The sequence below is a fragment of the Acinonyx jubatus genome, chromosome E1 (genome assembly GCF_027475565.1).
Source record: "Acinonyx jubatus isolate Ajub_Pintada_27869175 chromosome E1, VMU_Ajub_asm_v1.0, whole genome shotgun sequence".
Classification (NCBI taxonomy): Eukaryota; Metazoa; Chordata; class Mammalia; order Carnivora; family Felidae; genus Acinonyx; species Acinonyx jubatus.
In genome coordinates this window covers 1,222,806-1,502,566 of record NC_069397.1, presented here as the reverse complement: position 1 = coordinate 1,502,566, position 279,761 = coordinate 1,222,806, and the positions used below count along the sequence as shown (strand labels likewise).

The following is a 279,761-nucleotide window of genomic DNA, read 5'->3' as shown; positions in this document are numbered from 1 at the left end:
TCAGACTCCATATGCTCAGGATGGACACTGTCTTCTGATTTCTTCCTTTATTTATCTGTCCGTATATAGCTGATGGCTGACCCGGGGTTTCCTGTGGGACTAGAATACACAGACAGGCCTTGTCGAATCTTACTGTATTTAATGCTGTTATCCAAAATGCTAACATCTTTTTTAACCAGACTGGCAAAAATATGGCTTTATTACCCATGCCTAGGATAAACTCTCAACCTAATCATACGTGCTCAGAGAAAAATTGCTTGCTTTTGTCAAACCGACTGGTGGGCTTTCTAGTAATGTGCGATGCCCAGTACACATTTACTAAGGGCCCACTCTGTGCCAGAGCTTGTGCTGGGTATTGGGAGTATAGCCGTGAGCCAGGCAAGTTCCACCCCAGAGGAGCCCCAAATTAGAAAGAAGGATGGAAAAGGGGCGCCTGGGGGGCTCAGCTGAGCAGCTGACTTTGGCTCAGGTCGAGCATCCACAAAGCACCTGGGTGCTGTGCTAGGAACAGAGAAAACCCTGGGGAAAAGAGAGACCCAGTCCCTGTCCCCATGTTACTCTCGGTCTGAGGTGGGGGAGAAGGATAGGTAAACAGGTTATCCCAGGGCGCTCCTGCTGTGAGAAGAGAGCCTCAAAGAGGGCACCACACTCAAGTTTTGGGTGCTGAGGAAAGACTCTGAGCAGAGACGGGAAGGGGGAGAAGGTGGAGAGAGATGTTCTAGGCAGAGGGAAGGTTACCACAGACCAGGTCATTTCAGATGGCCCGAGGAGCAAAAGTTTGGACGGAGTGGAAGTTGTAAGGGGAAGTTGACACATCTCGTAACCCAAGTTAAGGAGTTTGGTGTTTTCTGAGGGCAATGGGTGAAGAAGAGATTTAAACAAGAGAATGAGTGGTTAGATGTTCCCTTTAGAAAGCTGTGCAGAAAGGGGACCGGAGAGTGAGACGCCAGTGGTGGGTGTGGGGGGGGAGGTGGGCCATCAGTTCCTTCTGGGGTGTGTTGACCTTGAGGGCCTGTCGGGAAGTCATGCGGGGGTGTCCTGGGGGCAGCCAGCCTGGGACTGAGGAGAAGGCTCAGCTGGAGCCTGCCATCTGGAAGCTGTCAGAATAGAGGGACGCTGAGCCCCAGGCGTCCCGGGACGGGAAGGGCCTGAGGAAGACATGTCTAGTATCTGCTTTTAACTCTCGTCATAGATGTGGGTGGTTTTCAGAAAATTTAGAAGAGGAAGCCACACAAGTGAAACACTTCTGTGCGTGGGCTTTTTTTTTTCCCCCTAGAACTTGGAGGAAAGAGTCCTCTCTGGCTCACGGAGTCCCAGAGTTCCACACGGCCGCAGTTAGGGAACCCCCGGCCTACTATAAGGGGGTGGTAACACAGGAAGCTGGACGTCCCCGTGGAATCCAGGAAGACGGAGCCCGGAGGAAGCACATGTCCCCACTGGTCCAGGAGCGGTTGAGGCGGTAAGCTTGAGCGCACCAGGTGCCCGCCGTCCATCTCTTGCAAAGGAGCTCAGTCCCAGGGTCACTCCAGGCCTTTCTGTGGCTCACGGCGCTCTCCCTGCGAGTCTGCTCGTTGCTGGGTTTCCCAGGGGTTGCTGGGAAACCAGCATCTCCAGTCTGCTTAGGAAGCTTCCAGTCCTGGGGCTCCAGCAGATCAGCGCCAGTTTCCGGAGCCTCCAAGCTGACTTGGGCCCTGGGGACCAGGGCACTTGTTGAACAGGACCGTGGTCCTCTACCCTGCCTCTCGTCAGCAGCGCCGCAATGCTGAGGGGTTCTGGGGACGGTGATCTCGGGGCCGTATGCAGGGAATGTACGCAGGGGAGGAAGCAGTCATGAGCGTAAAATGGGGGGGCATGAAGCCCTCGAACCATCATCTTGAATCTGCCATTTAATCGTCCCTCTGTTTCCCGTTCCCTGTGATTCCCCCCGCCCCCGCTCCGCATTCACACGTACTGCAAAACGATACCGCTGCGTGTAACTTACGCACTTGGGTCCAGAAGGCCGCATGTGACTTTGTGGACCATCACACGTTACCGGGAAGCACAAATCTGGGTGAGCATCTGAACCTCCGCGGTCCGCCCGGCCCACATCACCGGGGGGGGGGGGGAGGGGGGCGCTGGGGTGTGGGGTGTGTGTAGGTGGGGACAGTTCTCAAGAACAGAAAGCACCACTCACCCTTGAAGAGCCTGCCGGGTGTGATGTAGTAACCTGCACACGGGAGCACTCAGCCGGAGCACTCGGTCGGATCTCCCACCCACGGCCCTGGGTGTGGCAGCTGGGTGGGCCCATGGGGCCCAGCCGGGGATGAGAGCCTGGGTATTCTGCAGAGTCCAACACCAAGAGCTGGAATCGCTTAGAACCGAACAAGAGAAGGGGAGGCGGGTGGGTGGGGGTCAAGAATGGGGTGCTTTGTCACGAGTGGGAGCCACGGAACCCCAGGGGCACCCCTCAACAGTAGCTGGAGGCCTACTAGCTCCGGGTCTCCAGGGCAGAGCTGCGGCCCCTTTCCTCTGGGAGGTCATGTGGCCGCCGATGCCTCTCCGTCGAAGGCTCAGGAAATGTTTATTTTACATGGCTGCGCCACATTACCGCCGGCTCTGAGGATCCCGTTACTGAGGGGCTTCCGTTCTCGATTGGCATACAATCCTCCGCGTGAACCCTCCTCGGCTCGCCGGAAAGGAGAAACGGGTGTTTCAGAAGTGATGCTTCTCCATATTTGCGGGGATTTCGACATCATCATAATCATCTAGAGGCTCGATGTAGCTCGGGATGGAGAGGGTCTTATTTCTGACCTTATTGACCAGCGAGTATGTGGCCGGTGGCTGGCTCGGGGTGTCCTGTGGGACTAGAGCACACGAAAAGGTCCTTGCAGGCCAAGCTGCTGTGTGTTTTCATATATATATAAAAAGACAGAGACAGTGCAAGTGGGGGAGGGACAGAGAATCCCAAACAGGCTCCGTGCTGCCAGTGCAAAGCCGTATGCGGGGCTTGAACTCACGACACCGTGAGATCATGACCTGAGCCGAAACCAGGAGTCGGACGCTCAACTGGCTGAACCACGCAGGCGCCCCCATATGTATTTTTGACTCAGTGACTCAGCATGATTTTCATGGGCTTGGGTGGTCTGGCTACTTCTGGTGGACCAGCTCCCCATTTGATGGGGGACACTGTTGTACAGACAGGACACCGTCTCAGGATCAGCCGAGTGGGTGAATGGCAGACGGCAGTCAGACGCCCTGGCTCCCACGTCCCCCTGCCTGAGCCCGCACGACACAGAAAACGCAAAGCAGAAGTGCAGACGGCACGCTGACCCGAGCCAGTCCCCGAATGAGCACGGTCATGGGAGACCCTCATTCTCACGAGGAAGTGATACGAAGCTTATTTCCTTTTTGGCACATCCCTCACAGTGACTTAGTGTTTTCCAGAACATTCCATGATTGCTCGGGCACGAATCTCTGCTCAGAAGGAAGGGGACAGCGGGGTTTGCAAAAGGTAGAATGAGTGAAGAGGGAACACGTAGCAAAAGCCCCAAGGTGGCCGCGGGAAGGAAGATGAAACGGCAGCTAGACCTCAGACCCTCAGATGGGGTCGCCGCGGCCTCTGCCGCGACTCTGTCTTTCCCAAGAGGACCTGAGAAGAAGACCGCCGTCATTCCCTGCACAGCCCCGCGGGGAGACCCAAGTTCACATCCAGGCTCCAGCAGTCACTCGCTGTGTCGCCTTGGGTGAGACACTGAACTTCTGTGTCTCAGTGTCCCCATCTGTCAAAGGGGAATAATAAATGTGCCTGCCTCGTAGTGCCGTTGAGAGGCCGACAGGAGATCGTGCCTGTGAAGTGCGTCACACGGGCCCGGACACACGGGGGCTGCCCCATACATGTAAGCTATTATGTGTCCATTCGGTCAAGACCTGAATTGTCTCCTAACCTCCAGGCACCGTTCTTAGTGGCCGGTAAACCGTGGTGAGGAAGACGAGAGGCTCCTGTTTCCTGGAGTTTCTGTTCCAGGGTAGGAGAGAGATCTTAAGCACACGAGCAGCAGGTAAGTAAGACGAGGTTGGGTAACTGCCTTCACGTTTCGAAAGGAAAGTTAGCGGGCTCACTTTAGAGAGGGCGGACGGCAGTGGCCGCGTGGCAGTGGGGAGGATAAAGGACACCACCACATGGGCAGCTGGAGGAAGAACATTCCGGTCAAGGGAACCAGGCAGGGATTTTCTGATGCAAAGTGGGGGAGTCCTGGTGACACCCCCCAAGTTCCTTCTTACTCGTGCTCCGAGCTGGGATTTGAATATGAACATACACCTTGACCATCAGGAGCTTTGCTATTTGCTCTGCCCCCTTTTTAATTGATTTGTCTCTTTCAATTTTTTTTAAACAGTTCTTATTTATTTTTGAGAGACAGAGACAGAGCATAAGCAGGGGAGAGGCAGAGAGAGAGGGAGACCCAGAATCGGAAGCAGGCTCCAGGCTCCGAGCTGTCAGCACAGAGCCCGACGCGGGGCTCGAACCCACGAACCGTGAGATTGTGATCTGAGCCGAAGTCGGGCCCTTAACCGACTGAGCCACCCAGGCGCCCCTGAGCTAAGACATTTAGATGAATTTGTTACCCTGCCCTGAATGTCACCAGCAGCAGATACTTACGGGTGTGTTCTGGGAAGAGCAAACCCCTGGGCGGCAGAGGGGGTAACTGAACTGGTGATTCATTAAGAACATTCCTGGCAAGACAGAAAGAGGAGGAGTCAGGTTGTGGTTTTGAGCGTGTCCGTCAGCCTACGAAAGGAAAACATCAGAAAACGGATGAACATTGAAACCTTCATTCCTAAAAGCTGGAGGCACTCCGTCCTTCTCTAGGTGTCGTACCCGTTTGTAAAGAAACTGTTTCCTCCAGCCCCGGGAACAGCTGGATTTGAGGGAAGGAAGGGACTTCGCTTGGAGCGCGTCCTCCTGGAATCCCCGGAGCTGGAGAGGGCAGGGGTGGGGGGAGGTAAGTAGCAGGTGTGTTTTCATTTGCAAGATACACGTGTTCCTAACACTAACGGCACACACGGGGACGCACACAGCACGTGACTGCGTGTTCGGTGCATCCTGCTGAGATGCCTGCATGTGGCCACCAGGTGACACACACGAGAACGTTCGTGGCAGCGTGAACCCCAAGCTGGACCCTACCCGAATGCGCATCGGCCGCGGAGTGGATAAATTCATGAGGACGAACCGTCTGCAACCACGCACAATGACGTGCACAGAAACGTTGACCAACAGGAGCCAGACCCTAGATAACGTGTGCTGGCTGATTCTATTGCTTGAATTTTTTTTGAGTTTATTTGTTTATTTTGAGAGAGACAGAGTCAGCATGAGCAGGGGAGGGGCAGAGAGAGAGAGGGAGAGAGAGAGAGAATCCCAAGCAGATTCCTCACTGTCAGTGCAGAGCCCGATGCGGGACCTGAACTCACCAACCACGAGATTGTGACCTGAGCCAAAACCGAGAGTCAGATGCTTAAGCAACTGAGCCAGCCAGGCGCCCCTGGCTGATTCCATTTCCAGAAAGCATGAAAACAAGAAGAAACTAGGCTTTCCTATTTCTGGGAGTGGCTATCTTTGGGGTATGGTGGCTGGAATGGGATATGAGTCACTGAGGAACTGGTGATTCTGTTTCTTGATCTGGGCACTGGCTACCTGGGTCTGTCCAGTTTGTGGAAATTCACTGAGTCCTGCTTGACTTTGTACACCTTTCTGCATTCGTATCATACTTTGGTAAGAAGGTCCAGCAAAGAGAGACCACGGGGGAGCCTCTTGGCCTAGACCCACGATCCCCTCCATGTGCTCTGACCTCCAAACTGGAAGCGATTGTTCTCAGCCAAATTTTGGGCCCCTGTATGTGGTTGAGCGCCGCTGGGGGTGCGTAAGCCTGTTGGGATACGTGGACAAGGGTCTGTGTGGCAAGAGCTCCATTAGTGGCCTCTGTCCACCCCTCGTGGCTGCTCCCAGGAGAGGAGGGAAGTTGATCTGCCTTTGGGAAGAACCTTCTTCTCCCACTGTCTCCTCCAGAGCCAGCCTGATTGCAGAAAACACACATTGTGCTCGAGTCTGTGCTGTTCAGAGAAAGGGGCTGCCCCGCACGGGTGACCTGAGGCTCTCCAGGCCGCGCCCTGCATCGGAAAGTTTGCCTGGCTTTGAACTAGCAAATGCCCTTGCCGGTGGATAAGAGCCCCATTGTGCCACGCCGGGTTTATTCTCATTAAAGGCAATATTTTGTTACTTACCTGTGTGACACATTTGTCTTACTCCTCAAGGGGGTCAGAATCGGTGGGGAAGAGGTCTATTATTTGCTGGATCCACAACAAAAGTCACTCTAGGAAAGTACAAATTTGGGGGCGCCTGGGTGGCTCGGTCAGTTAAGCATTCGACTTCAGCTCAGGTCATGATCTCATAGTTGATGGGATCGAGCCCTACATCAGTCTCTGCGCTGACAGCTCAGAGCCTGGAGCCTGCTTCGGATTCTGTGTCTCCCCCTCTCTCTGCTCCTCCCCCACTTGCTCAAAAATAAATAAACATTAAAAAAAAATAAAAAAAGAAAAGCACAGATTTTGTTTCAGACACCGCATTACATTCCAAAGAAAGGACTGGACCTTGAGCAGCACCTGGCCCTTAACCTCTCAGCTCTCGGATTATCTTTCCTGATGGTAGTGTCTGTGTATACCTGGGCCTGGGTTCAGCTAGATGGTCTTTGCTAACAAGGTGACTGCTGGTGAATGCCTGCTTGTGTTTGCCTGGGGCCCCAGGTCATGCGGTATATCAGCTTGGCCTCCAAAAGGGCCTGGGGATTGAGTAGCTAAAGCGGGTCGTGTGGGCGCTCTGTTGCCTGTGTGACTGACCCCCCAGGAAAAACCCTCGGTGACTCTCTCTGGCGATGCTTTGCATGTGGTGCCGCACATCCATGCTGGGAGAATGAAGCACGGTGCACCAGCAGAAGACTCCTGGAAGCTTCCGCTTGGTTGCCCCTGGGGCTCCACCCTGTATGTGCTTTCCCTTTGCAGAGTTGACTCTGTACCCTTCTATGGTAATAACCCGTAACCATGACCGTTGTAGCTTTCCCGGGTCCTGTGAGCCCTTCTCGTGAATCGTCAAGCCTAAAGGTGATCTTGGGGACTCCCGACACAGCAATCATAGAAGCTCCAAACAGATCACAAAATGCAAAAGTAAGGCCAATGGCATAGTTTCGTTAGGCACACAGCCTCGAGAGGACTACACTGGTGGGCCATCGAAAGGAAAGGAGGGTAGGGGTGCCTGGCTGGCTCAGTTGGTGGAGCCTACAACTCTTGATCTCAGGGTTGTGAGTTGGAGTCCCACCCCGGGTGCAGAGATTACTTAAAATCTTGAGGGAAAGAAAAGGAAGGAAGGAGGGAAGGGGGGAGAGAGAGAGAGGAGAGAGAGGGAGAGAAAGAAGGAGGAAAGAGAAAGAAATAGAAAGAAGGAAGGAGGGAAGGGGGAGAGAGAGGGAGAGAAAGAAAGAAGAAGAAAGACAAAGAAAAGGAAGGAAGGAAAGAAAGAAAAGAAAGGGTAGACCTAACCGCGAGGGGTGGGCCCAGCACACACAGCCTGACCTGTGACCTCTACCAAACTAGACCAGACAAAGACAACCGGGAGAGCAGAGCCCCGGAAGGTGCCCTGCAGCCCCAAAGCTCCAGACCCCTCCCCGGAGGGCGGGGCATTGGCAGACAAGCCGGCTCCCGGGCTGCGCAGGTGCAGTGGGCTCCTCCCCAAAAGAGACGCGCAGGTGCACGGGCGCACGTGACCAGGCGGCTCTCAAAGCTGCATCTTGCGTGGGGCGGGGCTGTACTTACTCATACGTCTTCTCTTCGTCACTTTGCCCTCTTCCCAAGGGCTTGGCAACGTCCCACCTCTTGCCTAAGGGACCAAATAGGCATTAATGATCATCTGGGAAGAATCGGCACAAGGTGTGACTGTTAGAAGTCCGGAGACACCGGGCGTGTGCAGGGCAGGTGGGGGAGGAACCACCGGGGAGAAAGACTTCGGGGCACAGGACTGGCGGGCGGTGGAGACTGGCTTGGACGTGGGCCTTCTGACCACAAGCCCTTGCCCAGGCCGCCCGGCGCGGGGCCCTGCTTGTCTCCTTGTCACCTCGTGCACCCCTGGCTTTCAGAAACATCCCTGGGACGGGTAACCAACTGTGTGCTTGGGAGGAAGCGAGAGGAAGACAGGGGAAGCAGTTTGCAACCGGGCCGTGCTAGACGAACACGTCATTGTTCATTTTTTAACCTCCGTGGTAATAGTGGTGGCTTAAGGTCCAAGAGAACGGGCCAGGTTTTGTTCAGGGTGCTACTTCGTCTGTGTCCAACATTTCAAGAAGGCAGATGGACAGAGGACTATAGGAGGCAGAATATACTCTTTGTGTTAAAAACACAAAACAAAACAAAACAAAACAAAAAACCCACCACCGCAAAAAGGGGCGCCTGGGTGGGTCAATCAAGTAAACATTCGACTTTGGCTCAGGTCGTGATCTCAGGGTTCAGGAGTTCAAGCCCTGGGTCGGGCTCTGTGCTGACAGCTCAGAGCCTGGAGCCTGCTTCAGATTCTATGGCTCCCTCTCTCTCTGCCCTACCCCACTCGTTCATTCTCTCTCTCTCTCTCCAAAATAAACATTAAAGAAATTTGTTTTTTAATCTATAAAACAACACAAAAACAACTGCTTACCATCAAGGGGTTGAGGGCAGAGAACATTGGACAGGAAGGCCAGTGGACCCAAGTTCTGGTCCCAACTCGGGCACCAAGTCCTGTGAGGCCTCAGTCAAGCCTCTTCCTCTCTCTGAACCTTAACTTTCTTATCTCTCAAACAGATGGACGAGGATGACAAGGTCTCACTCCTTGTGGAGCCCGGACCTTTCGGCGACTGGCGAGCAGGGTTCTGAGGCTGTCCCAGATGCCGTGGCAGGTCAGTGCCTTGGTGGCTGAGGGTAGCCTGCCCACACTGCCCTGGGGGATTGGTGCATTCACCATCCCTGGGTCACAGGGACGGTGGGAGATGGACGGCAAAGTGGAAACCCCCTTGGAGATGATGTTAAGTTAGTGGAAAGCCTCCACAAAGGTGGAGGGTGCCAAGAACCTGGGGCCAAGGCAGCTGTTGTTCTGGGAGATTCAGAGTCTGACCTTAGAGAAGGCGATGGTGGTGGCCAGCGTGTCCATCGTGGACCGAGCCCATATTTCATGCCTCAAAAGTCTTTTTTTGGTTTTTTTAGAAAACTGCTTTGTTGGGGAATGATTGACCCAGAAAAGGCTGTGCGTATCCGGTGTATACAACACGCGTACCACTCGATGTGCTTGGAGCTGAGACAGCCTCTGACATCCTCTGGACTCGTGCTGTCTTCTGAGTCCCAAAGGTGAGAGCAGGGCCACGATGGAGAGAGAAAGCCGTGGAGCAGTGTGTGGCTTCTCACAGGTTCTGCCCTCACCCACACCCTGGGGGCCCCAAGAGTTCCTGAAGATTAGTTAGCCTCCCTCCCTTCGCCATGCAGATGGGGAAACCGAGGCCCAGACATGCAAGTTAGTGGCAGGGCTAGGCTCAGACCCAGAATACACGATTCTTTTTTTTTTTTTAATTTTTTTTTTCAACGTTTTTTTATTTATTTTTGGGACAGAGAGAGACAGAGCATGAACGGGGGACGGGCAGAGAGAGAGGGAGACACAGAATCGGAAACAGGCTCCAGGCTCTGAGCCATCAGCCCAGAGCCCGACGCGGGGCTCGAACTCACGGACCGCGAGATCGTGACCTGGCTGAAGTCGGACGCTTAACCGACTACGCCACCCAGGCGCCCCCAGAATACACGATTCTTAATCCAAAACTCAGCCTATTCAGGCCCAGAACTACGCTTTCTGCCCTGAAGAAGCCCTAATGCCCGGATGACCACCCCAGCCCTCCCCGCCCTCCACCTGCCCAGGTGAGACCGCCATTACCTTGTCTAAACAGCTGTCTACAGGCACAGTACAGGATGAGGGCCAGGCTCACGGACACAGTGAAGATGGCCACAGCTAGGATGATCCAGAAATTGTCCCTCAACCAATCCATCGCGATGGGACCCTGAGAAGAACGGAGACAGAGGAATATGAGACGCGAACGAGGCGTCTGGGGGGGGGGGGGGCGTTGTCTACCACGTTTTGGGGATACCTCTGCTTAGGGGTCAGGCAGGTGATGGCTTAGACGAACCCTGCCCATCAGCAACTGGGAGCCCTCAGGCGAGGCCCTTAATCTCCTCCGAACTCTGTGCGTCCTCATGTGTGGCACGGGAGTGACCCGTCTGCCACTCCCCAGGGGAGCCACGCGCATGGAGATGAGAGATGTACGGAGGAGGCCGACACATCGCTCTGTCTTCGGTCGTCAAACGGGCAGGGGAGTAACGCCATTGAAAGCAATAACTAATTGCATCACTTTTATATCCAGGGGGCAGCACAGACTTAAACCCCTGCTGTTTTTGGCGTGGGGGGGGGGTTAGAAATATACCTTGATGGGTTTCTCCGAGGGAGGAGTGGGTCAGAAGGGGGAAGGTGAATGCAAAGTTAGTCCATGGGGAAAAGTAACAGGAATTTGGGGGCTGGAAGCTGGCCAGCTCGGGAAGCAAGCAGAGAAGTCTGGCAGGAGCAGATCTTAAGTGTTCTCAAGACAGAAAAGAGTGACGTTGGCTGTGGTGGCGGGCATTTCGCGATACAGTGAAACCTTGGATTGCGAGTACCTTGTTCTGCGAGCATTCCACAAGATGAGCTAATGTTTCTAATATGCTTTAAAAAAATTTTTTTAATGTTTATTTATTTTTGAGAGAGAGACAGACTGCGAGCGGGGGAGGGGTAGAGGGAGAGGGAGACCCAGAATCCGAAGCAGGCTCCAGGCTCTGAGCTGTCAGCACAGAGCCCGACGCGGGGCTCGAACTCACGAACCGTGAGATCATGACCTGAGCCGAAGTCAGACGTTTAACCGGCTGAGCCCCTCAGGTGCCCCTCCGTTATTTCTCATGGGGAAATTTGCTTTGATACACAATTCCTACGGATTACAAGCGTGTTTCCAGAACGAATTATGCTCTCAAACCAAAGTTTTACCATATACGAGTGTATCCAGTCAACACGTTGTGCATTTTAAACTTCCACGGTGTTATTAAGTCAATTATACCTCAATGACGCTGGGGAAGAAAGAGAGGGAAAAAAAGCCAACGGTAAGAGTGCAGAAAGTCTGAGGCTTGTTAGAAAGTCCCCGTGGGAGGATGTCTAGTAGTTCCGTGGGACAGTTGTGACTAATGTTCAGTCTGAAGCTGTTGCCTGTACCGTGTTGGAACTCAATTGCACAATAAAAGCTTGTAAGAGCAGAGCCTGGGGACTAATGGCATGTGCGCTGTGGTTTCCCAACCAGGGATGACGTACAGGCAAGTAGGACAGACAGCAGGTGCCAGGCCCCAGGCGATTGTGGGATGGACTCGTCGGAGGAGCCTCCAGGAATGCAGGGGCTTTGCGGGAGGAGCAGGGCTCCCCTCATCCAGAGCGTGGGTGCTTTGCCTGTTCGTTTGGCTACTAAAGTAAAACGTGATCCTTGAGACCTGGCATATTCTGGGTGTGTGAGAATCAACTTCCTGTGTCATCACTTAGCCAGTGGAAACTCACGCATGTATTTTCATGTACAGCCCTTTCCAATTCGTGCTTTTGAGTGACATTAGTATTAACGATATAAACAGGGACCCAGGCAGAGGAACAGGGACAAGGTTAGGGCTGCTAAGGCCATTGTTCCTACAAAACCATCGGACTTGGCTTACTATTTATTAGTTATTTATTTATAATTAAAACATTTTTTATTGTTTATTCATTTTTGAGAGACAGAGACAGAGCGTGAGCAAGGCAGGGGCAGAGAGAGCAGGAGACACAGAATCCGAAGCAGGCTCCAGGCTCCAAGCCGTCAGCACAGAGCCCGACGTGGGGCCCGAACCCACGAACCGTGAGATCATGACCTGAGCCGAAGTCTGATGCTTGACCGACTGAGCCACCCAGGTGCCCGTTGGGTTACTATTTAAACACGTGTTTGTATTACTGGCAGAGTGTCCTCATTTATTACATTGTTCTATCATAATTTGGATTTTCAGTTCCAAGCTTCGTTTCTTTGGTGAAGGTTGGCTTGATCAAACACGTTTTTGGCTATTCATCAGGTTACATGGCGCAAAACCAAGCGTGTGTGACTTGTACACGCGTCATTCTGCAGCTTTTTGGCTCAACTTTCCGCTCAGCGTCATTTATCCACGGTGATAGATGTGCTGGGGATTCTCTCTTCTTTTTTTTTTTTTTAATTTTTTTTCAACGTTTTTAAATTTATTTTTGGGACAGAGAGAGACAGAGCATGAACGGGGGAGGGGCAGAGAGAGAGGGAGACACAGCATCGGAAACAGGCTCCAGGCTCCGAGCCGTCAGCCCAGAGCCCGACGCGGGGCTCGAACTCACGGACCGCGAGATCGTGACCTGGCTGAAGTCGGACGCTTAACCGACTGCGCCACCCAGGCGCCCCTGGGGATTCTCTCTTCAAAGACAGAAGTGTCGGCCAGCCAGGTAGCCCACCCCAGGTGTGCACTCAGCAGAGGCTGTGCTGTGGATCACCTTTTCAGGATGCACAGAAGAGAGCAACAGAGGCACACGAAGAAGGGGGCAAAGGGAAAGCGTGGAGACTGGAGGCTTGGCTCTCAGGAGGACCCTGTGACATGTGGTTTTGCAGGGCCCGGTGAGGCCACAGGGCACTGGACTTAAGAGAATGCCACATATCTGAGGGTGGACTCTTTGTTTAATACACGTAATTGGGGGGCGCCTGGGTGGCGCAGTCGGTTAGGCGTCCAACTTCAGCCAGGTCACGATCTCACGGTCCGTGAGTTCGAGCCCCGCGTTGGGCTCTGGGCTGACGGCTCGGAGCCTGGAGCCTGTTTCAGATTCTGTGTCTCTCTCTCTCTCTGCCCCTCCCCCGTTCATGCTCTCCCTCTCTGTCCCAAAAATAAATAAACGTTGAAAAAAAAATTTTTTTAATACACGTAATTGGAACCTGACCTTCTTTAGCTCTGAGGGTGGAAGGAAGGAAGGAAGGAAGGAAGGATGAAGGGAGTAAGAAGGGAGGAAGGAAGGAGGAAGGAAGGAAGAAGGAAGGAAGGAGGAAAGAAGAAGGAAGGAGGAAGGAAGGATGAAGGGAGTAAGAAGGAAGGAGGAAGGAAGGAAGGAGGAAGAAAGAAAGGAAGGATGAAGGGAGGAAGAAGGGAGGAAGGAGGAAGGAAGCAAGGAGGAAAGAAGTAAGGAGGAAGGAAGGAGGAAGGAAGGAAGGACGGAAAGAAGGAAGGAAGCAAGGATGCAGGGAGTAAGAAGGGGGGAAGGAAGGAAGGATGGACAAACAGATGGAGGAACAGATAGAATATTCTCCCCCCCATTTTCTCATTCTCTCTTCTCATACTCAAATGTGCATCTCCTTGTTCTTTTGTCTAGTTTGTCCTCCATATTTTCTACCTTTTCTTTTTTCTTAATCTTGAAGGATTTCTCCAAAAAGCAACTAAACATACTCTTTAGGGCTATAAAAGTAAACCCCAGGGCACAAGAGTTCAAAGCTGTTGCATCCGAGAGCACAACAGGGTGGGAGGATGGACGTGGGGAGACGGGGGGCTGCAATTTTCTGCCGTGAATCCTCCGAATCACTTGATTTTTATTTTTTTATTTTATTATTATTTTCTTTTTTGATTTTTAAAACTATGTGTATTTACTGGGACGCCTGGGTGGCTCAGTTGGTTGAGTGTCCGACTTTGGCTCTCGGTTCAGGAGTTCGAGCCGCACATCGGGTTCTCTGCCGTCAGCCTGTCAGCACAGAGCCCATTTCAGATCCTCTGTCCCCCTCTCTCTGCCCCTCCCCTGCTTGCCCTCTCCCCAGAAAGTAAATATTAAAAAAAAAAAAAACCTGTGTATTTACTTTAATAAAAATTAAAAAAAAAAAAAACAACCCAGTCAATTAACTGTCTAGTGTAGCTCCCATGAAAAGCTACTCCTCCGATTTCAAGTTCAAAGAAGTTTCCTTCTCCTCAGTTCCCTGGAGAAGCAGGGAAGAAGGATGATGTCAGAAAAGTGAAACCTGGGTCACTTTTGAGAACCACACAGTGGATGCATATCTTGCGGTATCTTGCAAACGTGTGGCATGGCTTTGCTTTGCTAGCCGATGTTTCTTCCTTTTTTTTTTTTAATGTTTATTTATTTTTGAAGGAGAGAGAGACAGAGTGCAAGCAGGGGAGGGGCAGAGAGAGAGGGAGACCCAGAATCCAAAGCAGCTCCAGGCTCCGAGCCGTCAGCACAGAGCCCGACGTGGGGCTCGAACCCACGAACCAGAAGATTATGCCTGAGCCAAAGTCGGATGCTCAACCGACTGAGCCCCCCAGGCGCCTTGCCAGCAGATGTTTGGAATGTGTTCCGCTTTCATCTGTCCGCTAACTGTGTCCTTGAGCGGCCTGCCCAAGGTCACCCGGCAGGAAGGAGGCTGAATGCTCTCCCTCTAGGTGCCAGTCCTTCCTTGCTGGTGTCCGTACGATGCCCTGAGTCATCGGCGACAGGCCCAGCGGGGTTCGGGACGCCTTCCTTTAAGGAGCACAGCCATGGCGGTGAGACGGTGGGGGCCACGGGACTCCCCAGGATGAAGGACCGGGGCCCACAAGTGGGAATAAAAGTCCCAGGTTCCCCCACAGCCCAGGGCCTGACAAACAGCACTGCTCTGAGACGCCTTCTCCGCAGAACCCAGACGAGCTTGTCTTTCTGGGACAGGGCGGCTGAGTGAGAATGGTCCCGAGAGAACCCCGTCCTGTCCCCGCTGGGTGTCCTCTGGGCCCCAGGCCGCTCAGTGGCTGTGGTGCTGCCCGAGAGCGGACACGGACGGGCTCTGGGCAGCGACGGCGGGGATCCAGCCCGCGGGGAGCGGGTGCAGGTGGCCGGCGGGACCGAGCTCACGCCCCGCAAAGTGTGGGAGCTGAAGGCCACCTGTGTCGGCCGCCTGGAGGGGACCGTGGGGCGCAGGGCTCCCCGGAGCTGAAGCGCGGGGCCCAGGGCGTCGGCCATCAGCCCGCAGACGCTGCGGGGCCTCTCAAGGGACCTCTCGGGCCGGGCGTGGAGTCTCCACCCCAAACCACAAAGTACCTCAGCAGGAAAGGCCACTGGTGGGAGACTCCCCATGGAGAAACGTCTGTCTGGCTGTCCTCAGCGCAGGGTGGGGTGCAGGGGTGCGGAGGCGGCCCCCACCCCTTCCTCCACTCACTCCCACTGGGGCAAAGTGAGCAGCTTTGAGTCAGAAACCGAAGCTTTGCAATGAGCCACGTTTTACGAACTGTGCTCAGCAATCGAAAGTAACTTAAAAGTTTTGGAATTGGACTAAAGCGTCTTTGGGGTGGCCGCCCCCCCACTGGGGCAAGAGGGGAGCCCCCCGGGCAGGGGCAGGAGCACAAGGGCATACAACAGCAGGAGTGCGGGGCCTGTCACGAGTCCCCGATGCCACCATCACGGAGCTAGAAATCCAAGCGTGGGCAGGGCTGTGTCCACCCCCAGGATGTGCCGCTTCCTGGTTCTGTGGGCTTCTAGAGGCCACTCGTGCTCCTGGCTCGTGGCCTCTTCCTCCGTCTCCGAACCCCGCAGGGTGGTTCCTCCGTAGCCACGTCTCCCTCTGAGCTCCTCCCCCCCCTCCTCCTGCACGCAGACGAGGATGACCCGGACCACCCCAGCTGTCTGTCTGCCCCGTGTCAGAGACTCCGATTTAACTGGCCTGCGGGGCCTGTGGGGCCTGGCCCTTGGGGGGTTTGTTTCTTTGTTGTAATAAAAATTTCCAGATGAGTCTAATACAAGGCGGGCCGAGGTTGAGAACCGGTGATCTACACGTTATCTCTTAATCCTGATGATGACCTTCCCCGAGTGGGTGGTGTTAGTTATCACGCTTCGTTTGCAGGTGAACAACTAGAACTCGGAGAGGTTAAGCAATTTGCTCAAGGTAACACAGCCAGCAAGGGACTAACGTAGGATTTCAGCTCAGGGCAGTCTGACGCCAGGTCGTGTGGTCATTTTACCCCATGAGGCTGCCGCCAAGCTGGTAAATGTTTCTTTTCATAACAGAACTGAAAGCGGAACCCTCGTTCAAGAGCTTCCAGCACTGGCAAGACCTCAGCCTTCAGCCGTGCCCTGTTCGGCGTAATTACAACCGCGGTAGGAAAATGCGTCTCAGAAAAGTCACCCTCACCGTGTGCTACCCGGTGCCCTACGCGCCCCTCTCATTTAATCCCCTGCACGGCGGCTTGTGGTTACCACCCCATTTTACAGATAAGACCATGGGAGCTCAGAGATCGCAACTAAGCCAGTGAGCGGGAAAACCAGAAACCAAACCCAGGTCTTTGGGACTCCAGGACCCTAACTCGCGACCCCCAAACGGGGGCTCTGGGAAATGTGTGAAAGCACAGATGCCAGTCCCAGGCCCCTTCTCTGCCCCCAGTTCTGATCTGTAGGTCCAGTGTTGGACTCGGGATCAGCATTTTTAACAAGCGCTCCAGTGGTGGGGGGCGGGGGGGCTCAGCCTCCGGGTGGGACGTCCATCGGGCCAGTTGGTAGAGCCCCCCCAGCTGGGGCAGGTGAGGAAGCCCCACAGTCAGAGGCGGTAGCAGCACTGGTGGGAGAGGGAAAGGCACCAAAAAAGCCCCCGAACCAAATGCCCGAGATGCTTCTCGTAATGCCCCAAATTCCATCATCGACAAGTCACTTCTCTGCCAAGTTCCCCGCTCTCCCCACTTCCTCTCCATTCAAACTCATTTATTTGCCTGGGTGTGCCAGACTCTGAGGAAGAGAAACTGATTTTTACTAGGGTGTGAATGACTTCCTTGGGTCCTCAGGGCACTGTGTTCCTTTCTTGAATTCCCTCAGGCATTGGCCAGAGCTGGGGCATCCTAGGATCTTGTCCAGAGTCCTCAGAGGATATAACCGAATGCGATTTAGGAACAAAGACCGTCTTATCCAGGCTTCCTCCTCCTGCTAGTCACCCCCCCACCCATCTCAGTGCTCTTTGCTCCCTCTTCCCCTTTCTCCTTAGTCATCCTGCCCTCAGGACAGACTCTGAATCTCATTCACACTGTGACCTCCTTTACTGATAACAGTTTAAGTGTGTGTGTGTGGGGGGGAGGTGCTCCACCATCAGAATGATGAAAACCCAGAAGGCAAGAGAAGCTGGGACACTGAGGCCGAGGAAAGGTTGCCTCGTCCAGGGCTGGGTGCTGGGCAGAGGCGGGGGGGGGGGGGGGTGCGGGGGAGGCAGACCCGTGCGTGAGCCCACGTCCCGTGACTCCGGCGGGTTACCGGACGTTTGTTCCCGGCGGTCCACACTGGCGAGTCAGCTCCGCCACCCAGAGCGGGGCCCATCTCTCTGCCACTGTCTCCGTCACCTGGAACGCAGTAGGCGCTCCGTGCGGGTCTGCGAGCTGATGAACGTGACTGGCGCCTCTCTCCCGGCCCTACAGGTGCGCTCCGCCTCCGATGATGCAGGCGGGAGGGCGGTTTGGGGTCTGCCTCCTAACCGTCCAGCCGCCTGGCCTGGCCTGGCCTCGCCACCCGCCACCGGCCGCGGGCATCGGGCGCTGGCCCGGGAAGCCGAGACCCTGCCTGCCTGCGCGCGGGTGTCTCTGCTTTCCTCCCATGACGCACATCCTCGCCCTCGCCGCGGGGGAGGCACTGAGCCCAGGCACCCACCCGGCCCCGGCTCTCACTTCCCCAAAAGGCATTTCCAGGGAGTCGGCGACAGAAGTCCCAGTCCAACCCCCGCTGGGAATTCTGGAGACTGGCTTGATTCCACACTCGCTTCTTCCTGGGGTCTTTACTTTCGTGTTTTTTTTTTTTTTTAACCAAATTCTGTAGCGTAAGAAATAGCTTACGACATGACAGCCATGCATACGTCCACACGCAGGACACATCTCCCGAAACGTCTCTCTGACCCCTGAGGAGCTCCAGCATTTTCGCCCCTAATCCAGCCTCACTCATGAAAAAAGTATTGGGTGTGAGGCCCTGTGTTTCTTTCAAGACCCACGCTTCTGGTCAAGTCCTGCGTGATTGAAAAACTCGACTTTTTCTCACGAGAAAGGAATGATCTGAAGTAGTCGTGAGTCCCAAAAGATGGGGAGAACGTGTGTGTGGGGGGGGGGCGGAGGGATGGGGTTCTAGGAGGCTGGAGAGGCTTCGGGGAAGTTTCCGTGGGACGACGCAGGTCGCACGCAGCTCCGCGGGAGGATGGGGCCCCACCCCTTGCTCGCTCGCTGCCTGGAGTTAGGGCTTCCAGGCTAATCCCCTTCGCCGAGGCCAGCCCTGCCCGAGACCACGAGGCCGTGGGGCACCTGCTGGGTCTCAAAGACTCAGTGTGGGGGCGCCTGGGTGGCTCAGTGGGTTGGATGTTCGACTCTTGATATGGCCCAGGTCATGATCTCATAGAGCATGAGATCAAGCCCCACGTCGGGCTCTGTGCTCACAGCGTGGAGGCTGCTTGGGATTCCCCATCCTCCCCCTCTCTCTGCCCCTCCCCTGCTCTCTCTCTTCCAAAATAAATAAACATAAAAAGAAAAATGCTTAGTGTGGAAGGAAGAACATAAAAGATCTCATTAATAAACATTTATATGGATTACATGCGGGAAGGATATTTTTGATGTGTTGGGTTCAGTGCAATGTGTTATTAAAATTAACTTCAGCCTTCTTCCCCCTTTCTTTTAATTCTTCTCCCTCCTGCCCCGCTCACACTCGGATTCTTAGCACCTGGGGGTGTCGTGTCATACGCACTGACCCCAGCCCAAGACAAGTAAAACCGTGTACCGACAGAACAGAATTCGACAGAGGAATGGGAAAACAGGCTGGGATGTTCACGCAGTGAGACCCCATTCAGAAACGTAAAATGTGGATTCCCAATGCCCAGGACAGCACAGATGATGAGTCCTGGACGCAGGAAATGAAAGAGGCAAGGTGTAGACTGCTGCCCAACGTGTTGACTGTGCATCTAAGACAGACACGTTTCCCTGGTGTTAATTATACCTCATTAAACAATTTCAAGAAAGAATGAGCCGTGCAGCCCTTGGGCCGGGCTCGTGTCCCGCGGGTTTCGTAACAGGACTCGACCCTGTTCATTCGTTCTCACCCATCATAGTGGGTCGCTCCACTGACATATCTTTCTGCCCGGACTTAGAAACTACACCTGGGGCGCCTGGGTGGCTCAGTCCGTTAAGCCTCCAACTTCGGCTCAGGTCATGATCTCAGGTTTGTGGGTTTGAGCCCCGCATTGGGCTCTGTGCTGACAGCTTTAGGTTCTGTGTCTCCCCCTCTCTCTGCTCCTCCCCCACGCATGTTCTGTCTCTCTCAAAAACAAACATTAAAAAAAATTTAAAAAAAAGAAACTACGTCTATATGCAAGCAAAAATTAAAAATGGTGAAGGGGTGCCAGGTGGCTCAGTCGGTGAAGCATCCGACTCTTGATTTCAGCTCAGGTCATGGTCTCACGGTCGTGGGATCGAGCCCCACGTTGGGCTCTGTGCGGAGCATGAAGCCTGCTTGGGATTCTCTGTCCCCTTCTCTCTCTGCCCCTCCCTGGCTCCCACTCTCAGTCTCTCTCTCTCAAAAAAAAAAAAAAAAAAAAATCATAAACCTTGTTCTGGCGCAGCTGTGGTGAAACAGATCCTTCCATGTGACCACTGACAGTATATATAGATTTTGTTACAAGTTTTTAAGGGGCACCTGGCTGGCTCAGTCGGTGGACCGTGTGACTCTTGACCTCGGGGTTGTGAGTTCGAGCCCCACGTTGGGTGTCGAGTCCGCTTCAATAAACAAATGAATGAACTTACCAAAAAAAAAAAAAAGGCTTGTGCGGGGGAGCAAACCGTGACAACACACAGACATCTCCTCTGATTCCATAATATCATTTCTAGGAATCCAGCCTCACCAGTAATGCAAAGGAAGTAAAATTTAAATGCAGAACTATGTTGGCTTTGGCGCAAATAAGCAGGGAACAGGCAGCGTGGGAGAAAATTGCACGAGGGCCCCTCGATGGGCTCGGATGAAGCAGTCAAGCAGTGGGGAGAAAACCCCGGGAAAAGCAGCCCGGGGGGAGCTTCAGGGCGCCCCCCTTCGCCAGAAAAGCCACACGCAGCCCGTGCGGACAGCCCAGCCAGCCACCTGTGCTCAGGTCGCCCGCGCGTGTGGCCGGAGTCTGCCGGCACAAAGCACAGAGACCCCATCTCGGTTCTGTACCGAGGGAAAGACTCCTTTTCACCTCTGCCACCCAGCCTCCCTGTGAAGCGTGAACGGAACACGTTTTCCAGACCTCACGCATCACGTCTTTCAAGAGCTCTGCTCCCCTTCCTGAACAGGTGGCTTTTCGGGCGTCTCCGCGGCGTTCTATGTGTTGTGTCTGACTTCCGCAGAACCTTCCGGAATTGCGGAGTACTCGGGCTTCCTGAGTTATCCCGGGACGTCTGCAACCCAGAAGTCCTTCCTTGGGTCCAACCAAATTGTCTCGCGCCCCTGCTGGCTTTCTTGCTTGTTTGGTTCTGAGAGTGTGGGGGGCCCCCTGGAGCCCTGTCACCTGGTGGCTGTCTGGCAACGGCACTGGTGTGGTCAGTGGGTGGGGGTGACGGCAGCGAGGCCCGAATTTCCTCTCTACCTTGTGTTCACGTCAAAACGAGACAACGGTAATGTTTCACAGTGTCTACGCCTAGGAAAAAAACTAGAAGGCCAGACGCGAGGCTCCGCCACGGCTTTTCCCAAGTGGCGGAATGTGGGGCCATTGTTCCCCTATTTCTCTGGAGTTTTCCAGTTTTTCGAGGGCAGGAGGGGTGGAGGGAAGGGTCCTAAAGTGTAACAAGAAGTGGGGCGCCTGTGGGGGGCTCAGTGGGGGAAGCGTCCGACTTCGGCTCAGGTCACGATCTCACGGTCTGTGAGTTCGGGCCCCGCGTCGGGCTCCGGGCTGACGGCTCGGAGCCCGGAGCCTGCTTCGGATTCTGTGTCTCCCTCTCTCTCTGTTCCTCCCCTGCTCTCTCTCTCAAAAGTAAATAAAGATAAAACAAAAAACAATTAAAAACAAAACAGGAAGCCCCAGGCCTTGTCCTTACCACGCTCAGGGCGCGGGAGTGGTTCTCAGGACCAGTGATGCGAGACAAGATAGAGCTGGAAATACCACGGGGAGGCCTCGGAGGTCATTTCCCAGCGGGCAGCGGCCGTTCACCAGATGGGGATCTGACCCCGGGGCGCAGCCGAGCTCGACCCGCGGCCACCACGGGCACACACAGGATGCCTTACAGATCGCTGGACACGAGAGACGCGGGCACAGAGATGCCAAGGCTGCGGGAGTTCTAGTTTTTCCTGCCAGAGTCCCAAGATGCAGCTCGAGATCTGCCTTGTCACCCCCTCGCCCACCCCGTCCCCGACGCAGACCCATTCGGGTCTTGTCGCTTATCAGGCACCGAAAGTCGCCGTCAGAATCCAGAGAGGGGGAACCACCTGTGTACCGTTTATGCGTCTCTGTCCCCGTCCGGGTGTCATTTCAACCCGATAGGCAGGTTCCCCCGCCCCAACATACCCCCGGGAAAGGGAGGCGCAGACGGGTGCAGGGATCTGAGGTCCCCCAGCCCGTGAGGGGCAGAGGGGACCCTCCGAGCCCAGCCTCAGACTGAGCTGCAACCCCAGCCCTCGCCAGGCGGTCGCTCGGGTGCCCCAAGCCCAGATGCTTACCTGGGTGGCGAGCGTGTCCATCTGTGAGCGGCTGAGGGGACAGCAGGGGCCCGAGTGTGGTGGCTCAGGCACAGCTGGGGAGAGGCCTTCCTCGCCCACAGGCTTCCCGCCCACCCCGGAGCAGTGAGCCCCAGCCAGACCACACTTCCCCTTCCTGCTCAGCCCTCGGGTGGGGGAGGCCCCGGCGCCCGCACGGCAGGCAGCCCACCCCCTTCCAGGGAAGCTGGTCCCGACGCTTCCAGGGGACACGATCGCTTCCTGCGAGGCCCCGCCGAGGACCGACCTGGTCGTGGGGGGTCAAGCCCGGGGGCAGGCTGGGCAGTGTGGCTGGGGCGGTCGCGGGGTCCCCGCACACCAGCCTGTCCGAGCGAGCATTCCCGGCTGCGGCAGCCTGGCCAGGGGCCCCAGAAAAGCGAGGACGCTGGTTCCCACCCCGAGACACCCCCGGCGAGCTTCCCGTGGGACGGACGCTGGAGGACACTGTGGCCAAGCCTGGGGCTGCCGGCCAGCTTCTGTGGGGAGGCCAGGAGCCTGCTGCTCTGGGCCCCGGGCCCCGCTGGCCGTCCCGGCAGGGCCGGGTCCCCGTCAGCACGGGGACAGTTGCCAGGGGCGCCCACGACCCCGGGGCGGGCAGCCGACCAACCATTTTGTTGACCTGACCCTTCTCGCTGAAACAAACAGCCTGGCGGTAAAAATAGCCACCCTGGTGCGCTGCGTCTGCCCGGCTGCCCGTGACCGTGACGGTACCCTGGGCTTTCTGGCAAACGCTTACCCGCCGGCTTTCAGGAAACAAGATTCCTGATCTGCACGGTTTGCGAGTTTCCAGGATTTGGACAGTTGCCGCTCTGGCCGCTTTCCAGCCGCCCCCAGGACGGTCCCCGGCTCGGCCTGGGTGGGGGCTGTTCCGCATCTCCACTGGCCTGGCGGCCGTCACCCGCGCCTTTCAGCTCTGGGAGGTTACAGCCTGAGTCAGCTCCGGGGCCAGGGCAGGACTTGGAGCCCCGCAGCTGTCCGAGCACAAAGTCTGTGCTCTTTCTTAGGAGGGTCGAGCCAAAGTGGGGCTGCTCAGAACCCCCCCTAAAGGCACATTTAAAACGATCTTTTGGGGGGACGCCTGGGTGGCTCGGTCGGTTAAGCGTCCGACTTCGGCTCAGGTCGTGATCTCGTGGTCCGTGAGTTCAAGCCCGGCGTCGGGCTCTGTGCTGACAGCTCAGAGCCTGGAGCCTGTTTCCAATTCTGTGTCTCCCTCTCTCTGACCCTCCCCCGTTCATGCTCTGTCTCTCTCTGTCTCAAAAATAAATAAAGGTTAAAAAAAAATTTAAAAAATAAAAATAAATAAAATGATCTTTTGAGGGCGCCTGGGGGCTCAGTCAGTTCAGCGTCCGACTCTTGACTTCGGCTCGGGTCATGATCTCACAGTTCGTGAGTTTGAGCCCCGCGTTGGTGCAGAGACTGCTTGGGATTCTCTTCCTCCCTCTCTCTCTGCCCTTCCCCACCCCCAAAATAAATAGATGAACACTAAAAAATTGATCTTTTGGGAAGTGAATACGTGCTTCTGTGGGCCGAGCTCATCCTCTGACTCCTCGGTTTGCGTCCCGCTGACTCACCAGTAAGTGGTTTCAGTTGCGTTCGGGGCTGGCCCTGTGCCAATGACACAGCGGATTCGACGCACCTGCTGACCCCCACGTGCATCCGGCACGCCAGGCCCAGACCCGGGGTCGGTGGGTCAGAATCCCAGGCGTGGTTCGACAACAGCCCCTTGTACGGGGCTGAGCCTCAGTTTCCTCGCCGGCGAAATAAGAGAGCTGACTGGTGACGCGAGGTGCCCCGGGGACGGAGCCGTGGAGCCTCTGCTGTGATCGTCCGCTGTCCCCAGTGGGGACGGGGTGCCTTCGCAGCTCCCCTCCCAGACCGCGGCGCCCACACAGCCCTGGGCGCGACAGAGAACGCCCGGTTGGGGTGTGTTGCCTGAGACAAGAACCCACGCCGTCCACCCAGACAAGTGAGTCACACACATGGAAGGAGGCGACCTCCTTCCAGCAAACTCCTGCTTCACCGGGCCCGGTGCTGGGCGGGGAGGGGGTCAGAGCCAGCTCCTGCCCCCAGGGAGGTCTCTCAAAGTGCAGGAGGAAGGTGAGGGCGGGACAGAACGCGGGCCCCAAGCTCACGGGTCTGTACTCGGAGCCCGGCGGGTCAGGGTCCCTGGTGGAGCCCACCTTCTCCAGGACAGAAGGGTGCACGCGTAGTTACTGTTGGGAGCAATGGGCGCTGACCCTGTGGGAGCACAGCAGCGGCAGGGCTGGGCGGTCCAGTGGGGGCATTTGAAGTGGGCTTTGAAGAATGCGTAGGAGTTCGGCCAGTAGAGAGAATGCGGACAGACCAAGGCCTAGTGTTTGGAGAGCAAAGCTCGGGGACCCAGGGCTTGTGGGTCTGCCTGCACTGTTCCCCTGGCCCCGCCGCTGTCTTGCCACCACGAGATGGGGCAGGAGGCTGGGCGGTCTGTTTGGCTTTCCTTCTGCCCCGGGCAGGGGTCACTCTGCGGGTCCAGGCGGGTGAAGAGGCCCCAGGGCTCCGGGAGAACGGGAGACGCCCCCTGGTGGCCGTCCACGGTGCCTCTGTCCCCCCATCAGCGTCCTCCCGCCCTGTCTGTCCTCCAAAGGGGGCTGGCCCCAGACACCCTCACCTCTGGAAGCCACAGAACCTGAGACGGTCAGACTGGAGGGAGCTGGGAGGGGGGCGCAGTCCACTCTTCACCCTGTGACCTCACGTCCGTGTCGGCACCCACGGCAGCCACATCACACGTAGAATGAGGGTCACCCCCTAGTGCTACATCTCGAGTGCCCGGTGACTGTTGTCATGACAGCAGTTGAAGAAAGGGCTGGATGGGGCCATCAGGGCAGAAACAATGCTTTGGGCTGGGGGCGCGGTGGTCCACACCTTCTAATCTGGAAACTGCTAACGGGGGGCGTGTGGTTCCCAAACACAGAGCTGGGAACGACGGTGGAAGCCTGCAAGCCCGGAACCGTGGAGGCTCGGAGCTTGATGCTGGTAACACGGGGAGCAGCGGGCAGCCTGACGTGGAGGAGAGGGCACCCCGTTCCCAGCTCGCTGAATAAATAAATAACATAAAATGTAAAACGTAGAACTATGACACTTGTCGAAGAAAACATAGCACAAAATCTTCGTGACCTTTGGCTCAGCAAAGATTTCTTAGGCACTACGTCAAAAGCACTGTCCATAATAGGAAAAAAGAAATAAAGAGGACTTCATCACAGTTAGAAGCTTCACTTCGGGGACACTCGAGAGCATGCAAAGACGAGCCACAGACTGGAAGACAGTATCTGAAAGTCATATATTTGAGAGAGTCTTGTGTATGGAGTATTCAAGCATATAAGACTTCACGGTAAGAAAACAAACAATTCAATGAAGAAAAAATGGACTGGGGCGCCTGGGTGGCTCAGTGGGTTGAGCGTCCGACTCTTGATCTCGACTCAGGTCATGATCTCACGGTCTGTGAGTTTGAGCCCCGCGTCCGGCTCGGTGCTGACCGCTCGGAGCCCGGAGCCTGCTTCGGATTCTGCGTCTCCCTCTCTGTCTGCCCCTCCCCCACTCATGCTCTGTCTCTCTCTCTCTCTGTCAAAAATAAATAAAAACATTAAAAAAAATAAAAATAAAGATAAGTAAATGTTTAAACATTTTTTAAATTTAAGAAACGGGGGAAATATGGGAACAGACATCTCATCAACTGGCCAACATGCCCACAAAACCCCCCTCATCATCCTCAGTGACCAAGGGTGTGCAGACAGAATCCTCAGGGATCCAGACACCTGTCAGAATGGCTATGTGTCAGAATTTATCAACTCGTACGCTTCATTTATTTTATTTTATTTATGTATTTATTTATTTATTTATTTATTTTTAATTTTTTTTAACGTTTATTTATTTTTGAGACGGAGAGAAACAGAGCATGAACGGAGGAGGGTCAGAGAGAGGGAGACACAGAATCTGAAACAGGCTCCAGGCTCCGAGCTGGACAGAGCCCGACGCGGGGCTCGAACTCACGGACCGCGAGATCACGACCTGAGCCGAAGTCGGATGCTTAACCGACTGAGCCACCCAGGCGCCCCTATTTATTTTTTTTTAAGATTTTAGTTTCGGGTGGTCTCTACACCCCATGTGGGGCTCGAACTCACAACCCGGAGATCAAGGGTCCCGTGCTCCACCGACTGAGCCAGCCAGGCGCCCCTCAAGTTGTACCCTGTAAAGACGCTCAGCTCGTTTTATGTCAGTGAGACCACAGTAGAGCTGTTTTTCAAGGTGAGTCTGGCGGGGAGGCTGGGTGTCTGCACTGGGCACTCGGAGACTGGGGGTCGGCCTGAGGGGCAGCAACGAGCAGGGGTGGGGGCAGCGTTGTCTGGAAGCAGCCCCTTCGGGAGGTGGCCGTGGATTCCAGAGGTCCGAGGGAGGAAAAACTACATGGGTGATAACTGGGGCCTCAGTCCCTGCCCCCGGGGCTGTAACTTGATAAATCAGACCTGGGGCAGGGAAGGCCTTGGGGCTCAAAAAAAAAGTACCCTGCTAGTCTGCTTCCTCCTGGTTTCTCCCAGTGTCTGGGGTCCCGTGGCCATGTCCCTGCTGCCCACCCCAGACCCCTCACTCCACGGCCTCCCCTGGCTGGCGGGGGTGGGGGTTCTGGATCCTGCCCCAGCCCTGCCTCCAGGGCCGGCGAGCGGCTCTGAGTTCACCTCCCCGGGGCCACCGTCCTCCACCCAGCTGGCACTGATGGTTCTCTAAAGTCACCTCTGACCTCGCCTCTCCAGCTTTGCCCCGCGACTTGCTTCAGGGAGCCTGGCGTCCGTGCCCCACTTTCCTGCCCGTGTCCTCACGGCCCTGGTCTCCTGCCTCAGCTCCCTCCCGAGATGCCACCGCTGCCCCGATTCAGGTGACAGAAATCTAAATATAACCGCGGCTGCCCGGCTGGCTGGCTTCCTATGCGGGATGGCCCTCAGCGCTCAGCCGCAGCCTGGTGACGCAGAGAAAGGGGGTGCGGCGGCGGGAGGCAGCATATGGCCCAGGGAAAGCAGGGGGCCAAGCCCCAAGCGGGGGGCAAGGCTGAGAGCCGAGCAGGGGGACGACGTCTCCAAGGGATGCATCCCCTCGGGTGTGCTCTCCCCCTGGGGGATCTGCAGGGAACCTTCCGCTGACATCCGACGACTAGCCCAGGACCGGCCCCAAACAAGCGCTCCGTTCTTTCTCCTGTGTGTTCATTCGGGCAGGAGATATTTACTGGAACCTTGACCCACATCCTGCTTCCAAGGACGAGACCAAAACACTGCATCCCAAAGTACAAAGCGCTCCGATAAGGTCCCTGGGGGATGACCGGCCCTGGGCGGGGAGGGGAGGGGAGGGGTGGGGAAGGCTTGCTGGAAGACAGTCCCATCCAGACTCAAGTCTCAAAGGGCAGGAGGGATACAGCCAGAGAGGGTTGCTGGGTGGGAAGGACGGGCTTCAGGGACTGAAAGGAGTTTGGATATTAGGCCCTTGAGTGAGGGGAGCACAGGGGGCTGGGACAAGGTGAGGCAAGGATCTGCGAGGTGGCAGGACCCTACCCTTGCCCGCCTCGTGTGCCTGGCTAAGAAGTGCGGCCGTATGAACAGACTAAACAAAACGGAGGCGGCCGGGCAGAACCAGAGGACAAGCTGGTGGTTGCCGGAGGGGAGGCGGGTGGAGAGGCCACAGGCAGGCAGCGGGCTTGAGCTACGAGACTTGATCAAGGTTAAAGCGCCACAGGGACCGTGCAGATGAGGCAGACGGGCTTGTTAAGTGACCCGCCGACCCACCTCGGAAGAGCCCCAGGCCCTAACTAACCAATGGCTACTCACCACCGGGCAGTTACCCAAAAAGAAAATTCAGTCTGTTCCCAGACTCCCTCACCACTGCCTTGGGGCAGACAGTCTCTCTTTGCTTCCTGCCCTCTGCTCTGGCTTGGTGTATTCAATAACAAAGAAATTTTTTTAAATTATGTTTATTTATTTTTGAGAGAGAGAGAGAGCGCGCGCGAGCACAAGCAGGGGAGGGGCAGAGAGAGAGAGGGAGACACAGAATCCGAAGCAGCTCCAGGCTCCGAGCTGTCAGCACAGAGCCCGATGCAGGACTTGAACCCATGAACTGCGAGATCATGAAGTCAAGAGTCTGATGCTTGACCAGCTGAGCCACCCAGGCCCCCCCTGTACCATTATTATTTTCTTAAAACAGACAACATACCGTCTAAGGGTGAGAGGCATTGTTAATGGCGGTAGATATAAATATGTATTCTCTTTGATAATTTACCTCGGCCTCTCGCTTACGTGCCAGATTACCAGTATGCGGGTGCCAATCCACATAGCATAGGTGAGCCACGTGGGACGTATGTCAACCATTTTAGATTTAATATAAAATCATACCCAGCTGGATCGTCTTGTAGACCCCTGGAGACAGAGGCCAGGCCCACGGCAGCAGCAGTCTCTGCCGGAAGCTTCCAAGATGGGATCCTCGATTCTCTAAAACCCTCCGGTGGCTTCTCGTTGCGTTGGGAAAATAGTCAAGCCCCTCACTGTGGCCCCCAAGTGATGTCTGAACCCAAACACGGTTGCAGATGAAAGAGGCAGGACGTATTTTATTGATTATTGTACTTTATTATTTAAGTAATCTCCACACTCAACATGGGGCTCGAACTCACAACCCTGAGATCAAGAGTCACACGTTCTGCAGCTTTTCACATGGCTGTTTCCTTCTCATTATTCCCTTCCTAGTTCAAACACTACCTCCTCAGAGAAGGTTTCTCCCACCACCCTAACGAGGTAGCATCCTCACTCTCCTCTATGCCCCCAACATGCCGCACATACTGGCTGCATACGTTACCTCATGGTGTTTATAGAAATAGCACTTATCACTGTGTGAAATTGCCTATTTATTTATGTATTTATTTGCTTATATATTACATCTCCTCCACCGGATAGTAAGTATTGCGAGAGCAGGAACATTTTCTCTTTTATCCAGTTATCCCCAGTACCTAAAATAGTATAGGTAGGTAGTAATTACTCTTTAAGTATGGGAGGGAGGGATGGATGGTAGTTGGATGGATGGTTGATGGGCGGATAATGGATGGATGATGGATAGATGGATGGATGGATGGACGGATGGACAGATGGGCAGACGGATGGATGATGGATGGATGGACAGACGGATGGACAGATGGGCAGACGGATGGATGATGGATAGATGGATGGATGGATGGATGGACGGATGGGCAGACGGATGGATGATGGGTGGATGGATGGATGGACAGATGGATGGACAGATGGGCAGACGGATGGATGATGGATGGATGGATGGACAGACGGATGGATGATGGATGGATGGTGGATGGATGGTGGATGGATGGATGGATGGACGGATGGACAGACGGATGGATGATGGATGGATGGATGGTAGTTGGATGGATGGGTGGTTGGATGATGAGTGGATGGATGGTTGATGGGTGGATAATGGATGGATGATGGATGGATGGATGGACGGATGGATGGATACATGACATGAAACATTCCTGGGGCTTGGTGACTTAGCCAAGGTAACCTGCCAAATGAGGGCAGGTCTAAGACTCACAGTTTCCTTCTGGTTCCCCGCCCTGTAGCTAAACAGCAGGTTACTTGGAGCCCAGCAAGAACAGTCACATTGCCCTGGGGCGGAAATGCACTTTGGGAGGAAGCCAGCCCAGGGAAGAAACCCTGGCACTCGCTCCTGTCTGTGGACTTGCCTCTCTGGTCTCTCCATTTGGCATACTGTTCTCTGTCCTCACCCTGCTGACTATACTCGTCATTGAAGACTGAGCTCAATTTAGTTAAATGGCAAGATTCAACACACATTTATAAAGATTAGAAGCCATACAGAAAATATTTACCAGCCTGACTTTATATATATTACAAACCAGAATCTTCCATACTGGGATAGATACTAAAAGGTGAGTAGGGGTGCCTGGATGGCTCAGTCGGTTAAGTGTCTGACTCTTGATCTCAGCTCAGGTCTTGATCTCAGGGTCATGAGTTCGAGCCCTGTGTGGGGCTCTATGCTGGACATGAAGCCTACTTTTAAAAAAAAGTGAGAGATAAGAGTCTGTGAGAAGATATCTGTAACACATATAGCAGACAAAGGATTACTATCTATGACATGTAAAGGGCTCCTATAAATGAATAAAAAGACCAATACACCAATTAAAGAAACTCAGGGCAAATAGATAAAGAAGCTGGGGCACGTCCACTCAATGGAATATTATTCGAGCCCGACGGGGGGCTCGAACCCACAAACCACGTGATCATGATCTGAGCCGAAGTTGGACGCTTAACTGACTGAGCCACCAGGGCGCCCCTTGGCAAAAAAAAACTTTTAAGTGTGCCACCACTTTGTAAGTAACCTTACTTACAGGGATGCAGTTTGTTGATATTCACTGGCCAAGCCGTATTTCTGAATCTACTATTCATCACTGCAGCATTGGTTGAAATGAAAAAGAAGTCAGGTATTAGTAGGATAATGGACAATAACTATAGTACATTTATACACTAAAATAAGATAAAATACTACAACAATGAATTAGGTCCACGAATTAAGTACTAAGATGAAAACCATGTTAAATTAAAAAGTGATTTGTGTGTGTGTGTGTGTGGTCAGGCAGTTAAGCATCCCATTCTTGATTTCTGCTCAGGTCATGATCTCACAGTTCGTGAGATCAAGCCCCACATCGGGCTCTGTGCGATGACAGAGAGTGTGTGCTCATGCAAGCAAGGGTGGGGTGAGGGGTAGGGGCAGAGGGAGACAGAGAGAGAATCCCAAGCAGGGCTCGATCTGGGATCTTGACCTGAGCTGAAATCAAGAGTCGGATGCTCAACCCACTGAGCCACCCAGGCGTCCCTGGTATTTTAATCTTTTACCAAAATAAACATTTTTGTCTAAGTGAGAAAAATTATTTTACAAAGCTCCAGTGTCTTTAAAGACTCAGTTAAAAACTTTTTCTTAACTAAATTTATTGTTGAATCTATTCTAAGGTCTGTCCTCTTTGACCAAGTGATCGACACCATATAAACATAGAAAAATACGTTACCACCCTCTAAGAACTTAGGGGAGCCTGGGTGGCTCAGTCGATTGAGCGTCCGACTTCAGCTCAGGTCATGATCTGGCAGTTTGTGAGTTCGAGCCCCACATCAGGGTCTGTGCTGGGCTCTGTGCTGACAGCTCGAAGCCTGGAGCCTGTTTCGGATTCTGTGTCTCCCTCTCTCTGACCCTCCCCCGTTCATGCTCTGTCTCTCTCTGTCTCAAAAAGAAATAAACATTAAAAAAATTAAAAAAAAAAGAACGTAAATGACTACAAAAACCAAACTCACAGAATCCAGTAGCTACGGAATACTCTAGAAAGAGTTTGGACTAGCTGCCACAAAAACCCAGGGCAGACTTGGCACTCGCTGATTAACTGTGATTTCAGCCTCAAAATTCAAATTTTTGGAGGCTCGTGTTCCTCATCTGCAAAATGAAGAGAGACCATAAAACTAACATAGGGGGTCTAAGAAGCAAAAGTGGGATTGCCGAGTGCAGAGGGAAGAATAATGAGCCAGGGTGAGTAGAACAGAGATTAGACTGGTGTGTGTACGGCAGGTCCCACCCACCTGTCCCTCTCCCAGAATCCGGGTTACCGCTGCCCTGCAGAACTGTTTACGCTGGTCACTGAAGGAATTCAGTCGCATGATTGAAAAAATGGCCACAATCATCTCACTTCTGCTGCTTAATAATGATCTGCGGGTTCTAGCCAATACAAAGAAACGATGAGGAGGGAAGGAGGGAAGGAGGGAGAGAAGGAGGCAAGGAGGCAAGGAAGGAAGGAAGAGAGGGAGGGAAGGAAGGAAGAGAGGGAGGGAGGGAAGGGAAGAAGAGAAGGAGGGAGGGATGGAAGGAAGGGGCAAAAAACGTACAGTTGCTAGAATTGTAGACTCAAAATCATAAGATTCAAAATTTTAATCCAGCCTTATTCAAAATAAAAAAAAAAATTGGTCACAAGAGCATTTGATGAGAAGACTGATAAGGAAATACATTTTCGCCCAAATTATTTGAGGCCGCCAGGGCTGTCCCAGTGACGGTCACCTTGGCAAGAGAAGGAGGAAGAGGAACCCAGCCAGGTGCCACCGAAGATCTCGTTTATGATTAAACCGGACACGCTTGCTTCCTCGTGTTCGCGCTGGCAGGTCCTTTCGACGTGTTTGCTGTCGTTCAGGGAGAAGGAACTGAAGGGTTCCACAAGACATCCACCCCGTCAGAGCACAAGACGTTTTTGCGTCCGTTTAATCGCACAGGAACATAACCTTTAACGACAGACTTGGGATAACCATAAAACCTGTAAAATATAATTACTAGACAGACCGTATTTGTTCCTTCCTTTAGGCCACGAAATACGCTGGCTGTTGAAAACCCAACTTGCTCATTCGGGCTGCGAACGAACCAGTGGTTTTATGATCGCTGACGAGCCATTTTATAAATGTCTATTGCGTAGACATCGGTTGGCCCAAAGCATTTCTGGGAGAGCTGGAGAGCCAGGTTCGAGGTGACAGGGCAAGAACCACAACCGAAGGTTTGGCACAGAACCAGCCTCAACACTACACCACCACTGCCACCCCGGAGGGGCAAAGGAGGCAGGGACGTCGCTCATGGCACTGAGACCGGGGGGCCACCCGTGGCATCGTGGCACCAGATGCTGGATTCTGCTGTTTCTCTCACCTCTGTTTCTTCCTCAGCTCCCGATCTGCAGTTTAGGTCAGCTTGTATGGTGAGAGGGGGGCCATGCCCTTGACCAAGACCATTAAGGTGGGTTTATGGTTCCTCAAAAAATTAAAAATAGAACTACCCTACGACCCAGCAATTGCACTGCTAGGCATTTATCCAAGGGATACAGGTGTGCTGTTTCGAAGGGACACATGCACCCCCATGTTTATAGCAGCACTACCGACAATAGCCAAAGTATGGAAAGAGCCCAAATGTCCATCGATGGATGTATGGATAAAGAAGATGGGCGGGGCGTCTGGGTGGCTCAGTCGGTTAAGCATCCGACTTCGGCTCAGGTCACGATCTCGAGGTCCGTGAGTTCAAGCCCCGCATCGGGCTCTGGGCTGATGGCTCAGAGCCTGGAGCCTGCTTCCGATTCTGTGTCTCCCTCTCTCTCTGCCCCTCCCCCGTTCATGCTCTGTCTCTCTCTGTCTCAAAAATAAATAAAACGTAAAAAAAAAATTTAAAAAAATAAATTAAAAAAAAAAGAAGATGGGGTATATATATACAATGGAGTATTACTCGGCAATCAAAAAGAATGAAAGCATGCCATTTGCAACTATGTGGATGGAACTGGAGGGTATTATGCTAAGTGAAATTAGTCAGAGAAAGACAAAAATCATATGACTTCACTCGTGAAGACTTTAAGAGACAAAACAGAGGAACATAAGGGAAGGGAAACAAAAATAATATAAAAACAGGGAGGGGGAAAAAGCATAAGAGACTCACAAATATGGAGAACAAACTGAGGGTTATGGGAGGGGTTGTGGGAGGGGGGATGGCTAAATGGGGGAGGGGCATTAAGGAATCTACCCCTGAAGTCATTGTTGAACTATACGCTAATTTGGATGTAGATTAAAAAATAAATTAAGTTAAAAAAAGTTGAAATTTATTTTAGAGACAGAGAGTGGGAGGAGGGAAGAGGAAGGGAGAGAATCCCAAGCAGGCATCACACTGAGCTCGGAACCTCATGCGGGGCTCGATCCCACAACCCTGGGATCATGACCTGAGCAGAAATCAAGAGTCGGACGCTCAACCGACTGAGCCACCCAGGTGCCCCAAAGTCTTTCTTTTAAATCCAAGATCCAGGGGCGCCTGGGTGGCGCAGTCGGTTAAGCGTCTGACTTCAGCCAGGTCACGATCTCGCGGTCTGTGAGTTCGAGCCCCGCGTCAGGCTCTGGGCTGATGGCTCAGAGCCTGGAGCCTGTTTCAGATTCTGTGTCTCCCTCTCTCTCTGCCCCTCCCCCGTTCATGCTCTGTCTCTCTCTGTCCCAAAAATAAATAAATGTTGAAGAAAAAATAAATCCAAGATCCAATTAAGGTTTTTCTATTACATTTGGCCCTGAATACCTCTTTCACTGTAAAGCAGACAACTCCTCCCCTGCCTCTGCCCCTGCCCCCCCCACCCCCCTGCCCTGCCACCCAAGGTTGACTTGAACAACTCACTCTTGTAGAATGCATTTCTCAGTTGGTGTGATTTTGCCCCCTAGGGGAAAATTTGGTAATACCTGGGGACATTTTGGGTCACAGCTGGGGAGGCGTATGTTAGTTCTTTTGGATTGCTCTGGCAAAATAACATAGGCTGTTGAGACACGTGGCTTATAAAAACAGAAATTTCTTTCTCATGGTTCTGGAGGCTGGAAAGTCCAAGCTGTGGCCAACAGGTTCAGTGTCTGTCGAGGGTCTGCTTCCCGGCCCACAGATGGCTGTCATTTTGCTATAAGCTCAGATGGGGAAAGGCAGAGGGAACGTTTATAAAGGGCACTAATATCATTCGTGAGGGCTCTGCACTCCTGACCTAGTCACGTCCAGAGGCCCCTGCCTCCTAATGTTACCACCCTGGGGATTAGGACATAAACATATGCATTTTGGGGAGACACATCCAGTCTACAGCAATGTTCTACCGGCATGTGACGGGGAGGGGCCAGACACACTTCCAAATATCCTACGATGTCTAGGAGTGTCCCTACAATAAAGTATCCAGGGGCGCCTGAGTGGCTCAGTCCGTTAAGCCTCCGACTTTGGCTCAGGTCATGATCTCACAGTCTGTGGGTTTGAGCCCCGCATCAGGCTCTGTGCTGACAGCTTGGAGCCTGGAGCCCGCTTCGGACTCTGTGTCTCCCTCTCTCTCTGCCCTTCCCCGACTTGTGCTCTCTCTCTCTCTCTCTCTCTCAAAAATAAATAAACATTAAAAAAAAAAATTATCCAGCCTGAAACGTCAGTAGTGCTATGGTTAAGAACCCCTTGCCCACCTGTCTCTAATTGTTTACTTTGATTTAGATTCATGTTTATTTATTTTTTAAAATGCTTATTTATTTTTGAGACAGAGAGAGACAGAGCATGAACGGGGGAGGGGCAGAGAGAGAGAGGGAGACACAGAATCCGAAGCAGACTCCGGGCTCCGAGCTGTCAGCACAGAGCCCGACGCGGGGCTTGAACCACGAACTGTGAGATCATGACCTGAGCCGAAGTCAGAGGCTCAACCGACTGAGCCACCCAGGCGCCCCCACCATTGTTCATTTTGGTGCCCGCGTTGTCACCGGTCAGCCAGTGTGAGTCACTGTAAGTTGCCCCTGTGTCCTTTCCACATTTTCATTCATCTCTCAGCTTGCTTTTTACTCTGTGTCTTTTTTTTAAGTTTTTCGAGAATCTCCAGCACATGGTAAATTCTCATTAAACGTCACCTATCATTTTTATCATCCTTATTTCATTCAGTAAAAATATTCCTATTTATAGCCACTCCAGTTGTTCACTATTTTCACCCTACTGTGAACAATTCACAATAAACTTGCTTGTACTGGTAGGGATATTCTTTTATGTTAGTATTTTTATTTGAGTAGAAAGGTTCCCAACAGTGGGATTGTTGTCACTAGGTACGTGCATATTTATTTATATTTAAAAAAAATTTTTTTAACGTTTATTTATTTTTGGGACAGAGAGAGACAGAGCATGAACTGGGGAGGGGCAGAGAGAGAGGGAGACACAGAATGGGAAGCAGGCTCCAGGCTCTGAGCTGTCAGCACAGAGCCTGACGTGGGGCTTGAACTCCCGAACCACGAGATCATGACCTGAGCTGATGTCAGACCCTTAACCGACTGAGCCACCCAGGCACCCTTTTCTTTCTTTCTTTCTTTCTTTCTTTCTTTCTTTCTTTCTTTCTTTCTTTCTTTCTTTCTTTCTTTCTTTCTTTCTTTCTTTTTTTAAAGTAGGCTTCATGCTCAATGTGGAGCCCAATGAGGGCTTTGAACTCATGACCCTGAGACCAAGATCTAAGTTGAGATCAAGAGTCAGATGCTTAACCAACAGAGCCACCCAGGAGCCCCTAAAATATTCTTTTTTTTTTTTTAATATTCTTTATACATGGATAAGGTGCGTTTGCACTGTGTAGGTAGAATTATTTTCTCCACTAGAGTAGGAGTGGATTATTATGTCCCCACCCCCTCCCTTACACACATAATCCTGAATGTGCAGAAGAGTGTTGGGACCATGATAAGCATTCGATACATGTGTACTCAGCCGATGAATTTTAAAGTTTCAGCACACCATCTATAAAAATAAAATAACGTTACCCTGTCACAGCACAACGGCTGGAATCATTTTATATCAAATTTGGAAGCTACTTAGGATGGTCTGAATGAAAACATAGGCTATCAAATTCACCAGGAGTGGAGTTAGAAATGTGAGGGATCACCTCAAGTATTATACTCACCTTTTCTCCTTGGTAGCTCCAAGCATTGATTTCTTCTTTTGAACATTTACCTCTTGTTTTTATTTTAATTCCAGCGTAGTTAACTTAGTGTTATATTCATTTTGGGTGTAAAATACAGTGATTCGACACTTCCGTATATCACCCAAGGCTCTCGCGACAGGTGCACTCCTTAACCCCCATCACCTATTTCCCCCACTCCCACCCCCACCCTCTCTGGTGACCATCAGTTTCTTCTCTATGGTTAAGAGTCGGTCTCTTTTTTATTTGTTTTGTTTCTTAAATTCCACATATGAGTGAAATCATATGCTATTTGTCCTTCTCTGACTGACTTATGTCACTTAGCGTCATACTCCCTAGGTCTACCCACGTCATTACGAGCGTTTGAGTTTTTTTAAATTGTCTTAGTCTTCTTTGCTTTTGTTTTGGTTTGTGTTTGTGTTTGTTCTTGTTTGTTTTTTTATGGGGCGTGCTATTCAGATGAACTGGGTACCAGATGTGTTCTCTGTGTATCCTCCCTTCTAAGACCTGCCAGTGAACAGAGCAAAAATCATGGAGTCTTGAAAAATATGTACATTTTTAGAAATCATATGTTTACATTAATATCACCAATGCAACGTCAACAAATGCCACCACGCCTTTGTCCTTCTGTGTTTGTATCTTTCCTCTCTCACGGTGAGAGTCCTAGTTCTCAAAAGAAAAATCAACATATTTGTGCACTTGGTCTATTCTATGTTGTACCCAAAATATCGTGACAATGACTCCTTACATGGTGATTTTTATGAGACTCTGATTTATGCTGTTTCCTTTCGTGAAGAAAAAAAAAAAAAAAAGAATACGGATAGAAGCAGCTTCGGAATGGCAGGGTAAAGGTCTCCGAAAATCTGCTCCTCCATAGAAGCAACGAAAACACTGGCAAAAAGGGTCAAAATCCCCCTTTTTTTTAGAACTCTAGAAATCAACCAAAGGCTTGCTAAAATCCGAGAAGGCTCTATTGAAGAGAAAAGCCAAAGTTAGGTAAGAACAGAAAGCTTTCTGGCGTTTTAATTTACCCTATTCCCATCCCCCCCTCCTTATCTATCTATCTATCTACCTGAGAGTGGGGGAGGGGGGGAGGGAGCGAGAGAGCAAGAGAGAGAGAGAGGGAGAAAATCCTAAGCAGGCTCCATACTCAGCGCAGAGCCCAATTTGGGGCTCAATCCCATGTCCCTGGGATCATGACCTGAGCTGACTCAAGAGTTAGACGCCCAACTGTCCGAGCCACGGAGTCACCCCAGCCCCTCTCCTTATCTTTGTAATAGACTGGAAACTGTAGCAGCTAATGACAGCTGCCGGCCTGGAAGCCGCTAGAGGGGCCAGAATAGGTTTGAACTTCCCCCCAAATCCCCAACCCAGAAGACCAGTCACCTTTTGATCTGCCTGGTGGCTCCTTAAAAATCTCCACTCTTGGGCTTGTTTTTATTTGAACTGACTCAGAGCTTACTCCCCGCAAACCGCCCTATCCCCGGGGCATTTGTTAAAAAAAAAAAAAAAAAGCAACAAAACAGTTGCAATTGTTTGACATCATAGCTCCCAAGGTGGTAATACCAGTTGGAGCTGATAAGAGGCGGACTGAAGAAGTTGAACGGAAAAGCTGGGGAATGAGATGTCCACGGACGGCTTTGATAATCTCTGACTTCTACTAGGGACTCCAGAAGGACACATGGGCAGGGCTGTGCACATGTGTGAGAGATACTCGAGAGGCCCCAAGCTCTCATTTCTAACCGACCTTGAGGTTTTGTACAAGCAGGAAATGAAGGGTCAAGCAGAGTTAAGTGCCCGACTTCGGCTCAGGTCAGGATCTCACGGTTTGTGAGTTCGAGCCCCGTGTCGGGCTCTGTGCTAACAGCATGGAGCCTGCTTGGGATTCTCTCTCTCTCCCTGTCTCTCTGCCCCTCCCCTGCTCGCTCTGTCTCTCTCTCAAAATAAATAAATAAATAAACTTAAAAAAAAAAAAAAGAGCCATACAAAGATGTTCATGCCCATCACATCTATTCAACATTAGACTGGAAATTCTACCCAGGGAAATTAGGTAAGAAAATGAAACAAAAGACATCCAGATTGGAAAGAAAGAAGTACAACTATATTCTCAGATGACGTGATCTTGTATCCAGAAAATCCTAAGAAAGTCCACTAAAAACCACCAGACCTAATAAATGAGTTCAGCAAGGGTGAAGGATACAAGACGAATATATAAAAATCAGTTGTATGTCCATACATTAGCAGTGAAAACTCTAAAACTGAAATTAAGAAATCAATTCCATGTACAATAACTCAAGAACGATGAAATGCCTAGGGATAAATTTAACAAAAGAAGAGTGAAGTCTATACTCTAAAAACTATAAAACATCATTGAAAGACATTTAAGACAGAAAAAATGGAAAAACATACCATCTTCATGGCTTGGAAGATTTTATATCGTTAAGATGACATCACTTCTGGGGCGCCTGGGGGGCTCAGTCGGTTGAGTGTCCAACCTCGGCTCAGGTCATGATCTCACAGTCTGTGAGTTCGAGCCCCGCATTGGGCTCCGTGCTGACAGCTCAGAGCCTGGAGCCTGTTTCGGATTCTGTGTCTCCCTCTCTCTGACCCTCCCCCGTTCATGCTCTGTCTCTCTCTGTCTCAAAAATAAATAAACGTTAAAAAAAAAATTTAAAAAAAAAGATGACATCACTTCTCAAAATGATCTATAGATTCAAAACGATGCCTTTTAATATCCCAGCTGGTTTCTTTGAAGACACTGACGAATTGATCCTAGAACTCATTTGGGAATCCAAGGAGCCCATAGCAGCCAAAACAATCTTAACAAAGAAGAACAAAGTTGGAAGCCTCACATTTCTTGATTTCAAAATATCATACGTGTCCTAAGAGAACTGAATCCAGAATATAAAAAGAACTCTTACAACTCAACAATATAAAGCAAAATAACCCAATTTATTTATTTTTTAAAAAAATTTTTTTAACGTTTATTTATTTTTGAGACAGAGAGACACAGAGCATGAAGGGGGGAGGGGCAGAGAGAGAAGGAGACACAGAATCGGAAGCAGGCTCCAGGCTCCGAGCCATCAGCCCAGAGCCTGACACGGGGCTCGAACTCACGGACCGCGAGATCGTGACCTGGCTGAAGTCAGACGCTTAACCGACTGCGCCACCCAGGCGCCCCGCAAAATAACCCAATTTAAAAAAATGGGAAAAGGAGCCGAAGAGACGTTTCTCCCAAGAAGATACACAAATGGTTCGTAAACACATGAAAAGATGTTCAGTATCTTTAGCCAGCAGGGAAATGCCATTCCAAGCCTCACTAAGCTTCCACCCCACCCCAATAGGGTGGCTGAAATTAAAAAAGAAAAATAGAGAAAATAAGTAACAAGTGTTGGCAAAGACGCGGGAAATTTGGAACCCTCATTTCTTGTACAGGTCATTGTAAAATGGTGTCCCTCTTTGGAAGACGGTCTGACCGTTTCTCAAAATGCTAAACACGGAGTTACTGCAGGACCCAGTGACTTCACTCATCGTTACATGAAATGATATGAAAACATGCGTCTATACAACTTGTACATGAACATCTACAGCAGCGTTCCATGGAACTACCCCAAATGTTCCTGAATTGATGAATGGATAAACAAAACGTGCCATACCCACAAGAGAATCCTAGTGAGCCACAGAAGGAACCAAAACATCGACACGGGCTACAACACGAATGAATCTCGGAAACATTATGCTTAGTGAAGGAAGGCAGACACAAAAGATCACGTATCTATGAGTCCACTTATATGAAATGTCCAGAACGGGAAGATCCACATACACGGAAAGCAGGGAAGTGTTTGCCCGGCACCGGAGGGAGAAGAGAATAGGGGGTCACTCTGGCGGGTATGGGACCGCTTCTGGTGCTGACGCTCTAGAATTGACTGTGGTGATGGTTGCATATCCTCGTGAGTGTACTGAATACCACTGACGTGTATACTTTAAGATGATGCGTTTCATGTTCTGTGAATTATATTTCAGTAAGACTGTAGTAAAAATTAGGAAATACAGAATCTATAGGCTTCTTTCTCCATTAAAAAAAAAAAAAGATTTTATTTTAAAATAATCTCCACCTCCAACCTGGGGCTAGAACTCACGACCCCGAGATCAAGAGTCGCACAGTCCACCGAGGGAGCCATCCAGGCGCCCCTCCCCACTTCTTAAACGAAATGTGGCACACGCTGTATCCTCTTTGACTTCTGCTTTCTTTCCCAATTAGCAATGTGTCTTGGCATTCATTTCTTTTCCAAAAAAAATTTTTTTTAACGTGTATTCATTTTTGAGAGCAGAGACGGAGTGTGAGCAGGAGAGGGGCAGAGGGAGAGGGAGACACAGAATCCGAAGCAGGCTCCAGGCTCCGAGCCGGACAGAGCCCGACATGGGGCTCGAACCCACGAACCGCGAGATCATGACCTGAGCCGAAGTCAGACGCTCAACCGACTGAGCCACCCAGGTGCCCTCAGGATGATCTCTTTAAAAGTGTAAATCAAATCTTATAGTTCTTCTGTTTAAAACTCTCCGATGGCTTCCCACAGCAGGTGGAATCAAAGAGAACATGTAATCCAATTCCTTGCTATGGCTTCAGCATCTCACAAAAGTTGCCGTTTGCTGGACCCCTCCAGTCCTTCCCCTGCCCCAGTCATTGTGGCTTGCTTTTGTCTCCTGAACAGGCCAGCCTTGTTAGACTCTCAGGATTTCTCCAAGTTTGTCCTCTCTTTGCGTGAATATTCTTTCCTGCCACGTCTTCCCATAGCTGCCCCCATCTTCCCTCTTGGGTCTCTGCCAAAAATTGCCCTATCCTCTACCGCTCTAGTTAATTTTATTCAGAGCCTCTCCCCAAAACACTTGCTGTTTGGGACCTCTCTCTTATATGAACCAATTCCTCCTCCCCCCAGTCCCCGCCCCGTCCCATTTTAAAACACTCATTTGAGGTTGTTGTTTTTTTTTTTTAATTTCTTGCAACAAAAATAATTCCATTTTTATTTGATTTTATTTTTTTAGCGTTTGTTTATTTTTGAGACAGCATGAACAGGGGAGGGGCAGAGAGGGGGGGTGGACAGAGGATCTGAAGCAGATTCTGAAGCAACTGTCAGGGTGGAGTCCTCTTGGGTTTCTCTCTCCCTCTCTCTTTGCCCCTCGGCCCCCCCAAAATAAGTAAATAAACTTAAAAAAATAATATGTTAAGAATTCCTCCGAATCGGGCACCTGGGTGGCTTAGTCGGTGAAGCGTTCAACTTTGGCTCAGGTCATGATCTCACGGTTCATGAGTTCAAGCCCCACATAGGGCTCTGTGATGACAGCTCAAAGCCCTCTTCGGATCCTCTGTCCCCCTCTCTCTGCCCTCCCCCCCCAATAAATAAACATTAAAAAAAAAGAAAGAATTGCTTCGAGTCAATAAATAGTAAAAGGCAAACAACCAATGACCAATGGGCAAAAGATATATAGAATTCTATAGTAGACAAATACAAACAGCTAAAAAAATATTAAAAGATCCCTAGCCTCACTGATATTCAGGGAAATGGCTTCTTAAAATGACATTACTGCGTAATCTTTTGTCCACCAGATTGGCAGACAAAAAAAAAATGATAAAAGCCAGGGTTGGCAAGGATATGCGGAAATGAACACGTTCGCACACTGTTGGTAGGAATGTATGATGATGTGATGCTTTTTTTTTTTTTAACATTTGTTTATTTATTTAAGTGATCACCCAACACAGGGCTCAAACCCATGACACTGAGATCGAGTCACACACTCCACCAACTGAGCCAGCCAGGCGCCCCAGGCATGATGCTTTTTGAGAGTAATGTGTCAGCCTCTGTTATAACAAAAAGCATTCATGACTTTTGATCTGGTAATTCCAAGTAGGTAGATAAGACTTTTGGATAACCACTCACGTAAATGCCTAAATAGGAATGTGTGTTCCTTGCAGCAATGCTTGTAAGTAAGGAAAAATTGTAATTGACTCCATTTACCAAAATGGAAAATTATGTGAGAGCTAAAAGAAGTAAGGAGAAGGGTAACTTGAGAATCCTGTGTGCAATGCGCTCTTATCTATGTGAGGAACATGGAACAGGGACACCTGTTTCTGCATGCGGATAAGTGCAGAGAAAACTGTCTGAAAGGATTCATATGAAACTGATCCCAGTAGTTCGCCTTGGGGAGGAGTGTGGGATTTCTTGCGTGTTGCAGGGAGGGGTTGAGGGGGTACTTTTGCTTTGTCTGTATTAAAAAAAACATTAGAATTTTCCTGGAGTAATTTGAAAAAAGGATACAAGAAGCGAAAAGCAAAATAACTTCTAGAGTTAGTGTTAAAAATTCTACAAATGAATTTAGTTGACAACGGCATAGAAGTGTGGGGTACTTGGTGATACCTGAGACACGGTTAGCCAGCACCGGCAGCGAAAAGGCATAAGCTTTGGAGTCAGGCCGACTTGGATTGGAGTACTGGTTCTCCCATTTGCTGTGTGACTTGGGACAATCATTCAACCTCTCTGAGCCCTGGGATAAGAAATGGAATCTACAGGAAAGAGCTGTTAAGAGGATCGTTGACATAATACAGGTAAAAGTCTCTAGTACATACTAGGTGCTCAGTTAAGCGGTGGGAATTGTTAGTAATAACGATGAAAATTATGGTCTGTAACCCAATAAGAATTGAGAAGCAGGTGAATTAAATCACACAGATTTAATCTGCAGATTGTAGGTCTCGCCACCAAGGATTCATTATTGTTTCCTCCATATATTCCTTGTGTTATTCATTTGCTTATCCATTCATTCGCTCGATAAGTACATGCTGAGCACTTGTTACGTTAGGCCGTAGACATACAACATTAAAAATAACTGCGTGCCTTGGGGCGTCTGGGTGGCTCAGTCGGTGAAGCGTCCAACTTCAGCTCAGGTCACGATCTCGGGGTTTGCGAGTTGGAGCCCCACGTCGGGCTCTCTGTGGTGACAGCTGGAGCCTGGAGGCTGCTTTGTATTCTGTGGCTCCCTCTCTCTCTGCCCCTCCCCCGCTCACGCTCTGTCTCTCAAAAATGAACAAAAAAAAATAGAAAAAAGAAAATAACCTGTGTGCCTCTTTTCTGGGACTTGACAATTTCCCCCGATGGGAGAAAGGGACATGTAGCTAGTTGGCAGAGTAACATGGGAGTTACCCGTGTGGACGTTGGACCCGCACTCGGGTCTCCTTCCCAGCTCTATCACTTACTAGCTCTGTGACCTTGGATTGGTTAACTTCTTTGGTCCCATCATCTATAAAATGAGTTGTCGATATTTCTCACCTCTGCTCTCCTCCTGTCCCCATTGTAAGGTTCTTAAGGAGATTAGATGAGCCGATACAAGAGTAAAGCACTTTGCCCAGTGCCTGGCCCGTGGAACGCCTTGGTAGACATCAGCTACTTTTCTTTCCGGGCAGTCATGCATGCCCCTGTGGGGTTGATATTATAAACGGGGAATTCTAAGAGTCAGGAGCACCCATCAGATCTAAAGGTGCTTGTCTATCTGGCAAACTATGTATATTAAGTAATAATGGATCCCTCTAGATCATTAATCAACAGCTAATATAAAACTGGAATAAGAGGGGTGCCTGGGTGGCTCGGTGGGTTAGGCGTCCGGCTTTGGCTCAGATCGTGATCTCCTGGCCCACAAGTTCGAGCCCCGCATGGCGCTCTGGGCTGACAGCTCAGAGCCTGGAGCCTGCTTCGGCTTCTCTGACTCTCCCCCGCTCACACTGACTCGCTCTCTCAAAAAATAAATATTCAAAAAAAGAAAAAACTAAAACAAAACTGAAATAAGAATGTCTAATCAGCATCAGATAAGCGATGTGATATAACTTCTGTCCAAAGCAAATAAACTTGACGCCTAATTAATTGAACTTTTAAATGTATTTATTAAAAAAATTTTTTTAATGTTTATTCATTTTTTGAGAGACGAAGAGAGACAGAGTGTGAGTGGGGAAGGGGCAGAGAGAGGGAGACACAGAATCCGAAGCATGCTCCAGGCTCTGAGCGGTCAGCACAGAGCCTGACGCGGGGCTCAAACTCATGAACTTTGAGATCACGACCTGAGCCGAAGTCGGATGCTCAACCGACTGAGCCCCCCGGGCGTCCCTATTTATTTATCTTGAGAGAGAGAGCGCAACAACAAGCTGGGGAGGGGCAGACAGAGAGGGAGAGAGGACCCGAAGCAGGCCCAGCACAGCCACTGCAGAGCCCGATGTGGGGCTCAAACCCACAAACCGTGAGCTCACGAACTGAGCCAAAACCAAGTCGGATGCTTAACCCACTGAGCCCACCCAGGCGCCCCGAGAAACTTGACATTTTAGCCTTTAGGGCCTTATGTAGAGTGGGATGGTTCCGTTAAGCTTTGAAAATATTGGAAATTTCTGCCCTGGATTTCTAGGAATACCTTCACTGACCGACTACTAGGGTCCAGGGATCCCTCATCACCAGGATGGAAACTTCTGACCCAGGGAAAAGGAAGGAGGGGGGAGACAGAGAGGTGGAAGCAGACGTTTGCAGAGAAACTAACGCGTGAGGCATTGGCTGCTATCTCTCTTTAGCCATCCTGATGCACCGCGAGGCTGCTCTATTTTCCCCCTTTGAGCTAGGTCAACAGGGGCTCAAAGCGGTCAAAGTAGTGCATTCTGGGTCAGGAGCTAATTTGTGTCTTCTGATTCCAAGCCTGGAGTTCTTCCCTGGACAGCAGCTTGCATCTCGTGAGAGTGTGAGGAGGGAGGTCGTCAGTCGGTTGTGGTGCTCTCCGTGGTAGGTACACTTCTCTCCCTGGAGAGGGATGGGGCGAGGCAGGATTGGAGGGAGGATTACCCATCACCATCTTCCCACTCCAGGTCCCGGGAGGGGAAGGTTGCTGCTCTTGGGCGGGCGGCTGGACCAAGGGGTAATCAGGGAGACCAGGCAGGGGGATTGTGGCTGAGGACATGATGGTGCCTGTGAGCTCTTCCTGGGCGCTCTTAGTGAGGAAGCCAGCACCCAGGTTGGGACTCCCCAAGTCTCCAGGTGTCTGGATACAGACAGCGCCCCTGGGGGAGTCCCCTTGATTCCTGTCCTTTCCCCATAACCTTCATCAAAGGCCAGAGAAGTATGGTGCCTTGACCTTACTCCCTGGTTCCTTCCTGCCCTTGAGAATCTGGGTCGCGGAGAGAGAGAACCCCAACACCACTGAGTGCTCTTAGCTGGTCTGATAGCCATGTCTGCACAGGATAGAATTTTGAAACGGACTTTATCTGGGAACATTTGGCTTATCTCCTCTGTGCCTGTTGTCCACCTTGTGGGTTGCTGTGCAGTAAAATGACCCAATACATGGGAAAGCACCTAGTAACCTTTAAAATGCAGCAAACTTACTGTTGTCGTTGTTATTATAGCATCCCAAGGCTCAAGAGGACTGTAACGATGGCCTCATCTCATCCCCTAACTGGGGCAGGAATCCTTGTCGGGCACCTCGGACCAATTGCCAGCCACCTCCACCTGCATACTTGTTGTGACGGGGAGCTCACTCCTCGAAAGGTAGCCCCTTCTCTCCCTGGTTCGCTCTTGTGGAGAAAAAGTTCCTCTTTGGGTTGAGTTGAAGTCTGCAATCGTTGGACACACATCACACATGTTCCCGCTGTTCTCCAGGATTTAAGGACAGCTTCATGTCCCAGGTCATCTTTGTTCCCACACTCCCTCCCCCTCTCCCCCCCTCCCCCAGAGTACCTGTCTCTGATATCCCTATGAACTTTGCACAGGATCATTTTTAGATTCTTCGTTCCCTGGAGTTCCACCCACTCCAGCTGGCCAGTGTCCCCCCTGCAAAAAAGCGGTGCCCGGAACAAACACAGCCAACCCCTGCGGATGTGACCCGAGCGGGGCAAAGTGCGGGACAGGTTTCACCTCTATCATCTACACTCTGTGACTCTATTAGTGCAGCGCAAAAACAGTTGCATCAAATTTGCTTACTTGAAGCTTGTATTTTAAGCAAATATCCTGCAATCTTTCTCACCTAAACTACATCTGTGTCTCGTGTTTGTAATTAGTTTAAATGGACCCAAGTTAAGAAATATCATGTAGCCATCACCTTAGAAGGCAAGCTTTCATGGGCTCTTCATTATATGACCCTCCGTCCCTGGTTCAGGGACCGTTGTTATGATTTCTCTGATACTTGCTTTCTTCCTGTGCTTAGTTTACTATGTATGCATAATGTTTAGTTTTGCCTGTTTGGGAACTATATATAAATGGGATCATGCTGTATTGTATTGCTTTATAGTTTGCTTTTCCTCAAAACTATTTGAGATCCATCTATGTTGAATATGTAAGGGTAGTTTGTTCATTATTGTTGCTGTATTCCACTGTATGAATATTTTAAAATTTGTTTATCCTACTGTTGGTGAACATTTGGGTTATTTAGTTGTTTATTGTATTATAAACTATGCCACTTTGATGGGCACCTGGGTGCACAGTCAGGTAAACGTCCGATTTCAGCTCAGGCCGTGAACTCAGGGTTTGAGTTCGAGCCCTGAGTTGGGCTCTGTGTTGACAGCTCAGAGCCTGGAGCCTGCTTCGGATTCTGTGTCTCCCTCTCTCTCTGTTCCTCCTCCGCTTGCACTCTCTCTCTCTCTCTCAAAAATAAATAAAGATTAAAAAAAATTTAAGCTATTCCACCTTGAATATTCTTGTATGTGTCTCTTGATAAGTAATTATTTCATGTGTTTACATCTTGTCTCTTGGCTTCTTTCAGAATAGAGGAATCATGCCTTTTACACTTAATAAAGGCTTTGAGCACACACTAGTTTTCTCTAGAATATATACCTATGGGTGGAATTGCTGAGTCTTGGGATTTACGTAAAAGTACAAAAATGTACACCTGCTCTTATCTGATTGTGTGCTCCCAACTGATTGCAAAATTGCTTTTTTAAACACTTGCTTGGCATGGGGAGCTCTGGGTGTCCAAACCAGCAGCCTGACCATTTCTGAGTGACCTTGATCTTGAGGGCCTGGCTTCAAGCCTCAGATTATCAATAGCAATAAAGATGCCTCTCACTCCCTGGAAAGAGTCCCTTCTAGAGAGGACATCAGCATCTGCTATCTTATGGCCCCTACCTCGTGTTAGTCATCACAAGATAGAGGATGCACTGGGCTGCCCTATCCTGGACAGAAGACACTTGGGGGGAGTGGGCAGGGGAAATGATCCTGCTTGCTCTCTCCAAGGCACACCAGCCATCTGAGGATATTAACTGCTCAAAAAACTCAAGTCTGTATTTAGGTCCTCCCCTAATGCTAGCAGAATTTGGGACAAAAGTACAAACAGATGCTACACGTCCACCTAAAATTATTTAAAATTACACATCATTCCACCTGTTAACCTTAATATATTCTATTCTACCTTGACAAATGCGCATCTTCGGTGATGGGGAAGACCTGGGATTCAGAATTCCAGAACTCCTGAGATCCATGCACTTAACTGAGGTGGTAAGGGGAGCCCTGGTGGGGCTGGACTGTTGGCCCTCGGTCCCCTTTGTCTACACTGCACCTCAAATGTCCGGTTGGTGTGCCACCTCCTACAAATACAGCTGCTGCTTAGCTACTTGGACACACGCCGCTGTCTCTGCCCTGGAGAGGACGGACCCGGGAAGAGGCCACAGCCTCCAGCCATTTGGGGGGGGGGCGGTTCTGAGGTCACAGGCTCCCAGAACTTGGTCCTGAAGGAGGGGGGGCACATGTGGAAGGTGGGCATGTTCCCTGCACCCTGTGGGAGGACTGTGTCCAGACAGGGCCTCGGGCAGGCTCTCCAGTCGCGTGTAAGGGCGGTACTGTCTGCACATCACCTCTCCTCTCCCGTCCCGATGAGCACGGGGACTGAGTTTGGCTGTGTCCCCATCATCTATCACAGTACCTCGTCCCTGTAAGTCACCTGGCACACAGGTGCTCAATGCCAAGTACGCCAGAAACAGTTCCTCACACTTTCTTTCATTGAAGCCTTCCTCGGCCGTCACCCAGATGAGCCCTTGTGAGGTTCAGGGAGGTGAAGTGACTCGCCCAAGGTCACACAGCTACAAGGGGTAGAGGCTGGATTTGCACTCACTTGGCCACCCGGCCTCCTCGCTCGGCCTTTCCTCTGTGCTGGGGCGGCGGACCGCGAGCACTCCCCCCTCCCCTCCACAGCCCCACGGCCCCTCGGTCCCTGCAGCCTTTCTGCGCCCCTCTAGCCCTCCTCCCTCCTCCCGCCCGCTCCGCGCCGCCAGCGCCTCCGCGCGAGGCCCCGCCCCTCCCCTCGGGCGACGTCACGTGCCGCCCGTCCCTCCCGCGCCTGCGCACTGCTTATTTCCCGCTGTCAGGATGAGGAGGCGGAGGTCGGCGCTCGGGTCCGTCTCTGCCCGCGGCTGTGGCGGCGCCGGCGGCTCCAGCCTTAGCGGTTCCTCCCTGGGCGGCGGCGGCGGCGGCTCGGTCGACGCCTCCTCCGCCAGCTGAGCCCCGCGGGAGCCCGGGACGCCGGCCGCCCGCCCGCCCCGCTCCCCGAGGCCGCCGCCCGGCCATGGCGCAGCCGGGCCCGGCTCCTCAGCCCGACGGTGAGGCGCCCACCATGGCCGGCGCGGCGGGCGCGGCCTGCCCGGCGGCGAGGGGGACTCGGGCGGCGGGGGGCGCGCGCGGGCCCGGGGCCCCGCGGGGCGAGGCGGGCGCGCGCGCGGGGGCGGCGGGGGCGCGCGCGCGGGGGCGGCGGGCGCGGGGAGGGCCCGGCACGTGGGCCGCGCGGCGGGGAGGCTGCGGCCGGCGGGGCCTGGGCTGCGGGAGCCGACGGGACGCCCCGCTCAGGGCCCTCCCCGCGCGCGCCCCCGCCGCGGGCCGGGTGGCGTTCCCGGAGGGGCGGTGCGGCCTGATGGTAAGTGCCGGGGACCTGGGGGTCTGCAGGACCCGGACCCTCCTCTTCCCCTCCCCCCCCCCCCCCCCCCAGCCCAATCCCCCCTCCCCGACGGGTCTGGGCACATTTAGCCTCTTTGACCTTCGGCTTGCTCATCAAGAGAGGCTAACGCGTGCCTTTGCACTTTCTCCGCGAAGACGGCCACCTGCGTGTGCGCCAGGCCAGCAGCATCCTTGCGGGGGCATTCGGGAATAATGAGGACGGTGGTGTTGGAATGTGCGAGTCGGGGAAACGGGTCTTCATAGCCCTTGCCCTCTTGGAAGGAGAGAGATTCCCCCCCCCCCCCCGCAAAAAAAAAAATCCTAGGTCATCCAAGCTGGGTTGTCTGAGCCCTTACTGATTTTCTGGGACGTGGGCTGAGCTCAAGACTTTAGAGCTCGACCACCTCGTCCCGGGTTTTACCGCCTGGAGTTGTGTTTGGAGACCGTGTGCTGGGCCCTTGGCCAAGTGTCTAGGTGAGGAAGTTCTTTCATGTGTGTTCCTGCAGTGGGCGTGTGTGCCTAGCAGTTTCCGTGTCAGCAGTGATGCTGGCGTGTGGCGCTGGGAGCACAGTAGGTGCTTAATAAACTTTGCCTTTGCTTGGGGTTGTCTCTGTAAAAAGCCGGTTCGTTCGTGGAAAATGGAGTCTTTGTTCTTGCCTTCGGGGAGCCCGAAACAATGTTATCAGATTTTAAGGCTAGCTGCTCTCTTGGAAGTGTGCTCTGGAGCCTGTTGGCCTTTGGTGTTAGGTTTTGTTAGTTGCCTATGGAGTTGCTGTGCGTTCCGTTTCCGTGGGAGAGACGGGAGGGATCTCTGGTGGGCTCTCGCACCCGGGAGGCAAGCTGCTATGTGGTCAGGCCGCACTTCTCACCTTTTGCATTTGGTGTCAGCGAGGAAAACTTTGCTTTTCCACAAACCCCTCTTTGTTACTGCTGACGGAGGCGGAATACCGAGAGCTCCAGTCGCTTCTGGTTCTGATCTGGAGGGGTAGGTATGCTTAGCTGGCCGCAACCTTCCCCAGAGTTGCATGGAAATAAATGTCTGGGGCAGCTCAGGTGACACCACTGCCTGGAATAAAAATTCTCTCCTCTTTTAAAGATGGGAAACGGTCTTCCTTGTAAATAGGCAGAAATGACTAAGCACTTGAAGGAGGGTAGGAAAAATTAGCTCTAGGAAGTCTTGTATCCTTGCTATTCTTAGTACAGGTTTATTCCCTGTTTTTCAAATCCTGTGACTCTGGGATGGGATTTAGTCTGTGTAGATTGCCATATTTATTTTCAATTAGTGTGGTAAGTGAGCAGCCACAGCCACTGTGTGCAGAAGGAGAGAGAATTCAGTATTTTCGAGTGCTTTGTGTCAACGTCTTCTTAGAAGTTCATCTTGGGGATTTAATTTTTCTCTTTGGCCGAACTTAATATAGGTCACTTCTTAACACGTTACCTTTCGGCACACTCGAATGTCTTAGCCCTGCTGAGTTTTAAAAATACATGCAGAATTCTTCTGTGTTGAATTGCCAGTAAAAGATCACTGTTTAGTTTTTTACTTTAATCTTGCCTGTCTCATTTTAGAAACAGCTGTCTTTTGGTTGATACTGTTTGTTTTCATTTGTTGACAGATCTTTGGTTTCCATGAGAATACAGTAGATGAAGAAAATAACTGATTTATGCGTAAATTCATAGGATGAAATGTAACTTTTTAAAAGCATTTTAATTCCTTGTAAATTTATTGAAAAGGTATTTTGGTTTTTTTTGCTGGTGCATCTTAGTTTATTCACTTAGAATCAAGGTGATTTTAGTAGCCAAAGAAATTTCATGTACATTTAATTATCCCATTTTATCTCGAGAATTCAAAGACTAGATACAATGTACACATTTTCAAATTTTAGTATTTTAAAATCAAAGTTAAACTACATCGTAGATGCATTTGCTCTGATTTTTTATTTAAAAACACTGCCTTGTAAAATTCCTCCATTAAAAAAGTATGCGTATTAAGAAAAACTAGGTCTCCTCCCATCTCCCAGAAGTCACCACTATTGTTTTTCCTTCTTGACTTTTTTCCTGTAGTTACACAGACATGCTAAATTTGCCACTGAGGTGGACAGGCTGTCCATATATAGGTCTGCAACTTGTCTGTCTCACTTAATAAATGTTAGCTGTATTTAAAATGTATTTGTAGATGGTTCTGTGGCTGCGTCCTGTGCTGTAAGTACGGAGTGCTTTATCTCAGGAGATCTTCCTACCAGGGAGGTGGCTACTGCTGCTATAATGTTACTGTTTTTCCCATTTTATTGGTGAGGAAACCGAAGCGCAAAGAAGTTAAAAGTGCCTAGAGTTACCTATAGCTAGGATGTGGCGGGGAGAGGGGTGGGGGCGGATTCAAATCCAGCCCATCTGATGCCTGGGCCCTCTGGTCAGTTCACTGGATCACAGACTACTTTCTGGGGTCAGTGTTCTGGATCTGCTTCACTCTTGTTCAGGAGTGTTTCATCCCATGCGTGTACCGTGCATGAGTTATTTGCCGGTTTTTCTACTGATGGACAAGTAGATAGCTTTCAAGTTTTTCATTATTTTATAAACGGTGCTGCAGTAGATAATCTTGTACCTGTTTTTCAGGTACTCTTTTACTTCTGTAAGATTACTGAATTCAAGGATAAGAACTCTGAGTGGTTTAAATTTTAATAGCTATTGCTAGCTTGCTCTCAAAAAAGGCATCATTTACATGCCTGCCAGCAATATGAGAAATTGGATTTCCTTTACACTCTTACCAGCCCTGGGTAATGCCGCCGTCATTTTAAATGTGTGTCTTCTGATAGATAAAAAAAAGATGATATTCTTCAATTAACAAATGTTTCCGTACCTAGTTTTTGCTGAGCTCTGCATTAGGTTCTAGGAAATTCAGTGGTGAACAAAACCAAACCAGTCCCTGCTCCTTGGCAGTGAATCAGAGGCCCCTTGACTAGATAATCCCACAGAGCAGTATAAAACTATATATTCCACAAATACGAGTGTGTGGTACTTGCCAGGCACAGTTCTGGGTATTTGGAATGCATTAGTGGGCAACACAGATCATAACTGACCCTGTCTTAGTGTGGGGAGACAGATACTAAACAAATGTAAGCAAATAGTATGGATGGTCAGGTGGTAAATGCTGTGGAAGAAAAAAAATAGTGTAAAAGGAAGGGGGACGGGTGGGTTTTAAATAGGTTAGGGTTAGGGTGGTCAGAGCCTTATTGAGGAGATGATGTTGGAGCAGAGACTTGAAGGAGGTAGAGGTGTCAGCTGTGAGGCTGTCTGGAGGAAGAGGGTTCCAGACAGAGGGATCAGTTTTTGCCAATGTCTTGAGGAAGGGTGTGTCTGGCATGTCTGGGGAAGGGCCTGGAGGTCGGTGTGGCCAGAATGAAGTTATGGGGGGACGTGGGGGTGGGGGAGGAGGGGAGAGGAGAGCCCAGGACATGAGGTCATGGGGTGGAGGCACATCTTGTAGGCCCTAGAAGCATTGATTGGTTTTCACGATGGCGACCATTGAAAGTTTGGAGCAGACGAGTGATGTGATACGACTTAGGTTTTAAAAAATCTCTCAGGCTGCTAGATGGGCAGTAAAGGGAGGCATTCATCTAGGAAGAAGGTGATGAGGCTTAGTATAAAGAATTAAGTAATAGGAGATTACCTAAGAGAAAAAGAAAATTGTAAAGAATATAGGAATAGCAGGTGTATGGAGCAGTCAGTGCCTCTAGGCTGAGGCAGAGCACCCAGGGAAGGAATAAATCTTTAAGAGGCCACTCCCAGAACTCAGATCCAGACTCTTTTGGCCCTCTGGGCGGCCACGTCTGCAGGACTTACTGGAAATGCACTTCTGGCTTGCCGGGGGAAGCCACCTGCATCTGGAATTTATTTTTGATGTGACCTAGGGATCTAATTTTCTTTTTCTTACAATTTTTTTTTAACATCCATTATTCACTAATTCATAAATTTGTTTGTTTGTTATAACTTCATGAGTCTCCCAACTACTAAACTTGCAGGTACTTGATCCACCAAAACACAGAAGCTCTGAGTTAGCCCCACTGTCTTAATACTCCAACATCCCAACACACACACGTCCAGAATTGTGTGATATTCTTTAATTGGTGTGTCTTACCTGGCTCCCTGTGGACAGAACTGCCTTTGAATCTTCAGGGTTCTGCTTTCTAAAATCTTGTGACTACATCTTACACTAGGTCTTTATGCAGTGAAATTTGATGTGCTTTTTTGGTATAATCATTAAATTGAGTTTCGTCTTCAGAGGAGTATTTAGCAAACATATTTGTGTGATACAGCTGTGGCAGGCAATGTGCGGGGGTGGTTACAGAAATGAATTCGAGAGCCACAGTTCTCGTCTCAAGGATTCTGATCTCCCGAGGGAGTGGGCGGGGGTGGGGGCCGCTAATGTGAACTGAGGAGGGGCCTAGCGGTGGAAGGTCCTTCTCTGTTGGATCAGAGACGAAGCTGCCACCACCAACAAGAAGAGGTCTGCAGGGAGGTATCTTTGTTCTTTTTCCTCATTGGATAACCTGAGGCCCCCTCCCCCCCAATTGTATCAGCCTAAACTTGCGTTGCCTTTCAGGCACTCGAAGGTGTCTTGACAGAATTTTTTTGTAAAAAAAAAAAAAATGGAAGTGTGGTTAGTACACAGTGTTACATTAGATCAGGTGTCCAGCATGGGGATCTGGTAAGTCTGTACATGATGCTACGATCACAAGTGATCCCGTCGGTCACCACATGACACTTTTGCAGCACCACGGACTGTTCCCATGCTGAAACTCTTGTCCCCACGGCTTATTCATTCCACACCTGGAAGCCTGGACCTCCCTCTGCCCTCCACCCACTTTGCCCCCAGCCCATCTGGCAGCCATTAGTTCTCATTCATGGGTTGGTCTCTGCTTTTTGTTACTTTAGTCATTTGTTTTTTAGGATTTTACATATAAGTGAAATCATACCGTATTTGTTTTTCTCTGACTTATTTCACTTAGCATAATACTTTCTGGGTCCATCCATATTGTCACAAATGGCAAGAGCCCGTTCTTTTTTATGGCTCCATGAAATTCCATTTTGTGTGTGTGTGTGTGTGTGTGTGTGTGTGTATACACACGCATATGTGCTACATCTTTATCTGTCCATCTGTCAGTGAACACACTTGGGCTGCTTCCATATTTTAGGTATTGTAAATAATGCTGCAGGAAGCATAGGGGTACACATATGCTTTTGAATTAGTGTTTTTGTTCTCTTAGGGTGGATAGCCAGTACAGGGATTACTGGATGATATGGTATTTCTACTTTTAATTATTCGAGGATCCTCCATACTGGTTTTCAGAGCGGGTGCACTAGTTTGCATTCCCACCGACAGTGCATAAGGTTCTTTTTTCTCTGCGTTGTCAACACTTGTTATTTCTTGTCTTTTTGATTGTAGCCATTCTGGCAGGTGTAAGGTGATAGCTCATTTGGTTTTGATTTGCATTCCCTAATATTAGTGATGTTGAACATCTTTTCATGTGTCTGTTGGCCATCTGGATGTCTTCTTTGGAGAAATGTCTATTCAGGTCTTCTGCCCCCCCTCCCTTTTTTTCCCCTTTTTGTAAGTGTATTTCGAGGGAGAGAGAGTGGACGAGGAGCAGAGAGAGGGGGAGAGAGAGAATCCAAAGCAGGCTCCACACTGACAGCATGGAGCCTGACATGGGGCCCTGTCTCACGAACCGTGAGATCATGACCTGAGCCAAAATCAAGACTTGGATGCTTAACCAACAGAGCCACCCAGGTGCCCCTCTGCCCATTTTTTAATTGAATTGTTTGTTCTTTTGGTGGTAAGTTGTAGAAGTTCTTTATGTATTTTAGATAGTAACCCTTATTGGATATATCATTTGTGAGTATCTCCTCCTGTTCACTAGGTTGCCTTTTTGTTTTGTTGGTTTCCTTTGCTGTGCAAAAGCTTTTTATTTTGATGTACTCCTAATGGTTTTTGCTTTTGTTTCCTTTGGTTCCGGAGACACATCTAGAAAAATGTTGCTGTGTCTGATGTCAGGGAAATTACTGCTTGTAGTCTCTTCCAGGATTTTTATGACTTCAGGTCTCACATTTCAGTCCTTAATCCGTTTTGAGTTTATTTTTGTGTATGGTGTAAGAAAATGGTCCAGTTTCATTCTTTCGTGTGTAGGTGTCCAGTTTTCCCAACACCATTTATTGAAGAGACTGTCTTTTCCCCATTGTATATTCTTGCCTCTTCTTTCATAGATTAATTGGCCATACAAGCATGGGTTTATTTCTGGGCTCTCTATTCCCTTGACCTGTGTGTCTGTTTCTGTGCCAGGACCATACTGTTTTGATGCTAGAGCTTTGTCGTATAGCTTACTGAAGTAGGGATTCTGATGCCTCTAGCTTTGCTTTTCTTTGTCAAGATTGCTTGGGCTGTTTGGGGTCTTTTGTGATTCCATACAAATTTCAGCATTATTCTAGTTCTGTGAAAAATGCTGTTGGTATTTTGATAGGCATTGCATTGAATCTGTAGATTGCTTTAGGAAGTATGGACGTTTTCAGGCTATTCATCCAGTCTATGAGCATGAATGTCTTTCCATTTGTTTATGTCATCCTCAATTTCTTTCATCGGTGTTTTATAGTTTATAGGGGTCTTTCACCTCTTTCATTAAGTTTATTCCCAGGTATCTTATTTAAAAATTTTTTAAAGTACTTATTTACTTATTAAAATTTTTTTTAATGTTTATTTCTGAGACACAGAGAGACAGAGCATGAGTGGGGGAGGGGGGAGAGAGAGGGAGACACAGAATCAGAGGCTCTGAACTGTCAGCACAGAGCCTGACTCAGGGCTCGAACCCATGAACTGCGAGATCATGACCTGAGCCGAACTGACTGAGCTACCCGGGTGCCCTTAGGTATTTTATTCTTTTTGGTGCATTTGTAATGCCTGACATTCTTTTGTTGATCTTTGTGACAGATGTCTGTTGGTAATGACTTGTGGTGGCGCCTGATGTTCTCTGGATGTGTTTTGCCTGTAGGGAGTAGTAGATACAGAGCCGTCTTCCTGAGAGGAGTCCTAACAGCTAGTTGTCTTCCCTAATGTTACAGACCAGGAAGTGAGGACTAAAGAGAGGGACGTGACCTGCCTCGTAGCAGAGCCGGCCCTGGAATTTAGGGGGCGAGTGGGGCTGTCTTCTGGTTACTGCTTCTGTTTATGCAGAATGAATTCTGTTTATATGCCTCATGATGTTGCCTGAGCAGAATCCTATAATTGATGTAACTTGATTATAGGTAAAAGGCATGAGACTTTCCCAGTATCATTCCATTTTCCTTAATACTTTCATTCTTTAAATAAATATTTTACTGTTTCTGCTTAATGCATGGTGGGCATGGTGTTGCAAATATTACAACAAAATAGAAATGCTCCTTTCATTATGGACTGGAAGTCTGGTGGTGAATACAGACTCCATGTGGAAAGGGCATTTTGTCCGGCTGATGGTGCTGTCCCCAGCACACTGTTTGCCATAGAATACACATGAGCTATAGGTTTTCGTTGCAAGAAAGTCAAAGGACAATGTGCTATTACAATAATGGAGCTTTTATTCATTTTCAGCATTTTGACAACACATAGTGGAGCTTCCTGTTTATTTTTAAATTTAGAGAGAATGAGCTGGGGAGAGGGGAAGAGAGAGAGAGAGAGAGAGAGAGAGAGAGAGAGAGAGAATGAGAATGAATGAATCTGAAGCAGACTCCACGCTCAGGGAAGAGCCTGATGCGGGACTGAGTCCTACCACCCTGGTCATGACCTGAGCTGCAATCAAGAGTCAGATGCTCAGCCAACTGAGCCACCCAGGTGCCCCTAAGATTTTATTTTTAAGTAATCGCTACACCCAACATGGGGCTGGATTGTGTAACCCCGAGATCGAGAGTCACATGCTCTACCGGCTGAGCCATCCAGGTGCCCCTTTGGAGAAGTGTCAGGTTTGCAGCAAAGTTGAGCAGAAAGAACCGTTCCTTATACCCTGTACCCCGCCAGACGCCCCACCACCACCATTCCACCTCTGTGTGGTACGTTTGTTGCAGTCGGTGAACCTGCACATGGTTCTCACCCAGAGTCTGTCATTTATATCAGGGGTCGCTCTTGGTGTTGTACATCCTGTGCGTTTGGACACATGTACGATGAGCTGTATACAGTACGCATTTTTGCTGCCCTAAGAATCCCGTGTCCCACCTGTTCGTGCCTCTTTCCCCCTAAATCCTTGGCAACCAGTGATCTTTTTTTTTCACTGTTTCCATACTTTTGCCTTTTCAAGAATGTCATATAATTGGAATCCTCCACATTGGCTCTTTTCACATAGCAGTATGCATTTAAGGTGCCTCCATGTCTTTTTGTGGCTTTTCAGCACCGATTACTGTTGCGCCATGTGCATGTTCCAGTTTATCCCTTCACTGTGGAAGGACGTCGTGGTTGCTTCCAAATCTGGGCGATCATGAGTAAAGCTGCGTAATGCAGGTTTCCGTGTGGATGTAGTTTTCAGCTCATTTGGGTGAAACCAAGGAGTGCAGTTGCTGGGCCGTATGGGAAGAGTAGGAATGCGTGAGAGTTCCTATTGCTTTACACGCTCAGCAGCGTTTGGTGTTGTCTGTGCTTGGGGTTTTGTCCATTCTAGTAGGTGTGCAGTGGTGTCTCGTGTTAATTTGCAGTTTTCTGATGACAGGTGATGTGATGTTGAGCGGCTTTTCATATGCTTATTTGCCGTCCCTCTATCGTTTGTGAGGTGTGTGTTCAGAATTTTACTTACTTATTTTTAATTTTTATTTTTTTTTAACATTTATTCACCTTTGAGAGAGAGAGAGAGAGAGAGACAGACAGCATGAGTGGGGGGGAGGGGCAGAGAGAGAGGGAGACACAGAATCCAAAGCAGGCTCCAGGCTCTGAGCTGTCAGCACAGAGCTTGACGCAGGGCTTGAACCCATAACCGTGAGATCACGACCTGAGCCGAAGTCGGACGCTTAACCGACTGAGCCACCCAGGCAAATTTTGGCCCATCTTTTAATCAGGTGGTTCATTTTCTTAACTGTGGACTTTCAAGGTTTCTTTTTATATTTTGGATAACAGTCCTTTATCAGATGTGTCTCTCGCAAGTATTTTCTCTGAGTCTGTGGCTTGTTCTCACTTCCTTGACAGTGTCTCTTGCAGAGCTGAAGTTTTTAATATTAATGAAGTCCAGCTTATCAATTATTTCTTTCATGGATTCTACCTTTGGTGTTGAATCTGAAAAGTCATTGCTGTACCCAAGGTCATCTAGGTTTTCTCCTGTGGTTTTGCTCTAGGAGTTTTGTAGTTGTGCATTTTACATTTAGGTCTGTGACTCATTTTGAGTTAATTTTTGTGAAGGTTGTAAGGTCTCTATCTAGATGATTCTTTTTTTTTCGATGTGGCTATGCAGCTGTTCCAGTGCTATTTGTTGAAAAGACTGTCCTCTCTGTTGAACTGTCTTTCCTTCTTTGTCACAGATCAGTTGACGGTATTTGTGTGGCTCTGTTTCTCGTGCTGTTTGTTCCATTGCTGCATTTGTCTATTCTTTCATGCTATGTGTTCTTAAATTTCTTTTTTCTTTTTTTCAAAGAGAGAGTCCCCTTCTTTAAAAATTTTTATCTTTTTGAAGGTGGGAGAGGCAGAAGGAAAGAGAGAGAGGGAGAGAGAGAGAGAATCTTAAACAGGTTCCCCCAACGGGGAGCCCCGCAGGGGCCTTATCTCATGACTGTGAGCTCATGACCCGAGCCAAAAATCAACAGTTGGGTGCTCAATCGCCTGAACCACCCAGGCGCCCTAAATTTCTTAATTAAAAACTTGGGGGTGGCACCTGGGTGGCTCAGTCGGTTGAGCAGCTGACTCTTGATTTTGGCTCAGGTTGTGATCCCCAGGGTCCTGGGATCAAGCCCTGCATTGGGCTCTGCACTGAGCGTGGAGCCTGCTTGAGATTCTCTTTCTCCTCCTCTGCCCCTCCCCTGCTTGCATGCTCTCTCTAAAATAAAAATAAGAAGAAATTTTTGCATTGGAAATAATAAATGTTCGTGGTAAAATAATTCGTAATATCTAACATGAGAGGAAAAGTCCATATAAGCTCATCCCTCAGATAAGCACTGTTTAAGGCCTGGTATATGTCTTTCCCAGTTTTTAAAAATTGTACTCATTCTGATGATTTAAAAGTGGAATCATGCTGCCTATGCCATTCTCAAGCTTCACTTTGTTTTTGATATAGATCATGTCATCGATTTTGAAATAGGTATTAATTTTTGTGGTTACACAGTATAGATGCATTATGATTTTTAAAATTAAGTTCCCATTGAGAAATACTTGTGCCATTACAGTAATGCTGCAGTGAATATCCTTGTACCTGTTTTTGCACACTCATGTGAGTGTTTTTTGTGGTATAAATTCCTCGAACTGGAATTACTGAGTCAGAGAATGTGCACATTTAAAAATTTAATGACAAATCCAAATTCTCTTTCAAAAAGGTTCGACAGTTTACAGGCTCCCCGTCAGGGCATGAGAGAGAATGTCTAGCTCCTTAATTTAACAAATTAAGTTCTTTGCATAGAGGGGAGTTGACTTCTTTGTCCCGTGTGTAGCAGGTGCAGCAGAAATTTCCCCCAGTTTTTTTAAATTCAAAAAAAGTTTTTAATGTTTATTCTTGAGAGAGAGAGAGAGAGAGAGAGACGGAGCACAAGTGGGGGAGGGGCAGAGAGAGAGGGAGACACAGAATCCGAAGCAGGCTCCAGGCTCCGAGCTGTCAGCACAGAGCCTGACACGGGGCTCGAACTCACAAGCTGGGAGATCATGACCTGAGCTGAAGTCGGACGCTCAACTGACTGAGCCACCCAGACGCCCCTCCCCCAGTTTGTTTTTTAATTTTGAGATGTTTTGGCAAATGGAAGTATTTTAATTTTTATGTGAATTAAAAGTTTTTTCCTTTATAGCTTCTGGATTTACTTCTACCTCTTTGTGGTCTAGTATTTGCTTTTAAATATTTGATCACCCTGGGATTTATTTTGATGTAAGGACTGAGATAGGAATCCAGCTCCTACAATTTATTTTCAAATGGCTAACCAGAACTTCTTGTACCATATGGTGATTAATCCATTTCTCTCCATTGATTTTGAAATGCCACTGTTTATTATATGCTAACTATCCAGGAATACTTGAGTCCATTTCTGGATTGTATTTTGTTCTATTAATTTATCTATTCCGGTGTAATACCATATAATAACAATTGCTGTACCTATACTTTTCTAACGTTTTAGTATTTTAAGAGCCAGGAACCCCTCATTGTTCATCTTCTCAAGTTTTCCCCTGCTACTCTTTGGTATTTATTAATTCAGATAAAATTTGGAATGATCACATTAAGTCTGCCCACCATGCTCCCCTTTCCTGCCCCCCCCATCAAAGGCCTGTAGAGAAAAGCTCATTGATTCTGTTTAAAAAGTAAAGAGAATGTATCTCCAACAAAAATCTTTACAATTAAAGTGCCTTATGAGACTTTAAATGCAGTAAGTATATTATTACTCCTTCAGATTCTTAAATTTTTTTTTAATGTTTATTTATTTATTTTTGAAACAGAGAGACAGAGTGTGAGCTGGCAAGGGGCAGAGAGAGAGGGAGACACGGAATCCGAAGCAGGCTCTGAGCTGTCAGCAGAGCCCGATGCAGGGTGCGAACTCACGAAGTGTGAGACCATGACCTGAGCCAAAGTGATGCTCAACTGACTGAGCCACCCAGGCGCCTCGATATAATAGTATTTTTATAGGATGCTCTTCCCACTTACTGGAAGAGATGTTCATGATCTATTCAATAATCTTTTTTTTTTTTAATGTTTATTTATTTTTTTGAGAGAGAGAAAGAGAGAGCGTGAGTGGGAAGTGCAGAGACAGAGGGAGACACAGAATCTGAAGCAGGCTCCAGGCTCTGAGCTGTCAGCACAGAGCCCGATGTGGGGCTCAAACCCATGAACCGTGAGATCATGATCTGAGGCAAAGTCAGACGCTTAACCGACTGAGCCACCCAGGCGTACCCAGCTTTTAAGACTTGTTGTTGACTACCACATAATCACCTGTCTTGAAATAGACCCTTGATTTGTTTTAATCAGGTACAGTAAGGTGACAGATACAGAGACAACTGCCTTTGAAAGAAGAGTTTATTACTTACGGTCGCCAAGAGGGAGGCATGCTGTGTCTTGCAGGGTCCCATGGAAAAAGGCCAGGTCACATAGGCAGAAGGAGCACGGGGAAAGCATGGCCTATAGCCTTCATTGTCTCCGTGGAAGGGAACAGGTGGGACAGAGTAGGCGAGATTGAACAAGGTTAGGATTGTATGGTTTGAACGATGTCAGAGTGCTCTGGTCTATGGGGGTTGTCTCTGGTTTTCTGATACCTGGCCGTGCATGGGGTTTAGGGCAGGGGGAAGTTACCGGCTTGGTGTGTAAGAGTTAGATCAGTGAGGTAGTTGTAGTGTGGACTTGGGATTAGTTGGTTTGCATGCGGTAGGCATGTTCATAGGTGCATCATTACCTAGAGGAATTGGCCAGCCCTGGGAGGGGCAGTCCCTTCCTGGCAGCGGGGCTCCATGATGTTAAAGCCTCATAAAATATGGAAATCAAAAAATGTTAATTACGCCATCCTTTAAGATTATAGTCTTTTGTGCTCCCACCAGCAGTGCCTGAGCACGCCAGCACTAAGTAGTGGTGTCTTAAAAAAAAATCCCCCAAAAGTTGGCTGGTGAGCAGGAGTCTTGTTCAGATTTGCATTTCTTTGGTTTCTGTTTGGCTTTTGCAAAGGATCTATCTTTATCCTTTAACCATTAGGTCATGTTTGTCTCTTTATTGTTCATTAAGAGTTTTTCATATGAAGGCATTACTCCAGCAAGTCTAGGTATTTTTTCGGGTGTGAAACTTTGTTGCCATCAGTCTGAATTAGTTCGGCAAAGTGATCAAAGGAGAGCAAGTGATGGTGTTGGGAGGGCGTCACCTGTACAGGTGGAAACGTCACCTGCCTGTGGACCACGTCCACTCTTTCAACAGCCTTAAAGGTTGTGCACAAGACACTTGTGGATGAAACCTTCTCTTTATTCTCATCACCAGAGTATTTCTTGTGTGGTGATTAAGAAAGGGAAAGCCTTTTTGTTTGATTATTACTGAGGGACCTGGTTGAATTTGGGACAAGAAATGAAATTATTTCCTTTATGCGCTGTCTTCTTGCATTAAAAGACGTTTTTTAAACTTTGAAAAATACCCATGGATATTTTAATTTTTTTAAAATGTTTTTGTTTATGTTTGAGACAGGGACAGAGCATGAACGGGGGAGGGGGCAGACAGAGAGACCCAGAATCTGAAGCAGGCTCCAGGCTCTGAGCCGTCAGCACAGAGCCCGACATGGGGCTTGAACCCCTGAACCGTAAGATCGTGACCTGAGCTGAAGTCGGACGGTTAGCCGACTGAGCCACCGAGGCACCCCATCCCGTGGATGTTTTATACGCGGTGTTTGCACAGTTTTGGTAGGATGGATGGGTCTTGCCTGCACGTGTGCAGTATTTCCATCAGACTTCATTCTGCTGTGACATGGAGAGTGTCGGTAAGGGTCGGTGCAGCATGGAGAGGACGCCCGCGGAGCTTTGAGGACCTGCTGTCGATTTCAAGGGGCCTCTGCACAGTAGGGACTGTTTACCTGTTGTCTAGACTGGCACTCCGCTTTGTGAGTTGATGGCAGATCGCTCGCCTTTGTCACTTTTGACCTCCAGGCTGGATACTTCTTTGTTGTGCAGGGCCCCCCTGTATGCCCTAGGGTGTGTAGCAGCATCTGTGGCCTCTGCCCAGTGGGTGCCGGGACCCCTCCCCCATGCTGTGAGGCCCAGAAACGGTTCCCACCTCGCCAGATGCCCTCTGGGGAGCAGAGTCACCTCCAGTTGAGAATCACTGGTTTATGACCAACTGCTTTCAGATCCCCCTTTACCATTCCGATGTAAAATTATGCACACGATTAACAAAATAATCTGACAGTATAATGCCCTTACTGTAAGGGAAAGTAATTTGTAAGTAAGTAATGTATTTCAGCATGTAAGTGACCAGTGTGATTCAATGAAGGAGAAGCCCTAGGAGGTGGTCTGAACACCTGATTCTAGTTCCCACTCATGTGATGAGGGAATGTTCTGTGTTCATCTCCTGGGTTAAATACCTGTGGTCACAGGGAGGTCTGTCTGGGCCTTGGCAGGTCAGCATTTCACCCCCTGCCCCCCCCCCCCCCCCCCCCCCCCCCAGTATTAATGTCAGTGCTCTCTCCTTGAAATGTTTTACCTGTTGGTTTCTCATGTCACCATCTAGGGACGTAGAATTACTTTTCTTTTTGCACTTGTAGGCACGTTGGCTATTTACCAAAGTTTCGATCCCTCTTATGTATGACCTTGATGTTTCTGAAAAGCTCATAAATAATGCATTCAACTTGCCTTATAAATAAAATATAAACTCTGTATTTTTATATATTTATGAAGAACTTTTTTCTGATAAGTAACTTCCAATGTCAATTTTGTAGCTAGATGGTAGCCTTTTTATAACACAAGTGTAGGCAGATAGGAAATTACATCTACATTTTAGGTTTTCTGTGTTATAATGAAGAACTGTGTACATAGGGAATTTGAATTTATAGTATGATAAAACATGATTCTAAGAAAGGTTTGACTTTTTCCCTATACATGATAAATATTTTATTTTTATTATTATTTTTTTAACATTTATTCATTTGTGAGAGAGAGCGTGAGCAGGGGAGGGGCAGAGAGAGAGGGAGACACAGAATCCGAAGCAGGCTCCAGGCTCTGAGCTGTCAGCACAGACCCTGACGCGGGGCTCGAACTCACGAGCCGTGAGATCATGACCTGAGCCAAAGTTGGATGCTTAACTGACTGAGCCACCTCGGCGCCCCCTCATATGATAAATCTTAAGATTTGAAACCAATTACTACTTTATATTAAAGGAATGGGTAATAACCAGAAACAATTAAATTTTTTGACTAAATAGTTCTCCATTGTGACTTGTGTGTGTGAATGTGTATAAAAGCCCCATTATCTGGAATGGTGGGGGAATGATGTTTTATGAGCATATTATTTTTCAGCTAATTTAGACTTAAGCTGTCAACACAGAAGAGGCAAGACTTAAAAAAAAAAAAAATAACCCTACGAGTCCTTTCTCTGGAACATTGTAAACACCTGAGAGGTAAAAAGATGCGTAGGTAGACCCCCTGCCCTCCACTCGTCCACGTGTCGTGACTGTTGGTGTGCAGCGAGTCTTGTTTTTTCTGTAACCCTCTCTCTACCTCCTCTCCTGGATTTTTGGATAGCAAATCTCAGGCATGCGTGCTTTCATTTGGAAATAGTTTGGTATGTATGTAAACATAGCTACAGTACCATTATACCACCTAAAAACTAAAAACAGTTCACAATAATTCTTCATCACCAAATGCCCAGGCGGGTCATGGCTGAAATTTTTTCCTCTGTCTCAGTTTAAAAAGTTGAATTTGGGGTGCCTGGGTGGCTCAGTCGGTTGAGCGTCCGGCTTCGGCTCAGGTCATGATCTCATGGTCCGTGAGTTCCAGCCCCGCGTCGGGCTCTGTGCTGACGGCTCAGAGCCTGGAGCCTGTTTCAGATTTTGTGTCTCCCTCTCTCTCTCTGACCCTCCCCCGTTCATGCTCTGTCTCTCTCTGTCTCAAAAATAAATAAGCGTTAAAAAAAAAAATAAGTTGAATTTGTTCAAATCAGGATCCAGAATAAGGGCCATTCTTAAAATTGGTTGATGCGTCTGGTCTCTTTTTGTCCCTTATAATTCATTTGTTGAAGAAATCCATCCCGTAGCTATGTTCACTCTTGGAACTTGCTAATTGTGTCCATATTTTGGTGTTCTCCATATGCTTCTGCCTTCTGTGTTTCCTCTAAATTGGAAGTTAGATCTAAAGTCATAATCAGGGGTGCCTGGGTGGCTCTGTTGGTTAAGTGTCTGACTTTGGATCAGGTCATGATCTCGTGGTTCATGAGTTTGAGCCCCGTGTTGAGCTCTGTGCTGACAGCTCAGAGCCTGGGGCCTGCTTTGGATTCTGTGTGTGTCTCTCTCTGCCCCTCTCCCACTTGTGCTCTGTCTCAAAAAAACCCCATTAAAACATTAAAAAAAATACAGGAAACATTAAAAAAATTTTCAAGTCATAGATCTGGGTTTTTTGGTTTGCTACATGGTTTTGTTATCTTGTGTGTGTGTGTGTGTGTGTGTGTGTGTGTGTGTGTGTGTGTGGTGGTGGTTTTGTTTTGCTTTTTTTTTTTTAAGTTTAAGAGACAGAGAACACCAGCAGGGGAGGAGCAGAGAGAGAGGGAGAGAGGGGATCCCAAGCAGACTCTGAGCTTGAACGCATGTACCCTGAGATCATGATCTGACTCAAAATCAGGAGTGGGTGCTCAACCGACTGAGCCACCCAAGCGCCCCTCGTTTTGCCTTTTTAAAGACTGTCTCAGAGTAGAGTAGTGTGTACGTCTGTCGGGGGCACGTCGTGTCAGGTTGTCTCTTTTTGGGATGTGAGGCCATTGATGATCATTTCCTAGATTTCTCCATTCAGTAGGGTTTGTAAACAGTAATTAATAGCTGTCTACGTCTATAAAGAAAAATTCTCCGTGTGGTTTTGCTACCTTAAGGTATAGTGTGTGTGGGATTTGGGCGATAAAGGAGTGATACTTTACCCTGGGGAGTTTTCAAACTAACGACCTGGTTGCCCAGAATCCTTCAAAGGTGAGCAGTCAGGTTCTTTTTTCCTTTATGCATGAAGAATATGTGGATTTAAATAATGTGTATTTGTGTTTTACTTTGTTATAGTTATTTTGGTTGGTTGTATTAGTTTACTACAGCTCCCCCAACAAATCACCACAAACGGGATGACTTACAACAACAGAAATTCACGGTCTCACAGTTGAGGAGGCCAGAAGTCCTGGATCAGTATCTCTGGGCCAGAGCATCAGGCGTCGGCAGGGCTGTGCTCCCTCCAGAGGCTCTAGGGGGCGTCAGGTCTGGTCTCTTCAGCTGCCGGTGGCTGCTGGCATCCCCTGGCCACCTGGCTCCATGCCTGCCTGGTTGTCCTGTTGCCTGGTCCTCTGTGTGTCTCACAACGCCCGTTTCTTTCTTGTAAAGGTGCATATAGATTGCGTTTGGGGCCCACTGGGTAATCCACAAACTCCTGAAGATCCTCAGTCGTGTCTTTTGCCATATAAGGTTAATATTTTAGGTTCTGAGGATTAGGAAGTGAACGTGTCTTGGGGGGGAGCGGTGGTACTTTGATGTTCAAATGATCTCTTTGGCCCACCATATCCTCTAAGACTCCTAAGTCCTGTGACACGACCCCAGTAGATGCCAAGGTGTTTCAGGGTTGTTTTGTACACTTCCTGTCCCAGGCCTGGAGTCGGTCTTTTTTTTTTTTTTTTCCCGGAGGAGCCCTAGTTCCTTGTAGTGGGAAACTGTATTTAGAGACCACATTCTGGGTGCCAGGATGTATCATGTATTACTGTTCCAAAATAAATTACACTTCACCCTGTTTCCTTAAACAATGTGGGCTGGACATCATTAAATCTTTTATCAACGATTTATTATTACGAGTATGAGCTTGGGGACTGAGCTGTAAGCTGGTGACTTTTCCAGTGCTGGTGTATTTTGAACTTACGTTTGTTTGCTTTTATATTAAACGGTATGAGATTTTAGTTCAGCTCTAGCTATGGTTTTTTTTTCTCTGTGACCCAGGCCTCCTGATGTCCATGAGGTCTGTTTCTCTCTTCTGAGGCTTTTCAACGTACTGTCTGCAGTCCTGTCTAAACTCTGCTTTTTCTCTGTGCTTGTTCTCTGTCCAACTCCAAGAAAACTAAGGGTTATTAGGAGATAAAATCAGATCTTACAGAGTATATTAACACTAAGTAGGACAGAAAGAGAAGTCTGCTTCTCAGCTAAGTATTTAAATGCATCTGTTTTTCATTCTTCTTAACTGTGAAGACTGGGGGTGGGAGGGCAGGGCGGTGGTTGTGTGTGGAGGGGTATTCGGGCTTTGCTGCGTGGTCAGCGTGGCCAAACCTCTAGTTAAAGCTTCAGTAAAGGCATTCATTTTTTTGAATTTGAAGACCAAGGTTTAACCTGTAGCATTTTAAAAAATAAACTTTATTTGAGGATAGTTGTGGACTCACAGAAAAGTTGGGAAGAGGGTACAGAGTTTTCATGCTGCACACGTAGTGTCCTCCGTTAATAACAGCGTGCTTTAGTACGGTATGTTCGTCAAGTTCGTGAACTTAATGGTGATACGTTATTCTGAACCAAAGTCCATGGTGTGTTCAGATTTCCTCAGCTTTTTCTCAGTGTCCTTTCCGTGTGCCTAGACCCTGTCTGGATAGCACATTACATTTAGTCCCTGTTTCTCCTCTCGCTGGACTGACAGTTTCTCTGACTTTGTTTTTGGTGAGCTTACCGTTGTCAGGAAGGACTGGTCAGGTGTTTTGTAGACTGTCTCCCCAGTTGCAGCCTGTCCCACGTTTTCCTCATGGTTAGACCAGCATGGTGGGTTTTCGGAAGAGGACCACCCAGGGTAGGGTGCCACCCTTGCCGGGGCCGGTCCTGTCGTCAGCACTGATGGCAGCCTTGACTTGCCTGCTGAGCATGTGTGTTACTGTTTCCGGGAGCTGAAGTTCCCCCCCCCCCCCCCCCATCCACCTCTTCCTCTCTTTGGTACCTCTTCATATGTACTCTCTGGAAGGAAGTCCATACGTGCCCCCCATGTAGTGTTATGAACTAAACCAACCAGATTGGTGATAAGCAGATTTTTCCAGGGCATTTCCTGTCTTTTAACCAGTGTTCCTTCCTTGTGGATTAATTTTTTAAGTCCATGCCCAGCGCCCCACGAGCAGCCTCTCCGAGATGGTGGTGGGAGTGGCGGTGTGCTGTGTCCTCTCCGTGTTCTCTGCTGCGAACACAACTGTTTGCTTTCAGGCCCCAGGGCACCTCAGAGAAGATAGGAGGTAGTCGACAGAGTCCTCGGGAGGGCGGGAGAAGTAAGTCCCAGGCCACTGGTTCTCAGCCTTTAGCATGAATCTAAGGGCCCCATGCCCAGAATTTCTGATCCCAGGGTCTGGGACTGGCTCTGAGGATTTGCGCCCTTATTATTGTTATTATTATTTTTTAATGTTTGCTTATTTTTGAGAGAGAGAGACAGAGACAGAATGCAAGTGGGTTGGGGCAGAGAGAGAAAGGGAGACACAGAATCCGAAGCAGGCTCCAGGCTCCGAGCTGTCAGCACAGAGCCCGACGCGGGGCTCGAACTCACAGACGGCGAGATCATGACCTGAGCCGAAGTCGGAGGCTCAACCGACTGAGCCACCCAGGTGCCCCGGATTTGCGCTTTTAACGAGTTCCCAGGCAGTGGTGATCCTGTGGTCTCAAAGCCACACTTCGACGGTCATGCTCTGGGCCCAGTTTGAGGGGGACAGCAGGAAGCTGCCGCAGGACTGGCCCGGCAGGCGGCTGTTTTCTGTGCTGCTGCCAAGCGCATGGAGCTCCACTTCCCAGGGTGCCACCCCCCCCGCCCCCCCGGGCCAGCCGCTGACGGCCTCACGGGAGCCAGAGCGGAACCTCCTTTCCTCCCTCCTCCCGGCTCGGGTCTGGGGTCGCATTCGAGCGCGTCTCCTCCGAGGGGCTTCTGGTTTTGGGGGAGGACGGGCCTCCGGGGAGCCGCGGTCTCTGGAGGCGGAGAGGCTGTTGGAAAGATGGGGTGGCGGGCGGCCGTGGGGACGTCAGTGGTGGGCCCCAGGGAACGTCTGCCCGGCCGAGGGATGTTCCAGGGCGGCCCCACTTCCTCTCCTGAGAGCAGTAGCGGCCCGCGGACTGCAGCCGAGCGGCAGTGTGCCGGGTGAGAGCGCCAGGGTTCCAGGACCGCTGACCTCGGGGTCCCAGTCGGCCGCGAAGGACGAGGCCACTTGGAGAGGGCTGGCGGATTGGGAGAACGAGAGGGTCGGAGAGGCAGAGGTCAGGACAGGCGCCCGGATGGCCGGGGAGCCCAGCAAGCCCTGAGGGGCGGTCCCGGCCACAGAGATGGAGGTTTTCTAGCAGCCACGGTAAAAGGGTGAAAAACCAAAACCAAACAAACCTCCCAGTGGAAAAACAGGCGACGTTAGTTTTTTAAAACAACAGCTTTATCGATTCCGTTCACGTGCCATTGTATTCACCCGTTTTAGAGCGTGGGGTTCTCTGGATTTTAGAATTTCTGCAGAGCCATGCGCCCATCACCACTAATTCTGGGAGAATCTTGTCACCTCAGAAAAAGCCCCTGGACCACCCGCAGCCACTCCCTGCAGACCCTGGCACCCACTTACCTCCTCTCTCAGTCTCTACGGGTCTTCCTGTTTTCGGGCATTACTTAGAATCAGACTCTATGTAGCTTTTGGTGCCTGGCGTCATTCAGTTAGCATGACGTTTTCGGGGGCCATCCATCTTCCAGCGTGTTGGGACTGAGTTCCTTTTCACGGATAAGTGATCTTCTTTGCTATGAGTACCACATTCTGTTGATCCATTCTTCAGTCGATGAGCATTGGGTTTCCTTTTTTTGGCTGTTAAAACAATGCTGCTGTGGACTTTGTGTATAACTTTCTGTGGAGATTAATTTTAACAATGTATTTTTTTTTTAATTTTCTTTTTTTGAACGTTTATTTATTTTTGGGACAGAGAGAGACAGAGCATGAATGGGGGAGGGGCAGAGAGAGAGGGAGACACAGAACTGGAAGCAGGCTCCAGGCTCTGAGCCATCAGCCCAGAGCCTGACACGGGGCTCGAACTCATGGACCGTGAGATCGTGACCTGAGCTGAAGTCGGACGCTTAACCGACTGCGCCACCCAGGCGCCCCCTAACAATGTATTTTATTTACCCCCGCATATTCCAGATGTTATAACTTTTACATGTGATCACTATAGACATTATTGAGGTATCTTAGATAGTTTTGTACTAAAGCTTTGAAAGTTCCAAATACATTTCACACTTAACATACTTAGTTCAGCTCAGTCACATTTCAGGTGTGTGGTGGCCGCATGGGGCTGGTGGCCATCTGTGTGGGGACACAGCCCGAGAAGGAGCTCGAGGGGACTCTGTGCTGTGTGGGGAGAGTCCCTGTTGTCTGCAGACCAGAGGCATTTGCTCTTGGATGCGTGTGTGCCGTCCGCACTCCCTTCATCTCTGGTCATTCCCGGCGAGTACTCTTCTCTCCCGGCTTCTCCAGATGCTCGCTGTCTTTTAAAGTCGTGACTTGTGTCCCTCTTCCTCGGTGGGTTTTCGCCCTGCTGCTCACTTGTGCCCTTCTTCATTTAGTAAGTGTTTCTTAAACACCTTCTGCGTGCCAGCCACAGTTCCAGGCAGCAGCGAGGCGAACGTCTGTGTTCTCGCCGTTTCCAGTAAGGACCGGTATTTACGTCCTCAGGATTGTGGATGGTGGGAAGTGCTGTGAGGACAATAAAGTTGGCCTGGTGAGGAAATCACTTCTGTTACAAAGCACTAATTTATTCTTGCAGTTTTTAAGTCCTATCTCAGTAAAGTTGATTTTATTTTATTTTAAAAAAAATTTTTTTTAATGTTTATTTTTGAGAGAGAGAGGCAGACAGACAGGCAGACAGGCAGAGAGACAGAGTGCGAGTGGGGTTGGGGCAGAGAGAGAGGGAGACACAGAATCCAAAGCAGGCTCCAGGCTCTGAGCTGTCAGCCCAGAGCCCGACGCGGGGCTCGGACCCACGAACCGTGAGATCGTGACCTGAGCCGAAGTCGGACACTTAACCGACTGAGCCACCCAGGCACCCCTAAAGTTGATTTTAAAATAATGTCTGCATACACTGAAATATAGTGATTCTAACTGTATATTTTCATGAGTTTTCACAAATACCGGCACTTCTGTAACCATCACCATGACCACGTTCTAGAAGATTTTCCCCTAAAAAGCTGCATCCTGTCCTTTTGAACCCGCTCCTGCCCCTGCTTGTGGGCACGTGCCGGTCTGCCTGCTGTCACTGCAGTTGTGCCTGCCTAGAATTTCATGTAGGTGGAATCACACTTTTTGTTTGGTCTCTCTCCTGGGCGTGATGTTCTCGAGATTTCCTGTCGTGTGTGTCAGTACTCTTTCCTTCTGGTCACGGAACAGCATTTCATTGTACGTGTACATCATTATTTGTGCATTTATAGTGGGCTATTTCCAACTTTTGTTTTTAAATTTCATTTTATTTCTGTTGGAATATTTTATTTTTTAATGTTTATTTCTTGTGACAATGTCCATTTTATTTATTTTAAGTATAATTTATTGCCAAATTGGCTAACATACAGCATGTACAATGTGCTCTTGGTTTTGGAGGTAGATTGTCGTGATTCATCACTTACATGTAACACCCAGTGCTCATCCCAACAAATGCCCTCCTCAGTGCCAATCACCCATTTCTCCCTTCCTCCCACCCACCCCCAGCCACCCTCAGTTTGTTCTCTGTATTTAAGAGTCTCTTACGGTTTGCCTCCCTCCCTCTCTGTTTGTAACTGTTTTCTCCACTTCCCTTCCCCATGGTCTTCTGTTAAAGTTTCTCAAGTTCCACGTATGAGTGAAAACATATGATATCATTCTTTCTCTGACTTATTTCACTTAGCATAATACCCTCCGGTTCCATCCACGTTGCTGCAAATGGCATGATTTTTCCTTCTTTCTTCTTGCCAAGTAGTAGTCCATTGTGTATATAAACCACAATTTTTTTATCCATTCATCGGTTGGTGGACACTTGGGCTCTTTCCATAATTTGGCTGTTGTTGAAAGTGCTGCTATAAACATTAGGGTACAAGTGCCCCTATGCATCAGCACTCCTGTATCCTTTGGGTAAGTTCCTAGCAGTGCTATTGCTGGGTCTTAGGGTAGCTCTATTTTTAATTTTCTGAGGAACCTCCACACTGTTTTGCAGAGCGGCTGCACCAGTTTGCATTCCCACCAACAGTGCAAGAGGGTTCCCATTTCTCCACATCCTCGCCAGCATCTGTTGTTTCCTGAGTTGTTAATTTTAGCCACTCTGACCCGTGTGAGGTGGTATCTCAGTGTGGCTTTGATTTGTATTTCCCTGATGATGATTGACGTTGAGCATAGTTTCACGTGTCTGTTGGCCATCTTGAAGTCTTCTCTGGAAAAGTGTCTATTCATGTTTTCTGCCCATTTCTTCACTGGATTATTTGTTTTCCGGGTGTGGAGTTTGGTGAGTTCTTTATAGATTTTGGATACTAGCTCTTTATCCGGTATGTCATTTGTGAATATCTTTTCCCGTTCCATTGGTTGCCTTTTAATATTGTTGATTGTTTCCTTTGCAGTTCAGAAGCTTTTTATCTTGATGAGGTCCTGATAGTTCATTTTTGCTTTTAATTCCCTTGCCTTTGGAGACGTGTCGAGAAAGAAGTTGCTGCGGCCAAGGTCAAAGAGGTTTTTGCCTGTTTTCTCCTGTAGGGTTTTGATGGTTTCCTGTCTCACATTTAGGTCTTTCATCCATTTTGAGTTTGTTTTTGTGTATGGTGTAAGAAAATGGTCTAGTTTTGTTCTTCTGCATGTTGTTGTCCAGTTCTCCCAGCACCATTTGCTAAAGAGACTGTCTTTTTTCCATCGGATACTCTTCTGCTTTGTCAAAAATTAGTTGGCCATACATTTGTGGGTCCGATTCTGGGTTCTCTATTCTATTCCATTGGTCTGTGTGTCTGTTTTTGTGCCAATCCCATACTGTCTTGATGATTACAGCTTTGTAGTAGAGACTAAAGTCTGGGATTGTAATGCCTCCCCCTTTAGTTTTCTTTTTCAGCGTTAGTTTGGCTATTCAGGGTCTTTTGTGGTTCCATGCAAATTTTAGGATTGTTTGTTCTAGCTTTGAGAAGAATGCCAGTACAATTTTGATTGGGATTGCAGTGAATGTGTAGATTACTTTGGTAGTATTGACATTTTTTTTTTTTTTTTTTTAGATTTTATTCTTTTAACTTACATCCAAATTAGTTAGCATATAGTGCAACAATGATTTCAGGAGAAGATTCCTTAGTGTCCCTTCCCCATTTAGCCCATCCCCCCTCCCACAATCCCTCCAGTAACCCTCTGTTTGTTCTCTGTATTGAAGAGTCTCTTATGTTTTGTACCCCTCCCTGTTTTTATATTATTTTTGCTTTCCTTCCCTTATGTTCATCTGTTCTGTGCCTTAAACTCCTCATGAGTGAAGTCATATGGTATTTGTCTTTCTCTGACTAATTTCGCTTAGCATAATACCCTCTAGTTCTAGCCACGTAGTTGCAAATGGCAAGATTTCCTTCTTTTTGATTGCCGAGTAATACTCCATTGTATATATATGTATATGTGTGTGTGTGTGTGTGTGTGTGTGTGTGTGTGTGTATGTATATATACATACATACATACCCCATCTTCTTTATCCATTCATCCGTCGATGGACATTTGGGCTCTTTCCATACTTTGGCTATTGTCGATAGGGCTGCTGTAAACATTGGGGTGCATGTGCCCCTTTGAAGCAGCACACCTGTATCCCTTGGATAAACGCCTAGTAGTGCAGTTGCTGGGTCGTAGGGTAGTTCTATTTTTAAGTTTTTGAGGAACCTCCATACCGTTTTCCAGAGGAGCTGCACCAGTTTGCATTCCCACCAGCAGTGCAAAAGAGATCCTCTTTCTCTGCATCCTCGCCAACATCCGTTGTTGCCTGAGTTGTTAATGTGAGCCATTTTGACAGGTGTCAGGTGGTATCTCATTGTGGTTTTGATTTGCATTTCCTGGATGATGAGTGATGTTGAGCATTTTTTCCTGTGTCGGTTGGCCATCTGGATGTCTTCTTTGGAGAAGTGTCTATTCCTGTCTTTTGCCCATTTCTTCACTGGATTATTTGTTTTGGGGTGTTGAGTTTGATAAGTTCTTTATAGATTTTGGATACTAACCCTTTAATATGTCGTTTGCAAATATCTTCTCTCATTTTGTCAGTTGCCTTTTAGTTTTGCTGATTGTTTCCTTTGCTGTGCAGAAGCTTTTTATTTTGATGAGCTCCCAGTAGTTCATTTTTGCTTTTGTTTCCCTTGCCTCCGGAGACGTGTTGAGTAAGAAGTTGCTGTCGCCAAGACCAAAGAGGTTTTTGCCTGCCTTGTCCTCGAGGATTTTGATGGCTTTCTGTCTTACATTTAGGTCCTTCATCCATTTTGAGTTTATTTTTGTGTCTGGTGTAAGAAAGTGGTCCAGGTTCATTCTTTTCTACATGTCACTGTCCAGTTTTCCCAGCACCACTTGCTGAAGAGATTGTTTTTATTCCATTGGATATTCTTTCCTGCTTTGTCAAAGATTAGTTGGCCATACATTTGTGGGTCCATTTCTGGGTTCTCTATTCTGTTCCATTGATCTGAAAGTCCGTTTTTGTGCCAGGTAATATTGACGCTTTAACAATATTTATTCTTCCAATCCATAAGTATGGAATGTTTTTCCATTTCTTTGTCTTTTTCAGTTTCCTTCATCAGTTTTCTGTAGTTTTCAGCATACAGATCTTTTACATCTTTGGTTGGGTTTATTCCTGGGTATCTTCTGGTTCCTGGTGCAATTGTAAACGGGATCAGTTTCTTGATTTCTCTTTCTGTTGCTTCATTATTGGTATATAGAAATGCAACCGATTTCTGTACATTAATTTTGTATCCTGTGACTTTGCTGAATTCATGTATCAGTTCTAGCAGCTTTTGATGGAATCTTTCAGGTTTTCCATGTAGAGTATCATGTCGTCTGCGAAAAGTGAAAGTTTGACTTCTTCTTTGCCACTTTTGATGCCTTTTATTTCATTTTGTTGTCTGACTGCTGATGCTAGGACTTCCAAAACTATGTTAACAGTGGTGAGAGTGGACATCCCTGTCGTGTTCCTGATCTCGGGGGCGGGGGCGGGGAAGCTCTCAGGTTTTCCCCATTGAGGATGTTATTAGCTGTGGGCTTTTCATATACGGCTTTTATGATGTTAAGGTATGTTCCTTCTATCCTGACTTTCTGATGGTTTTTATTAAGAAAGGATGCTGTATTTTGTCAAATGCTTTTTCTGTATCTATTGACAGGAAAGTATGGTTCTTATCCTTTCTTCTATTAATGTGATGTATCACGTTGATTGATTTGCGAATATTGAACCAGCCCTGCAGCCCAGTAATGAATCCCACTTGATCGTCGTGAATAATTCTTTTTATATGCTGATGAATTCAGTTTGCTAGTATCTTGTTGAGAATTTTTGCATCCATGTTTCTCAGGGATATTGGCCTGTAATTTTCCTTTTTTATGGGGTCTCTGTCTGGTTTGGAATCAAGGTAATGCTGGCTTCATAGAATGAGTACAGAAGCTTTTCTTCCATTTTTGTTTTTTGGAACAGCTTGAGAAGGATAGGTATTAACTCTGCTTTAAATGTCTGGTAGAATTTCCCTGGGAAGCCGTCTGGCTCAGGACTCTTATTTCTTGGGAGATTTTTGACAACTGATTCAATTTTTAACTACTTATGGGTCTGTTCAAATTTTCTATTTCTTCCCGTTTGAGTTTTGGTAGTGTGTGGGTGTGTAGGAATTTGTCCATTTCTTTCAGATTGTCTAGTTTGTTGGCATATACTTTTTATCATATTTTCTGATAATTGTATTTCTGAGGGGTTGGTTGTCATAAGTCCAATTTCATTCATGTTTTTATTTATTTGGGTCCTCTCTTCTTTTTGAGAAGTCTGGCTAGGGGTTTATCAATTTTGTTTATTTTTTCAAAAAACCAGCTCTTAGTTTCATCAATCTGTTCTACTGGTTTTTGTTTTTGTTTTTTTTATTCTGTATTGTTTATTTCTGCTCTAATCTTTATTATTTCTCTTCTGCTGCTGGCCTTGGGGTTTCTTTGCTGTTCTGCTTCTAGTTCCTTTAGGTGTGCTGTTAGATTTTGTATTTGGGATTTTTCTTATTTCTTGAGATAGGCCTGGATTGCAATCTATTTTCCTGTTAGGACTGCCTTTGTTGCATCCCGAATAGTTTGGACTGTCGTGTTTTCATTTTCATTTGCTTCCATATATTTTTTAACTTCTTCTTTAATTACCTGGTTGACCCATTCATTCTTTAGTAGGATGTTCTTTAACTTCCATGCATTTGGAGGTTTTCCAAACTTTTTCCTGCGGTTGATTTCAAGTTTCATAGCATTGTGATCTGAAAATGTGCATGGTGTGATCTCAGTTCTTTTATAGTTATTGAGGGCTGTTTTGTGACCCAGTATGTGATCTGTCTTGGAGAATGTTCCACATGTATTCGAGAAGAATGTGTATTCTGCTTTGGATGAAAAGTTCTGAATATATCTGTCAAGTCCATCTGGTCAGGTGTATCATTCAGGGCCATTGTTTCTTTATTGATTTTCTGCCTAGGTGATCTGTCCATTGTTGTAAGTGGAACATTAAAGTCACCTGCTGTTACTGTATTCTTATCAATAAGGTTACTTATGTTTGTGATTGTTTTGTATATTTGGCTGATGCCAAATTGGATGCATAAACATTTATAATTGTTGTTAGCTCTTCCTGATGGATAGACCCTGTAATGATATAATGCCCTTCTTCATCTCTTGTTACAGACTTCAGTTTAAAATCTAGTTTTCTGATATAAGTATGGCTACTCCAGCTTTCTTCTGACTTCCAGTAGCATGGTTCTCTATCCCCTCACTTTCAATTTTTTTTAAATGTTTACTTATTTTTGAGAGAGGGAGGGAAGGAGAGGAGGAGGGTCAGAGAGCGAGACACAGAAGCAGGCTTCAGGCTCCAAGCAGCTGTCAGCGCAGAGCCTGATGCAGGGCTCGAACTCACAAACTGCGAGATCATGACCTGAGCTGTAGTTGGACGCTTAACCGACTGAGCCACCCAGGCGCCCCTCCATCCCTTCACTTTCAATCTGAAGGTGTCCTCAGGTCTAAAATGAGTCTCTTGTAGATAGCAAATAGATGGGTCTTTTTTTTTTTTTTTTTTAATCCTTTCAGGTACCCTATGTTTTTTGATCGGAGCGTTTAGTCCATTTACATTCAGTGTTGTTATTGAAAGATACGGGTTTAGAGTCATTGTGATATCTGTAGGTTTCATCCTTGTAGTGAAGTCTCTGGTCCTTTGTGGTCTTTGCAACATTCCACTTACAGAGTCCCCCTTACGATCTCTTGTAGGGCTGGTTTAGTGGTGATGAATTCCTTCAGACTTTGGGAAAACCTTTCTCTCTCCTTCTATTCTGAATGACAGACTTGTTGGGTAAAGGATTCTTGGCTGCATATTTTTCCTGTTCATCACATTGAGAATTTCCTGACATTCCTTTCTGGCCTGCCAAGTTTCAGTAGATATGTCTGCTACTACCCTTATGTGTCTACCTTTGTATGTTAAGGCCCGTTTATCCCTAGATGCTTTCAGAATTCTCTCTTTATCCTTGTATTTTGCCAGTTACACTGTGATACGTCGTGCAGATCGATTCAAGTTACGTCTGAAGGGAGTTCTCTGTGCCTCTTGGATTTCAATGTCTGTTTCCTTCCCCAGATCAGGAAGTTCTCAGCTCTGATCTGTTCAAGTACACCTTCTGCCCCTTTCTCTCTCTTTTCTTCTTCTGGAACTCCTATGATACGGATATTGTTCCGTTTCATTGAATCACTTAGTTCTCTAACTCTCCCCTCGTGATCCAGAATTTTTTAATCTTTTTCTCAGCTTCCTCTTTTTCCATAATTTTATCTTCTCATTCACCCATTCTCCCCTCTGCCTCTTCAATCTGCACTGTGGCTGCCTCCATTTTATTTTGCACCTCATTTATAGCAGTTTTTAACTCATCATGACTGTTGTTTAGTTCCTTGATCTCTGTAGCAATGGATTCTGTGGTGTCTTCTATGCTTTTTTCAAGCTCAGCGATTAATCTTATGACTGTTATTCTAAATTCTTGATCAGATATATTGTTCGTATCTGTTTTGATCATTTCTTTAGCTGTCATTTCTTCCTGGAATTTCTTTTGAGAACTCTTCCGTTTCATCATTTTGGCTAGTTTTCTGTTCCTTATGTGTTTTAAAAGCTTGTTATGTGTCCTGCCTGCAAGCACTGCTGTATCACAGAGGGGTCCTACACTGTCCAGGGCCTGGCCCTTCAGGAGGTGTTTTTTGGAGTGTGTTTCCTGCTCTCTGTTGTTGTGACTCTGGTGGCTGTATCTCCCCACTCGTAGTGATGTTTTGGACCCTCCACCAGCTGTGCTTTGATTTGTTCATTGAAGTAGCCCTCACAATTCCAGAAGTCAGAAGTCTGGGCAGGCTTGACTGGGTCCTCTGCTTGGTCTTCTCAGGCCAAAATTAATGTGTTGGCTGATTGGGGTCTTATGCAAAGGCTCTGTTTTCTGTCAAGTTGAGAATCTGCCCATTTTGTATCTCCACCGCCACCACAAACAGAGTTCCCTGAGGAGCCACCAAGGGGCGCGTGGGTGGGCGCCTCCTCCCGCCACCACACTTGCCCCATCACTTCTTCCACCATGGGGAGGCTAAACCCAGCTTTTTTTTTAAAGTTTGTTTATTTTTGAGAGAGAGAGGGCGGGGCAGTGGTGGGGAGAGAATCCCAAGCAGGCTCCACGCTGCCAGCACAGAGCCCAACTCGGGGCTTGAGCTCACGAACTGTGAGATCATGACCTGAGCTGAAACTAAGAGATGCTTAACTGACTGGTTGTTTCCAACTTTTGGCTTTTATAAGTAAGGCTCCTGTGAGCGCTTGTACACGAATCTTTGTGTGGAAATATGTGTTTGTTTGTAGGATTGGTGGAGCAGAGGGTAAGTGTGCGTTTATAAGACACAGCCAGACTCTTCGGAAGTGATTGTACTGTTATGCGTTCCCTCCAGCAGCCTTACCAGCACTTGGTAAATTCAGTGTCAAAATAAGGATTAAATCTAACTCCACTGGTAGTGAATTTTTAGGAGTCCTAATCCACGTCCCGACGTGGCCTCATATAGTTGTGCTTCTGAATGCCACTAGAGTTACAGGCAGAAAACTGAATTCCTTTGGCCATTTCCTTAAGAAAGCCAGATGTTAAATTTTGAGTAGCCTGTTTTGTCTTGTAAGTGGCAACTAAAATATTTAAATATCCAAAGTTAGAAAATATACCTGTTGATCAGTCCAGTGGCAGTCATGCTTTTCCATCTGGCTTGGCATCATATGGTGTTTGAAACACTTGGGAAATAGAATAACACCAGTTTGTACAAACTGAATAGATTAGCAGCCCATTTTTATCCACGCATACGTGTATCAGCTGTTGAACACCAGCGTTCGACAGTAATGGCAGCTGAACTACAGGCCATTAGAAATGAAGGTGACCTAAAAGCTACCTGGTAAAATGCACGTGATGTTGCTCGCACGGTTTTGTATATCTTGACTAGTATTCATAAATGCTCAGAGTTTATTTCAGCCGTGTAGTTGGCTTATTTCTGAAGTTACTCTTGTTTGACAACTGAGACTTTTTTCATGCTGTACGTTGTTTATGCCAAGTGGGAGTACATGGTGGAGGGTAGCCTTGTAGGCTTATTATAGTGATGCAGGAATAGAGCCTGGAGTATAGTTTATGCTTCATTGTTTGCCTGCCGAACAGTCAGGGAAATCCCCATTTTTTGGTTCATAGTTATTTTGTATATTTCACTTCTTCTCAAAGCTTTGTTTACATGCTTGTCTTAATTGGTAACTTCGCTTGAATATAATTTCTGGAACATTAAAAAAACCAGATTATTGAACAAGTGGCTTACGAGAATTTTAGGAAATAAAGTGATTTTTAGTTATCACTAGGCAGAATCTCTAGAACAAGTGAGCCAAATGAAGATCTCTATTTTTTTAGCAGAATTTTGAACCTGAAACTATTAAATTCTGAAGTTAACAATAAGTATCATTTGATACTTGTTATGTGTAACTTGCTTTTGTATGATGGTATTTCTAATCCTCAGAGCATGTGGCAGTCTTCAAAATGGGTGTCGTTTTTATTTTAATGAAGTCTTCGAAAGGTTGAACCTTTGCCCCGGTTCGCATAATGAAAGCTTGGCTTTGGGTTGAGGCACAATTTCTTTTCTGACTCCTAAATTGTACATAGCTTATATTTGAGTTTTATTTTATTATTATTATTATTTATTTATTTTTTTATTGTCTTTAGACAGAATATATGCACTGGGGGAGGGTAGAGGGAGAGAATCTTAAGCAGATTCCACGCCCAGGGTGTGAGGGATGCTCAATCTCACATTGGTTGTGAGATCATGACCTGAGCCAAAATCCAGGTTTATATGCTTAAGGACACTCAACTGACTGAGCCACCCAGGTGCCCCTTATCTTTGAATTTGAATAATATGTTTGGCTACACTGTTACAAAATCATGGATTAGATAAAGAATTGTGATTTGATACTAATATCAACCTACACCCGGATCTTAAGTGATGTGCTAATGGGCTCTATCTTTGTTTCTAACTTAAAACTTTGTTTTAAGAACAAGAACAAAAATGGGCGCTTGGGTGGTTTAGTCAGTTAAGTGTCCGACTTTGGCTCAGGTTCTTGAGTTCGAGCCCCTCATTAGGCTCTCTCTCTGTCAGCGGGATGCCTGCTTGGGATCCCCTATCTCCCTCTCTCTCTTCCCTTCCCAAGCACGCACGCATGCACACTCTCTCCCCTCCCCCTCCAAATAAATAAACATTAAAAAAAAAAAAGAACAAAAATAAAAACAGAACTCTGCCACATGGCTTCAGCTGTACCAGGTGTAGGTTGGAGGGGGCCTTGGCGTGTTTGAAGTTCAGACAAAAAGGGTTTGAGGACAGTGTTGAATTACATTAATCTCATGGGCTAAGAATGGAAGTATCGGTTGTGGTCCATCAAAGAAAGCTAGGGTAAATTTGGGGTACACTATTAAGGGAATAGTTCCTAGATAACAGTATTTCTACTACACTCTATGTTGGTAATGTGTTAGGATCAGAGTGTCCTATTTTATGCAGAATTTTGACTATAATATGTGGGGAGAGCAACTGAGATCATGAAGAATTTAGAAATTATTAAAGGGTCAGGAGGTATTTCATCGGGCGAAGAAAGGAGAGGACAGATGTGAGATATCAAATAGTAGACATGTTCCTCATTCTGTAGGGTAGAGCTAAGTAAGATCTCTGAGGAAGCCAATTTAGGGTTATTCCTAAAAAAAGAAAAAATATATACATATATACATATACACACACACCTATACACACATATATATTTACATTTTTTTTTTTTACGTTTTATTTTTTGAGAGACAGAGTATGGGCAGGGGAGGGGCAGAGGGAGAGGGAGACACAGGAACGGAAGCAGGCTCCAGGCTCTGAGCCGTCAACACAGAGCCTGACATGGGGCTCGAACCCACGAACCACAAGACCATGACCTGAGCCAAAGTTGGACCCTCAACCCATTGAGCCACCTAGGCACTCCTGAAAATAGGTATTTCTTTTCTTTTCTGTTTTTTTTTTTTTTTAACATTTGTTTAGAGAGACAGAGCATGAGCAGACGAGGGGCAGAGAGAGAGGGAGACACAAAATCCGAAGCAGACTCTAGGCCGTGAGCTGTTGGCACAGAACCCGATGTGGGGCTTGAACCCACAAATCGTGAGATCATGACCTAGGCCGAAGTCAGACGCTTAACTGACTGAGCCACCCAGGCGCCCCTGAAAATAGGTGTTTCTAACAGATGACCAGTTATCCAAGGGAAGAGGGGAGTTTAGTAATCTAATATCTCTGCACAGTGGAACTGTCTGCCCCATGAGGCAGTGAAGTGAGTTACTGGTTTTATGTTCATGTGGAAGCCATATGACTGCCTGTCTGTGATATTGTAGGAGTGGAGTCCTGGATGAGTTAGGAGGTGGTGGTTTTCAGACTATTTTGACCTTTCTCTGTAGTAGGAATCTCATTTTCTGTTATGACCCAGTATAAATGTGTGAGGATCTGAGATACGGATTTCATGAAACCACATATACCCATATATTTAAAAAAAAAAATTTTTTTTTTGACGTTTATTTATTTTTGAGACAGAGAGACAGAGCATGACCAGGGGAGGGGCAGAGAGAGGGAGACACAGAATCCGAAACAGGCTCCAGGCTCTGAGCCGTCAGCACAGAGCCCGATGCGGGGCTCGAACTCAGGGACCGTGAGACCATGACCTGAGCCGAAGTCGGACGCTTAACCGACCGAGCCACCCAGGCGCCCCAACATATACCCATATTGAGTGTGTTGCTGATATTTTGTTATTTTTCATTAGTTTTATTATTTTATTAGCTTATTATTTGTTATTTTAATTATTTTATTATTAGTTTATTTTTGAGAGAGAGACCGAGTGTGAGTGGGAGAGGGGCAGAGAGAGAGGGAGACACAGAATCCGAAACAGACTCCAGGCTCCGAGCTGTCAGCACAGAGCCCGATGTGGGGCTCAAACTCACAAGCCGTGAGATCATGACCTGAGCTGAAGCCGGATGCCTAATGGACTGAGTCACCCAGGCGCCCCTATATTGCATTAGTTTTAAAGAGGTTGCTAATCACTAAATTCAACAACTCATTAATAGATTGAGGCTCAGTCTGAAATATACTGGACTAGAGTAATCTCTGAAATCCTTGCAGAACTATGATCCTCTGATTGTTCCTACTCAGTAACCCAGAACTAAAGGAGACCCAGAAGATTCCACACTGCAGATGCCTGGTGGTTATTCATGAATTTCGATCATCACTATCTTTAGGGAGGCTGAAAATGACAGTGTATTCTTATGTCTTAATTCCTCCCACCTCTACCCCCGTCTTTCCTCCCCCACATCAGGTTTTCCATCCTTTCTTCTCTTTAATTCCACTTCTCTCTCGTTGAAGAATCTCTTCCTTAATACTTTTTCGTGATCTCATTTTCCCTCTGAATGAATAAACATTTATTTGGTGCCAGTTTGTTCTTTGAGTTAATACCTTTCCCAGATTCATGATGTCTTCGGGTAGTTTACACAAATGCCCACTAACCTTTACATAGGAAACAATTGGCTTTCTTATTTGAAACACATCATCTTAAAAGTGTTCTTTTACCTGAAGTATTTGGACGCCCAAGTGCTTTGAGACTTGCAACAAAGAAAAAAGTAAGACAAAGTAAGGTTTTTCCGCTCTGATTCACGAAAGGAGGGGCTAGGAAGGTGTTCCGTGTACACTTCTTAGCCAGATGTTACTCTGTTTCAGAACTGGTTTATGTGAGTAAATGGCCAAGGGTAGAAGGATGCAGTTTTTTACTTAAAGTTGCTAAAGTCCTATGTTTTGGAGATTACATAAAATGAAGTGGGATTGTGTGAAGTGAAATGACGACTTTCTCTTGTACTGAAGAATTACGATCATTCAGTCATGTGGACGAAGTGATTCCACAGGCCACGTCCGTTTGCTCCAACACTGTGGAATGGTTGTTGACCGCAGCGCAGTTATCCGCGGGGAAGCTCGATTCCCAGTTGGCCCCACCCACTCCACGTTTCCTCTGGGGGAGGGGGGATTGTTACTGAAATATTAGCCTAAACACAGCACAGTTCCGTGGGTAGATGTAGTGTGGGAATAGTCATTTTTAGTAATTCCTGAAAGAAGTTGGACATGGTGAGTTTTTAGAGCAGCAAGAGAAGGCAGTTTGCTAGCTAGAAGGCCACTTCTGAAACCGAAACCAAGAGGTTTTGCCTTTTTAGGAAATTTATCTATTGTAGCAAATTGTCCTGGGAAAATAGAAATGTAGTTTTAAAAAAGTGATTATTTATTGTGTTAAAACATTTTAAGATCACTGAAGTAAATTATGTGCCCTTTTTTTGAGCAGAGAGATTGGGATGTAGCAGTCAGATGAAGTCATAATCATGAAAATTTAAAAAAAAGATGAGTCACTTCATTACCTTTTAATTTAAATCAGTGTGATCAGTGTAATTTATAATTGTAATTACCCTTCGATTCAGAGAGGCAGCTCCTCTGAATGTAATTTGGCATATTCTTCCCAGTTTTTTTTTTTCTGTGTATTTTTGCATAGCTCATGTTTTGTTGCATAATTTTGTATTTTGTTCTTTTTATTTAATATAATTTTTCTGGCTTGGTATTATTCCACGGGATGGACACTCCTACCATACTTAATAGTTTCATTTTACCCATTAATGCACAAATTAAGATTTCTGAGTTACAGAAAGTGTTTGGTCTTTTGTTTTACTGAAGTTACGTCTTTTTTTTCCCTTGAAATAGGTGTTTCTTTGGATCTTGAACATGTTTAAACAAAAAGATTCTGTTGTACTATTTGACTTAGACTGGTTTCTTCTCCTGTTGTTGTGTCTTATCAAATTTAATACAGTGTTAGAGGAACATAGGAGTGTGGGACACAGCTCAGGACCTAAAAGTATTTTTGGGTTATTACATGTTCTTGCATTCATGTCAAGATTGGGGAAGGAGATATATCTAAGAGGTACTGACTCTTCTCTTCATTTATTTACCAGATTATTCTTTTTTTCTTTTTCCTTTCTGTATGGTTGCTTATCTCAGACATTTTGAGTAATTGATGATGACAACTTTCCCCCTTTGGGCAAGCATTAAAAGTAGCCATTGCAGGAGATAGTTTTCCCCTTTTCCTTTTTTTTTTTTTTTTTTTAAAGATTTTATTTGTAGGTAGTGTCTACCCTCATCGTGGGGCTTGAACTCACAACCCCGAGATCAGGAGTCACACACTACCAACGGAGCCAATGGGCGCCCCCCTTTTCCTTATTACCCAAACGAAGGTAATAGTGTGCAGAATGTGTCGAGTGGTTAAAGAAGGTCGATACACTAATAGCTCTTGGCTGCTAAGTTACAGAAGGCATAATATTGTTGAGGTCTGGCGTTTCTACTGAGTTTTGTTCATGACGCCATGAAGATTCATGGTCATAGGGACAGGCATGAGCTGGGCGTCTAAGCACGGGAACGGAGTCAGGATCATGAGGCTGGAAGCGACTTCTGGTCTTTTGTGGCTGCATACATGTCACTTGATCGCTCTGCCTGTTTTCTGTCTTTGTTAGATAAGTACCGCTAGTTTAATAATTACAGCTAGTGTTTATCAGTTTCTTTCTAAATGCTGGGCTGAGTCCTTTTAACGTGAGCTGTTAGCTAGTTACTGTAAACGTGCTGGTGACTGTGTTAGGAGAACTGTGTAATCTTTTGTGTGATGAGAGCTCATTTCCGTTTAATCTGTGGTCGGCTGCTCGGGCAAGAGGACGTGCCCACGTGCACCCTCCTGCTGTCTTGTGCAGGCCGAGCTGGTTCCCCAGGTACAGCAGCAGAGGTGGTCTTGTTTTAAGAAGAAGAAGTTGTTCTGGCCTTTGTCTTTGTTGTAGAGGTGCCTTATTGACATAAGTACTTGAGGTGGATTTAAAGCGTTTTAATTAAAACAACAAATGCTAATAAGGCAGTGGGTGTGACCTCCAAGGGGTCACGATCCCTGGACTTGAAACCGCCCTGAAGCCCGAGAGAGGGTTAGAGAGGCGGCCAGGCCCACGGGCACGGACTGTGCCTGAACTTGGGGCCGGGGCAGGCCGGGAGTGGTGGAGACACACGAAAGTGTGGCTGCACCATTGAATGCTGCATGTCAGTTTTTATTGGTTCACCGGCTTCAGTTCCTAGACGTAATGTTGAAAGTTACGGCCATTTGTGTGCGTGTTCTGGTGGAAGGTAGGGGAGGGATCCGGCAGTTGTTAGGAAAAGGAAGGACAGAGGACGTTGCTTTTCCTTTTCTCTGGGTTCCCCAGCGCTCTTCCTGACCTCACACAGTCATCAGTAGCTCCAAGTAATATTACAGTGTTAAGTGCAGAACTTGTTTATTTAACAACTGGGATTTGGACAGTAAAAATACCAAGAGAAGTAAATAGCACAGAGAACAAGTTTCCTTCCTGATTTCAGAGAGTAAGTGCGAGATAACTGCGTTATTTCCCTCTCCAGTGGATTCTCCATCCCTCTTTTTCTCCAGAGGTCAGCAGATCTTCTACTGACCAGATGTCATTCTTCGCTTTGACTTAAGGACCCTAGATACTTGCTCCTCGGAATGACTCCTTACATGTAATCGCAAACAGTGGAACTCAGAGTAGCAGTCACTTCCCGTTTCAGACCTGGATTTCGTCCGTACTGTCAGATTTGTAGTGAGGCTGGTCTGAAGATGTGGAGGGAAGGAACATGGTTTTAGAGACTGGTTTTAGTTCATTCTTTATTATCAGAGGAGTCCTGGAGAACTTTGGGAACCACATGGAAGAAATTTAATCAGCCCCAATCTGTTAGTCCCTCGAGGATTTATCTAAAATCATTGGTGCATTTTTTCCCAGTCTTTTTCTGTGTACTAGGAAAGTAGCTCTCCATTACATTGAGTACTGGTTTGGGGGAAGGCAGGGCCTTCAGAGATCATTTCAGATCGCGGTTAACGTTGTGAGCAAGCCATCATTATCTGGAGTGGTTTGTGCTGGAGAACTGGGGCCTCTGCTGGCCTTGGTGTTTGGGTAGTGGTGGCATTAGGACCAGTTGGTGTCCCCCGGAGGGACTAGCGTGATTGCTTTGTGGCTGGCTTGCTGTTGGGGCAGAGGAGGAGGTGGGGTTGTGCTTCTGGATTGCCCACCCGGTGCTTGAACCAGAAGAATGTCTGGGTTTGCTCAGGATGGGCATTTATTTAATCAGCCGCGGCCAGAAGATAAGCCCCTGAACTGAACGTGTGTCCCAGCCCCTGCCACACCATGGTCTGCATTAATCTGGAAACCGGAGGAGCTCCCTGTAATTGAGAGTTCATGCATAACGTCTGGTTCTGTATCCTTTCTCTGTGAAAGGGTTTTCGATTGTGATTTTAGTACAATGATAGTAAATCATCCCAAAATTGGGAGAGTAGTTCAGGCTGCTGTGACTGTCCTAATCAGAGAGCCCGTTACATTTTGCTCAGAACGCTCAAGAGGAATCAGAGCCCGCAAGGTTGGCAGTGGGTTTATTTGCGGGATAAATAGCCCAAGTAATCCAGTATTTAATAGCTCCAGAAGTAGACTGACATTCTGTCAGTTATACCAAGGAACTTGAGAAGCTCTCTTTAGGGAAATTTGCCTTATGTGATTCTCCTTATATATGCTGTTGCACTTTATATGATTCATTTGTAGTGTGTATTAAGTCTAGTAGAGGTGAAAATTAGAATTTTCTAGAATATATTGGATCTTCAGAAGAAGTTTGACTGTTTCATTATAGAAATGTGTAGCTAGAATACTTACTCTTGTAATTTAATTTATAAATAAAAGTTATTACTTGTTAACTAGTATTTTTTTTTCCAGTTTCTCTTCAGCAACGGGTAGCAGAATTGGAAAAAATTAATGCAGAATTTTTACGTGCACAGCAGCAGCTTGAGCAAGAATTTAATCAAAAGAGAGCAAAATTTAAAGAGTTATATTTGGCTAAAGAGGGTAAGTTCCTAAGTCTCTGTCTAACCCCCCATACTAAGACTGCCTTAAAATGTCGAGTTTCTTGGTGGTACAATGTTAATATTATCATTGAATAAGCCTTGATTTTTTTTTTTTTTTTTCCCAACGTTTATTTATTTTTTGGGACAGAGAGAGACAGAGCATGAACGGGGGAGGGGCAGAGAGAGAGGGAGACACAGAATCGGAAACAGGCTCCAGGCTCTGAGCCATCAGCCCAGAGCCTGACGCGGGGCTCGAACTCCCGGACTGCGAGATCGTGACCTGGCTGAAGTCGGACGCTTAACCGACTGTGCCACCCAGGCGCCCCGAATAAGCCTTGATTTTATTTGTACTTGGACTATAAAATAAAAGTCTATTTAGAGGCTAGGGTTAAGAATGGAATTGATAAAACAGGTTGAAAAATGCAGCGTTCGGGTTTTTCCTTGTCTGTCCACCTTAGTGATGATGTTTAAGGCAGGCAGACTGCGCCATCCTGGGACACAGGGCTCTGGGTGCCCTTAGTACCTGAGTGGGAGCCCCAGGCAGAGCAGAGCAGGCTCGTGGGTGTTGCAGGAAGAGCCCTGCCACACCACGTCCTGACGCTTCCTGGAGTTTCTCCGGCAGACGTTCACTTGCCTACCAGGAAGGACAGTATCCGCCGTGAGGCCCACATTGTGCCTGGGTGGCGGGTGTAAAAGAGGAGCCAGAGTCACACGGATCTTTAACTCCTAGAACGTGAACTCGAGTGAGGACGGAGGGAGAGTGTACAAGGCAGATCCGTGGGAGCATGTCGAGGGGGACTGGATCTGAAGGGTAAGGAGACGGGTACCCGTGGGGCACTGACCTGTGGTTTCCACAGCCGTCCAGCCTGGCGCTTCCCACAGCGTGATCGCGTTAATAGCATTAGCATCGCTGTCGCCTAGGAAACCTGTTACAAGTGTGAAATTTGGGGTCCTCTCTCACACTTAACTGAAGCAGCAACTCTGGTCTAAGGGTCCAGCAGCCAGTGCTGAAGGTGATTCAGATGCACGGCAGATTTTGGGAACCAGTGTTCTGGTGTGGACCAGTGGCTTTCAAACGGTCACGTGGATCGCAGTCACCTGGAGAGCTCGTTAGAACACAGCATGTTGGGGTGGGGCCTGAGAATTTGCATTTCTTTCTTTCTTTCTTTTTTTTTTTTTAATTTTTTTTTTCAACGTTTATTTATTTTTGGGACAGAGAGAGACAGAGCATGAATGGGGGAGGGGCAGAGAGAGAGGGAGACACAGAATCGGAAACAGGCTCCAGGCTCTGAGCCATCAGCCCAGAGCCTGACGCGGGGCTCGAACTCACGGACCGTGAGATCGTGACCTGGCTGAAGTCGGACGCTTAACCGACTGTGCCACCCAGGCGCCCCGAGAATTTGCATTTCTGATAAGCTTGCAGGTGACCCCGGTACTGCCACCCAAGGACCACAGTTTGGGAACCACTGCTCTAGGCTGGTGATCATCCTGTTTTTAAATGTATTCACTCCACGAAATAGTTATTTATATACACCCCTCACACCATTTTTTTAAGTTGACGTTTCAAGTTTTTTATTCAAAAATTTAAAAGGTGTTGATTCTATCATATTGTCAGCACTAAGAATTTAAGTGAAAACTTCGTGCTCTTAAACATATCAGTGGAATCAGTCATAGTGATTTAATATTTGTCACCATTCATTAAAAAAAAAAAACTTTGAATAAGCTCTTTAGCAGAAATGTTATATTTTTTTCCATCCTGGTGTTAGGTTTTCATGTTTACATCTCCCTCAGAATTTTATTCTAAAAAGTTGTGTGTTTGGTGGTGGTGGTGGTGGTGGTGATTTATTTATTTTTTTGGAACACCAACTCGAGTATGCATCGGAATTTAATTGCAAGGTTTGTTAAAACATAGATTGCTGGTCTCCACCCCCAGAGCTTCTGATCCGTTGGGTTTGCGAGATCCTAGAATTTACACTTCTAGTACATTTCCAGGTGATGCTGATGCTATTGGTGCAGGGACCACACTTTGAGAACCGCCGTTAATATTTGGTGCTTGAAAGCCATTTAAAGAACATTTGGTCAGACTTCACTATACGAAAAATGCACATCTAGGGCACCTGGCTGGCTCAGTCGGTTAGGCGACCGACTTCGGCTCAGGTCGTGATCGCATTTTATGAGTTCGAGCCCCGCGTCGGGCTCTCTGCTGAGAGCTCGGAGCCTGAAGCCTGCTTCGGATTCTGTGTCTCCCTCTCTCTGCTCCTCCCCTGCTCATGCTCTGTGTCTCTCTGTCTCTCAGTAATAAATAACCATAAAAAAAAAAAAGAAAAATATGCATGTAAATATCTTCTGTACTGAGTCATCATTACAGTTATTAATAAGTGTGCAGCTGCTCACTCCATAAATATTTTGCACATTTAAAAAGTAAAGTGTAGAAAGTACTGGAGATGCAGGTCTTTACTTTAAGAAAACGATTATTTAGAGAGTATGTGAAAGTGGGGGAGAGGGGCAGAGGGGAGGAGGGAGAGAGAGGCTTAAGCAGGCTGCGCGCTTAGTGCAGAGCCTGACGTGGGGCTTGATCCCACAACCCTGGGATCAGGATCCCTGGGATCATGACCTGAACTGATATCAAGAGCCGCACGCTTCACGAACTGAGCTACCCAGGCGCCCCTGGAAATGTAGGTCTTATGAGATATAATTGGGTCTCCCTCCCAATTAAGTCCTGTCCTCTGGGTGAATTATATTTACTTCTAGAAAAGGGTAAGTTTCATTTTTAAAAAAATGTATATGAGTGCTGAGAACCCTTAGTCTCATAAATAAGTAGATGGAAATATAAATGTTATTTTACAGTGATGATTGTTATATTTTAACTTATTTTGAGAGAGAGAGTGCAGGTGGTGGGGAGAGAGCGAGAGAGCCAGAATCCCAAGCAGGCGCCACGTTGTCAGCACAGAGCCCAGTGCAGGGATCGAACCCACAAACTGTGAGATCATGACCTGAGCTGAAATGGAGCGTCAGATGCTTAACCGACTGAGCCACCCAGGCACCCCTATTTTGTAGTGAATATTACTCCATTCTCTTAACTCTCTGAATTCTATGTCAAGTCACATAGTGCTCAGCTTCAAAAATACTCTTGCTCTGTTGGCTGGCAACTCAGTTAGGCTTCCTTCAGTTTTGTTGAAAGCAGACTCTGCAGTCACCTGGCAGAGTGATTTGTTGCCCAGTCATTAGTCATTCACTTTATTACTGACATTGATATTTTATTATCGTTGCTTTAATGTTTATTCCTTTTTGGGAGAGACACAACACAGGTGAGGGAGGGGCAGAGAGAGAGAGGGAGACACAGAATGCGAAGCAGGCTCCAGGCTCCGAGCTGTCAGCGCAGAGCCCGACGCGGGGCCTGAACCCGTGAACTGTGAGATTATGACCTGAGCTGAAGTTGGGCGCTTAACCCACGGAGCCACCCAGGCGCCCCCGTGATGTTGATATTTTAAATTGTCCCTCTGGTTTGATACGACAGAGGAGTTTTTACACAACAGGGCAGTGGCTCATAGAACATTCAGGAAACCCGTCTTTTGTTACATAGGAGAAAGGGTGTCGAGAAAAGGGAGATGGACGGGAAGAATCTGTACTTAAATACCGCTGTGCTTTGGGGAAGAGTATTTATGCGAGGTGAGGATCTAGAAGTTGATTCCTTTAAGACATCATGTGTCTGTGAATCCTTGGAAAATCTTCGCGTATCTCCAGGCGTACATGTTCCCCACTTTGAAGATCACTGCCCTGGAGTGGTGTTATTCAGACTATAGGTTTATATAACCCTTCGATGGATTAAAAAAATTAAGCGGGCAGTGACCAGCACTTTTAAAAAAAGGAATAAAATGGAAAATAGGGAAATAACAGTATATTATGTTTGTAAGTTTCAGTTAAGTACAGTTGCATGAAATATTTTGTTTCAGTGACATATATGTGTTATGTATAAAGTGATGTAAAATAAATTTTTAAAAAAGTTTTTATTTATTTTTGAAAGAGAGAGAGCACACACTAGTGAGGGAGGGCCAGAGAGAGGGACGGAGAGAGAATCCCAAGCAGGCTTCTTGCTGTCAGGCCACTCTGCACGGAGCCCAACGTGGGGTTCAATCCCATGAGAGATCATGACCTGAGCCCAAACCAAGAGTCAGGCGCTCAACTGGCTGAGCCCCCCAGGCGCCCTGAAGGATGTTCCTTGTTGTGAATTGTGGTCAGAGACGTTGGACAGCCAGCATTGTGTAGGAGGCAGCGTTCCTAGGCCTCACCGATCCAGCCCCGACTTGGAAAGGCTTGCTGACTACAGTGTGGGATGGGGCTCCGTTTTCTTGTGACTTGTAGGCGGGCCTCTCTCTGTTTGATTTTGTTCCTGCGTAGGCTCACGAGGAGTTGGGGAGGCTGGTGTTCTGTCTGGGCCTGGTGGCACTCTGCACGTCACCGTGGAGCTTGGGACGCCTGAGATAGGGTTTGTGTCTTCAAGAAAGTATAGTCTACTGGGGTAGATGATACATTTTGCACAGCGTCAGTGTTTGAGTATATGTTGTGTGTCTTGAGAAAAGTTACGTCTGGGTCTTCAGTGTGTTTCTCTGACTTTGTTAACGCTCCCTCCTCAAACTTGTTCTAACCTTGAGTTGACGAGGCACCGCTTTCAACCCTGTGCAGCGGCGTGTCCTTGTCAAGGTGACGTGTGGCGCGTTCCGTGTGTGCGTACGACGTCCCGGCAGTGCTTCCTCTGGTGAGCAGTTAGAGCTCGCTGCCGGGCTGGCTGGCGGCCCCTCTTTCCGCGGCCCCGCAGGCGGACCCTCCTTTTTCCTTCAGTCTCTGCTTATTCAGTCAATTCTGCTTAATCTTGCCCCGCGTTTGCTTGTTTTATTTCCTGTTTTTCTCTGTCCCCAGATAAAGCTGTTAGGGTTTTCCTTTCCTTTCTTATTTTTTCTTTTCAATTATAAAGTGGCCTTTTCTGTAAAATTCGGAAGACATGAAAATGACCAAGAACCTCTCATTCCTGAACTACGTGATCAGTTACAGTTTTTATATCCGCTCTGGACAGCTTGTCATGTGGATTCCATCAGAAAACGTAGTTGCTGCGTTAACATCGCTTTGACTACATCTCCACCTGATACATAAGCTGTGTGGGGGCGTCCCTCTGTGCTCTCTGGAGTCCTCTGTGAGCTCGGCGGGCCACAGAGAACGGGTGACTTTCTACAAAATTTCAAAAGGAATAATGTGACCTTTCTGAGAGTTTTTGGTGTCATTTCTAAGGAAAACGCATAGTGTGTAAAACGTAAATGTTGATTCAGTTTCTGTCTTGGCTGTTTGCCTATTTCATAATCAGAATCGAATTCAGGCAGTTCTGTGGTGCCGGCTGTGACACGCAAAGCCAGTCTTAACGATTCTCGCAGGCGGAGGCGGCGTGAGCCGTGGGTTCGACGTGTTCAACAGCCTGTCTGTTTTCTCTTTCAGCAAACCAGGCACTGTAACCCTGGAAGTCCGAGCATCTGTGTTTGACGGATGGGAACGGCTTCTGCCCTGGTGTTGCAGTGGCTGTGCCGTGCTTTTTGGAGAACAGCTGGGCAGGAGTCCGGATGGCAGTGCGGAATGCGAAAGAGAGAGATTGTTACCTTTGCGCTCCTGCCTGCCTGCTCCTGCCGTAGCGCCCGCTCTTTGCTCAGCCGACTTCAACCGCGAATGTTGTAGATATTTCTGAAAGCTTTGTTGCTTGTCTGTTGTTGAACTTGAAGAAAATGTATTTAGCTTTCAAAAAAAGTATTGGATTTAGCTTTCTTCTTTAGCCAGCCTCGGTACAAAGGTTGGCACCACAGCAGAGTTTGTGTTTCGAAAATCCTCGGTCTTGGGCAGTAAGGTAGAGCCTGTTACGTGAAGCGGCACGCCAAAGGCCGTAGCGTTCTGGATTTGAAGGAAAATTGTAGGAATAGAGCCCGCATTAACCACCAGGAGACCATGAAATTTTCTAGCATGTTCAGAACGATTTTGTATGTGGTGGTCATTTATGTAAAGCTTTGATGCTAATTAACCAGAGATTCTTTCAGTAGTTGAAAGCTAGGTTAAGGAAGATCTTTGTCATAAGCTTGATTCTAGATGTGGAAATAAAACTAGAGTGTCTTAAAAAGAATTAAAAGCCATTAGGAATCTTGGAAACAACACACAACTTGAAACAATGTAAATAGATGGTTTAAATTGTAGATAAGGCACAGAGATTTTATTTTAGTAAATTAGGAAACAGTATTTGGGAGATCTCCCTCTCAGTGAGACAGAGACCGAAGCATCAAAGAGCAGTTGACATAGAGGATAAAGTGAGCCTCTAACACATTTCTGAAAAGAGTTGAAGTGGAAGAGATGGAGGGTAGAATATTTGAGGAGATAATAACAGAGTTTTCAGGGATTAATTTGAAAAAGTAAGTCCTCAACATAAATACTGAGTACCAAGTAGGCAAATAATAATAAATTCATATTTTGTCATATCTTAAACCATCTACATGCAAATGAAAAGAAAATATTGAAAGCTGACAGAAGAAATAGTTGTGTTGTTGGGAGATCCCACATAAACAAAATAGATGCCAGGGGACAACGAAATAAGATCCTTAAAGTGCAAAGAAAAGTCATTTTCAACCTAAAATTTCAACCTAAAATGTAGCTAAATTATTCAAGAATGAGAGCGATACAGGTGTTTCAGGCATATAAGCCCTAAGAGCATTTATCACCCACACAAATCACCAGAAGAGCGAGTAAAGAGAACATTTGCAAAAAGAAGAGTAAACGGAGCAGGCAGGACAGAAGACAAGATCCCGATACAGAAACTGAGAAGTCCGGCTGTAAAAAAAAAAAGAAAAAAAAAACCACCAAAAAACTTCATAGCTCATGTTATGCTTTAAAGGAAGAAAGTAGAAAAAAAAAATGAGACAATAACAGGATTGGGGCTTAAGGCAAGAGGTATTGAAGGGGTATAGAAGACTGTGTCTCATAATGAACGCAACAGTCTACCTAGAGAAGACAACAGTCGTGAAGTCGTGTGCACCTAACAAAATCACCAGGCCTTGTCATGTAAACAGAAGGTGATAGAGTTCAAAGAAGAAACTGATGAGTGCACACAGGGGGTATGTTTAGTGTTGTAGCGATTGCTAGCTCCAGCAGCAGCAGGTAAAGAGATCATAGCTTCGGGGGTGCCTGGGGGCCCAGTTGGTTAAACATCTGACTCTTGGTTTGGCTCAGGATCTTAGGGTTGGTGGGTTTGAGCCCTGCATCGGGCTCCGTGCTGACAGCACAGAACCTGTTTGGGATTCTCTGTGCCCCTCCCCCTGCTCACATGCATGTGCTCTCTTACAATAAATAAACTTTCAAAAAAAATTAAAAAATATAATAGCTTTGAGCAACAGAATATTTTTTTAATGTTTATTTTTGAGAGAGAGACAGAGCGTAAGTGAGGGAGGAGCAGAGAGGGAGAGAGAGAGAGAGAGAGAGAGAGAGAGAGAGAATCTGAAGCAGGCTCCAGGCTCTGAGCTATCAGCACAGAGCCCAACGCGGGGCTTGAACTCTCAAAGTTTGTGACCCGAGCCGAAGTCGGACGCTTAACCGACTGAGCCACCCAGGCGCCCCTGAGCAACAGAATTTTAAAAGACCTGACCTAGGAATTCTGTACCCAAGGAACCAAAAAAGTTCATTTTTTCAATATTAATAAGGAACACTTAAAAAATTATCTACATGCATATATCTCAGAGATTCAACATATTAAAAAAATCGGGCGCCTGGGTGGTTCGGTCGGTTGAGCGTCCGACTTTGGCTCAGGTCATGATCTCATGGTCCATGGGATTGAGCCCCGCGTCGGGCTCTGTGCTGACAGCTCGGAGCCCGGAGCCTGCTTCGGATTCTGTGTCTCCCTCTCTCTCTGCCCCTCCCCAGCTCATGCTCTGTGTCTCAAAAATAAATAAAACATTAAAAAATTAAAAAAAAATCAAGCTACTTATGTTTTCTTACTGAACACTGTTGGAAAGATTTTAAACAAGCATGTAAATGTTATTTAAAAGTTTGGAAACTAAGAATTCAGTGCATTCCTGTTCGTGAGTTAAAGAATATCACAATGGAGATCGCAAAATCCGAGAATACGGTAAAGATACTTGGGAAGCAGCTAAAACAAGACTTGGAGAGTAAGCTTTTAATTTTAAAAGCATCTATTAAAATTATATTATTAAAAGACATGAGAGGGGCACCTGGGTGCCTCAGTTGGTTGAGTGTCCAGCTCTTGTTTCAACTCAGGTCATGATCTGACAGTTGTGTCCGATCTCTGCACGTGAGCCTGCTTGGAATTCATTCATTCATTCGTTCATTCATTCATTCATTCATTCTCGCTCTCTCTCTTCCTCCTCCTCCCCCACTCAACGTGAGTGCTGTTTCTCTGTCTCAAAATAAACTTAAAAAAATTAAAAAGGTGAGAAGTTGAGAATAAATTATCCATGTGTTCAACTCCAGAAGCTAGAAAAAGAGTAAACACAAAGAAGAAAAAATAGTAATAGCAATTAATTAAATGGAAAGCAAAGTTAACAGTCAAGCTCAATAAAATCAAAAGCACATTTTTTTGAAAAAACTAACAAAATGAGACAATTACTGATACAGTACTGTGTATGTGTCTGTGCCAGAAATTTTGGATGTTTAGTTGAAATGAATAATATCCTAGGAAATATGAATTCCCCAAATTACCTCAACTAGGAAACCTGAATAAACCATAACCATAAGAGAAACAGTTAATAAAGGGCGTCTGGGTGGCTCAGTTGGATAAGTGTGTGACATTGGCTCAGGTCATGATCTCACAGTTTGTGAGTTCGAGCCCCACATGGGGATCTTGTGCTGACAGCTTGGAGCCTGGAGCCTGCTTCGGATTCTGTGTCTCCCTCTCTCTCTCTGCCCCTCCCCCACAAGTGCTCTGTCTCTCTTGAAACTAAACAAACATTAAAAAAATAATAAGCCATTCTTATATATAAAAGATGCCACAGACATAGACAAATCTTGTTAAATTTACAAGGAAAATTTATTCCTTTTATTTGCTATGTCAGAAAGAAAAAGCCATCCATTTCATTTTGTGGGATTAGTATAACTTTAATACCTAAACAAGAAACACTAATACTAGAATGTAGATAAACCAGTCTCATTTATGACCGTAGAGTTTAAAATCCTAAATAACGTTGACTTCAGTAGAATATTTAAAAATACTGCACTCTGACATTGCATAGCAGCAATGCAAGGATAGATTGACATTAGAACATGTGTTGATGTAACTCATTACGTTAACAAATTAAGAAAAACCAAAAGGACACTCAATAAATTTAACATGCTTTAGTAATGAGTTCACACTAGTTCCTAGCAAACTGGGATGGTGGGGGCCTGCCTTAGCCTATGAAAAAGTTTTCTTAGAAACCAGTAGCATATATCATACTTAATAGTGAAACGAGATAAGCCTATTGTCAATCCTTCATTATTATACTAGAGGTCCTTCTCGCCAACGCAATAAAATGAAAAGAAATGGGTTATAAAATTTTGAAAGTTAAGGATAGTTTTGTCTCCCTGTGGAGTCCATGGTTATTGACATAGAGGAACCAAGAGAATCCACACTGTCAGAACTATTAGTTAGCAACACCGTCGGAATGAAGATCAGTATAGAATAATCAGGGATGTTTCTCTGTACCAGTAACTATTTAGGGAAGCAGTAGAAGAAAAATCCTGAAGAAAATAAAAGGCAGACAACAAAATCAGCATGTTCAGCCCCTTGGGGATGTGTCTAACCAAGGTTGCGTAAAAGCTTTACAGAGGAGAGTTAGGAAACAGTGTGGAAGTCTGTGAAAGAAAGCCTGAGCAAATGGAATGTGATACCGTATCCGTAGGTGGAGAGACTCTGTGTTGTAAGGAAGCAAACTCCCCGTCTGTACGTTCAGAGCAGTTCCAGCCAAGGTCTCTGTTTTTTCCCTTACGGATCTTCTAAACTGTCTTCGATTGTGCAAGGAAGGATAGGGCCAAGAGGATGGTGCCCTACTGTACTGAACCTGCCCCCCCCCCCCCCCCCCCCCCGCCGATTTGTAGGAAATAACGATGAACAGAGGAGCGTAGTTCAACTACGTTGTAGGTATGCAGTTAGTGGTACCCAGACTGGGAGAGGCTCCGAGGCCCACCTGGTTTACTCTGTAAATAATTGCAAGGAAGAGAGAGATGCAAGGGAAACCCATTGACCAGAAGAGACTTAAAATGCACATTAACTAACCAGCGTATGGACCTCATTTGGATTTTGACTCAAAGGCCTGAACTACTGAAAAAAACTTTGTAGACAACCGGACTTTCAACACTGACTGGATGTTTATTTGGGCATCATCAAATTTTTTTCAGCTGTGAAGATGATCCTTACAAAGTGAAGCTAGCCAGCCAAAGACAAATGATGTGTGATTCCACTTACATGAGGTATCTAGAATAGTTAAGCTTCTAGAAACAAAGTAGAATGTGATTGCCAAGGGCTTGGAGGAGGGGGAGTTTTTCATGGGTGTACTTTCTGTTGTTTAAGGTGAAGAGTTGTGGAGATTCGTTGTACAGCAGTGTGAATAACTTTAAACACCACTGAAGTATACACTTAGAAGTGGTTAAGGTGGTAAATTTTATGTGTTTCAATTTTTTTTAATGTTTATTTTTGAGAGAGAGCGCAAGCGGGCACATGTGCGAACTGGGGCAAGGCAGAGAGAGAGGGAGACAGAGGATCCGAAGCAGGCTCCGTGCTGTCAACGTAAGAGCCTGACGTGGGGCTCGAGCTCACGAACCATGAGATGATGGCATGAGCCGAAATCAAGAGTCTGACACTTAACCGACTGAGCCCCCCAGGTGCCCTGATTTCATGTGTGTGTGCTTTTTCAAAGGTCCTTTTAGCGGTACATGCTCAAGTATTTATGCTAAATGATAAGTTTGAGAGCTCCACTTCTTGTATGTTAACACGAACCACAGACCCTTTCCCCAGCAAAACTGGTGGAAATTATTGTTTATAAAAAACAACCATTTAAAGTCTCTAGAGGTGGAGGGGTGCCAGGCTGGCTCATCTGGAAGAGCACACAACTCTTAGATCTCGGGGTTGCGAGTATGAGCCCCACGTGGGGTGTGGAGATTACTTAGGTAAGTAAAACTTTTAAGAAGTTTCTAGAAGTGGTTCTACAGCAAAAGAAACATTTCTTCAAGAAAATCCACTGAGTCTTGGTGAAAAGAGTCTGTGGCATTTGATCCACGAGCCACTGCTTTCCCTCCCCGCCCAGGCTGGTATCATGGAAACTGCACCCCAGGCACGTGATGCTGAGAACACAGGTCTCGCTCTCCTCCCGGCTCACAGTTGAGGACTGGAACCCCCCTCCCTGTCGCACCCAGCTACCTGTTGTAGAGGCGAGGATGCAGGGGAGTGTGGCTGAGAGCTCACCCAGCCTCCGCTCTAGGGTAGAAGCCCCTCCTTGGCTGTGGGGGGCTGGGTGGAGGTTCTGTGATGGGAGACAGGGACGACCACTGGATCCCCGCCACCCCGTGTCCTAAAGCGGGTTTGTCGCTTAGAACAGTACCAGCAAGTAAGTGCAGTTTGGGGGATGTGGTCGGGGAAAGAGACAGTGGCAGGGGAGCCCTGCAAAGACCACAGTCATTCCAGAGTGATTCCGCACGGGCCTAAGGCCTACCTCCAGAGGAGGAACGGTGGAGGCTTCACGCTGTGCGAGTCAGGGAAGAGAGCCCAGCTTTTACTAAAATCCGGTCAGCTACTGAGTGGCAGATAAAAAGAAGCTGGTGAGAGAGTGGGTTAGAGTGCTGCAGTATATTGTCCAAAAATCAAAAAAAGTCACTTTCAACGACAAAAAAAATCGGGACGTAAGAAACCGGCAGGTGTGATCCGTGCAGAGGAAAACACGCAGTGGCTGTCGCGTGACCAGGTACAGATTCGACGAAGACTTCAGGGTAGCCACACGCGTGTTTAAAGAGAACAGTGCTTAGTGAAGTGAAGTGTGTGACAGTGTTTCATCAAATAGAGAATGCCAGTAAAGAAATGGTAACAACCAAGTGGAAATTCTGAAGTTGAAAAGTATAGTAACTAAAAGAAATAAACCACTAAAATGAAAAACTTACTGCAGGAGCTCAGCAGTAGATTCGAACTGGCAGAAAAAAAGAATGAATAAATTTGAAGATAGGTCCCTGAAGATTATCCAGTTTGGAGAACAGAAAGAAAATAGAGAAGTGAACAGAGCCTAACAGAAACGTGGGACATCGTTAAGTTTGCCAACAGATGGGTCATGGGAGGGCCAGAAGTAGAGATGAGAGGGAAAGAGAAACATTTGAAGAGAGAGAACGGCTGAAAAGTTCCCACGTTTGATGACAAATGGTAGTCTCCATGCCTAAGGAGCTCCTGGAACTCAAAGTAGGATACAGGATACATGCGAGGATATCCACACACAGCCACAGACACATCATAGTAAAGATGTCGAAATGCGGAGAGCAGGAGAAAATCCTAAAAGGAGCCAGAGAAAGGCAACTTGTCATCAACAGGAGCGCTTCAGTGACACAAACTGACGACTTCTCATCAGAAACAACGGAGGCCAGAAGGCAGTGGGATGACATTTTACACGCTCAAAGGAAAAAAAAAAAAACTTGACCAAGAATCCTATATCCAGCAAAAGTATCTTTCAAAGAAGATGGTGAAATAAAGACATTATCTCAGAGAGACAAAAACTGAGTATTTTTTTCTAGAAGACTGTTTTATGAGAAATACTTAAAGGAAAGCAAGTGATTCCAGACAGTAATTTGAATTTACGTGGGGAAAAAAAATAAAGTCCTTGGTAAGGATAATTGTGTAATTACAACAGAATGTAAGTATTACTTAATGGATTTTGGAAAGCAGTTATATGAGCCAATATGTGTATTACTGTTTTATTGGCCCTGTAACATGGGAATGTAGTATGTTTGCCAATGTCAACACAGAGGAATTGAGTGGAAGGAAAGCTACATCGGACCAAGGAAGTGACACCAGATGGTAATTCTAATCCTAAGGACCAAGTGAAGAGAGCCAAGCTGTCAATACACATGTGGTCTCCTTTCTTCTCATAACTTCTTTAAAAAGAAAGTTATGTGAAGCAATAGTTATAGCAATGTATCATTGTGTTTGTAGCGCATCTAGATGACAGCATATTAATAACCGCATAGATATAGGATAAGAGAGCCATCGAGGAGTAACATTTCTATATTTCTTTGGTATTAAAGCTGTATAAGTTTGACGTCGGAAAAGAAGTAAAGCTATATTCTGTTGTCAGATGATTTTTAAATAGAAAATTGAAGGGAACCCACTGAAAAACGATTTGAACTATCGTATGAGGTAAACAGTGTCGTAGGATACAAAAGAATACGAAAACCAATTGTATTTCTTTTTCCTAAGTATTTAAATTCCGGTTAGTTAACATACAGCATAACATTAGTTTCAGATATACAGTATTGTGTACGGCAGTTCCGTGCTCACCCAGTGCTCATCACAAGCGCACCCCTTAATCCCCGTCACCTGTTTCACTCATACCCACTCCTCCCCCCCCATAGTTGAGTCTCTATAGGTGAGTTCTCTATAGGTGAGTCTCTTTCTTTGTTTGCCTTTTTTACCCCCTTTGCTCTTTTGTTTCTTAAATTCCACTTAGAAGTGAGATAATGTATTTGTCTTTCTCTGACTTATTTCACTTAGCATGATACTCTGTAGCTGCATGCTGTCTTTGCAAATGAAATGGCAAGATTTCATTCTTTTTATGCCTGAGTAATATTCCTGTGTGTGTGTGTGTGTGTGTGTGTACACAATACATCTTCTTTACCCATTAATCAGTCGATGGACACATGGGCTGTTCCCATTACCTGGCTACTGTGGATGCTGCTGCTGTAGACAGTGTGCATGTATCCCTTGGAATTAGTATTTTTGTATTATTTGGGTAAATACCTGGTAGTGCAATTGCTGGATTGTAGTTCTATTTTCTTTTTAAAAATCTGTCATGTTTTTTATCTATTTTTTTGAGAGAACATGAACGGGGAGGGGCAGAGAGGTACACAGAATGCAAACCAGGCTCCAGGCTCTGAGCTGTCAGCACAGAGCCCAGCGTGGGGCTCGAACCCATGAACCGCGAGATGATGACCTGAGGCAAAGTCAGACGCTTAACCAACTGAGACACCCAGGCGTCCCAGGGTAGTTCTATGTTTAATTTTTCCCGAGTGGCTGTACCAGTTTGCATTCCCACCAACAGTGCAAGAGGATTCCTCTTTCTCCACATCCTTGCCAATACCTGTTGTGTTTTTTATTTTGGTCGTTCTGACAGGTGTGAAGTGATACGTCTCATTGTAGTTTTGTTTTAGATTTCCCTGATGATCAGTGGATGTCGAGCATCTTTTCATAGGTGTATTGGCCATCTGGATGTCTTTGGAAAAATGTCTAGTCCTGTCTTCTGCCCATTTAAAAAAAAATTTTTTTTACGTTTATTTTTGAGAGACAGAGACAGAGCACAAGTGGGGGAAGGGCAGAGAGAGAAGGAGATACCGAATCTGAAGCAGCCTCCAGGCTCTGAGCTGTCAGCATGAGATCCCGACGTGGGGCTCGAACTCACAAACTGTGAGATCATGACCTGAGCCGAAGTTCTATGTTTAACCAACTGAGCCACCCAGGTGCCCCTCTTCTGCCCATTTTTTAATTGGATAATTTGTGTTTTGGGTGTTGAATTTTATAAGTTCTTTATGTATTTTGGATATTAACCCTTTATCAGATATGTCATTTGCAAATATCTTCTCCCATTCTGTTGGTTGTCTTTTAAATTTTATAGATCCTTTTCTCTGTGTAGAAGCTTTATTTTATTTTAATTTATTTTATTTTTTTCATTTCCATTTGGTTCTTTATTTTAATTAAAAAAATTTTTTTTAAATTTACATTCAAGTTAGCATCTAGTGCAACAGTGATTTCAGGGGTAGATTCCCTAATGCCCCTCTCCCATTTAGCCCATCCCTCCTCCCACAACCCCTCCAGTAACCCTCTGTTTGTGCTTCATATTTAAGAGTCTCTTATGTTTTGTTCCCCCCCCCCCCGCCGTTTTTACACTATTTTTTCTGTGCAGAAGCCTTTTATCTTGATGAAGTCTCAGTAGTTTATTTTTGTTTTCTTTCTCTTACCTCAGGAAACATGTCTAGAAAGAAGTTGATATGGCCAACGTCAAAGAAATTACTGTCTGTGCTCTCCTCTAGTATTTTTACGGTTTCAGGTCTCACATTTAGGTCTTTGATCCATGTTGAATTTATTTTTGTGTGTAAGAAATTGCGTGTAAGAAAGCGGTCCAGTTTCATTCTTTTGCATGTCGCTGTTCAGTTTTCCCAACACCATTTGTTGAAGAGACATTTTCTTTTTCCTCTTGGATATTCTTTCTTGCTTTGTCAAAGAGTAATTGACCGGGGTTAAAACCATTTATACCTTTGCAATGAAGAATCTGAAAATGGAAGTAAGGAAACAATTCATTTACAGCAGCATCAAAATTAATGATATATTTTGGAAGAAATTTAACAAGTGTAAAGCTTGTACTTTGAAAACTTTAAAAATGGTGTCAAACATTTGAAATGATCTAAATAATTGAAAAATATCCTATGTTCATATGTCAGAAGACTTAATACTGGCAGTATTCTCCTGATTGACCTACACATTTAATGCAGTGTCTTTATCTTGGTTGCGCAGTTTGTAGAAGTGGACAAGATGATCCTAAAATTTATATGAAAATGTTAGGGATCCAGAATAGCCAAAGCCTTCTTGGAAAACAAGCACAAAGTTGGAGGACTCACATACCCTGATCTCAGAACTTACTACAAAGCAACAGTAATCAAGACAGGTGGTGCTGGCATAATTCTCATAGTTCCATGGGATGGAGTCGAGAATCCCGAAATAAGCCTCAGATATATATACGATCAAGTGATTTTCTACAAGATGCCAAAACAATTCTGAGAAAGAACCATCTTTTCAATTAATTGCGCTGAGACATCTGGATATCCACATGTAAAAGAATGATATTGGACTCTAACATCTATAAAAATTCACTTGGACTGTATCAAGATATACTATAAAACTCTTAGAAGAGAACATAGGGATGGGGCACCTGGGTGGCCCAGTTGATTAGGCATCTGGCTCTTGATTGCAGCTCAGGTCATGATCTCATGGTTCGTGAGATCGAGCCCCAAGTTGGGTTATGTGCTGACACTGCAGAACTGGCTTGAGATTCTTGCTCTGCCCCTCTTTCTGCCCCTCCCGTGCTTGTACTCTCTCTCTCTCAAACATTTTTAAAAAAGAAGAAAACATAAGGATAAATCTTTGCAACTTTGGAATTAGGCAGTAATATCTCAGATAGGACATTATGAGCAGAAGCAACCAATGAAGTAGATTGGACTTCATCAGATTTCAAAAGCTTTCGTGCTTCCAGAGACACTGTCACAAAAATAAAAAGCCCACTGAATGGGAGGAATTTTTGCAAATGGCATATCAGATAAGGGACTTTTATCTATATGTATCAAGAACCCTTATAACTCCATGATACAAAGACAGTGAAAAATGGTCAACAGATCTGAATAGACATTTTTCCAAAGAAGATACTCAAATGGCCAGAAAGCACATGATAAGATGTTCAATGGTGTTAGGTATCAGAGAAACACAGATCAAAATTATAATGAGATGCCACTTGACACCCACTAGGAGGCCTTTATCACAACGTCAGTTGATAACAGGTATTGGCAAGGACACGGAGAAGTAAGAAGTGAGCACCCTCGTGCACTCCTGGCAGGAGTGTTAAATGTCCAGGGGCTTGGAACATAGTCTTTCAGTCCTTCAAATGGTTAATCATAGAATTACTGTTTGACCCAGAATTTCACTCTTCGGTATATACACAAGAGAATGACAAAGCATGTGCTGTGTACATCTGCATATAAATAGCCACGGCAGTATTATTCCTAACTGCCAGAAAGTGGGGAACAACCCAAATGTCAGCTGATGAATGAATATTTCATTTCTCCATGAAAATACATTGAATACTGGCACTCATTATAACATGGATGAACTTTCAAAGCTTTGTGCTAAGAGACAGTCCAGTCAAAGGATCACTCATCGTATGATGACAGTTGTACGGAATGTCCAGGGTAGCACGTGATCGATAGGAATAGAAAGCAGGTGAGTGGTTCCCTGATACTGGTGGCCCCGGGGAGTCGGGGGGAGGGGGTGATCAAGAGCACTGGCTTTCTTTCTGGGAGGATCAGAATGTTCCGAAATTGGTTGTGGTGATGGTTGTGTGAGTTTGTGAACATAGTAAAGCAGTGAGCTGTCACTCCGCGTGTTATGGTGGCTGACATCTGAGACACCCCACCAAATGCTGCTGCTGATGTAGGGCAGTTGGAACTCTCACTCATTGCTGGCGGGCATACAAAATGGTGCAGTCGCTTCGGAAGGTACTTTGGCCGTTTTTTACGGAACCGAACATACTTTTAGCTAACGGGGTTCACCGGTTTTTCTCCTCGGGACATCCCCGATTGAAAACCCGGGTTCACGTGAGAACCTGCACGTCGACGTGTGCAGCAACCTGATTAATAATTGCCAGAACTTGGGAGCCGAGCAGGTAAACTGGTACGCCCAGGCGGTGGAATGTTATTCGGCTACCCCGAAAAGACGATGGGTGTATGGTTCCGTGTGACATCCCGGACGAGGCAAAGAGTGGACGCAGTGGTGGCTGCCAGGGTCAGGAGGGAAGGAGGAACGGACAGGCAGAGGGGGTGTCGAGGCAGCGGAACCGTCGTGTGCGCCCACAGGGCCAGATACAGCATCCTAATGGAGACCACGGGCTTTGATAACAGCGTGTCCCCGTGGGCTCTGCGGTTACAAGTCGGGCGCCCTGCTGCGGTGAGGGGAGCTTGCGTGCGGAGGGGGACTGGGAACTCTACTTTCTGCTCAGTTTTGCTGTGAACCTAACTTGCTCTAAAAAATAAAGTTTATTAGTTTAAAAAAATGTCTGAGACTTGTCTCAAGACAGTGTGTTGTGTAATGGAAGTGGATGGAGGGACAAGATTGCCCGCAGGTTTATGAGTGTTGGAGCTGGGCGGCGGGTGTGTGAGGCTTGTGATAATAACTTACGTCTGGTAGGGGAAGTGTCCCCACTTCATTCAAAACTATTACAGTGGGGTTTTTTAACATTCTTTTTTTTTTGTTTAACGTTTGTTTATTTTCGAGATAGAGCACGAGTGGGGGGAGGGGCAGAGAGGGGGACACGGAATCTGAAGCAGGCTCCAGGCTCTGAGCTGTCAGCACAGAGCCTGACGCGGGGCTGGAGCCCACAGACCACGAGATCATGACCTGAGCTCAAGTTGAACACTTAACCAACTGAGCCACTCAGCCTCCCTTACAGTGGTTTTTTTTTCAATTAAAAAAATTTTTTTAATGTTTCAAGAGAGAATATGTGCGTGAGTGTGGGAGGCACAGAGGATCTGATGTGGGCTCTGCACTGACAGCAGAGAGCCTGACACAGGGTTCGAACCCACAAACTGTGAGATCATGACCTGAGCAGAAGTGGGACACTTAACCAACTGAGCCACCCAGGCACCACCTACAGTGTTTTTATTAAGCTGTTTATTACGGGAAACTTTACAATGTGTACGAGAGTAGACAAAATAGTATGAATACTGCTGTGTTTAGACAGCATGGTATTGGCATGAGAATAGGGCATTTTTATAGAAGTTCCATAATTTTTTTTTAATTATTTTTTTTTTCAACGTTTATTTATTTTTCGGACAGAGAGAGACAGAGCCTGAACGGGGGAGGGGCAGAGAGAGAGGGAGACACAGAATCGGAAACAGGCTCCAGGCTCTGAGCCATCAGCCAGAGCTGACGCGGGCTCGAACTCCCGGACCGCGAGATCGTGACCTGGCTGAAGTCGGACACTTAACCGACTGCGCCACCCAGGTGCCCCTAGAAGTTCCATAATGTTTATAGAAGTTCTCAATGTATGGAAATTTGATATATGACATAGCATTATAAATTTGGGAAGAGCCTAGAACAGTGGGCATAGAACGATGGGAACATGCGAGTAGAACAGGTAGATGCCTACCCCGCACCTGAGTGTCCACGGCCGTAATAGCTGATACGCCATACTGTCATACGGCGGTGAATGATCGAAGCAGTCACGTGTGTGAACAATCTCAAGAACGAAACAATGTTAAGAGATCGAGGTAATTAAAGAGGAATACGACTCTATGAGAGCACTGGGGTTTGAAAACCTGTAGCAGAGCAAGGGTGTAAAATATGCATGGTAATGATTCCTCCAAATTCCTGATAGTTGTTACTTCTGAGGGAAGTAGGGTGTTTGTAATGTTTTACTTCTTTTTTTATTTTTTATTTTTTATTTTTTTGAGACAGGAACAGAGCATGAGCAGGGGAGGGGCAGACAGAGAGGGAGACACAGAATCTGAAGCAGGCTCCAGGCTCCGAGCTGTCAGCACAGAGCCGGACGCGGGGCTCGAACTCACAGACCGTGAGATCATGACCTGAGCCAAAGCCGGACGCTCAACCGACTGAGCCACCCAGGAGCCCCTGTAACGTTTTACTTCTTGAAGTTGAAAAGAGTTGAAACACACGTAGCAGTAATATTAACAATTGATGAAGCCTGGACGCCTGGCCAGCTCAGGCCATGGAGCGTGAGACTCTTGTTCTCAGGGTTGTGAGTTCAAGTCCCATGTTGGGTACAGATCTTACTTAAAAATAAAATCTAGAAAAAAAAAAGATGAAGCTAGGTCATAGGTGTCCATTATGTAATTCTCTGTATTTGTCTTTATGTTTGAAATGTTCTGTAAAGTGTCAGTATATCCAAATGAAGTGTCTTGTTTGGATCCTAATTCATACAGACTTGAAAAAGACATTTTTGTGGCAACTGGAGTAGTTTTACTACAGACGAGGTATTAGATTATATCAAACAATTGTTAACTTTGTTAGGTGTGATAGTGACACCGTGTTTGTGTAAGAAAATATTCTTGTTTTTAGAGAGGCATGTGTAGTGTGATGTAATACTGTTTCTGGGACTCGTTTTTAAAATACTTCAAAGAAAAAGGGTAGTTGAAATAAATGTGGCAAAGTCTTGGTAATTGACGAATCTTGGTGATAGGCGTGTGAAAGATTGTACTGTATTCTCACCTTCCGAGTGTGTTTGGAAATCTTTATAATTACATCTACAAAGCCAGAATGGGTGATAACTGTTCTTTATTATTATTTTTAAAAATTTTAATGTTTATTTATTTATGACAGAGAGACAGAGCATGAGCAGGGGAGGGGCAGAGAGAGAGGGAGACACAGAATCAGAAGCGGGCTCTGGGCTCTGAGCTGTCGGCACAGAGCCTGATGCGGGGCTTGAACTCACGGACCACGGGACTGTGACCTGAGCCCAAGTCGGATGCTTAATCGACTGAGCCACCCAGGCACCCCAGTAACTATTCTTTAATAATAACTTGTGCCACTGGCAGATAGATTTGAAATGTTTTGGTACAGAAAGTGTAGGTTTTTCTAACTTTTAACTTCTGTTTGTTTTCTCACTTAAAGGTTGTGTGTGTGTGTGGGTGTGTGTGTGTATGTAATACATAGTATATAATATAGACCTAGGTAAATGTGTAAAGTCAGTCAGGAGCAACATTTGGCCGAATCTTCCCTCAGGCTCTCTCTGCTGCTTTTAACTCTGTGGAAACATGCCACAGGTTAGTCTTTAGGTTTGGTATTTGCAGTTTTTGTGTTCGTAGTGATCACGCAACAGTGTATGCAGCTCTGGGTGATTTCCAAGAAACAAAACATTATCAGGGAGAATCAGCGGAGGAGGGGAGAGCACATGGACTTGAGCCTTGACGGAACTGTGGTTCTCAGAAACGAACAGAGTATTCCGAGATCATGGTTTTTGTTTTATTTCACATTTTACGAAAACGTTTTTATATCCAGAACACCCCTTTTGTGGCTTTGTGTGTTTTGTCTCTAGATCATTCCCACACACCTATCACTGTGTCCCAGGGGTCTGGCTTGCCTTCTGGATACTTCAGATAATTACTTTCTGTAATTAACGTTCTTGTAAGTTTTCTGTGGCTGGTGTTTCGGGATATTTTAATAGTGACAAGCAGCGGAAAACTGAGGCTGAGCGAATAAAGGTTTCTTAAACGGCCTCAGTTACGATCAGCGTGTCTGGTGTTTCCCCCGTTACTTGGACTACCAAGCTGTTAATTCCTGTGTGAGTTTGATAGTGAAATTGCCTTAGTTTTATCTATCTGATTTTTTAAGCACTTAGACAGTCAGGCAGAGAGGCGTTGCTGCTGATCTGGCTTGAGGGCTGTGTGATTCCTTAGATCCCATGGCCGCTGGTAATCGAGTTAGAGCCTAAGTCAGATTGTTTTGCTGGCTGTCAGCTCAGTTACCGTGTTCTCTAAAGGAAATTGACGACTTTGCATAAAGGTGAAGGCTTCTTCTGCATAAATGTCTCCTAACTTCTATATGGCAAAAGATATGGAACAGTTAAGAGACCGAGAGCAGCAAGGCTGGAAAAGCTTTGGAGGAAAAGGACTGGTACTCACTGTATGTAGAATACCGTTCCCAATCAGAGGAAAGACTGTTCATGAGCACAGGGAAAGGGTATCACCAGGGAAGAAACACAGACATTAATCAATGTAATAAAGGTACTCAGCCTCACTACTGGTAGAGAAATACAGATGACAGCTGTCACCGTTTTCGTCCCCACGGTGTTGGCAACATCAGGGACCGGGGAAGATAGTGACTGTTGGTAAGTGTGTAGGGAGCAGACACGGCCCTGAACACTGGCGGGGGCGGGGTGGTCGCCTCGTCTGAAGGGCCATTCGGCCAAACCCCGGGCTTGCGTAGGCTTACGTCTGTAGTTGGCTCACCATGTCAGCTCGATATTGAGGCGGTGGCAAAGGGATGAAGAGAAAGTTAATCCTGACTTTTAAAAATCCTTGATCTTGATCTTGTAGCTTGCGGTGTGGTCCGGCTTTCTTTTCTCCCGTGTTAACCGTTTCTCAAATGTTCACCTTGTGCAAGTATTGTACTCCCAAGCATTTTCAGTAAATTGTTTATCACTAAGACAACCTTCTAAGATGGGTGTTTTTATCCCCGTCTTGTAGATGTGGAAACTGAGGCCAGAGAGGTTAAATAAGTTGATTAGCCAGTGAGTGAAAGAGTCTAAATTTAGCTCTAAAACTATGGCCTTCATCACTGGCTGGTTGGATAATGAGTAAGGAATGGATTTGTGATGCCCTGCACACCCACCCTGAGTCTTATCTTTATTAAAATAATTGGTTTTCTAAGTTAACTAACGTTGAATTTAATGTTTAACTCCTTCGTTAGACTGTTAGCATTATAAAGGGGACGCTGTATTTGTTCCTTGGGCTGTCAGCCTGCTGAGTGCGAGTGCGGCCCCTTCCCTAACCGGAGGCCTCCCCTCCCCTCCTCTCCCCTCCGCTCCCCTCCCCGCAGAGGACCTGAAGAGGCAGAATGCGGTGCTGCAGGCCGCGCAGGATGACCTGGGGCAGCTTCGGACGCAGCTGTGGGAAGCCCAGGCGGAGGTGGAGAACATCAAGGCCATCGCCACGGTCTCAGAGAACACCAAGCAGGAGGCCATCGACGAGGTGAAAAGACAGTGGAGGGAGGAGGTGGCTTCGCTCCAGGCCGTCATGAAAGGTAAGGAGGGAGCCCTCCGTCTGCTTTGTCGTTTCCCGGCGACACCGATGCCGGTGATGGACCATTTTCGGAGCGTCTCACACCGGATCCTGAGTGGTGTTTGTGGCCTCGCGTGTTCCCGCGGGCGCCAGTGGTGCTGTGAACGGGTCTGTCCTCTGGGTGTTCTGGAGGAGCCGGCCCCTCCTGACACGGGATGAAGCTGCGTGGGTGCGGCAGTGCGCGGAGCTGGAGAACCTCCCACAGGAGGCCTCCAGGCCCTGCTTCCACTCGCTGGTCCCAGCGGATTCGCGCCCACCCGCTCCATGCGGCCAGTTCCACGTCTTCAGGGGGAGCCTGGGTTTTGCTGGGCCTCTTCGCTGCGGTCTCTGTGGCCGAGTGGCACGGGCTCTAGAGGCTTCGTGGGCCGTGACCCTCGGACCAAAGGAAGAGTAGCTGTCTCCCGTCCGTCTGCTGACCACACTAGTGCTCAGTCACAGCCTGCGTTTCTCAGGTGACAGTGACCTGAAGCAAGTTGCCCCTGAATCTTCGGGTTCCTGAAGTCAGTCCAGTTACTGTCATAGGTGTGGACTAGGGACGACCCTCTCCTCTTGTCTGCGCTCGGGTCCTGTTGCCCTCTGTGCTCCCTGACAGCCAGCGTGGTGGCTGTCACCCGGGGACTGGCCCCCAAATAGGAGTCCGGTTCTTGCGCGGAAGCAGCAGCCCAGGGGTGGGGACCCCACGGGGTCACCGGTGTCCTGGGCTCCTTCGGTCCTCCTCCATCTGTAGCGTATGGTTTTCAGCTCCGTCCTCCTCCTGGCTGAACATGAGCTGCTCCTCCTTCAGCCCCTCACATTTGCTGAGGTGTGTGCTTACCCACAGCTACAAAGGCAACTGGAAAATCTCGTTTGTAAAGTGCATCACTGACCTCCTAAACGAAATTGGGGTTCTGTTGTTAAGAAAGAGCGGGGCGCCTGGTGGGTCAGTCGGTTAAGCGTCCGACTTGCAGTCCGTCAGTTTGAGCCCCGCGTCGGGCTCTGTGCTGACAGCTCGGAGCCTGGAGCCTACTTCGGATTTTGTCTCCCTCTCTCTCAGCACCTCCCCTGCTCACGCTCTGTCTCTCTCTCTCTCTCTTAAAAAATAAACATTAAAAAATGTATACAAAAAAAAGGACGAAGGAGCAGTGGAAGTTAACAGACACACGTGTTTATCCCATGATATGTTAAGATTATATTAAAGATAAGGTCATTTAACAAAGACCTTATAGAATCTGTCTCAATTTAGAATCTGAGTTATAGTAAAATATTCCAGAATCGCATCCCTTCTCTCTCACATTCAAGTAGTTGGGTGGGGGTGACAGTCCCATTTGTCTCAGGAGCCGTAGCGTCGTGTGTGGGAGCAGCGGTCTGGCTTGAGGTCGGCCCCCGGGTCCGAGCCAGCCCTGTTGCTCTGGTTGTGGAATGTTCACCAGCCAGAGTGTTTGGCCTTCCCTAAGCTTTCTTCGTCCACGAGGGAACGAACGGCACAGGCCCGTCGTGAAGAGCAGGCATGAGTCACAGCCCTCATGACACTTGTGCACATAATAAGAATCAGAAATCTTGCTTGAGTTTTAGTTGGTTTTGTTTTGTTTTTATTTTTTTTAATTTTCTTTTTAATGTTTGTTTATTTTTGAGACAGAGACAGAGCATGAACGGGGAAGGGTCAGAGAGAGAGGGAGACACAGAATCTGAAACAGGCTCCAGGCTCTGAGCCGTCAGCACAGAGCCTGACGTGGGGCTCGAACTCACGGACCGCTAGATCATGACCTGAGCTGAAGTCAGATGCTTAACCGACTGAGCCACCCAGGCGCCCCAGTTTTGTTTTGTTTTTAAAGTGAATTTGACGATTTCCAGAATCCAGGCATACACTCTTTATGTAACTCCTTTTAAAATTTCAGTGTGCCAGAACATTCTTCCTCAGAGCGCTCAGACCTGCGATCTTTGGTGATATTTTGTAGAGACGGTCCGCGACTACGAGCACCAGTTTCACCTGCGGCTGGAGCAGGAGCGAAGCCAGTGGGCACAGTACCGGGAGTCCGCGGAGAGGGAGATAGCAGATTTAAGGAGAAGGCTGTCGGAAGGTCAAGAGGAGGAGAATCTAGAAAACGAAATGAAAAAGGTATGAGGAACGTATTCACCTGTAGGAATATTCGAATTCGAAGGCGGGATGCCTCCACCCGCATTACTGTGGCCATAGGCGGACTTTCCTGGTTTCTGTTTGGGGGATTGTTTGGACACACACGTAAATGTAGCGCTGGATAGCCTGACTCCCTGACCCCAGACGTGTGCGTGGCTGACCTCCCTGCCCCTTCTTCACGTCCCGAAACAAATGTCTCCACTGCAGGAGGCCTGTCCTGACCACCCCATTCAGCACGACAGCCTGCCCTCCTCCCCCCTGCACCTGCCACCGCTCCGCCCATCGCCATATCCTGCGGTGCTCTGTCCTTTCCTACAGCACACACAGAGTTCACCTGTTGATCATGCCTTCCCTTCCTTGCCAGAACGTGAGCTCCGTGAGCCAGGACCCTCGTTTGTTTGCGTGTCCTGCGTGCCCACGGTAGTGTTTAGCACACAGGGGCTCATAAATATTTATCGGAGGAGTGTGGCCGCCAGGTGAGTGTGTCTAAGCCGGACCTTCAGGACAGATGTTGATTTTCCGTCTCTCTCCGTATCCCTGGGTTCCCGTGAGACAAATGTACCGCATATTATGCTGGAACATAGCAAGATGCCTGAACATAGGGCGGTGGAGAAGGTGGAGTATTGTTTCATGAAGAAAATAGTGAAAGCTCTTTGGCCAGTTTAATTATATAAACTTGTAGCCTACTGATGTGTGTACATACTTCCATTTTAAATCACACATTATATATACAGTTATAACTAGATTTTGACTTTATCTTTCATTCGTATTAATCATCATCTTTGGTTCCCAACCCTCGGTCCACAGAGGACTATTTTTGTGTATTTAGAAGGTGATTTAGTTTTCATAATAACCTAAAAATCATCTGAGAACCCAATACCCAAAAAAGAAGCTTTAAACACGAAGAACCGTTTCTTCCACTCCATTTTATTCCAGGAGAAGACTGTAATTCAGGATCTTCACGAGGATCCGACATCTTCCTCACCACTAGAGTCACTTAGCCATCTAACAGAGTTGTCCACAGTTACCTCCCTCAGGTTGTTGGAGATAGTTCCTGTTCGATGCTGTCGTTGGAGATTCCGGTCCAGGCCGTAACAGGAGATCCTTGTTTCCAGTTGTTCATGATTTTTCACAACGTGCCACTTCTTGTTGCTTTTAAAATTTATTTTTATCTTTAAAATAAACTTGGCGCACCTGGGTGGCTCAGTCAGTTTAGTGTCCGACTCTTGGTTTTGGCTCAGGTCACGATCTCACGGTTCATGGGATTGAGCCCCTTGTCGGGCTCTGTGCTGACAGCGTGGAGCCTGCTTGGGATTCTCTCTCTCCCTCTCTGCCCCTCTTCTGCTTGGGCATGTATGTGCGTGTTCTCTCTCAAAATAAGTAAACATTAAAAAAAAAAAAATAAACTAAAGTTTATTTTTTGGAACAGTTTTTGATTTACAGAGTCAGATTGCGTAGATAGTACAGAGTTCCCGTGTGGTCCACGTCTAGTTTTCCCAGTTACTAGTATCTCACGTTGGTTGTGGTACGTCGTCACAACTAGTAAACCAGGATTGAGTATGATGAGCTAACGTCCGTTCATTGTATTCAGATTTCATTAGTTTTTACCTGATGCCCTGGCTCACTATTTTTAAGATCTCATGCAGGCACCACATTGCAGGATGCCACGTGTCTCTTCAGGCTCCTCTTGGCCCAAATTTTCCTTGTTGTTGTTTTAAAGAATAAATCTGATGAGGTGACTAATAAAATGCAACACCCAGGCATAAAAACAATCCTAAGGAAATTCATAGAAGGCAAGTAAGTTCCCTATCTCATTGTTTATCAAAAATGAAAATGTAAATACCGTAATTGCTACAGAACTGTTTCCCTGGAAGATGAAACACACGAGGATGCTGGCTGTTACAGCGTCTGTTCAATAGGACACCGAAGGTATGGCCTTGGCAGTAAAGCAATAGGAGAGAAATAAGTCATAGGATCAACTTTTAATCCATAAAATCTTTATATGCGGATGACACTTTTTTGTTGTTCTGCTTGTTTTTATTTTGCTTCCGGTACAGTTGGCCTATGTGTTGTATCAGTTGCAGGTGTCTGGTACGGCGAGTCAACACTTCCATATGTCACCCAGTGCTCATCATGACAGATGCACTCCTTAATAAATTTTCCTTGTTTTTTGTTTTTTTTTGTTTTTGTATTTTTCTTTCTCGAGACAGCGTGTGTGCAGGTGCGTGTGGGGGAGGGGCAGACAGGGAGAGAGAGAATCTTAAGCAGGCTGCGTCCGTGCCGGTGTGGAGCCTGAGGCAGGGCTCAATTCCATGACCGTGAGATCATGACCTGAGCCGAACTCAAGAGTCAGATGTTCAACCGACTGAGCCTCCCAGGCGCCCCAGAGTTTCCGTGTTTTTAATGACCTTTCTGTCATTTAAAAAAAAAATCATCTTTATAAGTTTTGTTTATAATGATATGCAACACTTAGTTGTGGGGTCATCGTTGTGTCATTAAATAATTCAGTCTATGTTAAATTCTCTGCTTCTTCCCTCCTTTTTTTCCCCCTGCTGTTTTTTATCAGCACAGCAGATCTGTTAACCTAGACAGAAGATAATTTAAGCTCACATGCCTTTTCTAAACAGTACTTAGTTAAAAATAAAATAAATGATTCAATGACTTTTTAAGGACTGGAAAACAAAGTGAATCCCTCTTTTCTGAGAGAGATGTGTCTTGGGGAAAAGCCCCACTCATATTTGGGCATAAATGATATTTTCCCTATTGTGAACAATTGAGGATCAATTTGAGCTCTTTAAGTTTAGGGAATAAGGTTAAATGTCATGTTCACTAAGAAGGGAAAAAGCTAACTTTTTAAGTCTGCCTTTGTGTATATATATATATACACACAGGTGTACACATACATACACACATATACACCTGTATATACACACACACGCATATGCACACACCACACACATGTATGCACACATACGTGTGCACGCACAAACATGTACCTATACACACACCTACATGCATATGCACGCATACATACACAATATACACATATGTGATGTATACAATATATGTATAATAAAAGTTTCTCACCAGTTTACTAATTTTCGGACGTTATTTTTTTTAATCCATGTTTTTGAGAATGAAGGACAGAAAACGATATGATAGTCCTTGTTTGGGTTTGTTTCATTTAGGTATCAAACGTTAAATAATATTTAAACTACTCTTTTAAAATAACTAAGATGGGGGCGCCTGTGTGGCTCAGTAGGTTAAACATCCTACTTCGGCTCAGGTCCTGATCTCACAGCCGGTGAGTTCGAGCCCTGTGTCGGGCTCTGTGCTGACAGCTCAGAGCCTGGAGCCTGCTTCTGATTCTGTGTCTCCCTCTCTCTCTGCCCCTTTCCCACTCATGCTCTGTCTCTCAAAAAATGAATAAATGTTAAAAAAAAAAAAATGTTTATTTACTAAAAAAAATTTTTTTTAACGTTTATTTATTTTTGAGACAGAGAGAGATAGAGCATGAACGGGGGAGGGGCAGAGAGAGAGGGAGACACAGAATCAGAAGCAGGCTCCAGGCTCTGAGCCATCAGCCCAGAGCCCGACGCGGGGCTCGAACTCACGGACTGCGAGATCGTGACCTGAGCTGAAGTAGGACGCTCAACCAACTGAGCCACCCAGGCGCCCCCACCAAAAAAATGTTTTTTTAAATGAAATAACTAAGATGAAAGCTTTTTAATAGCAACATAATTTTGTAACATTTTAGAAAGTATGTGCTGTTTTTTATGTTTATGAACTAATCAGTACTTTCATCCAACCATTTCCAAAGAAAGTATGATGTCCTGAATTTAGTGACTAGAGTTGTAAAAATTAAAGTGTTATGTGTATTTCCTTTTATATATAGGGTATTTTCGAATTTAATGAATTGATTTAAAAAGTCAGGAGTGTCATAGTGAATCCGTTTTCCTACCTACTCCCATTTCTAAGTGGAACACTGGGAAAATTGGGATGATGGCTTGGCCTTCACGGCCCTACGGCACCGGAAAGCACACGTGGTTCAGTTCGACGGGCACTCGTGCGGCGCCTGGTGGCTTACTTGTGTTCAGTCTAACGATGTGCGAGTCAGAGTTTCTCAGAAAAGCAACGCGCCAGTAAGTTGTAGCATTTAATTCTTTTTAACCGTAGGCCCAAGAGGATGCTGAGAAACTTCGATCTGTTGTGATGCCCATGGAGAAGGAGATTGCGGCTCTGAAAGAGAAGCTGACGGAGGCTGAAGACAAGGTTAAAGAGCTGGAGGCCTCAAAGGTTGTGAGATGTTGTAGCCCGTTCTTGCACCCAATGCCCTGACCTGATGCCATGAGCACAGCTAGTCATGGAGGGGAGACCCTGGCATTCAGACTGTGAATCCGAAGAATCTTGGTTTCTTTAAAATCCAAAAAAAAAAAAAAAGAAAGAAAGAAAAAGCTTGGAGATGATTTTGTCTGTATGGATAGTTTAAATAATCACCATAGTGGTGCTCCGTTTTGTTTTGCTTTGGTACACAGTTACTGTTCATTTTCTTGTCAGAATGAGACCTGATCTCATCCGTTTTCTTGTTGAGGAAAATGAATGGGTCCAAGCTGACTTCATTCCCTGAAGCTGGCCCCAGAATTGATGTCTGAGAGATGATGTGGTTAGAGCGTGGCTGGGTTTGCTGGCCATGAAGACACAGCAGAGGGAATGTCGATCATTTTAACAATTAATTGAAAGTAGGAAAGAAAAAATAATTTAAAAAAGGCAGTAAACAGAAGCACAGCATAGGAGTGTGGAAAGGGGAATGTGTCTGTGACCCTAATAAATGTGAACTGATAATCACCTACTGAAAGAGATGGGATTTTTAAAAACGTAAATTTATATTGATTATAATAGATGCACCTAAAATAAAATTATAAGACTGAAAATAATGGGATATTTAAAGATATGTCATATAAATTCTAACCAAGGGAAAGTTGATGTAACAGCTGTGATATGAAACATTTAGGATGTAATAGAAAAAAGAATAGAGAGACCCCATCTAATAATCCATCAGTAGGATCGGACAGTCGTGATTGAATGTTTCTTACACACCTTGAAATATGTGAACTACAAGGGACAATTAAGGGGAAACTAACTTTCACAGTTATAGTAGGAGCTTAGAACTGATTTATAGCAAGTGATCAGGTGGGCAGAAAAAAATATTAGTAGGGATATGGGAGCTTTGAATAACCAGATTAATAATTTAGAGGTAACAGACACACAGAATTCTGTAGCCAGGAAAGGGGGACTGTATCTCCTGTAGTCGTAGAGTGTAGGAGTTAGGAGCTCAGCATTTATTAGCAGGGGGAACCTTTGGGAAATTAAGCTCACTGTTTGGTTTTCTCAACTATAAAATGGAGATACCTCTACTGCATGCCTTGTAAGGCTATTAATAGGATCCTATAGAACACTTAGGACAGTGTGTGAGACAAAGTATTGTTAGTTTCAGGTACGTGATATTTCTCATAATGACACGAAGCGTCAACATGTTTTGAAGGATTGTTATGCAGACTCAAATCTCTGTAATTAAATTATTTACAGTAAAACGGCAGCTAAAATAAAATCTCTGGAAATGGAAAAAAATCATGGAAAAAGGAATTCTAAGATATTTAGAGTGATTTGAATATCTCACTCAAGAAGCTAAAAAACAAACAATGGTACAATGTGAACACTAGGAAATCTATAATATTCGTGAGAGCAGAAATGAGTGAAACAGAAAAGCAGAAGAGAACTTGAGAATGTCAGCATAATGGGAAAAATGGGAAAGCTGGTAAGACAGACCTCCAATAGGACTCATCAAGAAAAAAAAACCATTAGAAATCAGAACGGGGACATAACCACAAATCAGTAGAGACTTGAAAACAAAACATACTCAGAACAGTGTCATACCAACAAATAGGAAATGAAGGAAATTTGGTTAAATGAAAACTTTTTTTTTTTTTTTAAGTTTATTTTGAGAGCAAGAGAGTGGGGGAGAGGCAGAGGGAGGGAGGAGGGAGGGAGGGAGAATCCCATGCAGGGTCTATGCTGGCAGCACAGAGCCTGGTGTGTGGCCCGAATTCAACGAACCGAGATCATGACCAGAGCTGAAACCAAGAGTCAGACGGTTAACCAACTGAGCCACCCAGGCGCCCCGAAAGTAGTAACTGTTAAAGAAAGTGAATTTATAGTCAGATTTAGAGTCAAATCTTCCTTTCTCCTGTTTCCTCTCTGAAAGACGTTCGGGTTTTGCAGGGAAGTTTTTCCAAACCTGGAAAGAGATGATCCTTATATTTTACAAAGTGTGTTAGAGAACAGGAGGAAAGGTCTCCTGCTGATTTTGTGAGACCTTCATGATTTCATTACAAGCACACAGAAAAGTGGTAGGAAGGAAAGGCATTCTAGATCTATCTCACTTAACGTAGAAACAAAAATTCTCAACAGTGTAGTTAAAAAAAAAAAAAAAGACAAACATCTTAACCAAATAGGATATATTCCCAGGAATTTAGGGAGGGTGTATCACCAGAAAACCCACTATTGTTATGCACCACATGAGAAGATTAGAAGGGCAGTGTGTTCTTCTTGGCTTCAGAAAGGCATCTGATAAATTTAAACATCCAGTGACTTGATGAGAACTGTTTATCAAACCATCAGCAAACATTATCATTAATGAGGAGTGTTCAGCAGCCTTACCATTCATGACAGGAACCACGTGAGCTGATTCTGTGCGGATTGTTTTTGTGGCCCTGGATGACACAGCAAGACGAGACGGAGAGATGGGCTTAAGAACGGAATGAAAACAACAAAATTGATTTGGTGGTTTATGTAGAAAACCAGGACGGCGTACAAACACATTGTCAGACCTGACCACAGTTCAAGAACGTTGTCCCAACAAGAGCAACAGACAGAAGTGATAGTGTTCGTGTACCCCAGTAATCTGTCCAACGGGGGGAAGATCCCATTCACGGTAGCAAAAGCAAAACAAAACAAAAACGCCAAAAAAGCCTAACTCTGTGTTACCCGAGAATATATCTAAACAAAAACGGGTAAGATCTTTACGCAATACATTATAATGAAGGTCTGAATACGTGTGTTCCGGAATGAAAAGATAACGTATTATAAGGCGTGTAGTATATCCCCAAATTCATCTATAAACTCAGAACTCCACCCAGATTCCAATAGGGTTTAATAAGCAACATGGTAAGTGGATCCCAGAATTCACGCGGAGAAGTGGCAGATCAGTAGTGTGCCCAGGACAGTTTGGAGGAAGGCAGGGTGGAGACACTTGCCCGGACACGGGACAGCGACCCGGGTGTGAACGTGACAGGGGAGCTGTGTCCCACCCTCAGCAGGTTGTGAGTCCACCACACAAATTGGTCATGTTTACACACTACTGGAACGTGCGAGAAACTCTTGCAGTTTCAGCTGCCATTGTCCGGTTGGAGCCCCAGTTGACAAATACGGGGTCTTTGGGGTCGTCATCGCTTCCCTTCCCTCTGTCACACGCCGATGCTGGTACCATAGGTGTCCCTAGAGGTAGCTTTCCTGACCCCACCCTCCAGCTCTCTCCTAGATTTTTGTGGGTGTCCGTGTGTTTTTTGGCTTTGTTATGTGTTAGGGCAAATGGAATTCAAGGGCATTCACATACTGTGGCACCACTTTCCCAGGGTTCTGCTTAGTAGCTTTCAGAGGTTAGAGATTCATTCATCACAAATCGAGTCAGGCATTTGCGCTAAGAAGTAGTAGCAGGTCGAATTAGTGATTGTATACCGCTGTGTGTCTGCACACCGACTCTCCTTATCACCGGCTGGAGTCCCGCCCTCTCCAGTGACAGGGACACACCTCCCAGCCGTCAGTGCTTTGTCACACCTGCTTCATGTCTTCGGTCGTCTGACCACATCCAGGGAAGCGTCAGGTGGCTGCTTCAACAATCATTTTAGCCTGTGACCAGTACTAACGTGTGGTCAAGTTCACTGGAAACTTGACCGCCAGCATTTTCAAGTTTGAAGAAGTAGGAAGAAGAGAAGCTTGGAAGTGGCCTTGAAAGTGAAGTTGGACGTAACCACGGAAAAAGCTGACACGAGTAGCCAGAACTTAGGATGGGCAGTTTATAAGACAGGCCAAGTGATTCTGTGATCACTCTCTGGGGCAAGACTGCATTTCACTTTGGTCATAACTGTTTCACACATGAGACTGTCTTGGTAATATTTGAGTATTACAGTTAATTGTTAAGCAGGAGTAAGACATGTTTTAAAAGATGTGATTTTAGGGGCACCCGGGTGTCCCAGTTGGTTAAGCATCCTGACTCTTGATTTCAGCTCAGGTCATGATCTCACAGTTTCGTGAGTTCGAGCCCCACGTTGGGCTCTGTGCTGATGGTGCAGAGCCTGCTTGGGATTCTCTGTCTCCGTCTCCCTCTCTCTGCCCCTCCCTGACTCGTGCTCTCTCTCACTCTCTCAAAATAAGTAAACTTTAAAAGATGTGATTTTAAAACATACCCCACACTTGCCTCCAAGTTTGTGTTTATTACAGCATGGGACTATTTTTTCCGTTATGACTTCCTCTTTTTTCCTTCCAATGTGTGTGCCTGTTCGAAATGTGCCCTTTTTATAAGTTTAAGGCATTTGGGATCACCTCACCAGAAATCAAAGAAAAGCAAATTTACAAGAGTGTGGTACTATTTTTATCTTTAGAAATTAACTGCTGTTTTGAAAAGAACCTGCAACAACTCCGTGACTGAGAGTGTGGCAAAATGAGCACATGTACGTGTTGCTCTGGGAGTACACCCTGGAGCTGCCTTTTTGGAAAGCGAGGCACAGGAGTGTCCCATATGGTGTCACTCTGGGGATACAGTTATGAAGAAGACTGTGTGTGTGTGTGTGTGTGTGTGTGTGTGTGTGTTCTCTAATTAAAAATTGTTTAACTTTTTCAATTTATGTAAATACAAACTCCACTTATTTTCAAGGCACGTTCAGATATACATACATATACATCACCGATAGGTCTCAAGTAGAAACTATTGTAGGTTTTACTTTAATAGCATCGCATTCTGTTTCAGGTTAAGGAGCTGAATCACTATCTGGAAGCTGAGAAATCCTGCAGGACTGATCTGGAGATGTACGTAGCCGTCCTGAACACTCAGAAGTCTGTTCTACAGGAAGATGCCGAGAAACTTCGGAAGGAATTGCACGAAGGTAAATACGTATCCTCTGTAGTTTTAGTCTCGGTCTCTGAGAAAACCAGAACAAATCCGAGAGGCCGCACATGAGGGATTCACCGTAAAGCCTTGCAGTCGGTTGGAGTGTTGTCCTGGGAGCCGTGAGGCCTAAAGACTCGCGGCTGTAATGGAACAGCTTCACAAGGCGTGAGGTGTGGGCAGAGAGAAAGGAGGGCCGGGAATTTCTGCTTAAACTGCTTTTGCCCCCAGACCCAACTTGATGGAGGTAGTTCTACCAAAGGGAAAGTGGGGCCGGAGGGCAGGTCGAGGACCGAGGAGCATCTCCGTTTGTGAGGAGTGGTTTTGATTTCACGAGGCTGCTAGCGGGGTTCTGCGGAAATTGACTCTCTTTTCCCCGGCCTGGGGGAGAAGGCTTATCTTTTCCCCATTAAAATAAAGATCCACTTTTGTCTTTAATTCTGCTAGCGAGTCTTAATTGCTGGGGTTCTTAACCTTTGTTGTGTCAAGAACTTCTCTTGGCGGTCTCGTGAGACCCTCTTAGGATCATGTTTTTAGTCCCTAAAATAGTAAATACAGAAGAAACGACTTACTATAAAATGGTGATCAAAATACAAATGACTGCAGACTTAAGATACAGGAACAAGGGTGCTTTTTATTAAGGCGCTAAATAAAAAGTAACTACTGTAATTTTGAAGCACTGAGCTCAGTGATCTTTTAAGATCTGCAGCTGCTGTACAGAGATGTCACATCCGCGGCTTGTGCTGGTGACCGTCATGAGTATTGTCATACTTACTGTGGTTGCTTGCCCACATTTTATAATTAAAGGAAATGATACATTTCACTTAGGAGTTAGTGAAAACGAAGATCCAGCTTTTTTCCTCACCTAAATGCATGGACCCCCTGAAATCTCGTCCATGTTGAGGGCGATACTAGTAACATATTTTAACGGGCAAGGGCAGGACTGTGGGGTCAGAGCCCCACAGTGGGCACTTTTAAGTGTATCAAGTGCCGTGGGAAATACAGCTCTTCCACCAGTAATTTAGGTTTGTGAATGAGTCCGTTCTTTCCCCCGGGAGTGGAAAGCTGAAATTATATAAAGGCCTACGGAATTATCTCACAAAATGTTATGAAAATGACCCAAAGCTTGAGTGAGTCTCTGGCTTTCTGGAAGCATGTTTCATATGTGCTGCTGCCATCGAAAAGACATGCAAACTCTGAAAATGTCCAAAAGAAGTAGGGATTTCCATTTAAACGGTGTGCCCGGCCCTTAATCCCCTTGACACATCTGGAAAAGGATCTGAGAAGTCTCATTAAAACGAGTAAGGGGACGATTTCCATTCTGGAACACTCACACCAAAAATCGTAGGTCAGTGAAAGGAAGGCCGGTAACAGTCGAGCATCCGTGTAACCTGCAGCCTGACTTGGGGACAGTAGCCATGCCACCGAGTTACCGCTGTGGCCGGTCACGGGAGCTGGGCTTGGAGGCGGCAGTGCCACTGGTGAGCTTCTTAAGTTGTAAAGAGAGGTGGGTGTTTGTCAGGTGGCCAGACATGGACTTGATGTCCCAGGCCATTTGCCTGGGTGTGACAAGGCGAAGGAGGAGCTCCGGCCAAGTTAGGACGTGAGGGCAGCAGGGCAAGACGTGATGGGAGAGGCTGACATGCTGACGTGACCTGGGTCGTGGACGCCTTCTGCCCGGGGACTCGGATTCTGGCCTCTGGGCAGGAACGAGCTTCTTTCAGATGTTTTTCTTAAATGACAGCTTTATGGAGACCTAATTCACATGCCATGGTGTTGGCTCTTTTAAAGTCTGTTCTCACAAAGGTGTGGTGTGAGCCGTTACCGCTAATTCCACGACATTCTCACCACTTCGGAAGGGAATTCCGTGCTCGTTCCCAGTCGCTCGCCGTGTCCTCCTCCGCCCCAGCTCCCGGCAGCCGCCAGTCTGCTCTCTGTGCCTACAGATTTGCCTGTCCTGGACTTCTGTCTGAGTGGCATTGGACAGTATGGAGCCTCGTGCTTGGCCTCTCTGTTGGGCTTTAAACTGCGAGTGGTAACATAAGTTGTGCGGTTCAGAAAGTTCAGTTTGCCAGCAGTCCGGAGGACAGGCCGGGAAGCGTACCGGTTGAGCCGTGAGGGCTGGTCCGAGGCAGGTGGCGGAGGCTGGCCGTCACCTGGCACAGTCACAGAGGGCTGTGTTGGGGCGAGACGAGAAAGCGGTACAAGTGTTCTCTCGGGTTTGTGGCTTGAGGGACGGCGATGCCACCCACTCGTTTGTTGGTGCAAGACGGCCGAGGGCCGAGTACCGGCAGGACCAGCCATTACACGGGACCTGTGACTGATCCTGGGCGGTCAGGGCCGGCCCGGGCTCAGGGCGGGTCTCTGGGTGACAGGTGTATCAGCGTGTGTGTAAGGACGCTGGGGAGTGGTTACTGTGCCTTCGGCTTCCGGAGCAGCCGTTCCCACGGCGCGTTCCCGAGCATGCGTGTGCGGTGAGTGGGGTGGGAAGGGACGTCCGGTCATGTGAACTTGGGAGCTCCTCTGAGAAAACACACGCTGGAGAGGCTGAGCTCCAGATCCTGCAGGGAAGGAACCTTCAAAGATTCATTTAACCAGGGTTTCTAGCGCTTCCTGAGCACGGGGGCCCCTCGTCCACGCCACCATTACGGGGGGCTCGGGGAGGGTCTGCTCTGGGAGAGGCGGGACAGCTGCCGTGTGTCCCACGGCCGGTCAGCCCTGGGTCCTCATCCCGACCCCGGCGGGACAGGCCAGCAGCCAGACCCGGTCTGGCAGCCCCGTGCCGCGGGCATGGTCTGCCGTTCAAGTTCGGTGTCTTGGTTGGGGGTCCCCGACAGTGTGCCGGCTCCTGGAACAAGAGCGACAGGAACACAACCAGTTGAAGCACACGTGGCAGAGAGCCAACGACCAGTTTCTGGAGTCCCAGCGCCTGCTGATGAGGGACATGCAGCGCATGGAGGTCGTGCTCACGTCGGAGCAGCTCCGGCGGGTGGAGGCGCTGCGGAGGAGAGACCAGGTGAGCGGCACCCCCGCCCCCCACCCCACGACCGCGGAGTCGGAGCAGCTCCGGCGGGCGGAGGGGCGTGGGTCCGTGGCTTTGGAAATGGCCGCGTCTGGGGCACAGAGCCCATGTAGCCACCACCGTCTTCGGAAAGGTGCGCACTTCTGAGAAGAGCCTTCTGCGCGGCTCTGTCCGGGGCTCCCAGGGCTCCCGGACTAGGTTTGTCTGGGCCGCGTCTCCGTGACATGGCCCTGGCGGCTGCAGCGGAAGGGACCGCATGGGGAGGGAGGTGCGGACCGGCCTGAAAAGGCCAGAGCCTGGTGGGCCGCGCGCCCGAGACCCTCTTTTCTCCTTACCTTTAAAACCTGTTGAGCCGACACGAGCAGTACACAGATACATCTCCTGCCAAAGAAGTTTGTGGCGAAGGCAAAGCGATAAAGTCCGCCGGTCACCTCCCTTCGGGGACGACCGCATGTCATCCGCAGCCGTCGCCTGGGAGGCCGCCTCCCGGGCGTTGCCGTGTTTTAGGGCGTCTTCGGGTTGGCTCGTGTCGCGCAGGCCTGTAGCAGAGGCACTCCACGGCCTCCTCTCCTCACCACGTGGCAGGGCACCTGCTCCCACAGGCAGCCGTCGGCCTCGCTAAGCGCCGCGCCACCCCCCTCCCTGCTCTCTCCACGCGGGTCCTGTCGTCTTTGTTTCTTTTCCATTTCCGGTAGCAGTGCAGCTGGTGCCCGTAGTGTGTTGCGCGTGGGTGCAAATACCTCCCCGGGGAAGCCGCGTGGAAGCTTTCTAGGCATCGTGAGCCGCTTTCAAGTGACCCTGTGTGACTTGGGTTGGGTTTTGGTTTTCAGATGTTCCGTCCTTAAAATGTCTTTTGTTTTAATTCTGACTCATCCTTCTTTTGTGCAGACACAGCCACCCTGAGGATTTAGATTCTAAAGTACAGGTCTAACCATGCCCTCCTGCTGTCCGTTAAGACCGTCTAAATGCTGGAACCGGTCACTTAAGGCCTTTAACTAACATTTACGGAGGGTTTTCCATATGTCAGCGTCGTGCTAAGGTTTTACATGTAAAGCTGCGTGCGGTATGGGTATCGGAACACACACCAGAACTCTCCAGATGAGGTGGGGGCTGATGACAGATCTCTAACTCCCTGCCACCTCTCATTTCCCGAGCTGCGTCTTCTCGGCCCCGGAGATTGTTCGACACTGCCCCGTCTGCCTGCCTTCCCGGGACCCTCGCTTGCTGCTCTCACGCGGTCAGCAGGCTCTTGTCACTGCCGCTTCCAGACCCGGCTGACCTGCTTCTGGCCCCGGTTCTAGCTCCTTCCGATGAGATTGTCCTTTTGTGCCGCAGAACCTCATCCATCCTTGTCTGTGTTGTGATTGTCCCTCCCATGAGGCCATTTGGGGCACTGAGGTAGCCTGTTCATGTTTGTCAAGTGCACTGTCACATGAGCTTCAAGCCTTCCTGTGTGTTCCACGTAAATTTGTACGTGTTTCTGATGGCTGCGTCCTGCCCTCGCGGTCTCTCTCATCACCCAGAGAATTGTTCATGTAAGTTTTCTCTCTTGAAGAAGAGGGGGCGGTTTGTTTCGTGTTTCTTTCACATGGACACTCTTCTTGGAACCTGTGTCCTGGTTTGTCTTCATGACGGGCTTTCCTTCTTTGTGCCTCTAGTATTACAACATTTTGTTCTGACCAGATATCCTTAGATGCGATCCCAAAACAGGCCTCAGTGTCCAGTTTCCTTGTAAGGCTTTGCTCTTTGTTTGTTTTGAGTGGCTAAAGAACCGTATGAATCGTTAGGTGTGGACTGCCTGGGTAACGCATGTATGCATTTTCTGTGACTTTCAGGAGGAAGATGAACAACAGAGATTGAACAAGAGGAAGGACCATAAAAAAGCAGAGGTCGAGGAGGAGGTGAAGGCGCCAGTGGTGTGTGCGTTAGCGCAGGAGGAATCTGCAGCCCAGCTGTCAAACGAGGAGGTATAGTGAGTCTGCCCTCAGGGTCGCTGCGCACGTGGTATGACCACGTGTCGCCTCTCCTGCGTCGGGTGCGTCCTTCACGGGGAGGACGTAGGCAGCTCCTCGCGTGGCATTCGACAAGACGGCAGTGTTTATGTCTGTTTTAGACCCTAGGCGGTGCTCCTGGAGACGCGTGGTGGCTTCTGTCACCATCTCCGAAGTCATTAGACGTTCTCTTTCCCCGTGGTTCCAAAATTAAAACCATAGGAGAAAACTTTTACATGATAAAACTGTAAAATCTTTTCTGATGTGAATATTAAATGTTGCTAATACTTGGAGCTTTCTGTTTAGAAGAGAGCGTGTGAAGTGTTCACACACTGAACTCCCTACAGCACGTCCCCCCGTGTTAGCAGATCTGAGGTCTCCGGCTGGGGCGTCAGGTGGAGCGGGCAGCCCCAACGTGGACAGAGGCGTTCCCGTGGCCCCAGGGCCGTGCTCGCACGCACAGACACACCCCTCCCCCTCAGCGGGCACCTCCGCAGGTGGCCAATCTGTGGCCTATCCACCCGCTGCCCCCTGCGTGCCCCGGCAGATCCTGCGCGGGTGCCACAGCGCCTGGTCATCTGCGCGGTTGTGGCCACACTCGCTGTCCTGTCGTGCCGCCCTGTGCGCCGCGGGCTCCCTCTCCTGGGGTGCTGCCTGGCTCCCACCTCTCTCTGGGCGCTGGGTCCTCTCGGCCATCTCCCGCGTCAGCAGGGGACAGGCTCTTGTTCCCGCCCAGGGTAAAAGTGAAGCCCCTGGCTGGCCACGGAAGGGCCTTCACAGCTGGGTGACCCCACGCCGTGTCCATGCCCACAACCCTTGTTCGTGCTGCCCCCCGCCCCTCATTTCTGGCCTGTGACACAGGGTGACAGAGGGGGTCTGGTGCCGTGGGCACGGGGACTGTGCTTCTGGATCGTGTGCGGATTCGTGTTGGCTGTGTGTCATCTGCGTCCTCGTGGCTTCTGTCTCCGTGTTTATGGATTGCTCATTTTTTTAAGGGAAAACACCCTAACGGACGCTGAGAAGCAGGACGTCATTGCTGTGTCACTCACTGTCTTCATTGTGGGGTGCACACACGGAACCAAGCAGCCTGATTCTGCCGAGTGCCTTTCAACAGCCTGCCTCCCAGGAGAAGGGCTGTTTCCGGGTCCTGCCGAGTATCATGTGGTATCCGTGTGCAGGAACGTTTGAAGAACGTCAGACTTCCCAGAAAATATTTGAGCAGGAAAACAAGAAAGGGAGATTTATTTGTTGTCGTTTACCATGAGGCTTTTCAAAAGTCTTTTGATTGTGTCCCTTTTGGTCTGTAGTATGTGTTGTGCTCAGCACTATTTCCTGGCTCTTCAAAAACCTTCGGCTCTCGGGGCTGGTGTTTTGCGGTTTGAATGCCGGGTGCACCCGCCTTGTGTCCTGATGGTTCATGTTCAGCTGAGGACTGTGTGTTCCTGTGTTCATGAAGTTGGTCGGTGCTGCTTTGAAGGACCTCGATTTCTAGCTGAAGACAATTGGAGTTTGTGGGACCTCCTGTGTTTAGCCTCAGGATTAGAGTGTCCCTTTCTCACTACAAAAGTAGCGTGTGTTCGGTGCGGAAAACTTGCAAAGTGCAGGCAGGTCCTCTGAAACAAAAAGAGCTGGTGGGTGACCCTCCTGCCCAGAGAGAGTCCCCACTGGCGTTTTGGTGTGTACCTCTTCTTTCTTTCTCTTCATTTCCAAAGTTAACATATATGTGTTTCTATTTTTGCTTTTTAAACGTAGCCCATGTTGCAACTGGATGTGATGTTCTGTGTAAATTGCTTTTCACTGAAATCCATCGTAAAGGTTTCAGCGGATATCATGCTGCAAACGTTTGCCCACAACCGGTATTTAACGGCCGACACTATTTCGGTGTGCAAATATTCCCTAATTTCTTACGGCCGTACTCGTGGATTTGTGCCCAGGTTTAAAGGTCAGTGCCATTGAAAGAGAAATTTATGTCACGGTCTCTAGGGACCCTGTGACACGCACACCGGGTAGAGCCACCTGAGATGCATCCGAGTCGGTCGTGAGGCAGCAGGAGCAGGTTGTGGGGAGGGGTCCTGGGTTGCAGCCGCTTCTGACACTCCTGGAGGGAAGGCAAGGCCAGCTGGCGTGCACGGTGTGGCGGGCCTTGGGGTGGCGTCTGTCCTCGGTGCAGGTACCTGGCCCCGTGCTGCTTCAGGGTGAGGGGAGCACGGGCTTACTGTAGTGAGGCAAGCGTGAAAAGCTTAGGGACAGGCGGCTGGACACGGGGCTGGTCGGGTGTATGTGAGAGGTGTGTTCACGGGTGAGTTTTCACTGATTAGAGGCACTAGGTAGCTTGGAGGGGCGGTCTGTGCCTGGCCAGCAAGGTCCTCACATGGCAAAACATCATAAAATACAGAGAATCAGAAAGAGGAGTGCGAGACTAGCAGCCAGACTGGTTCTGTCTTTCACTAGTCTGGGAGCTTTGATCGTGGTAAGTGATGCCCTATTGCTGTTATATGGAACTCTTCCCTGGGCACAAATCATCACGGACTTACTGATGCCTTCGGGGAGAGAACTGCCGAATTCGAGGTCACAAGCACTTTAGCGGCGCCTGGGAGGCTCAGTTAAGCGCCTGACTTTGGCTCAGGTCATGATCTCCCGGTTTGTGGGTTTGAGCCCCGTGTTGGGCTCTGTGTTGACAGCACCCCACTCTTTGCACTCTGTTTCAAAATAAATAAGCAAACTTAAAATCATTAAACAATATGAAGTAGACAGGATGTTACGTTAAAATAAAGACTAGTCCTTTAAATTGAATACACTGAACTTCAAGAAGAACCTACGACTTTTTTCTCACTTTCTGATTTTCCCGGTAACTGTACGGTTGCGTCTGGAAGCACGGTGTGCGTTTCTGACCTGGGAATGGGCTGCGCCAGGCGGTTTTTAATTGAGATGAAATCCGCACATCGTAAAATTAGCCATTACAAGCGCGCGATTCAGTGGCATTTAAGTACATACACAGCGTTGAGCAACCAACATCTCAGTCTGGTCTCGAAATGTAAACAAACAAAAAAACGTTTTCATCCCCCCAGAGGAGACCCCACATCCACTAAGGAGCCACTGCCCGGTTTCCTTCCCCTCAGCCTTTGGCAACCACTGATTTGTTTTCCAGCCTTTGTGGACTCACCTGTTCCAGGTGTTTCACGTGGATGGGATCACACCGCGTGGTACCTTTTGCGTCTCGTTCCTTTCACAAGTGCACCCCATCTGATGTGTTGATTACATCTTCCGGCACACGACATTCTCCTCATTTCCCTTCTACTTAGGCTACTCCTTCCTCTGTCCATCCCCAAAGTGGACAGGTTTGGTGTTCCTCCTAGGGGTTCTGATTTGCTGTGGACGCTCTATCATTATATGGTGGTCACTCTCCGGCCTCTAAAGACTACGTCCATCCATCGGGTGGGTATCTCCGTGTGGATATGCAGCAGGCACCTCCCACTCAGCACACCTGACCCTGTACTTCAAGGAGCCCTTCCCTGACCCCTTCCGTCTGGGCCGAAGCCCCTCCTTGAGGCCCCAGAACATCCAGTACAGGTCTCTGGCCTGTAATTTTATTACCGAGGGCATTCTAATAGCCTGCTTGCTTGTTAGTTTTTTTGCACGAAACTGTGAACACGTCGAGGTGAGGGTTGCAGTTGTACCGAGTGCCTGGTTTAGTGCCCAGCAGGTAGCAGACACTCAGTAACTGTTCAGAGCGCGTGGAGGAGCGTGCTAACGATCGTCCTACGTAACGTGTACGGTAGCTTTTCTCTTTGAGTCTAGAGAGTCGTCTAACTGGGCGCTGTGCGTTCTCCCATCTCAGGATCAGGAGCGCCTGGATAGCACCCGCGGCTCCGTGCACTCCTTAGATGCAGACCTGCTGTTGCCGTCTGGAGACCCGTTCAGTAAATCGGACAGCGACACGTTTAAAGACGGCCTCAGGAGAGCACAGTCCACGGACAGCCTGGGGCCTTCGGGCTCGCTGCAATCCAAAGCTTTGGGCTACAACTACAAGGCAAAGTCTGCTGGAAACCTGGATGAGTCGGATTTTGGGCCGTTGGTGGGAGCGGATTCGGTGTCTGAGAACTTTGACACCGCCTCCCTGGGGTCGCTGCAGATGCCAAGTGGGTTTATGTTAACCAAAGACCAGGAGAGAGCAATCAAGGCCATGACACCAGAGCAGGAAGAGACCGCGTCCCTCCTCTCCAGCGTCACCCAGGGCGTGGAGAGTGCGTACGTGTCCCCCAGCGGCTACCGCTTAGTCAGCGAGACAGAGTGGAATCTCCTGCAGAAGGAGGTGAGCTGCTCTCTGACTTTTGCCCTCTTGTCTGCTTGGAGGGCTCCTGGGTAGCTCTGGGATTTGGTGTTCGCTCAGGAGGCACCCCTGGGGTCGCCGTGCACACGCGTCCTCGGCCTGTTATGCTGCGCTCCTGCTGCTCCCAGTGACCGTGGCAGAGCAGGGGCCTCTAGTCACGCAGAGCGTGATCCCCCTCCACCTGGTGTCCCGCCTGAAGCCGGGGCACGGTCGAGTTTACGCGGGCGCAGCCCGGATGTGGTTTGCTTGGCAGACTCCTGCTCACTCCTGGACGTGCAAAGCACGCATGCTGTCGGCACTTGGTGCTGCGGGTGGGCTGGAGGAGGGGGTGGGAAACACTGGACGGGTTAACTTGCCTCCCGCGAGTGTTGGCGAATGTAGACGTACGACTGGGAGCCGGAAGTGTCCGTGCGCACTCGCACGTGGCCTCGGAGGTGACGGAGCCGTCCCCGCGGTCCCCACCGTCCCACACCCTGCCTGCTGGAACCTTGGGTAGTGATGACGTTGTCTCCGGTCTGCAGGTGAGGGTTGGTCTCAGGCCACAAGAAACGCTTGGGTTTCTCCTCCGAGCAGGGAGACGTGGGTCAGAGGCCAGGTGTTGTGACTTCTAGTGCTTTCTTTCCCCGGGGCCATGTCTCTGTGAGCAGCTGTGGATCCATGAGTGGGATCGCTGACTAGCCTGACGGAAACTGCTCCCCACGGCCTCGTGTGGAACACGTGCGAGAGAGGGCACTCCGGGTGGTTCGCGTTGGGGCTGCCTGCGTGCGGTGGGGGGGGGGGGGGGGCGGGGGAAGGGGGCGCTGATTCCTCCCCGCACCCCTCCCCCCCCGCCCTTGGTCGGCGGCACCCACCTAGGCTGTGACCGTCCCGGCCTGGCGCCTCTTGCCTTGTGTTTTCCTCACACGAGGTGTTTTGTGGCCCTTGGCCACCCGGTTATAAGGTGGGTCCCTCAGTCTCCGATCATACTCGAATTGGGGACCCTGTATCGTAGCTTCTTGCTGCAAGTCTCTGCAGAAGCCACCTCTCCCGTGTCGTTCTCGGAGTGACACGGGTCAGGCTGCGCACGTGTTCACGTACACGACGTAGGAGCACCTCGTTCCGCCTGGTAAGACGTCGTTCTGGTGCCTTCAGGTACATAACGCTGGAAACAAACTCGGCAGGCGCTGTGACATGTGTTCCAATTACGAGACGCAGCTGCAAGGGATTCAGACTCAGGAGGCCGAGACCCGAGACCAGGTGGGTGTGCTCGGCCGGGTGGGCGGCTGGGGTCGGCGCCGGGGGTGCCCATCCGCTCCCTGAAGTGCATCCGCGTCACACGCGCGGCGGCCCGGTGCGTGCAGCGTCACTTCTGTTTCCGGTGAGCGCACACCGGAGCCCAGCCGGCCCAGCTCGCCCGGCCCCACGCGGGGGGCTCGGCCCGCGGGCAGCAGGAGCAGGAGCGCCGCGGGGCACGCGCTCCCGGCGTGGTCGCCGACAGGACGTGCTTCCCGACGTGGTGGGAGAGGGGCGCATCCTCATCGCTTACCGCCTACTCCTTGTCAGAAACGTGTGCATCCGTTGAGATTAGTGTATGGGGTCACAGACATTGAGATTTGGTCGACGGGGTGTGCAGAGATTGACGAGCGCCTGTCTGGGCGTCTGATCGCGACTCGTCAGCAGCATTCAGGAAACGTAGGACCTCGGGACAGCAGGCTTGTCAGAGTCCGTAGGAGGAAGAGAGGAGTTCTTCTGGTGTCATCCAGCCCCTTCGGTGGGCATCGTGCTGACGCTTTGTCCGTGCAGGTCCCTCACCGGTCCGGGGTACTCGGGTCCGGGCGGGCACGGCAGAAAGGACAGCTCACAGGCGGGGCGGCGTGGGGCTGGAGGGAAGGGGAAGGATGCTGGTGAAGGGAGGCCAGGATGAGGTCCTGGAGGGGCAGGGTAGGGGCGGAGGCATTTGAATTGTACCCTGAAGACTTTGGGCCGAGGTTGGAAATTCTAAGTAGGGAAATAACGTGTTTTGACTTTAGTGTAGACGATTCATACTGGAAGTGCGGACTGCAGACGGGAAGGCAGAGGATGGGCCAGGGCGAGGGGGCGGGGCCCTGGCCCGAAGGACTCAGGGCGAGATCACCACGTGCAGAGTGGCTGGTTAGCCGTACCGCGCCCTGCGGTCATCACGTGAGGTCATTCGTTCTGAATTGGCAAATCTGTGCCGTTTCTCAGGGAGAAAAAAGAGGAGATTGAGATTTTTAAAACGTTTGGAATTAGGGCTTTTTTTTTTTACGTTGATGAATGAATTCCGGTGCTTTCTTCTAATTGGCACTGAAAATCGCGCAGGTGAAGAAACTGCAGGTGATGCTGAGGCAAGCCAACGACCAGCTGGAGAAGACGATGAGGGACCGGCAGGAGCTGGAGGAGTCGCTGAAGCGGAGCGCCGAAGACAGCAGCCAGCAGGTGCGCGCGCTCGCCGCGGAGGACACGCGTGTGTCATCCAGGCCTCGAGGCCCGGCGGTTCCTGTCCCCAGATAGCGAAGAGCTCTTACTGACCTTCTTCTGCTGCTGATTTGCAGATTTCTTTTAAAAAAGTATCCATCTGTATCTATACCTTGGGCCATAACTGGTTAGTGAATGTCGTCAGGCTCGGGTTCTCCTTTCCCCTTTGATTTTGACCAGTTTTTTTCTGCTGCACAAAACACCTTCCTGACAGGAGCGATCCCAGTTATGCTATGACTGTTGAAAAGTGTGCAAATGGAAGACTCTCAAACATACACAGATCTAGCAAACTTACCGGAACTAACCTCTGTGTGAACGCTGCCAAGATCGCGTAATGGAACCCGAGCCAGGGCCCCGGGACCCCCCCCCCCCCCCCCCCGCCCCTTGCCAGAGGGGACAACCCCCGTCCTGACTTCGACGCCATCGGATCGGTGGTGTGTATTCCTGTCCCCGTCCCTCCTCGCGCGTCCTGAGAGTCTGGCCCGGTGCCTGTGGCCACGCTGTGTTCTCCTTGAGCCTTTGTGCCCGTGCGTCAGTCTGTCCGTCCTGACGGGCGCTGGGCCAGTTTCCGGCTCTGGGGAATTAGGAGTAATTGTTCTCTGAAAGGTCTGTCGGGCCGGTGGCCTGTGCTCCCGCTGCGTAGATGCCAGGAGCGGACGGCCTGGGTCAGTGTCCAAACTGTGTTCAACTCCAGTAGGTGATGATGCCAGCTTTCCACAGCTTGTAGCAGCGCGAGGGAGTGATTCCTGGGGCCCAGTGACTTCGTTTTGTTGTTTTAATTGTAGCCATTTGGGTGGGTGGGTGGTGCACTGGGGCTCAGTTCTGATGACCGCTGCGGGTACTTAGCGTTTCTGGTGTTTATCGGACACAGGGCGTCAGTGTGTGTGTGTGATTCCTCCTCAAGCCTTATGCTGATTTTTCTATTGTGTCGTCTCTTTTGGTTTTATTTATTTTTGGTTATTTTTCTGATTTGTTAGACATTTTTTTTTTTTTTTTTTAATTTTTTTTTTTTCAACGTTTATTTATTTTTGGGACAGAGAGAGACAGAGCATGAACGGGGGAGGGGCAGAGAGAGAGAGGGAGACACAGCATCGGAAGCAGGCTCCAGGCTCCGAGCCATCAGCCCAGAGCCCGACGCGGGGCTCGAACTCCCAGACCGCGAGATCGTGACCTGGCTGAAGTCGGACGCTTAACTGTGCCACCCAGGCGCCCCTAGACATTCTTTACATAACCTTACTAGGGCCTCTTGGTGATATGTGGGACAAATGTCTTCTCATCAGTGCTTTATGTTTTCAGTATTTTAATGGTGTCTTTTTGAACAGAAGTTAACTTTCATGTAGTCAAATTTATTGATCTTTTGTTTTTAAAGTTTATTTATTTTGAGAGAGACGCAGCACGAATAGTGGTGGGGCAGAGAGCGAGGGACAGAGAATCCCAAACAGACTCTGCAGTGTCAGCAGAGAGCCCGATGGGGGGGCTCAGACCTACAAACCGTGAAATCATGACCTGAGCCAAAATCAAGAGTTGGATGCTCAACCGACTGAGCCACCCAGAGACACCCCATTGGTCCTTTATGATTGCTGATGTTTGTTCTGTGTGTTTTGTTTTGTTTTTTAAAAATGTCTTCTTGCCCTGGGATCATAAAGACGTTTCATATATATTCAGTATATAGTCATGTTTCTGTCTAGAAATCCATCCAGAACTGACTTTTACGTATATACTATAGGTGACGTAAAGATTTAATTTTTCCATATGGATAGCCAGTTTCTGTACATTTAGTGAGATCACCTTTTTCCTGCTGCTCTGCGAGGTCACCTTTGTCACTCGTCAAGTGAGTATGTGTGGGGGGTCAGGGTCAGGACTCTCTTCCATTGGTGCCAATTTCCGTGCTGTGACCGATAGTAAATTTTTCACTTGCTGCTTTTTTAAGTTTTTATTTCCCTGCTGAGAGCTATGTTTTCATTCATTTCAAAGCATTTACTTTTGCCTCACACAGCACAGTTACAATACCCGCGTCACAGCCTCTGATGACTCCCCCGCGCCGTCATGGGGTCGGCGTGTGTGCGTTCCTTCTCCCTGGAGAATGGGGCCCGTTTTCCTGATTCTCTCGATGCCAGGTGCTCCTAGATTGTATCCTGGGAGCTGTGGATATTGTGTGTGCGACTCAGGATTCTGTTCGTCTGATTAAGTTCAGTTAGCAGGTTGTGACTAGCCCCCTGTGAGTGGTGCTTTAACACCAGCTTGGTTTTTAACGTCTTTGCAAAGCCTTCGGACGTGTTCATTTGTGTAGCGCAGGGGCGGGTGTGGGACCTGTGCGGGGACCCTTTCTCTCACCCTCCTCCCCGAGAACGCGCCCCTGCTGTTGAGCTTGCGGGGACCCTGCGCTGGTGCTGTGGTCGGTGGAGTCTTGTCCGCTGAGCTGCTCTGCTGCCGAGGAGTAGCCGCCCCCCTGCCCCGTGAGCAGTAAATTCCATCCTGGTGCTTCTTCCCGCTTGGACTTCCTTTTCCAAACCTTCTGCTTCTGCTCAGTGTTCAGCGTCCTTGGGTCCCTGCCCTTTGTATTTATCCAGAGTCTTTAGTCATCAGGGTAGAGAAAGGCCGCGGTGGGTTTAGTCCATCTTGGAAGTCTCCAGTCTCTCGTATTTTTGTCCATTAGATGGATTTTTACGTTTCCACCTTCTAGAAGGGTACTTGGCTGGCTGTGAAATTCCGAGCGCTCACGCTGTTTTCTTCTAGCACTTTGAAGTTCCTGTTCATTGCTTCTGGCTTCCGTGTTTCTGACGAGAAGTCAGCTGTCAGTCTTACTATTGCTTCTTTGAAGGTATAATGTTATTTTTTCCCCTGGCTATTTTAAGGATGTTCTTTTTGGCTTTTGTTTTAGCAGTTTTACTGTGCTGTACCTATGTGTATTTTTTTTTTTCATATTTCTCCTGCTTTTGGGGTTCACAGGGTTTCTTGGATTCCTGAATTGACGTCTTACATCATAAGCCATCATGAGTCTTTTAAAACCTTGCTTTTATTGAGTTAGACATAAAGTATAGAAACCTCAAGTGTAAAATTGGATGAATTTTAACATGTGAAAAAACGTAACCAGGGTGATCCTCACCTGGAGCAAGATGCAGAACTTTCTAGTACACTCCTGCGCTTTCTAAATAAACACCTGGCCTGCCTGCACGTAGAGGCAGGCGGTATTCTGACTTCTGACACTGTTTGTAGTGCTTGTTCTTGAACTTCATATCAATGGAATCCTGTCGTGCGGAACCTTTCACATCTGGTCGTTGATTGACGATTCTTTGAAACTCCTGCGTGTTGCTCTGTGTATCAGTAGTTGGATATCGGTGCTCGATCCATTCTGCAGTTGAGGGATACGTGGATTGTATTTAGTTTCTGGCTGTTGTGAACGAGTATGTTTTCTAATGCTTCTGTGTGTCTCTGGTGGGTGTGTGGCCTCGTTTCTCTGGAGGGTATCTAGGAGTGAAGTTACAGGGAAATTATTTTTTGCTCTCCTAGTCGTTTTTCCATTGGCCATATTTCTTTAAAGGTTTGTACATGTGAGACCTTCATGTTTTAATCTCTATGGCTTTTTAAGCCTCTTCTGTGTTTTCCATCTCTTGTCGTTGCTTATTTTCTTCAGATCTGTCTTACAGTTCACTAATTTTCTCTTCAGATGGGTCTAGTCTGTTAAATTCATCCATTGAATTTTTAATTTAATTGATTTTTTTTCCGCTTAATTATTTTCCATTGTTTCCAGTTCTCTGGAAATTCTAAATTCTGTCTTTTAAATCTCTAAACAAGTCAAATATAGTTAATTTAAAAGTCTGTCTCCAATAATCCACACATCTGGATTCATTTTAGGTGTTTCTGTTACCTGTTTTGTTTTTTTTTTGTTTCTTTTTGTTCTTGTCCTTTCTTTGTGCATTTTTCTTGTGTGCTTGACACTGTATGTGAATATGCTGGAATAACATAAAGCCGTTTTCCTGATGAGAGGCAAGGAACTGGTGGTGCTAACAATCTTGGGCCACCCGAACCAGACATAGAAATTGACGTTTTCTGAACTTGCGAAGGTTGGGTTATTTTAAGTTCTTCCCTTACCCTAGGATGCAGCCTTCTGGGGACCCAGTCCAAAGTGCAGTGTGCTTACCAGGGTCCCTTTGCGTTGTGGGTTCTGGACTCTACTCTGTTGTCGCTCTGTCGTGGGGTGCTCAGCTTCCCGTGTCCGCTGTTTCTCTTGGGACTGGCACGTGCTTCTAGAGAGGACTGTTCCAGATGCTGCTCTGCTCCACCCTCCCTCCGGGGGTCCTGATCTGGTCCTCGGCTCTGCGATTCCTTTTGTTTTGTTCTCTGGTGCCTTCGGGTAGATACCTTTCATATTTTTGTCTGGTTTTCTTAATGCTCAGCAGGGGGTTTGGTTCACGTGAATCCTGGCAATAATAACTTTGTAAACACCTAAACACGGGAGCCTGGGTGGCTACGTCGGTTAAGTGTCCCACTCTTGATTTCAAGTCATGATTCACAGTTCGTGGGTTCCAGCGCCGCGTTGGGCTCTGAACTGACATCGCGGGCCTGTTGGATTCTCTTTCTCCCTGTCTCTGCCCCCGCCCCCCCCACACACACCCTGCTCTGTCTCAAAAGAAATCAATACATTAAAAAACGGAACGTCTAAACAAATTTAGTTTGATTATTATGTATGAGTCACCAACTTTCACATGAACCTTCTCAGGGAGTTTAGGGGCTCCTGGGTGGCTCAGTTGGTTAAGCATCTGACTTTGCTTTGGCTCAGGTCATGATCTCATGGTTCGTGGGTTCGAGCCCCGCGTCGGGCCCTGTGCTGACAGTGCAGAGCCTGGAGTCTGCTCTGGATTGTGTTTCCTTCTGTCTCTCTGTTCCTTCCCAGCTTGTGCTCTGTGTGTGTCTCTCTAAATAGACATTAGAGTTCAGAGTTTGGTAATGTTAATCATGTGTTTCTCACTTTTTTTTTTTTTTTAATTTTTTTTTTTCAACGTTTATTTATTTTTGGGACAGACAGAGAGAGACAGAGCATGAACGGGGGAGGGTCAGAGAGAGGGAGACACAGAATCGGAAACAGGCTCCAGGCTCTGAGCCGTCAGCACAGAGCCCGACGCAGGGCTCGAACTCACGGACCGCGAGATCATGACCTGAGCCGAAGTCGGCCGCTTAACCGACTGTGCCACCCAGGCGCCCCATGTTTCTCACTTTTAAGTAAATCATCTTGGAAGATTAAAGCTAGTTCAGAGAAGATTCATTTAAGCTTTATGCTGCTTTTTTTGTGTGTGGACAGAGTTTCAAAATTTTTATTGATTTTTTTTTTTTGTTTTTTTTGTTTTTAAGGCTCCTTTAAGAGTAAAGTAGGTAGCATGTATTAACATCTGTGTTTGGAGGTCCTTGTTGTGCTGTCTGTCCATGTACGGTGGGTGAGGCTCCAGGAGCTGTTGGTGCCCCTGTGTGATGGGAAGGTCTGAGACATGGAAGGTGTACGCGCCTCTGGGGTATAGAGATGAGAGTGGGTTACGATAATTGAATAAAGCGTCAGTTCTGGGCAGCAGATGAGCAGGGGTGGGACGGTTAGTTTCAGAATAACCAGGTTCCTGACTATTTTCTGTGTGTGCGTTTTTTCTTTTAAGATCTCTGCGCTTGTCCAAAGAGCCCAAGCGTCTGAGCTCTTGCTTGAGGACTTACAGCAGGGGTTTTCCCAGGCAAAAAGGGATGTTCAGGAACAGATGGTAAGTCAGTGTTTCAATAACCATTAACTATGTGAAATATACTCCCTTGTGTTCTGTCTTGAAATCCTCTCTGCTACTTTACCTTCCTGGCCAGGTGGTTACACTGTTCCGTTGTCCGGGGCCTAAGTGACATCTGTACCAGAGAAGGTCATGTGAAGGTGCAGCTGTTTTGCAGACCTGCCTTCGTGACCAAAACATATTCTTACCTTTAACTTGCTTTACTTTTCTGCTTTCGGAAACCTCAACAGAGTAAACTTTGGACTAACCTTTAATTGTGGGTTCCAAGTGCACGCTGAATATCGAAATCTCCCAAAGCCCAACGGATGGAGCTTTTGAACAGTCCTGCACTTTTCCTCAACAGCTCGTTTATTTAAAGCAGTCCGATTCATTTCACAGGTATCCTGACGGCATGGAGAAGCTTCCAGAAGGCCGTCTGCCCTGAGGGGGTTGGGAGCAGAGAGCTTCTTGACGAAGGGCTGGCTGGGACCCCTGCAGAGTAGCCCCCCAGATTTGGGCCTCGCTTCTCCCCAGACTGGTTCCATGTGCTGGGTTCGTGCTTTTCCTGAGTCGGAGCCTGCGTCTGAGGGCCCTTCGTAGATGATGGCACGGCCGGGGCTGCTGGGTGACCCCACGGAGCCGCCTCCGGCCGCATGGAGATGCTGTTTCTGATCGGCATTGGGTCAGCAGCCGAGTGGCCTTTGAGGCGATCCCCGAATTCTGGCCCTGGTCTCTTGAGGAGCTGCCCTTCTGGTCACTGACGGGGAGTGTAGGGTCTTCCCAGTGCTCAGAGAATTCGAGATCATAGTCGTTGCCTAGAAACCACTGGGGATGCCCACAAGTGTCATCCCATTAGCCTCCGTGCTCTTCTCTGTCCTCCCTCAACTCCTCCCCACGTGCCCTCTAAGCCCCGGCTGCCTTCGCAAACACTTTCCGGTGGATTCCGCTTTAAGCGAGTGTGTTGTGGGTGACACTGGAGGAGTGTTGCATGAGGTTGAGGTCCCAGGAACCGTTTTCTGGGGGTTACCTTCGAAGGTTCTTGCACGGAGAGCAAGGAGCTCCAGTTCTGGCGTGCCTTCCGAGAAGCGCAGACGCGGCAGGGGTTGGGATCTTAGCGTTTCCCCCAACATCGCAAAAGATCTCAGCCTCGAGAGGTTTGCGGAATGAACGCTCCGAAAACCTTCAGTTAGATTTACCAGTTAATATTTTGCCACGTTTTCACACGCGTGGCAGCGGTAGGTCACTCTTTCGTCCACGCACGTACCCGCGTTTCCTGAGCCGCTGTAAGTAGGCGCTGCCGGGTGCGTCCACACACACCTTCTCAGCACAGAGAGGCGTGACCGTTGTCCCCAGAGTCCCTGGGGGTTTTCAGTGGTGGTTCCAGTTTCTCACTTTGACTTTTTGATGGAGGAACCAGTCCTCCTCTCATCTCGAGCAGTCACCACTTGTTTTTGGCTTTAGTGGCGTTAACACTTTCCAAGGGTCCAGACCGGCTGTCTGGGGGAATCGCGTGTCTGATTGTTTCCGTGACTGGATTCAGGTTAGATTCTGGGCAAGAACAGCGCGGAGATGAACTGATGCAGCGGGAGTTCAGGGCAGCGAGGCGCACGTCCTGACAGGTGCCCCGTTATCGGTGATGTGAAGGTGACTGCTTGGTCAAGGTGGGGACGGAATTGTTGCAGAAGGACCGTTAACACGGCCACCAACTGCAAAATTAGTAAGTGAAACCCAGGGTTTGTCTGTGGTTCTTTTGGCTCTTAGACTGTATCCCAGCTAGGGATTTACAGTCTGCGTACTGTGTTTAAAAGTTACTTAAATTAGCTCTCTTGGTTTCTGTTTGTATTAATTTTTGGATTCACTTTTCCTTGAACACCCAGCACAGCTCACAAGGCAGAACTGTGCAAGCTTGCACACTCTCAGATTTCTTCTGTTTTCTGATCTTTTCAGCCCGCTCCTGCCCCCTCCCGTGTAGGATCATTTTAACTTACTTTTGGTTTATCGTTGTGTTTTTCTCGTTACAAAAGTAAGCAAGTGCATGCATTTGATTCTTTCCCTTCTTTCAAGCGCCAGCCATTGGACGCCGGTATTTGGCTGAGTGGGTAGGAGCGAGCCCGAAGCACGGCTGAGTCTGGTCTGAAGTCCGTGCAAGCAAAACCTGCCAGGTTGTGCAAGACCTTGTCTGCCCGCCCGCAGCCTGTGTGTCCTTGAGGACGCAGCAGCGGCCCTCTCTGGGCCATGCTCTTGCGCTCCCCGCCTCCCCCCACCCTGCCGCCCCCCGTCTCTTTGGCCGCGCCGGCAGCTCGGCCGGGTCACGGTCGGTTCTCCCTCCGCTGCGCCGGGAGCTTCTCTGGGGCCCGGTGTCGGTCCTGTGCCTCCATGTCCCGGTGCGCAGCAGAATGCCCGACGGAGAGGCAGCTGCTAATAAATGTTGGAGGAGTGAGTATTCCACGTTTGTACGTCATGTAAGTTAAATGCCTCAGTATTACAAATGAGCAGAAGCCCAGCACTTTTGTAGGATTTTATCACATGCTCAAACAGAGTAACTCTTCACTGACGCGAGGCCTCCCGAAAGACCTGAAGGTGCATCGCGGTCAGCGCGCAGCGTAGCCGCCTGGCGTCCCTGCAGCCCCCGCGCGGAGATCCCCGAGTGCTCTCTTCCAGGGTCTGGGCTCCCAGGGCCGTGCTCGGTCCCCGGGCTTGTGGCGAATACACGCCGGGGGAGACCGTCGTCCTGCGGCTCACGCTCGGTCTGGTCGAGGTCGTGACGCTCTCCGCCGCCTCCGCCCGGCGGAGACGGCGGCGCTTGTCTGGTGCGGGGACGTGGGCCGGGGGCTCACCGCTCGGAGCCTTCGGTGGGCACCGTGGAGAGCGAGCCCGGATGCTCCCTTCGCAGCTCTGTCCTCGGCCCGCGTGAAGTCGGGCCGCACGGAGGCCCCGGGGCTGCTCTCCGCGCGCCTCCCCGCCCTCCACCCCGCACCCGCCGCTGCCCGCCCTGGTGGCGCCCGGCCGCGAGCACGGGGTTCACCTTCTCTGTCTCGGTGTCAGGCCGCGCTGACGCAGTCCCGGGAGCGGGTGTCCGAAGAGCTGGCGCGGCTGCAGAAGGACAACGACAGCCTGCAGGGGAAGCACAGCCTGCACGCCTCCCTGCAGCAGGCGGAGAACTTCATCCTCCCGGACACCGTCGAGGTAACCCGCCCCCCGCCGCGCGGACACAGGACTCGTCCGTTCTGAAGCGGCTACCGCTTCTTTCGGCTGGTGCTTTCTCTTAGTTCTTAAGGCTTTGCTCCCAGGTCCTCCCTACACCCCACGTGAGGCTCGAACCCACAGCCCGAGATCGAGAGCCGCACGCTCCGCTGACTGAGCCGGCCGGGCGCCCCTACCAGTTCTTTTTAAAACCAGGCTTTACCGGGGCCCCTGGGGCTCAGTCGGTTAAGCAGCGGACTCTGGATTTCACGTCAGGTCAGGATCTCTTAGTCCGCGGGTTCGAGCCCCACGTTGGGCTCTGTGCTGACAGCTGGAGCCTGCTTTGGATTCTGTGTGTCCCTCTCTCTCTGCCCCTCCCCCACTTGTGCTCGGTCTCTCCCTCTCTCTCTCAGCGATAAGCAAACATTAAAAAAATTTTTTTTTAACTATTAAAAACAGGCTTTACCAACATATAAATCACATGCGAAAGAAATCACCCGTTTAACGTGTACAGTTCGGCGGTTTTTCGGGTGTTCGCAGATGTGACCACAGTCCGTTTCAGAACGTGTTTATCCCCCCCACCCTCCCCGCAGCCAGAAGCAACCGCTAACCTGTTGTGCTCCCAGGGCTGTGACTTCTGTGTCTGGCTTCCACACGGGCACTCGCGCCAGGCTCACCCGCACTCCACATAGCGGGGGCCCGGGTGCCGTTCCCACTGGCCGCCGGAGGGCCGTTTGGTTTGTCTCTCCGCCTGGCTGCTGGCGGCGCTCCCACGTGCGGACGGCTACGGATGTTGCCATGAACGTTCGTGTACACGTTTGGGCGTGGACGGACCTGTTTGTTTCTACTGGGGCTGCGAGGCCACGGCAGTCGTGTGAGGATTTGTCACGTGCTCGCTGGCGCTTGTCGCTTTTACTCCAGTCGTGCCCGTGGGCACGAAGCGGCGTCCGCCATGGTTCCGATCTGCGCTGCCCCTAACGGCCGGTACCGAGCACCTCTCCTTGTGTTGCACATTCGTCGGTCTTCCTTGGAGGAGTGTCTGTTCAGGTCTTTCGCTTTTATTTTTCACGTTTGTTTTAAGTCGGCTCCACGCTGGTGGAGCCCGACATAGGGCTTCAACTCACCACCCTGAAAGCGAGGCCTGAGCGGAGATCCAGACTCAGATGCTCATCTGACTGAGCCACCCGGGTGCCCCCTCTTTTGCTCGTTTTTAAGTTGGGCTGGCCGCTTTTCTACTGTTGAGTGGTGAGGGCTCAGTATATAGTCCAGATGCACGTCCCTTACCGGGAAAATGATCGGCAGACGTTTTCTCCCGTCCCGTGGACGCTCTCTTCCGCTTCCTTGATGGTGCACAAAAGTTCTGATCTTTGAGAAAGCCCAGCCTGTCTGGCTTTTCTCCTGTCACTCGTGCTCTCAGCATCCCAAGAACCCGTAGCCGAATTGGTCTGTAAGTTCCTCGTGCAGGACCAGATCATTTCTGGTTTTTCTTTTTTAGAGAGAGCGCACGCACAGGTGCTTGAGTGGGGGCAGGGGCAGAGAATCCCCAGCAGGCTCTGTGCTGTCAGCGTGAGCCCCTGTGGGAACTTGATCTCACGAGCTCGGAGATCGTGACCTGAGCTGAAATCTAGACTCAGATGCTTAACTGAGCCGCCCAGGAGCCACTTTAGTTCTTTTAATACTAAGAATTATTTAAAAACCAACTTCTGGTTTTCGTTTCTGTGTACTCACTGGGCGCCCTGCCCTCCCGATCGTGTCTACAGGTCACCGGTGCTCCGGGGGCACTCGCTCTCCTTTCTGAACTGGTGGCTGATCTCGGCCGAGAAAGTGTGGGGACCTGTCTGCTTGTGTTCTCGGCCACTTTCCACCTCTGCCGAGCTGTCCCTTTGGGCAGGGGATCCCTCTTCTCCAAGCTCTCCAGACTTGGAATTCCTAGATTTAGAACAACTTCCAAGAACGCTCCAAGGATGTAACCAGTCTAGCCTGTAAGCCGTGATTCTTAGAGCTGCCCCAGGAATAAATCTTGGGACGTTTTTGTCACCGTTTTTTCCTTCCTCTTTTTACTGCTGGTATTTATTTTATGTACTTCTGGTGGGTAGCTTAAGATTAGTCCCAGTGTTTACGTTAGCGTTAGGAAATACTTGAACTTTTTTAAAGAAGAAAACTAAGTTTAGGGAAACAGGGTTTAAACTGAACTTATTCTGGAAGAACAGCTGGTCACCTTAGAAAGCCGCTCTTTGCTGTCCATGCCCCTGGCCGAGTGTAGCGCTCGAGTGAGTACATGAGCCAGTTAACATGCTCGGTCCGCCCCGATTCCACGCTGGCTTCCGAGTTTCCGCCTGTTCGGTCCTCACCCCCTGCCTCCCCTCAGATTCCCCCAGCTGGTTGTGGAAGCCCCCGGCTGTTCAGAGTGACCCCCACACCGTAAGTCAGGAATGGTTTTACTTTTCCGCGTAGGAGACCGTTTGGAGGGAGAGCTGTCTGGTCCACGGGGCACGTTTTTGGCCCGAAGGGTCTTATCTACACTGTGCTGAAGGGGAGCACGCGGGCCCCCTGCCCCCAGGGAGCTGGCGCCCAGTCGCAGCGAGCGAACCGCGCGAAACCCCCGAGGTTCTGGTCGCGGGAGACGTGTGGCCGCCCCGCCAGCTTGGTAACGCGTGTCCCCGGTGCAGGCGCTGCGGGAACTGGCCCTCAGCTACCGCGAGAGCATCGTGCACGTGCGCACCGCGGCGGAGCACACGGAGGAGAAGCTCAAGGCCGAGATCCTGTTCCTGAAGGAGCAGATTCAGGCGGAGCAGTGTCTGAAGGAGAATCTGGAAGAGACTCTGCAGCTGGAGATAGAAAACTGCAAGGAAGAGCTAGGTGAAGGCGGGCTGCGGCGCGGGGGCACGGGTCGCGGGGACGGGGACCGCAGGAAGGAGTGTAGGAAGGGTCTCACTTGTGACTCGTCCAGAGCGAATCCAGATTCAACTGGGCCTTAACGACAGAAGCCGCTCCCTCCCTCCAGGAGCTCCGTGTCAGGAGAGCCCCGCTGGGCCACCGCCCCCTCCTCCCGAGTTCGACGGGGACGTTTGGTGTCCACACGGTCCACGCCACACTGTGTCCGCGTGGCCTCTGCCTGCGCTTGGGCTTGAGGCCGCTGCCGGCTGGTGGGGTTGTCGAAGGGCGTCGGTTCCCCGGGATCAGGGTCTGACCCCTTTCAGTTTGAGCCGCAGGTGACGGGGGAAGGGGCGTAAGCGAAAACGTGAATGTGCAGAATAATCAGTGAGTGCTGGCGCTGCTCCCTTTCCCTTCCAGCCTCCGTTTCTAGCCTAAAAGCCGAACTAGAAAGAATAAGAGTGGAAAAAGGACAGGTGAGTGTCACGAATGTCACATTCACCCCATGGGCGGCCGGCGGGGGGTGGTGGCACCCCCTGGCTGGACACAGGCGACAAACCAGAGTCGGGGTGAGGGCCGCGGGGGCCCCGGGCGGGTCCTCAGCTCCCCGGTCCGTCTTTATGCCACAGCTGGAGTCGTCGCTGAGAGAGAAGTCTCGGCAGCTGGAGAGCGTGCAGGAGACGAAGAGCACGTTGGGAGAGCAGTTGAGGAAGGAGACGGCCGCGAAGGTGACACTGTCGTTGATCGTTTAGTGACAGTCGTGCCAGGCACAGGGAGTCACATCCTGCCTGTTTGGGGAGGAGCGCCACAGCTCAGCATAGGGCCCCTGAGAGCCACCGAGGCTCCCCGCTTGCGGAAGGAGGACGAGATGCCCTTGCTGGAATCGGGTCACGCCCGCGTCGCGGGCCCAGCCCGCAGCCGGAGGCCCTCCCGTCACCAGGTCCTTCCGTGTGCCCGACCTCCCCAGTGTCTGCCGCCCAAGGGGAGTCCAGATACAACCCCAGTGCGTGGGCTTGACCGTGGGGCAGGATTCCTAGGAGGGTCCCCTGGAGCCGCGGGGTCACACCTCCGAGTGCACAGACTTCTGGGTGTGTGGATCGTCCTGGTTAATTCTGAAGTTTCTGTCCACGTTGCCGGGAAAGCTCCCGATCTTAGCAGCTGCTTTCCGCCTTTTGCTGATGAGTCGTGGTCCCTGGGCCACGAGGGGTGAGGGTGAGCGGCGGGACGGAGGGGGGGCTTGGCTTTCACTCCCGGCCATCTTAGGGCGACCGAGAGCAAGCTTGTAGGCCGCCGGCGGCCGTGCCTGCGGAGGGAGCCTGATGGGCTGGGGGGGACCCCCCAGCCCCCACCCCTCCCCCGGGTCCCTGGCTGTCCCGGAGGACTGGGACCTGCGGCTCCTTGGCATTAATTCTCAGGCAAAATTCGTATTTTGTAGGCGACTGTGGAGCAGCTCCTGTTTGAGGAGAAGAACAAAGCTCAGAGGCTGCAGACGGAACTAGACGTCAGCGAGCAAGTACAGAGGGATTTTGTGAAGCTTTCTCAGACCCTGCAGGTGAGGCACGTGGGGACCCCCGGCAATCTGCCGGGCCCGGACTCGACGCCGCCAGTAGCTAGCGGGGTAGAGGCGTGAGCAGACGCACGACCCTGCGGGCCAGACGCCTGGGTGGCACTGGCCACGAGGCCCGTCTCCCGGCGAAGCGCCGTGTCTTCCGCGTACCGCTGACACCCCTCCCGCCGGGCCCGTCCCGACGCTTGGTTTCTCTGTCCGAGAGCCTTTTACGTGTTGTGTCCTGAGGTCCCTGAAGGACCGTGGCTCCTTGTCCCCAGCACCGCGTGCCCCCTGGCGTGCACCCTGCGTTCCCTTCCCTAGGTCCCCCGACGGAAACCTACAGTGACAGTCTATCGTTCCGGACCCTCGAAGCTGGGTTCTTGTGTTTTCTTGTGACTCAGCTGTACAGTGTTGGGGTTCAGGGGTCCAGCCTCCTCCCCCTTCCCGTGGTCCTGGCACCTCACGGGGCCTGCTGGACACAGCTTTGGGGGGTTAGCCTTTTTTTAAACTTATTTTGAGAGAGCATGAGCAGGGGAGGGGCAGGGAGAGGGAGAATCCCAAGCTGGCTCCACACTGTCATCACAGAGCCCGACGTGGGGCTCGCGCCAACAAAGCTGTGAGATCGAGAGTCGGACACCTGACGGAGCCCCCGGGGTGCCCCAGAGGGGGTTGTCTTTGGCATGTGCTCGTTCTTGCGGTGACCAGTCTCGGTGAGCCAGCGGGCCAGGCCCGGCAGGAGGCCACGCACTTGACTCACTGTCGCCCCCCAGGTGCAGCTGGAGCGAATCCGGCAAGCGGGCTCCCTGGAGAGGATCCGGGCGATTCTCAACGACACCAAGCTGACGGACATCAACCAGCTCCCGGAGACATGACACCCGCCGCAGGACGTGGCCCGCACCCCGGGCTCTTAACTCCTCTTTAGAGCAACAGTAATTATTCTTTAACTCTTAACTGAAGAAGTCACAGAACAGGAGGACAGGAGCGAGGCTCACCCGTGGCGGGAGAAGGCCGTGGCGCGGGAGCCGCGAGCAGGACTTCCCAACGGGGACGCTGGCGGACGGGAACGGGACTCGGGGGTGACAGAGGAAGTGCTGCTGTAAGATGTCCCTGCCTTTAAAGCAACAGCCCAGTCGCGTTTGGAATGACCTTTTCCGTTCCTCGATGCCGGAGAGAGCGCTTCCTTGGCCCGGCGCTCACCAGTAACCGCCCCCAGCGAGCACACAGACGTGTCGCTTGCTGTATGAATATTTTATATTAAAATACGAAGGTTGAGAGCAGGCCGTTGGCTAGTGACCGAATTTCCGAGCTCCGTGTGTCTCTCTCCTGCCATCTTCCCTCGCGTCGGAGGCCGCAGATGCTACTGAGGCTTGCCGAGTGCGCCCGACGAGACCAGTTCAGGGGCTGGATTAACCGCGAGGACTTGAAAGCGAGGCTGGGCGCTGTGTTGGAAGCTGAGGTTAAAGGAAAAGCACAAGAGACCGGAAAGCACTTTCTCTGCCGCCCGGATGCGTCTCGTGGGCCCGCAGGTACCAGGGTTAAGCTGAACTGGCACGTCTACTCTCGAAAACTGTTTTAGTTTAGTTACTGGATCAGTGGAAAAATAATAATAATAAAGCAAGCTATGTCTGACATCTAGTATAAACTTACCAATCTGCTTGCCTTCTTTTCGACTCCCATCGGCGGGCCGGGTAGTCTGAGGCATCCAGTACAGACACGTGACTGGGTTGACAAGGTGCCTAGTTTCTGTTTCCCTCTCTCAGTGTAGGTCCCGTGAGTCCCTGGGGGACCAGTCAGTGCGGCCGTTGGTGCCTGTGTCAGGTTCGGTTCCTTCCCTTTGTGGGGAAGGTGTCCACGAGCTGGTGGGCTCCACGTGGCCTCACGAGCGCTGCACCGAGTCCGCCGGCCCGGGCGCGGCGAGGCCAGTGGCTGGGGAGGTGTCCCGAGTCCGGCCGCAGAAGGGAACCCGGCTCACGGGAGTGGGGTGGCAGGGTCTGGCTCACGGCCACCGTGGACTTTTCTAGTTTAGTGTGGACTGTCCTTGATTCACCAGCCCTAAGAATCGGGAAGTCTGTCTTCCACAGGCCAAGACGAGGACTACACGTCTGATCCCTGGGTCACTGCTGTTCTTGATAATTAGGAATTTTAATCCTAATTATGGAAATAGTGCTATAGGCTTGCCATGCGTGAGACATTTTAACTGGTTTAAAATCCCTTCATACGAAGTGCTGTTTGGTTTAAAGAACACCTATATCCTCCTTGAATTACACGGGGTTCTAGTTCCAAAATGCAATCGCTTTAAATTCTACATCAAGCGTTAAGAGCAGCCCCCAGCTAATTTCAAGGTATTAAAATTGGCACCAGTAACGAGGCGGGAAATTTGTAATCGCGAAGAAAAGCTGCCAGGGAACCGCGCCGCCGAGACCGGTGCTCTGCGGACCTTTCTTGCGGGAAGAGGCGCCGGCCGGGACCCCGGATCAGGGACTCCCCGTGGTGTCTAGGGCCGCACAGGCAAACTGTTCAAAGTCCCTCGAGAAAAGCATCCCGTAAAACCCGAACTGAGAGTCTTTCTGGCATGAAACCGTGAGGCTACCCTTGCGGGATACCCCCTTTGGCCGGGTTTTGTGTTGTCCAGTGGGAAACTGAGGCGAAGGTGGGCACCAGCCGTGTGGACAGAGGGAGGGGAGCCGGGCCGCACAACCGTCCGTGCCCACACGTTCACGCGCGTCTCACCTGACCTGCCTCCTACCTGTGACCCACCTCACCGCGTGGCTTTCAGCCGGTGTCGCTCCGCCGTCCCTGGGCAGGTGCGGGGTCACCTTTCGGAGCTCCACGCGCCGGCGGGCGTGAAGGACCGCCGATCGGAACACGGACCCACGGTGACCGTGCTGGGATGGGGCGCGACCCAGCATGGCTCTGAAAGGTAATCCTGCCTGCGGAGGCGATGGGCCAGCGGCGGCCTCAGCACCGCGGCTCCGAGCCCACACACGTTGCACAGAGCCGTTTGTACTGAAGGCGTGTCTCGAAGAACGTGTTCAAATTAAAAAGCCGCCACCTCGCTCGCCGCGAGGTCCCCTCCTTTCGGCGCTCGGGTCGGCGCCCCCACGTTCAAACGCGGCACTTGTTTTTGCTCAGGTTCGGAGACGACTCCGTGTGGCCCACGGCCGCTGGCAGAGCGCAGCTCAAGGTCTCCAGAGAGTTTTAAAACATCCCGGGCCCTCGCTGAGTGCATATAAAGCACATTCCGATTTTTAAACAAAAGCGTTTATTCAGTAACTACAAAACAAGTATGAAAGATGTGAATCACGCAGCCAAAGTTCATCTGAAAGGCCGCCTTACAAATTAGATGACGCTACCTGTCCGTTTCACAAACACGCCTGAGCCCCGACTCTGCGGCCTCGGTGTGAATCCGCGTGCGGCGGCTCAGAAGGTGACGTGGTGCCGGATGTCGTTGATCTGCTTCACCATCTCTCGGATGTGCTCGCCCCTGGAAGACCGGAGGCCGTTTACAGGGACTCGGCAGGATGCAAACGGGTCACGCGCACCGGAAACGCTCTGCCGCAATTCCCGGTGCGCGGCTTCTGACGGGAGCGCGCCCGCCACCGCCACGCAGTCCCGCTTCCGCCCCCCACCCCCAACCGTCCCCCGCGCTCCAGTGCCCGTGTGACCCCGGCTCCCGGGCCGGTGAGCGCGGGACACGCCGGCGCCCGGGAGCCCCGCGTCAGGCGAACGCACTTACTCTTCCCGCAGGACGGACTGGATGCACCTGCGCTGGTGGGCGCTCAGGGCGATGGTGGGCTTTTGAGGGCTCGGCACCTTCTCCATCTTCCGCTGCTGGTAGTCCTTCTTCATGGTCACCTCGAGTACCCAACAGAACGCGCGTCGGGCCACGGTCCACGCGCGCTCGCTGGTCCCGGGGGTGGGGGTGGGGGTGGGGGGCACGCCGGCCGCTGCGCGCCCTCGCCCACCTGTTTGATGGCATTGCCCAGGTGGCGGAGCTGCTCGGGGATCAGCTGCAGCTCCTTCTTCATGTCCCGCTCGCTGTCGGACAGGACGGGGAGCTGGGCGCGGAAGCTGTGCAGGACCGTCTGCATCCTGGAGGAGGCGGCGGTGGGCAGCTGGGCCACAACGGGGCACCCCCCGCGCCCCAGGCCCTGCCCCCGGCCGGGTGGCCTCTGACGGGGGCCCCGCCGCGCCGCCCCCCCCCCCCCCCCCCCACCGCCGCGCCTCCGAGGCCAGGCGGCAGCCGTCGCGGGCCGTCTTCCCGAACCCCGATCGGACGCGCGCTTAGTCACCACAGGGGGGCCTGGACGGCACCACCCGCCGACCTGTTCGTGAGATCCTCCTGTTTCTCCTTGGCCTCCTCGTACTTGTCGGCCAAGCGCTCCGCCATCTCCCGGAGGCTTTTCCTAAGGGCAGAAAACCAAGGGTCCTGGGGTCCACCCCGACGGGGAAGCCGGCGCGCGGTCGCGCGTGTCAGCCACGCTCCCGCGTCCCCCGCGGCGCTCACCTCTCCTCCCGGCAGTAACTCAGGTCTCCCAGCTGTTTCTTCTTCTGGTCACACAATAGCCTGACCCTTCGAGAACAAGAGAAGTGAGGTGCGATCGGAGGCCAGGCCGAGGCCGCGACCCGCCAGGGGCCCTGCGCCGCCACCCTACCTGCGCTGGATCTCCTCCTTGGCCAGGTCCTGCTTGAGGACGTACTGCTCCCGGAACACCTGCGTGGCCCGGCTGAGGAGCTGCAGGCTGTCTCCCGGCGGAGGGGCCGCGTCTCTGTCACATGACCTGTCAGCGGGGTTTCCGCGCAGGGCTCAGGCCAGGGCGGCGCCGTCCCTCCTTTCCGGCCTTCCCGTCCTTCCCCGGCCCCTCCCCCACCCGCCCACGCGGAAAGGTGCCGCACGAGACAGCGGACTGACGACACGATACACGGCGAGGATGAAAACGGGCGGGACCCGTTCCCCAGACCCACACGCCCCAAATCCCGTACTTCAGAAACGCCGGATTCGCAACGCTGCGCTGCAAAATGCTTCTGATGTGCTTTTCAAAGGAATCCGGGGTTTCGGCCAGAATGCGGAGGGGAGACTCTTCCGCTGCCTTGTCTTCCTGGGTGCAGAGCAGGGGAGGGGACACCGGATGGACCGTGCTTCTGCAAAATATAGAAGTGCGTCAGGCGCCATCTCCCGCGGTGTCCTCTACGGCGAGGACCCCAGGGGAGCACGAGCCACGGCTCCCTGAGCCGTGAGAACACCGGAGGCGAGGAGTGTCACTTGTGTGACAGGACGACACCGCGTGCTTTCTGCCCTGAAGAGTCACCTGGGGAAAGCTGTCCCTGTTCTACCAGGACCGACCTCTGACAAAGCATTTCTGCACTCCATCTTTCCAAAAAATAGTTTGGATTGACAAGAGCAACACAAAAACATAAATTCATTGGGGACTCTTTCTGCAAAGGACGGGAGAGCCGTTTGTAAACCGGAGTCACAAACAAAAATAAACGACTCGTTTCCTAGCTGTCATTTCAGATTTGGCCAGAAAACCGCTGTACATACTGGATTTGCTCTGTTGAACTTGATCCTAAAAATGAGATTCACTCGAATATTATACTCACAGCGGCGGTGGCGGGGGAGCAGACGCACCCGCGGGCGCCCGATGAGCATCCTTACGTCTGTGGGACGGGAGCTACTGTGAGGACACCTGGGTCCCCGGGGAGCTGGCGCATGTGTGGTTTTTCCCTTCGGGCTTAATGGTTTCATTCCGAAGGGACCCGGTGTGACGGGGTGTCACCGTGTTGGCAAATGTGTCGAGGTAAAAGGCGGAAAGGTGATTTTTTCCCACCTTAGTCTTGCTCGTTTTCAGTCTTAGTAGAAAAAACACAAAATTGATGGTGAATTGTTTATCTTCCTTTCCAAGTGGCATAACTGTCAACCTTCAGAGATTGTGGGGATTCCTCCAAGGACGTCAAGCGGGGGCTGGTGTTCTCAACGAGGCCTGTGCGCAGAAGCCCGTGCTCTGCACCAACACGGGGCAACTGGGGGCGGGAGGGGGTCGCGTGCCCGACACTCCGGTGGCTCCTCGGGACTCCTGCTCCCGCGCTTGTGACCCATGGGTGACCTTCAGGGCCGCCCAACAGTAAGTGGTGCTTGTAGCTTCACGGGAGCTCCTCAAAGGGAAGGATCAGGAGCCACTTTCAACCTCCCCCCCCCCCCCCCCCCCCCGCAGAGTTCACATCCCCTGGTGTCGCTCCGAGGCCGGTGGAGATGGGAAACTAGGGGGTCAGAACGCTGCGGGTCTACAGCCCCAGCGGATGTGTTCCAGCGACCTAAGCATGGTGTCACCTCCCCGGATAGAAGGGACGGTGCCGTCCCTGCGGGGGGCTCGGGCTACCCTGGAGCCTGGCACAGGGACGGCGTGGATGCCATTTCCACTAAGTCACGTGAACAGAAGAGTTTGGTATTTTACCGCTTTTCCACACTGGGAAGCAAAGTTCCCGACTCTCTGCCTAAAGTCAGTCCTTTCAGGCGTGGCAGCGACAGCAGAAACCTCCACCCCTCTCGCCTGCAGAGCGTGAATCCCACGTCTCCAAGTGGGAATGACAGGCTCGCTCCCCGCGCGGGTTCTACAGAGCGAATGAGAGCCGCGTGGGCACGAGGACGGACTTACAACAAAGGCCTGATGAGGCACTCGTAGCTGCTGGTGACACAGATCATCGTGGGCCCCAGGATGTCTGGGACGATCCAGAACCCTCGAATCGGTGCCGGCTGCCTGGAACGACACAGCCACAGCTGACTTACAGGGACGCGGGGACCTGGAAACCGAGTTAACAGCCCAGAGGCCATCTGGCTCGCCCAAACCCGGCGGTTCCCGCCAACTGACATGCGGCTCCCTGCCCGCCCCCCGGGCCCTGCCGTCTGCCCCGCCGGCATCCAACCCCGCCGACCGCCACCCGGTCACATCCCTTCGCCTACCATCTCCATCCCCGTCCCCGCCTGGCGGAGGAGAGCTGACCCGGGGACTCGCAGGGACAGCGTCCCAGGCCCTCAGATCTCCCCACTCCCCTGCCCTCGGGCGGCAGCGCTAGCGCAGCACCCCGCCCTGCAGCTCCTTCCTCGGTGCCCTTTCACCTTTCTGGGGAGGTGAGGTTGGGGGCGGGGGGGGGGGGAGGACGGGACTCCGGGAGTTAAAAGTCTTTCCGGCTTGAGATCTGCACACGCAGGAGTGCACACGGCATCCTGTGACTGCGGGGACGACGGCCCCCGTGTGACCTCCCGGCTCACCAGGTCCCCTCCCCCCAGTGGAAGCCAAGGCCGTCCCAGCCCTGACGGCGCTCACGGATTTCCTGTCTAGGGACCCGCTCCCAAGCGGCCGTTCGTGTTTACCTGTCGGAGGAGCGGATGGGAGTCGTCACCCACTTCACCCGTTCGCCTTCTGTTGCCAAGGCCGCCCTCCCCAGCCCCAGGGGTGCCCTCGCCGCAGTCCTCCGGGAGCCCCCGTGCTGCCGGTCCAGGCTCTCCCTCCTGCCGGGTCAGCCCCAGCCCCCCCTCGGCCCAGCTCCCCCGGCTGCCTCACCGTTTCCGAGCAAGGCCGCTGCAGACCCTCAGCCCTGCTCTCCTCCCTCTGCGCCCTCCCCCGGCCCGGCTCTCTGGCCGCCCTGCAGGAGCGTCCCCCGCCACCGGGCCACCCTGCAGGAACGGACCCCTCCGCACGCCCCCCTCCACACCGTCCCTCTTCCCAGGTCCACCCTCCTCCTGTGGCCCAAATGTCCAGAGGGCACCACGCGGAGGCAGGTACCCCGGTAGACCCACGGCAGTCACTCTAGGTTCTTCCCTTTCCTCTGTTCACTGAACGTTTACTGTCCGTCGGTCCATAGAAACAGTATCGCAGACACGAGGCCAACAGCGCACCGTGACGCACGCGGTCCCGGGCTCTGCCCTGACCGACCGCATGTTCTCCAAACACAAATGGCGACCTTAACACGCGCTGGGCAGAGAAGGCCCCTCTGACGACCGGACGGGAAGTTGGGGTCGCCACGCCCTCCAGGCAGAGTCGGACCGGTGGGCGACGAGGGCGGGTCCTCACCTGCAGGGCAGCGGCTTCGTACACAGGATGTGCTCCACGAAGCACTTCTGTTCCGCAGCGAGCTCCTGGAGGCTGTCCTTGTCCTCCTCATCTGCAAAAGCGCAGACACACACAAGTGACTGACGCGCAGACACAGGTCTGCAAGTTAAATGCAGCGAAGGCTTCGTCCCGGACCCCGTCCCGGGCCGCTGCTCCCCAAGCACGACGCCTTCCCGCCGCAGACACCTGCTTCCCACGGCGGGGCTCGGCTTCAGCCCGAGGGGAGTGCGTTTTCTTCGGTCGGCCGTGTGCCCCGAGGGGACACTCCCATCCCGTCCCTTCCTCGCCCACACAGGGCGTCTCACAACAGCTTCGGATGCAGTTCACAATGCACACAACCCATCCGTTTAAAGGGTGGAATTCCGTGGGAGTTTAGTGCGTTTTAAGAACTGTACAAGCGTCGCCACGGAAATTTCAGAACCCCTCACTACCCAGAAGGAACCCTTGGCTGTGCCGCTGGCCCGGCCCCAGGCGGCCACCACCAATCCGCTTTGTCCCTGCGGAGCTGCCCACCCTGCACACGTCACGTAAATCGTATCACACGTGTCCTTGTCTGGGCCTGGCTGCCTCCACTCAGCACGTTTTCGGGCCCATCCGTGTTGCACGATATGCCGTCGGATAGATGGCTGTGTACTCGGGGTGATCGTCTGGCTCTGAGGAGTGATGCTGCTGTGAACATTCGTTTACAAGTGTTCGTGTGGACGTACGTGCCCACTTCTCGTGGGTGTGCGCTGGGCAGAGGTCACGCCGTAACTGGAGGTTTGATCACCCGAGGAACCGCCACACCGTTTGCCCAAAGGGCTGGGACGTCTTACGTTTCCATAAACACCGCACCGACAACACTGGTTACTGTCATCTTTGCTTTTAGCTGCTTTAATGGGCATAAAGTGGTTTTGTGGCATCTTGTTTCATGACCAATGATGCTGAACGTTTTCGTGGGCTTAACTCTCTGTACCTTATCAAAGGAACAATCTCGATTCAACTCCTTTGTCCGTTTTTCAAATTGGGCTCTTTAACTGATTACTGAGTTCTAAGAGTTCTTTCACGTTCTAGACTCCAGTCCGTGACCGGACACGATTTGCAAATATTCACTCCCATTCCGAGGACTACCTTTGCACTCTTGTAATCGTGTTTTCTTCTGAGAGTTCTACAGGGTTAGGTCTTATTTTCAGGTCTTTGATCCCTTTTGAGTCATTTTTGTTATGCTGTGAGGCAGGGGTCCAATTTCATTCTCGTGTGTGTACACGCACCCTGGTCCCAGCACCGCTTCTTAAAAAGACTCTTCTTTCCACGCTGATGTGTCCTGGCACCCTCGTGGAAACCAACTGGACTCCCGGTCCCATGCCGTCAACCTACATGTGTATGCTTGTGTCAGCATCACACTGGATTGGCGTACCTTCTGTAAGGAGCCTTGAAATAGGGAAGTGTGGGTCCTGCAACTTTGTTCTTGTGTGTCAAGACTGTCTGTGCTATTCTAGGTCTGTAGAATCCCAAATGAATTTTAGGGTCAGCTCGTCCATTTGTGCAAAGCTAGCTAGAATTCTGACAGGCTGGCACCGGATCTGCACCTCGATCTGGGGAAGACTGGCATTTAACGGTATTAACTTTTCTGATGCACGAACATGGGAGGTTTATTTCTTTCAGTTACGCTTTATAGTCTAACAAGTGTATGTTTTATACTCTCGTTAAAGTTAAGTCTTATTTTGTGTGTTTTGATGCTATTGCAACGGGATCATTTCCTTAATTTCCTTTTGGGTTACTACTAGTGCGCAGAAACAGAACTGATACTTGTACACTGCTCCTGGGTTCTGCAACCGCTCTGGACTCACTTACTGGTATAGATCCTTTTCCAGCGGGTGTCCTATGACTCACTATGTAAAAGATCGTGTTTTTAGAGAAGAGCGTTTTCGTTCTTCCTTTCTAATCCTGATGCGTTTTATTTCACTTTCTTGGCTAATTTCCTTGCCTGGCACCTCCATTACGTTGAATGCAAGCAGCAGGAGCGGTGTCCTCTTGGATCTTGAGGGGAACGTGTGGGAGGCAGACGTGTAAACAATTCAACTGGACATTCAGCTGAGGTTTCCAAGCAAAACCCTGGCCCACGTGTCCTGGTTTCATTGGGCCAATCGCAGTAAAATGTCAGAAAAAATACAACTGGGTTTTTACAAAAACCCCAAAGATTTGATGAGTTAGGAAATTGTCCACCTACCTGAACGGCAAAAGACACTAAAATTAAGAGATTCACTGTTAGGACATCATGCTTTAGAGGAAAAAGCCACTGATGTACTCATACCTCAGAAAGATCAAAAGGTCTAAATGTCCAGTCACACAAGGGCTCTCCGAAGAGATTAGGAGTGTGACTGATCCTGTGGCCACATGAGGAGAACCCAAAATAGAGACAGGATCCCCCCGGAAAGGCCTGTGGGTGAATGGACTTCTTGCGATATACACAAGGGGACCCAAAAAGGTTCTTTAGAATTTGTAGCCACATAAACGCTGCTTGCCTCAGACTGAAAGGTCACGGAGATGATGAGAAAAGGCTGTTCCACCCCCAAAATTCCGCAGGCAGAAAGCTGGGTAATAAACCACTCTACCATAGGTAAGTGCTACCTTTCTGGAAAAGATGAAGGTTTACTCAGAGGGCAACAGTGCCAGCCCGGAGGACTATCGCCAAGCCTTGAAACCTACTAGAATTTGAGTTCTGAAACCGCGTAGGACCCGTGGTTGCGGTTTCCTTTCCATTTTCTCCCCTTCTGACCTGAAATGTCTGGAAATGATACGTATGCCTGTCCCACCACTGTGGTCTGGGAACAGAGAACTTGTTTTCTAGTTTCAAGGTCCAGGGAGAGGAATTCTGCCCCAGGATAGAATCTACTCTGCCCCAGGATAGAGTCTTTACATATCTGAGTTGGATGACGTAGAAGATTCAGGTAGGACTGGGGACCAGTGAGCTCACGAGATTTAGAGGAGCCTCTGATGTCCGCGTTGCTATAACGACGCTACGGTCGGTGTATTTGGCACGTGGGTCAGGTGTGAATCTTTGGAGGCCACGGGTTGCAACAGACTAGACAGAACAACGGACTCCCCAACGGGGCCTGTACCCAAATCCCCCGAACCTGTGAATCGTCAGGCCACAGGCAAAGAGGAAGAGAGGCCGCGGATGGAATGAGTGCTGCTCGTCGAGGTCTCAAAGATAGATCATTCTGGATTATCCGGGTGGGCCCGATGCTATGACAAGCTTCCTTAAGAGGGAAAGAGGGAAGCAGAAAAGGAGACAAGGACTCTACTCGCCCCCGCGCCCCCTGCTACCTTCGCAGCCGGAGGAAGGGGACTCTGGGCAAGGGAAGGCCGGGGAGACTGGACAAGGCTAGGGATGGGGTCTCTCCCAGAGTCTCCAGAAAGGGAGGCCCTCCCAGCACCCCTAACCTAGAGAGCTGTGAGGGAATAAATCCACACTGTTGCGGCCCGCTGAGTTCGCGGTGACTTCTCACAGCAGCAAAAGACAGCTAAGGAAAACACTTGGGCCCTTGCCCATCAAACACAGGGCTGGCTGTGGGTCTTCCGTAGATGCCCGAGCAGCCTGAGGAACTTGTCATTACTCGTTTGCTGAGTGTTGGGACCAAGAAAGGCTGCCTCTCCTTAGACGCCTCTTCTGTCTGCTGAGACGATGCAGCTTATGTCCTCTACTCGTGCGGCGTCCTACGCTGATGGATTTCTGGATGTGAATCCAACCTCGCGTTCCCGGGATAAATCCCACGGAGTCCTGGGCCGCCGTCCTTTTTGTCCGTCACTGGATTCGGTTTGCAAGCGTTCTGTTGAGGATTTTTTGCATCTGTATTCGTGAGGGGTGTGTGTCTGCAGTTTCCTGTCCTTGCACACCTGTCTCATGTTGGTGTCAGGGGAGCAGTGACCTCCACGAGCGAGGCGGGGGGGGGGGGGGGTGCTTCCTCTCCCTTCTGTTTTTGGAAGAGCCTGTCAAGAACTGGTTTCTTTAAATGCGGAACTTTTAGAGCTCATTGTCCTGAGCTTATCTCTTCGGGTAGTTGATTGTTGTTTCGATCTCTTCACTGGTTATAGGTCTGTGCTCACGTACTGGTTTTTGAGTCGGTGTCGGTAGTCTGTCTTCTTAGGGACAAGTCCATCTCGCCTTGGGGCCCTATGTGGCGCGGAGCTGTTCACGGTTCCCCATCATAACCTTGAACACCGTCACCGTGAGGTCAGCGGTAGCGTCTCCTTGTGGGGTTGGTCTCGCCAAAGGTCTGTCCGTCTTGTTGACGTTTTCCAGTGATAGTCTTTGGTTTCACTGATTTTCTCTATTACTTTTCTACTGCAAACGACTTTTCGACAGAATCTGGGAAACATACCAAAAGGCTCAGGGGACTCACCTGACCCGAGAAATTTGTGAAGCTTATGAATCCAAGTCAGCCCGACACTGTGGACGCCGGCTTCGTGAGTGCAGTGGTACCTCGAGGGACACTTGGGATCTGCAAACGGAGTCGCAAACGGAGTGCAGGCTGCGTTAGAAAATGGGTCTTAGGCACCTACCCCGGCAGCCCGCAAACGCACCGGTCCACGAAGTGACAGAAGGTAATGGGACCTGCACGCGATGCTACCACAGCAGGGATCTGACGTTTTAAAACTGGAATTCAACTTTCAAATGTATTTGAAGTATTTTTCAAAGTCATGAACACAACCCAAACGTCACTTCTAAACCTTCACAGGAGAGTTCAGCAAAACACCACCACCGGCGACCTGTCGTCCCCCTCAGCACACGCATTTATAGCTCTCGTTCTCAGGACAACACGGTGCCTGAGAAAGTCACGGCTCCGGACAACACCTGTGCCGGCGTCACCGACCCACGCGAACCTGTGCAAGCAAGTGCACGAGCGGGTCAGAGGCCCGGCTGCGGGGCAAACTGTCGTCACGGTGCGTCCAGGCAGCTGGGAAATGCCAAGTCTTACTTGTCCTGATAACGCGGACTTACAGTCTTTACGTTCAAGTTTGGATACGATTCTCTTTTTTTCCCCTTAAGTAACCTTTACTCCCAATGCAGGGCTCGAACTCACAACCCTGAACCAAAAGTCCCATGCTCTTCCGATCAAGCCAGCCAGGCACCCCAAGTAAATTTTTTTCCTTGCTATAATTCTGTTTGACATTCACTCATTCATTCTAGAGGCTGCGAGAGGGAGCGAGCGCACACGCGAGAGCACTGGCAAGGAGGGGGATGTGGGAGGAAAGGGAGGAGGAGAATCCCAAGCAGTCTCCAAGTTCAGCACAGAGCCCAACAGGGGGCTCGATCCCACGACCCTGGGATCATGACCTGAACCAAAATCAAGAGTCAGACGCTTAACTGACCGACCCACTCGGGCGCCCCGACAGTCCTTTATATTCGTACGAAGAAATACAAGGAACCGTTATGGAATTTTAATGAAAACTTCTATACTTCTCTTGACCCCTAGTATTAGCGAGACTACATGAGACTAAAAGATGAGTTCTGGACACTTTACTTCTGAATATTTATCTCTGTGACTCAGTACTTCTAAAACATTAAGCGACCAAAACAAGATACAGAAATAATTTACACGCGAAAGCTAATTTAAGATGCAACTGTCATCCATAAACCCCTAAATGAAACTCCCTTCCTTCTAAGAGCCTCGCTTTAACTTTGTGGTTCATAAATATCGTAAAGCAAATACTAGTTTTTCTTTTCTATTTTACACATCGGGGTTCTGAAAACAGCATTGTGCCACGAAGAGTTTTAAAACTCCTGGTCTATGGCGATCCTCTCTCTGAACAATAAAATATTAAAAAGTTTCCTTTTTTCTGCCCACACTTGCCGCTCGTTCAGGTTCAAATCCTCTCATTAGGTCTACTACTGTTTCCAACGACTTTTCGAGATGTGCCTGTGGTGCTGACATTAATAGAAAAACCTCAATATTGGTAAGTAAGAGAAATCTGTTACAGAAAAAGGCAACGTTAGTAACTGAAGTAGGAATTTGCCAGGCGTCCCTGTCACATGGTGGTCATCCACTCATGTCAATAAAAATCCGGGCATGTTTCAATGATTGGAAGGTGCCCTAAATAAAAACACGAACAGGTCGGTTTATTAGTTTCACAGATGTGAAAATAATTAACTCTCATTAGAAAATAAAAATGCCTATGTTTAAGATTTCCCAAAGAGGGGCGCCGGGGTGGGTCAGTGGGTTAAGTGTCGGACATCTGCTCAGGTCATGGTCTCCCAGTTGGTGAGCTTGAGCCCCGCGTCAGGCTCTGTGCTGACAGCTGGAGCCTGTCTGGGATTTTCTCTCTGCCCCATCCCACTTGCACACGTATGTGCTCGCTCTCTCTCAAAATAAAAAAAAAAAAAAAAGATTTCCCAAAGACATTATGTACCTTCATAAGGAAACCAGTGAATTTGTCGCCTATGTCACTGGGTCTCAGTCTCCTCACCCCAAAGCGAAGTTCAGAGACCACACGGACTACACCTCTGTGGATACGGCTCCGCGAGACACGCTCGGTGAGCTCCCTATGCCGGTCTGCTGCGCAGGAACTACGACCCCTGACTGTGCCGTACCAGGCGCACAGCTGGACCACCTCCAGGCAGAGGCGAGCCCCCCTCTCTCTGCACCGGGCCCAGGAAACCGACAGGAGGCTCCAAGGCGTGGTGGGAGGGCACAGGGTCACAGGGTCTCGTGTCAGAGGAACCCCAGGGGTCATCGGATGTCACCCCTACCGCTTCCAGATGAGAAAACGGACAGCAGGGGGGCTGACCGAATGCCTGACGTCGTCACAACTATGAGCGAAGCCCAGCACGCGCCAGGCTCCTTCCACTCAGCCCCACGGCGTCTCAACAACATGGGCTTCCGCCGACTCAGCATCTACTCAAAAGCTCCCCGGACGAACAGAGGTAAGTTGCCAGAAAGATACCAACCCAGGTAAGTTAAAATAAAATGAAAAGATAAAAAGGACAATATTCAAACTGGTTCTGGGGCTAACAAGACTCCGTAATGTGCTCTAAAGCGAAGAAAGAGGCTTTAGAGAGCCATCTTAATGTGAGCGTGTTACCGTTTGATTTTTAAAGTTCGTTTTAAAGTTTATTTGCATACGTTTAAGTAGTTGAATCACGAAGCCAACTTTTGAGTGGACCGGGAAGAGTTCACTATTCTGACTCCAGGGGGATCCAGACCACAGAGCACAGACCACGATCTTAAAATGTGGGAAGCACACCCAGCCTTTCCTGGACCCAAGTGCAGTGCGGTGACTGAAGCCACGGAACGCGGCTGGCTTTGCACAGCTGGGCCCCAAATCAAGGTGCCCGGGAATGGCCTGTGACCGTCTCCGTGGAAACAGGACGGGACAGGAGTAAACTCCACTAGTACATTACCTCTGTGAAGTCTGATGGGACAAGAGAAGTCAGAATCAAAGGGGTCATCCTCGCCGGACGCCAGCTTCAGGGCGAGCTCCAGCTCCACGCACTCGAACACGTACAGGGAGGGGACGAGGTCGGCCCTGGGGTCCCAGGACGTCTCCGACTGTAAGAGAACCGGCAGTTTCAGGCTTCACGCTCGTATGAGAATGCACACGGTTCGGAACAGAAGAAATTTCTCCTTAATTCCACCCCTTCACCAGGGCCTTAATGTTCTCAAAAGAGGGAAAAAAGGCTTCCCTCCTTTTGGAAGGTCGTGAATCGAGTTGAGAAGAGCCAGTTTAGCGATTCGTGGGTTCTCTGTATCTGTCATTGAGGTCACTGAAGCCCGCCGCTCCGAGCATGGACGGAGCACGTGGGCGCCTTCTAACGTCTCGCCACGTGGACTTTTAGGTGGGCTTCACCTAACGCTAGGTGTCTGATTTCCCAACGACACAGAGGTGCCAGACATAAAGGAAAATCCTAGCGTCCTGAGCGTTCTCGCCGGCCCGGGAACCACACGCAGCGCCGGAGACGCGAACGCAGACACGGGCCTGGCTCACCGTCTGCTCGTCTTCCTCCTCCCCTTCCAGCACGACGCAGTGGTACAGCACGCCCGACTCCGTGGCGATCACCAGGATGTTGGGGACGCAGGGCAAGCAGAGGATGGCACAGGCGTCGTAGCCGTAGTTGTCCTCTGCCGCGGGGCGCATGGGCAGCGGGCCTAGCAGCTTCCCGACGGTCCCGGGGCTGAGGGAAGAGGGAAAACATACTCGGACAGGTTGACGGAAGACAACCACGCCACCGCGACCCCTTTTCTGCAGCTGCCGGGCCCCAACTGAAAACACAGTGCCACGGGGGCACCCGGAGGCCTCAGTCGGTTGCGTGTCTGACTCTTGATTTTGGCTCAGGTTGCGATCTTGAGGTTCGTGGGACTGAGCCCCACATCGGGCTCTAGGCTGACAGTGCAAAGCCTGCTTGGGATCCTCTCTCTCTCCCTCCCCCTCCTCCACTTTCCCAGAGGTAGACATAGAAAAAAGAGAGAGAGAGAGAGAGAGAGAGAGAGAGAGAGAGAAAGAGAAAAGAAAGAAAGAAAGAAAAGAAAAAGGAAAAGAAAAGAAACCAGAAGCTTTACGAAAAAACAGAAACAGAAAATTCCATGGCACCGGTACTCCTGATGTCTCCACGTCTCACTTTCCCCTGGACTTCTGTCTCCCTGGTGCCTCTCAACTGGAGGTAACTTTGTGCGCGAGGGGACGCTGACAATGTCTGAAGACATTTCTGGTTCTCACGACCAGGGAGGCGGGGGCGGGAGGGTGCTTACTGGTGTCCAGAGCAGAGATGCGGCTCAACACTGCCCCGCCCCCCAGGATGCCTCCGCAGCAGTCGCTCAGCGCAGAGTCCCCGGGGCAGGGGCCCAGAGGCCGTGCCCCCTGCTCACTCTGGCTCCAGCCTCCCTCACCCCAGCGAGGCCGCGCTCCTGCAAAGGCCAGAGGAGAGCTCCCAGCTGCTAAGTCCACGGGCCACCAACCCAACGTGCTGCTGCATTTACTGTGGGCTCACAGCTGCCTCCCTCATCCTTCACGCGTGCACTCCGGTCTCCTGGCTCTCTTCGGGCCCCTCCGGACACCCCTCTCTCACTTCTGGCTCGAAAATACTGGCGCTCCCCAGCATCTTGTTACAAGCCCTCTTGGCTTCACAGCACACACTCACGCGAGGGCACACCGAGCCACGCCTGGCCGGAACTACTACGGACAGCCTGTACTTTCTCCCAAAACGGAACTGCTCTTCGGGGCCTCGGACCCAGTATTTAACTGGATTAGAGCTACAGTGACTGGGTGCTGGGTGACACCCCCAGGAACCGGTGATGTCGGTCAAACTCACATTTGTCCAGAATTACAAGACCACGTGCTAAGTTCGACAATGTGAGAACGAACCAGGTATAGAGAGAGTGAGGTAAGAAAGGCGTCAAACACAAGTAAGCCCGGGGGCGCGGAGAAGGTTGAACGTGTGACTCTGGATTTTGGCTCAGGTCACAATCCCAAGGTTCGTCAGGCTCTGTGCTGACAGTGTGGACCCTGCTGGGGATTCTCCCTCTCTCCCTCCCTCTCTGCCCCTCGTCTGCTTGCTCTCTCTCAAAATAAACGAATAAACATTAAAAAAAAAAAAAAAAGATCAATGGGAAAGTATATTCTGGGAAGGGGTGGTGAACCTTCCAAGCTAAGGAGCAGCTCTGGAAAGTTCTGGAAGCATGAACGACAAGGACCGGCAGGAAGGAGACTTGGCTTTCTAAGAGAACAGAAGACAAGTCAGCAGGCCACGTCAAGGCCCTCAGAGCCTCCCTGCCGGGCGACAGCGTCAGCAGAGGTTCATGTGAAGAGGGACAGAGCTTCACTTTCCTAAGATCAATCTGACAGTAGTGAGGGGGTGACACTGAGGGAACCGAGATGGGGTTCAGGGCAGCGACCGAAGGGGACGAGGGTCTGGGCAGGAGATGAGGGTCCGAAGCAAGGACAACAGGACGGAGAAGGGGGTTGGCGCTCAGGGAGTTTTCGTGGTTAAGGGCAACAGAATGTGGGGCTGGGCTGGACCCGAGAGGCTGCGGAAGGCGACCAGGTGATGAGATGCGGATAGGTGGGTGCCGGCCGTGGGCGGAGGGAGGCGACAGCGTTACCACGACGGCCAACTCCGAGCAGGGGACGTTCAGGTGGCGGCGGATGCGGCTGAGAGGGAGTCCCCGCCCGCGGCAACCGCGGAGGTCCCTGTTCTCCCCTTTGTGATTCTGCTCCCGCAGGGACCCAGCAGATCCCTCAGCCTGAGCTCGGATGCCAGGGGCCACCCTCCTCCCCCCAGCTTACCCCTCCCTCTTGCAGCGCCTGAGGCCTAGGACTCACACCTGCCGCTCGGGGCGGGGCGGGCCTGACTTCATAGGGGGCCAGACAACTCATAAATGAATCAAGTCCGTTATCCTCTGGCCTCACGCCTTTTGGGTCACAAACGGGCCCAGGATCCTCACCCTCTCCCGCCTGCGACCGTCACCCGGACTGGTGATCCTCTCTGTCTGGTCCCCTAGTTCCAAATGTCCACGGACCGTTTCCACTTTATGAGCCCACTACCCTGTCCAACTGACCACCTGTAATAACAACCCCCACTAGCCACCCCTCCTGACCCCAGTTTTGTCTTCACGGCTCACCCCCTAACCCGACCGGGAACGGAGTCTTACGGACCCTTCCTCCGTAGGAAGCGTGTCCGCTTCTGCCCCTGCTTCGGAACGGCCCCCGTTCCGATCCCGTAGACGGTCACCTAACGTCTGCAGCAGCGTCTCTAAATGTCTCTCTGCCCCAGAGAGGGTCTCTCTGTCCCTAACCGTCTGCTTTGTCCTTCTGTTTAGAAACCATCACTGGCTTCCCACCAACCTATTCCTACAGAAAAGACCGCACGTTCCCCAATTTCTCCCCGGGCAGATACTTCCGGCTTTACCACGCAACGCTCCGCAGCCAAAACCACGGCTCCAGCCACGAGAGCCTGACCACTGAGCCGCGAGAGACACACGCCCTGGGGACTACAGTAGTCATGCCCTTCCCTGACCTTCGGTTAATCCTCATTAGAGGTCAGTCTCTGTCCACGAAAACCTCCCCGACTTCTTCAGTCGCGGCACGCTCTCCTTCCTCTGGGTCCTCCCGCCCGTGCACCGTGCGTGGTCTGGGGACTCACAAGCAGGGCGCAGGTCCCCACCACTAGCTGCCCTCTCAGTGCCTGGCTCACACGAGATGCACGACACTTTTGTGCTTTAGACTTCGTGAAAACAAATCCAGTCTTCGGTGATTATCTAAGAACGTTACAGAACCGACCCAAATAATACGAGGCAACCAAAGCTTACACGGTCTGTACGCATCTTTCCCCAAGATATGCAAAGCAAGCATCAAGAGGCTGCCACACGTCGAGAGATGGGACACCCACCCATGGACCCCAGTCTGGCCGGGCCGGTCCACGAGGGGCATCCGTGGATGGCACCCCCCCACTCACCTGTGAACCAGACTGACGTACGTGAGGAAGGTCTCTCCGTTCTCGTACAAGATGTACAGCGGGTACCCCACTATGTCACCTTTGCCTTTCTGTCCAAACATGGTCTTCGGGACCGCTGACAACGGCCCGAAGTCAAACGCCACCGCTGTCTCGCCCAGAGACGCAGTGTATGCCCTTCTGAAAAGACATTTAAAAACCAATGGGTCAAAAACAAGAATGAAAATGAAACGTCTGCTAACAGGAGATGGGGATGGATATTGCACTCAACGGAGGACACAAAATAGAGCACAATTAAACGACAGAAACACGAAATTATACCCCGTTTCCTCTTAGTTTAAGCATATAGACACGCAGACAGGACAGATACACGCACACACAGAGAGACAGGAAGCAAACGCTGAGCAGAGGGACACGTTCACTCCACAAGTATCTCCTTCGCATCGGCCCCACGTCCCGGGCCCCACGCTGTTACGGGGTGCTGGGGACCCACCAGTGACTTCAACCAAGGCCCCACCCTCCAGGGAGACACGCAGGGCACATGCAGAAAGGAACACGCGGCACAAAGCCAGAAAATGACATTGTCAAGAAAAATGAAGTTGGGGAGGGGGGCTGCCTCGGGCTGGGCTGCCTGGGAAGGACCCTGACGCGGTGATGTCTGAGCACGGATTCAAAGGAAGGAGGGGAGGCGTCAGCGGCCACATGGGCAGGGGGTGCATGTTGTCTGAGGAATGAACAGCGAGGAGGCTGAGCTCAGAACCGGGACACAGAGGGAGAAAGAAACTGGAGGGGACATCCTGTGGGTTGCGGTCAAGAATAAAGCAGAATGAAGGGCGCCTGGGGGGCTCAGTCAGTTCAGCGTCCGACTTCGGCTCAGGTCATGATCTCACAGTTCGTGAATTCAAGCCCCACTTAGGGCTCTGTGCTGACAGCTCAGGGCCTGGAGCCCGCTTCAGATTCTGTGTCTCCGTCTCTCTCTGTTCCTCCTCTACTTGTGCTCTTTCTCTCCCTCAAAAATAAGTAAACGTTGAAAAAAAAAAAAAGAATAGGATGGAATGACCTGCTTTATACCCAAAGTGTCACTCTGGCTGCCACGTCAAACTATAGGAAACTATAGGAGATGACAAAGATTTCTTCTTCTTAATATTTTTCTGTAGGTTTCCCCAATTTTCTACAATAAACACGTATTATCTTTATCATCAAGAAAAACAAATGACGAAACACGCGACTTCGTATTTTAAAGTTCAGTATGACGGGTTATCCGAGGAGACTCCAGTTCAATACAGGGTTACTAAGTGCGGGTAGAACGAACTTATACGGTTGGAGGAGCGATGTCACTTTGTTGTGCTGCAACCACCACGCGTGAGTGTATCGCGTGGAAAGGTATATGGTGTCAGGAGGCAGGGAAAAAAAATGAGGAAGCCCCAAATCAGAACAAAAGAACAGCCTGCGTTCAACTAATGACCAGGACAACGAAGGGACAACAGACATGGAAGTCAGAGAGACTTCAAGTGACCCCTGGCCGTCAAAAGTTACCAGGAGCTTAATAAATGCAGGCGTGTTCCCCATGATGACAGCAGGTGTCGATGAGTGAGTGCCAACCCCGTGCCAGGACCCAGGCTACGCACTTTTATGCATCACCTCGTCCATCCCGTACGGCGATCCTAGTAGAAAGCGCCGTGATTCTACTTTATATTCACGGAACACAGTCATGGACACGAGGCTCGGGGCCGCTGAACGGCCGGCGTGCGCCACAGTGAACACATGGCAGGGCAGAGATCAGAACCCGGGGCCTGGAGCTCGGAACAAGTGCGCGGGCAGGGAAGGTGCCCGACCCCAGGGGTGGGGGGGACCTGCCGAGTCCCGGAGGCCGGTACCTGCCACGCGGGGGTGGAAGCTTTAATTTAAGAAGCGACTGCCCGACACTGACATCGCTGAGCTGAAACGCTCACCCTGAGACTCTCCCGGAGAGTGAAATCGGCCCCAGGTCAGCGGCACCCTGGGACTGGGCGCCAGCGCGGGCTCTCCACGTTCCCAAACGTTAAGATCCAATAAACGTAAGTTCACAGCCCGAGATCAGCAATCACGGGGCGAGGCGGGGACTGTGGGTCAGGGGCAAGGGCAGTACAGATCTAGACCCCCGCTGCCCCCGCCCCACCGCGCTGTTCACACACCGAAGAGCTACGTGGGAAGTAGTCAGAGGACGAAGAGTTGGGAAAACAGGAATAAACACGACTACTAGAGACGACCACCACGGAGACGTGGAAAGAACCAAATGGAACTTCTAAAAATACAGCTACTAAAAGCGTCACTCTACGTGCACAGGCTGTGGGCGGTCCTGTGTGGTCATCACCAGAAAGACCGGTCAGGAGGCCAGAGGGACGGGGTTTGTGAGTTCCAAGGGTGACCGCTGGTGGTCGGGGAGCCTGGAGCGTGCCCCTGTGAGGGGTGGGCGGGGTGGGCGCCAGAGTCAGAAGGGCTCCCTCTTCCTCTCCAGGTTCTGGGTGTACATGGTCTGGGAGGCGGGCGGCCCGACACTCTGACCTTGAACCTCTGCCATGGCATAACTTATCGCCTCTGTCAGGACACAGGAGGGAGCCCGTGCCAGGCAGTCATTCTAGAACCTTCTCAAGAAGGGAGCAGCTGGCAGCGATAGTGACCCTCAGCCACTCTGTCCTGCCACCCACTTCTGCTCACTCCTCAGGTCCCCAGCAGTGTGGTCACCGCTGGAAAACCTTATAATCTCTGTTAAAACTGCACTTACGAGCCCAATAAATGAACTATTTTGTGACACAAATAACTCACCTTTTATTGAGTATCAGGCTCTCCTCTTCCGCTTCTGAAAGCACAATGACCTTGACGGGTGTCTGAGGCTCACGGAGAGAGTAGATCCTGGCGAACAGAAGAGCACAGAGCCCGCACTTAAAATTCTTTTCTTTTTTAACAACGTTCAAAGTTTTGAGAGAGAGACGGAGTGCGCACGCAGAGTGGGGGAGGGGCCGAGAGAGACAAAATCCCAAGCACGTTCCCCATCCTCCCAGAGCCGGACTCGGGGCTCGGTCCCAAGGACCGTGAGATCCTGACCCGAGCTGAAATCAAACAACTGAGCCCCCGGGTGCCCCAAAACTCTTTCATCTCAAAAGCGCCCTTCTCCTCCATCTGATCGCTGCCGCAGAATCTTCCTACTGGTTTTTACAACCATTTCTCTGCCAAAGGGCGTGCTCGCACTGACAAAGCAGCCCGCTTCGCCTGTGTCCGTGGGCCCTGCACAAACACCCTCTCTCGCCCCCGAAGCCCTATGAGCCCGCCGCACCCCGCCACGGGTCTGGATCTACCCCCGAGTCCGCAGGCACACTCACCTCGTCCCAGCGTCCCCCCAACCGTCCCAAGTGCACCAGCACCCCCGCGCGTGCACCCCGACTCTGCAGCCACATCCCGCCGACCCCTGTACGCCCACCGGGCGCAGAGGGAGGGACACCCGGCCCCCAACTACCCGCGTTGCTGGACGAGACGCAGCACCACGTCGTCCCTACTTTCTCAAGCAGAGCATAAAACCGGAAATGCTTTCTGTACATTTTTTTTGCCAAGATCATTTTAATCTAAAATAACAAAGTCAACGACACATGTGGCTACGGTTAAAAGGAGAATTTTCAAAAGGCCAATAACATCGTTATCAGAAATCTAACACCCCTTATAAAGCCCGTGTGGAGTCAATCACTTACCTCATCCATCCACCCTCAGAAGTTTTAAACTCCGTTTGCTCCGTTACCAGCGAAATACCATTTAATAGACGTTTTCAACAAAAATCTGATGCAACCGACCACGCACGCACGGTGGTCTTCCTGGCTGCCCGCGCGCACTCCTGACCTCAAGGTGCGTGCTAATACCAGATGGGACGCGTGAGAAGGGAAGGCAGCGGAAGGGACAGCAAGCACAAGGGAGCGTCGAGGGGCATCCTGTTGCCCCGAAGCCGTCCACAGGCTCCAGAGGTCAACAGGGGAGGAAAGACCTGTGCCTGTGCCAGAGGTCAACAGGGGGAGGGAAGTGACCGGTGCCCCGTACTTATTTATTTTTCACAAGTTCGTTTATTGTGAGGGAGAGTGCGTTCACGCACGAGCAGGGGAGAGGCAGAGAGAGAGAGAGAGAGCGAGCGCGCGCGAGCCAAGCAGACTCCACACTCAGTGCAGAGCCCGACGTGGGGCTCAAATTCACGAACCATGAGGTCACGACCTGAGCCAGACACTTGACAGACTAAGCCGCCTGGGTGCCCCCAACACCCCATATTTTAAAAAGAACCTCAACAGTTGGGACCAGATACCTCCTTCTGGGCGTCACACGAGAAAGGCCTCGGCCACACCCCGGCCCCCAGCCGGTTTCCCAGCCCACGTGACAGGAAGACCAGGAGCCCGTCAGTGTTCAGGACGAGCTCTGTGAAGGGAGGGCGGCCCCTCCTGCTTTCCAAGGCAGACGGGTGGGCAGGGCGACACTCAGCCAGACTTAGAGGTGCCTGTATGTAGTAACGGGAGACTTGTGTCTCCTGTCCTGGCTGAATGCCAGACGTGCTGCGGGAGCCACAGGCCACCAGGTCGGGGAATTCTCGGCTGAACCTGACACCTCACATCCCAGGGCTGGTGGCACGGGAGTACTATATGGTATCTACTTCCTATACGGAAATTTCTAGGGCCGGGCTGGAACAGCGTCAGGACTATGGTGCAGGTGCTCAGTTCCCTGTGGCCCTTGGGGGGCAGAGGAAAGGACCCTGGCAGGTCCCATGACTCCACAGGAAAGAGCACAATGGTTACGCTGAGGGTGCAGGAGATAGCACGTGTGTGTACGCCCACCGTGAGAGCGAGCCCAGGGCACTACCGCTCACAGAGCGCCTCCGTCACCAGCGGCCCGAGGCTAAGTGCCGCCCGGGCCAGGTGGGGGCGGGAGTGGGGGGGATGCACACACCTGCACGGAGCCTACCACGTCAACGGAGGTCACTGGTGGCAGACAGGACCGAACGAGGATCGGGGTCAGGCCCACCCCCTTTACAGACAGCTGTCTCCCTCAGCTGTCCCATTCTCCCTACCCCCACTACCGAGGAGCTGGACCCAGAGGAAGCAGGAGGCAGCCCCTCCTTACACATCGCCCCCACCTCAGGGTGCAGGGACAGAAACAAGAGCCAGAGGAGACCAGGCCCTCCCCACCCGTTTCAGATGCCCCAGTCTGGGCCTGTGAGAAGGGGCCACGACATGCTGCTGATGTGGACTGAACATCAGAGTTTTAAACTGGACAGACCAAGTTTTACTAACTAAAAGTGACTGGAAAGCTCTGAGATCTAAGAGGCCAGAAAGGGATCAACCATTCAGCAGGGAAGGAAAGGCTGATAAGGCACAGCTAAAAACGGTGATTAGGAAAAATGAAACCGGAGGGACCCATCAGCTGGGTCTCCCCAGTAAATGTTTCACATGAGGCAGATCCAGAAAGTTAACTGGGAACGTTATAGAAATCTCTGGAAGACTGGAGCATGTGATCGTAGAGTTCAAACCCCGGAGGGGCGTTTAGAAGCTGTCAGATCGAACCTGCTCGTTTTACAAGATTGGAAACTGAGGCTCCCCTAAAAAGAATTTCGGATCTCGAAGACAGAGGCGGTGTTGGGACAAGAATTCAAATCTCTCAACTCCCACTTGTATTCTTTTCCCAATGGTACACGACCTCCAAGATGACACGTTGAGAGGGGACGTGCCAGCAGACCGGTAAAGGAGACGGACGGGACGAGCCAAGACAGAGCGGCAGTGGCTCCGGCACGCAGGGGAGGGCGTTCAGACGACCTGCCTGCACACTGGTCACAGGGCCACGAGGCAGAGCCGTCGGCCGTCCCGGGACCCGTTCAGTGGAGCCCCAGCTGTCAGCCAACGAGCAGAAAGAGAATCTCCCCTCGCAAAGCTCCGAGAGAGAAACAGAGCGTACCTGATCACGTTGTCCGAGGTCAGCAGCACGACGTGGGGGTCCAGCAGCTCACTCGGGTACCAGGCGGCGTGCTTCAGAGTCAGGGAGGCCGAGCTGGTGAAGAACCTCTCGGCGACAGGCGTGGTGCTAAAGCGAGCACAACAGCTCCCTAAAACGTTCTGCAGCACGTGAATGGAAACCTACAGGGAAATCTATCTTACTACCGCTTGGTCCTTTCCGTCAAATTTCTCTCAACTCGTGCTGAGAGCAAAGCATCTACTCAGTCAATATCAGTAAGAACCGAAATAAAAAGATTTTCTAAAGTACAGAGTGTTTTCTAAAAATGACCTCATATGTGATCTTAGGTGTCACGTCTTACTTGACCCCTGCAGGAGCCCTGTGAGAAACTGCTCGGGAACTACCATCACTGTTGCGGATGTGAGGAAATGGATTTAGAAAGCGGACGTTTTACGGGGACCGGGTCTCTGTGCTGTGGAGCTAAAGGGGGGTTTCTAGCTTGCTTTCTTTTCTACAAATCTGAGTCAGACTCTCGCTCGTCTGGATTTGTTGAAAAACACAAGACACCAAAACTAAACTCAGTCAAACTACGAGCAAACGGTCTGACTCCCAGACACTAGCTGCTTTCGACACGTCATGCTGCTTCTACCTACTTGAAAATGGAACCCCGATTAGACAGCGCTTCGACAGTTCGGGCAGAAGAAACGTGACCTTACATATAGCACAGACGCGACAGCAGGCAGCCAAGGCGCAGACCAGCTGGAACACCGCGATGTTCGATTCGTGGCACAGAAAATGCACCTTAACCACCACGGGGCTCGAACAACTGACCGCGCGTACGACAGAAGACACAGACACACGTTCCGTGGACGTAGGACTTACCTACAATTCACTGTTAGTTTTCCGCCTTCGAATTCAGAATTCTTCCCCCATCTTTTGGGCAGCTCTAACACCGTAAGTCCTTTCATTCCTATGAGTGCCACATGCTGCTGCGTGGGACTTAACAGGACTTGATAGATTTCAAACAGGGGCGGATTTATGCAAAGCAACCTCTGGAAATTAAAAGCAAACTGGTCAAAATAGCTCGTGTCCAGGTAAACACACGTGGCAGGTGCTTGGGAGCACAACAGTTACCCTATACTACACTACAGCTGTGCACCACAACTAACGCAGGACTTGCCGTAGGACAATGAAGCAGCCTGGATAACGGCTAACACTTGGGCCCTTAACTGATGGAAGATTTTTTTTTTAATTTTTTTTTTCTTCAACGTTTTTATTTATTTTTGGGACAGAGAGAGACAGAGCACGAACGGGGGAGGGGCAGAGAGAGAGGGAGACACAGCATCGGAAACAGGCTCCAGGCTCCGAGCCATCAGCCCAGAGCCCGACGCGGGGCTCGAACTCACGGACCGTGAGATCGTGACCTGGCTGAAGTCGGACGCTTAACCGACTGCGCCACCCAGGCACCCCATGATGGAAGATTTTTAACCACTGAGACTGGAATGTTACAAGGAACGCACCACATTTCCCTACCCTGTAAAATAAATACTCTGCCTAATTTCCCTTTTCTTAAAAAAAATTTTTTTAATGTTCATTTTTGAGAGAGACAGGGAGGGAGGGAGGCGGAGGAGGGGCAGAGACACAGAATCCGAAGCAGGGTCCAGGCTCGGAGCTGTCAGCACAGAGCCCGACGTGGGGCTCAAACTCACAAACCGTGAGATGGTGACAGGAGCCGAAGTCGGACGCTTAACTGACTGAAGCCACCCAGGCATCCCTAAATATTTTTTAATTGCTTTATTTTTGAGAGAGTGAGAGAGAGAGGGGGAGAGGGAGAGGGGGAGAGAGAGAGAGAGCGCGTGCGCGCGCAGGGGAGGGCAAAGAGAGCGCGAGACACAGAATCCAAAGTAGGCCCCCAGGCTCTGAGCTGTCTGCACAGAGCCCGACGCGGGGCTTGAACTCACGAACCATGAGATCGTGACCTGAGCTGAAGTCAGACGCTTAACTCACCGAACCACCCGGGCGCCCCATAATTTCCCTTTTCGCGACCAAACTCCAGCCTGCCCCTGGCAGTCCCACTCCCCACCTGCATTCTGCACCCCCATCAGGTCAGCCTGTGTAGACCCGTGCCCTGTTTTCAGGACTGCAGAAACCTGCCGAGCACCCCGTGAAAATCAAGTCATTTCTCATCAGCGAGAGTCCGCCAGTGGCTCGGGGCAGAGGTCATGCGGTAGAACAGGCGGCACGTTTTCTGTGTTTTAATCTTTGAAAGAAGGGAAGCCGGTAATTACAAGCAAACGCTGCAACGACTGACCACAGCGAGTCTGGGCCGCTCTCTGTCTAGCCCCAATTTCACACGCGGTCCGCTACAATCAGAAACAAGCAAAACTCCCTCCCTTCCAACTTGGGGAACGAGCTCATCTTCTAGAAGCGAAAAGAAGGAATTCACAGGGGACTCCTGCACCGCAGGCACAAAACCCGAAACCCGGGTTTTTCAAGTCTACCCGCTGCTTCGGCGCCCGGCGCAACCCCAGGAGGGAGTCAGGATTACGCTTATTATCTGGCGGGCGTCCCGTCGCGGAACCGGCTTCTCAGAACCAGCCTCCCGAGAAACGCCCCCCGCACCCCCACGCTCTCTCCGCTCCCCTTCATCGCGGGTGTCTTCCTGGCGGCTTGCACGGCCGCTGCCCTGAGCTCGGGCCCCAAGAACCCACGCTCCCCGAGAGCATGAGTTGCTCTAACGGTGTCGGAGACCGTAAGCCTCTGACGAGGGAACAAAGACGCAAAGGGAGGCCGCCAGAGGCCAAAACGACGAGGAGAGGCGCCTCCCGCTCTCAGTTGGGCGCCCCCCAAGGGACGAGGGCTTACACCTGTCGGCACACCTGCCGGCGTGCGCGGGAGACCCGAACCCCGGGCAGGCCCCTGCCGAGGGCCGTACCTGGTACTGGGAGAGGGAGGGCTCCTCGCCCCAGCCGCCGAGGCCCCGCAGCCGGACCACCAGGAAGGAGCTGTCGTCCGCGTCCCACAGGAAGAGCTCTCCGCCCAGGCCCAACACCAGGTTCCTCGTGAGCAGCGGCGGCGACGAGGGCGACGGGGAACCCGTCGGCTTCTCGGCTTCGGCCGGGCTCTGGCTCTGGCTCTTCAGCCCCTCGCGGAGCCGCAAGAACACGGCGTGGTTGGGAAGCCAGGACTGCCACGGCTCCCCGTCGCCCGCGGGCCCCTCGGCTGCCGCCATCTTGGCCCCACTGCGCTCGTCTCCCCAGTCGCTCCGCGCGCCGCAGAGCGCAGCCAATCCGCGGGCGGCCGGTCGCCCTTCGGCCAATCACCGAGCAGGCAGGCCGGAAGCACGCGTCCACGGGGGCGGGGCCAAAGGGAGGGCTGCGCGCCCGGCGGGCGTGTAGTCGGGGCCGCCGAGGCGGCTCGGCAGCTGCGGGAAGGCCGGTCCCCAGGCCACGGCCGGAGACTGTCTCTTATTGCTGGCTGGACACCTCCGCCTGGCTAAGCCTAGCCGTCCCTCAGGATCTACCTCCCTCAGCCCGGGTTGGGCTGACCTCACAAATGCCACTACTCGGGGTCGCCCTCAACTGTGTCTCCGGGAGGGGTAGGCCGAGGAGACTGCCCTTCCCGGAACTCCCCGAAAGCGAGCGCTCCGAGCGCCCGGAAACTACAATTCCCAGGGCTCTGAGCGCCCCCAGGGGCGGGACTTCCTGGCGGCGACTCGCGCGGAGAGGCGATGGCCGAGGCGCCGGGCTCGGGGCGCCGCTCGCTATACAAGGCGGCGGGTTCGCCGTCCTGGAAAGAGGCTTTTCGGCAGGTGGGCGTGGGGCTTGGGAAGCCTCGTCCGCGCCGCCGTTACCCCTACTCCGTCCGGGGAGCCGCCCTCCCGCGTGCCGGGCAAGGCAGGTGCCCGAGCGCCGGGCGGTGGCGGGGGACCTGGACCTGGAGCTGGACCTGAGCGGGACTGGACCGAGCCGGGCGCTCTCGGGGTTTCTGGACCCTGCGTGCGGGGTCTTGGCGAGCCGGCCTCGTCCTAGCACCACCTGCTGGGGGCGGTGGGTGGGCGCCAGGGAGGCGCTCGGCTTCCCTCCGTTCCTCTCCAGAGGGGAGTCAAGTACTTGGAAAAGATGCCTGTTTCTGCTCCAGACTTGGCTTCTGCGTCTCCGTAACTGTGCCTCAGCAGGGACGTGCGCCTGCTTCACTTGTGACCTATTCTGACATCAGCATGCTTCCCGTCATGTGGTCCACCTTTCCAGAAAGGAGTAGAGATCCTGTATTCTAGGAAAATACTGGGATGCTAGAAATGACGCTAATAGCAGAGGCTTGTCAACCTGGGCTGTGGACGTTTTGAGGAAGACAGGTCTTCGTTGCTGGGGGCGCTGTTCCCCGCACTGTGGAATGTTTCGCAGCGTCCCTGGCCTCCACCCGCTAGATGCGGTAGCCCCACAATTCAAGTGACAACAACAAAAAATGTCTTCAGGCATTGCCAAATGTGCCCTGGGGGCTAAAAATCGTCCCGCGTTGAGAAACGTGTCCAGGAAGGCGGCTATCATCGCCGTAGCTAGAGCAGCAGGGATGTGGGAGTCAGGACGCCGGCATTGAAGACAGGCTGTGAAATATGCCGATCTGGGCTCCGTAAACAAAGCATTGTGATTCCATCTGTCTGTGTGTGGATAAGGGCTGGAGAGGAATATGCAGAAATAATAATTAAGGTTACAGCCGAACGTTTCCTGTCTGTAAATTTCCCTTAATGTCTCAACACCTAGTCTTAAGAATTTTTTTTTTAATGTTTATTTAGTTTTTGAGAGACAGAGTGTCAGAGGGGGAGGGCCAGAAAGAGAGGGAGACACAGAATCAGAAGCAGGCTCCAGGCTCCGAGCTGTCAGCGCGGAGCTGGACGCGGGGCTTGAACCCATGAACCTCAAGATCATGACCTGAGCTGAAGCTGGACGCCTAACCGACTGAGCCACCCAGGCGCCTCAGGAATTTTTTTTTTTAACGGAACTGCTCCCCGTCTTTTTCCTTCCAAGGGATGCCTGGAGAGAATGAGAAACAGCCGGGACAGGCTCCTGAACAGATACCGCCAGGCAGGAGGCAGTGTGCCAGGGAGCGCTCAGAGCACCCTTCTGGTGCACGAAGTGATGGAAGAGGAGTGGAGTGCGTTGCGGTCGGTGGAGGGCCGTCCAGAGGTCTCGGCTCAGGTCAGGCTGGGGTGTGTGTTTTCGGGGAGGGGCTACAGCGCAGGACTGCCGGGTGTCCTCTCTCCCTGTTTCCCCAAGTCCTCTAACCCCGCCATCCTCCAGCTTTCGAACCGCTCAGCTTTCGAACTACCCTTAACCCAGGCTCCTCCACCTTGAACGTTAGACTCTTCTGGATCCCTGGTTCATGAACCCCAGACTGTCAGTGTGCTGTGTCACTGCATCTCATGAATCTAAAAAGAAAGAAATTTCACTGCTCGGCTCCCCTCCCCTGGAGATTTTGATTCGGCAGGCAAGGGCCAGGAGGCTCTCTCCTGTAGAGGGTCCCAGAGCTTTCTGATCCCAATCTCAGCCAGAGTGGGGGGCTGGGTGCAGACAGGAAACCGGTTACCGCGTACCAGGAAGATTGCTGGCTTGGAGGTCCGTGGTTCTGGAATCCCGGCCCTGGTTTTGCTCTGCACTCTCACCTCTCCTGTGCCCTGAGCTTCGCTTCACCTTCGTGCGACGAAGAAGGTAGCGCTGGCCAAGCAACGTGAGAAAATGCCGGTACGCTGCCCTGGAAACATCGGGGCTGTCTGTAGCCATGACGCACTGTTGGGTGATTTCCACGTGCGCCAGCGCTCGCCCCGTGTCTGAGGAACCGTCGGCCCTCACAGGAGCTCTTTCAAGTAGGTTTATTCCCGCTTCACAGAGGCCCGAGGTGAGGTTTACAAAGGTTCAGAACTTTCCGGCACTTACTTGGCTTTGGCAGAACAGATACTTAGCTGCTGCCCTAGGCTGTCTCCCCCCAAATTTGGGACCATTATTTTGTCACTGGGGGTTCAGTGGCTCGTTGATGGCTTCTTGGCATGACCGTGTTACCACATCATCGCTAAATCCTGCAGAAGGACTGGACCGGTTTCCTCAGTGAAAGCTGACTTCAAGCCAGCCTCCAAGTAGGAGTCGGGCTGGGGCCTGCTGGCTGATTAGGACTTGAAGCCTCGCGAGCCCACTTTCTCTTGCAGTTGGAGGAGCCCGTGGACCTGGCTGTGCTCGAGGAGATCCAGCAGGAGCTGGCCGACCAAGGTGCGCCCTGGGGTCATCCTTCCGCCTGCACGTCCCTATGCTGACGCAACGTTTGTTTATTTTCGAGAGAGAAAGAGGAGGGGCAGAGAGGGGGGGACAGAGGATCTGAAGCAGGCTCTGAGCTGACAACCGAGAGCCTGATGTGGGGCTCGAACTCACCAACCGTGAGATCCTGATCTGAGGCCAAGTCGGATGCTTAACCGACTGAGCCACCCAGGCGCCCCGCTGCCCACTTTTCAGAGACGATTAGTTCTGCCTCCACTTCTAGCTTCAGGCGGGTGTCAGAAGGCCCTGTTTTGACTTTCAAGACTCGGCTGTCTGCCCGAGAATAAGTGTTTTGGGCGCTGGGCCTTGTGCTCAGACTCTGCGTTCCGTGGTGGTGTTTTCTCCTGGTGGCTAGCGGACAAGGTACCCTGAGACAGAAGGCAGTGCTGTCGCGCCCGGGTGGCGCAGCTCGGGGTGCGGCCGGGAAGCAGCATCCGTTCAGTGGAACGCGGTCCCATGTTTATTCTGTGCGGTGGTTCCTTTCTGTTTACAGAGGAATAGTACACCGAGCCCAGCTCCCTCCCAACGTAACTTTATTTGAAACGTCGGAGGTGGGCTGTGGTTTGCTGACCCCCTGCTCTGCAGCCTAGACCGTGAGCTCATCGAGAGCAGGGACCGGCGTCTTTCACCTCTGTCCCTCCTTCCTACCACCTACGTCCTGGGCACCGTGGCCCGCTTGCCGCATGAAAGAACACAGATTGTGCACGACACAGACCGAGCATACGGACGCTGGAGAACAGGGCACTTCACACTCAGCAGGGTGGGCTGGGCGACGGCAGGAAGTGCCCTGTAAGTGTCCCCTCTCTCCAGCTGCCCCCCAGGGCCCTGACCCACCACGCTCTGCTCCCGCAGCCTCTGGAGAGGTGTGTGGACATTGTGTCCCTGTCCCTTGTCCTCACCACTTTCCCGCCGGTGCTCACGGAGGACAGACAGACGGGAGGGGAGGGACAACAGGTTGGAGCCTGACAGAACAGTAAATGGCTTATGATTGGTAGCATGATTTGGCCTGACATTATTCTGTCCTGGGATGAAGCCTTCGGAGTGGCCCCTGGCGTGGGGTCGGGGTCGGCGAACGAGGCAGGTGGGGTGGGTCCGCCCTGGGTAGGCGGTGGGGTGGGGCCGGCCGGGGGTTGGGGGGAGGTGGGGCGTGGCCCGTGGCGGGGGAGGCGGGGCCGGCCGGGGAGGGGGCGGGGCCGGCCCGCGCAGCTGCCCCTTGCCTTGCAGAGCGGAGCATCATCAGCGAGTATGAGAAGAGCTTGCAGTTCGACGAGCGGTGTCTCAGCATCATACTGGCTGAATGGGAAGCAAACCCCCTCATCTGTCCTGTGTGCACAAAGTAAGTCTGCGAAAGGTTTCCAGCGTTATCGGCTCCCCCCGCCCCCGCTCCCAGGTGAGTGGCTGCACCTCCCCGCCCCACCGGCAGACACTGCTTATCTGGAGAGGTCTGCGGATCCAGGTCTGCTGGCCTCGGTCGTCTGTGACCCCGACTCTGCTTCCAGGTCCAACCTGAGGGTAGCCAACGGCGTGGTCACGTGTCCGTGTGGCCTGTACCTCTCCAATCAAGTAAGTTCCACACGCACATGGCTGTGGCCTCTTCCGGCGCGGACCGCTTTCGTGGGGAGCCTCGGGGGCTCCCTCCCGACCCCACGTCCTACTCACACAGGCCCGGCTGGGAGGTTGGAGCGTGGCCGGCACTGCACCCTCCCCCCATCCCCCGCAGCCATTTGCTAAACACAAGGGCCCCTGGGCTCCAGATCTTTCCAGGAGTGTGCTTCGGAGTTGGGAACACTAGGAAGACAACCGTGTTCAGAACTTACGCTCCCGTGACCTCTTACCTGACGGGGACTGGTTTTCAAGCTGTTGACTCTGGGGTAGCTGGATTAGGTTGTGGCTTAACTTTTTTACTTCCTAGTTTCCGGAGTTGACGGAGCAAAAGCTTCGTGCCTGCATAGAGGACAGCGTGAACGCGCACAGTGCACACTGTCCCCACACGCCTGAATTTTCGGTCACACAGGCGACGGGAGAAAGGCCCACTCTTCTCATGAGCTGCCTGGTAAGCCTGCCGGGGACCCCGTGGCGAGAGCGGGCCAGTCGTAGGTTCTCTTCCCGCACCGGGAGAAATCCCACCTCAGAAACAGGGAGATGTTTATCTTCTTATCTCCTTTTAAACTGTGTTCTTTTGAACCGGGTAGGTGTTTAAAAGTGCAGTTTGTTCTCTGAGGGGTTTACTTGCCCAGGAAGATGAAGCCGCAGAAACTACTGGAAGGGAGGGGACAGAGGCCACCCAGGAGTGGGGAGCCTGGCCCAGAGTCAGCGGACATTGTCACACTCATGAGACCCAGACAGGCCGGCCCGTGTCCGTTGTGCAGGACGAAGCAGGAGGGCGTCGGGTCACTGGGGAGACAAGTGCCCTGTGCGGGGGCTGGACGGTGGGGAGGGAGGCAGCTGTGCCGCGGGCTCCGTCTGTGATGAGGGGACGTGTCCCCACTGCTGGGGGTGGGAAGCAGGCTTGCGTCAGGCTCGTCCTCCAGGGAGACCGAGCCGGCCCTGGAGTCCGGGTCTCTGGTTCCAGCGCCTCCGCTGTTCCCTGCTCCGGGCTCGGGCCGGTGGGGACCGGCTTTCCCGCAGGCGGGGTGGGGAGGACCCTGGGTGAGGTTTAAGTGGTAGGCGGCCGTCCCCCCTGCTCCAGCCCCTCACAGACCAGGCACCTCCGGGGGCTCCCGCTCAGCGTCCGACGCTCGAGGCTGGTTTGCACCCGTGACTGAGCACTGCCGCGTGCACCGTGGCAGCCCGAGTCCTGCTGTCCTTGGGCTCCCGCTGTGCCTGATGCCGCGTCTCCACGACACCACTCGTGCCTTCGTCCTTGAGGGCGACCCCACACCTTGACTGTACTCCTAGCCCCAGCATGTAGGCAGGTGCCTGATGCGTCTGCAGCAACGGGTTGAGGTCGGGGTGGGGGCTCAGACGGGGCGCAGGTCAAGTGGCTTTGGCCCCCGCCTCCTTGCAGAGATGGGCGAGCCAGCCACCTGACGTGTGTGGCACGGGAACGTGAGCCCCAGCCGCGGGCTGGAGGGAGTGGCTGGGAGCACCCAGCGGCACCCCAGCATGTGGCCGTCGCGGGCCCTGGTCCGTGGGGTCAGGGCCCCGAAGCTCTGAGCAGAGGGAAGGCAGGCGGAGGCGAGGCCAGCCCTCCTGGGCACAGCTTGCCAGCGCGGCCTTCCCGTGGGGAGAGACCGCCATGGGGCCGGCGGGTGACAGAAGCAGGGTTGAGTTCATGTGCCCAGAGCGCTGGAACTCGGGTCACCAGGCCTCTGGCTTCACGTGAGGGGGAGTCCAGGACCGAGGGGTCAGGCTGCGGGGGTTCGGCCTGGATGTGGGGCGCGAGGCGAAGCCGCAGGTGCGGGCTACGAAAGGTCACGCGTGGCCACGAGGACACGGGAGGCAGGAGATGTGCGAGCGGTCTGAGCTGGTCACAGGCTGGAGGGCGCTAGACCCCAGAAAGCCACATGTATCCCCTGTGGAAGCGGTTGGGGACTCCGTGGCATGGTGGCCGGGTGAGCGGTCAGGGAGTCAGGAGCCCATTTTCTCTCCGATGCTTACCGGGCCTCAAGTTGGGGTTCTGCCCGTGGGGGGCACGCGTGGTCTGTACCTCCCTGCGGCACATGCCTGTTTGAGGCCCGGGGTCAGTGGGAGGAGCCTCACCTCCCCGCGTGGCCGCAAAAGCCACCAGCTGTCAGAGGCTTGAATCTGGCCTCTGGCTTCCCCCGTCCCAAGGGGGAGGGCGTTTGAGTGTCTCTGGGATCTGATCTTAGCTGGAGGCCACTGTGCTGCTGCCGGCAGCCAAGGCCAAGGCAGTCGTCCTGGGGCTGCGGGAGGGCGGTCCCCAGCACAGCCCCAGAGCCAGGCTCTCCATGCTGGCGCCACACCGCCCAAACCAGCGCAGCACAGATGTCACTACTGATTAGCCCTGAACCACACCCTGAGGTCTGTCCACATTCCAGGCTTGTGACACTTGGACCGCGATCCTCTAGAACCGGCCCGGCACCTCCCCGCTCGCTCCATCGGACAAAGGGCCTTGTAAATAGAAACGTTTAATTTATAACTTATTTTGTATTAAAATTTTCAAACGTCTCTGCTGTCGGGTGTTCTGTGATTCAGGCTGAGGGAAGGAATAAAGACGGGACACCTCAGGGGAGCGAAACCAATTTTATTGTCCGTCATTCTGTTATACAAAATTCCAGGAGCGACAGAGCCTAGAGGAGGAGTCAACGAACAGTAAATAAGAGGGCAACAGAAATAATTTAAATCTGAATTATTTTCCATGATATCAGCACGAAAACCGTCTCCAAGCACGCGTGTCTAGCTCCAGAGTGGGCTTGTCCCCTGGCCAAAGCCTGCCGTAAACGCGAGGCGTTCAACGTCTGCTCTGGTCTGGCTTACTGGCTCTTGACGAACCCCTTCAGGTCTTCGAGAAAAGTGATGTACTCCCGGTGCTCCAGGGCCGTGCTGAGCTCCACCAGCTCATCGGCGAAAGTGTTGTCCACCCCCCGGTCGGCCAGGAAGTCCATCAGGTGGTCATATAAGGCCTGGAGACAGAAACGCCACTCGCTACCAAGATGCCGCGTGTCCCCCCCCCGGACCGGGACGCTCGCCCTGCGGGGCCCAGGGCGCGCCCACCTTCCCGGGGGCTCACCCAGTCCAGGGAGTCCGTGTTGAGCGTGTAGTTCCTGTCCTTCCACTCAGACTCGCCAACCGACTGAAAGCTCACTTCTCTGATGGCAAAGATGTCACTCTCGTCCTCCTCTTCCTGCCCCACCTGAAAGAAAGGACACGGGATTTGGGGAAAGTGAAGGGGCTTCTGGGACAAACCAGACCATTAACAGCTTGGGAGTCACCAGATTTTAACCTGCCCTCACCCCCCACGTCCTCCCCTGCTCTGCTGGCCCCTGAACGGGCCCAGGAAGGTCCCTGGAGGCCCTCCCCGTCCCCAGGGGGGCGGGCATGCCACCCTACACACCTCATCTTCTGGATAGTGACAGTCCAGAACCAGGGCCTTCTTGCCGCCATTCTTTATAACCTCCACCACGAAATTGGGAGTGGACGTCAGTTCGGGCTGGGGAAGCGAGAACAAGTCAGCGCGTGCTGCGCCGGCAGGGGGACCGGAGAGCTCACCGTGCGGGGCCCTGATGACCACGGCTGGGGTGGCAGTCGGCGCTTTCAGACGAGACGCACTAGTGCCCGTAAGTGAACAGCCTGGAATGCTAACGGCATCGAGGCCACACGCCCGCTCATTGGGGAGACCGGGCTACCCTGTTCCTGAGTAGGTCCTTTCTGGACTTCTAAACGAGGTCTTCGAGGGCAGGGGGTCACACAGCTGGCGCGGCTTCGCACCTGTCAGTGTCTTACTTGTTCACAGAACTTGCCACGCTTAGAATTAAATCTGAATTACGGCCCCAGCTAAGTTAATTCACCTCCTCCCCCGGGGCCCGGTTTTCCATCCTCAGGCTGCAAAGCTGGCCCAGAACCCCGCGATCTCTCTCCTTCCCGCTGACATTTCGGGGTCTTCCTCTGTACTGGACGGGGAGCCGTCCGATACCGGGGGGACCGCAGTCGGGGTGGCTGAGACAGAAGCACACGGGGGGGGGGGGTGCGTAATCTGTGCTTGGTCATGAGACGAGTCCAACACCTGCTTAGTCAGGAAGTCCAGGGACCCTGTGACCCTCACACTGGCCGGCTCTTAGCCAGGCACACGGCCTCTTAAGATGTTTGAGGACCGGGCACATCCGGGTCCGGCCAAGAGGGGCCGTGTGCCAAAGTGTCAGGTGTCCCAATCTCTGACACCCCAGCTTTGCTACCCTGGATCAGTGGCTGGTGTTTACCGCCAGCCTGTGACACGTCAGAACATTCCTCGCTCGGAAACACTGCAAACATCTCCCGATCGTAAGAAGCCTTAAAAGAGGCTCGTTTCTTCCCGTTAAGAGCACACAGGCCACACTGTAAACCTACGGGGGGAGGGGGGGGGGCAGCTTCCTGAGTTCTGGGAAGGAAAGGGGGCCTCCCGGTGCTGGTGCTACAGCCGGAGAGCGCTGCTCCGGGAGGAGAGCCCCGAGGACAGAGGCCCCCTGCCTCCCCGCAGCGGAGGAATCAGAAGAGAACACGTTCCTTCTCCGAGGCCCTGGAATGACCTGTCAGCACTCGGATCCCGGCGGGTGACCGCGCACCCTGCTCACCTCCTGTTCTTCCGCCTTCTGCCCCTGGGAGGGCTCCTCCTCCCCAGCAAACGTCGGCGGGATGCTGTTGTTAATGTTGAACGTCACGGTGATCCTACAGAGGCAAGAGAAACCTCAGGAAGGGCTGTTTTCACTCGGTATTTAGCTGAGTAAAGTGCCGAGCTGTGCTACAGTTACAAATGCCGATGGAAACAATGTCTCTGATGCCACGGACTCGACTGTACAGTTTCCCGAACAGCCGGGTGGCTCGGGCCCCAAGATGGACTTAGCAGCCGTGACTGTGCCCCCCACGCGTCAGCTACCGGAAGTCACATCAATGGGCCCCGACCGGCCCCACTTTAGCTCCACCAGATCCAGTCCTGTGTGGGCCCCTTCGGGCCGGTGACGCCCCAGGGCCACACCCGCTGGTTATCCCCCCAGGGCCTCCGCCCACCCTGCTCTTGCCCCCGGTGCCCTCCGGTGGCAGTGACTGAGAAAGAGCTGGGATGGCAGAGAAGAAGCCTCTGGGGAAAGCTACCCCCAAGGGGGGGGGGGGGGGCAGAGCAGAGCGGCCTGAGGCTAAGGACCAAGAGAAGCCCGGAGGGCTCAGTCAGTTAATAGTTTGACTCAATTTCTGCTCTGCTCATGATCTCAAGGTCCGGTTCGTGAATTTGAGCCCCAGGTGGGGCTCAGAGCCTGGAGCCTGCTTCAGATTCTGGTCTCCCTCTCTCTCTGCCCCTCCCCTGCTCAGCTGCTCTGTTCTCTCTCTCAAGATAAATAAACTTAAAAAAAAAAGAAACAAAAAAAAAAAACAGCAGTGCAAGTTTCACTCACACACCAGGCCAGAAACACCCAGTTCCTGACAACTTTAAGGCGCAAGGATCCTCCTCACCTGACAAATCAGGCCCCGAGCCCCGAGTGGAAACCGCAGCGAGGGGCCCGCAGAAGCTGTATGGCTCACCCGCCACCCCTGCCCGCCACCCCCTGGAGCTGCAGAAGCCCCCTCCTGCAGGAGAGCCGGCTGGACGTTCAGCCACAAGACCTGTCTGACCCGCCCGAGCGCTGACCGAGGTGAGCCCCTGGGCACAGAAATGCCTTTATTCACGAGAACCTTATGTAGAACTACCCCAAACCGGCTGCGACTCCACTCGCCCCAGGAAAACGGTTTTGGTGACGTCACAGAGCACACCGCTGACCCTGGGGGACAGGACCCGCTCTAGGCAGAAAAACCCAAGAGCCAGAACCCTCCTTTACAACACGAATGAAAGTGGACTCAGAACGGGGGGGGGGGAGGCACACATCTGAACTGGACGGAGAGCCCCCCACCTTCCTGGTGGCCACACTCACTGCGCCGTATCCTGTCCTACAGGCGAGGCACAAGGTTTGCGTTCAGGGCGCAGGGACCCCGATCCTCAGCCAGAGCCCGCGGAGGCGGCGGCCAGCGCCCTGGGCAGTCGGGGTCTGCGCGCCCAGCCTCAGCAGGAAGGACAGCCGGCCTCCCAGGACCACGGGCCTCTAGCTGCCAACTGCCGTGTGGCTCCCTCGCGGTCCCGATGAACGCAGCGCCGGGCAGGCCCACTCGGGGGGCGCTTCCCCGGACCCCAGGCCCCCGCACTCACTTTTCTCCAGCCACTTTCCGCACTAACGTGGCTTCTGTCCCGTTCACTTCCAGCTCCCAGCCCCCAGACATCTTGGGGAGGGACCCATGCTTCTGGATCTTCTTCTCCTCCTTAATCTCGTCGTTCAGGAACTCGACGAAAGCTTTGTCTCCTACGGTAAGAGTCCGTAAGACACAGAAAAAGAACCAGTCCGTCTAAAACCTGAGACCTGGGGTTACTGCAGCCGGAAACCTAGACCTGGGATCTTTTCTGATACTTGTGCTGCTGCCAACCAGGCTCTACAAACGGGGTCCAATTCCCACCGGTGATGCCTCAGCTTCCCCATCTGTAAAAATGCTGGAAACACTTCACCAGGAAGCTGACCTAGACTCTAGGAAAACGGTTTTGCCAGGCTTGACCACACCTGGAACCCCTGACCCCCGGGCTCCCCAACAGTCCATCTCGGAGGCTCAGACAAAGCCGCCCGCAGAGTTTAATCACATCTATCCCCACCCGTGGGGGGAGGAACACGGGTTCAATCCGCTGGTCGCCCACCAGTGGGGGAACGCGCCCGACTGGGTGCCCAGGACCTACAGCAGAGGGGAACATCCCCCGCCCCCCGCCCGGTGGGTCCCCGGCCCTGACCCCAGCCCCTCGACCCCCAGCCCTAACCGCCCAGGCCCGGCCTGACCCCTCGGTACTCAACCTTCGACCCCCGCGAGCCATGGCCCTGGGACCCCCGACCCTTGACCCCCTGGCCCTCACCGCACCCCCTTGCCACTGGTCCCCCAACCTCCACCCCCGACCCCTCGTCCCCTAACCCCCTAGCCCTGACCCTCGACCCCTCGCGACTCCCCCCAGCCCTTACCTCCTAACTTCTCGCCGCCTGACCCCCGACCCCACGCCCCCGTCGCCCCAGCCCTGACCCCCGACCCCGAGCCTCACCCTGGGTGTGCAGCGCGCCGCAGCCGCAGCTGCAGGGCCCGCGGGGGAGCAGGAGGCCGGCGCGCACTCGGAACAGCCCGAAAGGCCGCACGCACGGCCGGGGCGCGGGCTGCAGCAGCGGCCGGGTTGGCGGGACGGGCGCGGCGCGGAGCCCGGCGACGGCGGAGCCCAGCGCGCGGGGCACGCGGCGCAGCAGAGGAAGCATCGCGGCGGCGGCGGACACGTGCGGGTGCGAAGGGCGACCCCGGCCGAGATCCCCGCCCGCGCGCCGCCGGAAGTCCCGCCCCCGCCAGGAGCGCTTCCGCGCCGGCGCAGTGCAGGCCCGAGGCGCCGGGCTGCGCGGCGCCCTCTGCTGGCGGCCTGCGGTGCGACCCGCGGGCCTGGGTCCCCGAGGTCAGCGCGGCTGCCCGGACCTGACCTTCCCGCCCGCCCCGCCGCTCCGCCCCGCGGGCCGCTTAGCTCCAGGGCGGGCCCTCTGAATTGCTACGACACCCCCCCCTTCAGCGTGCACTCCCCTCCCCCGGCATGCACACCCTCAACCCCGGCGTGCACCTTCCCGCGTGCACTCCCCTCGCGTGCGTTCCCGCCCCGTGCACCCCTCTCCCCAGCGTATACCACCCCGCGTGCACCCCCTTCCCCGGCATGCACCTCCTCTTGTGCACCCCTCTCCCGCAACGCGCACCTCCCGAGCTGCACCTCCCTCCTCCGAGTGCACCCCCTCTCGGAGTGCATCTCCCTCACACGCACCCCACTGTGTCTCTCCCCTTCCTCAGCGTGTACCACCCCCTCGGCGTGTTTCCCCCCAGCCTGCATCCCCCTTCCCCAGCATGCACCCTTGTGTGCAGCCCCCTCCTCTGGCACGCATATCCTCTTCCCCAGCGTACACCTCCCGCACGCGCTCTACCTTGGGTGTGCACCACCATCCCCCCCCCCCCCCCCCCGCCGGCATATACCCCCACCGGGCGTGCCCCCAGTTCTGATGGCCCACCTGGCACTGTTCTGGAGCCAGGAAGCTGGGAGTGGGAGTGAGGGTCCCCGAAAAGGAAAAAGAGAGCTCTCAGGACCCGAGAGGTCGTTTCAGGGGCCCAGCCAGGCTCAGTGATCGGAGCCCTACTTGTCCAAGCCACTTCTAGCAGAACTTCCTAGGTGGCGTCAGAATCGCAAAGAAATGCAAAAACCTCAGCAGATGAGGATTTCAAGGTAATAAAGAGAAGGCAGAAACTCACTAGCCTGTAACATAGTGTCACTTCCCAGAGATAAGTGCCTGGTAAACCCCACTGCTGTTTCCAAAGGAAGCAAGGCCCCGCATCCTCACTGGAGATGAGCCCAAGATCCTGGCTCTGGGGGTATGCCCAACCCCTCCCCCCCCCCCCCCCCCCACACACACACAAGTGTCCTCTCCTTCATTATAATGTTAAAGTGTTTGCCTGGGAGCTCGGGCTTTTCAAGCTTATGCCCTATGCCCGCACAACCTCATGCCTCCCTCTACCTGCAGTGACAAGGCTCCCCTCGCTGGGCCCCAAATGAAAAGAACCCGCTCATCTCTGCGCGGGGAGTCCCGGCTTTGGAGGTTCTTCCCCTCCGTCTCTGAGTCGCCCAGATCAAGTTTCCCGTGTGACCACCGCTCCTGGCGTATAGTCTCTGCCTGTAACTCGTGTTAGACGGAGCAGGATCTGGACTCCGGTCCCCTGAACCCCGACCCCGAGGAAGGGGGAAAGAGCTAAGACTTTATGCCTTGTAGCACATGTTGCAGGAAGGTGGAGGGAGGATGCCGACTTGAGGACCTCACCAAAGCAGTCTGTGCCGGGGAGGACCCAGCTCTGCCCTCTCGCTGACTCCCTCCCTCACGCCTCCCTCACCTGAATACGAAAATTTACCCTGGGGGTGGACATTTAATGTGTTAGCCACCTTCAAGTGCACCAGTGCTAATAAATCTCCACCTGTGTTCAGACGGCATCACTTTCCCCACCTGAACTCTTTTTAATGTTTATTTATTTTTGAAAGAGAGAGAGAACACAAGCAGGGGAGGGGCAGAGGAAGAGGGAGACCCAGAATCCGAAGCAGCTCCAGGCTCCGAGCTGTTAGCCCAGAGCCCGACGCGGGGCTCGAACTCGCAAGCCGTGAGATCATGACCTGAGCCGAAGTCGGACGCTCAACCGACTGAACCCCCCAGGCGCCCAGAGACTAATGGTTACATATATTCTGAGCGGCAGGGAGAGGAGACCCAAGAACCAGCCGCACACAGCGCAGCACGTATAAGAGTTCTCGGTACCTGCAAACGGCAGCATCACACACACGAGCGGTTTCTGTCGCGCTGAGAACAAGCTTGAAAATCCAACAGAAACCTGAACAAAGCTGGGTTTTTTCCCGCAAGTTGGAACATTCGAATCAAACCCTAACCAAACCCTTGCTTGCCCACGGGCCTGGCGTCCCCTCGCGCGCGGAAGGGACCCCACCTCACTCGCACGCACGCACGCACGCACGCACGCGGTTCTGGACGGCGGGAGTGAGCGGATCGGGGCGTCCCGGTACGTCACCAGCGTCCCCCCAGGGCAGGAACTCTGTACAGGTGGCAGAGAGGCCGCGCAGAGTCAGGCTGTCATCCGGGACCGCGGGTCTGCGGCTCCTCCCGGCGGGACTCTGGGCCGCCCTGCCCGCTGCTCCCCCAAGACCCCGGGAGGCGGACGTGCGTTTACGTGAGCTGCTCTGGGAGCTGGCGACCCGTCCAGACAGAGATCTCACGGCATGGAGAGGAGGGGTCTCCCCTCAGAGGTTCTACCAAGCGAACGGGAGCTCACGACTGTATCTGCGACATTGTTGCGAGACAGGTCACTTTCTTAAGAAAGCACTGGGTCCCCTGGAAACGGCCGTGTATTTCTTTGTAGTAACATGTAGTCGGAATCGGTTCTGCAATCTGATTCAATCCCCGAGCAGCAGGATTAAAAATTAACTGTTTTAAAACCCCGATAAAAAAAAAAAAAGACTACAGTATTAAAACTCTACCAGAATGCTCCGGTGATAAAGGTGTTTCTGTAGGGAAACATTAAAGCTTTTTGGAGGCTACTGACCCCTGACTCCTGCCCAGAACACAGTCCACATTTCTGGGAAGTGTTCTGGTACTTACACCGGGACTAAATTATTGCAGCTTAAGCTTCCCTTGCCCCAGAGAACACTCTAGACCGAATTCGCCGAACAAATTCTGAGGAACATAATCACCCACTCCCAATTTTTTTTTTTACCAACACGATTCATGTTTTATTAAAAATACACTTTTTTTCTTTTACCAAGTCAGGCTGAACATCCCAGGCCTCTATTAAGAAGTGAGAAAAATACACCTAAAATTTTTTCTGAAAAACTCGTCAGAAAGTCAGTAACCGTAAAGAACAAGGTGGTCAGGGGAAGGCCGACTAGAAGTCTAAGAATTCAGGAAAATGGGGCATCTCGGACCTGTGGGACCCTATCTGGCCCGCACGTCGCTATTTCTAACGCAAGTCCGTCCAGGTGCCCGACGGCCCTCACGCTGACCCAACACGCGGGCGCTCGGGCTCGGCCGGTGCCGGAAGGACGGACGGGTGAGGCCGGAGAGCGCCAGCAGGATGGTCTGGGAGAAGGGCCCCTGGGCCCAGAGCAGACTCACCACAGCCGCTGAAGTGTGTCTCGGGCGGTGTGGCCCCTGCCTAGAAACCGCACGGCCCGCTGCGCGAGGAACGACCGAAACCCCACGTATCCCGGTTTAGAATGAAGCACGACAGAAAGGCTAACTCGGCCTCCTTAGGGCAAAACACCATCTGGGGAAAGATTACTTGCTTCCCATAATGAAACGGCTAAGGGCAACTTTTGGTGTCCTTTCCCTTCTCACGACACGGGGCAGGGAGGAGACTGTGGAGACCCTGCAAGTCCCCCCTCACCCCCGGGGATGAGGCTCATGAGGGGAGGCGAGCCCGGGAGCTAAGACCGCGGCATTTCCCTCCTCAAGCTTCTACAGGAGTTACAGACAGGCGACAGGAGCTGAGCTCAGCGGCCTGCTGGGGTCCCTTCCAGAAAGTCCTCTCAGTCACCAGGACCCAGGGGACTCTGGACTCAAGTCCGTCAGGAGAAAGCAGTCCGCCGGGCGTGACGGCTCATCGTGGGCCAGGTGGGGACCTGGGCACTCCCCTTCCACGCTCCCCAAACCCGAGCCTGTCAGCACCGCTCTGATCACCCCACGTGGCGGATGAGGAATGAGGCTCGCGGTCACCCAGAGCCACAGAGCAGCCACCGAACGCGGGGCCGAGGTTCCCACCGCGCGTCCGCGGTTCCGTCTCAGCGCTTGGGACAAACACGCTTCGAGCTCCTGGCGGTGGGGCCGGCCGCCCCGGGCCCCCCGCCCCCCTGGTCCCGGTGGGTCGTGGGCCTGCGAGCGCAGCGGCTCAGTCTCGGGCGGCCCTCAGCTTCCTCCGGAAGTAGTCGGGGGCGGCCTCGTACAGCCAGTCCGCGTCCACCACGCACAGGCCCCGCATGTAGCACCTGCTGGTGTAGAGCAGCTCCGTGTACACGACGCAGGCCGGCCGGCAGTGGAAGAGGACGGACGAGGGGTGGACGGCCACCGGCTGGTGCGTGTCCGTGGTCGCGTAGGTGCCGTCGGGCTGCAGCTCGGCAGTGCTCATGAACAGACTGTGGGCCAGGCAGCGGCGGATGCTCTCCACGTCCCCGCGGGAGGACACCATGGGCATCGACATCTGTCTCGGGAGGAGGAAACAGAAAGACCGGCCCGCGGTCAGGCGCCCATGCGGCCCGCACGCCAGCCCGGCAGAGCGAGCACTGGCGGGCAAGGCCCCAACCTCTGCCGCCTGGGACACCGCGGGGCCGGAGGAGAGCGGCCACCGGGGAGCACACGGGCCACCAGTGCTCAGACGGGCCGGGGGACCCGGGGGGAGGGGCCTGGCCCTCTCACCCCCAGCGCGTAGGGGCTTCCTCACTCGCCTTCCTTCCCTGGAGCAGGGCTCCGGCCCTGCCTCCTGCACTCAGCCTCCCGGCACCAAGATCCCTGCCCCTGCCCCCCTGCTCCCGAGGGGAAGTCCGGGCCTCCATCAACCTGCACGCGCCCCGGGGAAGGTCACAGCGCCTTACACCCCAGGCTGCAGTCGACCAGACCGCAGGTGGACACCTGCCTGACCCTGCAGTGCTGGCTCCGGTGTTCCAGGCATGGGGGGATGGGGAGGGATCTTCTGGGATGGGGAGGGATGGGAAGGGCAGGAAATCTGTCCCCTCTGCTGCTGCTCCCGTGAGCTGAGGCAGAAGGCAGGAAGCAGGGGGAAGAGGGGCGTGCAGACAGAGGCCAACTAGGGGACGAGCACCCGGAACATTTCTGGCTCCTGGCAGCGTCCTCTGCTTCCCGCTTCCTTCCTGTCCCTCTGGGGCTCGACTATGTCCATAGGCTCCCACAGAAACTGTTCTATCCCCACTTGTCCCTTTAAGATGGCTCGAGGGGTGGGTCGCCTGGGTGGCTCAGTCGGTTAAGCGTCTGACTTCGGCTCAGGTCGTGATCTCGCGGTCTGTGAGTTCGAGCCCTGCGTCGCGTCGGGTTCTGTGCTGACGGCTCGGAGCCTGGAGCCTGCTTCCGATTCTGTGTGTCCCCCTCTCTCTACCCCTCCCCTGCTCATGCTCTGTCTCTCTCTGTCTCAGAAATAAACAAACATTAAAAAAATATTTTCTTTAAAACAAAGATGGCTCAAGGGGTTTGTTTTTTGCAAACTGCTGATCCCCGCCTGACGAGACCTTCTTTCTCTCCTCTGTGGGGACACGGTCAGCTGTCACCACCTCCAGGGAGCCCCCGAGTCCTGCAGCTAGCTGTGGTTTCTCCTTCCAGGCGGCCCGCTCTGGCGCCCACTGGCTGTGATTCGGGGCAAATGCCTTCACTTCTTTAGGCTCTGGTTCATCGTTTGTAAAACAGGAATAACACAGAACCTCATCAGGGCGAGATGAGGACTTCAAACGAGCAAATGCGTGAAAAGGACTTAGAACGGTGCCTCAGTGAGCGCTTCACAGACCACAGCCACACCGTTACCGCCGCCAGATCTGCCCTCTGGATTGTTCCCTGAGAGGAGGAGCGTGAGGCCCATTTGCAGAGCCCAGGACCCCGACCGACGCCTGGCGCGGAGGCACCACCGGCCGCTGACGCGCCCTCAGTTCAGGACGAGGAGCTGCCAGTGACGCCTCCGCTGCCAGTGACGACAGGGAGAACCCGGGGGGCCACGGGACGGGACGGCCTGGCAGGACGACTGCTCAGGAACAAGAGGGCCCGGGAAACCACGTGAGATACGGAACACGGCAATCACAACAAGAAATCACCTAACTGCCAGCGACGGGCGATCGCACCAGACGCGGGCCTGGGGACGGGGGCGGGGGGCACAGCGGCCCCCTGGAAACACGGGGACACGGCCTACACTGAGGGGCCGTCTCGGAAGAGGCAGGGACTTCCACCACGGAGTTCGTGACCGCTCGACCACGGGAGCAGCCGACGTAAACCACTCGCCTCTGCGGTAAGACGCGGAGTGTCCTACAGCCGTGGGTGTGCGCGTGAAAGGACTCGGAAGCCACACGGGCTCCGAGGGGGAGCACAAGCTAAGAGCACACTTGGGGGGTGCGACCTCCCAGTGGCAAAATGCATGGGACGCGGGGACGCGGTCACCACCGCTGCTGTAAACCCGAAAATGACGGAACGCGTGCGCCAGCCGCACTGAAATACGACCTTGGGGGGCGATCTGGCGGGTGTCTCGCAACCTAGATTCCACCCGGAGGTTCATTCCGTGCACGAAGCATGGATATGTGTCTAGGAAGATGGTCATCGGCACTTGGGCGAGTGTTGCGCGGGGCCTGCTTCCCTACGATGCGGGGCGTACGACGGACGGCCACGAGGTCACCGGAAAGGGCGGTGAGACGCAGGTCCACAGGCACCAAGACACCCAGACACACGGCGTGTGCGAGGACACCCCGTGGGAAAAGTTACAAAACAAAACTTGTACTCTGTTTCTTTAAAAAAGAAAACCGTGTGTGTGCGCGCGTACGTGTACGTGTGCACACACAGTGAGGGAGACAAACACACAAAAACATATGTGTGCACGAAAAGACTGGAAGGATCTACGCCAGACTGCTAACCCTGGTCTGTCTTTGGAAGGGCAGGATGTGGGAGAAGTTGTTTCAGCCCGTCTGTGCCACTGTTTTCTGCGCTGTAGCGACTTGTAACAAGCAAGTAATCTGAACAAAGTAACAAAGATATTCCCACCAAAAAAGTAAATCTCAGAATTGAAAAATAATTTTAAAGTTTATAAGAGCTGAGAGGCGCCTGGGTGCCTCAGTCTGTTAAGCGTCAGACTCTCGGTTTTGGCTCAGGTCACGATCTCATGGTTTGTGAGTTCGAGCCCTGCATCAGGGTCTGTGCTGACAGCGTGGAGCCTGCTTGACATTCCCTCCCTCCCCGTCTCTCTGCCCCTCCATTCAAAATACATAAACAGAAAACCAAAACAACAACAACAACAAACAACCAAAACAAAAAACAAGGCTGCAGAAAACAGGCAGAAATGGTGATAGGCCGAACTGTGGGTAATATTTCCTTCCTTCCTTATTTTGACACTTCCCTACGATGAGGCTTTCTCTCGTAACCATTAGCGACGAGCAGTTTGAAACTTCCCGCCTGGAAACAAGGGACAGGTTAGAGCCCCAGAGGCACCAGGAGGAGAGGTACCTTCAGGCAGATGTCCCTCAGCTGTGCTCGGACTTCGCCCGCCAGCATCACGTTCTTGCTGTGGACAAAATTCTCTTTGCACCAATCCTGAACAGGAGAGAGAGACAGAGACGTCACAACCCTCGCGCTTCTGCCGACGGAAAAACGCGACAAGACCTGGAGAACGGCTGAATTCAGAGGGAGGACTTCAGTCAGCAAAAAACAGTCTAGGAAAACAGGAAAATAACTTTATACCAGAAAGCATGAACTGTAAGGGCGAACAGTAACGCCTCAGAGCTAAACTAAAACTCCTCACGTGGGGGCGCCGGGCTGGCTCAGTGGGCGCGGTGTGTGACTCTCCTTCATGGGGTCGTGAGCTCGAGCCCCATTTGAGCCCCACGCTGGGTGCAGAGATGATTGACAAAAACGAAACTTAGAAGAAAAGTCTCCTTATGTCAGGTCACCATAAAAAAGCCAGACTGGGGTGTTCGAATCACTGTAGCCAACAAAGGATAAATCACCTCCAGAAAACGACCAAGAACCTGGCAGAAAAACGGGCAGAAAAGCCGACACACAGAAGAGTTAGTTCAAACGTCCGGTCATCTTCTGCAAGGACACCGTCCGCTGAGGAATCGCGGCCGCGATCCCGTCTCCATCGATCAAGAGTCAGGACGGCGAAGCGGGGGCTCGTGTCCACGGCCGCGGGCGGATGACCAGGGAGGACGGGCCGCGGGGAGACGCGGCACTCACGGTGTGGCACGTGGGGGCTCCGAAGCGAAAGCACACGGTCGTGTGGGACACGGGCCGACGTCAGGACGGCAGTGACAAGACGGAAGGACGGGACCGCGCTTTCTGTCCTTAAACGTAAACGGAGGCAACCGCAGCAAGACGTCTGCAACTCCTAGACCCGAGAGGGGCTGTTCAGAAGGGACCGCGCCCCGACACGGACGGAGTCAGGGCGCGCACACGGGCACCACACGGGTCTCTCTGAGGGATGGAAGGACGGACCCGAGCGTCTCTGAAGGCGCGCATCATGCCGCCTCGCTCGTGGACAAGGCTCACGTTAGCGCTCGGGTTCGCTAGCGAGGGAAACACGACAGGATTTCTGCTTTGATGGAAAAGGGCGAAAGGAAACAGCTCCGTGTCTGCTCTGTGGGGGCCCCTAGGAGGCAGCGCGCCCGCACCCGTGCCCGCACCGCCAAGCTCCCGGCCCTGGAGCTCCACCAGGGGACCATCTGTGCTTCACCTGCATTACTCTGAGTATCCGTTAGCAACGTGTGACCTCACGTATCAGGAAAGCCCCAGAGAGGCTGTTGTTGGGGTCTGGGAACCCACAAGAAAGTTCCACATAAACTAACGACTGCTTCTTCACTTTACGCCCCTTCGGCTCAGGAAACGTTTCACAGAACGTGCTACTTTCAGATCTTGGAGAAGATCCAGAAGGGCGCTTCCGTCCTGTCGGAGGAACTGAAATAGCCTACGAGCAAAAGCCGCCACGAGGAAAGTCAGGGGCAGGCGGGGAAGACGCATTTGTGGCTAAGAAGCGCGGTCACCAAACACGGGGAACTTGCCCCCTCGGAGCACCAGTTCAACAGAAGCAGGACGGAGGCCTGGCGACCCCCGTGCGCAGGCGCATCGGCACCTGGCTCCGTCCTCGCGGCTCCGTGGGAGATCCTGCCAGAGAGGAAGCATCTCGTGCTCCGATCTTGAGGCGGGAGGGAGGCGGGTTCGGGGGAGACGCGAGACTGACCTTGTTCCCGCCGGCGTTTCTGAAGGCCCGGTAGACGTTGAGCAAGGTGACGTGGTCGCCCTCGCTGGACACGAACTTCCTGCGGACGGCCTGCACCTCATCCCGCCGGGAGGGAGGGTTGCACAGGACGCTGTCCACGGAGAGCAGGGAGACGATGGTCAGCATCTCCTCCGTGCAGTGGAACTTGGGGGACAGGAGGATGGCCTGCACGTCGAAGGCACACACAGTGTGAGGCACGGTCTCCCCGGCATCCGAACACGGTTTTTGCGTGCGTGCACGCACACGCACGCAAACACACACACACACACACACACACACACACACACGCTCGCGCACTTCCCCTCCGAGGCCTCGCGGGGCACATGCTGCCCGAACCAGGCCTACCTATGTTCACGTCACCGCACGTTTTCGTAGAGCCCGTGACTGCCCTCCCGCGGATTCCCACGTTCCTGATGGGGGGGCCCGTGCTTATGTGGGTTTGAATCGCACACAGGACGGGAGTCCGCGTCACGCACGGAGTACGGTGTGCGGATTAAGCCAGGGGCACCGCGGTGAGCCCTCTGCCGTGCGAGGGCCGGCGTGCAGCGTCGCGAAGGGGGACCGAGGCCGGTGGGGGCGACTCACTTTGGCGAACCTGGGCTCTAAAGGGAAAGCTGCCATCTTCCTTCCGAGCGCCGTCAGCGTGAGCTGCTCGTCCTTCCGCTCCAGGGCTCCCAGCAGCTCCAGCTGTGCCACGGCCGCCTGAATGTGGTCTGCAGACGGAGACAGAAGAAGGAGTGACATGTCGCAAAGACGAAGACGCCGCGGCCGCTTCTGAGGGCGCCACGTCAAGCCGCAGCATCGATCACAGCTGCCACTGTCCCCAGGGCTAGGCCGCTAACGACATCGCTGCCTTCTAAAGTAATGGCCTGTATTCGGTAAGATGTGTGTCACCTTTAAACCCAGCTACGTCACACGCACGAATCCCGCCCACAGGTACACTCGTATGTGGTACAGGGACCGGTCTCTCCAGAAGCAGAGACTCCCAGGAGCACCTGAGGGGCTCAGTGGGTTAAGCATCCGCCTTTGGCTCAGGTCATGATCTCGCGGTTTGTGAGTTCGAGCCCCGCGTCGGGCTCTGGGCTGACGGCTCAGAGCCTGGAGCCTGCTTTGGACTCTGTCTCTCTCTCTCTCTCTCTCTGCCCCTCCCCTGTGTGTGCTGTCTCTCAAAAATAAGTAAACGTTAAAAAACAAAACAAACAAAACCAAAGAAAAAGCAAGAAGGGGACGAAAGAAGAGAGGGAAACTGGCTCTTGAAGAGAGCCGGCAGCCAAAGCCACCATCCGCAAGAACCCCAGTGAGCTCCCTCCCTCCAGGGGGACCACCGACAGAGGCCAGGAACCCATCAAATTCTAGTCCAGAGCAAAGAACCTTTCCGGCCCTTCCGCCGGCCCTTCCGGCGGCCTTGGGAGCCGCTGCAGCTCCCAGGACCCCCCACCGTTGTGGGACCCCCGCGAGGACGGCTCCCGGGAGAATCTGTACCCTCGAGATCCGCGGGCGCCCCTCCGACAGCTGGTGCTGCCATGCGACCAAACGAAAGTAAACAGAGAGCCCCTGAGGCTTCCTGGCGAGCCTAGCGTTTGTCGTAGGGCCACGCGGACGACCGCCTACCCGGAGAGGGCTTGGACATGAAGTCGAAGGTGAGCACGTCGGGCACTTTCATTGCCAGGAGCTGCAGCATCACGCCGGCCAGGTTACACCTGCGAGGAGGGAGACGCAGGTGGCCCCCGGGCTCCGGCCGGCTCCTCCGGCCGGGAGAGGGGGGTGTGCGGGACGGCGGCAGGGCGCGAGCGCCGGGGGCCCACCTCTGGATCTCTGGCACGGTCATCTTGTCAAACTTCTCGAACTCGTCCTCCGTGTATAGCCGGTAACAGACGCCACTGTCCTCCCTGCCGGCCCGGCCCGTGCGCTGCCAGGCCTGGGTCTTTGACACGCGCTGCACGGCCAGCACCTCCAGGCCGCCGTCTGCGGGGAGAGCGGCCGCGTCAGAGCCACGTTCAGCGCGCGAACCCACCGTTCCTGCGGCGCTCCTCAGGACGCCGCACCGGGGGTCCTCCCTGCCACGCGAGAGTCCGGAAAAGTCCCGGCTGCACCGGAGAGCGAACCCAGACTGCTCAGCCGTCGGCAGCGCGAGGCGTGTTGCGGAAATGGCAGACGGCCGCGTGCGTGCTGCAGGGGCCAGGACCGCAGCCCCAGGCTCCGGCTGAGGCCACAGACTGAGGCTTTCCCCGGGCCCGGGAAATGAGGGTGGCTGGTCACCCTCCCGATCGATGCCTGGGGACCAGATACACCCAGTCCTTTGTGCAGTGCGCCCCCTCCCCCCACCCGGCCCCAGCTCTGCTGTAAGAGGGAGGCGATGTGATGGCGTCACTCCCAGGAGCAGACGTGACGAACGTCCTGATTAAGGTGTGCCCTATGCCGGGCCTGGGGGACGGGTCCTTCCATACGCCACCCCTAAGGACACACGTGTGAAGGTCCGCGCCCTCGGATGCTTAGCAGCGCGTTTCGATCAGGCTTTTGGGAGCGATCACTTCAGTTGCCTCTAATCCTCTGTGGACTGAAGCAAGGTCAAGAGCAGACGGAACCTGGACCTCAGGCCGGCTTGCATTGCACACGCTTGGGGATCAGCTAGTGCCTCCCCGGCCCAGGGAGGCTTCCTTCCTAGGAAGCCGGAGCCCAGACGTCCCTCCCAACAAAGGTCCTGCTGCGGGGTCAGGTCGTGCCCGGCCACTCCTCTCAACCTGGCAGGACCTGGGCTCCCGTCCTGCCCTGCCTCGCCCTCGCTGCTGCCGCAGGGCCCCTTCCTGGGGCACAGGCTCCCTCGCGCCGTGCGCCCCGAACCCCCGTCGACGGTGGCGAGTCTCGGCACAAGGCGCTCTCTGGGAGAAGCCGGGGGGCTCACTGCGGGGAAGGGGCGCCCGCGGGCTAGCTTCTCACCGGGATTATACTTCTTTGCTTTAACCATGCCCGTGTCGACTACGTATTTTATTCCCGGAATGGTTATGGAGGTTTCGGCAATGTTGGTGGAAATGATCACTTTGCGACAGCCCTGAAAGGAAGGAGAAACCAGAAAAGGCGTGTGGCGCACACGGGGTTCACGAGCTTTAGAGCACACTCCTCACCATCAACCTCCACGGTCCAGCCACAATCAAGAACCGACAGCGTCATTGTTGACGAGTAACCGCTACGGAAGGGGGAGTAAAAGCTCATTCCGAGGGGACGAGACGCAGCGGACCAGGCGGGGGCGGGCTGGACCCCTGGCCCGGCGGGGATGTCCCGTGTGCTCCCCACCTCTGGGGGCTGCCGCGTTTACGGCAGAATGGGAGCGCCACCTACCTCGTCAGTTCTGCAGTGGGTGAGGCTGTGTGCGCGGGGCGCACGCGGGGTGTGGGTGGAGCGTACGCAGGGTGTACACAGGGCGTACGTGGGATCCACGCGGGGTGCGCGCAGTGCCCGGCATGGCACCCGGTGCCCAATGTCGTGGGCGAACGAGGCCGGTCCGTGTCGGACTTAGGGGTGCTGCCGTTCACGTTCCAGCCCTGCCCCCGCCCGCACCCGACAACGGTCTCCCTGCTCGCACGTCGGCGTGGGACCTGCCTGGGGCCCAGGACGGCGGCACCCTCACCTTCGGGGCTCCCTGGAAGACGCGGAGCTGCTGGGCGTAGGGCAGGGAGGCGTACAGAGGCAGGACCAGCAGGGAGGGGCAGCCGTCCGGGAGGTGCCTGGAGATGTCTCGGCAGATCTTGCTCGTGGCTTCGATCTCCTCCTGGCCGGTGAGGAACACCAGGATGTCCTGAGAGGGGGGGGCCTCCTGCGGAAGGGGAAGCTCGGGATTACCAGGTGCTGACGAAAGCACAGCCCCGGGGAGCAGGAGAGGGGTCACTGATGAAGCTCCCGGGGTTATCTTGTTAGCGTGGACAACATGTAAATGAGCCTGGACGTGGGGGTCTCCCCTGGGAGGGCGGCCCCACCAGTAATGCACGAAGCCAGGACGGCGGTGAGTGCGTTCAAAAGCCAGCTGAGGCAATACCGGAGGAGGTCAGCAGACGGCAAGGTGACAGGACAGTACCACAAAGGGCACAAGCCGGCCAAGAAACCCGCAGAAGCCACCCTTCCTTCCCTGGAGCCGACCAGACGGAAGCCACCTTGGGGAAACCGTGGCGGTGGGAACGGCCAGAAGCCGTCGCGCTGGAAGAGGAGCCCTCACTGAACGATGCCGCCAAAAGCACGGTCGCACAGCCAAACGATGCCGCACGCGGGCAAGCGCCTGAGACCCCGGACCTAACGGGCTGTCACCCCTGCAAGGTCAGCAGCGTCCAGGCGTTAACGACATACTCCCGCACACGATCCTTCCTGCAAGTCCGTTCAGGTGTCTTCATCAGCAAGATGCTTACGTGACGAGATAGCTGAAAACGCTCAACTGTGCTAAATACACGCGCACGCGTGTGTGTCTGTATGTGGAAACGTGTGTACGTTTACGTGTGCGTGCACGTGGCTTTTACAGCCCGGTACTAACAGGACAGATGTTCACAAGTACACACAACGGGACAAATCTAAGACAGTCAAAACCTCATCCGTGGGACTCCTCAAAGCCACCACGGAGCCCGAACACATCTGCAGCCGCCACTCAGGACCCATCCTCACCGAGCTTGCTTTTTGGCAGGTGGACGCCTTCCTTGGTCTAAAGGACAGTGAAGCGGTAAGCCCAGAGCAATAAAGGCAGCGGAGGAGAAAAGGGATCAGAAGCTTCGACCTGTTCTGAAAGACGAAGGAGACGGGGAGCGAATGGCGTGCTGGACGGAGGCGCTCCAGCCGGGGAGCGGTCTGAAGGGTCCGCGGCCACCGGAGATGGGCCCGTCTCCCCGGAGAAGAAAGGCCCAGGACCCGGCAGTGAGGCAGAGGCGGGTCAGGGGAGGTGGAACCGAGGGTGGCACGGTCGACCCCTGTGCCCTGCTCCGCCTACGAGGGAGGAGGCTGGGAAGACACGGGAGGCAAGAATGCGGTTCGGCCCAGAGGTGTGGCCGAAGGAAGAGTCCAGACAGATGCACAGAGCAAGAGGCGGGGAGGGAGGTGTCTAAATCCTCACCTACCACGGCAGGAAAGTTAAAACACGGCAGGAGCAGCATCGGCGGGTAACCCTGCAAATACTAACGTGAATCCAGGGGAAGCAGTCAGGGGACCCAAGAACGTAACCCGAGAGATGGGATCTGGAACACGGCAGTAAAATCAGCTGCCGGTTTCACGGTCCTTACACAGCTAGCTGCTGACTTTTTAAACTTTAAACTACACACTCACCACTTAGATTGGAATAAAAATTAGTTTTAAAAAATTTGCCTCTGGTTTTCTCAGAAAGTTACGAGTTTTATGAGATAAACAAACGAGAGGATTGAATCCCTCAAACTTCTGAGTAGATCTTTAATAAGACGAGAAGAAATTTTGACACGTTTCTCTAATTCGGTTTTTCTAAAAGGGAAAAAAAAAGCCAAAAGCTCCAAATGGCAACCCGTTTTTGGGTCGACACCAACTTTTTTTAACAACGACGTGGCCAACAGCAGGGAACGTAGCGTCTCACTGACTTCCTCCCACTACACGTCATGCCCTTCTCACTGGGACTTTCGATCAGTCCGCTCTGACAGGATGTTTCCTGGCTCGGCTGGGGCGTGATGCCGGCAGAGCTGAGTTATTCTTCTTCTTAGAGAAAATAGGGATTGCCATAAAAAAGAACAAGAGGCCGGGCAGGCCCCTCGTCTCAACGGCACAGCTCGTGGGCTGTCCCGGTCGGCAGCTTTTCCCGTCCAGGCGGCAGGGGGAGCCAGACCTCTGCGGGGCCCGCCCGCACCTGCCCGTACCTGGTGGATCTGGAAGACGGAGACGAGAGCGGCGTGCAGGTAGTCCTGCTGAGGCTGTTTGGTGTAAAACACCTGGATGGGATGCTGCCGACCCTCCAGGTAGAGGACGGGTGCCCCGCCGAAATACTGCGAGAACAGATCCACGTCCATCGTGGCGGACATCACGATCACCTGCGTCCGGGACGGAAGAGGACGGTGGGGAAGCCACACCGGGCCGGCCTTTCTGTGCCCTCCCCGTGACAGTGAGCCTCCCCGCATTGGCAAGCAGAGCGCGGGCCCCTCTGGCGAGCGCACCACACCTACTTTGAGAGGCAGCCTCCCCAGCTCCTTCCTCCGCTTCTGCGCGGCCTTCACGACCCCGAAGAGCACGTCCGTGTGGACGGTCCGTTCGTGGGCTTCGTCCAAAATGACACAGCTGTACTTCCGGAGCAAGGAGTCTGAAATCGCTTCTCGCAGAAGCATGCCGTCCGTCAGGAACTTGATCCTGGTGTCCTCGGAGCTGATGTCGTCAAAGCGCACGGAATAGCCAACCTGCGTGGGGGATGGTCCCACCGTCACTCGGTGAGCACCCGCGTAACCGGCGCTGAGCAGGCACTTGTGTCCTCACGGGGGACGAGGCCAACGCCGACCCTCCCCTGCTCCCTTGGGCACAGACAGACAGTGGACAGGGCACAGACAGACAGAGGACAGGTCCCTTTAGCTGCGATTAGGATACACGTTACAAGGAACCTAAAATGAGGCTACTTCCCCAGGTACTTGATAATTTTGAGTGACGCTTCGTACAGCTGGGAGAAGACTGGAAGGTTCTCAAGTGCGTGCATGCACAAGCACACACAGAGCTGACCTACACACGGTTCTGGGGCTCACTCTCAATACCCATATATACGCTGTATGTACGTATAGACACATATACGGACGAGACAGTTAATGGAGTTACTGAAGCCTGAAACATGCTCGAGGAAACAGCTATCCGACTTGCCAACAGATTCTGAAAGCAGAGTGCATGTCACTGACAGACTGTCGGCCCTGCGGTGTGTGAGGGGCTGGAGAAAGACTCGGGGACAGGCCTAAGGACCGTGGCAAGAGCGGGCCTCCCTGCACAGGAGTCTTGTCCGGAAAGCACAGCGCGGGGGAGCGGGCGGCTGTCGTTAAAGAAGGAGGTGACGTACCAGCTTCCCGAGTTCAGTTCTCTTCTCGTCCGAGACTCGAGACGCAAGAGAGATGGCGGCCACCCGGCGAGGCTGGGTCACCGCGATGACGCCCTGGCGGCCAACGCCCCCCTCGTAGAGGTACTGCGGGAGCTGAGTCGTCTTCCCAGAGCCCGTCTCCCCTGAGAGAGGAAACAAGTCTCGTTTACGTGCAAACTGAAACAAATTCCACCAAAGTCGGGAGAAAAAGATAAAATACTGGAAGTTGATAGAGCTGAGAAAGCCACAGGACATCGGGCACTCGTGTGAGCTGCTGGTAGAGTGTTAGGTGGGACTGCTTCTCGGAAGGCCGAATTAGGTTCGAAACATCGTTAAGATGTGCACACCCTAGACCCACAATTCCACCTGCAAGAATTAATTCTGAGGAAATAATTAAAGATGTGTGTAAAGGCATAGTTTCAGAGAGGCTTTATTCAGCTTCGCTCATGACGGCAAATAACGGGAAACAATATGTATGTTCAACTGCAATGAACTACAACCGTTACGTAAAAAAGAATAAACGAGGGGCGCCTGGGTGGCTCAGTCGGTTAAGCGTCCAACTTTGGCTCAGGTCAAGACCTCGCAGTTTGTGAGTTCGAGCCCCGCGCTGGGCTCTGTGCCCACAGCTCGGAGCCTGGAGCCTGCTTCAGTTCTGTGTCTCCCTCTCCCAAAAGTAAACATTAAAAAAACAAAAAGTTTAAAGAAAGATCATAAACGAGATGGACCACTGGAAGCCACACGCACTCCTACACAGCAGCCACTGCCCTTTCTTTCAGACCCCTGGCCCACACCATTAGGCAACACTTGCCGTGGCCCCGTCTCCCTTGCAAACTCCACAGGATGAGTCAGACCCGCACGCTCTCTCCCTGGGGCTGCCCCGGCGGCCTCCTCCGCACCGCCTCCCAGCACTGACCACCTTACACTGTGCAGAAGTGTCTACAAGTTTCCATCCTCCATGCCAGAAGCTCCCGGAGGGCAGAGAAGGTCCCCCACCTGCCTCTTCCCCGGATCTGAGCATCCTACATGCAGCAAGCACACCTTATTTCCTGTCCGCGTGGGTTCCTTGGTCCCTAAGTAGAACCAAGAACTCAGGAAACCTGGGCATCCCTCCCTCCCTGGCCACCCCGTCTTCTACCTTAGCGCCCAAAATCCAATTATCCTCGCAGACTGAGAATTTGATTTTTCTGCTGCACTCCTTCTGCTGAACTCACTGGGCAAAACCCCAAAAGTGGACCAACGTCTCCCTGTCCATCTTTTCTGCTCCTACACCAGGCGACTGAGCATTACTAAGGTAAAATCACCCATCTGTGCAGACCGAGACATCTGTGAGCTGGCAGTGGGGCCGAGGCATGGCCGTCGATCCCTGTTCTTGTTTCTGCGGCCTCCCTCTGTCCCCATCCTCCCCCAGGGCCTGCCTCACGCCCCGCGGCTCCCAAGCTCAGCAGAGCTCCTGCACCTGTTCCACACGACAAGCCAAGTCCCCCTCCCCTACACACTCTTCCCCAGCCACACCCATGGTCACCTCCTCTCTCCAGCCCCCAGCCTGCTGGATACCCTTCCTCCTATTCCAGGCCAGCCGGGCATCTAGCCCTTGTGTCCAAGTGCCCCTGCTTTGGCAGCCCCCCCCCCACCCCCAGTCTCTGCTCTTGGTGCCCACTTTCCATCTTCAGCCTCCCTCTCCACTGAGCGCTTCCTCTCGAATCCCTCAGCTCCCTTCCCTTTCTCCAACAGGAGCCTGCTCTCACTGCCTTTCCTCCCTCACCCCTGCTCAGCCCAGGGACAAATGAACTCCCACCCGCCACAGCTCTGCTGAAGGAGCACTGGATGGGATCTGCGTGTTTGCTCCCTGTGTTATGGGCCCTCGCTGGGGCATCTGTTCCTCTGGCTAGCTCCCCGAGATCTCCTTCCTCCCTCTGAAGCTCATCCTCTCGGTGCCTCCTGAGTCTCCCCTGCAGGCGGCTCCCAGGCAGCAGGCTCCCCCCCACCTCCAGGCGCCGAAGGCCCTCCCTCGGGGCCGCCTCCCACACCTGCTCGGACCCACACTCTTGCAAGGCCCAAAGTCCCCCGCGCGCGGCTCTCCGCCAGGCACCTCGGTCGCTGCCCCCCGGGCTGTGGGCGCCTCCAGAGCGGGGCTTCCCCCCCCCCCGGGGCTTCCCCCCCCCCCGCCCCCCCCCCCCCCCCGGGCCGCTCCGGGGCTGGCTCTGAGACACACGCCAGGGCACCTCTGGCCGGCGGAGAACGAGGCGCGGCCACTCACCGATGAGGACGGCGCTGTCCAGGTTTCGGAGCTGGGCCAGCAGCTGCCCCCGCGCCTGGAAGATCGGCAGGCTCCGGCGCTGCCGCTCCACCGCCTCGGGGTAGGGGCTGGCCGCGGGCTGGGCCAGGACCGGCTGCTGCTGCCTCCGGCCGCCTCCGCCGCCGCCGCCGCCCGCGGTCAGCAGCATCACCACGCGCCCCCCGGGAGGCCCGCAGCCCGGCCGGAACCTCTTGGCCGGCGGGAAGCCCGCCTCCTCCGGCATGTCGGGCGCGCGCCGTGACTGGAGGCCGAGGCCCCGGCAGGCGCCGGCCAGCGCGCACGCCCCTTCCTGCCGGGGCTGCCGGCGACCACTGATGACCTCACGGACGCCACCAGCCTTCCGGGCGGGCCCGCGCCCCCCAGCATGCACTGGGCGCCTGGGACGGCGTGCACGCGACGGCGGGCAGAACCGGGCCCGTGGTACGACCGCGAAAGCGGCCCGGAGCGACAACAGCGAGGGGCGGCGCGTAAGGTTCCGCTCGAACTTCTCCCCACCCCCGGATTAAAGACGACGATCTTCTGGACAGTTTCGGTGTCCAGATGAGACTGTGTCCTTCCAGTGAACGCGCGTTTCCCCTTCTCTGCCGGCAGCAATCCCCGCTCTGCTTACTTTGGTAAAATCTGAGAGCAGAACGCAAACATTTGCATGATTTAGTCCTCTCCAGGTGTTACGTGGATGGTGGCCCCGAGAAGAAACCGAGCCCCTGAAATTCCTTAAAGTCGCCCAGATGTGGCCCACCTCGCGTTACAGAAGACGAGGGCGTTAAAGCACATGCTCTATGATGGTCGAATATCCTCAGAAGACTGTCCCAGCGGCCCCGGTCCTCTCCCGTCCGAGATGCAGGCCCTGAATCTGCCTGCTGCTCTGCTGGTCCTCGGCTGTCCCGGCCGGACTCTCAAGGTCTCTGGGGGCCGCCTGGCCCCATCCCACACACGCCAGTAAAGGCGGGGAAAAGGGGATACAACCGGCCCCTCCTTTGCGTCCTAACCCCAAAGCTCTGGGATGCTAACCCGCCATCAGAAAGAGGCAGGCAGCTGAGGGCAGGGAATGGGATTTCCAGGGAATTCATCATAAATCTTCCACCTGCCCCCATGAGGGGCCTCGGGCATCTTCTCAAGTCCAGCTCCAGGACACTCGTCCTATCTGTAAACGTGTGAAAAATCCTCCAGGTAAGAGACCATTTTTCTCCAGCAACCCATGGTGCAGGGATCAAGGGTGAGTGAAAATGTGCATGCTGAATTAATAGCAGGTGTCTGTTTAGAATAAATTGGCAGAATTTCACTTCTTGCCCCCGAATATGAACTTGCACGGCAATCCGTAAATAAAAGGGAAATCACTTGCTCAGGCTGCTGTAACAGAAAATAGCACAGACTGAGGGGCTTGTAAACATCAGAACATTACTGCTCACAGTTCTGGAGGCTTGGAAAGCACCCTTGTGGTTGCCTTCCGGTGAGGGCCCTCTTCCTGGTCCATTGATGTGTCCTCACCCAGTGGGAGCCAGTAGGGGTCTCTCTGGAGCTGTTGGTAAGGTGTTAATCTCATCATGAAGGCCCCTTCCTTATGACTTAAGTACCTCCCAAGGGTCCCACCTCCTCATATCACATAGAGGATTAGGATTTCAACATAAGAATTGGGGGGGGCAGGGCACAAACATTCACTTCGTAGCAGTAACTAAATGTTAATTCTCAAATTACGAACCCTGAGTATGTAACAGACAGACATCAGTCCTTTTTCCCAGGGTGCTTTCCCCAGACTAACCTAATGGAGGAGACATGTTCCTAATGATTTCAAGAGTCTGGGTACGGGGGCGCCCAGATGGCTCAGTCAGTTGAGCATCTGAGCATCGGACTCTTGGTTTTGGCTCAGGGCATGATCTCATGGTTCGTGAGTTCGAGCCCCACGTCAGGCTCTGTGCTGACAGTGTGGAGCCTGCTGGGGATTCTGTGTCTCCCTCTCTGTCTGCCCCTCCCCTGCTCTCTGTCTCTCTCTCTCTCTCTCTCAAAATAAATAAACATTAAAGAAAAAAAAAAGAGCCCACGTAGGAAATAGGAATGAATGAAATAACTTCTTGATAGAGCACATGGCCTGTCTTAGAAGCTGCCGTGCAGACCTGGCATTGCCAGATCTCCCTATGTTTTTCAAGAAAAGCCCAAAATGGAGATTTTCATGTGACATTTGTCCGTGTTAAGTGTTGGCTCAAGTTTTCAAAATGGTGCAGGCAGGTGGAGTAAACCGCACGTGGAGGTAAGCATTCATAGGCTCCAGCCTGATGGCCCAGCTATTCTGCAGCGTCACAGCTAAGAGCTGAAAACTAAAATCCTACATAAGCACCACCCACACCTCCCGCCCCCATCGGAGTCTGAAATCTGCTGTCCCCCCCGAGGAAGTCTCGTGGTTACGTGGTTTGCGTATGCAGATGATCACAAGATAATAACCATTCAGAATGTCGAGGCTCTTCTCCCAGGAAGTGAATCGCCTCGTCTGGGATGATCTGTGGACTGGCTGCTCTTGTCGCGATCATACCAGCTGGCGGTCAGTGTGGTTGGCTGACTTGCCCGACCACCAGACCGCTGCCCTTAACCATGGTCAGTTCTCCGTCCCGCTGAGACAACCCTGAGCCTCGGCCACTAGTCCAAGTTTGCACGTGCATACGTTGATCCCTCTATAATTAAAAATACCAGATGATAGTTTGCTGATCAAGAAACAGAGCACGTATTCACCCACGCACCAAGCCCTGTGCTAGATACCGTGGGAGAGACAAAACTTTAAGACACGGACCCTGCCCTTAAGGAGCTTACGTTCTCGTGAGGGAGACGATGCGTATACGTGTAGCAGCTGCAACGGTACGAGACGATATATAATTTGGTGTAAGAGTACGTTGTACGCACTCGAGGGATTCAAAGAAAGACCATGGAGTAGGCCTTAGAGTCCAGATTTCTTGAGAAGCCGGGAACAGGACCAGGCGTTGAAGAGACTTAGGTTCCCAATAGGTAGAAATGGGGGCAGGGTTCAGAGGGAGACAGACACTGTGCTTTTGATACGGGGGTTAAGAAGTCACCATGAATTTCTGAGCAGAGAAGGGGCTTGTGCATATTAAAGTTCAACAACTTTAATGCAAACTCATAAAACGCGCCAGTAGCTGAGGGGATGTCCCATAGCGCCGAGATCCCTGGCGGGATCGTGACCGGCGACAGGGATGGCACTCACCTGTCAAATGCAGGCTGTCAGGGAGACACGACAATTCCAGGGAGCCCCTTACCCAGCGGCTCAGTTATTTCCTAATTTCCACAGACTCCAGACAGAGCGAGGGCTTTGCTGCCAGGATCTGGGACTTGGGTGCTCTCTGCTTAGAGACCACACCAAAGGATGAAAGATATTAGGATCCAGGCAGGTACGGAAAAGAACATGTGTGGAAGAGAGAAGTGAAAGAAATCCATTGTGCAGAAAACACCCCAAAACGCATAGAAAATGTTTCTCCTGGTCAGGTGCAACTTACACATCCATTTGTTTTAAATGAACGTCTACTGTATTTCTACGACAACAAACGGACTTATTAGTGCTTTTCAGTGTCACTGGTAGAACCCAGGAGTCCCTTCAATTATATGTGTCGGGTAAATTGGGCACAAAATTCCATATACTGCGTATCGATTCCCACTTTCGGTTGACATGCATTACAAAAAGCAGGGTGGTCTGTAAGAATCAAGACGGAGAGGAAAGCTGGACAAGTGAGAATTTTCCTTGTGCCCAGGCAAGCAGGGGTCAGGTGACAATGTCGGTGACTGGCGTCACCACTGCCCAGGACACGTCGGAGGTGCAGACCAGCATCCTGGGAATTCTCATTCCATAACACCACGGAAACGAAAATCCCGCGGCAGACCGCGGTTAGGCCACAGACTCAAAATCTGTTTCCTGTTTTACCATCACTGATACGTACAGACATTCCCTACTAAGATGAACAGTGAATAGATCCTAGGATCACAGTTTTACCACAACAGCTCCGGGAACGGGATAACTCAAAGTTAGCTAACGGAAAACAAAATTAGAGACGTCTATTTTGAGACCCGAGATAAGGAATTTCTAAGGCCCTAATTAAATTTGAGCTTTCTTAAACAAAGACATGACAAAATTTGAGAATCCTATATGGATTGTACATTCTAAGACTAGCATTTCAAGATTTTGGTTTTTTTTTTAAATTTTTTAATTAAAAAACATTTTTTTTAATGTTATTTTTGAGAGGGAGAGAGAGAGAGAGAGAGAGAGACAGAGAGAGAGAGAGACAGAGCGTGAGTGGGGGAGGGACAAAGAGAGGGGAAAACACAGAATCTGAAGCAGGCTCCAGGCTCTGAGCTGCCAGCACAGAGCCCGACACGGGGCTTGAACTCATGAACTGTGAGATCATGACCTGAGCCAGAGTCAGACACTTAACTGCCTGAGCCACCCAGGTGCCCCTCAAGATTTTGTTTTTTAATCACTTAGGGAAAAAAGCAGTCCCATTAACCCACATTCCATAAAATTGCTACAACCATAAAGTTACGGACACCATGTAGAACATGTGTGTTAAATCCCATCACTTCCTCCTGTTCTGTTTAGAGATATTACTATCTACTTCACCATGTGAAAATCCCCACCTAGGGTGTCGATTACGTTTTTTCTTTTTTTAATTTTTTAAACATTTATTTATTTTTGAGAGACAGAGCGTGAGTGGGGTAGGGGCAGAGAGAGGGGAGAACACAGAATCCGCAGCAGGCCCAGATTCTGATCTGTCAGCACACAGCCCGGGGCAGGGCTTGAACTCATGAACCGCAAGACCAGGACCTGAGCCGAAGCCGGACGCTAAGCCAACTGGGCCATCCACACGCCCCCTACATGCTATGTATTCAAAGTATGTGCAATGATCTCTTTTCTAGGGGTGTCCGTTTCGTTCCTCTGGGCTCTCAACAGCTTAGACCGTGTGAGCGCAAACCCGCTGGGACCCAGGGAGATGAATGTTCTGGACAGTTTTTATGCCATCACAGGCATGAAGTCCCTGCTCCTCTGGACCCTGTCTGATTTCTACCTGATTGTGACGGTCAACCAGATACATGGCTCCGAAAAGCTTCTCAGCTTTTCCTGAAACAGAACGACAGAGTTAACCAGCTGGAGACCCGTGGGCCCCTGCCTGACGGGCACCTGTTCATCTGCCTCCACAGTCAACATTCCAGGCCTCAGAGGGCTCTTCCTGTTGTTTTCCAAAAGGGCGGCCGTGACAGGTCCTGGCCCGGCTGTTTCTTGGTGGAGAGACTCAAGCAGAGAAAATACGACGCCACACGAGCCCGCAGCCGGCCCTCCTGCCACCAAATTCCCGCTGCTACGAGAACCCCCACCCCACCCTCTCTTTTCTCAGCTCATCTGACCACTTGCAGTTTTGCAAAACCCAGATGGAGGACGAACGGCCTGCACAGAACCCGATCTTCCTGCTGGAGCCACGTCGTGCACGAGGACCACGGACGCGGCCACAGCGCGTCCGCCACACGCGTCCCACGTTGAGACGGAATCTCGGTGGACGCCGTGCCGACCCCGGAGGCGCCCGGGAGGAGCGCGGGCCTGCACGAGCACCTCGTGACTCAGCGGATCGCACACAAAAGCTCGGATTCAGCGAGAGCGAGACGGAATTCAGTTTTATTTTGTCCTCTCTGAAACCTCCATTTACCCCACGGCCTCGTCTGTCAAAGAGGAGGAGGAGGGGAAGCTGAGCCCCACGCCACACGGCTCCGGCCTCCCGCACCTGCTCGCGAGCAGCGGCGGCGGTGGCTTTGTGTCTCCAGTTGTTTGGCTCCGAGGGGTCGCGCTTTCGGGCCGGCATGGCGAGAAGCCGCTGGCCGACCGCCCCCGGCGCCTGCTGGGTTCACTAGTGTACCATTTCATAAAGTGCTTCTGGAGTTGAGCTCTGCCAAGCCGTCAAGTGTCCGCGCTTTTGCAACACAAAGGATAAAACAACCCCCGCGGGTGTGTCACCTAGTCCTTCCCAGCCGGTCCCATTATCGGCACTGCTGCTCTAACCGCCTAGGCGCTGGCCCTCGCCCCACGCGAAGCCTCCGGGCCGCTCTTCGGGTAGCGGATTGTAATTTGGATCCTCATCTGGCGTATCGAAAATAGCCTTCCTGAAAGGCAACAGGGGTCATTTAGTCCCAGAGTCCCCGGCAGGACCCGTCCCGCGGGGCCTCCGCCAACGGACAAACATCTCCGCCCGCCAAGCAGACACTTCTCACGCTGTGGAAGTTTTCACGATTATTTCACGTTTACATTAACTTTTACTTCCCGGACCCCCCTTTTTTTTTTTTTTAATTTTTTAAATGTTTGATTTATTTTTGAGACAGAGAGAGACAGAGCATGAGCAGGGAAAAGGCAGACAGAGAGGGAGACACAGAATCCAAAGCAGGCTCCAGGCTCCGAGCTGTCAGCACGGAGCCCGACGTGGGGCTCGAACCCACAAATATTGAGATCCTGACCTGAGCTGAAGTCAGACGCTTAACCGACTGAGCCACCCAAGCACCCTCTTTTTTTTTTTTTACTACAAATGCAATAAATGCTAATTATAAAGAAAACAAAAAGTATATATAAATATCCTAAATCTCCAGAATCGTGGTTAATGTTCTCATTATTCTTGCAGAACTTTTATATGTACGCTTTTACAAAAATTAGGTCACACTATTTATTTTGTAACCTGATTTTCACTAAGTTTATTATGAATGTCTCCCCACCACCAAGGTACCACCCAGTATCCAGTGATGGACAGAAAGACAAAATCACAGAGGAATGTTATTCAGCCTTAAAAAGAGGAAATTCTGACACCTGCTACGATGTGGATGAACCCGGAGGATGTGGTGTTCCGTGAAACAAGCCTGTCACAAGGGACAAATGGTGCACGCACCCACGCATACAAGGAACCCGTGGCCCAGGTCATGATCTCGAGGTTTGTGGGTTCGAGCCCCGTGTCGGGCTCTGTGCTGACAACTCAGAGCCTGGATCCTGCTTCGGATTCTGTGTCTCTCTCTATGCCCATCCCTTGCTCACGCTCTGTATCTCTCTCTCTCTCTCAAAAATAAATAATCATTAAAAAAATTAAAAAAAAAAGAATTAACCATTAAAGCAGCATCCACTATTTACATTCATATTTCTGATTACACTTACCCCACAGCTGACAAAATTAGAAATGTATCTGGAAACTTCTGTTTTATATTGGGGTCAGAAAAAAGCATCTATATTTCAATGTGAGCTTCTTTAATTCTTACAAATTAACAAAAAAAGAGAAGAATTCTTACAAATTAACAATAAAAGTAAACACCCAGCAGTAGAAAAATATAGGGCTAAAAAGTCCATTCAAGAAACCCAAATGGCCAATTAACATGAAAAGGTTTGCTTTCCTGATAAAAAGGAAGCATGTTAAAAGCCGAGACACTTCTACTTTCCGAACGTTAACAGGACAGAACAAAGTAGGTGTCCATGCAAGGAAGAGGAACCATGGTGGCCCAGGGCGACACGGGGATTTCAGGAACATCCTGGCACAGGGAGTCGAAATTGCAACCGGGGCATGCACGCACGGAGGGGCCGGTACGGGGTGGCAAAGCCTGAGTCGGGTCAAGAGGACGTTCCCCGTGAGACAGCAGCCTACCACGGAGGGCCGAGGCAGAGCAGGATGAACAAGGCGTCCACATCTTGCACAGCGATGCAAGACTGGTTACGTGTGGGGTTCGCTAAATAGTAAATACATTCATGATAATAGGAGTCAGGTTCGGGCGCCTAGGTGGCTCAGTCGGTTGGTTGGGCGTCTGACTTCGGTTCAGGTCACGATCTCGTGGTTCGTGGGTTTGAGCCCCGCCTCGGGCTCTGTGCTGTCAGCGCAGAGCCCGCTTCGGAACTTCTCCCTCTCTCCGCCTCCCAAAAACACACTTAAAAAGGAAAAAGAAAACAAAGGACAGCTCCTCACCGTCCATGTGAATAGGGAACCACGGAAAAGACTGGTACGTTCACAGGGCGGAACACCCCTCGGCAAAAGAGGGAACTGATTCCCAATACGTGCAACATTGGAGATCAATGTTAAACACGTTCGAGTGAATGAAAACGGCCTCACACAAAGGAGTAAGTGCACACAAACTGTGTTGACACCACTCCTGAAGCCGCGGGGCACGCAGAGCTGACCCCCTGTGCCCCGTCCCCGCTCACGTGCACACGTGCTCTCTCTCTAGTAAGTAAACGTTTAAGAACATCATAAAAACAAGGCCACCTTACAGCTGTCCATGTAAGAAAAGGCAAACACGATACTCCCACGTTCGACAAGGCTGTGGGGGAACAGAAGCTTTGCCCTGCCGATGGACACGTAGACTTGGATCCGTTCTGGATGGCGACTCAACAACAAACAAATGGGAACGCATCCTTGGAAAACGACCACGGATGTGAGCCACACCAAGCGCGGGAGGGAAAAGCAACCACTAATGTCGCCGTCTATCCACAGGGATGCAAAGGAAACCATACCGCCTGTGGGCCACACGCTATCACGCGGTTGTTAGTTTTGTAGGACGTTCGTGATGGGAAAATGAGGACGACTTATTACACTGAAAAGGTTACGAAACAGCATTTTTAAAAAGTGCAGACAGTTAAAGACTGAAGAATATGTATCACAACGTCAACAATGACAGCCAGGGTTATGGCTGAGTGGTAGGGCTATGTAGGACTTGACTCTTTGTTTTGCTTAACTATTCTACAACCGACATTTTATACATACATACATATATATATATGGTTTCTTTTGAGAGAGAAGGTGCAAGTGAGTGAGGGGCAGAGAGAGGGACAGAAGTTGGGCTCACTCGAAGCAGGGCTTGAACCCACAAACTGAGATCATGACCTGAGCCCAAGTCAAATGCTTAACCGACTGAGCCACCCAGGTGCCCCCAACATCTGATTAAAAATTCACATTTTACTCATCAGGTGGACCCTTTTATTTTATTAAAAAAAATTTTTTTTTAACGTTTATTTATTACTGAGAGACAGAGAGACACAGAGCGTGAGCAGGGGAGGGGCAGAGAGAGAGGGAGACACAGAATGCGAAGCAGGCTCCAGGCTGTGAGCTGTCAGCACAGAGCCCGATGTGGGGCTCGAACTCACAAACTGTGAGATCATGACCTGAGCCGAAGTCGGTCGCTTAACCAACTGAGCCCCCCAGGTGCCCCTCAGGTGGCCCCTTTTAAATGCCATATGTGTCAAGGACACAACTTTCTGGAGTAGAAAAAGGTCTTACAAATCAAAGCTCTATTCTCAGGAGAGGAAAGTGCAAAACACAGGAGGACTTTTGTTTTTGAGATTTCTTTAAAGTCGTCTCTACACCCCACATAGGGCTCAAACTCACCACCCCGATATCAGCAGTCGCATACTCCCCCAACTGAGCTGGCCGGGCACCCCCAACGGGGGACTGTATTAATGTCACACAGCTGGTCGGCGGAACAGCCTGCACCGGGGTTGCAGTCCGGCTTGCTCCTTCTCTCTCTACTCATCTTACTTTCTGGAAGGCCAGAAATATCACCCCTAGAAACTTCCTTGTGGCCAGTTTTGCCCACTTTGCCACCTCCCCTCCGTAAGCCCAGACAGCAGCTGTCCCGGACACCAGCGGGCCCCCCTTGGCACAGGAGGCACGGGTGGCCTTCGGCACGCCACCCTCGGGCCGTCCCGAGCCTGCTGACCTCGCTCCTGCCCACCTCGGGCACCACCTCTGGCCCGATCGACACGCTCTTCAGCCGCAGCCAGGGGCTCAATCTGCAAATACTTACTGTCCTTAGGACCTCCGGGAGGCCCCCAAGAACACAGATCGTGGACCCCGTCCCGGTTTCTCTGCGAGCAACACGCAACCCAGTGGCGAATACTCACAAGATAGATGGTGTTTTCAGAATTCTGATTCCACCAGGCTGATTGGGAAATACGTCTTCCAAGAAAAAGTAGATGTGTCCAACCGCAATGCCTAGAATCCCCGAGAAAGGAAGAATGAGGGGAGGACCCCCGACAGACCGCACGCATTTAGGAAACGTCGGTACAATTAATAAACGCTAAAAAACTAAACATTGCTGGGGCGGGGTGGGTCTTGGAGCGCATGACCATAACATGGTCCTGTACGAGCGAGGGTCGGACGGCAGACGCGAGAAAGGGTGGCTACGGAGGGCACACGTAAAGTAACAGTAGTGGCGAGACTCACCCAGGAGGTCCACGATGACAGAGTTCCCCAACAACAGCGAGAAGCCCATGAGCACCCAAGGCAGGAAGGGGGCCTGGAAGTTGAGAAGGCCGAAGAAGTTCATGCGGACGTACGGGTTCCTTCGGCTCCACACGTACACGAGCATTATGGTGAAGGCCTGGCCCAGGAAAACCAGACTCACGAAGAGCCCAAAGAGCTAGCACACGGCGTCAAGGAAAAGGTCAGCGTCAGAAGCGTGACAGGGCAGGCTGAGCGCCAGGACAAAGAGCTGTGCTCTAACGGGTCTGCGTCACGGAGCTCCAATGGTGCTTAGGCCTTTCGAGGGGGGAGAAAATAAAAGCCTAAAAACAATTACCCAGAGCGACCAGGCAAAAATCTGCGTGGGCCAAAACTTCTCCAGGGTAGCTGCTTCCAATTACTATTCTGTGTCCATGAAGTTCTCCGCTGTTTGGAAAATATATTAGTTCCTTGGTCAATAATTACATGAAATTTCACTCGCCATCAGCACCTTTATGAGGTGAGTGGAGCCAACTGGGGCCAAAACCACCTTGTCAGACAGGATGGCGTTCTATTATACCCGTGACAATAGCAATGCCTGGGGGGCTCAGTCGGTTGAGCATCTGACTTCAGTCAGCCCAGGTCACGATCTCACGGTTCATGAGTTTGAGCTCCACATGGGGCTCTCTGCTGTCAGCAGAGAGCCTGCTTCAGATTCTCTGTCCCCTCCTCTCTATGCCCCTCCCCTGCTTGCGCTCTGTCTCAAAAATAAACAAACATTAGGGGCGCCTGGGTGGCTCAGTCGGTTAGGCATCTGACTTCGGCTCGGGTCATCATCTTCTCGTTTGTGGGTTCAAGCCCCGCATTGGGCTCTGTGCTGACAGCTCAGAGCCTGGAGCCTGCTTCGGACTCTGTGTCTCCCCCTCTCTCTGCCTCTTCCCCGCTCAAGCTCTGTCTCTGTCTCTCAAGAATAAATAAACGTTAAAAAACTCAAAAAAATAAAAATAAAAATAAACAAAATTAGGGGTGCCTGGGTGGCTTAGTCGGTTAAGCGTCTGACTTCGAGTCAGGTCATGATCTCATGGCCTGTGAGTTTGAGCCCCGCGTCGGGCTCTGTGCTGACAGCTTGGAGCCCGGAGCTTGCTTTGCATTCTGTCTTCCTCCCTCTCTCTGCCCCTTCTTTCCCCCCCCCCCCACTCTATCTCTCTCCTTCAAAAATAAACATTTAAATTTTTTAAATTAGAAATAAACATTAAAAAATAATAATAGTTTATCAGTTTGGGTACTATCCAAATAAATGTCTTGGCAACTTAGCTTAAATATATACACATCGACAAGAATACAGCTAACGCACTTAATAGTAACCCACCTGGGTTAAAAGTTCCCCCGACTGGCTCACGGGAGAAAAGCATCCTGTCCAACCTGTAGGCTCAGAGAGCGGCCACAGAAAGCACACTGTAAAACAGATAGTGGGACCCTGAGGCTAAAGTCTGGAGGTCCACCTTTATCTGTTGGTTCAGCTTATCTAGTGAGTTGTTAGGACAGGCGGAGAGCTTGAGGAAGACAGAGGGTGTCCTTCAATGTTTTCCTGTATTTGCTCTACTTGTTGAAGGATACAGTCATTAAGAATCCACCAAAAAGGAACATAAATACAAAATCTGCCGTTCGGCCTCGGAAAGAGCCTTCTTCTAGCATTCGACAGTAACGGTATCTTAGGGTTCCAAGTTAAGAAAATGTTAAGTGCACAGACGTGAAGAAAGTAAAATTTAGCGTATCCCTTCAGTCCACGTGGGCTCCGAGCTATCTGTACCCAGCCACGGCTTCGCTTCTGTAGGGATGTTCACGAGGGGCAGCGTGTTTCCCTCTCCACCAGGCCTTTCAGGCGGGCCAAGGCCGGCCCCACATTTTACACACGCTGCTTGCGACTGGGGAGCGAGGCCCGACGCTGCACAAACCCCCTTTTCCAATCGGTCCCGTCCTTCCCGCGCGTGGCTGTGCCACAATGGGCACAAGCCTTGCGTTTTCACCACCTGATGCAAGAAGTGCCTGGCGAGAAGGCCTGTGTGATAATCTACTTTTTCAGGCCAGGCAGATGCAGCATTTCTGTACCTTAATCCAAGAAGAGACGTTATGATGGAAAAATTAATTATCAGCCACTTAGAACGATAGATCCCACCCTAGGGCAGGGACCCCGTCACCCCTACAAGGCCCTCTGTCTCCTACAGGTGAGATGAGCTCTAACTCCCCTCTCGACACAGAGGGCCCCACGGAGAAGGGAGGCCCTGCTCAGGGGCCCCAGTTACCATCTGAGCACAGAAGGCCTTGTCCTCTCTTTCAACAACCAGATCGTGGCAGGCCGGGCAGACGCAGGGTCTTTTCAGCCAGCAGGGCTGGCGACCAACGTCCAGGGACACCTCATGTTAGCCCTTCCTCCCGAATCCACTCCCGAACCTGTAGCAAACCCTGGCAGTTACCAGTGCATCTGGGTGCCTCGCCTACACCACCTCTCCTCCCCCTCGATCTGATCTGTAAGTGACTGATGGGCAGAAGGGGAATCACTTATGGTTAAATACCTCCCCTCGGAACAGGGACCGACAGACACCCTCAAAACATGACTTTCTGACCAGCTACTCTGTGTACCCCTGATCCAGGACCCAGAAGTTACAGCTAAGGTGGTAACAAAAATAACAACATTAATAGCTTTAACTTGTTTTCCCTAAGTAAACCTAAAGTTTTCATGCTAACCCCCACTTAATAAAGGATACAGAAAAATCATGTTAAATAAAAAATTGAATCCAACCGGACCAAAAAATAAGAAATTGGTGATTAGCCTCCATATCTGTTAAGAGAAAAAAATCAAGAGAAAAGATTAAGTAAAATATACCAGGAAACGTTTCCATATTAAGACAAAAGAGATATCCTAGGATTGCAATGGTTGAAAGGCCATGAATAAGTGATGCCACGGTCTGAGCCAAAGAGTGGGGCACACGTGATCTGACACAGGATTTTTGTGCTTCTAGCTGAATTCCTGGAAGATATCACTTGCCCCTGAAATCTGTAGGGACAACAGGACAGAAAACTTGAGACTGTCATTGTCTTATAAAAAAAAAAAAAAAAAAAAAGCCCATACCATATGGTCAGGCAAATTATGGAAAAAGTTGGACCGAAAGACTACGTTAATCTGCAGAATAGAGAAGAGTGCTTTCATATGTGTTGGGTCTGACCAACAGCCTCGAGAGGCCGGAGAGAGACTCCAGAGATCTAAAATCGCCGAGAAACGTTTCTGTATTAGTGAGAACCGTCCAGAGGAAAGAGTAACTCTAAAGCAAAAACTCCGGTTCTAGTTTGAGTAAACGGCCAACTCCCTACAAGTAAAAACCTAATGCTCTAATAATTGGAGTCTAATCGGCAGAAACAAGGACACTAGCTTTCATGGTGGCCACCCTTTACTTTTCCCTACCCATCCACACCCACAATAAAGACGGCTACTCACAACGGGAGAGTGCTTCACTTTTCAAAATGTTTTAACACGGTCTATGATCTCACGTGTGGCGACAGCTGGCACGACCATCCCCATGTCACACACGGGGACACGGAGACTCGGAGGGCTTTCAAATGGCTTGCCCAGGGGAGCTGGACCAGGGAGACTCTGAAGTCGGACCTGGAACCCCCGACCCCAAATGCAGATACACGGTATCGTCAAGAGTTTAACCCCAGGCAAAACCAAGCCGAGCAAATGAACAGGAAGCATGCCTGGATGGAGCCACAGCTCCCAGCAAAGGCCAGGTGAGCAGTGAAGGATCAGTGAACAATGAAGGCAGGGACGGGAGTCCACGGGCCTGCTTTGCGCCTCATTAAATTCTTAAGGATTGGAAACAAAGTTGAAATAATTCAGTTCTGCACACGAACTGCATCCAGGATCTCAGAGTCCCCAACTCAGCCAGGAGACAAGCATATAAGGAAGCACAAGTACAGAGCAAGAGGTGGAAATATTCACAGAGACCTATACACTAAACACCTGAGGGTTCACAGATATTTTTGTGAATATCATCTGATCCCTGGAAGACGGATCAATTTACTAAGAGAGGTGGGCTTCCGAAATGGACCACAGTGATGACCCCGAGGTGGTGAGTGGACAAAACAGGGCGTCCTGTGAGACTCTCCCTGGGAAGAGACCACCAGTCTACTCTCACACTACAATATTAACTCTGAACTGGTAATTTCTAAATACAGGAACTGGACACATCAAATGAAACCATTCAGGGAACTTTACAAATAAAATAAAGATTCTTCGGGGCACCTGGATGGCTCAGTCGGTTACGTGTCCCCGACTTTGGCTCAGGTCATGATCTCATGGTTCGTGGGTCCGAGCCCCGCGTCGGGCTCTGTGCTGACAGCTCAGAGCCTGGAGCCTGCTTCCGATTCTGTGTCTCCCTCTCTCTCTGCCCCTCCCTCGCTTGCACTCGGTCTCTATCTCTCTCAAAAATAAATAAACATTACAAATAAAAAAATTAAAAATACAGATTCTTCATTCCTGCCCTTGCAGATTCCGATTTTGGTACATGATGAGGTGCCCTGAACATCTCTTCCAAGTTCTGTAGGTGATTCTGAAGCCCAGTCGGGGTGCAGAATCACTGCTTTATTAACCCCCCACACAGACAATAAGACTTAAAATCGAATATTGCCGCTGAATTCTTTTCAGATAGCATATGGAAAGATTTGCTACTTAAAAGCACAAAAAGCAAGTTTAAAACACTGAAACGTTAACTGTGGTTGTGATGCACGACTTACTTGAAAGTGTTTAAAGATTAATTCAGGATTGAAGTACAACTGAAAAGGTGTGATCAATTCCAACTGCTGAAAGAGAAAGAAAGAGCTTCTTAAGGCAAATTGATCAAGAAACAAAACATCTACAACAAAAGAGGAGGAGGCCCAGGATTTCCAACTCCCAGGTGCTTTGGCTCCGTCCGTTAAGGCTTTCTTAACGAGGGAGGAAGAGGCTGGTAAAAAATTCTGCTGCAGTGGCACAATTCTTTGTATCCCTCACGCCTAACGCAAGGATACAACTTGGTTTCATGTTGCAGTAGTCGAGGCTGACATGAAGGCAAAGGTGGCAGGTAGTGACATCTCAGACACGGGGCACGTTAGAACACCTGGCCACCACCTGAAACCGCTGTGCGCAGCACTCAGAAGAACCGAGACTGAAGACCCCGCCGCTGTGGGGGCCGGGTGCATACCGACAACCCCTAGGTCCGGACTCCCGTTATTTCAAGACTTTCCCCTCTCGACAACTTCCACTTTTCTGTCTTCCACGTCTAAGTTTCTTCACCGAGCGGACCCTCTCGCCACCAGCCACCACGGAAGCACCTGCCCATCGCCTGAGCTGAGACTCGTTTTCCAGGGTGGGCGGCTCCCGTAGCCCCGACCTGCTACAGGTCCGGCCTTCCTGTCTCAGGAACTGACCAGCAGCCCTGATCCTCAACCCCTCGTGGAGCAGCACTCCCTCCTCGGGTCACTGGACAGGCGCCCCCGGGGTCATCCTGAACCCCAGAGTGAGCCCCGTATGCCTTCCACCCACCCCCGAGACCAGCCCCTCTGGGCTTTCCCGAGGCCTAGACCCCAGTCTCCCGAGGCCCCGCTCGCATCCAGCGCGGACAGCGAGAAGCGGGCGCTGCAGCTGCTCACCACAGCGGCGGTGGTGAGGACGCAGGCGGTGGTGTAGGCGCGGCTGACCGGTGGGATCTGCAGGTACTCCAGCCGGAGGCTCTGGTACGCCATCTTCCCCACCGCCGCCTGCCCCCCCCACTTCCCCTTCCGCCAGTCAGCCCCGGCGGCGGGGCGGGGCCGAAGAGGTCTGCCGCCCAATCAGCGCCGCGCGCCCGGCCCGCCACCAACCGCCAGAGCGCTGAGGAAAGCGCGCCGGCCAACCGCGAGTTGCGTCTCCGCGGGGGCCCCGCCCAGCTGCCCCACCCACCAGCCCACCAACGTCGAGGAGAGGCGTGTCAGTCCCGGTTCCTTCCACCAATCCGCGCCGGCCACAGCTGGCTTTCCCGCCCGGCCCCTTCCCGGGTCTGAGCGAGGCGCGGCCCCGCGCGGCCGGCCAATCAGGCGCCCGACGGCGTCCCGCCTGGGCCCTCGTTCGCCGAGGCCGGAATCCGCCCGTTGCCGGGGAGCCCGCGGCGCCGTCTCTCCGCGGCAGCAGGCGGTGGTTCAAAGGCGGCGGCGGGGAGCCGGCGCGCGGTCGGTTTCGCCACCCTCCCGCTCGCTCGGGTAAGGGCCGCGGGGCTGCGTCTCCTCCGGGGACCAGCGGGCAGGGACGGGGCCGCGCTCGGCACCACCGCCGGGCGCCCGCCCGCCGGGCCGCGCGCCGCCTGCCCCGAGATCCCGGCATGCCGCGGGGCCCGGCGGGAGGGGGCTGCGCGCCGGAAGTGGTCCCCGCCCGGCGGGGTCGGGGCTGCGCGGCGGTCCCCGAGCGGCGGAGGCGAGGCGGGCGGCCCGGAGAGAATCCCAGCCCTGGCAGCGGCTCGGAGCGGGTGCTGGGCCACGGCGCCCTTCCCTGAGGGGACGAAAACACCTCGGGGAAGGAAGGTAGCCGGGTTTGGTGGAAGAGAGTGGTCGGGTCCTGGCCGGCAAAGCGAGGAGCGTCACGGCGTGTTGGGGTGGCGGTCGGGAAGCAGTGACGGCTTCCGGAACGGGGAGTGAGCGGCAGGTGTGGTGGCGGATGACGAAGGGCCCGAGCGCAAGGCTGGGGAGGGTGGGCTGTCGCGGGGTAGGAGTGGGTACCGCACGGGGAGAACCCCCCGGAGCAGATCTGCACACGCCGCGTTGCCCAACTTTACCAGCGATCAGAGAAATCCGCATTAAAATAGTCTCGCCTGGGGGCGCCTGGCTGGCTGGGTCCGGAGAGCGTGCGACTCTTCCTTTCCGGGAGGGGAGTTAGAGCCCCACGCCGGTGCAGAGAGGACTAAAGAATAAATAAATTAGCTTAAAAAAGTTAGTCTGCTCCCCAGGTTACCACCCTCACGACCCTTTGGTAAGACCGTGCTGAATGTATTGCTTGCCCTGGTGGGGGTGGGGTGGGGGTGGGAACCCCTCCTCGGAGCTTTGGCAGTCGGTCTCTCAAAAGGATGACTGGCAAATTGGGAAAGTATTGAGAACCGCAGGGTTGGGTTAAGGTGGATCTTTCCGCCTGGGGGCTTGATCGGGATTGGGTAAGGATCCTGCCCTAACCGCCTAGCATTGGTGGAAACAGCAGAGGCGAGGGTTTCAGAGAATCTCATGGTGCAGATTATTGAGGTTTCCCGTTGAAGAGTTGATCCATCTTTTGGGGGGTTCATACTGCACAGTCAAGCCGTTTGAACAGTGAAAATATTCTGGTCTCCCAGGATAGTAAAGTCACGCTAATGTAAACAGTAAGGTGGGGGTGGGGAGAGTGTAGGTAGTTTCAGCCCTCAGCGCCCAGGCTGTGTGTGGGGGACGTACTTTTGGTTTTCACAAAGCCACACTCTAAAACATTTGGGCGCCTGGGGCGTCTGGTAAACGTCGGACTCTTGATTTCAGGTCAGATCATGATCCCAGGGTTCGTGAGATCGAGCCCCGTGTAGGACTCTGTGCTGAGTGTGGCACCTGCTTGGGATTCTCTCTCTCCCTCTCTGCTCCCTCCCCCTCCCTCTCAAAAAGTAATAAGAAATAAACAATGTTACACCTACCAGATTGGCAGAAATTAGGATGTTGGATAGTGTCAGGTGTTGGTGAAGACATGAGAAATGTTCTCGGCCTGCGAGGGGGGTGTGTCAGTCAGCCCGAACTGCCACCTCTGCCCCTCCCCCGGAGTTCTGGAGAACATTTTGGCGGTATTTAGTGGCATCAGCATGAGTAAGCTGCATGGCCCAGCAACTACTTGCCTGTGTAAATAGCCTGCAGGTCCCCGGGGAAACATGATAGGAGGGTGTTCCTTACACGGTTAGTTCTGGAAGCAAGGTGCTGAGAGCGGAGTGGGCACGTCCAGTGTGGTTTACGCGTGTGATAGAGTCGGTGGAAAACTTCGTCGGAACGCGGAGTGTGATGACGTGGGTGGCTGCAGACGTGAAAACGTAGCGTGCGTGTGTATACAAAACCACGTGTCAGGAATATCTGACACCTAGCACATCAATAACAGGGGGACTGAAAAAGACCTACGTTAAAACACTAGAGTAGGTTCCTCTGGGAGCTGAAAGACGGGAGAATCCAGTAAGGAAGGACCAAAAAGTGCCGTGAAATAGGAAATACTCCGTATGCACGCCCGAGGTCCTTAACCGGGGAGACAGCTGTTGGCGGAGGTCACGGGATGAAGGCCGTTGCAAGCCGTGTCCAAAGAGCTTGAACTTGATCTGAAGGGAGGCGTTGGGGAGCGCGAGGAAATGGAAATCCTGCCAAGCCACAGCCCTCTCTACAGATGTGGGTGCGCATGTCCAGGTCACCGTGCGTCGTGTCGTCTGTGGGTGGGGTTACAAAGGCAGAAAGAAATTCTGCCCACTTTATTTTTATTTTTTTTAATTTTTTTAATGTTTTATTTGTTTTTGAGAGAGAGAGAGAGAGAGAGAGAGAGATTGCGAGCGGGGGATGGGCAGAGAGAGAGAGGGAGACACAGAATCCGAAGCAGGCTCCAGGCTCCGAGCTGTCAGCACAGAGCCCGACATGGGGCTCGAACTCACGAACCATGAGATCGTGACCTGAGCGGAGTCGGACGCTTAACTGACTGAGCCACCCAGGCGCCCCAGAAATTCTGCCCACTTTAGGCAGTCCACCAGTTGAACACGATTTAGCCGTCATATAACACGAATTCTCGAGATTAACGATGTCTTCTCTTCCTATAAAAAAATTGGCCTGCACCATTTTTTAAATTTATTTATTTAAAAAAATTTTTTTAACATTTTATTTTTTGAGAGACAGAGACAGACAGAGTGCTAGTCGGGCAGGGGCAGAGAGAGAGGGAGACACAGAGTCCGAAGCAGGCTCCAGGCTCTGAGCCGTCGGCACAGAGCCCGACGCGGGGCTGGAAGCCACAGGCCGTGAGATCATGACCTCATCCGAAGTCGGGTGCTTAAGCGACTGAGCCACCCAGGAGCCTGTGGCCTGCACCATTTGCTTCAAATTCTTTCATGAAGGTTCTCCCGCATTCACCTGGTAGTTGAGCTGGCCGTTTGTTTGAACTGACTGCCTTTATCTGAAGGAATGATGAGGCCGCTCCCGTTTCTAGAATAAGCGTATTGTACAGCTCGGAAAAGGGTGCCTTGGTTAAATTCCCGCAGTGCTGGGGCGGGGGGAGAGGGTCTGAGTGCTCTTTCCCTAGATGTTTACACTCGAAAGGAATGACCCCCAGACCCTTGAAAAATCAGGTCGTGGTTGTAAAGCTGACAGGAGGCTCAGTCAGCGGCAGCTGGGGCTTTCAGATGGCTGGGTTCGTAGGACGGCAGGGGCGGGGCGGGGGGAGGTTGAGGACATCGGCAGGGCTGTGGTTGGAGTGCTGGGTGGCAGAGCCTAAGTGCAGTGGGTGGACCGAGCAAGGAAGCAGATCTCGGCACTGAGCGCCTTGAAGGCTGTGGTGTAATTTGATTACGGGAAGAGAGGAGTTGGAGAATGGCACATGAGGTCATGGTCAGTATGTGGGAGCAGCTGGGGAGGGGTTACCAATAGCAGCGGCCAGGTGAGAAAAGGGACGAAAACCATCAAAACCCAAGAAACAGAGTTTTAGGTCATCCGTCCAAATGTGAATGTCGCCCAGGATGGCAACAGTTCAGGAGACTGAGCCCCAGCCCAGAGCCCTGGATAATGAGGCGGGGGGAGGGGGGGGGCGGTGGGAGAGCCTCCGGGAGGCCAGGTTTGTATCCTGTCGAGGATGAGCAGGCCGCATCAGGGCGCACAGACTCCTTAGGTTGTGTCGGCTTCTTCCTTTTGCTTGCTTGCTCACCGCTGTCTGTCATACACTCTGCTCCTTTCATCAGATGATTGCTTATCCAAATGGATTTTCTCCTGTTGACATTTGCAGATTTCTCACCGTGGAAATTAACACAGCAGAAGTAGCCAAGATGTCTGTGGATCCAATGGCCTACGAGGCCCAGTTCTTTGGGTTTACGCCGCAGACGTGCATGCTTAGGATCTACATCGCGTTTCAGGACTACCTGTTCGAGGTGACGCAGGCCGTGGAGCAGGTCATCCTGAAGAAGCTGGACGGCATCCCGGGCTGCGAGATCAGCCCCGTCCAGATTCGTAAATGCACGGAGAAGTTTCTTGGCTTCATGAAAGGACGATTTGACAGCCTCTTTGGCAAAATGGAGCAGCTGTTTTTACAGTTGGTTTTGCGTATCCCGCCAAACATCTTGCTTCCGGAGGATAAAGCCCAGGAGATGCATCCTTGTGGTGAGAAAGAATTCCAGCTTCTCCAGAGAGAAATTGAAGAGTTGCAGGAGAGATACAAGACTGAAGCACGCGCCCAGCAGGCCCTGCTCGCAGAACTGGAGGAACAGAAAATTGTTCAGGCCAAACTCAGACAGACACTGGCTTTGTTTGACGAGCTCGAGAATGCTGGCAGAGATCAGGGGACTAGTGACTTTAGGGAGAGCCTGGCGTTCCTGGTCCAGAACTCCAGGAAACTACAGAATATTAGGGACAGTGTGGAAAGGGAAGGCAAAAGACTGAAAGTATCTTAACTTCTAGGCAGTAACAGGACCCGTCAGTAGAGTCACAGAGGATTTATGTCAAGGATGAATCTTACTCTCGTGAACCATACATTTCTCGGCTTTGCTTTGTTTGCGCTCTCTTGTACTCCGCAGCCCCCTCTTTTTTGGCCTGCTCTCCTGAGGTGTCCCCACACCCGCCTGGGCTGATCTCTGGAGCATCTGTCCATCCCTGTCCCTCAGAGACTCTAGTAGGTGGGAAGGGTCCCTGGTTCAGTAACAACTCACTGCGGGGCACGACTGAGGAGGCAGAGCCGGCTTGGCCCGTCAGGGGTGTTTGTAAACGTTCCGCCTTGGTCATGAGTCCTGTGTGACCTTGATCCTTTTGACTCACTCTTTGGATGCGATCAAGTGAGAAAAGGGTTAAGTGGGTGGCTTCCTTATTACCCAGCCACTGCCCCTGGAGAGAGCCAGCACAGACTGCCTGCCCGTGTCCACCCCCGTGTCTTACGTGGGGAAGTTAGCCAAGGGACAGAAGCAAGCAGAAAACACACCCGTGATCTTTAGTAAAGAGGAAAGAAGTTGTTTTTGTTCCTAAAATAAATCCTTTCGTGATCAGGCTTTCGGTGACGGGAAACAGTTTGCTGTCTGGGAGCCCAGCCGTGGAAGACCGTGCGTGGACAAAGAACCGGCCGATCTCTCCGGAATAGAAAGGGAAGCCTGGAATGCAGCCAGGAGCAAGGTTTATATGAAATGACCGCTAGGTATTTGTATAATTTTTTCTCTTAACTTCAGTTAGTTTTGGAATCCGCGCTGTGCCTAATATTTAATTATCTTATTTATTCACACTCCTAAGCATCAAATATTTAGTTCCCACAGTGGGAAATTTTAGCTGTGTCTTGTGCTTAAATTTAGTGGAGTCTAATACTTTTCTTCTGTAACCCATGTACAGTGTCCTGTCCCCAGAGAAAGAGGATAAATAGTGCTGCTTGCCTGCCACGTCTTCCTAAAGAACAGGGTTTGGAGTTTCTCCTTTACATGGAAGAGGAACTCAGGGCGTTAATATTTGTGATTAAATATTCATAGATTAAAGATGCCTGTGTTTACCTGGAATATGTGTATCATCAAAGAAAGAGCCTTTTCTAGTCCTGTACATTAAATGCATATATTTTAAAGGCTTTGGTTTTTGATTTTTTGCTGTCTAGAATGTCATGATATATTTCCTTTTTCAGTATGACCTTCTACCCAAATGAAAATTTTCTATTTTTGCATTTGTAGCTTATTATTGCTATTCTTTTCTAAGTAACCTCTATGTCCAACGTGGGGCTTGAACTCCTGACCCCAAGGTCAAGAGTCGTGTGCTCCACTGACTGAGCCAGCCCGGTGCTTCATGCTTGTAGTTTATTTAAAATCTCCTAGTATAGAGGGTTAGATGGTGATTCCCCCCAGAGGCATGTCCGTGTCCCAATTCCTGGGACCTGTGACCGTGGCTTATTTGGAAAAAGGGTCTTTAGCAGGAATAATCAAGGATCTGGAGATGAGGGGAGTGTCCTGAAATGTATGCACGGGGCCCCGAATCCAACGACCAGTGTGTTTATTAGAGAACGGCCCCGGGGAGATTTGAGACGAGACGAGGAGGCAGTGTGACCGCAGAGGCAGGTGGGAGTGATGTGACCACAAGCCCGGGATGCCGGCAGCCACTGCCGGCTGGCAGAGGCAGGGACCAGACCCCCCGCTAGAGCCTCCGGAGGGAGTGTGACCCCCTTGTTTTGGATTTCTGGCCTCCAGAACCGGAAGGGAGTGTGTCCCTGTTGTTTCAAGCCACTGGGTCTGTTACACGTTATGGTAGCCACGGGAAACTAATACACCTAATTAAACCAGCATATTCATACTCGGAAGGAGGGAGGCTATTTATTGAGGAGACAGTGCCTGAAAGCTGGTGGTCCCATACATGCAGTAAGAGGGTTTGTCTGAATGCTGTTAAAATATAGACGTGACCTGGACAGAAGGGCAAAGTCCACGGCGTTTAGAACTCAGGAGTTTGTGTTACGTTGAGTGAGTGCTTTGCAATTGGCCGCTACTCATACCGTTTGCCACGGTAGCGTCTCAGCAGGTGCAGTCACCCACCTGGCCCCATCATCCTCTAAGAATTCAATTCCTCCCCCAAAGAGTCAGAAGTAAATCAGGATAATAACCCACGCTTACCCACTCTGCTTCCCGGCCCCTCCCATCCAGCCTCCGTCTTCCCCCGTTCCCTGCTCCCCTCTACGCGAATCCCAACCTTCGGTTTCCTCGGACGCCTTCTCCCCTGCTTTCCTAGTACGTGTTCCCCCTCGGTGTCAGGCCCGTGCCCGCTGGGTACCCCCGTCCTGCTGCCGCGGCACCAGGCAGCTGGTAGACAGTTGGGCGCCGTGTTAATGGAAAGTAAAGAGCAGACATGGGTACCGTTACAAGGTGGGGAAAGGGCGGTAGAGTGTCCCCGGATCGAGAAGGCTCTGAGACCAGAGAGCAGCAGGCGACCCCACGCAGGTAACAGTTTCCTTCGGGGTAACTTACTGACGCGGGATCGGGCGGCCAACCATCCAGCTGCCCGGCTCTTCTCGGCCACGTCTGGCCCTCAGTCCGCAGACTTTTACAGAGCAAGGGACGAGCGGTAGGACCTTGTGGTGAGGTCACAGGGTTCACGTGCACCTGATGTACAGCCAACCTTTGATCAGATCACGTGGCGCCACTACCTGTACATCAGGAAGGGGAAAGACTGTTAATCCCTACCATTCATGGGAGGCCGAAACAGACCTCCCCCGATCCTGACCTGGGTGGGCGTTTCTAAGGTATGTGTATTAACCTCCACGGGGCCCGGAACACGTGGCCGCAAGAAGGGTCGTGGGGAGAACACGAGCAAGACGGAGGGATGTTGTCAGCCTGCCTCCGACTACCGACTCCACATGAGGGGCGGCCAGGTAAGACGTTCCGCGCTCGGTTCCGGTGCGTGTATGCCGGCACGGGATGGGGGGGTCCCCATACCGTCAAGTAACTTTTGGACACCACCTGGGTCTCCTACAACTCAACTCAATTCTGACCGTATATACGCCGTGGTAACATCACATTCACCAGTCCAACGAGGCTGCCCCCTCGTCAGACGCCAGCCACAAGCCCAGGTGGTTAGCCTCTGCTTCTGACCAACTGCCTGTCAGTCACAGGTTCCCACGACCCCCTCCTCGGGCTCAATTTGCTCCAGTGGCTCTCGGAACCTGGGAGACCTTTTTACCGTTAGACTAACAGTTTATTACAAAGGATGTATGAATCAACAGCCAGATGGAGAGATACATAGGACGAGGTCCCAAACGAAGGAGTTTTTGTCCCTGTGGGGTTTGGGGCCAGTGTGGTGGCATGTGGGAGCTTTCCAAACCCCCTCCTTTGGGGTTTGTATTCAGGCTGCGTCACATACATCAATGGCCATTGGTGTTTGAGGTTGGACCCCTACCTCACACCATGTACCAAAGAGAACCCAAAATGGATCAAAGATCTAAATATAAATGCCAGAACTGTAAAAATGCTTGGAAGAAAACATAGGCTTAACTCTTCCTGAGCTTGAATTAGGCAGTCGTTTCTTAGGACACCAAAACACAAGGAGCAAAGGGAAAAAGATCAATGACATCATCAAGATTAAAGATCAAAAAAAAAAAACCTTTGATGGGGCACCTGGCTGGCTCAGTGGGGGGAGTGAGCGACTCGATCTCGGGGTCGTGAGTTCGAGCTCCGTGTTGGATGTAGAGATTACTTAAAAATAAAAGATAAAAATCAAAGATTAAAAAAACCTTTGTACTTCAAAGCCATTGTCACGAAAGTTAAAAGGCAGTCCACAGCACGGGAGAAACGTTTTGCAAATACACGACCCCAAGGTCAAGGTCTTGTAGGGTTCACCTGCTGAGCCAGCCAGGGCCCCCAGCTTTTTTTTTTTTTTTTTTTTGCATTTTTTCAACAGGCCCAATTTTATTTTATTTATTTATTTATTTTTAACGTTTTATTTTATTTTTGAGACAGAGAGAGACAGAGCATGAACGGTGGAGGGGCAGAGAGAGAGGGAGACAAAGAATCGGAAGCAGGCTCCAGGCTCTGAGCCATCAGCCCAGAGCCCGACGCGGGGCTCGAACTCACGGACCGTGAGATCGTGACCTGAGCTGAAGTCAAACGCTTAACCGACTGAGCCACCCAGGTGCCCCAACAGGCCCAATTTTATAAAGGCGCAGAGGATCTGAAAAGATACTTCTTCAAAGAAGGTAGACTGGTAAACACAGGAAAAGATTGTTGACATCATTGCCATCAGGGAAATGCAAACCAAAACCATGATGAAATTCCACGTCATACACACTAAGGTTATGTCTTAAAAAAGGAAAAGGTTATCAGATGCTTGGGGGGCTCGGTCGGTTAAGTGTCTGACTCTTGATTTCGGCTCATGTCATGATCTCACGGTTCATGAGTTCGAGCCCCACGTTGGGCTCTGCACGGCAGTGCGGAGCCTGCTTGGGATTCTTCCTCTCTCTCTCTGCCCCTCCCCTATTTGTGCCATCTCTCTCTCTCTCTCTCTCTCTCTCTCTCTCTCTCTCTCTCTCTCTCAAAAATAAATGAAACCTTAAAAAAAAAAGCTTTAGTTTGGCAAGGAAGTGGAGAGATTGGAACCCTCCTACAGTTCTGGCGAGAATGTAAAATGGTACAGCCACTTTGGGAAACAGTCTGGAAGTTTCTCCCACAGTTAAACAAGAAGTTACCCTATGACTCAGCAATCCCAACCTGAGCAAGATGAAAACACGTGTCCACACATACACAGAAAGTTGTGCCTGAATGTTCACAGCAGCTTTATTCATAGTAGCCAAAAAGTGGAAAACCACCCGGCTGGAGGGAGATGGGTGAGGGGTGCAGGGGTCATGAAATATCCTACTATTGATTAGGATGATGGCTGCACAAATACGCGAATATACTAAAAGCCATTGAACTGTACATTGTATAACTTTTCTTTTTTTTTAAGTAGTCTTCATGCCCAGTGTGGAACCCAACGTGGGGCTTCAACTCAGGACCCTGAGATCAAGACCTGAGCTGCGGAGATCAAGAGTCGGACGCTTAACCAACTGAGTCACCCAGGCACCCCCAGTTGTACACTTTAAATGAATGGGTTCTGTGGTAGGTGAATTACATCTCAATTATGCTGGTAAAAATGACACTCCAGAAACAACACCTGGGTTCATCTAGTTCCGTCACCGGTCTTGTGACCTGGGGCAAATCCCTTCACCTATGTCTCTTTCCTCATTTTGCAAAATGGAGAAATGAAAAGAAACGCCTCACGGGGCTGCGAGAATTCCAGCTACAGAAGACGTGAAACCTGTCACACGTTAAGTTTGGTTATTAACGAATTTGGCGAACTCCAGACAGTGAGAGTTGTCCCTGTTTTGCTAATCACTGCCTCCCGTGCTAGACTCCCAGGAAACAATGAGATGTGTAAAAACTTAATCCGTGTATTCTCCCAATTTGAGCTGCCGCTATCCCACGTGGCTAAGTTCCGATTGTCTCCCCCAACGTGAACGTCCTCGTGTCCCACGACGTTCAGAAGCCACTGTCCGCTGTCTCCGTGTATCTCCCCACCCCTGACAGCCCAACACAGAACAGGACCAAGCTGCCCTAAATAGTCGTCTCTCCCGCCATCGTGTGTGATCTGCTGAGAGTCCGTTTACTGGACGTCTTGTTAGTTTTGCCTGCCCAGCCGCCATGGTTGTGGCGACTTGGATTTTCCTTCGGGAGACGATTTCTTTCCTATAGCGTGCTATTTCCCGGGACTGCGTACTAAGTCATCTCTTCCGCCTTCCAGACAAAGGTGGGCACGTGACCCTAGCCGGTCACTGAGACTCTCTCTAGGATATGATTCTTGAGCAACACGTTAAAAGGACCCCCCAAAATGAGTCCATTTGTTTTTACAGTTGAACCCTAAAGGCTGTCCATTAGTACTTGAGGGGAGAGGCTGGATATTTTGGTCAAGGAAACCTCATATTGGAAGCCCAGAAACTGAGGGACAATTGGGAGCTCAAAACAGGGGAGCGGTAATTGGTAATTCAAATATTGTGGGGCATTTAAACCGTGTAAGAGGCAACGTGTCCGGGCCAGACACAAAGCGATCGCCGACAGTTCCCGCGACCGTGTGAGAGTACTGGAATTTTAATATCGGTTAGAAAATATGGGCCGAGGGGCGCCTGGGGGGCTCAGTCGGTTGAGCGTCCGACTTCAGCAGGCCCGCGGCGATCTGGGGTCATGGGCACACGGAAATGGGAAGTGACAAGGTGCTGATGTCAGAGTGCACAGGGCTCATGGAGACACAACCTGGGTGAATCGGAGGGGGCAAAGTCTAGAGCTCAGTGCCGGGGAGGGGACGGGACTGGGGCAGAAGTATCTGGTAACGGAGGCAAGCAGGGAGTAAAGCCACAAGGGGACTGTCACAGGCCTGTTAGGGGACAGAACTGGACATGTCGTGGGAAGCTGCTAGGGAGAGAGAGAGAGGCCTGTGTGGCTACTTAGTGGAGGGAGACGCCCCGTCTTGGCGGGCTGGTCGCGGGATGACAGGTGTCTGGGAGGGGAGGTCGGGGCGCTGGGAGGGGTGTTGGGTGAAACCGGGGCAGCCTGGCACGGTGGCAGATGAATGGACAACTGAATACACAGGAGGCTGAAACAGGAATTTATTTCACGGGAGGTGAGAGGAGCCTCAGACACATCCACATGATGAGGCCGCGCAGGGGTGATGCCATTGAACGTCCATGAATAAAAGGACACGGCAGATGCATGAATAACCCGCCCAGGTGGGTTAGGCCTTTTGGGTCTGGGATGGAAACCAGCTAGGAGTCCGGTCGTTTTCGAGCACGAATTCTTGCCAATGATAGACACCCCACGCCCTTCGCTTTGGGACCCAGAGGAGGTCGGGGTCGGGATGAAGCCGCCGCGCACTCCCCAACCCCACAGAGCCCTCCCGCGCACCCCGGCCAGGGTCCCGGAGGCTCATCCCGCGCAGGCCCCGGGGCCCACGCCGTCCACGACAGGGCGACAGCGTGGCCTCCTGCCAGGACAGCCTCTCCCGCTGGCGGTCTCGGCCCCGGCCGGCGGCCGCAGCAAAGCCTCAGGCAGGAGAGACGCACAGTCCGGGTCAGCACGCGGCGGGCCACCCGACAGCCGCCACACTCACCGTGTCCTGCGCTCCGGTCCAGCCCCAGCTCCGGGGCCCGGCTGGCGCTCCTGGGGGGCGGGCGATGCAGCACCACAGGGCTCGGCCCGGCCGGGTCAGGGCGCCCACCCTCCCTCCCCGCGGGGCCCGGCTGGTCCTTTAAGGAACCGAAGGTTGGGCCGGGCTCCCCGCGCGCGCTCCCACCCGCTGAAGGGTAGGGTCCCGGGCCGCACCCCGACACTCTAAACGCCGGGGGTGGGGTGGGTGTGTGACTGTCCCCTCCCCCCCATCTCAGCTGCAAACACCCTTCTTTCATCAGGGCAGCGGCTCTGCACGCGCCCGCGGACGCGCGGTCACACAGAGGCGGCGGCGAGCAGGGGACAAAGTAACAAGCGTGAGAAGCCAGAGGAGGGGGTGCGGCGCGCGTCCCGGACACGAAAGGCCGCGCCCGTGGTCTCCCCGCCCGCGCCCGGGCCCTCGGGACGGCGGCAGGTGCACCTAGCTGAAGAAGCAGGAGGTGATGGAGAAGGCGATGGCCGCGTAGACGAAGACCGACAGGTGCGGGCAATGGTCCAGGCAGCAGCCCTCGTCCGGGGGTGGGGGGGGCGCGCGTCTCGGCCCTGGGGGGCTGCCCCGCGCGGGCCCCCCGCGCCCTCCCGCCCGGCGCGCCGCCCCGACCTCCTGCCCGCGGCCGACGCCGACCGGGGCGCGCGGGCCGCGGGGGGCTCTTCCGGGGGCGGCTCGTCGAACAGGCCCCCGGAGTCGGCGTCGGGGTCCGGGCGGGTCTGCGCGGGGTCCCGGGGCTCGCGCCGGAGGAGCGCGGCCGCCGTGGGCGCGGGGCGCGGGGGTCGCTGCGGACTCGGTCGCGCGCTGTGTCCGCCCGCGGAGGGGGCGGGGCCGCTGGGCTGCGCGCCTCCCCGGCTCCTCCCCGCGCCCGAGACCCGCCCCCCGCGTCCGCCGCGCGTTCCCATGGCAACCGGGGGCGGTGGCGGGGGGGAGAGCTGCGAGCGGGGACCACCCCCCAGGGATGTGAGCAGGGGGCGCCTGGATCCCAGCTGCGCGCGCCGAGCTTCCCGGGGGGAGGGGCGTTGTCTTAAAAGAAATGATTTATTCAGAGTCTGTTTTTTGTTTTTCTTAACCTAAATTTCCGTACATGAGGAAACGAATTCATCATCTTTGCAGAAAACGTGGAAGTTGGGAAGCGCCTTGAGCAAGTGCAACCACAAAACAAAGCCTCGCGTCTTCCCGAGGCCCAGAGATGGATGGTGTTTCTCCTTCCTTCTTTCTTGCCCTCTCCCTACAGCGCCATCTGTATCTGCCTGTCCTGGGCTCTCGGAGGATTCGGAGCATTAGGAGCTAGCGCTTCCTCCTCGCCCCGCTCCCCACCTCAGTCAGGCCCCTCCGGGCACCCCCAGGCCCTCCTCTGGCTCCCACTCGTGTGTCACACGCTGCTGGGCCCCCCGAGGTTCCAAGGCTGGCTGCGGTTGCCTTGTGGAATGTGGACAGCACGGCCACTGGGCCTGGGTTGGGTCCCAGGGAACTGGGGGGGCGCGCTGGGCCACCCTGCAGGTGCAGCAGACTCAGACGGTCATCAGGGAACTCATGGCCTCCTGTAAGGGAGAGGCCCCCTGGGAACCAGGCCCGGGGTGCAGAAACGGTGTCACCAGGGTGCTCTCTCTCTCTCCGTCTCAGGGTGTTGCCAGCGATATCTTGCAGGGCCAGAGGCTCCTACACAGCAGGAGGTACTCAGAATACTGCTGATATTCTGATACAAGGAATGGATGGCTGAGCCCATCTCGCAGCTTAGCAAGCCCAACTCGCAGAGCTTCTAGCCCGCTAGGACACGGAGAACGTGGAACCCTCCAACATCGCCGCTGGGGACGTAAAAAGGTACGGTGGCTTGGGAAAACGATTTGGCAGTTTCATAAGAAGTTAAACGTGCACCTGCCGCATCGGGACATCGGGAGTTGCGCTCTCAGGGTTCTGCCCACGAGAACCCGAAGACGTGCTCTCCTACCAAAACAGAGACTCGTAAGCTAGTGTCCACAACAGCGTTATCGGTAATAGCCCCAAACTGGAAACAAGGCAAACGTTCATCGAATGGTAAATGGATGAACGAAATGTGGCTGGTTGGTTCGCGCAACCGAGTAATATTTGGCAATAAAAACAAGGTAGCTACCGATCAATGCTACAGCGCGCACAAACCTCAAAAACGTTACACGAAGTGGAAAAAAGCCAGATGCACGAGAGCACAGATTGTATGATCCCACTTACAGGAAACGTCTAGAAGAGACGCATTTATTTACAGAGACAGAAAGCATGTGGCTGGTTGCCTGGGGCTGGGGGGCGAGTGGGGAGGGAAGGAACTGCAGACAGGCTCAGGGCAATTTTTTAGAGTGACGGGGTATGTTCTGAACCCCGATGGTGGTGATGGTTCCATGTCTCTCTATATTTCTAAAATTCATTGATGTGCACACCTAACGCATGTGCCTTCTGTGGTGTGTGAATTATACTTCAATAAGGCCATTATTAAAAAAAAAAAAACAAACTACACTGGGGCGCCTGGGTGGCTCAGTCGGTTAAGTGTCCAACTCTTGGTTTCGGCTCAGGTCATGATCTCACGGAATGTAAGTTGGAGCCCCACATGAGGCTCTGGGCTGACTGTGCAGAGCCTGCTTGGGATTCTCTCTTTCTCCCTCTCTCTCTGTCCCTCCCCCGCTCACGCTCTCTGTCTGTCTCAAAATAAATAAGTTAATGGGGTGCCTGGGTGGCTCAGTTGGTTGGGCGTCTGACTTTGGCTCAGGTCATGATCTCGTGGTTCGTGGGTTCGAGCTTCGCATCGGGCTCTGTGCTGACAGCTCGGAGCCTGGAGCCCGCTTCGGATTCTGCGTCTCCTTCTCTCTCTGCCCCTTCCCCACTTGTGCTCTGTCTCTTTGTCTCTCAAAAATAAATAAATGTAAAAAAATTTTTTTAAAATTAATTAAAAATATTTTTTAAATAGAGTTTCCTCTATCTTCTTAAATAAATAAACAAAAATGTAAACAAAAAAAACTACACCCAGTTATCATTTCCTAGATACTGGGTGGGCTAACCAAACTGAAACAAAAACCGTGTGATTTTATTCATGATTCTGGGGGTAAGCCGTCCATCAGGCGACTTGGTTCTCCTCTAGCAGGTGACCTTGAACTTACACATATGCTGGTCTCAGGGTTCCAGGCACAGCCAGAGGGGATGCTATAAGGCACACGGACTGTTCCGGCCTCCGCTTGCACTATACTCGCTGTCCCACTGGCCAAAGCAAGTCACACGGCCAAATCCAGATTCAAAGTCCGTGCAAAGTCCCATCGCAGAGTGATGGGCAGAACTGGTGGCCACCTTCTGTGAGTTGCACCTTCTGTGAGTTGCTATAGAGAAGAAGAGAGTCAAGCCGCTTCCTTAGGGTTCCGTGGCTAGTACGGATTCTGGTGCTCCCACTTTTACCCACTATGCCGTTTACCAACCAGCACGGAGTGCTGTTTGAACGTGGTGCGAGAGGCAGAGAGGGGTTTAGACTTTATCCGGAAGCACTAGAAATCCGCTGGAAGGTTTAAGCCGATTGGCATTTTGGAAAGCTCACTCTGGCCATGGTACGGAGGCTGGGCAGGGGTCTGCGGCAGAGCGACCCCTGAAGACTTCATTAGACCAGGCTCGAGGCGAAAGGGGGCCCAAGTGGCCATGGGGACGAAGAGAGGAGAACGCAGAGGACATTTGAGAGCTACGGTGGGACTTTGCCAATAACTGATGGGGGGTGGGGAACAGGTGTGGGTACCTGAAGTTTCCCCAGTAGATCTAGAAGAAGGTGATGAGCTGGCTCTGAGGTCCTTCTGGGAGATGTGGGGGGAAAGGTCCCTTTGCCAAAAGCATCCTCAGGTGCAAGGTCTAAGCCAGCAGTCCAGATTCAGGAATTACTGGTGTGGAGGGGACGGGTGAGGCCGCAGGTGTAGACGAGATCGCCCAGGAGAGAGGCAAGAGATGAGGCCGAAGGATGAGTGACCTTTGATTGTTGCGTTTTAGAAAAAAAATATAACCAGTGCGCTGAACTTTTCACAGATTTCACAGATACTACTGTTTAGGACAAGTGTAACAATTTTTAAGTGAGTTAAAGTTAAAGAGAGAAGTTATGTGGGGCCACCTGGCTGGCTCAGTCGGTGAAGCGTGCGACTCTTGATCTCGGGGTCGTGAGTTCGAGCCCCCTGTTGGGTGTAGAGATTACTTAAAAATAAAGTCTTAGAAAGAAAACAAACAAAAGAAAAAAACTTAAGTCATGAAACTGTACAGATGGCTCACAGACATGGCGACAATCAGGCCAGGTGAGGAATGCCCAAATTTGGGAAATGCCAGGACAACGTATGTGAAAATGCTCTTAACTGAGCAGCTCTTTGCAAGCATGCGTGAATGTTACGAACAACACCTCTCTTCCAGGGACCGTGGTGAGTTCCAGGGGAAATGGAACTCTATCCCATAAACTCCACCCCATTCTTCCCATATTCTGCCTGATACGGGCAATGGGTGTTTTCTCAGCTTTACTTAAAAGTGTCACCGTGATGCAAACGGCCTCAAGTCCCCCCCCCACCACCTCCTTCCAACTGGATCTATCGCTTTGAGGCCTCCTCACCATTGAAGTGACCCCTTCACCAGGGGTCAGGGAATTTTTCGAGTTGCACACCAGAAGAACAATCTGAGGGCACTGAAGAGTATGGGTGAGGCTGAGAACTGAGAAAGCACGGTGGAACAGGGGGTGGGGGGCTCGGGAGCTGGAGGGAGCCTTGGGGCTGGTCTTTGGTGCAGCAAAAGGTGATTTTATTAAAGCACGGGGACAGGACCCATGGGCAGGAAGAGCTACACTGGGTCGTGACGGGTAACTGGTTATATATCCTCAGGTTGGGAGGGGGTCAGGGACGGTGTAAGTCTCTAAGGAATTTTGGAAGCAAGGTTTCCAGGACCTTGAGGGGCTGCTGTTAGCAAAATGTCATTTATTACCGTCTAGTAAGACCCCAGTCACGAGACCCCTCAGATGTATATCGGGGGCCATAAGCTTGGAGGAGGATGGCCAGCATATACTCGGGGGTTAAAGATAAAGGAGGTTTGCAAAGGAATTTTTATGTTAAGTAGCCTCACAGGATCCTGGGGGGTCAGGACAATGTTGAGCCAAGATTCCCTTTTGCCCCCAGCAAAGTGTCATCATCCAGGCAGCTGAGCTCCTGAAGGGAGGTCACTCTGTGGGTTACAAGGACTTGTCAGTGGCTGTAGGCAGTAAGGCAGTTTAGTTTCTCATCTGCCTTAGTTTCCCGCATCCCCATGGTGGCGCTTAAACCCCTTTCCGTCTTGATGAGGTGATATTAGGAAACGGAGTCTATAGGTTTCTGGGGATTGGGCAATGGATGACTGCCTCTTTCTTGCGGTTACTAAGTGATCCGCAAATGGGGGATGGAGCAGAGGGAGGGGTGGGTAGCTTGTACTTGGCCCTCAGCTTGCCTTAGTCTCCACCGTCAATCAGTCAGCTCTCACAGGGGATGTGGGGGGCAGTCTGGAGGACCCCCGGCTCTGTTACGAGGGGCTGGGCAGATGAGGCCATTTACAGCCTGGACTTGGGCCACAAGCGCAAACCGGGACAGCCTGCGTCTAAGGGGGGTGTCACGGACAGGGCCCCAGCTTCCTCTGAGGTCTCAGGGACAGTGGACGCCTCTGTGTCTAGGAAGCCAAGTGTGACGATCCCTAGGGAGGGACCGGGTGAAGGGCAGATGAGTGGCGGGTCCTCACTCAAGCAGCAGAGACAAGAATCCGGTGGTCTGAAGGGTCCGGGCTGGGGGCGTCATGACGGGGCTGCTCCCGGGGCAGTTCCATCCCCCTGCCTCTGGGGTGGGTTCCCCACCGAGTGGAGCCCACCCCATGCAAAGTCTTCCGCTCCTAGAAACTTGCAGGATTTCTGCCCCCCTCTGTCCCAGCCTCGGACACTGGGGCCGCTCCTCCCAGAGCATCTGCGGCGAGGCTCAGACTCTGAAGCAGGGCCCGGCCTTCCAGGGCCACTCTGGGCTTCGGGGCCCCGAGAGTCACCTCTCCATCCCTGCCATCCATCTGCGGAGCCCTGTGCCTCTCACAAGCTGCCCATCTGCAGCCCGTGCTGGGAGAACAACACCTGCGGATGGGTGGGCAGGGGCTGGGGCTGGGCTAGGTGAGCAGGCCTGGGGCAGGGGCAGGGCTGTGTGGGCAGGGCTGGGCAGGGGCAGGGCTGGGTGAGCAGGGCTGCATGGGCAGGGCTGGGGCAGGGGCAGGGCTGGGTGAGCAGGGCTGGGTGGGCAGGGCTGGGGCAGGGGCAGGGCTGTGTGGGCAGGGCTGGGTGAGCAGTGCTGGGGCAGGGGCAGGGCTGGAGGGCAGGGCTGCGTGGGCAGGGCTGGGCTGGGTCAGGGGCATGGCTGGGTGAGCAGGGCTGGGTGGGCAGGGCTGGGGCAGGGGCAGGGCTGGGGGGGCAGAGCTGGGGGGGCAGGGCTGGGGCAGGGGCAGGGCTGGGGGGGCAGAGCTGGGGGGGCAGGGCTGGGGGGGGCAGGGCTGGGGCAGGGGCAGGGCTAAGGTAATCAGGACTGGGTGGGCAGTGCTGGTAAAGGCGCAGGTCTGGGTGAGCAGGGCTGGGTGGGCAGGGCTGGGAGTCAGGGCTGGGGCAGGGGCAGGGCTGGGAGGGCAGGGCTGGGGCAGGGGCAGGGCTGGGAGGGCAGGGCTGGGTCTCCTTAGGCAGCATCCAGTTCAGAGATGAGTCTCAGACGCCCTGCCACCTCTTTCCGTCCTGGCAGCCCTACCTTGGGATAGGGGTCCGGGCTGCTCCATCCGCGGGGGCTGGGGGAGGCCAGACAGGAGATCCTTGAGCTGACCCCTGTCCTGCCTGTTCCAGAGAGAAGCTCCCCTCAAGTCGCCAGGGGGACCCTTCTGTCGGCCTTCTCCTGCCCGTCTGGAGGACCTGCACACGGAGCCTCTGGGGACCGAGGACAGCTTCCCGGGCTCCACGGGGCCTGTGGCTACCAAAGGGGTTGCAGAAGAGAAAAGCTCGCACCGGTGAGTGGGGAGGGGGGCTCTGCTGTCCCGGGCTGGCTTCCCACGTCCCCCACCCCACAGCCAGTCAGCAGCATACCCCTGATCAGGGGGTCCCCTCCCCTCCAAGCCAGGGGGGAAGGACACGGCCCAGAGACGGAGCCAGTGCTTTTGTTGTGGAAAAGGGGGTTTTATTGTAAACATTTTCCACCATACACGAAAACAGAGTCCAAGGAATTTCCATGTGCCCATTTTCCACCTTCAACAGCCGTTATGCCAAATTTATTCAGTTTCCCGTCTTCTGTTGTTAGAGCATTTTAAATCCAAGATGCTGAGTGATTTCATCCTTAAATATTTTGTGATGCATTTCTTTTTTTTTTTTAATTTTTAAGTTTATTTATCTTGAGAGAGAGAGAGAGAGAAAGCGCACAAGTGGGGTAGGGGTGGAGAGAGGAAGAGAGAGTCCCAAGCAGGCTCCATACTGTCAGCACAGAGCCTGGCTTGGGGCTTGAACCCACGAGCCATGAGATCATGACCTGAGCCGAGATCAAGAGTCGGACGCTCAACTGACTGAGCCCCCCAGGGCGCCCCGAATGATGCATTGCAAAAAAATGCAAAGAAAGACCTTCTCTTCTGTGACCACGATAACCTTTCGCACATCTAATATTTACAACAAGTCCTTCCAGTCAACTGATACCCAGTCCGTATTCAAATGTGCTCGCTTGTCTAAAATGCATCCCTGCAGGTGGTCAGTTCTGATCAAATGTTGTGTCTCTTAGAGCTCCTTTATTTTTTTATTTTTATTTATTTTTTAAATTTTTTTTAACGTTTATTTATTTTTGAGACAGAGAGAGACAGAGCATGAATGGGGGAGGGGCAGAGAGAGAGGGAGACACAGAATCGGAAGCAGGCTCCAGGCTCTGAGCCATCAGCCCAGAGCCTGACGCGGAGCTCGAACTCACGGACCGTGAGATTGTGACCTGAGCCGAAGTTGGACGCCTAACCGGCTGAGCCACCCAGGCGCCCCCTTAGAGCTCCTTTAAATCTCTTTCCGGCATATACTCCTGTGGTTTTTTGTTTTGTTTTGTTTGTTTGTTTTTTGTTTTATTTTGTGTATTTATTTATGTTGAGAGAGCGTGAGCGGGGGAGGGGCAGAGAGAGGGAGAAAATCCCAAGCAGGCCCCACATTCAGCACAGAGCTGGACGTGGGGTTCAAACTCATGAGTTATGAGATCATGACCTGAGCAGAAACCAAGAGTCGGATGCCTACCCGACCGAACCACACAGGCACCCCAGCAAATAGGCCTTTTAAAAACCAGTACACTTTACTGGTTCCTCACCACCATCATCGTCATGGAAACAGCTAACCGCCCCACCGGCCATGTGTTAAGCTGTCCGCGTGCACCAGGTCAGCTAGGACTCAAAACTCTGAGATGGGTGCTAGTATCATCCCCATTTCCAGATGGGAAAGCTGGGATTGGGAGGCTCTACGACATGCTCAGGGATCCACGGTCGGAGAGCAGAGGCGCCAGGGCTCAAACCCAAGTCCTTCTGACTATGGCGTCTGGATTTGTGACCGTTCTATTAGAGCCACGTTGCCCTGTACAGGGTCTGGCGTCTGCTCTGTGAATTTGCATAGACTAATTCTGTGTCTGCCTTTCCCTGCTCCATCCAGGGTTTGCTTGCCCGTGGCTGGCTCCTACCACTGGCCCAACACGGGTCTCCGTTTTGTGGTGAGAGGGCCAGCAACCATCGACATCGAATTCTGCGCCTGGAACCAGCACCTGCGCAGGACGGCCCCACAGCACAGCTGGATGGTGGCAGGGCCTCTGTTTCACATCAAGGCCGAGCCAGGGGCCGTGGCGGCTGTGTACCTCCCACGCTTTGGGGATCTCCGAGGTAAGCGGGAGGGAGGCGTGCAGGGGAGGAGATGGTGGTAAGAGTGGGCCTGGAAGGGGCTTGGGTGGCGGGGTCCTGGGGGAGGAGCGCGTGGCATCCTCAGAAAGACTGAGAGTGTTACAGAAGCGGAGTGTGGTCCTCTGGGCATATCTTTTTTGAAGCATTTTTAGCCTCGTGATTCTTCTTGCCTGAATTACTTGCAAGTTTCCCTAAATCGAAGGTGGTCTCCTTGATAACACTGTTAACTGCTGTCTACTAAGTGTGTTTTACCCAGATTGTATCACTCGTGGTCCCAGCAGGAGACAGACCGCATACCCAGTTGAGGTTTTTGAAGAGACTTTTCAAAGGCAGGGCTGTTTGCGAAGTCAGGTAAAATGAACTGTCGGGGATGGTGGGGTTCCCAGGGACTAGCACCGGAGGGGGAATGTTACTACTCCTACAGGCCGGGAGAAGACACCGTGTCACCAGATTCCTTCTGGAAGCCGGAGCCATGAATGAGGGGCTTGCCAGGAGGATAGGTAGTTATAAGGGGCAACGCATCTTTTCTGACCTCTCTCGCTCCCAAAGACTTCCCGCAGATAACTTTCCAAGAAATATAAGCTCACAATCAAAAATCTCACACATAGCAAACAAGGCACCGTAAGTGAGAAGTGAGAAGCGGTGGACGCTGCAGGTACCAGAATCAGTCCCGTAAAGACTTCAGACATTGAAATGATCAGAAACAGAACAGCAAATAACTATGTTCCATGGGCTTAAAAGGAAGAGCCTTTAAAATACGAGCAAGAAGCAAGAAGCCATTAAAAAGGGTAAGTCAATTGTGGTGCCTGAGTGGCTCAGTCAGTTGAGTGTCCGACTTCGGCTCAGGTCACGATCTTGAAGTCCGTGAGTTCGAGCCCCACATCGGGCTCTGGGCTGACAGCTCGGAGCCTGGAGCCTGCTTCGGATTCTGTGTCTCCCTCTCTCTCCGCCCCTCCCCTCCCCTGCTCATGCTCTGTCTCTCTCACTCTCAGAAATGAATAAATGTTAAAAAAATTTTTTTTTAAAAAGGGTAAATCAAGTTTGGAAACAAACTAAATTTCAGAAAATATTTTTTAAAACCTGGGGAAAAAAAAGATCCAGTGACATAAAACAGACCATGAGAAAGCCTAACATACCTGTAATCAGAATCTGGAAGGATGCGGCAGACGGGATGGAGATGATACAACGTTTAAGGAGAGAATCGCCAAGAAATTTTCTGCAGTCGCTGGAAGACGTAACTTCTTTCTCAGAATGAGAAAGCCCAAAGACCCAGGCAGAGGAGAGAGGAATCTGGACCCATCATAGTGACACTATAGAATACCAAAGCCTCAGAGAGGGTCACGGAATCAGCCAGAAGGACAAAGACCTCAAAAGGTGCCACAGTGGGGCTGACGACTGATTTCTGAACGGCAGCGATGGGAGGCAGAGGCAGTGGGAGGATCTCTCCAAGGTACTGATGTAGCAACTGTCCCTCAAGAATTGGCAAGCACAGAAAAATCGTTTAAGCGTTAAGCCTAAAATAAATAAAGAGTAAAACTATTGAAAAGTTTAAAGCACACGCAAACCAAGACAGCTTTCCGTGAACAAATCCTCACGGAAGAAACCACCAAAGGACGTGCCGTGGACACAAAGAGAATGATCCCAATCCCACGTAGAAGGGGTGGGACGCAACGTGGAGTCTCGCAAAGACGCTGGCACGTGCGTGGCTAAATCTACCAAAACACCGACTGCACAGAGCAGAAGTAACAATGTCGGCACAGGGGGATTTAAAACAGAAAGAATAGAGGCGCCTGGGTGGCTCGGTCCATTAAGCATCCGACTTCGGCTCAGGTCACGATCTCATGGTTCGTGAGTTCGAGCCCCGCTTGGCGCTCTCTGCTCTCAGCACAGAGCCTGCTTTGGATCTTCTGTCCCCCCTCTCTCTCTGACCTTTCCCCGCTCGTGCTCTCTCTCTCTCTCTCTGTCTCTCAACAACAAATAATAAATAAAAACATTTTTTAAAGAAAAGAAGACAGAACAAATATGCCAACAATAAAGTCTGAGGTCTTTGTGCAGCTCAGGAAGGCCGCACCAGTATTGCGGTCCAGGTTAAGACACTGAAACGCTGTGTACCAGTCGGGAAAGAGGACTTCTCCACCAGTGACCCAACGTCATGCAGTGGTGGCCTCAGAGGAGTGGGGCCTGGCTGTGGTGCGGCCATGGGTCAAGTGACGAGGCAGCACGGCTCCCGACCAGACCAGGGGAGGCGGAAGCGTCTGAGACTGCCGGCAGCAGGGCCGAGGCGTGGCCACGAGGGCACGAGGGCGAAGCTAACAGCAGGTGCACCCCCAGCCGGTGCCCGACCTGGCGTCTGTCAGCTTAATGAGCAAGTCAGAAGCATCCGGTGCCATTCCCCACGTCAAATGGCGACTCAGGCAGGGGCTTCATTTCATCATGATCGATGACTTCACGAACGGTTTGTTACAGCCTATGCCAGGGGTGAGTACTCTCGGAACATGTGTGGCTTAGATGACGAAGGGGACGTGTTTTCATGTTCCGTTTGTCTATCGGCTAATGTATTCATTTACAGTGCCATCCCAGTATGTTTACATAAAGTTGTCAATTGCCTTTAGAATCTAAGTATGCACGTTAAAATATTGCGGTCACCAGGGGCGCCTGGGTGGCTCAGTCGCTTACACGTCCGACTTCGGCTCAGGTTGTGATCTCCCGGTTCGTGGGCTCGAGCCCCGCGTTGGGCTCTGGGCTGACAGCTCGGAGCCTGGAGCCTGCTTCGGGTTCTGTGTCTCCCTCTCTCTCTGCCCCTCTCCCATCCACACACACACTCTCTCTCAAAAATAAATAAACATACAAAAATCAAAATGTATTTAAAAAAAAATACTGGGGGCGCCTGGGTGGCTCAGTCGGTTAAGCGGCCAACATCGGCTCAGGTCATGATCTCGTGGTCCGTGAGTTCGAGCCCCGCGTCGGGCTCTGGGCTGACAGCTCAGTGTCTGGAGCCTGTTTCAGATTCTGTGTCTCCCTCTCTCTGACCCTCCCCTGTTCATGCTCTGTCTCTCTCTGTCTCAAAAATAAATTAAAAAAAGTTAAAAAAATTAAAAAAAAATACTGGTGGTCACCAAAGAACATATAGGTAAAGAGGAATAATTTACAAACTCGTAGCAAGAAAAAAGGAGAGAAGGAAGAACGAAAGGCAAGACACTGCCCAGTACGCGGGACCAGAAGCCTCATTTGCTGACACCACAAAGGTTCAGTAAACCATTGAAGCCGCAGGAGGAGAGCGTGGAGGCCGGGACCGAGGGGCCGAGGTCACCTGGCCAGACAGACGGGGTCACTAGGGGAAGATTCCAGAGTGAGGCATGGGCAGGGATGTGCAAGATGGCTCTGGGGCCGTAGAGACGCGTCCACACAGGTCAACGTCAGGGAAAACACAGCGCTGGCTCAGGCAGCCGGGACCAGTGCGTCTTCCCACCTGGCCATCTGCAGAGCGGTGCATGGAGCCAGCACACCAGCTCTCACAGAGCGGGACCTTGGCCCTTCCCCGGCTCGTTCTCCCCTGCCTGGAGTCACACCTGCGGGCCTCTGTCACCAGCCCTCGTTGTCACGGCATCCACGCCACCACGGGTGCAAAGGGGCAACGTCTCCCCGGCTCCAGGGCCAGGGGCTGGGGCTTCTGTGGGCCTGGCTCTGGGGGTCTCTGCTCTCGCCCTGGAGACAGCACTGCCCACGGCCTCCGAAGGCCCCTCCCCAGGCCGGCCACGAGCCCCCCTCCCGGGCCCCCGCTGCCCCCACCCAGCCCGACGCCATGAAGGCACCAAATCCCGGTCTCCCGAATCCATCTTTCGACAGGAGGCCGTGTGGACGGCTCCCTGTTCCGAGTGGCCCACTTTAGGGAGGAGGGGATACTCGTGAAGAAGCCAGGCCGGGTGGAGCCGTCCCACGTGGTCCTGGGGAACCCCAGCTTCTCCCCCATAGGAATCCTGCTCAGGACCCTGCACGCTGCCCTGCGCTTTGTGCCCGTCACCTGCACGGTGCTGCTCTACCCTAACCCCCACCCCGAGGAAGTCGTCTTCCACCTCTACCTGATCCCCAGCGACTGCTCCGTTCACAAGGTGGCCTCGGAGCCAGAGGGCCTGGGCCAGGGCGGGCTGTGGGCAAGCCAGAGAGCCCCCTCGACGGGCCAGCCAGGGTCAGGGCGGGCCTCCGACGAGCGGAGCCTGGAGGCGGGCGAGTGACCCTGTGCCCCTGTGCTCGGCCCTGGGCTGGCTCTGGCTGGGCGCTGCCCCCCGCCCCCCCCGGGACTCATGCGGCCTCTTGCCGGGTGTCCACGGATGACAGGGCTCCGTGCCCGGAACCGCCTCCTGTCCCCTCTCACATCTGCCCCGGGGAGGCCCCAGCTCCCACCCTGACACAGCAGAGGCCCCGTGAGGGACTGTCCGTGTAGCGGGCCACGGGGCAGGGAGGTGCTTAAGTCCACCTCACTCGGTTCTGACCACATTCCGTGGGACGGAGCCTCCCAGCCACACGCCAGACACCCCGTCCCCTGACCACGCTCCCTGTGCCCCGCAGGCCATAGACAACGAAGAGAACAAGTTTCAGTTCGTGCAGGTACACAAGCCACACCCCCGCCCCCCCCCCTCCAGTTCTGAGGAGCTAGAAATTATCCCCGAGGTGAGCAGGCCAGGTCAGAGGTCGTGCCCGGAACACCTGCGGCCGCACCTTGGGGTGGCGTTGGGCAGACGGGAGGGGGGCCTGGGGGACAGTGATGGTGCTTCAAGACCACCATGAAGGCGGTTAGCTGGGGGGAGGGGTGCGCTCAGGATGGGGCGACGCTGGTGTCTGACACGGGGGCACCGAGGGGTGGGGACAGTCCAGTAACAAGACAGACAAATCCCCGCCCTTGGCCCGAGGACATCCAGACAGGATGAGACCTGCATAAATCATAAAAGAAACAGAGACCGAGAACCAGGATGGGCTGTGAAGAAAACCCAAGCAGGCCATGTAAGAGGGTGACCCCCAATTCTGTGGGTCCAGGGTGCATCTCTGGGGAGGTGACGTCGGAGCTGACGCCTGAGTGACAGAAGGGTTCAGGCACACAGGGGGCGTGGCCGAGCTCATCGAGGGTAGCCAGACACAGAGGAAGACGGGTCGGGCCAGAAGGCAGAGGTTCCCTGGGCGGGGGGGGGGGGGGGGGAAGTCCACGGATTCGGGGTTCCCTCTGGAGGTGGAGCCAACGGACTTGGCTTGTGTGGGGAGAGGAAGGGGTTAAGGATGACACCTAAATCTGCGGCCTTAGGACCTGAGTGCCGTGTGGGTGGAGGGGCAGGCGGGGTGGGGCTTGGAGCCGGCTGTGGGGGTCTGGGGGACCCACTGAGAAGACAGGCTTGGAGCTGGAGGGCTGAGGGGTTGGGGTCAGGATGGGGGCGATGGAGGGAGAGGGTCTGGTTCCGGATGCGTGCGCGCGCACCACCTGTGAGGGCGCGTCCCTGAGGCGGGGCTCCTCCCCCTGAGCCAGGATTTGGGGGAGGTAGGAAAAGAGCAGTGGTGTGAAGGTGGCCATGGGTCTTAGCACCTTGGGAGTGTCCCTCGGGGCTGAGCAGGGCCGGGAGGGGGGCAGGTGCCACCGCGCCTGCAGGGGGAGCTCACAAGACGACTCTTTCTGGCCTCAGGAGCTAGAGGTTTGCTATCGGATGATGAAACCCTACACACCAAGAAAAAGAAGAACCCCATGGGGCGCCCGGGTGGCTCAGTCGGTTGAGCATCCAAATCTTGATTTAGGCTCAGGTCATGATCCCAGGGTTGTGGGATTGAGCCCCAGGTTGGGCTCCCTGCTAGGCATGGAACCTGCTTGGGATTCTCTCTCTCTCTCTCTCTCTCTCTCTCTCTCTTTCCAGTCTTCTCCCCACCTCATGCTCTTTTTGTCTCTCTCAAAAAAAAAAAAAAATTAAAAAAAAAAAAAAACCTTAACACAACCACCACGAGACGAGTCTCTAAATGATGATGCTGTGAAAAAACCCAGAGGAAATAGGGGGACAACTGTGTGACTTCATTTACATAAAATGCAAACAGATCTGTAGTAAGTGAAGGCAAATGAGTGGTTGCCTGAGGGTGGGGTGGGAGGAGGGATTCCAAATCGAATCGGAACCACGATAGGTATCGGCTGTGGGTTTGCGGGTTTGCACACGCGGGGAACCATTAGTGTGGCCCTTGAGGTCCCTACCATTTATTGGATGTCCTACGTGCCTCAGCAAAGCCGGGAAGTGCTACCACATACAGGTGGCCGTCCCATCCCTGAACATTTCAAGCGAGGAGGAGTTCACCACCTGAGAGCCAGCTGGTCCCGCCCGTGGGCAGCCTTGACCTTGAGCGTCGTGTTGCGGGCGAGCGCTGTCCTTCTGTGGGGGTGACGGTTTTGACCCACGCGCACGGCCATCCCTGTGTCCCAGCCCAGCAAAGCACCCGACAGGTGACGCACACGCTTGCTCAGCAGTCAGACCAGGTGTCCACAGACAGAACTCCCGCGGGTCTGCAGCGGAAGAGGACCCTCGCCGCGCCGGACGCCTTTGTCCTCTGCTTGGCCCCATCTCACCGCCGAACGGTCGCCGGCTCAGGCAGCTCTGTCTTTTCCACCGGAGCCCCCTCCCCAGCCCCTCCTGTAACCATGCCCTCCCTTAATTCTCGCTGCCCACCCCCGCCCCGTGATTATGGCTTAAGCAGCGACAAAACTGTATTTTGCTCCAGACGTTAAAAATCGGGAAGGGCTCGGATCTCAGCTGAAGAGAAGTGGAATCCGTATCCTTTTATGACCTGGCCTTAGACGGCACACGCCGCGGTCTCCTGCACCGAGTTCCGATGACCTCTTCTACATTGAACGCCCTGCGCCCTGGGAGTCGTCTGGCTGACGGTCAAGGCTACCATCTTCCCAAGCTAGGAGAGGGGGCCTGCCCTTCACCTGGCTCTCTCCCAACTCCCTTGGTTCGCAGGAGACACGGACAGTCCTTTGTCATTTCGGGTCACAGGCAACAGAAACCTCGCTGATTCTTTTGATCTGTGGGTCGGTCTGCAAAAGCCAATCTGTGCCACGGTGACGAAGCCGGGAGCCTCCCCAGGAAAGCCTCTGCGAGCCACGGAGCCATCCTCTCCCAGCAGCATTCCCACTTGTAAGAAGCCATCCCTGGTCCCAGGGGAGGACCTGTCTAGGAGGTTGTCTGCCTCAGCCCGCCCTGGTCGGGGCTCTCTGGCTCGCCATCGAGCGGATGGGGATCAGGTGCCGGTGGAAGACAGCTCCCTTAGGGCCAGGAGCCGAAGGTGCCGGAATGAGGTGTGCAAAGCAGCATGGATCACTCTCTGCAGCGACGGAAAATTGGGGGTGGCCCAGAATCGCTGTGTTACAGGCGAATCCACCGTAGAGGAATCTTCCTCTCCTTAAAGTAAGCTCCTTAGCGATGTCCGCGTGACCCCCGCCAAAGCGTTCATCCGAGGGTCATGGATTGAAGGCTTCTGGTGGGTCAGGGGCTGCTGGGGGAGGGGCCCCGGGCTTTTCTGAAAGAATCACTCCCTCAGGGCCCCTGAGGAGCTGCAGGCAATACTCGTCCCGATGATGACACAGAACAGTGCAGACCTGAGCTTTAAGCCATGCACATACTCTGGTCCGGGCCCTAATGTTGGAACAGGGGAAGGGAGGGGGGCCCGTGGAGCCCGTGGTCACCTGTGCCGCGGTCGTGGGCAGTCCGGCTGCCAGGGGCCATCCAGTGCTGCTGGCAAGTGAGCCCCAGGCAGGTGGGGAACTTGGAGGGAGCGCAGCGGGGGAAGCCGAACGGCCAGATGGGACCATGACACTAGGGTGCTAGGGAGCAGGACCGGAAGAGACCGGCACTGGTCAGGAGCCCTGGCTCTGTCCCTGGTTTCCTAGCAACGGCGTGGGGCAGGGGTTGCTAAGCAACGTGGGGCCATCCAGACAGTCGGGGGAGGTCCTCACTCTTGGTGGGCATCCCTGGGCATTACTAATCCTGAGAGTGGCCCGTTGGCGCATGACTTGGATTCTCTCCTCTATTAGCGGCTCTGCTTGCACGGAGATTCATTAACGATGGCGCAAGAAGTCTGGAAAAACGAGAAAGAAACCACCCCGTGATCTCGCCATCCAAACAATGCAAAAACGGCCATCTTCACCTTTTCCAATTCTGGCCTTTCTCTCCTTGCCATCCTGGCGCACGCAGTTTGGACTCCTGCCTTCTCGACTTTGATTTCGAACATCCCAAGGCTCTCTCAGGCTCCTTAAGAGTCCTCAGAACTCTTGTCTGGGGAGACTGCACGGTTTCTCCCGACGGAGGGACTGTCACCGTCATTGAAGTGACTGCTCTCCTCACATTCCAACACCGAGTTTGCTTCCTACCGTGATGCGCAGTCCGGGAATACGCATCTTTCTAGAGAGAACGTTACTTTGTTCTTTGGATCGTTGTTTTTAAATCAACAGGAAGGGGCGAGGATAGTATCCAAAGACATGAACATCCACATGACGCCTCCCCTCCCAGGGGGTACCAAGTGATCTCAGCACGGACGGCGTTCAAACGGACCCATCTCACCTCACCCGCTTCGGTACCGTTAATCCCTTGGCTCGTCAATGGGGAACGGAGACACCCCAAAGAGAAAGGACGGGCCCAAAGTCACACGGCCAGCGCTAATGTTAGTTCTAGGTCTGGGACCCGACCCCCCTCCAGAACACCAACGATCTACCATCGATCGGAAAGATAGAGACGTACTTGGAAAGTCCTGCCCTGAAGCAGAGGGTCCTTGGGGGCAGCTGGGCACGGCCTCGCTGGCACAAAGGCCAGGCCCTGGAGCTGTCTTTGGCTGGTCTCAGAAATATCCAAAACAACCATCATACGGTAGAAGTGTTTCTGTGGCAGGGTTTGGGGCCCGGGCCCCACATCCCGCGTGGCCCTTGGGTCCGTGGCACTCGTGGCCGTTCACACGCAACGACAGGAACAGGCCGGGAAGCCCGCCCCGTCCATCCTTACTTCCAGGCCAGGCCCGAGCAGGGGTCTCTGTCTCCTCCACGTCAGCCCCCGCTGCTGGCTGGGTGGTCCTCACGTCAAGGCTCTGGTGAGCTGCTCGAGCACCAGGCTCCAGAAGAGACACACGGGACCTACCCGTCGAAGGTTCTCGGTCGCTCGCTAGCCCTCACTGGGCCATGGGGTGAAGCCGGCCGCTGAAAGCTCCAGGGGCCATCTGGAGCACTTGGTCCCCACTGCTGATGGCAGGCCAGTCCTGAGTAGGCAGGCTGTGTACGAGGCCAGCGTCGTGGGCGTGTGGCCAGTGAACTTGCACATGGCCCCCCACTGGAGGCTGCGTGCTTGTCCGTCACTGTCTTGAAATCCTTAGTAAATTTGTCTTTGACGTTGTGTTTTGTGAGCGAAGACCACGGGTGACGGAGCCCGCAAGGCATTGGCGGTTGGGGGAGCAAGGGAGGCTTAGAACCTCAGCTCAGGTGGGGTCCTACATGCCCCAGACAGGTTCTTGGCCGGAAGCTCTCCTGCTCCCTGGAGACACAGGCTCCATACGGCCTGGCCTTCTCGGCCCTGCTCAACAGCCTGGGCTGCCTTCCGCCATCAGTGGGGACCCGACGGGGCACAGGGGTGATGGGGCTGGCCCAGGGCATCTCAGGGCACCCACAGCCCAGCTGTCCCGGCAGGTGACAGCCTCTCCCTCACTCCTGATCCAGCGACATTGCCTTGTGGCGTCACAATACGCTGGTGAGATGTCCCGCCTTCCGTTGGCTGGGGTGGGAGCCCATGAGAACGGGAAACGCCGGGGCTGGTTTCCCTGCGCCCAGCGCCCAGCCGCCAGCCAGGGCGCCCTAGTCAGGGCCCAGGGCTGCGGAGCGAGAGCCGGTGCTCAGATGCACTCAAGGTTTCCAGGACAAGAACAGCTGCAGTCCAACCGCAGGGGGTCCTGGAAGGCCCTCCCCCAGCGCCCCTCCCCCACTCCGTGCTCCTCCCCTTCCGGTGCGAGCACCCGCCACCCTGCACTCCCCCAACCCTATATGCCCAGACCCCGTGCGCCCCACGCCGCGCTCCCCCCCCAGCCTGTAATCCCCTGCCCACCCCGCACTGCCCCCACCCTGTACTCCCCTCCCCACCCCGCACTGCCCCCACCCTGTACTCCCCTCCCCACCCCGCACTGCCCCCACCCTGTACTCCCCTCTACCCTACATTCCCCTTCCCCCACTACACCCGCCCATCCCCGCAACCACCCGTCACTCAACCACAAGGCTTGTTTCCTCAGCTGGGTGTGAGCCGGGTGAGATAACACTGATCTTTGCGAATTTTGTCTCTTGCTTTGTGTGTGTGGATTCCAAAGGAAAATAGTCGGAGACCAAGATGTATAAGGACCGGGACGTGCAGAGACCAGGATGTGGCCCAGGAAAGGCAGACAGGACCTGGTCTTGGAGGTAGGCAGGCTCCTGGAGCCCAGTGACAGATCCTGGACAAGTTCCCTCGCCTCTCAAGCCTCAGTTTCCCCATTTGAACATTGGAGAAAATGCTGGCGCTCGACTCACAGGGTCATAAGCATCAAGTGTGACCCTGTCTGCAGAACTGTCCAGAGCAGTTCCCAGCACACTAGGCAGGGCTGGCTGCTGGTTGTTGTTAGGGTCAATTTTGGCACCAGTATTCCCATCAGTTTCTGTGTCCTGGGACTCCCCGTGGGGCTGGGGCGTCGCCCACATGGGGATATGACCTCTGGGGGGACAGACTCAGTTCCCTGATGCGTGTGTCCTATTTCCGCCGCCTCTCCCTCTAAATGGATGATGGAGACCTACTATCTCAGCCCAGGAGCAACCTAGAGGGGTGTGCGCTCTGGGCAGTCCCAGAAGCAGGAGGGAAAAGCAGTCTTTTGTCCATTCAGGTCCTTTGCTGGATCTTGGCTCTGGGCCCTGGGCTCCTGAAGGTTTTCCTGGAATATTGTGGCACCAGGCAGTGAGTCAGACTGCAGCGTGGAACCTTCAGGAACCTGCCTTTTCAGGGCTCCGTGGCCTGGGACAGACTCAGTTCTCTCATCACTGGGCACAGGCAGAGAGCCTCTGCCGGAGGTGAGCCCACTGAGTTGGCCAAGCTCTCTCAATCCTGAGACACAGGGCCCCCAGAAATCCCCTGGGCTGGGACCAGAGTCGCTTTGCACTGTGGGCATTTCCGCACAGGTGGACCACCTGGAAAAGAACAAGGGGAGAGGGCAGAGGGAGAGAGAGAGAAAGAATCCCAAGCAGGATCCATGATCAGTGTGGAGCTAAGCATGAAGTCTGATGGGGGCCTCGGTACCATGACCCTGGGATCATGACCTGAGCTGAAATCAAGAAGTTGGATGCTCAACTGACTGAGCCACCCAGGTGTTCTTATAATTTCTTTAAATGTAAATGGATTAAATTCTCCTATCAAAAGACAGAGTGGCTGAATGAATTAAAATTAAAAAAACAAAACGGGGGGAGGGGGGGGCGGCGCCTGAGGGGCGCAATCGGTTAAGCATCTGACTTTGGCTCAGGTCATGATCTCGTGGTCTGTGGGTTCCGGCCCCACATCAGGCTCTGTGCTGACAGCTCAGAGCCCGGAGGCTGCTTCGGATTCTGTGTCTCCCTCTCTCTGCCCTTCCCCCACTTACCCTCTGTCTCACTCTCAAAAATAAATAAACATTTAAAAAAGTGTTTTAAAATAAAAAAAACAGGGGTTCATGGCTAGCTCAGTTGGAGGAGTATGTGACTTGATCTTGAAGTCATGAGTTCAAGGTCCACGTTAGGTATAGAGATTCCTTAAAAATAAAATCTTAAAACAAACAAAAAAACGAAAACAAGACCCAACTATATGCTGCCTAAAAGAGACACATTTCAGCTTTTCAGACACATTTAGGCTAAAGCGAAGGGATAGAAAAAGCCATTCCACACAAATGGAAATCAAAGGCAATAGGATCAGTTATATTAGACACAATAGACTTTAAGTCAAAAACTAACAAGAGAAAAAGAAAGTCATCATATAATAATGATGGGGTCAGTTCATCAGGACAGTAAAACACCTAAATTTGTCAAGCAAACATTAACAGATCTGTAGGTCTGTAGGCAGGAATATACAGCAACCCAATAATAGTAGGGACCTTCTTGTACCCCACTTTCAACAATGGAGAGGTGATCCAGATAGAAAATCAGCAAGGAAACACTGGACTTGAACCACACGTTAGACCAAATGGAACACACACGTTGGACATAGAGAACATTCCATCCGACGGCAGCAGAATGTATGTCTTCTCAAACACACACAGAACGTTCTCCGGGGTAGATAATAAGCAAGCCTCAACAAGTTTAAGAAACTGAAGTCGCATCAGGTATTTTTTGCAACCTCGATGGTATGAAACTAGAAATCACTAACAGCAAGAAACTAGGAAAATTTACAAACAAGTGGAAATTAAGCAACTGTCTCAGTTAATAGGTTAAAAGAACAAATTAAAAGAGAAATAAAAAAAATATCTTGAGACACATAAAAACGGAAACACGGCATACCAAGCATCTAGAATGCAGCAAAAGTTGTTCTAAGAGGGAATATATGGTGATGATGTATGCCTACTTTAAGAAAAATGAAAGATCTCAAATACACTTTACACTGCAAGGAACTAAAAAAGAAGAAAAAATGAAGTCCAAAGTTAGCAGAAAGAAGGAAATCACAAAGATTGGAGAAGAAATAAACAAAAGAGAGGTTAGAAAAACAAAAAAAATAACAAACTTAAAAGCTAATTTTTTAAAAAAAGATAAAATTGACAAACCTTTAGCGAGATTAAGGGAAAAAAGAGAGAGACAGGACTCAAGTAAGTAAAATCAGAAAAGAGAGACATTACAACCGAAATTGCAGACAGAGAGACAAAGGACCATGAGACTACTGTGAATGATCGTACACCAGGACAACCTAGAAGAAACAAATAAATCCCTAGAAACACCCAGTCTACTAAGACTGAATCATGAAAGAATAGGAAAGCTGCACAGATCCATTAACTAGTAAGGAAACTGAATCAGTGATTAAGAATCTTCCCACAAAGAGCATCCGGAACCGGGTATATTCCCTAGTGAATTCTACAAAATATTTAAAGAATTAAGGCGAATCTCTCTTACACTCTTCCAAAAAATGGAAGAGTAGGTAACCACTTCTCCAGTCACCTTATGAGGCCAGCTTTGACCTGACAAGGTTAGGCAAGAACGCTACAAGAATAGAAAATTGCAGTCCAACATCCCTGATGCACACAGACGCAAAAACCCTCTACAAAGGACTAGCACACCAAATTCAACGGCTCATTAAAAGCATCATACACCGTGACCAAGTGGGATTTACATCTGGGATGCAAGGATGGTTCAACACAGGCGAGTCAATAAGATCATCTCAACAGATGCAGAAAAAGCACGTGACAAAATTCAACTTTTTTTTCACGCTAAAAACTCTCAACAAATTGGGTATAGCAGGAACATATCCCAACACGGTAGAGGGCATACACGAAAGCCCATAGCTATACATCAGACTCAATGATGAAAGGCTGAAAGCTTTCCCTCCAAGATCAGGAATGAGACAACGATGCCCACTCTTACCATGTCTATTCAACATAGTACCAGAGGTCCCAGTCAGAGCAGTCAGGCAAGCAAAAGAAATAAAAGGGACCCAAATCATTAAGAAAGAAGTAAAATTGTCTCTGTTTGCAGGTGGCATAATCTTATATATAAAAAACCCTAAAGACTCCACCAAAACCTGCCAGAGTTGATAAAAGAATTTGGTAAACTTGCAGGATACAAAATCAACATAATCAACATAAATCAATAAAATCAACAAAACATCAATTGCATTTTTATACGCTAACAATGAACTATCTGAAAGAGACCTTACGATAGCATCAAAAACAATAAAATACTTTGGGATCAATTTAGCCAAGGAGGTGAAAAGCCTGTACACAGAAAACTATAAGGTACTGACAAATTGGAGAAGACACAAATAAATGGAAAGATTGGATTTCCTGGACTGGAGGAATTAATATTGTTAAAAAGTCCATATGACCCAAAACAATCTACAGATTCAGTGCAATCCCAATCAAATTTCCAATGGTATTTTTCATGCCCATGAAAAAACCCAATCATAAATTTCTTCTGGAATCACAAAAACCTCATAGCCAAAGCAATTTGAGAAAAGGGAAAAAGCCGGAAGGACCACATTTCCTGATTTCAAACATTATTACAAAGCTACAATAATCAAAACCATATGGTACTGGCATAAAAAAGACACATAACTCAACAGAACAGAATTGAAAAGCCCAGAAATAAACCCACACATATATGGTCAATGAAATCTGACAAGGGAACTGAGATACTCAATGCAGAGAAGATCACCTCTTCAATAAATGATGTTGGAAAATTGGATATCTATGTGCAAAAGAATGAAACTGGACCCCTACCTCACAACACTCACAGAAATTAACACAAAATGGGTTACAAACTTAAATGTAAAATCTGAAACCATAAAATCCCTGGGAGAAAATATGGGCAGAAGGTCCTTGACGTTGGTCTCGACAATAATTTTTTGGATACGACCCCATAAGCACAAGAAACAAAAGTGAAAATACAAAAGTGGGACTGTATCAAACTACAAAGCTTCTGCGCAGCAGAGGAAATGATCAATAAAATGAAAAGACAACCTATGGAATGGGGGAGAATATCTGTAAACCATATATCAGGTAAGGGATTAATATAAAACATATATAAAGAGCTCCTACAACTCAACAGCAAAACAAAACAAAACAACCCAAATAATCTAATGAAAAATGAGCCAAAGACCCAAATGGACATTTTTTACAAAGAGGATGTACAAAGGACCAATGGGCCCACGAGAAGTTGCTCAACATCACTAATCATCAGGGACACGCACATCAGATTGCACCCCAGACCTGTCTGGAAGGCTATCGCCAAAAAGCCAAGAGATAACATGTATTGGTGAGGGTGTTGAGAAAAGGGACCCCTCGTGGGGATGTAAGTTGGTGCAGCCTCTGTGGAAAACAGTATGGAGCTTCCTAAAAAATAAAAAAAATATGATCCAGTAAATTTCACATCTGGGTATACACCCAAAGGAAACGAAATTGGTATCCTGAGGAGATATCTGCACCCCATGTTCACTGCAGCATTACTCACAATCGCCAGGACATGGAAATCAGCCTAGGTGTCCTCTGACTGATAAAAGAATAAAGAAAATGTGGCATATGGAGACAACGGAATGTTACTCAGCCATAAAAAGAGGGAAATTATGTCATTTGTGACAACATCGATGAGTCTGGAGGGCATTATAGTTAGTGAAATGAGCCAGACAGAGAAAGACAAGCATTGCATAGTATCACCTAGATGTGAAATGTGAACAAAAAATCAAATTCATGGAAACAGAGAATAGAATGCTGGTGGCCAGGGGCTGGGCGTGCGGGAAATGGGGAGACGTTGGTCTGAGGGTATAAATTTTCACTTATAAAATGACTAAGTTTTGAGGGTCTAATGCTGTACTGCATACTGGAAATTTGTGAAGAGACTGGATCTTAAATGTTCTCCCCCCACACGCACGGATGTGATGGATGTGTTAATTAGCTTGACTGTGGTGATCACTTCAGTGTGTAGGTATATCAAATCATCACTTTGTACACTTTACATACAATTCTATTTGCCAATTATACCCTAATAAAGCTGGAAAAAAAAACCCCAAAGAATTTAGAATCAGGAAAAAGTATTTCTCTTGATTTGATCTTTTCTACTGAGTGACAGGTATTATGTAACCCTATTATATTTCCCTTTTTGCCCTGGTTGCTAGGATGCTCAAAATCAATTAATAGTTATTTGTAAATGATTAGTCATCATGGCTTTCATATTTGCTTTTTCATTGTAAGGTTTTTGCATTTGTATGTTTCTGTAAAATGCCTGCCTTTCCTTCTTTCCTTCCTTCCTTCCTGCCTCCCTCCCTTCTTTCCTTCCTTCCTTCCTTCCTTCCTTCCTTCCTTCCTTCCTTCCTTCTTTCCTTCCTTTTCTGACTAGAAGGCGGTACAACTAGTTAAGTCAATCGATACACTTGGAGCCTGGGCCACACACATTTCAGGACCAAAATGCACAAGTTCACTCCTACTTGGGTGCAGAAAGAATTCTTTGAACTCAACACCTCCCAGATTTCAAAGGGGGCATCTCCTAGCATTAGGGACAGGTCTCAGGGGATGGCTCGGCTGTGGCTGAGAGTGGCATCAGGACCCCACGAGCCTGTGACTGTCCCTGTTGCCCAGATGGCAGAGGGAGTGTGATGTGGGGGTTACACATGTGGACTGTGGCTCAGACAGAAGGACAAGAGCCAATTCCACCCGACCTCCGACCTCGGGCAACTGGGAAACCATACCCTTCTGAGCCCAGCTTCCCTCATCCCCACGATGGGGTGGACATCGTCCCGTGGAAGACGGGGCTGTGAAATCCGAGCGGACATGCAGGGGACACGCCAGGCACAGAGCCTGATGTGTTTCCTGCCCCAGGGGGTGCACCCAGAAACAGTGTCTTACCCTGCTGGAGGGACCCTGCGGAGGGGTTTCTGGGGAGAGGTTTCAGATGTACTGGACCTGCCCCCAGCCCCCTCCCCCCTCCCCGTGCCAGGAGCTCTGCAGGGCCTCACCTGTGCCACAGTTTCCGCACGTCTCAGCCAGAGGTCACCCAGCCTCAGAAGCCTTCTGCTTTCTGGGCTCTGGGCTGAGCTGAAGTGGGGACTCCCAGCCCCCCAGCACTGCCGTGGACGTTGGGGCATTGGGTGACCCCTGGAGTGGCGATTCTTGGTCTGGGGAGTTTGGAAGCGCGTGGAAAGGTGGCCAGGAAGGGTCTCCTGGGCGGGGTGGCGGGGAGAGACAGGAAGGAAACTGTCTTTTACTGAATATCCATTTTAGGTCAGGCCCTTAGGTTCTGAGCTCTCACGATGATCCTTTGGGATGGGTGATGGTAATCCCAGATTTTAAATCATAAAGATGAGGGGCGCCTGGGGGCTCAGTTGGCTGAGCGTCCGACTTTGGCTTGGGTCATATCTCACGGTTTGTGGGTTCGAGCCCCGCGTCGGGCTCTGGGCTGACAGCTCAGAGCCTGGAGTTGCTTCGGATTCTGTGTCTCCCTCTCTCTCTGTTCCTCCCCTGCTCACGCTCTGTCTCTCTCTCTCTCAAAAATAAGTAAACATTAAAAAAAAAACCCACTGATTTCTGGGCGACTGGGTAGCTCAGTTGGTTAAGCGTCTAATTTCAGCTCAGGTCAAGATCTCGCGGCTTGTGAGTTCGAGCCCCGCATCGGGCTCTGTGCTGATGGCTCAGAGCCTGGAGCCTGCTTCGGATTCTGCATCTCCCTCTCTCTCTGTTCCTCCCCTGCTCATGCTCTGTCTCTCTCTCTCTCCCTCAAAAATAAATAAACATTAAAAAAATATGTCGCTTTGCTGGGTAACACCATGTTTTATCCTACAACACACTTACCCTTTCTCGTTGCGTATACTCCTACACTCGGAGGCGGGCGTTGCTGCACGAGCCTTCTGGGGTATCGCTGCTGTCTCCTGGGGTAGAGCCCTGCAGGCGCCCTTGCGTCTAATAAAACCCAGCAAAGCAGCCTTCCAGGTGACTGCAGCCCCGGCCCCGTCCAGCCGCCAGGGAATATGGCAGACACGGAGCAGGTGCGGTGTCCCTCTGCCCGTCACCCCCGTGGGGAAGGAGGCTTCACGTTGCAATCCGGGTCCCCTGATGGCCGTGGGGTTCGCTGTGTGGGACGCCCGGCCCAGGCGGGCTCCCAGACTCCCCCAACCCCCCCCGGCTGCTGGCCCCACTCGGTCTCACGGCCTCCGTGGTGACCCCACGTCTGTGTCTCCAGCCCCCATCGTGCCTCTGGATTCCAGGTCTCTGTCCAACCCCTGCACCTGCTGTGGCTTCACCTCCTCGCCCTCCCTGCCAGCCCTTCCCTCCCTCCAGTCAGTAACTGCTCGGGCCCCAATCACGGGGCTCTCTCTCGATCCCTCTCCTCTCAAACCCCATGTCCAGAGCCTGACCTCACGGGGCCCAGCCGGCCACCCTCTCCCACCCGGATCACCGCAGTAGCCCCCTCACGGCCCCCACCCCTGACCGTGATGTCGCCCCTTCGCTGCCTGCTTTCTGGCAGCTAGAAGTACCCACTTCAGTCGTAAACCGGGTCAGGTCACTTCCCCGCTCAGAATCGCACAATACTCCCCATTTCCCTTGGAGTAAAACCAAAGCCCCACCCATGGTTCACGAGGCCCCTGGCGTCTCTCTGGCTCTCTCTCCTACCTCTGCCCCCTCGGGCCTCCTTTCTGCTCCCTGAACGCACGGGGAACCCTCGCCCCAGGGCCTTTGCACCAGCTCTCCCCGCTTCTTGGGCTGACTTCCCCAGATGGCAGAAGGTCTGTTTGCTCGCCTCCTGTAGAGCCGCGCCCCTCGCCCCCGCCAGACCCCTCACACCACCTGGCGTCACGGGTGTGCTCACTGGCTTCCTGTTACCCTCACCTGCCGATAGGATTTAGCTCCTTGAAGATGGGCTGAGACCACTTTGCTGACCCGCAGCGGTACCGGCCGTGGCGGGATGGGCGCCATGCAAGCCAATTGCCCGGTTCCTCTCTGTCCTGCTCACTGTGGCCACCGGATGGCACTCTAGCACTTTCTGTGGTTTGAAAGCACCACAGGTGTGTTCCCTCCAGGGTCTGGATGTTTCCGTCCTGGTTCTGGTGCCTCAGGTGCCTGATGTTTCCGGGCCTTTTGGAAACACGTTAACAATTTTATATTTTATTTATTTTTATTTTATTCGAATAATGCTAGTTTCTTTTTAACAAAATGTTAATGTTTATTTACTTTTGAGAGACAGAGGGAGACAGAGTGTGAGCAGGGGAGGGGCAGAGAGAGAGGGAGATGCAGAATCCGAAGCAGGCTCCAGGCTCCGAGCTGTCAGCCCAGAGCCCAACGCGGGGCTCGAACCCACGAACCGTGAGATCATGACCTGAGCCAAACTTGGACGCTCAACCGACTGAGCCACTCAGGCGCCCCAAATAAGGCTAGTTTCTATAAAAAGATACATTAGTATTCAGGTAAGCTATACATCCCACACGCCACCAAGTAAAATGATGCTTCCTTTTTATATTCCAACTATTATGACTCAAATTCAAACCAGGATAACTTCTGGAAATCGGCCCTCTTAACATTTCCCTCCAGCGGGCGTCTGAGAAGCATCCAGGACACCCGTCCTCAGTCTCCTCCCTGACCTCGTCCACTGCCTCCTGTGGCCTTCCCGGCCTCAGACCCCATCTGTCGTCTTCCGGGGCTGGGCTCCACCGATAGGTCGGGAAGGACAGTGAATCCAGCGGAGGGCCATGTACCGTGTCTTCTCCCGCCGTGTTCTCTGAGCTGGCGGGCCAGGGTCCTCTGGGCGTCCCTTTCCCAGCTGGCCGGGGGTGGCCTGGCTGGTGTCTATCTGACAAGGCCCGGCTCCCCCACCCCGGGATTCCCCGGCCCCCTCCCCGCCTCTGAGGCCAGGCAGTGTGGCTTCAGACCCCCCAGGAGGAGAGCAGACTTCCCCCACGTCCCCCCAGCCCCCAACATTCACCTCCTTCAGGGATGATCAGTGTGGGTGTGCGGTCGGTCCTGGGGACCCAGCAAGGAATCCCGGCCCTTTGCCAATCCACTTCCCCAGAGTCTGTGTGTTCCAGGCTGGGGTAAAACTCCGCACCGAACAGCGATAGTTGAATCCTGTAGTTAAAAGAAAAATTTATTCGGGGCGCCTGGGTGGCTCAGTCGGTTGAACGTCTGACTTCGGCTCAGGTCACGATCTCACGGTTCGTGGGTCCGAGCCCTGCATCGGGCTCTGTGTGGACAGCTCGGAGCCCAGAGCCTGCTTCGGATTCCGTGTCTCCCTCTCTCTCTGCCCCTCCCCTGCTCACGCGCTCTCTCTCAAAAATAAGTGAACATTAAAAATATTTTAACAATAAAAAATTACTGAGATCCCAAAAGAAAGTGCAGAAATACGTAGGGTAGAAAGTAAAAATGTCCCTCTACGTCCTTTTTATCCTGTAAACCCCCGTCCTGTAAAAACCCGCTAACACCTTTACACGAATGAAGGTACACTTCTGTACCCTCCACACCTGCCTAGGACTTAATTGTTTTGCTTGTCGATTCTTTTTTTTTTTTTAATTAGTTTTTCTGTTTTTTTTTTTTAAGTTTATGTATTTATTTTTGAGAGATAGGGAGCAAGCCGGAGAGGGGCAGAGAGAGAGAATCCCACGGACAGTGCAGAGCCTGATGCGGGGCTCGAACGCATGGACCGTGAGATCATGACCTGAGCTGAAGTCGGACGCTTAACCGACGGAGCCCCCCCGGGCGCCCTGCACATCGGTTCTTTCTCTCTTGAAGTATTTGGAAGCACCTGTGGGTCTGTCGTTCTGTCCTCCTTTCTGCAACTGCCTGGTGTCCCGTAGTCTGCTTGTCCTGTAATTTCTGTAATCAGTCCAACTGGGTGGAGACCTAGCTAGCTTTCACTTATACTCTGCTGTCAGCAACCATGGCTCAGCTTTGTACATCCGGACATCTCTGAGCTCGCTTGTGAGCCCCTCCGAGAGGCAGAGCCCTCGGAAAGAAACTTCCGGATCGAAGGGAACACACATTTAAAGCTTTGGGCTCAGAAGCGTGCTTTTCCTGGGAACTTGCTAATTTTCCCTTTCAAGGACCCCATCGCACACCTTTGTGCCTCTTTGGCTTAAAATTTCCTCTGGAAAATTGTAAAGGCACCCATTTGGCCCATGTCTTGAAAACGTGCACATAAGCGGGTCTTGAAGCACAAGCTTCACGTAGGAGGGTGACTTCCAGTTTCTTCCCGGCCCCCGTCGCGATCTTGCGTGACTCGTGCAGCGACTTAACGCAATTTTAATTTTCCTTTACATCTTTCTATGCGTGCACGTCTGCACACCGAGTCCTTCCGGAACAGGACGGGCCGTGAGGACGTGAGGAGGCAGAGCAGACCTTTCTGGGCCCGGTGGTCCCGGGTGGGGGTGGGGGGCAGGTGGTGACAGCTGTGGAAGGGGACTGGCTTCGGGCAGGTTTGCAGAGTCGCTCACTTTTCCTCGCCAACAATTTTCTCAGCTGGGGGATCTTCGTCTTTATTTGGCAATGGCGACTAGAGCCTCCAAGGGTCCACGTCTTCGCCGCTGCGCCTCCCACCACCTGCAGGGGGCTGCAAGGTGTGAGGTGTGCCCTCAGGGTGACCGCAGTGTGTCCACCTCCAGCAGGCTGACCCGCTTGTGGTTCCCTTGCTCCGTGGGCCTGAGTGCTCCCTGGGCCTGTGTGCTCCCTGAGCCTGTTTGTTCCCTGGGCTTGTGTGCATCCTGGGCCTGTGTGCACCTTGGGCCTGTGTGCTCCCTGGGCCAGTGTGCTCCCAGGGCCTCTGCGCTCCCTGGGCCTGAGTGCTCCCTGGGCCTGTGTGCTCCCTGGGCATGAGTGCTCCCTGGGCCTGTGTGCTCCTAGGGCCTCTGTGCTCCCTGGGCCTGTGTGCTCCCTGGGCCTGTTTGTTCCCTGGGCTTGTGTGCACCTTGGGCCTGTGTGCTCCCTGGGCCAGTGTGCTCCCAGGGCCTCTGCGCTCCCTGGGCCTGAGTGCTCCCTGGGCCTGTGTGCTCCCTGGGCATGAGTGCTCCCTGGGCCTGTGTGCTCCTAGGGCCTCTGTGCTCCCTGGGCCTGTGTGCTCCCAGGGCCTCTGTGCTCCCTGGGCCAGTGTGCTCCCAGGGCCTCTGCGCTCCCTGGGCCTGAGTGCTCCCTGGGCCTGTGTGCTACCTGGGCATGAGTGCTCCCTGGGCCTGTGTGCTCCTAGGGCCTCTGTGCTCCCTGGGCCTGTGTGCTCCCTGGGCCTGTTTGTTCCCTGGGCTTGTGTGCACCTTGGGCCTGTGTGCTCCCTGGGCCAGTGTGCTCCCAGGGCCTCTGCGCTCCCTGGGCCTGAGTGCTCCCTGGGCCTGTGTGCTCCCTGGGCATGAGTGCTCCCTGGGCCTGTGTGCTCCTAGGGCCTCTGTGCTCCCTGGGCCTGTGTGCTCCCTGGGCCTGTTTGTTCCCTGGGCTTGTGTGCACCTTGGGCCTGTGTGCTCCCTGGGCCTGTGTGCTCCCAGGGCCTGTGTGCTCCCTGGGCCTGAGTGCTTCCTGGGCCTGTGTGCTCCCAGGGCCTGTGTGCTCCCTGGGCTTGTGTGCTCCCTGAGCCTGTGTGCTCCCAGGGTCTCTGTGCTCCCTGGGCCTGAGTGCTCCCTGGGCCTGTTTGTTCCCTGGGCTTGTGTGCCTCCTGGGCCTGTGTGCACCCTGGGCTTGTGTTCACCCTGAAACTGTGTGCTCCCAGGGCCTGAATGCTCCCTGGGCTTCTGTGCTCCCTGGGCCAGAGTGCTCCCAGGGTCTCTATGCTCCCTGGGCCTGATTGCTCCCTGGGCCTGTGTCTAACCTGGGCCTGTGTGCACCCTCGGCTTGCTCTGGCCCTTAGACTGGGAAAGGCCTAAGCCTTCTAGAAACACACTTGTGTCCTCTGCTCTAAGGGGATTGCCTCTCACTCCTCGTGCCCTCCCCCCAGCAAGGTGGAGCTTTGAGCTAGAAACCACAGAGATTAGATGATGACCCGGAGTGTGTCTAGCTCACGGATGTCCATCAGACTAAACACTCACGTGCAGCAGGAGGGTCCGGGATTCGCTCCCAGGTAGGGCGTGTGCCACGTGCCATGTGTAGGAACCGATCTGGGCGGTGACGAGCCAGCGGGAAGGGACCAAATCCCCAGCCACCTGGGGCTAAGCCGGGAGAATTAGCGAGGCCTTTGCGGCAGCCCAGGTAAGCCTCCACACAACGTGACGAATCCTCGGGTCAACTGGCCACTCGACTTCATCCCTCAAGGCTCTTTTTTCTTGACAACATTTTCTTTGGCCACCGGTGGGGGATAGATCGGCAGAAGTGAGTCTGTGGGCTTTTCTGAGGCTCCAGAGACCGCACCCCGGAAGCAGCAGACTCGAAGGGCAGCGGGGCAGGGGGCCTCTCTCTGGAGGGCGAGACTCTCCTGAGAGCGGAGGAAGTACGTGCCCCTCCGGGGGGGTCCCGGGCCCCCACGCTGGTCACTTTTGCTCAGATCACAGGACAGGGCCCAGTGGATTGTGGGCAGATGGAGTGGGTTCACCTTCTTTTTTTTTTTAATTTTTAAAATGCTTTATTTTTTGACAGAGAGAGAGAGAGACTGAGAGCAAGCCAGGGAGGGGCAGAGAGAGAGGGAGAGAGAGGGAATCCCGAGCAGGCTCCGCGCTGTCAGCACAAGCCCCACGAGGGGGCTCGATCTCACGAACCGTGAGACCGTGACCTGAGCCGAAATCGGGAGTCAGGCTTTTAACCGGCCGAGCTTCTCCCCAACCCCCACCCCTTGTGGGGGGGTGGGTCCGCCTTCTCAAGGAGGTGCAGCCCCGGAACAATCAGACCAAGGGCCTTCCGTCCAGGGTTTGTCCCGACACGGCTGCAGGGAGGCCCCCTGTGCCGTCCTCCAGTCTTGCCTGTTGGCTTCCTGGGCCGTAAATCTTCGAGTCACATGAACTTGGGGCTCAACAGGCGTTTGTTGAACAAAGGGGTGGATGAATCACAGGACGAGAACCCGGCTTCACGAAACTGCCAGGGTCCTCGCCAGCACCTGCCTCCTGTGGCCGCCTGTGTGTTCCTTTGCCTTCGGGGTCTGGCTGCCAAACCCACTCCCAACGCCTGTGTGCCGAATTACATCCTCCCTTGATGGTATGTCTGTGCCCCTGGCGGCCGCAGGGGACCCATGAGTGGCTCTGTGCGCCTGGACCCGGATGGGCTCAATGCCTCAGTGCTCGTCCGTACCCACGAAGTTGTGAATGCTCACTGCCTCTCTCTCTCTCCGGTCACTGTGGTGCAGGCTGTGTGGACGAAGGTGGCGAGAGCCGGCGCTGGGGACGCGCGCCGGGCCGGCTCGTGGGGGCCGGAGGCGTCAACCGTGGGGCAGGGCGCGAGCCTCGCATGGTTCCAGGCACGGAGGGGGCGCTCCGTCAAAGGGGCGTAATTTCCAGTTGTGCGGGAGCGTGCGGAGGGCGTGGGAAACGGGGATCCGGTTCGCAGCCCCCGGAATGGCTCAGTTAACGTTCCCTGAGAATCGGGAGGGGAAGGACCCCTGTTTCCACGGATGCGTCACTGGGGTTTACTCGAGTCTGCCTTGAACAGAGAGCTCCTCCGTTTTGCTGCCACCGGCGTGGACGCTCCTATGACACAAGGTGGGGGCGGAGGGAGGAGGGTTCCGATCAGGAACAAAAGGGGCATCTAGGGGAGCGAACCCGGGACCGGGGACCACGGTTTGGCAAACGCGTCCTGGAGAAAGCGGTTTCCTGCTGCCAGGCTCTCAATCCAGAGCTGGAGACACAGAGTGTCAGGGCCATCAATACACACGACCCAGGAGCCGACCCACGGAGCCGCTCGGGGAAGCGACTGGACCTTGTGAGCTCCCGTACGATGCAGGGACCCCGATGTGGACCAGCGGCAAAAGGCCCCCAAGGCTGGGCGTCGCTCGGTGTCAAAGGCGAGCGCCCCTCTTTGTGCAACTCCAGGACCCGGTCTCTGCACCCACTGGGATACGCACCAAGGCCGCAGAAGCCGCGGAAGGCCCTGCGTCTCTCCACCGTCCTTCCCGCGGACCCTGCCCGGGGGGGTCTCTGCTTCTGGCCTCCACCCCTTGCCTCCACCGCCTTTCCCCTGCCTCTGCTCTCACCGCTTCAGCCCTGTCCCCCACGAGGGGGCCACAGAACTTTCTAGAACTTCGCCCCAGCCACGCCGCACCCTGGGTCAACCCCTGATACGGATTACTCTGCTCTGCCGTGCGGCGCCCTGGGCCCTCTGACTGTGGCCCACCCTCTCCCGTGCCCTCTCCTGCCAGCCTTGTGTTCTCAGTGTCCCCAAGCCGCCTTCTTGGTGGCTTTGGTCAGGCCGCCCCTTCGGTCTAGACCGCCTTTCCCCCACTTGGTGGAGTCCTTGGAGTCCTCCTCGGCCGCAGTTTGCTTCAGATGCCACCTCCTGGAACCCATCTCCCATCTGCCAGCACGGCTCCCGCTTTGGTGTCACATCAGCCACTTACTCCCCCTTACAGAGACTGCGTGCTTCCCCGCCCCCCGCCCCCCGGCCTCGCTCCTTGAGAACGAGGGTTGTATCCGATTTCTGATTTCTTTCCCTATTTCCCTCCCCCTGCTGCCCCGCCGGGTGCCTGGCGTGTGTTGGCTGCATAAGAAAAACTTGGAGGTTTGCAGAATTAACGGAGCCCGTAGGATGGGTGGACACAGGGGCTGCCCTGGGGACAGACGCCAGAAAGACAGAGGCAGGGAAAGGTCACCCCAGAGGCTGTGAAACGCTAAGAAGGGCCGAGCGGGGACATGAGCTCCTGGGGTCGGTGTGTCCCTCCATCCCTGGACTGGCCAGTGTCAGCTGCTTTCAGACCCACCCCTCCCTCGCCCGGCTTCCCGGGCCCCTCGCCACCGGTTTCCGTCTAGATCTGGCGGGAGGCCGGAGCACGAGAGGGAGGGAGACGTCAGGCGTTTCCTCTGCTCTGGGCAGACGGGGACGTTGTCTGGCCGCGGCCGCACCTGCTGGTCGAGGTCCAGCCCGGCAGTCCCCGTGCGGATGACCCCGGCTCCTGGGGTTTGTAAACTGTCACCTCTCTGGGTCCCGCAGCCCCGGAGGGACACTGGCATCCTGCTATGTTTGCTGACTTTTGGGTTCCTCATGCTCTGCATTAAATTCCCTGTGTTTGAAATAGGGGAGCGCCTTGTTTTCCCAGCGGGCCCCTGGCCGCCACAGTCTGGGGATTGGAGCCCCTGAACGTCCAGTCCTGGACCAGCCTCTGTCCTTGCTTCTACTCACAGGGGTCCTTGATCACAGCATGCCTGCAAGCCACCCGCGAACGGGTGTGAGAGCCCATGTGAGCGCCAGAGCTGTCCCTCGGTGTCATGGGGCGTAAGGCTCCCTTTGGGTGATTCTGCAGATCCGGACCCTCGGCCGGACCGATCCTCCCGTGCCCTGGGACAGAGGGTCTCGGATCCCTGCAGAGCGAGGTAGGGGCGGGTGCACGACCCCTGCGTCCAGGATGCGAGGGACCTGCTGAGCCTTGATGCTCGTGCTGGAGAACAGTGTTGGAAGCACCTCCCAGGGTGGTAAGCTTCAGGAGTTCATTGTGCCGAGAGCGGGTGCCAGTGAGAAACATAAAACCCTTCCTGGGAGGCCCCGTGGAACCCCGCGGTCCGTCCGGGTGGGTTATTAAGGGGAGTGAGTCTGTCACTACACCATCCCTGCCCTGGAGCAGAGACAGTGTCACTTTTGGAGCCAGAGGCTGGGCCGGGCGGACCCAAGGCTGGCCCCATAGGTGTTCCCTGCTCTTTGTGGGGACGGCAGGAGGTGAAGGGCCTCTGGGAACCACTGGAGGAGTTAGGGGTGTAGGGGCTCCATGGGCCACTTGGGAGAGGGGTGCGGGCCACGTCGGGGGGGTGCGGGCAGGGGGGACCGGTCGCTCCTCAGAAGCAAGAAATAAAGACGATGCCCCTTCAGTTCGACAAGACAGCACGACTTTCATGGAACGAGGACTCAGAGGACAGATGGGGGCCAGGGCGGTGGACAAGAGAGGCCTGGGGACCAGGAAAGGGGAGGACGTGTTCACAAGGGGTACTGCGGAGACTCGAGGGCTGAGTCGTGGGGAAAGGAGGGGGCAGGGGGCTGGGGGGGCGCTCAAAGGCCCGGAGTGGGCGGGACAGCGGGGCCTGATGTGGCAGCTCAGTGGCCGGTGGTGGCCGGGAGGCAACAGGGCAGACGGCAGGGGTGAGTGGGGCTGGAGGTGCTCTGGGAGGCCCCACGCTGCCCCGGGGCCTTGGGGAACCGCCCCCCCGAGAGCAGTGGGGGGCCACTCGAGGAGTGTGGCCGAGGGGTGACATAGGTTGATGGCTTGCAAGGACGGCCCGGTCTGCCAAGGGGAGGTGGGGTCGGGGTGGGAGGGGGGCCCAGGTGGAGGCCAGATGCTGTGCTGGGTGCTACTTCCTCCGGGAATCTTGACCCGGGGCGGGGGCTCCCTGGGGCTCCCTGGGACTCCCTGGGGCTGGGAGACGGGGCTCGGGGCACAGGAGAGGGCTGGCGGCTGTGACCTGTGCACCCACGTGGCCAGGCGCTCTGTCCTGGGCAGCCCAGGCGGCCGTGGCACCCTCACCCCGCGGGGCCAGCACCCTGCAGGTGGGGGGCGGCGGTCTAACGGTCGCCGAGGAGCAGGGGGGTGGCTGCGGGTGTTTCGGGAAAGCATGTGAGGGAGGCATCTCTATACAGCTACCTTCCTTTATTAACTTAATGAGTTTGGCTGCTTTCCTGGAAATTCAAGTGCTGATTGGTGCCCTCGCTGCTGCCTCTGAAGGGGTGTCATTAAACTAAGAATGTGTACAAACCACAACGGGATAAACAAAACTGCCGGGGACATTTCACAGCATCACCTGGGTGCCTCGAGGGCCTTCCGAGTGGCTGGGGGCAGTGGGAATTCGAGAAATTATCTGGGCAACCTGATCCCTGCAGGTAACAATGAGTAAGATTTGAAGGACTAATATTTTTTAAAGTAAAGTTGATTTATTTTGAGAGAGAGAGAAAGAGGGAGAGTGCGAGCAGGGGAGGGGCGGAGAGAGAGGAAGAATGAGAATCCCAGGCAGGCTCCTCCCTGCCGGTGCACTCAGAAGTCCCCCTCTCTGAAGTGGGTTTGGACCCGAGAGCTGGATGAGGGCCCCATGGGACAGTAAAGCCTTCGCAAATGAGGTCATAATTCGTGTGATGCCAGGTCCCCAGGAGCCACAGCTGCAGGGAGCCTGGGACAGAGGAACCACCTGCTCTCGGACCCTTGTCCCTAGGTAAGCCCGTAGCGGGGACAGTAGTTCTCGGCCGGTCGGACACAGAGGCTCAGAGATGTCAACATACTTGGCAAAGCCACCCAGCCGGACTGAACTCAGGTTGTCTCCTGCTGAACTTGGTCCCTCCCCCGGCACCCACTCCCCCTTGTCGAGGAGGAAGGTGTCTATGCGGCGGGGGGATCCATGCAGAGTGAGCTCTGAGCTCAGCCCAGCCTGAGGATAGTGTCTGTGGTTCCCTCCACCCCCTCTTGGCTCCCATCCCAGGCAAGGATTCCACATGGCTGGGTGCTTTTATAACATTTTTATTTTTCAATTACATGCTCATTGTAACAAACCCAAACAACGCAGACGTGGATGTGGCAGGTGGGGAAAGGCCCCTCCCCCTCCTCCTGGTCTGAGACCTTTTTCTTTGCTTGTGACACGTGCAGCAGCGGTTGGAGGTGCCAGCTCAGGGGCCAGCCTGCCAGGCTCGGTCCGGGCTCCAGCCCTCGCTAACCTCGCCTCCCTGGGAGATTTACGGACCTTCCCTTCTTCTGAAACACGGGATCTCGTGAGGTTGCCGATTAAATATGTAGCTAAGTGCCTGACAAAAAATTAGCGTTCAATAAATCATTAGCTAGTTTTTATTACATGTGGCTTTTTGAAATAAAAAATGAGCGAGGCCCCCCGGGGTGGCTCAGTCGGTTAAGCGTCCGGCTCTCGGTTTCGGCTCAGGTCATGATCTCACGGTTTTGGGTTCAAGCCCCGCATCGGGCTCCCAGCTGAGCCTGCTTGGGATTCTCTCTCCCCCTCTCTGTGCCCCTGCCTCTCTCACGCTGTGTCTGTCTCTCTCGAAATAAATAACTAAACCTTAATAAAATAAAGAATGAGTATTAACCCTATACATATTGTGTCCAACTTCCTTTTTCAATTTACAGTATGTTGTAGACATCTTTCCAAGTCTATGTGTGTGGTGCTTTTAAAAACGGTCATGTAGAATTTCAGCTGTATGGAGGCCCTATAATTTATTCATTCAGATGCAGACAGACGTTTAGATGATTTCCACATTTCCCCCCCTCAAACAACGTGACAACATTGTGCTTTCGCAAGATCCCAGTTCTAGAGGTGTGATCAGGGGATTTCGGTATATTTGAAGTTTGGTTATATGTTTTCACATTGTTGCCAAATCATGGGGCGAGTTACAGTCTCTCGGATGGTGTAATAAGAAAGTCTGCTCACTCAGCCTTGACCGACACTCAATTGATTCACCTGTAACTGCAGATTAAAGAAGTACTCAGCTAACGCTGTGCACGATCGAGATATTTCTACAGGGGCGCCCGGGTGGCTCAGTCGGTTAAGCATCAGACTTCAGGTCAGGTCACGATCTCGTGGTTTGTGGGTTCGAGCCCCGCGTCGGGCTCTGTGCCGACAGCTCGGAGCCTGGAGCCTGCTTCGGAGTCTGTGTCTCCCTCTCTCTCTCTCCCGCTCTCACACACACACTCTCTCTCTGTTTCTCAAAAATAAATAAACATTTAAAAAAAATAAAAAATTTCCCAGGAAAGAGATCCATTGGCTCAGGAGGGAGATGGTCATTCCTTGACCAGGGTCCTCAACTGGACCTTCCTAGAGTGGAGAAGGTTGGGCAGGAAGCATGGTCATTCGGGAGACGTTCACCCTTCGTCGTGTGGCAGGAGACGCCTCATGAAGATGATTTTGGCTGCAAGGTGGACACCGTCTGACTCAAACCGGCTTACGCCACGAGCAAATGGGTCGGCTCACGTGATGTGGGCTCCGCTGTCTCCACGTCTGGCTTTCTGCAGCGGCCCAGGGTGCGTTTCTCCCGCGTTGACCTCATCTGTGCTCTCCTGGTGCTTTGTCTTTGTCTGTAGACCCGCTTTGCTTATGGAGGCAAAAAGAGGAAGCAGTTTCTGGCTTACATCCACACGTTGTAAAACCCAGAGGAAGAGAAGGCTTCTGGCAAACGTTTCATAAAGACAGGAAGCTTTATTCTCAGGATCTTCCAGCAACCCCCCCTCCCCCCCATGCTTCAGCGGCTGCAGTCGGGTGACGTGTCCCTTCCCGAGCAAGTTGATGGCCCGGAGTCCCTGTTGCTGGTTGGGGCCCCCCCGCACCCCTCCCCCATCACCCAGCCCAGGGGCAATGAGGTTGGGACAGGCCTGGTTGAATTAGAGCCCACCCAGAACACCCCAGTGCCGTGCGGTCGGGAGGGGGTGTTTCCGTTGTAAGAAACCGCCTAAAACATCATCTATTTATTTCGCTCACGATTTGTGGGTCAGCGACTCGGGCTGTGCTCAGCAGGATGGCTGTTGTCTTGGGTCTTTGTCGGCCGATGGGACGAGCCGGGGTCGCGGGGTTTATGGCGTCTTTGCTGAGGTGGCCGGGATGATGGGGGACCCTCCCCTCCCGCAGGCTAGCCTGGGCCGGCTGCTCGGCCGTGTCGGGTTCCAAGAACGGAGAGAGAGGACACTTTCCAAGTGTCTTTCTTGCCTCACCGTTGCTACCCTCCCAGGGGCCAGATCTCAAGTCTCACGGCCAGCTCAGACTCAGGTGCAGGGCGGGGGGAGGGGAGGTGACTCAGCGGAGGGGCCTGGAGAAGCAGAGTGGACACATTTGGAGCCCTACATGCAGCAAGTGAGACAGCGAGGGGATCTGGGGTCGGGAGCCGGCCGGTTTCCAGAGTAAAGACGAACAGAAGGGCTTCGTCCAGGGAAAGAGCAGGCTGTAGGTGCCTGTGGTTGCCATACAGCAGGGCCTGAGTAGGACTTACTGGAGGGAATGTTCCGTCAGGAGGAGGGCTAACGGAGGAAGGGTTTGCATTAAGGGAGACTTAGTGTCTGTGCAACTTTTTTTTTTAATTAAAAAAATTTTTAAAATGTTTATTTTTGAGAGAGCATGAGAGAGAGAGAGAGAGACAGAGCGTGAGCCGGGGAGGGGCAGAGAGAGAGGGAGACACAGAATCTGAAACAGGCTCCAGGCTCTGAGCCGTCAGCACAGAGCCCGACGCGGGGCTCGAACTTAACGGGCTGTGAGATCATGACCTGAGCCGACGTCGGACGCCCAACCGACTGAGCCACCCAGGCGCCCCTGATACCTGTGCAACTTTTCAACAGTTGCCAGGCTCTGGACAGGCATGTGGTATATATGAATCGTCTCGCTGAATCCTTCCAGTTGAGGGGAAGAAACCGGCTCCGGGAGGTTAAGCAACTCACCCAAAGTCACACAGTGAGTCAGTGCGGACCTGAGCTCAGTTCTCTCTGGCCTGAAGGAGCCGGGATTTGGCTGAGGCAGGACAGCAGGGAGGGAGCGGGGCTGACGAGATACAGTGAGAGGATTTGTAACATCCGGTCACCTCCCCGTGGGGCCCCGAGGAAGAGGCGTCCTGCCCGCACAGAGTCTGACTTTGCAGCGTCTGGTAGGGTGAGGACACCAGGGGGGTCCGGAAGGGGGTGTGCTGTGTGCCCTTGGGACTTGGCCGTGGGGGTAAGAAATCCAGAGGTGGTCGCCCCTCAGGAGGGGCCCGGGAGGCCCCCACCTGCCCGATCTGGGAGGGGAGCGGCCGTGAGGGTGGATAAAACGTGCTCCCTGCTTCTCACGCCAACGACGGGGCCGCAGCGCTGGGCCAGCCGGGCGGCCGGGAGCCCAGCGGGCAGCGGAGCCTCGCCCGAATCAGACACCTCCCACACGCACCTTCTTCTCCCCGAAGCCATCAATCACCGCCTTGGTCCCTGCGGCATCTGCTGACGGTTTATTACTACACGGGTAATATCACGTGTTCATACCCGCAACATTTCTCATCCCGGTGGAGTTAATTACCAGCGACGCGCAAGCAGGCGGCCTCGCCGTGCGCCCCGAGCGGGACCGGCCAGCTCGCTCCGCTTCTGCACGCGGCCTTCACGTATCGCCGCGCCTCTCGGTGAGTCCCACGAACCCACGGAATCGCCTGGAAACTCTGGGCCGGCGGCGTCTTCCTGCTCGACACGGGTTCCGATGGTTCCTCGGGGTCCCTCCCGCCACTAGGTGTCTCACCAAGAAACAGTGGTGTCCTGGCCACGGCCGGTGGGGTGCGGCGGGGGGGGGGGGGGTGGCTCTCGGTCATCACAGTCAGTGGGGGGCCAGAATGCAGCAGGGAGGGGGGCAGGGCCAGGCCGAGCACAGCTCCCCAAACTGGTGCCTTCTGCGTCAGTAAAATAATAACAGGGCTGTTCCAAAGTGCCTACGATCAGTATTCCCGTTTTACAGATGGGGAAACCGAGGCACAGACGGCTAAGTGGCTTGTGACTTGCCCTGTGTCGTACGGCTGATACGGGCTGCAGTTGGGATTCAGACCCCGGGTGGCGGTGGGCGGGGGGTGGGGGGGTCTGCACTCCTACCCACACGGCTTTGCAGCTTTTCTGGGGCACGAGGCCCGTCTGTGTTCTCGCGTTGAAGGTGATGGTTCGGGAGAGGCTTGAGCGAAGCAGTGAATGAGGACCGTGCGTTTGGTCCTCACCACGCGATGGGACCTCCCCTCCTGTTCCGAGTGGGACCCCCCCCCCCCAGCTCTGTCCACGGGAGGGATCCTGGCAGAGGCGACACCCTGGGAATTGTGTGTGCACATGTGTGTACATGAGCGTGCATGCATAAGGCGCATGAAGCCGTCTGTATGCACCCCCTATGGTGTGTGTGCATGTGTGGGTGCACGTGTGTGCACCCTGCAATCACACGGGGACCTCAGGCCCGGATCAGAACCCGCGAAACCCACCCAGGGGCGCCTTCCCGAGCCAGGCTCAGGCACAGAGAGGTAACACGGGCCCCTGACAGGAACCATTCATTTGCTCCTTTCTCCCTGGGGCTGGAGTAAAATGCAGCTTGTTTTCCAATTTTACACAAGGAGAAGAAGTGTATCGATTTTTCCTCCCTTCTGATTGTGCAATTAGAGGCTTATTTCTGAGCAATTGACACCCGTGTCCTTCCTCTTCCCGCACAAACGTGTTTTACGGGCTGCTTGTTCCTCGGAGACGCGGTCCCGGGCGAGCCAGGCGATCCTGTTGGTGGGTCTGTGCTCCCCTGCGCGGAGACGATCCCTCAGGGAGCGAGCTCAGCCCCCGGGGGTGGGGGGCGCCTTTCCTGGTTCGTTTCTGCGCCCGTGAATCTGTCCAGAAATTGTGCTGAGAGCCGGTGACGTGCGCACAGAGCCCAGGGGAGGGGAGCGGCGGGGTGGCGGGGGTGCTCGCTTGTGGGACCGTCAGTCCAGGGCAGACACGTGGGCGGGGAGGAGGCGGGAAGGAAGGGCGGGGCTGAGGAAGAGGAGGAGAAGAGGGGGGCAGGGAGGCGGGCAGGTTACACGTCACCCTCCCCCACCCTCCCCCGCTCCAGGCGGGAGGTCCTCAGACGGCCCGGGGGCCACGTGACTTTCCACCCGGGTGAGGCAAGAACGCAACTGCCTCCCCACTATCCATCCTCCTCTTTGCCCTCACGGAACCCCAACTTTATCCCACGTGTTGGGGACAGAAGTGGTTGCGTAGAGCTTCCGAGAAAGTGCTTCGACACAGGGATGGACGGTGCCCTGTCCCTTTCCCCTTTTCTCTCTCCTCTGCCTGGTTTCTGCCTGGAACACAGACGTAATGGCTAGATCTCCAGCAGTCATCTTGGGTCTTGAGGATGGAGGCCGTGCTCCGCGGAGGGTGGGGTGGAAAGACGGAACATCAGCTCCTAATTACCACGGAAAACTTCCCACTGCCTATCTTGGGGCTTCTCTCATATGAGAAAGAAAGACACCATCATTTCCAGCTTCCTCTACTAGTTTCTGAAGGCAACTCCGCGTATATGAGGCTGTATAGTCGCAGCTCCTACCCGCAAGGGCCAGGTGTCTGGGGGCTGGGTGGGCCTCACACAAGTAATCCAACCAATCTTTTAGTTTTTTAAATGTATTATTATTGTTTTTAATGTTTATTTATTTTTGAGAGACACAGACAGACAGAGCGGGGGGAGGGGCAGAGAGAGAGGGAGACACAGACTCCGAAGCAGGCTCCGGGCTCTGAGCTGTCAGCACAGAGCCCGACGCGGGGCCCGAATCCACGAACCGTGAGATCATGACCTCAGCCGCAGTCGGACGCCTCACCGACGGAGCCCCCCAGGCGCCCCTCCACCAATCGTCTAAAATTCCATCACCGCCACCCGAGTACGCCCTGGGATTTCCAGCTGGATCTGAGGTGAGAGCAGCACATCATAACGCTGCACCCACCTGCTCTCAATTTAGGGCTTGTGGGCACCTCCCGAAAGTGGGGGTCGTGAGGTGAGCCGAGGGAGAAATACAGGGTCACGAGGCCGACGCCAGGGCCCAGGTCCCCAAGGACGTTTCCCCAGAGACTCCCCCAGCGCAGGTGTCCAGAGGGGACCGTCCCGGGCTGAGACGCCAGCAGGGCCCTCCCAGGCCGGTAGCACCTGTTTGCCCGGACCCACCGTTAGGGCCATGTTGGTTCTGAACGGCGAGGGGCTGTGCCCTGACGTTCGCTATTTTGCGTGTCGCTTGCCTGGCAAGAGCCTTTCAAACCCGACAGCCTCCTCCCTCGATGAGGTGCCACATCACCCCGGGCCCACCCCAGGACCTTGGCACGCGCCAGAGTTCGCTGTATGCTCGCAGAAGTGCGTTATTCTACGCCCGTGCAGCTCTTCGCGATACTGAAGGAGGAGGCAGTGGCCTGTGTGTGCACACTGAGCGGCCGCAGAGGCCCTCGCTCCAGTGAATAATTCCGGCTCTTTCTGTTGCTTTCCTGGGTGTCCTGCTTGGTTGTCCTTTGATCAGTACAGACACGCTTCGAGTGGGAATTAATGATATCCCCCTGTTAGCCACCTTCCTCTCTGTGGTGCTAAAAATGATGAACCCTTTTTTTTTCCAAACACAGACCACAACGTCCTGTAATGATGTGGCGTTTTTCACGTGGCTCTTGGCCTCCCGACATGGTGCCAGCCCCTGGGCCTTTGCACATCCGCTCCCTCCCTAGCAGCTACCTGGGCACAGCATTGCTAGCGGCTCTGGGCCTCCCCTCCGCGGCGCCTGGCTTCCCGCGTGCTCAAACCGTGACCTCCCCGCTTTGGGCTGGTCACCCGGAGCTCTCAACTACCCGGAGCCCGGCCAGGGGTGGGTCCAGAGGCCCCTACTGCCTGTTTCCCTCCCAGGGGAAGGTCTGTCCCTCCCAGTCCGGAGCTGTCCCCTCACTCAGGAGCAGGGCGGCCCCGGGCACTGTTCCCCAGGAGACAGTGAAGGCTGGAAACTTCCTGCATCTGTGAGAGCTCAGGGCATTCCTGGAGCCGTCCCATCTGGGAGGCACACGTGTCCCCTCCTCTCGGACAACAAGGACAGCACACATCAGCCACTTCTTTTAAAAATCATTCAATTTATGTTTACGTATTTTATTTGATTAAAAAATTTTTTTAAATGTTTATTTTTTTTGAGAGAGAGAGAGAGAGACAGGGCATGAGCGGGGGAGGGGCAGAGAGAGAGAGAGAGAGAGGGGGACCCAGAATCAGCAACAGGCTCCAGGCTCTGAGCCGTCGGCACAGAACCCGACACGGGGCTCGAACCCACGAACCGCGAGATCATGACCTGAGCCGAAGTCGGGCGCCCAACCGACCGAGCCCCCCAGGCGCCCTGCAAAATGCACGCGCCTTGAGTGGATTTTCGCTGTGTGTGCAGACTGCTGCTACCCCTCCCAGCAATACCCGGGTATCTCCATCACCCCAGAAAGTTCCCTCACGCCTCGTCACCGTCCGTGCCCCCGTCTGGGACCCTCACGCTCTGCCAGGAAACCGCGGCTCCGACATCTGTCACCGGGGATCAGGCTTTCCCGTTCTTGAACCCAGCGCTGGGACCACGCAGCGTGCAGATCGGTTCGTGACGCGGAGCCCCGTTCTGGCGCGTGAGGACGCCATAACATGTCATCGGGTCACCTGTGCGGGGACACTGGCGTTGGCTCCTGTCTCGTCCTGTAACGAGGAAAGATACCGTGAACATTTGCTCTTGTCTCTCTGTGGTTTGTCCCTCTCTCTTTAAGAGGATCGTTAGGGTTTTTTTCTGCCTCAGACGCTGTCCCGCTGTGGCCTGGGTCGTCCTGGGTACGAACCTGAAGGCAAATCATTAGCTGAGCCGGTCCTGGAAGGACAGGAGGCAAGGAGGACAGGGCGTGAGGCTGAAAGACGGGTTGATGCCTGGGGCATTGCTTCTGGAGACATCGTTTATTTATTGGGGAGTCCGTGTGAAATCACGGGCTGTCACACAGGCGAGGAGGGGACCTCAGCTTCCCGGAG

General features: G+C 52.2%; 8 protein-coding genes and 2 long non-coding RNA genes across 23 annotated transcripts; 5 read left to right on the top strand and 5 right to left on the bottom strand.

The window, feature by feature from the left end:
* Positions 1–2,691: 2,691 nt before the first annotated feature.
* On the bottom strand, positions 2,692–22,340 carry SCIMP (SLP adaptor and CSK interacting membrane protein). Its single transcript, XM_015069450.3, has 5 exons — positions 21,770–22,340; positions 9,965–10,088; positions 7,837–7,900; positions 4,637–4,710; positions 2,692–2,843 (listed from the first exon to the last, which is right to left on the bottom strand). Exons 1-5 carry the CDS (start codon positions 21,788–21,790, stop codon positions 2,692–2,694), a joined length of 435 nt encoding a protein of 144 aa, XP_014924936.3. The 5' UTR covers positions 21,791–22,340.
* On the top strand, positions 2,846–19,640 carry LOC106972469 (uncharacterized). Of its 4 annotated transcripts, none has more exons than XR_003416597.2 (5): positions 2,846–4,037; positions 8,851–8,945; positions 9,250–9,390; positions 16,142–16,231; positions 18,806–19,640. It is a non-coding gene; the product is annotated as an uncharacterized LOC106972469 (long non-coding RNA). The 4 variants fall into 4 exon arrangements; XR_003416598.2 differs by lacking the exon at positions 18,806–19,640 and having other exon boundaries at positions 2,846–3,832; positions 3,930–4,037; positions 16,142–17,907; XR_008294431.1 differs by lacking the exon at positions 18,806–19,640 and adding an exon at positions 17,106–17,907.
* A 26,352-nt stretch (positions 22,341–48,692) lies between the features above and the next one.
* On the top strand, positions 48,693–148,748 carry RABEP1 (rabaptin, RAB GTPase binding effector protein 1). 2 transcript variants are annotated; one of them, XM_053212084.1, is made up of 18 exons: positions 48,693–48,936; positions 87,665–87,793; positions 110,366–110,569; positions 112,542–112,702; positions 116,897–117,016; positions 121,803–121,938; positions 124,778–124,956; positions 126,798–126,929; positions 130,792–131,265; positions 132,415–132,519; positions 133,603–133,719; positions 139,401–139,499; positions 142,542–142,682; positions 145,349–145,538; positions 145,974–146,029; positions 146,183–146,281; positions 146,989–147,105; positions 147,873–148,748. In XM_053212084.1, the coding sequence occupies exons 1-18, from the start codon at positions 48,903–48,905 to the stop codon at positions 147,972–147,974; spliced, it is 2,595 nt and encodes an 864-aa protein (XP_053068059.1). In that variant the 5' UTR covers positions 48,693–48,902; the 3' UTR covers positions 147,975–148,748. The 2 variants fall into 2 exon arrangements, with proteins under 2 accessions (XP_053068059.1, XP_053068060.1); XM_053212085.1 differs by lacking the exon at positions 87,665–87,793.
* A 1,599-nt stretch (positions 148,749–150,347) lies between these two features.
* On the bottom strand, positions 150,348–175,970 carry NUP88 (nucleoporin 88). Of its 2 annotated transcripts, XM_027047230.2 has the most exons (17): positions 175,526–175,970; positions 173,473–173,642; positions 172,594–172,719; positions 169,444–169,530; positions 166,642–166,818; positions 163,179–163,365; positions 162,595–162,742; positions 159,596–159,694; positions 155,172–155,262; positions 153,756–153,857; positions 152,086–152,244; positions 151,758–151,883; positions 151,610–151,675; positions 151,428–151,508; positions 151,068–151,194; positions 150,839–150,957; positions 150,348–150,586 (listed from the first exon to the last, which is right to left on the bottom strand). In XM_027047230.2, the coding sequence occupies exons 1-17, from the start codon at positions 175,820–175,822 to the stop codon at positions 150,523–150,525; spliced, it is 2,226 nt and encodes a 741-aa protein (XP_026903031.1). In that variant the 5' UTR covers positions 175,823–175,970; the 3' UTR covers positions 150,348–150,522. The 2 variants fall into 2 exon arrangements, with proteins under 2 accessions (XP_026903031.1, XP_053068058.1); XM_053212083.1 differs by lacking the exon at positions 153,756–153,857.
* An 84-nt stretch (positions 175,971–176,054) lies between these two features.
* On the top strand, positions 176,055–183,023 carry RPAIN (RPA interacting protein). Of its 3 annotated transcripts, none has more exons than XM_027047233.2 (7): positions 176,083–176,401; positions 177,615–177,785; positions 178,787–178,847; positions 180,117–180,228; positions 180,392–180,455; positions 180,805–180,945; positions 182,894–183,023. In XM_027047233.2, exons 1-7 carry the CDS (start codon positions 176,321–176,323, stop codon positions 182,921–182,923), a joined length of 660 nt encoding a protein of 219 aa, XP_026903034.1. In that variant the 5' UTR covers positions 176,083–176,320; the 3' UTR covers positions 182,924–183,023. The 3 variants fall into 3 exon arrangements, with proteins under 3 accessions (XP_026903035.1, XP_026903034.1, XP_014924934.2); XM_015069448.3 differs by having other exon boundaries at positions 176,316–176,944; XM_027047234.2 differs by lacking the exons at positions 180,117–180,228; positions 180,392–180,455; positions 180,805–180,945; positions 182,894–183,023 and adding an exon at positions 179,386–180,004 and having other exon boundaries at positions 176,055–176,401.
* Positions 183,024–183,079: 56 nt separating this feature from the next.
* Positions 183,080–187,923, bottom strand: C1QBP (complement C1q binding protein). The gene is made up of 6 exons (XM_027047232.2): positions 187,645–187,923; positions 186,721–186,871; positions 185,123–185,216; positions 183,910–184,005; positions 183,586–183,708; positions 183,080–183,478 (listed from the first exon to the last, which is right to left on the bottom strand). Exons 1-6 carry the CDS (start codon positions 187,847–187,849, stop codon positions 183,329–183,331), a joined length of 819 nt encoding a protein of 272 aa, XP_026903033.1. The 5' UTR covers positions 187,850–187,923; the 3' UTR covers positions 183,080–183,328.
* Positions 187,924–190,870: 2,947 nt separating this feature from the next.
* On the bottom strand, positions 190,871–206,832 carry DHX33 (DEAH-box helicase 33). Of its 2 annotated transcripts, XM_027047543.2 has the most exons (12): positions 206,429–206,810; positions 204,154–204,314; positions 203,288–203,515; positions 202,985–203,155; positions 200,761–200,946; positions 200,073–200,184; positions 198,941–199,100; positions 198,747–198,835; positions 197,721–197,848; positions 197,097–197,300; positions 195,368–195,454; positions 190,871–192,362 (listed from the first exon to the last, which is right to left on the bottom strand). In XM_027047543.2, exons 1-12 carry the CDS (start codon positions 206,688–206,690, stop codon positions 192,054–192,056), a joined length of 2,097 nt encoding a protein of 698 aa, XP_026903344.1. In that variant the 5' UTR covers positions 206,691–206,810; the 3' UTR covers positions 190,871–192,053. The 2 variants fall into 2 exon arrangements, with proteins under 2 accessions (XP_026903344.1, XP_026903346.1); XM_027047545.2 differs by lacking the exons at positions 190,871–192,362; positions 195,368–195,454 and adding an exon at positions 195,974–197,020 and having other exon boundaries at positions 206,429–206,832.
* A 7-nt stretch (positions 206,833–206,839) lies between these two features.
* Positions 206,840–212,290, top strand: LOC128313550 (uncharacterized). Its single transcript, XR_008294445.1, has 2 exons — positions 206,840–207,637; positions 211,376–212,290. It is a non-coding gene; the product is annotated as an uncharacterized LOC128313550 (long non-coding RNA).
* DERL2 (derlin 2) lies at positions 212,107–223,090 on the bottom strand. Of its 4 annotated transcripts, none has more exons than XM_053212840.1 (7): positions 222,659–223,090; positions 221,476–221,541; positions 219,450–219,523; positions 218,302–218,395; positions 216,688–216,883; positions 216,366–216,456; positions 212,107–212,608 (listed from the first exon to the last, which is right to left on the bottom strand). In XM_053212840.1, exons 1-7 carry the CDS (start codon positions 223,073–223,075, stop codon positions 212,503–212,505), a joined length of 1,044 nt encoding a protein of 347 aa, XP_053068815.1. In that variant the 5' UTR covers positions 223,076–223,090; the 3' UTR covers positions 212,107–212,502. The 4 variants fall into 4 exon arrangements, with proteins under 4 accessions (XP_053068815.1, XP_053068816.1, XP_026903348.1 ...); XM_053212841.1 differs by having other exon boundaries at positions 221,476–221,538; XM_027047547.2 differs by lacking the exon at positions 222,659–223,090 and adding an exon at positions 222,370–222,644 and having other exon boundaries at positions 221,476–221,538.
* On the top strand, positions 222,905–231,938 carry MIS12 (MIS12 kinetochore complex component). Of its 3 annotated transcripts, none has more exons than XM_027047549.2 (2): positions 222,905–222,954; positions 226,712–231,938. In XM_027047549.2, the coding sequence occupies exon 2, from the start codon at positions 226,752–226,754 to the stop codon at positions 227,370–227,372; it is 621 nt and encodes a 206-aa protein (XP_026903350.2). In that variant the 5' UTR covers positions 222,905–222,954; positions 226,712–226,751; the 3' UTR covers positions 227,373–231,938. The 3 variants fall into 3 exon arrangements, with proteins under 3 accessions (XP_026903350.2, XP_026903352.2, XP_053068817.1); XM_027047551.2 differs by lacking the exon at positions 222,905–222,954 and adding an exon at positions 223,086–223,272; XM_053212842.1 differs by lacking the exon at positions 222,905–222,954 and adding an exon at positions 223,267–223,393.
* Positions 231,939–279,761: the final 47,823 nt, after the last annotated feature.

Bases quoted from the DNA above. Each gene is read 5' to 3' on its own strand.
- SCIMP (XM_015069450.3), bottom strand. From the start codon at position 21,790: ATGGACACGCTCGCCACCCAG. The intron at 10,089-21,769 runs GTAAGCATCTGG...CGTTCTTCTCAG, and splicing joins TGGACACGCTCGCCACCCAG to GGTCCCATCGCGATGGATTG. The intron at 7,901-9,964 runs GTAATGGCGGTC...TTGGTCCCTTAG, and splicing joins TAGACAGCTGTTTAGACAAG to GCAAGAGGTGGGACGTTGCC.
- DHX33 (XM_027047543.2), bottom strand. From the start codon at position 206,690: ATGCCGGAGGAGGCGGGCTTCCCGCCGGCCAAGAGGTTCCGGCCGGGC. The intron at 203,516-204,153 runs GTACGTCACCTC...TCCCCCACGCAG, and splicing joins GAACTGAACTCGGGAAGCTG to GTTGGCTATTCCGTGCGCTT. The intron at 203,156-203,287 runs GTAGGTGTGGTG...TCCCGGACGCAG, and splicing joins TGGGGAGGCTGCCTCTCAAA to GTGATCGTGATGTCCGCCAC.
- RABEP1 (XM_053212084.1), top strand. From the start codon at position 48,903: ATGGCGCAGCCGGGCCCGGCTCCTCAGCCCGACG. The intron at 48,937-87,664 runs GTGAGGCGCCCA...TTTTTTTTCCAG, and splicing joins CCCGGCTCCTCAGCCCGACG to TTTCTCTTCAGCAACGGGTA. The intron at 87,794-110,365 runs GTAAGTTCCTAA...CCCTCCCCGCAG, and splicing joins GTTATATTTGGCTAAAGAGG to AGGACCTGAAGAGGCAGAAT.
- MIS12 (XM_027047549.2), top strand. From the start codon at position 226,752: ATGTCTGTGGATCCAATGGCCTACGAGGCCCAGTTCTTTGGGTTTACG.
- C1QBP (XM_027047232.2), bottom strand. From the start codon at position 187,849: ATGCTTCCTCTGCTGCGCCGCGTGCCCCGCGCGCTGGGCTCCGCCGTC. The intron at 184,006-185,122 runs GTGAGCAGGGTG...TCGCTTCCCCAG, and splicing joins AGAAGGCGGAAGAACAGGAG to CCCGAACTGACGTCCACTCC. The intron at 183,479-183,585 runs GTGAGCCCCCGG...TTCTGTCTCCAG, and splicing joins ACACGGACTCCCTGGACTGG to GCCTTATATGACCACCTGAT.
- DERL2 (XM_053212840.1), bottom strand. From the start codon at position 223,075: ATGCCGGGATCTCGGGGCAGGCGGCGCGCGGCCCGGCGGGCGGGCGCC. The intron at 218,396-219,449 runs GTATCCTTTATT...TGGAACCCTAAG, and splicing joins TTATTTAACATGATTTTTCT to ATACCGTTACTGTCGAATGC. The intron at 216,457-216,687 runs GTGAGTCTCGCC...CGGGGATTCTAG, and splicing joins TGTCATCGTGGACCTCCTGG to GCATTGCGGTTGGACACATC.
- NUP88 (XM_027047230.2), bottom strand. From the start codon at position 175,822: ATGGCGGCAGCCGAGGGGCCCGCGGGCGACGGGGAGCCGTGGCAGTCC. The intron at 172,720-173,472 runs GTAAGTCCTACG...TGCTCGCTTTAG, and splicing joins AAACTAACAGTGAATTGTAG to CACCACGCCTGTCGCCGAGA. The intron at 169,531-172,593 runs GTACGCTCTGTT...TCTGTTCGCCAG, and splicing joins ACCTCGGACAACGTGATCAG to GATCTACTCTCTCCGTGAGC.
- RPAIN (XM_027047233.2), top strand. From the start codon at position 176,321: ATGGCCGAGGCGCCGGGCTCGGGGCGCCGCTCGCTATACAAGGCGGCG. The intron at 177,786-178,786 runs GTCAGGCTGGGG...TTTCTCTTGCAG, and splicing joins GTCCAGAGGTCTCGGCTCAG to TTGGAGGAGCCCGTGGACCT. The intron at 180,946-182,893 runs GTAAGCCTGCCG...TCCACATTCCAG, and splicing joins CTCTTCTCATGAGCTGCCTG to GCTTGTGACACTTGGACCGC.